General features: G+C 40.8%; 3 protein-coding genes, 1 long non-coding RNA gene, 1 other non-coding gene and 1 pseudogene across 27 annotated transcripts; 3 read left to right on the plus strand and 3 right to left on the minus strand.

Annotated features, from left to right (window-relative positions):
• The first annotated feature begins 690 nt into the window (after window positions 1-690).
• On the plus strand, window positions 691-63359 carry Kyat3 (kynurenine aminotransferase 3). Of its 18 annotated transcripts, none has more exons than XM_087631617.1 (15): window positions 18257-18489; window positions 22851-22954; window positions 34652-34710; window positions 35140-35208; window positions 35619-35763; window positions 38193-38342; window positions 40496-40582; window positions 41796-41921; window positions 42019-42139; window positions 46664-46740; window positions 49412-49501; window positions 52966-53152; window positions 55376-55449; window positions 55916-56002; window positions 63097-63297. In XM_087631617.1, the coding sequence occupies exons 4-15, from the start codon at window positions 35177-35179 to the stop codon at window positions 63157-63159; spliced, it is 1239 nt and encodes a 412-aa protein (XP_087487743.1). In that variant the 5' UTR covers window positions 18257-18489; window positions 22851-22954; window positions 34652-34710; window positions 35140-35176; the 3' UTR covers window positions 63160-63297.
• Window positions 63360-74587: 11228 nt separating this feature from the next.
• On the minus strand, window positions 74588-83026 carry LOC108350125 (uncharacterized). Of its 4 annotated transcripts, none has more exons than XR_015672605.1 (4): window positions 82886-83026; window positions 82599-82678; window positions 78030-78131; window positions 74588-75748 (listed from the first exon to the last, which is right to left on the minus strand). It is a non-coding gene; the product is annotated as an uncharacterized LOC108350125 (long non-coding RNA). The 4 variants fall into 4 exon arrangements; XR_015672606.1 differs by having other exon boundaries at window positions 74588-76098; XR_015672602.1 differs by having other exon boundaries at window positions 82835-83026.
• A 129-nt stretch (window positions 83027-83155) lies between these two features.
• Gtf2b (general transcription factor IIB) lies at window positions 83156-101485 on the plus strand. The gene is given in 7 exon segments (NM_031041.2): window positions 83156-83181; window positions 89013-89119; window positions 97028-97161; window positions 97966-98112; window positions 98245-98374; window positions 99335-99616; window positions 101092-101485. Coding segments are annotated over 7 exon segments (951 nt in total). The 5' UTR covers window positions 83156-83164; the 3' UTR covers window positions 101226-101485.
• Window positions 92384-92490, minus strand: Rnu6-503 (RNA, U6 small nuclear 503). The gene has a single exon (XR_015678741.1). It is a non-coding gene; the product is annotated as a U6 spliceosomal RNA (small nuclear RNA).
• Window positions 101486-109442: 7957 nt separating the features above from the next.
• On the minus strand, window positions 109443-214745 carry Pkn2 (protein kinase N2). Of its 2 annotated transcripts, NM_001105755.2 has the most exon segments (22): window positions 109443-111930; window positions 112018-112098; window positions 112304-112411; window positions 116892-117034; window positions 117791-117867; window positions 123463-123525; window positions 124961-125137; window positions 130301-130392; window positions 130469-130544; window positions 131938-132068; window positions 132462-132588; window positions 132802-132976; window positions 133653-133728; window positions 134011-134154; window positions 143956-144065; window positions 144892-145077; window positions 153126-153339; window positions 153430-153575; window positions 154751-154868; window positions 163045-163199; window positions 185465-185765; window positions 214342-214745. In NM_001105755.2, coding segments are annotated over 22 exon segments (2952 nt in total). In that variant the 5' UTR covers window positions 214390-214745; the 3' UTR covers window positions 109443-111726.
• LOC147996586 (uncharacterized) lies at window positions 214553-216287 on the plus strand (annotated as a pseudogene). Its single transcript, XR_015672601.1, has 2 exons — window positions 214553-215065; window positions 215101-216287. The product of XR_015672601.1 is annotated as an uncharacterized LOC147996586 (transcript).
• Window positions 216288-288358: the final 72071 nt, after the last annotated feature.

Raw genomic sequence — 288358 nt, forward strand, 5'->3', positions numbered from 1 at the left:
TCTGGGAAAGGGCTCTGTGTTTTGAACTCATTTGAGCACAAGCCTGGCATCTGGCTGAGACATCCTGAGTCAGGCTGTTCAGTCTGGGTATAGCATGCCTTGGTCTGAGCACTCAGGACGTTTCATGGGTCCCAGATCAACAGCCTAGCAAAGGACAGGTAGCAGAGCGCTGCCAACAGTTTCTGGGAGGAGAACCTTTCCTCTGCATCAAACGGAGGCTTGAGATGAGCATTTTTTCTTTTACATGCTCTATTTCTTCTTGGTTGTGCCATGAAGCCTCTCTCAGACAATAATAGGTCAAAGTATATCCTCAACAGATCAATAGGCCCCACTGGCCTTAGGGCCATTTGTCAGGCTGCCAGCTCAGCAGCCTGCTTACTTCTTGCCTCAGGGGAGTTTCTTTCTGATGTTCCTGGCAGTGAAAGATAGCAATTAGTAAGGGAAGCCAAAAGGCCTGGGGGTAGGGAGAAGACAAGGTGATCTCTGCTTAATGTCCCTTTCCCCAGTGGTAAGAAGCCCTGTTTTGTGTCCTACCATCAGCATGCAGAGTTGTGAAAGTATAGAGTATCCTGTGTCTGGTGGTGAACTTTCATTTTCCCCATCTGAGAGCCTGGGTCGGATTGATCAGTTCTGCCCTCTGTGCTAAGAAACCTGGCTTGAGCCCAAATTCTTTTGGTTAAAGCGCCTACTGCAGCTCTCACAAACCTTGTTTCTTTCATCTTTCAACTTTGGACAGTCATACTTGAGCACCAGCAAGTGAGACGACAGAAGGATTGAGGGTGGTGTGTTCTTAAACAAGACTTCCTAGTGTGGTCCAGTAGGATCTGGGACAGGGTCATAACGGTTTTAGACATCTGGCATTCTGCTGTTCCTTGGACAAGGGCTTTACCTTAGACCTGGAGTGCTGTGAGTATATGGTTCTGATCCACAGTGAATCTGGGTTTTTTATGTGTGTGTTTTGGGCTTTTTGTTGTTGTTGTTGTTGTTGTTGTTGTTGTCGTCGTTATAACTGCTCTTATTACTGTGTTTTGTTTGTTTTCTTTCTTTTCTTCAATTTTTTCTTTCTTTGGTTTATTAGCATCAGAGTCTTAGACAGGTAGACTACCTTGTGGGTACACAGTCTACTTACTTAGATCTGTGTGTCACAGGGCATTCCGTGGACCACAATTTGGGTTAAAGTCCCTTTTGTCATGTTTTTTGTTTCATGGGCCAGGCATCTGAAAGTGCTCAGGCTGGAGCTGAAGTCAGAACTCCTCTTATAGCCATAAATGCCTTTCCTTTAGTCCCAGGCAAGACTAGGGGCTTCGTAAGCCTCCTCCCTTTGTCCTGCAACCCAGCCATCCACAGACAGCAATACCTACACCCACGAACTATCAGACCTGTCTCTTAGTCTGTGGAATTGGACTGTGAAGGGTGGCTGCCATCCTACTCTGAGACCCACTCCTTTTGCCCCATCTCAGCTGGTAGCCAAGATACGTAGCCTCTGATACAAATAGCTCTTAGAGGACATTCTGCAGCCCAAGGACTGTAACCGTCGTAGGAGTCCCTTGGTGTACATTTTATAATCAAGTAGTCCAGTACTGGAAATTTCCTGGAAAACCTCAGAAGGGCAGGAGGGCAGGAGGGCAGGAGTCTCATCAAATAGGGTTGGAGGGTGTTTTGTTTTGTTTTATTTCTTACTCCTTGGGGCAATCTGGTTCCTGTAAGTTGTCCATGTCCCTCTGGATCTGTCCACTTAAAAGCAAAGATGGGTTGACTCCCCAGTGGTATGGTATAGAATATATCTTTCATGTTCAGGAGAGTGTACACAGGTGATTCTCTGGAGGAATCAGACTCATGAGAATCAGGGCTCTGAGTTTTCGTCCCAGTCAGGAAAGTGTGGCCCAGGGTAACTAGCAGGGCGCCATGGTGCCTTTCTCTCCCAGCCAGGCAATATGGACTGCATGTCCCCTTCGTGTTTCCAGGGTCATTGGCTATTGTGTCTGCATCTCACCAGCAGAGAAGGTGTCAGTATCTTTCAGCTTATGTCAACAGCCGTGTCCTGATCACATCTCTGTTATCCAACACCTTTTGGGCTCCCTGAAGCAATTTGGACCTAATTTTGCCTTTATTATTCTAATTTTATCACTTCTCTTCTAATGTCTGAAGCCAACTGGGTGACTGATGTCTTTAGTTCTTTTTTTTTTTTTTTTTTTTAAGATTTATTTATTTATTTTATGTACAGCATTCTGCCTGCATATGTGGCTGCAGGCCAGAAGAGGGCACCAGATCTCATTACAGATGGCTGTGAGCCACCATGTGGTTGCTGGGAATTGAACTCAGGACCTCTGGAAGAGCAGTCAGTGCTCTTAACCGCTGAGCCATCTCTCCAGCCCGTCTTTAGTTCTTCTAAAAAGAGCCCAACAAAGGGTTTAAATTTGTTTTGGTCAGTGTTCTACAGACAGGAAAATGCACTCTGCCAGGCTGCAATGTCAGGGAGCTCTACCCTTATCCACTCCCAGACAGTTTATCTAGTTTTTTTTTTTAATTGTTTGTTTGTTTTGTTTTCCCTGAGAGCAGTGAATTTTGAGTTCTTTAAATATAGGGATCATTGGTTTAAAAAAAAAAACAGAAATCATGAAAGAGGAAGGAATAAGTCCTCTCAACCCCCATTTTTTTATTTTTACATTTCAAATGTTATTCCCTCTCCCCCGTTTTTTTTTTTAACCTGGGGCTGCTTACAGTAACCAGGGAGCCTGCGGAACTATTTTTACATCCTGGTGTACATCCACTTTTTTGTCAGGGTGCCCTGGGGAGGAAGCTGAGCCCCTCCGTGACTTGATGGGAAAACAAGTAGAACCAGGTACTGTGAGCAAGAATAAAGCTACAAGACAAGCAAGCGCTCCAGAGTGGGACTGCTGGGCTTTTCTTTGCTTCTTTCTCTGGGTAATCTACAAGAAGCAAATCTGTAAAAGTCTGTTTAAAGGAATAAGGATCAAGCTCCCTATCAGGAAGGGCCACAGGTCTTTGTCCCTGGAGTGGGATCTCACTGAAAAAAAAAAGCCATTGGTCAATCCAGAACAGGGAAGCAGGGATACAGGGAAACAGAACTGACTGACAAGCAGGGGAACACTGTGAGCTCTTGAAGTGCTGGTTAGTACCCATCAGAGAAAACTGCTTAGACCCAGGTTAAGCCAACAGGAAGTCTTTATTAGCGGGATACACGTGATGTTTAGGATCCCAGTATATTTGGGCGTGTCTAGAGGTGAGTTTACAAACACAGAATCAATGTTCTGGTTTAGCATGCTTCACTTAACAAGAATACTAAGCCAAAAACAGAAATACAGGAGCCAGAAAGAAAGGTTAGTACATTACGAGCTTTCACGGAGCTATGAACTTGGATGTTATTAGGTCTTTGTTTTTGTTTGGCTGGTGATTCTGTCTCTTTGTTGTATTTTATGTCTTAATTGGCAATTCCATTATGGAGTCAGTTGTGCTAAGGTCTGGGGGCCTGTTACGTTATTTTCAGAAAGTAGATTTTGAGAGGATTATACCTAATCTTCTGATCTGTGGTTTTATAAGCAGCACCAAACCCAAAAATTAGCACATCTATTCTATATCACATAGATATAGTTTAAACATCAAATGGGATCTCTTTGCATTACAGATAGAAGGCAGAGCTTGGGAAATCCTGACCAAAAAATACCTCTGTTACAGCTATCTGAAGCCTTTGCGCCATAGTTGATTCACTTTTATGGTCAAATGTTTTTCACTTTCTCAGTCCTTCAAGATACATCAAAGGTTTACAATGCTTTTCTTCCTCCCTTCCTTCCCTCCTTCCTTCCTTTGTTTCCTTTTATATTTTTTTCAAGACAAAACTTTTCTGGTAGTCCTGGCTGGAACTTGACCTGTAGACTCTTCTGGCCTTAAGCTCAGAGATCTGCTTGCCTCTGTCTCCGGAGTGCTGGGATAAGAGGCATGCTTCACTACTGGGTGGAAATTGCAGTTCTTATCAATATCTGATCTTTTGTTGAAATCTAGAAAATTGCACAAGGTTGCAAGAGGAAATAAAAAAACTTGTGGCATTTCATGTCCATTGTCACTGAGCAACAATAAGGGGCTCTTACTCTTGCTAGGTCTGGGGAAATATACTCTGGAAACATGGGGCCAGAAGCCCGGATGGGAATGGGATGATATTTTTGAGAGCTAGTTCATTTTCTGTAGAACTGCTGCTGTGACTACAATAGATGGCTCCTGGGATTAGGCTGAACAGAGTAGCTGATAAACCCCTGGGTGGTGTTAACCAGGCAGCCAGTCTCCAAGTGTCACTGTTGGCTTGCTTTGACTTAGCAAACAGAAGATGTATGAATTTTTCTTTTTACTTTTTTTATTGGATATTTTAGGTATTTACATTTCTAATGTTATCCCCTTTCCCTCCTCTCCCATACCCCTCCCCCAGCTTCTATGAAGATGTTCCCACTCCCACCCACCCAATCCCACCTCATCATCCTGGCATTCCCCTACACTTGGGAAAAGAGCCTTCATGAGAACAAGGGTTTCTACTCCTAGAAAATAGCACTGTCTGGCTATTCTCTGCTATATATCAGCTGGAGCTATTGGTCCCTCCATGTGTACGCATTGGTTGGTGGTTTAGTCCCTGGGAGTTCTGGTTGGTTGATATTGCAACCTTTGGTGTTGCAAACCCCTTCAGCTCCTTCAGTCTTTTCTCTAACTCCTCCATTGGACTCCCTGTGCTCAGTCCTATGGTTAGCTGCAAGCATCCTCATCTCTATCAATAGGGCTCTGGCAGAGCCTCTCAGGAAACATTCATACCAGGCTCCTGTCAGCAAGTACTTCTTGGCTTCAGTAATAGTAACTGAGTTTGGTAGCCACATATGGGATGGATCACCAGGTGGGGCAGTCTTTGGATGACCTTTCCTTCAGTCCCTGCTCCACTCTGTCCCTGTATTTCCTCCCATGAGTATTTTGTTCTCCCTTCTAAAAAGGACTGAAGCATCCACATTTTGGTCTTCCTTCTTCTTGAGCTTCACGTGGTCTGTGAATTGTATCTTGGGTATTCCAAGCTTTTGGGCTAATATTCACTCATGAGTGAGTGTATACCATGCAAGTTCTTTCGAGACGGGGTTACCTCACTCAGGGTGATATTCTCTAGTTCCATCCATTTGCCTATGAATTTCATGAAGTCATTGTTTTTAATAGCTGAGTAGTACTCCATTGTGTAATTATGCCACATTTTCTGTATCCATTCTTCTGTTGAAGGACATCTGGGTTCTTTCCATCTTCTGTCTATTATAAATAAGGCTGCTATGAACACAATGGGGCATGTGTCCTTGTTATATGTTGGAGCATCTTTTTGTTATATGCACAGGAGTGGGTAGCTGAGTACTCAGGTAGTACTATGTCCTGTTTTCTGAAGAACCTCCAGACTGATTTCCAGAGTGGCTGTAGCAGCTTGTACTCCCAACAACAATGGAGGAGTGTTCTTCTTTCTCCACATCCTCACCAGCATCTGCTGTCACCTGAGTTTTTGATCTTAGCCATTCTAGCTGGTGTGAGGTGGAATCTCAGGGTTGTTTTGATTTGCATTTCTCTAATGACTAAGGATGTTGAACATTTCTTTAGGTGCTTCTCGGCCATTCATTATTCTTCAGTTATGAATTTGTTGTTTAACTCAGATGTATGTCTTAAGCAGGGTGAGAAATTTACTGGGATTGACTTTCTTCATGATCACGCTGTCTCTGCTGATGGGCACAGTTAAATGACTGTGGGCAGTGATGGAGCTGAGCTGATTCAGTCCTACTTCTCCTGAGGGGATGCCTCTGTCTGATATTTATGAGGGGAAACAGAATGAGATGCAGGGTGAACAGCCTGCAAAGCAAGGAAACACTGTGTTGTTATAAGAACAAACAAGGAATAAAAGCTAAGGTCTGCTGTAGAGCTTAGTACAGGTGATGGATTGTCCACAAACATAAACTCATCTCACTCCCATGCACCATGTCCCAACTTGACAGGTTTCTTGAAGTTTCTATAGCAACAGGAAAAAATAAAGTCACCAATCAAGGTATTTCCAAAATTCATGGGTGACAGCATGGGGCAGGGCAATTATAGCAACATATGAGGGGTTTCCTCCAGGCCTTCTGACAGAAAAAATGAATATGAAGGTAACAATAGCCCAGGATAACTTGGCTCCAGACTTTGCCACGTTGCAGCTCTCCACAAACACACAAATTCTAATCACTTGGCCCTGTAGGTTCATTGACCCAGTTGTGGCTATTTTCTGGGAGCCTCAGTTCACAGCTGAATCCCAGAGAGGAGGAAGAACAGGGCAGTTGCCACCACATCTCTGAGCTTATCTGCCAAGTGAATTTCCTCCTTCAGTTGCAAGACTGCCTCATTCTTTGTTCCCATGCATTTCTTAACCCTCCCCTGCAGGACTCAAACGTAGTTATGACAGGTTTTCTCTAGAAAATCCCACTGCAGACAAGACTAAAGACAATATCTGCTTATCTTGACTCCCTAACTCCACACCCTCAGGCAATTGTTTCAGACCTCTAGAAACCAGAATCTGGTCCATTCTCAGTCACCATAGTCTTGTTTGATGATTTTTTTTTCTGCCTGGTCAGCTCCTACCCCTCACACTCCCACTGACTCTCTTTCTCTTTTCTGCATTTCTCCTCTGACCTCTCTACCAATGGGGGAAAAATAGAAGACCAAACGGAAAAGAGCAGGAAGTAATTTCTCTCCACCACTTCCTCTCCAGTAATCTGGCCAGCTCCCTGATCTCTTGCTGTTTACATCATAGTTGCTTTCTTCAATATCCATTATTTGCATTGGGGAATGAAGACTCTCTCTGGCTTTGAACTCATTTGCTGATGAGCTGCTTAAGTTTCAGGGAGCTGTTCTTATGCCACTATGTCCCTGGAAAGTCACTGTCACATATATTCATAAATTGTACAAAAATTACTTTATGTTGTTTCATGTTGGTACTTTATCTGGAATGGCAAGAAAACTTATAATTATGCCTACAACATGAGAATAACTACTTGGTTAGATAGAATGAATATATTTTAAATCACTAGAAATTGTCACAAAGGCATACATCAAACATTAATTTCTGAGTGTCTTTATTCATTATAATTATAATAGAAGAATATTAATATTTAATTGATTATATGCAAGTGCATCATGAAATGAACTCTCTAAATCATATCTTGGTTTCAAATATGGTATCTATTATAAAATCTTTAATACAAAAAGTATGCAAGGCTAAATTTCTTACAGAATATTTCCGTTGTGAGAGCAATAAAATGTCAGTTACATTATATGGAAAAATATTCACACATATTTTATAAGATTCTAAAGGAATGCAGGTTTTCTCTCAGCTATGTATCTCATGTATACAATTCACAGTTTCATCTATCTTCTGAGTGAAAAGGATTATTTCCAGTTAATCTTTTTCTGTCCATCTGTACACAGGGAATAGGCTGTCACGTTGGCCCTGTCTGCTTCATTGAGAATGTGAAAGGGCAACTGAAAGCCAGCCAGGAAGCCCTGAGCATCCTGTCTGGTATCCCACAGTCACTGGGTGAGCATCCTGTCTGGTATCCCAAAGTCAGTGGGAGTGGTGGCCATTGTGGGCCTCTACTGCACTGGCAAATCATACTTGATGATGGAGCTGGCTGGGAAGAACACATGTGAGTGCTGCCAACAAAGCTGTGCTGTGCCCTGTGTGCCCTGACATTGTCTGCCTCCTGAATGAGAGTGAGAAGAATTTAATCTTCCGGTCATGTTGTCCCCTGGCATCCTTTGTGTTGTCATTGCTGCTCTTTCTGTTTGCTTTCATTTTGGAGGCAGGGTCATGCTGTGAAGCCCAAGCAGGCATGTAGCTCAGTGTGTAGTCAGGCTGAGCCCAAACCCATGATCCTCCTGACTCAACCTCCTGAGTGCTGCTTACAAGTCTGCACCATCACATCTGGCTCCTAGTTTCCCTTCTAAACCAGAAAGGGTAGCTTTCCTGGATGCAGAATGGGAATGATAAGGATGATTTAATTTACATGTTAATTAACTTAAAGACATTGACAAATGTTCTGTAGGAACAGTGGGTTTTTAATGCTTAAAAAGTATATCCATAGTACATGTGTTAATTTTCTATTATAAATTATATAAGATTCACCTTTATTATTTATTTTAAGTATCCAGATCTGTGACATTAAATAAATTAATGCATCTCCCTGATCCATCTCTAGAACCAGCTCATTGAACTGTGGGGAGCCACATGACATTGGCTAATGCACGGTTCACTCATGGTTCATCAACTACTGATGGAACCAAAACTAATGTAAATAGCAGCCTATAGGCCAGGGGCAAGGAATGGCCAATACTGAGTAAGGAACTCCTGAATCAGAACAGGGCTATTGGCTATAAAAAGGAAGAAAAAACAAAGTCTCTATCTTCTCCAATTCATGGTGTGTGTGCAGTGGTTTAGTTATATGGTCATCAAAATGGAAAACCACTAACAGGCAGATAAATGACAAAGATGTCTGCTCACATGAATGGAAATGGCAAAACCTAGCGAAACGTAACAAAAATATCAAATTCTTTGTAGCTCATACACACAAAACAGATAACATTGTGGACAAATTGAACCATGATTAATTAAGACTAGAATATTAAAATTAGTCCAACTCTAACAATAGAAATAACAGGAAACAACAATCATTGGCCCCAAATATCTCTCAACGTCAGTGGACTCAATTTCCCTATATAAAAGACATAGACTAAAAGACTGGATGTGTAAACAGGACCCAGCATTTTCCCGCATACAAGAAACACACCTCAATGACAAAGACAGTATTATGTAAGAGTAGAAAGCTGGGAAAAAATTTTCTAAGCAAATGGTCCCAAGAAACAAGCTGGAATAGCCATTCTAATATTGAATAAAATCTACTTACAACCAAAAGTTATCAAAAAGATAAGGCATGACACTTCATATTCATCAAAGAAAAATACCACCAAGACTAACTCTCAATTCTGAATATCTATGCTCCAAATGCAAGGGGACCCACATTCATAAAAGAAACCTTACTAAAGCTCAAAGCACACATTGAACCTCACATAATAATAGTGTGGTTCAATACCCCTCTCATGACTGGACAGATCATAGAAACAGAAACTAAACAGAGGCACAGTGAAACTAACAAAAGTTATGAATCAAATGGATTTAACAGATATCTATAGGACATCCTAAAACAGAACTTCATGGTACTTTCTCAAAAATTGACCATATAATCAGTCACAAAACAGACCTCAACAGATATGAGAAGATAGAAATAATCCCACGCATCCTATCACATCACTACGGACCAAGGCTGGTCTTCAATAACAACAACCACGACATAAAGCTCACACACACATGGAGGTTGAACAATTCTCTACTCAATGATAACTTGGTCAAAGAAGGAAAGGAAGAAATTAAAGACTTTTTAAAATTTAATGAAAATAAAGACACAACATACACAAACATATGGGATACAATGAAAGTAGAGCTAAAAGGAAAACTCATAGCTCTGAGTGTCTCCAAAAACAAAAAGACAGCTAACACTAACAGCTTGACAGCACATCTGAAAGCTCTAGAACAAAAAGTAGCAAATACACCCAAGAGGAATAGAAGGCAGGAAATAATCAAAGTCAGGGCTGAAATCAACCAAGTAGAAACAAAAAGATCTATACAAAGAATCAACAAAACCAGGAGCTGGTTCTTTGAGAAAAATCAAAAAAATAGATAAACCGTTAGCCAGACAAACAGGAGGGCACAGAGACAGTATTCAAATTAACAGAATCAGAAATGAAAAAGGAGACATAACAACAGAAACTGATGAAATTTAAAAAATCATCAGATCCTACTATAAAAGCCTATACTCAACAAAACTGGAAAACCTGAGGAAAAAATGATCAATTTTCTAGACAGATACCATGTACCAAAGTTAAATCGGTCCAATCTTAACAGCTCCATAACTCCTAAAGAAATAGAAGCAGTCATTAAAAGTCTCCCAATCAGAAAAGGCCAAGATCAGATGGTTTTTGTGCAGAATTCTATCAGACACTCAAAGACCTAATACCAATTCTCTTCAAACTATTCCACAAAATAGAAACAAAAAGAACCCTACCCAATTCATTCTTAGAAGCAACAAAAAACTTATACCTAAACCACACAAAGACCCTACAAAGAAAGAGATCTTCAAACCAATTTTCCTTATGAATATCAATGCAAAAGTAATAAAATTCTCACAAACCAAATCCAAGAATAGATCAAAATAATCATTCACTACGATCAAGTGGGCTTCATCCCAGGGATGCAAGGATGGTTCAGCATATGGAAATCCATCAACATAATCCACAATATAAACTAACTCAAAGAAAAAACACGTGATCATATCATTCGATGCTAAGAAAGCATTTGACAAAATTCAACACTCCTTCACGTTAAAAGTCTTACAAAGATCAGGAATTCAAGGCCCATACCTATACAGCAAACCAGTAGCCAACATCAAACTAAATGGAAAGAAACTTGAAGCAATCCCACTAAAATCAGGGACTAGATAAGGCTGTCCACTCTCTCCCTTCCCACTCAATATAGTACTCAAAGTCCTAGCCAAAGCAATTAGACAACAAAAGGAGGTCAAAGGAATACAAAGTAGAAATGAAAAATTGAAATATTAATATTTGCAGATAATAAGATAGTATACTTAAGTGACCCCAAAAGTTCCACCAGAGAACTCCTAAACTTGATAAACAACTTAGCAAAGTGGCTGGGTATAAAATTAACTCAAACAAATCAGTAGCCTTCCTCTACTCAAAGGATAAAAGGCCAAGAAAGAAATTAGGGAAATGACATCCTTCACAATAGTCACAAACAACATAAAATAACTAACCAAGCAAGTGAAAGATCTTTATGACAAGAACTTCAAGTCTCTGAAGAAAGAAATTGAAGAAGAACTCAGAAGACAGAAAGATCTCCCAGTCTCATGAATTGGCAGGATTAATATAGTAAAAATGGCCATTTTGCCAAAAGCAATCTACAGATTCAATGAAATCCCCATTACATTTTCAACTCAATTCTTCATAGAGTTAAAGTGAGTAATTTGCAAATTCATCTGGAATAACAAATCCCAGGATAGCAAACATTCTCAACAATAAAAGAACTTCTGGGGGAATCATCATCCCTGATCTCAAGCTGTATTACAGAGCAATCATGATTTAAAAAAAAAAACACGGTATGGTTTTGGTACAGAAACAGGCAGGTAGATCAATGGAATAGAATTGAAGACACAGAAATGAACCCACATACCTATGTTCACTTGATCTTTGACAAAGGAGCTAAAACCATCCAGTGGAAAAAAGATAGCATTTTCAACAAATGATGCTGGTTCAACTGGAGGTCAGCCTGTAGAAGAATACAAATCTATCCATTCTTATCACCTTTTACAAAGTTCAAGTCCAAGTGGATCAAGGGCCTCCACATAAAACCAGATATACTCAAACTAATAGAAAAAAAGTGGGGAAGAGCCTCAAACGCATAGGCACAGAGAAAAATTTCCTGAATAGTACACCAATAGCTTATGCTCTAAGATCAAGAATTGAATGGGACCTCATAAAATTGCAAAGTTTCTGTAAGGCAAAGGACACTATCAATAGGACAAAACAGCAACCAACAGATTGGGAAAAGATCTTACCAATCCTATATCTGATAGAATGTTAATATCTAATATACACAAAGAACTCAAGAAATTAAACTCCAGAGAAATAATCCTAATTTAAAATGGGGTACAGAGCTAAACAAAGAATTCTCAACTGAGGAAGATCAAATGGCCTAGAAGCAGCTAAGGAAATGTTCAACATCCTTAGTCATCTGGGAAATGCAAATCAAAACAACCCTGGGATTTCATGACACACATGGCTAAGATCAAAAACTCAGGTGAAACAGATGCTGGTGAGGTTGAAGAGAAAGAGAAATACTCCTTTGTTGTCGGTGGAAGTGCAAGCTGGTACAACTACTCTGGAAATCTGTCTGGCAGTTTCTCAGACAACTGGACATAGTACTATCTGAGGACCCAGCTATACCACTCCTGGGCTTATTCCCAAAAGATGCTCCAACATATAACAAGGGCACCTGCTCCACTATGTTCATAGCAACCTTATTTATAATAGTCAGAAGCTGGAAAGAGCCCAAATGTTCTTTCCATTCTTAGGCAAATGAATAGAACTAAAAAATTTCATCCTGAGTGAGGTAACACAGTCACAAAAGAACACACATGGTATGCACTCACCAATAAGTGGATATTAGCCCAAAAGCTCGGAATACCCAAGATACAATTCACAGACCACATGAAGCTCAAGAAGAAGGAAGACCAAAATGTGGATGCTTCAGTCCTTCATAGAAGAGGGAACAAAATTCTCTTGGGAGGTAGAGGGTGGGAGGGACTTGGGAGGAATAGAGGAGGGGGAGGTGAGAGGGGGCAGGATCAGGTTTAAGAGGAGACAGGAATGATATACAAAGGATCAGGAATTTGAACAGAGGTTTGTAGCTATGGGAGATGAGGAACTGGGGGTAGCCACCAGCAATTCCCATATGCTAGGAAAGCAAGAGACTCCCAGGACCTGAGGGAGATGAGATTAGCTGAAATACCCAACAAAGGGGAGAGGGACCTATAGAGACCATATTCAAAAATTAGGAAATATAGGGGCAATGAGTAGACCAGAGACAGAAGGAAAGGCCATCTAGAGACTGCCCCACCTGGGGATCATCCCATCACTATTGCTGATGCTCAGACGTACTTGCTGACAGGAGCCTGAGAGGCTCTGCCAGAGCCTTACTGATACAGACGAAGATACTTGCAGCTAACCACTGGACTGAGCATGGGGACCCCAATAGAGGAGTTAGAGAAAGGACTAAAGGAGCTGAAGGAGTTTGCAGCCCCATAGGAAGAGCAACAATATCACCAACCAACACTCCCCTCTCAAGCTCCCAGGGACTAAACCACCAACCAAGGAGTACACATGGGGTAGGGGGTTGTGGCTCCAGCTGCATATGAAGAGGATGGCATTGTCTGGCATCAATAGGAAGAGAAGCCCTTGATCATATCAAGGGTTGATTCCCCAGTGTAGGGGAATGCCAGGGTAGTGAGGTGGAAGTGGGTAGATGGGTAGAACACAGAGCATCCTCACAGAAACAGGGGGAGGGCACATGGGAGAGGGGAAAACTGGGAAAGGGTACGACATTTGAAATATAAATACATAAAACCTCTGATAAAAAGGGAAAAAGAATTAAAAATAGGAGGCAAGAGATAGGAAGAGTGAAAAGCTACCAAATCCATCCAAACACAGCTTTTTTAGTGGTGTCTCCAATTCAACAGCATTACCTAAAGCACCAATGAGATTCATAAAAGTCAGACAGCAAAGTACACCATCTAGTGGCTGTCACTTTCATTGCTACCTGCGAGTGTTAGCATTCATTGTGCATAGAATGTAAGACCCAACTGAGCTGGTCTTTGTTATGTTGTTGTTATTGCTGCTGTTGTTGTTGCTGTTGTTATTGTTCTTGTTGTTGACCACAGCACTGTCAGAGTCTAAAAGGCATCCCACAACATTGCAAAAGCTACATGCAAAGCTTTAAACATGACAATATTAAACCATGGGGATTGGAGGGCGGTTAAGATAGTAAAGTGCATGCCGTCTAAGCATGGGGACCTGAGTTTGGATCCCTAACATCCAAATACAAGTGGGAAAAAGAGCACACTTCTGTAATCCCAGCTCTGGGGAGGGTAGAGCAAAGACAAACAAACACTTGGGGATTACTGGCCAGTCAATCTAGCAATTTATGTAAATCCAGATTAATAAGAAAATCTGTCTCAAAAACTAAGGTGGCTGTCAATCAAGAAATAGATAAACAGTGTTGGCATCTGATCTCCATATGCACACATACACACCTCTCCGTGCTCACCGGAAACACAAACCACACATTTTACACACGCACGCACACACACACACACACACAAAGCCACACCCTAACCATCTCAGTCAACAAACAAAAAATAAACTTCAACCGTTTCTATACACAAGTAATGAGCAGCCAGACATCAGAATTTACAAAAACTAGAGGAAAAAACTGAAATATTTAGCTGGAAACCCTCAAAGAAGTGCCCAACACACTCTCCCACATTTTATTACAGAGATCTTCCCAGCTTAGGTCAGAAACAGTCTCCCTGGGAAGTTAGGTAAGATAACATAAGAGAACCACGGTCGCCTATGCTAGAGGGATCGTTCATTCAGAACTCTGTTGAACACCAACATGAATTGGCGGGTAGGGCTCGGTAGATGGTTGAGTAGGTAAGCACACTGGCCGCTCTCCCGGGAGACTACGTTTGAGTCCCAGCATCCAGGTGACTTACAACTACTCCTAACTTTAGTTCCATGGGATCTGATGCCTCCTTCAGACCTCCCTGGGCACCAGACATGCACATGATACACATGCATATATACATGCAGGCCAAGCATTCTTACACATAAAATAAAAAGAATAAACATAAAAGAATTGGGAGTAGGTAAGTGTCTAGTAGTGAACAAAAATCATAAACACATATTCATAGAAAACTAAACGCCCTACAAGAGAGAGGCATCTCTTTCTGATTTAGAAAGGAGCTGCTCTAACACCACGGGCTATCGCATCTCCCTAACACTTCTTAAATATATTCCCCAACCAGACAACAAGCAGTAGAGAAAAAGCAAGAAAAGAATCCAAAATAGGGGGTGAACGAGACAGGAAGTGTGAAAGCCCACCGAATGCATCTCTGATGGTCTGTATATGCTTGACCCAGGGAGTGGCACTATTAGGAGGTGTGGCCTAGTTGGAGTAGGTGTGTCACTGTGGTCGTGGGCTTTATTTAATACCCTCGTCCTTGCTGCCTGGAAGTCTCCTCCTGTCTCCCTTCGGATGAAGATGTAGAAATCTCTCGGCTCCTCAAGCCCCACCTCTTCCTGGATGCTGCCCTGCCTTGATGATGGACTGAACCTCTGAACCTGTAAGCCAGTCCCAATTAAATGCTGTCCTTTATAAGTGCTGCTTTGGTCATGGTTTCTCTTGACAGGAGTAAAAGTCGAGCTAAGATACCATCCAAACACATCTTTATTGACGTGTCTCTAACTCAGCAAGCAGTATTTATTTCCTGACACGAAGCACCAATTACAATACATAAAATTCAGACAGCGGCATACGCCATCTAGTGGCGAACACTTTCATTACTACCTGTGAGCATTAACATTTAATGCTCCCTAGAACATGGTCTTTTGTTGTTTTGTTGTTGTTGTTGTTGTTGTTGTTGTTGTTGTTGCTGCTGCTGCTGCTGCTGCTGCTGCTGTTGTTATTGTTGTTTGCTACATGCAAACCTTTAAACCCGAGAGCTAGCTCATCCAGATTGCTCTTCTGATGTTTCTCCTTCCGTGTTTACAGCTGGATTGCTGCACATTACAAGAGCATTTCGGGGGTTGGACGTACATTTATCCTCTTGCTCCTGATGTACATTACACAAAGTGTTTCAGTACTGTCCACCCTTTAAGAACCCATAGAACCTGAGCTGACTTATATACTAACACTGCCTCAGGGCCCAAATGTGCAAAGAGCATAAAACAGTGACTTTACACAGCATGACAGACAGAGGAAGCAAGAGGAAAGTCCTCATGGACAGTCCGCGGGACTGAGAATCTTCAGCCTCTTTGCACCCCTTGAAAGTTTACATGCACTCTTGTGGATGTGGACCAGGAGTTCCAGAGGCAAAGTCACGGGAAAAAAGAGGACCAACACCTCATCAAAGAGCAGTTCTCACCCAGCAGGAGCTTGCCTGTGTTCGCAGTGGGTTCTTTTATATATATAACTAAATACAAAACTATCTGTTGCTTTATTTGTAGATACACACTGGGTTCCCACCCAGCAGAGCCTTGCCTGTGTTCACACTGGGTTCTTACCCAGCAGAGGCTTCCCTGTGTTCACACTGGGTTCTTACCCAGCAGATGCCGGCCTGTGTTCACACTGGGTTCCCACCCAGCAGATGTTGGCCTGTGTTCACACTGGGATTCCACCCAGCATTGGCTTCCCTGTGTACCCATTGGGTTCTTTCCCAACAGAGGCTTGCCTGTGTTCATGGCTTCTGATGCTTAGCTGGGAGCTGTGCTGCGAACCCATGTCTGGAAAGCTATATTGAACTTTCCCCAAGGACACCTTTGATGATCATTATCTACATATACACCCCACAACTTCAATCACTTTTCCTACCATTATGATCTGTAAAGTCAAAATTCATTCTTCCTTTTGAAACAGCAGTTCGAAGATGATTTGACTTGTTTAAATTGCAAATGCTAGCAGCTAAACTGAATTTCAATCCAGAGAATATACGTGAACCGAGACAGAAAGATACAGAGTAATTTTGCAACCTTTTTGTGGGTAAGTGCACACTTTCTGTTAAGGCTTTTGAAACATTTAAATTACTGCCAGCATCACTGTCCTTGCCTAGCTGGGGAGCAGTGGTTTACTACTGAGAAGCTGAGCAAAGCTTTGTATGCCTGGATCCCTTGGCACTCTGGAGGCTGAGGCAGAAGGGTGTCTGAATTTGGAGGCAACTTGAGCTAAGTAGTGAAAACAGTCAAGGTTGCACAGTGAGATCCTATCTTAAAACCAAAAGAGCAAACAAACCAAAAAGCTTCAACTCATAGATTCCATGTTTTGCTCCAAGAGGGCTGCAGCCACCAAGACGACATTCTAACTAGCAAGGAAACCGCAAGTCAAAGAAATAATAAAGGTGGCATTCCATCATGTGGTCAGTTTAATTATATCAGAAACTAGGAACACAGTGTTCATGAAGCATATCCTGTGTTTTGAAATAAGGAACTAGCAGCTTACTGTGATGGTTGTATGTAAAAAAGAAAAAAGAGAAAGAAAAGTGACTGGGCAGCCACTTGACCTAAAAAAACCTTCAAAATGAACTGTGACGTTTCCCAATCCAACCACAGCAGTATCAACAGAACACCAACTGGCAGATAAATCCATTCTGGATCATCCTGAGTTTTAGGTCCAAAAAAAGAAAACTGCAATAATCCCAAAAGTGGGCACTGACTCGATTCAAAATGGAGTCTTGTCTCACCTCAAGCTCCGCTGTAGAACTGCAGGGAGACAAAAGTTCACCCTCATTCCTCAGGGACCTGTGAAACTTTCTTTTTGCCAGGAAAAGCCACTTGCCTACATGGTGCCTACCAAAGCCACAGGTCCTTCCAGACCCCTCCCCTTGTACCCTTAACTTCCAGGCTATTCCAATTCACATGGGGACGTGCGCGCGTAGGCGCACGCGCGCGCGCGCGCGCGCACACACACACACACACACACACACACACACTGCAGCTACCAGTTTTTCTTTATAACGCACAAGGGTTTTCCATGTTCCCGCTTAAAATGTTTCTTCCCACCCACGGGTAGCTCAGTTCGGCGGCCTCCCTGAGCCATCGCTTACAATGAGCTCATTTAATGTTCTTGACAAAACAGAGGCAGCTGGCTCACTGTGGCAAGGACAGGGATCCAAACCATCCCACCTGCTGTTGCTCTCTCCTACAGGCTGTAGGACACAGCGTCCAGCCACTCTCATGACTTCCAACACTTTAAACTCCTTTAAATGCAAGAGGAAGAAAATCTAACCCTCAAGCTCTGCTCTTAACGAAAAGAGCCCCCACCCTAGTCCCAAGCAGTGTCTCTGTGGTCATCCTTTCCCTCCTTGTCCGGGTTTTGTCCTTAATTACTAGGTGTCTAGCCGCTTCAGTGTGGCTTCCTCCGCCCATTAGGTCCTGCATCACTTTATTGTTCCGAAGGAAAGATATCCTTCTCCCTCCTCTCGCCCCATCAGAGGGGACAAATAGACACCTACAAGCCCTTTTGCACACCGCACAGGCCAGCCTCTCAAGCATCTTCCAAAGTCTTTCACCCGGAACCTGCTTCAAATCCACGCAGCAGAGATTTAAAATCAGGCCTGTCCCAAACAGTCCCACACTACATTTGATTCCTGATGCTCAACCAAGGCCACGCCGGGTCCCCTAGCCTGGGAGCTTCACTGGCACAGTGAGCTCCAGGATTGGAGAATGCCGTAGCCAATCCGTATCCTCAGTTCTGATGCCCGAGCCAATCCCCGAACAGAGTCAAGCACCGCCTCCACCCCGCCCCCTCAATCCTCAGGAAGGTTTTTGTTGCAATCTGCTTCTGGGTCCTCGTGTGCTTTTCATCAGGGACCCCTGCGACACCTAGCGATCTCCGGACTAAAGCCAGGGCTGCATTCAAACCAGGAGAACGACGTAAGCGGGCGCGGGACACGGTGCGCGGTGACGCGGCCCGGGGCGTGCAGAGTTTGCGGAACCCGGAGCCAGAGGGAGGTCGGCGGGCTGGAGGAGCGCTCCTACGAGGTCGGACCTCAGAGGAGACTGTGAGGGTCTACCTTGGGGTTGACAGGCTTTTCTTTGGAGAAAGAAGGGCTCTGAGATAACTGGACCCCAGTCCTCCCTTGTCCCTCTTACTCTTGATTGTATGTTTTGAGGTATTTAGAACGCACTCTTGCAAGGTCAATACTGACTTCAGTTCATCCGTGATAGATTTTTGTGTTTGCTTTTTGAGACAGTCTTTTGTTCTCGAAGTAGTTATGTAGTAGCGAAGGAACTTTTCAATCCTCCTATCTCCACTCCCACACCCCTGACACACACACCCACACACCCAGTGCTAAGATTGGAGGTGTACACCACCGCTACTGGTTTTATTCCGTGCCTGGGTTGGAGCCCAGACCTTCGTCCCTACTAACTAAGCTGCCTCCCTAGCCCAGGTAAAACGGAAGTTCAAGGTTGATGAGGGAAACTAAAGCAGTTAAAACAGAAGCTTGAGCTGAGATTTTCCGAGCTTTTCAAAAGACAAAAGCAATCTTATCAGTAATGTCTGAAGGTCAAGCATTCCTGCAGATCTGAGCTTCATGACCCTAACTAACTCGATTCTGCGTTCCACCTATATAGACTCTGCTCCACCATCTGATGGGTAGGTGACTCACAGGAAGCTTGCTCCGGGCCGCAGGCTGCAGCCAGCCAGTCTGTAAATCTTTTGAACTTTTGCCTGTGTGCTGTATCCTAATCCCTACATCAGGCAGCCATACAGCTTCTCTTGTGAGAAATGTATGCTTACACGAAATGCCACTTTCACGCGGCATTAAAGCTGTTTTTAAATGGTGCCTCTTAACTCCTATGCTGATAAACGTGGCTGTATTCTTTCCCTGCTTCACCTCTTCATGTGGCCTTGAACGTCTCTTTGTACTTTGTAAGCCAGAACCCTGTTCGCCTCCCTCTGTTGCAATTCGTGAACTTTATAAACATTCTAGAAGTGGACTAACAGGTGTGGCGTGTGGCTGTGGCGAAAACAAATGGGACCCACTGGTTAGCACCAGCCCTTTGAGGAGTTATCTCTGATAGTCTTTCTTGAGCTTGCAGATACCTGAAGATTCTGGACTTTTTCAAATTACTAACACTCTAACTATTCTTTGTGTTGTGTACACCACCTGTGGGTCAGGTTTGGAACTTGCTAGTTTGAGTAGTAAGTTCAGAACATTAAACTTTTGCCGAGTTTAAACTGATTTTTGAATGCTTTGCCTACCTTTGAGATTTGCATTTTTTTCTTCAACTTTTGATCTCTAGGTTGTCCACAGTCTTCCTTCTGAATCAGTCCTCCCTAGAGATGATAAAATGGTAGTTTTATTTTTCTGTTGATCCATGTGTATCTGACATGGGTTTCATATTTAATATACCCTGTGCCATTATTAGATTAGCTGGGTCACCCTGATTTATGTCTCTCTGGTTTTCTTCACAGACCCTTGTGCTTAGAGAGAAACCAAAAGCCAAGTACCTTTTTTCTTCGAATTTAATGATATCTGAATGTATGTGTTTAGTTTATCTGTGAATATCAATATACAGTGTTAATTGCATTCAAGCAAACACATTGTTTAAAAAAAAATCAAAACCATCCAGATGTAATGACACAGGCTGGTAATCCCACCTGGGAGGGGAAGGCCAGAGGATCAGGAGTTTAAGATCATCCTTGACTTGAGGATAGCCTGGGCTGTATAAGACCTTGTCTCAAAAATAAATAGGAAAACTAGCTTGCTTCTCAGGCTCAGAATCTATAACTAAATAAAGAGGGTTTGCCCCCTTGGTGATTGAGAAGCTAATAAGCCAACTTGGCAATAAAAGGATGGAAAAAGTTAATTATTTCTAGCAAGTTTGGAGCACACTATATTTAATCCTCAAAGTAGTGTTTCCCAAGTCAAAAATCACGGGGGCGGGGTGGCTAACTACACCTATACCCGCTTCTTGGGAGGCCAAAGGTGGGGCTAAGCCTAGCCTGGAGCTACAGAAGGAATTGGAGACAGTTCAGTTTGACTAAGCTACAAATTAAAATAAGAACTGGGGATTTAACTAAGACTGCTAGCTAGAGAGCTTTGCCTAGCTTGTGCACGACCTTAGGTTCGAAGAAACCGGGGAACTTTTTCCAGGGAAAGCATTGGCATTTGCATAGACAAGACTTGTCATCATGTGTGCAAATCAGTACACAAGTCCTAATGTGTGCACAGCAAGCAAGTCCTAATGTGTGCACAGCAAGTACTCTACCCAGCCAGCCATGTCCCACCCCTTCCTAATCTAAGATTTGATGGATGGTTAGAAGAAACACCATGTATTGGTACAGGTGCCTTGCACACTCAGTCTCAGAATAAAAGCTAAGGCATGATAAGTTCTGCTTACTCTCTTTCCAGTTCTAAGCAGCAGAACTGTCAGGAAGCTTCATTGCCCAGAGCTCCCTGCATTTTCCTGAGACTAAAGGAGTTCCCTATGGATACAGAAGCAATTCCCAATGAATTCTGCTTGTATAACTGGAGACTATTAATATGGTTGTTCAGGAAACCCATCTTCAAAACTAACCTGAGATTCATAGCTTCTCACTTATCAAGGACCTGTTTGAAGAAGCCAGGTGTAGCAACACACGCCTGCAATTCCAGCAGCGAAGAAAGTTCAAGGCCGGATTCCTGAGACTGGGTCTCAAAAACTTAAGGAGTTAAGGGATGGATGTTCTGACACTCAAGCTTTGCTTTGGAGTAGCTGGGATTGCAGACACTCCCCTCTGGGCCCAGCTTATAAATTGTTCTTTTACTACTGGTGACTGCTACCCAGATGACCACAACTGAAATTTGACTAGTTCCTAAAATGATCTATTCTGGATATTAAAACTTCTAGAAGTTATCTTTTTATTTACTGAAATTTCATGTTCACAATGAGATCAAAGATGATAACGATGATTTATTATTGTGATTGTTATTATATTTATTATTATTATTATTATTATTATTATTATTATTATTATTATTATTATTATATTGAGATAGGCTCTCACTCTGTAGATCAGTCTGGGCTTGAATTCACAGAGACCCACCTGGCTCTGCCTCTAGAGCTCTGGGATCCAAGGAGGCCCTCCATACCTGGCCCTAAAAGCTTTATAATTTAATTTAGGATATCTTCACAAATCTCAGTGCAAAAATGGCTTCAGTATTGTCGATTTCAATAGAACATCAGCAGATCTAAGATGATGTCTCAAAAGAATACCAGCATCTATTTAAGAATACCAGAGCACCATAAATAGGCTCTGGGTATATTCGAAAGGAATTCAGGGGGAGGTGGCTTTAGCGTTTTTCTTTTGTTTTAAGGTTCTGGATTAAACACAGGACTTTGCCTGTGCTAGGCAAGCACTCTACCACTGAGCTGCATCCTGGTCACTCAGTATTTTGAGAAAGTCTTGCTAGCCCAGGCTAGCACAAACATGATCTTCCCATTTTACTCTTACAGCTGCTAGGATTACACAGAAAGAACACTATGTTCAGCACACGAAGGGAAGTTCTCTGTGAGGTCTTCTTAGTGGATGTCTGTGGGCCATGTTCTCCTGGTGTTCTCGACCCCTCTAGCTCCGTTCCTCTTCCTCCTCCTCCTCCTCCTCCTCCTCCTCCTCCTCCTCCTCCTCCTCCTCCTCCTCCTCCTCCTCCTCCTCCTCCTCCTCCTCCGCCTCTGAGTTCCCTAAGGTCTGAGGGGGAGGGACCCTACGAGGTCCAGAATGACATGGTTCCTGCTCTTGGGACAGAGCCAGTGGATGTGATCCCAGTTTGGACTCTCTCCACCTAAAGTTTGAGTGAAGGTTTCTATAAGATAAAGAAGGAGAGCGTTCGGATGACTCCAGAATGAGTGATATATAATAGAAAGAGAATCCAAAGGGAAAGGAGGCAGGGACGAAAGCTAGTAGAGTTGCCAAAAATGTGTTCCCTGCTGGTGAGATGGCTCTACAGGCAAACATGCTTGCCTTGTCGCCAAGCTTCACGGCCTGAGTTGGATCTCTAGAACTCACGTGGTTAAAGAAGAGAAGTGAGGCCCCACACGTGGTCCCGGGAGCCCCACATGTGGTCCCGGGAGCCCCACATGTGGTCCCGGGAACCCCACACGTGGTCCCGGGAGCCCAGCATTCAGTTAGCATTAGCAGTGTTTAATGTTAACGCTATAAACTTCGATGTCCTAATACAGCATAGCATAGCAAGGGGAAGAAATCTGAAGTATTTTTCGATATACGTATAAACTTAAATCCCTCTGTCATCATCCTTTAAGATTTATATAAGATTGTCCTCTTCACCACCCACAGGTGTCCTGTAGCGGTGCGGTGTTCGCTCATTGACTCCTCTTTCAATGTCTCTTTTCTCTAGCATGCTTTTGGCCCAGAGGAGACTCTTCTCCCTTGGCTGCAGAGCAAAGCCCATAAAGACAATTTACTCTTCGAAAGTTCTCGGACTCTCCACTTCTGCCGTAGGTATTGCTTGTCACAGACACGTTGTTTTATGTATTTTCTCATGTTAGTTAAAAGTCTTAGTAGAAGGAGTAATTCTGTGATGCGGGCTGAGGGAGTGAGTCTCATCACTCACCAGAACTCTGGTTCTTTGAGCACCTGCCTGCTGGTCTTGGCTCATCGTGCTACCGGTTCTTATTCTGTGGTCACACAATATGAGTTTGAATATAAGTTCCTCAATGTTACTAATGAGAAAGTGTGATAGGTTTATATTCACTTTCCTAAGATTGGACACCTTATTGTGCCTGGCTTAGCCATCCTGGGGATGGTGGTGGGCTCGTCCTTTTTGCTTAGCAAAGACTATCAACTGTGACCAAAAGTACAAAAGTGCAGGTCAGTGACCTCCAGTTCACCTAATTCAGTGTTTCTCAACCTGCGGGTTGTGACCTTTTCACAGGAGTCACATCCGATATCCTGCATATCAGATGTTTATATAACAACCCATAATAGGAGCAAAATTACAGGCATGAAGTAGCAACAGAAATAATTTTATGGTTGGGGGTCGCCACAGCCTGAGGAATTGTGTTAATGGGTCACAACACTAGGAGGGTTGAGAACCACTGGTCTCGTGTAACTGACGGTGAAGCAGGGGACGCCATGGAAAAGCAAACAGACCCAGAATGTGAGTCACACTACAGGAGGGAGAGCTGAGCCAGCTTCTGTCCCTGAATGGCATGGGGAGTAGGTGGGAGCCAGCCTTAGAGGGATTACCCTGGGGTGGCCCATTGTGGGGGGGATCCCTGCAAAATCTACTACTGCCAGCAGAGAAATGAACCAAAAGAGGCATTGACTTAGTTAGCCCTTGGGCTGGTTCAAACTTCTGGAATGTGGCAGTTATCAAGAAAGCTTACCGTATGGTTGCCTCAAACCTCTCCCGCAAAAATAGGTTCTGTTGACTGAGAAGCAATGTTCAGCATAAGGGCCTGTAGAGGGATGGTTTGTAACGAGCATAACAGCAGACCCTCTTGTAAAGGACATGGGACCTCTTTCAGAAGGATGGATCCATTGACTGAGAAACAATGCTCAGGATAAGGGGGATTTGGATGAGGCAGGTTCCACAGAAGAGCAAAAGCTCACCGGGTTATTAAACAGCATTCGGAACAGCCTTCCAGGTGTCAGTCCCCTCCACTGAAGAAGAAAGCCTGAGTATGTATCAGTTCTGGTTTCTCTGGTGCTGTATGTAAGCATGTGGACCTTGGGACCTCTACAACCTATGACCTCTCTAGCAACAAGGAGACCTCATTCAGGAACCTGACCCAGTCTACCCCAAAATTTTTGAAGGGCAACATCACAAAGTCTTAATTTGAAGGCCTTAATTGTTGTTGTTGTTGTTGTTGTTGTTGTTGTTGTTGTTGTTTATTAGTACTAGTAGTATTATTACTATTATTCTAGAATTGGGCAATACTTTATTCCATGGAGTAAGTGTTCCAGGGGCCTAGGAAAGGGAGTTGACCTAGTACATGGGAAAAAGAAAACAGAAATTTTAAAAAGCAGAAATGGCAGATTGGTTGTTTCAAAGTTAGTTTCCTAGGGGCGGGGGTGGGGGAATATGGGGACGGGAGTCAGATAGGCGAGAAATGAGTGGTCCACAAGATAAGTGTCAGGTGTTTCGGTTTCTCTTTGGAATGGATGGAGGGAGAGGAAGCTCCTGATCACACTCGTTGGTACGGTTCACTTAGACAAGCTGTCTAGAAAGCTCCACCGCCCGCTGTCTGTCTCTGTGGTCAGCTAAGCACCTTAGTCTCTGGCGTGAGAAGTCCATTTTGATGTTTAGCCTGGTCTGTTTACCTATATAAAAACTAAAGAGAGAAATGAATGTGGACTTACTGTTAGTTATGGTAAAGATATCGTGATGTTTTCTCAAGGATATTCACCAAATAAGTAGGAATGTAATGGGATAAGGTCCAGGATCAACTTTGAAATCACTCGGTGGTTAATAATAAGAACAGTGAGGGTTGGGCGGGGGAGACAGAGAGAGAGAGAGAGAGAGAGAGAGAGAGAGAGAGAGAGAGAAGAGTAGAAGCAAGGGAGACGAGATCATGGCATTGTGAATTCGTACTCGAATGTGAGCATTTGATATTAGGGTGCGTTTTCTCTAATTGTGATTTTCATAAATCAAAATTGATAGAATATCAGGACCTTCATGTTGTTCATCCCCCTTCGAATCTCTCAACCCTTCCATGTAGATTTCAAAAGTTTAAAGAACATAATCAACTTTTAAATATGAATTTTATCTTAAATTTCCCTCTCCCATACATAGAAGATAATCGGATCCAGCAATCGAATGTGATCGCCCAACATCACCATCACACTACGATTCTAAGAGGTGTGAGTTGGGGGTGGTGGCTCACGCCTTAATCCTAGAATTTGAAGTGGCAGAGACACTTTGTGATTTCAGGGTCTACCTAAGAGAGATCCTCCCTCAAAAAACAAATAGACAGCAAAAAAGTGCGTGTGATTTTCTTTGGTGAAATAGGTTAGATTACATATGTGACTCATATTAAGGTATGAAGTGAAAACTTAACGGTTCTTTGGAAAGTCATTTAGATGGTGTTTTTCTGGGGCAAACACATCTGAAGGAACATCAGGTGGACATAGGTGAAAGGCTAAGGCAGGCTTGTGAAGGAATGTCTTTACTGAAGCAGACACAGGAGAGAGGATGCTCTGTTAAAGCAAACATGTGAAGGAAGACATGATAAAAGAGTCTTTGCTAACAACACATGTATGGGTCCGCCTTACATTGTGTTCTTGAGCTACTTTTAGAAGGACTGTATAGAGAGAAGTGCACCAAAAATCTCTTGATGGAGACAGATTCATGTGTTGATGCAAGACATGTGCTGAGGCAAGACCTGTGGACGACATGCGATGTTTAAAGGGGATATCAAAAGGGATTGACAGACAGTGATGAAGGCTGAGCTAGGCTTGCTTATAGAATTAGTTATACAATGCTTGTTGGTCTCAAGTCTTTGCTGATCTTTGCTCCGCTTTGAGAGGCATAGCCAAGAACTTCTCCTGGTGTTCCTGTTGGCCCTGGTCTGTCCTGCTGACTCATGTTGAGGCTGAGGCCTGGGTGTCTCTGCTAGGTAGTGTCAGCATTGTTGAATCCTGTTTGCTATCCCCTCTCTACCAAAGTGGACTGCTGGGGTATCCATGAAGTGTTTGTGAGTAGATTTGCTGCTGTTAACTTGTAAGTCGAACTGCCAATTTGCAAACAACACAGACGAGAGTTACTCCAAAGAACCTTTCTCAACAGGTCCACTCACCACCCCCTACCCCATATTCTTTTTTTCCACTACCTCTAGTGGGTAGTAGGCTACAATGGAGGTTAAAGCATTTAAAAACCATCATTAAAAATAGATTTTAAAAAGTTAAAATTATGCATTCTTAGAAAACACATTTGTAAGTGCATCTCCTCTACATCCCAGGCAAGAGTCACCAACAAGAATCAAGCCTGCAGATTATTTGAGATTCGATCCACTACCACCCCCTCCCAAGCAATCAAATAGTTGAGTATGTGTTGAAACATTCCTACCATTTAACAAGACTTTGCACAAAATCACAGCGAGATTGAGAGTGTGGGAGTCTACAGAGGTGGCTCGGCCATAAGAACACTTGCTGCTCTTGCAGAGGACTGTAAATTCAGTTCCCAGATTAGACCCTTCACAACTTCCATAACACATCACCATTTTCTAACACACACACAGAGAGAGAGAGAGAAAGAGAGAGAATGAGGGAGGGAGGAGGGGGAAGGGAGAGGGAAAGGGAGAGGGAGAGAAATAAGTCAGTTTAGAGCATGGGAGAGATCCTGTACCAGCCAGGCTGTTTATTATGAAGTAGCTACAGTCACTAGAAATTGGAAGACAGAAGACATCAGTAGTCCCAGCTACCCCAGCTTTGAGTCAGGTGTCACTTGAGCCTAGGAATTCAGAAAAGTTGAATCAATTCTGTATTGGCAGCAGAGAGAGATCAATGAAAAGAAGGAAGGAGGGATAAGAAATTGGCTTTATCTTGAGCCAAATATGAGTGATTGTGTAAATGGCCCCAGATATAGATTCAAGATGCCCTGGATGACTTGTCCCGTCAGGAGACAGGTTGTGTGAACTTTTATAGTTACAATCAGTGCTTTTATACAATATAGTGATGGCCATTGGTGAGGTCATCAAGAAGGGGAAACCAACAGAGCTGCCATTTTGTGGTTTGTTTGTTTGTTTGTTTGTTTGTTTGTTTGGTTGGTTGGTTGGTTGGTTGGTTGGTTGGTTGGTTGGTTGGTTGGATGGTTGGTTGGTTGGATGGTTGGTTGGTTGGTTGGTTGGTTGGTTGGTTGATTGGTTGGTTGGTTGGATGGATGGTTGGTTGGTTGGTTGGATGGATGGTTGGTTGGTTGGTTGGTTTGGTTACCTGTGGGATTCAGATGCCATCTCACTGTTATTGTTATGGTTGGTAGAGACTGGAGTTCACTCAGGCTAGGGGTTCAGTGTAGGAGTGTTGTCTGATAGTCATGTGGTTGTTAGGTGAAATGCAGACATTAACAGTGAACATGGGGTTGCACTGTGTACCGCTGCACAGCACGCCAGGCTGCACCCCAGCCCACCCCCATCTCCCCAGTCTCTGATTTTTGATACTGGAGATTGGATATCATACTTACTTTCTGGGGAGGCCTCCACTGCTTTCCTGTGTCCCCTGCTGCCATGAGGTCAAAGAAGCCAATGAGCACGCATGTGTATGGAATAAGCAATGGAGGGAAAGGCAAACCACGCTCCCCACAGGCTGAAGTCAGCCAAAACAGCAGCAAAAGACTTTGATAGATACACATTTGCCTTCAGTTTGGGAAGGTCCAACATAGCTCACACCCCCTGCGCTCCTAGGATCGGTCCTGTGAGTGTGTGCTGAGTCCAGTGGCTGGCTTCCTGTTGAGGTGTGTGTAAGCTTTTCCTCTAGCACACCATCTCTCAGAGAGTGAGGATCACTCAACGTGTTCGGTCAAGAGATGTTGAACACATCATATTCAAAATGTTGGCTGGTTGGTTTGGTTTGGTTTGGATTTTCAGGCGGGTTTCCTGTACCGGAGTCTGACCTAGAACTTGCTAGGTAGCTCAGGTTGGCTCCCCACTGCCTCCGCCTCTCAAGCTCTTGGATTAGAGGTATGCATCACCGTGCCCGTCTGTCTGATTATTTGTTGTTTGAGACAGGCACTGTGTAGACCAGGCTGACCTCAACTTTGTCACGATCCTTTATCTCCAGCCTCTGACACAAGGATTACAGGACTAAGCCACCAAACCCAGTTTAGACATAATTCTATATAAAATAGAGCGACCGCATATGTGTTGGTTAGAAGTTTTAGTTAAATTCTCACACCTTTGCATCTGGTGTAAATGGCCTCATTCTTAAATCTTAGTTCAGAGGTCCCGCGGAATTTTGCATTCAGTTTTTCCATCGTGGCTGGAGCAGTCTGTGTTTGTGCTGCCATCTAGTAGCCAAAGAAAGTAATCCACCAGGTTTCCTGAATATGTAGCTCCTATCTTGGAAGACCTCAAATCGGTGAGATAATTTTGTTAATCTTTGCTTGAGGAACGTTTTCCAGAGAGAGAAAGGAGGCGCGGTTTCAGAACACCCTGAGAACCTTTTCAAATCAGGTCTGTCTCGATACAGGAAACTACAGTGAAAGATGCTAACTGGATGATCGTTCGCTGGAGGGGTGTACCATGAAAACCCAGCCCCAGGCTACCACACAGCATCTCCATCATTCCTACAACGGGCCCCGTGTCTGTCAGTGGCTCATGCCTCACTCTGTGGTACTGTAAATTGAACCCAGAGCCTGCACACGCTAAGCAAACACTCCTCCACTGAGATATAACCCAGTCCTTTGATTTGTTCTTTGCCACTAAGGATCAGTTCGCCTTTTGTATATAAATAGGAATATATCCTATAGCCTTTTGCTTGTAGATTTTTTTCATAAATACAATGATTTTCAGCATAGAACATCTGTGATTTCTTCCTCCTTGCTGTTGCTATTGAATGCTACTCCGGGGTGTGGATTAGCCATTGGTTCCTTTTCTTTCCCCTTTGAGAAGCTTTGGGTCGTTTCTAGGTTTAGATTTCTGTGCATAAACTGTGCAAAGGGTCCACGTACAATGATTTATTAGATGAGGTTTTTTTTTTTCGGTCTCTTGTAAACACCTCACAGTGAGGTGTATGGTTTATTTTTAACTATATTTAAATTACATTTAATTTTTAGGTCACTGCCAGAACATTTCCCAAACTGCCTGGACCCCTTTTACATCCCATGAAGCTTGAGCAGCATCCAGTTGCCCACATGCCACATCAGCAACACTTGCTGTCTGCAAACATCTTAATGGATTCATTATGATGTCTCCTGATCTTAAGTTTCATTTCCTCGGTGATTTCTGGGGCTTAATGTCCCTCTATAATAACGAATTTTGGGGGTTAGAGTGTATTTCGACTCTTGGGAAGGAAAGAAGAGTAGGTGGGAGCAGAGATGAAGCAAAACCTGTGAGGCTCAAGGTCCCTTCCCTGCGAGCTGGAGCACCCCTCTGCACTTCGAGCACAAACCTCGTTCTCCTTTATACCAAAGACGTGCAGATTTAGTCTGTGTCTCATGCAAGTAAGAGATCTGATAGCTGTGGTTGTTGAGGGCATGTGATGTGCTGGGGGAAGCCTTTGCCCTTGGTAATGTCCCAATGCCATCCTGAGAGTGCCAAGTTGCACAGAAGCCTGAGTGACAGCTGCGTACTTGACAAAAGAAACCACGGCATACACTGGGGGATGCTATAGCATTTGCAGTGTGTTTTAAACAAAGACATTAAGAGTTATTATTAATGCTGTGACAGTGGGCATTGGAACATCAAAATATATAAAATTAAGTAAAATAAAAATACAATTGTGTATGTGTGCGCGCGCGCGCGCGCGCGTGTGTGTGTGTGTGTGTGTGTGTGTGTGTGTGTGTGTGTGTGTGTGTGTGATTCAGGGTTCTCTAGAGGAATACAGAGGTATACTTTTCTATTTTAGTCCTTTCTTGCCCTCCAGTCACCTTGGCTCCTCTGGTTAGGACGTGATTAACGACTCCTACTGTTTGGATGTAACAGACTTGTTCTCCTCAGCTTCATCCCCTAGTTGGGGAGGCCTTTTCTGCACTTGTCACACCCCACCCCCAAACACTAAATCCTGTAGGTTAAGTCCTTAAAATGTACACAACTGTAACTTCCACGTACTAGGGGCTCCCGGGTTGTAAATCCTGTCATCTAAGAACTAGCCTTGTTGATACTTTTTCTTATGTTTGCTAAACTGGCCACCTTGTGTTGAAGCTCTAGAGAAGCGTCCTTCTGTTCAAGCTGAGGGAAGATTAAGTAGCGATTGAGTAGCTTGCCATTGCAAGCGCAACTTTGTATAATACAGCAGCTCGTGAATGTGCAAGGCCTGAAAGCTAACTGATGAAAACAATGCCCTCCACATGCTTAGCCTGTGCTCCAAATCACACCAGACCTTAGGTGCTCCCTAATCTGTCTGGAAGTTGACTCAACTTCCTGGTCCTGGGCCAGCCCCAGGAAGTAAGTTTTACACAACCTCCTGCGGCTGAGTCTTGGTGTGGCCATTGAAAAGTGTCTTGTCAAAGGGGACAGAGATTGCTTATTCTGGAGCCAAATATGAATGACCATGGTTGAAGGGCAGAGGCTCAAGGTTCCCCAAATTGCATGTTCCATGTGGTAACTGTCTGATGGGGCTTTTATGGTAATGAACAGAGATAGTCATAAATCAAGCCACTTTTAAATTACAGTGGTGAAGACATTAGGTAGGGAGGAGGTGTGTGTGTGTGTGTGTGTGTGTGTGTGTGTGTGTGTGTGTGTGTGTGTGTGTATTCAGGCAAAAGCCTCTGAGATATTTTTTGTCTTAAAGTCAGTTCTTGGTAGAGGTTGGACTTTTTCTCAGGATGATACAGAGCAAAGCAGTGACTGAGGTTCTGTGTACGTGTAACGTAAGCAAAAGGAAGACCGTTATAATCTTATGCTATTAGTCAGTTTATGCTACGCCATTGGGGCTAGGAGGGTTGGGATTAAGGCATTTGTTCTATGACACCTGCACTCCAAACCCCAAACCCACACAAAGCTAAACACCATCGTAGCATATGAGCATCCCAGCCCCTGATTAGGACAATGGAGACTGAGACAGGAGAATTCTCCAGAAACTTAGAAGCTAGGGAGGGACACACAGAGGCAAACACGAGGCCCTGTCTCAGATAAAGCAAGAACCAGTTATCCTCTGGCCTACACCACACACACACACACACACACACACACACACACACACACACACAGACACGCACAGACATATACACAGACACACACACACATATACACATACACACACACGAACATACACACACACCCCACACATACACACACACTCACTCTTACACACACACACACACACACACACAGACACACATACACACAGAGAGACACACATATGCACATACACACACACACACACACACACACATGGATAAAAAACGTTGGCCTCTTTTATCACCGCATCATAAATCAACTTAAGCTGATTGATAGAAGTGCCTAATTTAACTTCAGTGACACTGATAAGAATGATTTTTTTTCACCCATGATTTATTTGTTGAAAACTCACCACATGCCAGGATAGGGTCGTATCATATTCTCTGATGATATCGACTTGGCTGACAGATACCTAAGTACCCAAGTACCTGTTCAAACACCCACGTGGGTATTCTGTGAAGGTGGTTTTTAAATAAAATTAAAATGTAGTTGGTGGGCTTTGAGGGAAGCTAACACAGATGGGTTTTGGTCCGTTGATGTCTTTGGAGAAAAGAAACTGAGTGTCCCTCCTAAGTGAGAACGGAGACCTCAGATCCAAGCTGTGGTGCAGGGTCCCTCCTGTTGTCCGCTCTGCCCATTGCAGATTCCCCAGCCCCAAAACTGCATGACCAAGTCCTGGAGATAAATCTCACAGTTGCCCTTGGTTCTGCCTCTCTTGAGAAAGTTGACTGATACAGCAGAGCACAAGGTATTTTCGTAATGCAAGGACATACAAGTGAACGAAGGTAGGAACAAAATACTGGAGAAGACTGTGTGTTTAAGAGGAGCATAGAAGGACTTGACCTGGATGTAGGGAGGGCAGGGAGCGAAGTCTAACTTAAATGTCAACGTGCCAGATGGAACAAGAGCTAAGCCAAGTGCAGGGCAGGGTCGATCAGGGAAGACCAGTGACCAAGTGCAGGACAGAGCCTGCCTCCTAAAACAGAAGCACTGGCACCTGAAAGAAAGGAGAAATGGATGCTTTCCGGCAAAAGAAATGCTTGCTCTTTGTGACTACTCAAAACACAGCGCTACCTGGCACAATCTTATTTGCAACACAGAATTCAAGGGAGGGGAGAATCTTGGGGAAGCCTGTCGTGGCAGTTCTCAGCCTGTGGGTTGCAACCCCTTGGGGTCAAATGAGCCTTTCACAGGGGTCACATATCAGTTATCCTGGATATCAGATATTTGTGTTACATTATCAATGGGTCTTGGCGTTAGGAAGGTTGCTCTACACTGAGGCTGGGATACTGATGTAGGAAGATGGTCTTGTCAGAGAAAAGGCTCCATGCAGAGTAAGAGAGAACGTACACCATTTGAGAGTGTTAGATGGTTGGGGCACGGAATTATGATGGAGGGGAGGCAGTGGCAGCTGAGGGAAGTGGCTGGCTTAGACACAGACTTTGAATTAAAAATAAAGTAAGTTGAAATGTGCCTTTTGACCTCAACTTAATAAATTTGGAATACAGATGTACTTTGTGGTTCTGTTGTCGATTGCACTCCATGATATTTTTTTTTCTGTTTTCTCTTTGTTTGTTGGGGAGCAGTGCATGTGGGAGCCATGCATTGGCCATGAATGGAGTCTGGAGGCCCAACGCTAGCTATCTATCTACCTCAGTTGCTCTCTACCTGTTTAGGCATGGTCTCTCGTTGATTGGTCTGAAGCTCAGTGTTTGAGGTGGACTGCCGGACTCGGGGCAGCCCCTGAGATCTTACTATCTCAGCCCCTCATCTTGGAGTTACAGGCCACGTACGAACCCGAGCTCTACATGGGTGCTTGGGATCTGAACTCAGGTCCTCAGGCTTCCTCCACAGTGGGCTCTACCCACTGTGCCATCGCTCTCATGACATCTTTATATTTGAACCTGCTTTGCATTTCTGGTCACTTGCAGAATGAATCATTATGTTCTCAACATTGTTTCAGAAAGAGGGAAAGGCCTTTGTTAAAAATCTCTTTCTCTGGCCTGCTGGGTGTTTTGAGTTTTATAATCGTATTCTCTAGAGTAGCATTATGTTCAGGCGGGACTTCATCAAAATGCTGTTCTTGAAGCGTCTTAGCCTCCAGAGAATTTGCTTGTGATTCCCTTCACTGGAGTTTTCAAAGATTACCAATAGGAACCCGAGAAAGCTATTTCTTTGGCATTGTTATTGGAAATAGAATGAGAACAATGGTCTATTTAATAGCCATTATCATTATCTTTTTCCCACATTGAATTAAAATTGCTTTAATATTCTATTACAAAGTTCCTTGCAAAAATGCTGTCAATCATTTTTCTTATTTCCACCAGCCCACAAACAATGAGCTTAAAGCTAATTCAGTGCTTCCGAGAGAGCTTCAAAATGCAGCTCTGAATCGAAGGAACTGAAATATTGTGTATGGTATAATTATAGCTTCTAATATTTTCCTACTACAGTCTTAGCTTGCTTGCTGGTGTGAGTAGACCTGGTGGGAATGATGATTATACTCTTAGCAGTGACTTCCGGCCATAGTTTTAGAAAGCCTTAGTATGTGAAGGACAGTAGAGGATAAGTAAGTGTGCGCTGTAGAGACAGATCGTGGGCTCAGATCTTGGCCTGAGCCTATTTCAGACGCTTTTATGAACTTACCAGATGTGAAAAGGTTTTTTCATCTCTGTCTTCATGGTACGTCGACTTTGTTATTTCAATAAGTGGAATTCATAACACTACATAGGACTTCTATGAACATTAACAAAATTAATTATGTAAAGCACACAGAACAGTGTCTAATGTCACCTAGTGTTATCTGTAACCTATTTTTTTTTCTTTTTTCTTTCTTTTCTTTTCGGACCTGGGGACTGAACCCAGGGCCTTGCGCCTGCTAGGCAAGCGCTCTACCACTGAGCTAAATCCCCAACCCTCTGTAACCTATTATTAAGGATTTTTAAACCATTTATTGAGTTCATCCTGTAGGCCATAGGAGGAACTTTCTTATAAAATTCTAGATGCATAATACGTTATGCAAGCCTCGTAGCGTGGTTCAAGATTGTCTTGAAACTTTTTCCTTTGATATTATTATTGAGCTCGTGAGTGTGTTTCGTGCCTTTAAATTAATTAGCTCTTCACGCTGGAACTGTGTTGTCCTTGGCTGAGACCATAGAGATGTTAGATCCACATGGGAAAGTATTCTGGGGAGCAGTAGGGATGGGTTGGACAAGTCTGGAGGACGATGCATGGAGTTCTAAAACTTCCTCTCATGCTACCCTTTACAGTGTAACAGGAAAAGGGGAGAGTGGCCCATTATTTACTGACCTCTTTGAATTTTGATGGAATAATTAAAAGAAACATTCAATATATATTTCAGAAAATGGCTTTGAGATTCAAAAATGCCAAACGAATCGAAGGCCTGGACCAAAACGTGTGGTGAGTGTCTTAGAGAGTAGGTGGTAAAGCTTCCTGTGGGCCCTTCCATTGGATTCTTAACTTCACATGCAGTTCAATAAAGAAGCTGTTCTTTTAATTCGCCATTAAAATTAAATGGGGGGGAACAAGCAATGCTGATTGATTCATTTAGCAAACGAGCTACTCTCTGGGCCAGCACTGAACATGTGCCAGAGAAATCTAAAACTAAGTTCGACTGATGTTTTTGTGAAATTTACAGTAGACCATTTCCTTTTCTTTTTCTTTTTTCTTGAAGAAACACCTTGCTATGCATGTAGCCCAGACTGGCCTCAAATTCTTGATCCTCTTGCCTCAGGCTCCCCAGTGCTGGGATTATGAGGGTTACAGGGATTATAGTTTATGAACATTCAACATACCCAGTTAGACTTTCCTTATTCGCTCTCCTTTTAGCAGTTGATAAGAAAAATTAAACAAGACATGGTGGCCCATGCCTTTAAACCCAGCACTCAGGAGGCAAAGGTAGGTGGATCTCTGTGAGTTCAAGACTAGCCTGGTCTACAGAACAAGTTCTAGGACAGGTGGGACTCTGTTACACAATGATACTCTGTATCAAAAACAAGAAAAACTAGTAATAGCACCCCCCATGAATATTCGTATATATCATTGCATATACATACATATAACCATATATTTGTATGTGAATGTATGTGTGTGTGATATGCTCCTGAAATATGAATGTCCCTGAATTGACTTCTCTAAGGAAGCTGAGATTATTAGTCCAATCATCATTTGCTAGATAAATTCACCTTGTGTGTAGTAACATTTTTGTTGGGAATATGTTGAGTTTTGGTTTTATGATGAAACATGATATTGAAGCTAACTCTGTAATTATAGTAATTCCTAATTTTGTTTCTTTTGTTTTTAATCAGGGTTGAATTTACCAAGTTGGCCGCGGATCCTTCTGTGGTGAATCTTGGACAAGGTTTTCCTGATATAACCCTTCCTTCATATGTACAAGAAGAATTGTCAAAGGCGGCATTTATTGATAACCTGAATCAATACACAAGGGGCTTTGTGAGTCTATCAGGGCCCTGTAGGGATAACTGATACTTCATCCTGGGGGGTGTGTGTGTGTGTGTGTTTGTGTGTGTGTGTGTGTGTGTGTGTGTGTGTGTGTGTGTGTGTGTGTAAAGTATGTGTGTGTAAACCCCTCTTCCTTAAAGGAAATTGATTTTCTAGGATCAACTGTCTTAACCTGGAAACTCAGGAGCCCATGGCCCTCACCTCTTAGGATGAGCCTTCTCCAATTTCCAGGAATTTTGACTGTTCATTGACTACTGTTCTAAAATGAGATCTCAGGACATCAAGGGAAGGGAAACTATTCTCTCGAAGCATCTTTGCTTTCTCATTAACACTCACGTAGCCTTAGCATTGGCTTCTTAAAGAACCCTGTCTTTAACTAGATGCTATATCTAACCCTGTCTCTAACTAGACACTGTCTCTAACCCTGTCTGTCTTCTATGATGCCCAGGGATCCAGACATTTCTTAGATTAATGTTGAACTAGGAAAGTCCAAGCAGTCTATACACAGCATTGCAATGGGGATGGGAGAAGAGGGGAGACAGCAAGACAGACCTGACCAGGACTGTAATGGGGATCTCATGGTCTTCGTTAGGATGTCTTTTGCTATGGCAAAATACCATGGCCAAAAGCAACTTGGAGAAAGGGTTTATTTTGTAGTCTATTGTCCAGAGAAGCCAGGAAAGGAACTCAAGGAAAGAACCCGGAGGCAGAGGCCATGGACGGAGGAGTGCTGCTTATTGGCTTGCTCCTCAGGGTTTGCCCAGCCTTGTTTCTTATAACATCCAGAGCCAGCAGCACAGGGATATCACTACCCACAGTGAGCTGGGAACCTCCCACATCAATGGTCAATCAATAAAATGCACCACGAGCTTGTCAGTAGGCCAATCAGGGTATGGGAACAGGCATTTTCTCGAGATTCCCTTTTCCAAATGACTCAAGCTTGTGTCAAATTGGCAGGCAAGCAGCTATCACACTCACTCACTAACTGGTCTATAAGCCCCCATATCAGACCTGGAAGTTGTAGAAGAAAATATAAGGGAAATAGGTCAAGATATTGGTATAGGGTATGATTTCTTTAATAAGGCTTCCAAAGCGCAAGTAACCATAGCAAAAATAAACAAATATGCTTACCATCATTAATCATCAGGGAAATGTAATAGAGCCACAAGAAGTCAATTCATCCCAGTCCAGATGCTTAAAAAGCAAAGCATAACAAAGAAGAGAGAGGGACAATATCTCTTCTATACTCTTTATTACTGTGTACATAACACAAGAGGAAATACAAGCAGGACCAGCAAACTAGGTCAGTGGGTGAAGGGAGGCATCAGGGCTGAAAACCTGAGTAAATTAAAGGAGCAACACACACAGAAATGTCTGGATTTGTGTTCAAAGAGAATGTAATCAGCATATTGTAGTCACCCTCACCCATGTTTACTGAAGTGCTGTTCACCGTAGCTAAGAGACTGGATCAGTCTAGGTGACTGAGTTTCAACATTAGAATGGGAGAGAAACTGGCACCTTCTATAGGAGACGATTCTGCCCTGGATAGGATGAAAACCAGACATCCACAGCAAAGTGGATGAGACTGGCAAGCATCATGTTAGCTGGAATACTGAGGCAGACACCAAAGGACAAATGTGGAGTATTTTGTCTCATACGTAAAAGCTGTAAAGTGTGGGTGTAAAGGTAGACAAGAGTTAAAGAGTAATTACAGAGGCTCGGAAGAGAGACAGGAAGATGAATAACAGACCCAGCAAGACGGTAGGAAAACTTCTCATCTTCTGCAGCACAGAATAATTCACAATAACCTGTTCTATATCTGGAGACCTATAATAGAAGAGAGAAGCTTGGAGCTTCCAAGAGAGGCTAAAGGAAAATGCCAGTTACTTACTGATTTTATCCATATACTGTGGTCTTGTGGTGACCCTTACCTATGTGCAACGAGTACACATTAGATAAGGTATGGATGGCTTGTTTTAGAATATGGGTTGAACCCAGGACAAATCCTGTGTTCCCAAACCTTCTCCCTTGTGAACACTCTTTGTCAGCTTCAAGTTCTCATCACCATTCAGAGAGAAGCTCTCAAATGCAAAAGCCTTTCAAGTTCATTGCCACTTGGCAAATACAAATCTGGAGGCTGGAGCGACTCGGGGATTAAAAGCACCTGATGTTCTTGACCTGGGTTCAATTCCCAGCACCTACACAGTGGCTCACATCTGCCTGTGACGTCAGGTCCAGGAGATCAACACCCTCTCCTGGCCTCTACTAACTATACTCATTTCGTTCACATACAGACATGTGGGCAAAATACCCACACGTGTAAAATAAAAATCTTTTATTTTACTGAAATACTAAAGAATTGGTTTTGAAAATGAATTTGAAGGTGGGTTTTTGTTTTGTCTTCCTCTTTAATACAACAGGGTCATCCATCACTTGTGAAAGCGCTATCCTGCTTATACGGAAAGATTTATCAAAAGCAAATTGATCCAAATGAAGAAATTCTTGTGACGGTGGGGGGATATGGATCGCTCTTTAATGCCATCCAAGGCTTGGTGGACCCAGGAGATGAAGTAAGTGTACGGACATTGTCATGACCCCTGTGCTTCTGTCCCGTGTTGGAAGCGTGTCCTCAGTTTGCCCCTTTCTTTTTCCCCTCCAATCCATTTTGAAGTCGTGTAATGATGGAGCAGCAGAGTTAACACGCCTTAAATGTAGAGTGGGTTAAACCGCCATATAACCATAGCGCACATAAAGACACTGCCCCTTCCCAGCACCCAGAGGCTTTGTTCCACCCGAGTGTGTGTTCCCTCAGAGGTAACTATCGTTCTGTATTCTGCACTGCAGCTCATTCTCGTGCCTCTTTGACTTGAGAGAAAGTGGATTCATACCTTTCAGGCTCTTGAGCATTCTTTTCACCTTTTCATTATTATGTCTGCAAGGTTTGTCCACTTGTTAGTTAGTTAGTTAGTTAGTTACTTAGTTAGTTAGTTAGTTAGTAGTTAGTTTGCTTGTGCTTGTTTTTGAAACAGCTTGTTCTCTTGCCCAGGGTGACTGCTAACTTTTAATATGGCCGGCATGCAGCCCCTCTCGCTCCAAGCACAGTTCAATAAAAACATTCATCTGTGTGCGTGTTTGTAGAAATGTTTATATTCTTTTATCTAGGGGTAGCAATTATATGGATTTATTCAATTGATCATCTAGAAATGAAGACCTATATTCACAAACATAACAGAGAGGCATTAACATAAGGGTGAGAATTAGACTTGTACTTCATTTTTATGAAATCGGGCTAGATTTTTAAAAGATAAAAAGGCATGAGCTGGCGAAGTGGCTCACTGGGTAAAGCCATTTTCTGCAAAGCTGGACAACCTGAGTTTGATCTCTAGGACCCATGTGATGGAATTAGAGTCAACCTGGGCAAGTTGTCCACGGACTCTCCACCTGTGAACCACACTGCACATAAGACCATATACACAGCAAAGACATATATTCAAAAAGTATATAAAAGCAGGAAGCTAGACAAGTGTGGTCACACATGCCTATAATCCCAGAACACGGGGAATTCAACTTAGAGGGATCAGGAGGTCGGGTCTAGATCAGATCTTATTTTGATGAAAGGGAGAAAGGAAACTGTCTTACTTACTTTTCTATTTCTCTGGCCAAATACAATAACCAAGGCAACAAACAAGAGAGGGTTTAATTGAGAGCCTGTTCACAGTTTCAGAGGATGAGTAGAAACCATAAGCATTATGGCTGGGAGCCTGGTAGCAGGCAGGCAGGCAGGCAGGCACTCATGATGCTGGAGTAGTAGATGAGAGCTTTCACATTGAAACAATAGCCATGAGGCAGAGAGAGACAAGAGGAATGGTGTGGACTTTTGAAACCCCACTACACACCTCCACCAACAAGGCCACAGCTCCTAATCCTTCCCAAACAGTTCCACAAACCAGGGATCAAATGTTTGAACATAGGAGCCTGTGGAGCTATTCTCACTCAAACCACCACAGAGAAACAAAGGAAATGAAAGACCGGAAAAGGTCCTAGTTCCAGTCTACAGGTGGGGGTGATGCAGCAGATCAGACCAGCTGCTCATCCTGACCCTGCAGCAAGGTGGTTGGAGGAGAGTTTAGAGTCAAGAAACCTGATCCAAAGACTAGGAAAGAGACAGATGCCAGATACCACACGCCTGGGGCGAGGTGCTGTGGGCATCATAAAAGAATGACAGCATCCACTCTGCCCCTGATTCACATGTTTACTCTCAAGACACTGTTTTTAATTAGCACTGCATCCTAGAAAGTAGTGCAGAGTCATTCCCAGAATCCAGCTTCTATCACTGTCTGATATATCAAGTGCATCCTACCTTGTAGTTTGTCACTCGAAATACCCAAAAACATCCTTACTGCTTGGGTTAGAACATCTGTTTGAGAACATGAAGAACAGTCTAGGCCTCCGATAAATCTGTGTGTGCCCCTATAATACTTGACAATTTCAAATGTCCTCACTATAATTCCAATCTGTAGGTTTTCTGAAAGACCAAGGACTCTGGCTTTGACTCCCTGGGGCCTTTATATCCAGGGGGTCTTCTGCACTAAGACCTTAGCTCTACAAAGACCAGATCTGTTTTCCACTGCTGCACCTGTCACCTGCACAGTGCCTTGCTTGAACTCATGAGAGGAGTTGCTGGCTGATAGCCTTATTTGTTTCTTATTTGCTTTCATCTCAGGTGATAATTATGGTGCCTTTTTACGACTGTTATGAGCCCATGGTGAAAATGGCTGGAGCAGTGCCTGTGTTTATTCCCCTGAGATCTGTAAGTCCCCTATCATGAAGAATGTTGTAAAATACCAATTACTTTGTCACTGAAGACATATCTAAGTCTTGAAAATAATGACTACAGTAGATAAGGTGACTCATAGACCCTTCCGTCAGTCTTAGAGTGTCACCTGTTCCCCATAGTTACAGCTGGCTTGTGGGAAAGAGCAACAGCTGTTTTGCTGATGGGGGGGGGGTGGTCATTGTTTCCTTTAACCTGTGTGGACATAAGACCTAGGTTCTCTTGAGTTCTGGAGGTTGAATTAGATCCTAATTATTTGTGTGTGTGTGCGTGCATGCATGCATGCATGCATGCATGCATTCATGTGTGTGTGTGTGTGTGTGTATGTGTGTATGTCTGTGTATGTCTGTGTGTATCTATGTGTATCTGTGTGTATGTGTGTCTGTGTGTATGTGTGTGTGTTTGTGTGTATGTGTGTGTATCTGTGTGTATCTGTGTCTGTGTGTATCTGTGTCTGTGTGTTTATCTGTGTGTATCTGTGTGTATCTGTGTCTGTGTGTCTGTGTATGTATGTGTGTCTGTGTGTATGTGTGTATGTGTGTGTGTATGTGTATGTGTCTGTGCGTGTATGTGTGTGTGTGTTTGTGTGTCTGTGTGTATGTGTGTGTATGTGTGTATGTCTGTGTATGTCTGTGTGTATGTGTATGTGTGTGTCTGTGTGTGTGTATGTGTGTATGTCTGTGTATGTCTGTGTGTATCTATGTGTATCTGTGTCTGTGTGTATGTGTGTATGTGTGTGACTGTGTATATGTGTGTCTGTGTGTATGTGTGTGTGTTTGTGTGTCTGTGTGTATGTCTGTATGTCTGTATGTGTGTGTGTTTGTGTATCTGTGTGTATGTGTGTATTTCTGTGTGTGTATGTGTGTGTTTGTGTGTATGTGTGTGTGTATGTGTGTGTATGTGTGTGTATCTGTGTCTGTGTGTATCTGTGTCTGTGTGTCTGTGTATGTATGTGTGTCTATGTGTCTGTGTGTATGTGTGTATGTGTGTATGTCTGTGTGTGTATGTGTATGTGTGTGTCTGTGTGTGTGTGTGTGTGTGTGTACGCACGTGCATGTTCTTTGTTAGTCATTTATTCAGTTACCTTTGTCGGATCTATCTTTTGTCTTCTTTTCCCTTTATTAGATTGTTTGTAAGACAGTAAACATGAATTAATTAGTTCTAATCACATTTTATTCTTCATGCCTAGAAACGTACTGACGGGATGAAGTGGACTAGCTCTGATTGGACATTCAATCCTCAAGAACTGGAAAGTAAATTCAGTTCCAAAACGAAAGCCATTATATTAAATACTCCACATAACCCCATCGGCAAGGTGAGCGTGAGCAAGCCTCTCTGCTTAGCCAGACTGGGAGTCGCTGTTCTTTCCTGTGTCGAGTAATTGACTGTGCTCTTTCCTTTAATGTGTGTAGGTGTATACCAGAGAGGAGCTGCAAGTCATTGCTGACCTTTGCATCAAACATGACACTTTGTGCATCAGCGATGAGGTTTATGAATGGCTTGTCTATACTGGACATAAGCACATAAAAATAGGTACCTGCTATGACAAGAGTCTCAAGTCTGGATGTGTTTAGTCACATGTGGAACAATTGATCAGAAAGGATCCCAGGCCAGCTTTAAAACAGTCTCTGTGATGGGTATCTGTGTGAGCATGAATAGGAAGGATTTAGATGGATCGTGCTTGAGGGACAAATGTTCAAGTGAGGAAAGGGTCTTGAGATCACATTATGACGCCGTGACACTAGCAGAGTAGGGCTTTTGCCTGTCTTTGGCTTCTTAACAAGAATCCTGCTGCTCCTTGCTGTGTAGACCCTGGCATGGATCTTTTCATGACGAGGTTCCTAATTGTTTGTGCTAAACCAGTTGCCAAACAGCATCGAGGAATTGTAGAACGGCAAGGCATTGCTATTCTGTCCTCATTTTGGATTTTGCCATTGCTACTGGGCTATCTCACCCAAATCCTGCAGTATTTTCTGGGGTGGTCCAAGCTCTCAATGGTAGCACTTTGGTGCGCAGACACACAGTCAGGCAAAGCACCATGTGTATAACAGAATCGTTTTAAGTCCTAGTTATATCCATAGCTCTACAACAAAGCTGTCACAGCAAATGCATCTGAGGGTTATTTTTTTTACTTGGTGATTAATATTCATTTACTAATTCCTCATGTTAAGTGACGTGAAATTTTTTTTTTAAAGTCAGATAAGTGGCTGCTACTGCCAATGGCTTACAAAAACCATGCAGAAGAAAACCTAAGGTGTCTTTTCAGAGTTCTGTATATTACCTTGTCCCCAGAGTCACAGTCATTATACTTGGAGAACTACAGCAAAAGGAATTGGTTCTGTGACTGCAAATAAATAAAAAGAAAGAAAGAAAGAAAGAAAGAAAGAAAGAAAGAAAGAAAGGAAGAAAGAGTCAGTCATGAGTAAAGGTCAGAAGCAAAATGTAATAATAAATAAGAAAGAAAGGAAGAAAGAAAGAGAGAAAGAAAGAGAGAGAGAGAAAGAAAGAAAGAAAGAAAGAAAGAAAGAAAGAAAGAAAGAAAGAAAGAAAGAAAGAGAGAAAGGAAAGGAAAGGGCCAGTTGTGGGTGAAAGTCAGAAGCAAAATGTGTCTGCCAGCTTAGGTGATTCATAGGGAATGTGAAGAAATGGAAACACCAGCCAAACATGGTGACACACACCTGTAAACCCACACCACTCCTAAGTCTGAAGCAGTAGGGTCTCAAGTTCAAGGCTAGAGAGAGGTATAAACTACAGAGCTTGATCTCAGCAGCTGCATGAGAAGGAAACACTCACAAATGCTTCTCCACTCCAGCCTGGATTACCAAGCAGCAGCATCACAACATACCCAGACACAGTTTGTGTTGTAAGCTTTAGATAAGTGTCTCTAGGGCACTGGGGTGACTCCATCTGGAGATAAGTGGAATTGCAGGCCTAATGATCAGGCTCAGAGTAGAAGAGATACTTTTTAACAGTCATCCAAGTTTTGATGTCAGCTAGATCCAAGGAAGAGGACTAACTTTTGTCAGGGCAAGTGTGTGTGTGTGTGTGTGTGTGTGTGTGTGTGTGTGTGTGTGTGTGTGTGTGTGTGTGTTTGTGTGTGTGTGTATAAACAGAGAATTTGTAGTTCAAGATGTGAATTGCAGAGCTCAGTGTTCTTTTGTGTCCAAATTGTGTCAGAACCCACCATGGCTTATCTTGTTCGTAGGTCATTCGAACTATTTCCCAGTTTGAAATTCAGACCAACCTTTAACATTCAAATGTTGTGGGTCAGAAAGATAGTTCAACAGGGAGCATGCTTGTCGCCAAGTCTGAGGACACAGGTTCCACCCAAATTACTGCTGTGCTGACAGGATCTTACGTACCGTTTCCATGTACGTGATAAGCTCCAGAGGACAGAAGAACTGATGTTATTTGCTAAAGATATACAAGGCTTGTTAAAATGTTTGCATTGATGGGGCACTCACAAGGGACAGGGTGTGTTGAGGTCACAGCCAACTCTGTAGTCCGGTCTTTCTTTCTATTCTTCTCTGAGATAGAGAAATCCAACTTAGGTGGTCAGGTAGATGGCCCACTCAAGACATTTTTAACTTAGATAAGCTTTAATTGTTGCAACAACTTATAAAATTAAAGTAAAGCAAAAAAATATGAGTTTACTGTGCAATTATTTAGAAAATGCAGTTTGTTTGAACTGAAGCATGGGCATGCACCCAATGCCTCCTGCCTTCACACATATAAAAATAAAATAAAATAAATCTAAAAAAAAAAAAGAAAAGAAAATGGCTGAGAGTTAGGTGTGGAGGTGCACGCCTTTAATCCTAGCAGCTGGAAGGCAGAGGTGAGTGAATTTCTGTGAGTTCAAAACCACCCTAGTAGTGTACATAACCAGTTTCAGGCTAGCCCAATACATAACCAGTTTCAGACTAGCCCAAACAGCACAGTGAGATACTATCACAAAAAGAGGGGTGTTGTTGTAAAATTATATAAAATGGCTTTCTTTTGTCCCCACTAGATCCTGCACTGCAGTGCCCCCAAGATATCTGCTAGATATCTTGCAAGAAACACACAGAATTCTCAACTCTGTGGTGGCCCAGTGTCTCTAGCTGCCGCACACTTTCTTACATTTAAATCTGCACATGAAAGAACACACAGCACAATAACCTCTGACCCAATTGATAAGATATAATTGCCCACCTAAACATACAAAGCCCTGTACATATCCATCCCTTAAGAACATTCATAACAACCTGTAAATGCACAGAGCGGAATCTTAACGTCAGCCTCCATGTTTTCTCCATTGCTTCTCTCCTGTCTTCTCCTCCAGTCTCCAGTCCCTCCTCTTCCCTCAAACTTTTCTCCTGCCCATCCTTCCCATCCAATGACAGGACTCGTTCTATTCTGTACCCACCCTCACCTGTATGACATCCTACAGAGGCAGACGGGTAGGAAAGAAAACGGTATTAGAACTTACTCTTACTGGATGAGATGTTCTCGGCTCAGATATCTTCCAGTGACAGAACCGGTATCTTTAGCCGCCCTTCCACTCTTGCCTAACACTCCCTGCCTGCCCCCACTCCAGCCCTCAGTGAACGTCCACTGCTGCCACCTCAATGCCTAATTCCTACCCCAGTGCTCCTGCCTTGTTTCCTCTACTCTCTGGTAGCTACTAACAGGGATTTGATGGACAGACGTGAAGGAATGACTTTGGAAGATAATCAGTCAAGAGGCTTGGTGACTCTGGTTGGGAAAAATATGTTCCAAAATCAATGGTAGTGATGCTTGCAGAGCAGACTGCACACTTTAAATGGCTGCATGATTCAGTATAGGATTTTTTCTTTATCTCAGTAACATTGTAGGCAAAGCAAAATTAGATAGATTACAGGGCATTTGTAGGTCTGATTTCCTTAAATGTTCCCAGGGAGGCTGCTCATTTAGAACTGTCGCTCTCAGGTGTGTGGGGAAACAGACCTAGAAAGGAGTCCTCACATAATAGTCACATCCAAAACCAGCCCTTAGGACCACTGTGTCAGATAGCAGCTCAATGGTAGAGCCCATGCCTACCTAGCATGTGAGAGGTCCCCAGTTCAATCCCCAGTACTGTCCAGGAAAATTAGCTTCTTAATGTTGCAGCATGACTAGCACATGCTGGTACCACTGCCTCCTTGGAAATGGTTTCGCCATGTAAAATTGTTAAATCTGAGCAGACTAGATGGTTCTGTGGATAAAGGTACCTTGTGACTAACCCTGAAGTTACCTCAGTCTTACACCCAGGGCCTAGAAAGAAGAGCGGACAAGGTCCCAACAGTTGTCCTTCTGACATCCACACATGTTACAGTGGCAGGGGTAACCCTCCCCCCAAATTAAATAGATGGACGGATGGGTGGGTGGATGGATGGGTGGGTGGATGGATGGATGGATAGATAGATAGATAGATAGATAGATAGATAGATAGATAGATAGATAGATAGACCAGTAGACCTGTAGGTAGGTAGGTAGGTAGGTAGATAGATAGATAGATAGATAGATAGATAGATAGATAGATAGATAGACCAGTAGACCTGTAGGTAGGTAAGTAGATAGATAGATAGATAGATAGATAGATAGATAGATAGATAGATAGATAGATAGATAGACCAGTAGACCTGTAGGTAGGTAGGTAAGTAGATAGATAGATAGATAGATAGATAGATAGATAGATAGATAGATAGATAGATAGATCAGTAGACTGGTAGATAGGTGGGTAGATTGGTCAGTAGGTAGATTGGTAGATAGGTAGGTAGATAGATAGACAGACAGACAGACAAAGTGATGAAAGTGTTGTGCCTGTCTGCATATTGGTCCAACACTGAAATGCACTACAATGTTTTTAGCTAAATATGAGCTTAAATTTGAATTATCTAAAAAGAATACTGAAATAACCCCACTAATGATACTATGTGATATATCTGTTTTCACTGAGTTCATGTTATCTACACTGAGTTTTTAGACTATATTTGATTAAAGCTAACTAGAAAGGAGATATATGGCCACTTACTTTATTTACTTCTCTTTTCTTTCAAGCCACTCTTCCAGGTATGTGGGAGAGAACAATAACCATAGGAAGCGCTGGCAAGACATTCAGTGTGACCGGCTGGAAGGTAAGAGAGAGGGCACAGCTAGGCTGGGGCTCAATGGTAGAGCATGTAGTTTGCAAGTGACAGCCTTCAGTTCAGTCCCCAGTGCCCTACAGAAAAACCAGGTGCTTAAAAACAGGCCAGCACTTTAATTTCTGTAGAAAACTTTGCATTTAATTGTATACATAATGTACATGGGGTTTTATAATTAATGATCTGTTGTTCTGTATTTACTGGTTTGTTCAACTCTCATGTCGACCTTCAAGCTTTTAGTTTTAATTAATGTATTTATTTGGGAGCAGGGGCACATGTGCTATGGGGTATGTGTGGGGGTCAAAGGGCAATGTGTAGGAGTCAGTTCTTTCCTTCCAAAGCACGGATCCTTGAGATTGAACTTGAGTCGTCAGGCTTGGTTGCAAGCAAGTTTTTACCCTCTGAACCCTATCCCCAACCCACGTTTCATCCTTTTTGAGACCAGCTAATTTCTTAAAAGAAAGAAAAATCTAGCGATTTTTATTCTTAGGAGTGATCAACTAATGATACATTTTCTTTACAAAGAATTTTGTTTACATAGGAAAAGAAAAAAATAAAACTAATACTCTGGTTTTAACTGGGCCCCAAACCCTGAGTGTTTTTATGCATGCTAAATTTGCTGATTCTTACAAGTACAGTATAAAGTGGGCATGGTTATTAGTCCCATTTTACAGATTATAAAACTAAATCACAGGAATTTGTGGGGCTGGGCACAGGGGGCTTTCCATCTCTGGTCTGGCTAGGTGCATGGGTTCAGGCAAAGGGGAGAGAACTGAGGGGGACTGGGGAATGCTTTCGACACCTCCGCTGCTGGTGCTGCTCCTTTCTGCTGCTGTTGCTGCTGCTGCTTGGGTTGCTTGGGCTGGGCTGAGCCAGCCAGAGACTGACTAGCTGGTGAGGGGTGCAGGGGAGCTTCTGGCAGCGATTTCGGGGCGGGGGGGGGGGGTGAGGAGTAGATCTCTTCCCCAAGCAGCTGTGTTACAGCTCTTATGACAGAAGCTCTCAGACAAGGGAATAATTCCTGCACACTTTTAATCCTACTGAACACGGCACTTAAATACAGTTTTTGGATGGGTCGCAGGTACTTCCTATTGGTCTGGCCTGAGAGTTTGGGACGACCTCATCTACATATTTGGGGGGCGTGGTCCTGCTTCTATGTGACTGATCTGTCTTGAAAGCCTATGTAACCTGTGGTCACGTCCTCACCTGTGGAGGAGGGGCTTGGGGCATTGCCCTACACGACTGATCTGTCTCAAACCTCTCTACAGGGGGCTGTGGGGGCTGTAGCTAGCTATGCGTGGGGCCTGTTCTCCTGGGAGACTAGTGAAAGACCACCCCCATGAGTCTTAACTCAGAGCTGCAACAGGCTTGAAAGAGCCCAGGCACGCCCAGATACCTAGAGCCGAGTCACCGTTAAAACTAACAGACCATAAAAGGAAAGGAATACAGAACAGACTAGGAGTACCGGATCTGTTTCACAGGCCACCTGGCAGGAAGGGATAAGCCCCTAGCCCCCGACATTCAGGACGTCCCAGCCCGCACGTACTCTCTTACCACGTTACAACCTCATTCGAATATGATTCAAACCTGCCAATGTGTGTAGCTATACCTTATTACCTCATCATGTGAAATAACCAATCATATGTGAACATGTCCATATGCTTCGTTTAAATCCACCAATCCCCATAACTATGCATCTGCTTCTGTACGCCCACTTCTGCTTCCCCAAACCCTATAAAAGCCTCATGCTGGAGCTGCTGGGCGCACAAGTCCTCTGAAGAGACTGTGTGCCCGTAGGTACCTGTGTTTTCCAATAAACCCTCTTGCTGATTGCATCCGAGTGGCCTCAGCTCGGTCATTGGGCGCTTGGGGTCTCCTCCTGAGGGAAAGGTCCTCTCCGGAGGTCTTTCACTGGGAATGTTCCTGCCATCCCTTTTAGGGTCACTGAGGATTCGACCTATCTCCACCAGGAATCAGGGTACCTTTCACAGCCCACGATCCTACAGGGATTGTTACTGTCTTGTCTGAAATCACATTGCTAATACTCTGAAGCCAGGGCAGGTAGCCCACCTTCAGCCCCCATGCACCAACCAGTGAACTGTTGCATTCATCCAGGCCAAAGCCATAATCCTGAGGCCTTGGGAGTGGAGGCAAGAAAATCAGGACCCCAGGGTCATCTTCAGCTATCTTGTGAGTTCAAGACTAGGCTGGGCTGCAGGAGATACCATTTCATAAAACAACAAACAATCCCCCAGTTAAAGTCCAGCTCTCGTTCAGCCTTATTGACACTGGCTGGGGCTGAGACACAGGGAACACTGGGAGGCCAGGGGAATTTGGAGGAGTGGTCTGAGCTGCCACGCAGAGACAGTTGTGCCTGGACTTCAAGCAGGCGTACCTGCTGCTTTTATTCCTCCTGAATATCAGATGTGGCACATCAGCAAGGGGACGGGCTCACAGTGATACCAGGTCGTATTTACCTTCAGAAGGCAGGCTGAGGGGTGAGGTCAGAGCTGGGGACTTGGAAACAATAAGTACTACCCCACCTTTCCTCCTGAATACATTTCTGAATCCCCTGTATTCGTCGTTTACACCAGTGACTCTCCTAGAGATGATATATATCCTTAGATTATTTGAAATCTGCTTTTGTGTTTTCCCTTCCCAGCTCGGCTGGAGCATTGGCCCTGGTCACCTGATAAAACATTTGCGGACTGTTCAGCAAAACAGTGTATACACGTGTGCAACTCCTTTACAGGTGGGTGTTAGCCTTTACACATGCAGGGACTGGATAGCCTCCTCACAAGTAAACCCTTCTAATGCACTTTGGGAATTTTGGAGCAGACGAGTAGCCTATGGGCAATCCCTCATTTCAGGCTGCATAATTTATTTCACATTCACAAAGCTCCCCTTACCACACGGGATAATGTATTTTAAGAGACAGACAACTCTGATGCAATATTTAAAAGAAAAGAGAGATTGCCTGTTCATGGTGATGCGTGCCTGTCATCCTAGCTCTTGAGGCTTCAATCGGGAGAATCGTGAGTTCAAGGCTAGTCTGAGCCACACAGAGACTGAAGCATGGCTGGACAGCATACCAAGACACCGTGGAAAGCAGACAGAGGACAGACAGTATAACTATTCAGGAAGATTTCCAGAATACATTGTGAAAGTTTTTAAAAGAGCAAAATACATGGCAGTATGTATTTGTACTAATTTATACTATGTTTTGTGTAAGAAAAGTAGGACACCTCATTAGATGATCCAGAAGAAACTAGCTAACTGCTGCCTGTGTGGGTAGAACTAGCTGACAGGAAGGAGACAGCAGACCCTTTCTACCCAGTTAATCTTTTTCTCTAGCACAATGCTATGGGAGCATAGGCAAGTACCACTATGTCTGGTCCTTAATGTATGGCTTTGTTACACTGTTGCTATTTTTGTATACATTTCTAGAAACATCTATTTATCATCCTTCTCTGAATACCCCAAATAAACTAAAACAGTGTTCTACTTCTAGGAGTCAGGGAAAACACAAGAGAGTAAAAGTATTGGCTACATGGAACCTGATTGAATGTTTCTCATCCAAGAAACATTCTGTCTACCTAATGGGAAAAATTTCCATTATTTTTAGTGATTCTCCTACCTGACTATGATAAAGCCTAGTTCTGAAGGTTGGCTTTATTATATTTTACGTTCATTTTATCACCTCAAAATAAAGACAGTCACTTATTCAACTAAGATTCACTGGAAATTAGAGATTTTACAGACAAAACACCACTGCATTCACATACCTTAATATCAAGTTGAGAGACATAAATGATGGAGAGTCTTTTAAATGATAATATGTTAGACTTGACAGACGCAAAGTAAAGGTTGGAAGGAGGGAAGATAGGACCCAGGTTGGAGAGGACATGATGTCATATTGGACTAGCCCCATGGAGAAGGAAACGTCTGAGTGCTGGTTAACCTAGAGCAGAGCCCTGTGAGCAGAGAGAATACAAGTGCACCAGCCCAGTGGTAGACAGCACAGCTGCTCTGGGACATGGGGAGCTATTGGCAGTCTTAAATGTGTTATCAAAAGGAGTCTGGGGCTCTGTCGAGAGAGCAGGTAAGAGAAGCGTTACAGGAGAGAAGTATCAGTGGATTGAACCTAGCTGATGATTGTAGGACTGAGGGGTCCCTGGACGCAGTTGGAAGATTAAGTCAGTGGTGCCTTCCACTGGGCAGTGCACACATGCCTGGGCAAAAGAGGGAGTCCGGGTACACTTAGCACACAGACGTCTGTGTCTTTGTGCTTTGGATTTTCCAGGGCAAGGACTTCTAGAGTGAATGAAGGAATTGCTCAGAAAGGTAGAGCTGAACTTCTATAGCATTTCCTGAAGCATCTGATTCTGCATTTCAGAAAAATGCCCTCAGGCTGCTGTGTTTGGAAAATGGATGCTGACCTCTTAGTATTCTGTCTCATTGCTAAATCCTCCTGCCACAAAGACTTCTGTGTGATCTCCGCCCCTCCCACCTCATCATACTCTGCTTTTGCTACAGATCTCTCTTAATAACAGATTTGTTTCCTGGCCTTTCCACCTCACCTCCTCACCCACCCTTGAGTATGCACCAATTATGAAAGCCAGGGCTGTGCCTATGTTGTTAACCATTCTGTCCCCAATCCTTACCCAAATACCAGAAACCATCAGACACACTTTGCCTGCCAAGTATCTCGCCCTCTCCTTGGCAGATCTGTGTTCTTTATGCCCACTCTGACTGTAATTTGTTCTTATCATCCTGACTCTGCCATGGTTCTCAAGTCATGTGCCTGATCCTTACGACTTAGTCTGTGAAAGTTGTTGTAAAAGAATACTAGAAGTTGGGGATTTAGCTCAGTGGTAGAGCGCTTGCCTAGCAAGCACAAGGCCCTGGGTTCGGTCCCCAGCTCCGAAAAAAAAAAATGTTGGGGCTGGGGATTTAGCTCAGTGGTAGAGCGCTTACCTAGGAAGTGCAAGGCCCTGGGTTCGGTCCCCAGCTCCGAAAAAAAGAACCAAAAAAAAAAAAAAAATACTAGAGATTGGGTAGCTTATACAGAAAAGGAATTTAGGGGCTAGAGCAATGACTCAGAGGTTAAGAGCACTGACTCCTCTTCCAGAGGTCCTGAGTTTGATTCCTAGCAACTCCATGATACCCTCTCCTGGCATGCAAGTGTGCATGCAGATAGAGCACTCATACACATACATAAATAAATAAATAAATAAATAAATAAATAAATAAATAAATAAATAAATATCGAAAGAAAGATAGAAAAGGAATTTATTTCTCATGGTTCTGAAAGCTGGGGAGAGTCAGACCCTGACCCTGCCAGAAGCCATGTCAGATAAGGACCTGCTACCTCACAGGAGTCTCCTTTTTGTTGTGTTTTCCCATGATGGCACTGGGTCTGGTACCACTCCTGGGGCCTAATCACCCAGCAAAGGAATTGGAAGTAATGCCTACAGCTTGGAAACCAAGAATTCACCGAATGGAAGGAAGGGAACGTGAACACTAAGTCCTTTTCTCTTTATAATCTGCTTTTCATTGGTCACATTCTTCTTTGTCACCACTGCTGGAGGAGTGGCCCACAGGTCCCAGAGACCTGTCTCTCGATACTTTTACCTCCTGGGATCAGAACGGTTTCAGTATTTCTTCCGAGGAATGGGGCACTTGAGTTTGCTTGTCTACACAGCACACTGGCTTTAATTTCCTCCTGTGCCTTTGTCCTCTGTACCAGGAAAGACTGATTCCCTCTTCACCTGTCTGGCCATTCTTAGACTGAAACTCAGTAAGCTGGACCACAGCTTGCCTCATTAGAAAACGATTCATGTCTTTCTGTTACCAAGTATGCCATCTTTACATAATACCTCTTCTTCCGTTGGGATTTTCTGCCTTCCTCTGTTTGTCATATTAGATTTAAATGTTTACACACACACACACACACACACACACACACACACACACATACATACACATACATACACACACATACACACACACACACACACAAACACACACACACACACAAACACACACACACACACACACACACACAACCTCCTTCCTCCATTAACCTGTGGAGCTGAATAATTCACAGGAAACTGGCTGTAATTTACTGAACAACGTCTTGACACAAACTTAGTGTGATGATCTTTATTCTACCAGTGAATTAAGCCATAACTGACACCCCTTTTGAACATGCAGGCAGCCTTGGCCGAGGCTTTTTGGATCGATATCAAGCGCATGGATGACCCAGAGTGTTACTTCAATTCTCTGCCAAAGGAATTAGAAGTTAAGAGAGATCGGATGGCCTGTTTACTTAACAGCGTTGGCCTGAAACCCATCATCCCTGACGGGGGCTACTTCATCATTGCCGATGTGTCTTCATTAGGTTTGTGAAGCCTCTGGTATTTAGTTCACAGCTACAGTCTGAAACGATGGCAGAGAGGTCAGAGGAAAGGGGTCAAAAGCCAGAACCGCAGCTCATCTCTAGAAGAGAATGTGTTTTCCTAACACCAACACTTCCAACAATTCGCTTTCCTTTCAGGACTTTTACCTGAATTTTTGCTGCTGATAAATGGTTGTCGGGTCGGTTGTTCTAGGTGTCCTGTCACAGAACTGTTCTTACTATGTGGCAGTGTGGAGGGGAACATCCTGATTGGGAAGCAGTACACTTGAAATAGTTCACTTGTAGGTTCTCTACTTTCTTTTCGGTAGCTTTTCTAAGTGCTGTTCGGTGGGAAATCGGAAGTTTCTAGAAGTTGTGAAGCTGTAAGGAAACATCCGCGATTTTCAAAGGTGCAATAGGAATGCTGTGAACAGAGGCCCAAACGCTCCAATACCCTCCTCAGGAAAGCATGTTAGCTCTATCTTTGAAGGCAGGAAGGCTCAGAAAAGCTTAAATAATTTCCAACAGTCATGCAGCTGGAATCTTTACAGTTCTTTCTCCATAAAACATGGTTTTACTTATTTTACATTGGGACATGGGACCATCAGAAGAGGCTCATGTGTGGAGGTCAGAGGACAACTCTTGGGAATGAATCACTTCTCTCCTTCTATCATCTGGGATCTGAGGGTGTTGAACTCAGATTATTAAAGTTGCCTTGACTCCCTGAGCCATCCTACCAACCCTCATACGGATGGGTCTCTGTCATCTGAAGGCGATGATATAATTCTGACTTGCCACCAACAAAAATTCAAGTTGGAAACATAACGATGTCTTACATTAAACTCGTTGACCTTTGCCAACTTATGCAGATCCCTCTCCAAGACCTGGGATTTGAAGACCTTAAAGAATAGGGCAGACAGCAGTCAAATGCTGTAGGCAGCCTTACCTCAGTGTCAGTGTGCATTTTTATACACGAATATAACAAAGAAAGCACTGACCCAAGGAAGGTTGTCTGAGTTCAGAAAATCATGATCAGAAAAACGTGTAAAAAAATATCAGTAAGCACATTCTGAATATTAACAGAGCAGCCCTTTTCCAGAACTTTCCCAGGACAGACCAGTTCAAACACAACAGCCTGGCATGTACTATAGATTATATCATGGAAACCACGAAAGCAAGACAGAAAGCTAAATCCAGATTCAGGGTACACTGGGGACAGCACTCAGAATGTCCTGTCACCAGAGTGGTTTCTGTAGTTGTGTCCCGACGTCTAAGAGGAGTAAACATGTCTTATAAATTCAATGTAAATGTTTGTCACAGGACTCGTGAAATCATGTCTAAGAGCAATCCAGGGAACAAGGTAAAGGGCCCTCTCCTCTGCCTTTTTCCTGGAATCTCACACACAGTTCCCCCAAAACATTGTAAACCATGTATCATCGCTTTGATGGTGTTCCAACGGTTTTACATAAAATAAAGTATATTTATTTAATATGTTAAAAATATTATTAATAATAAACCTTAGAGTATCTCACCAGGGAGCCTTTCAGTTGCAGATCTATAAGATTTTCCACCTGAATTTATCTATCAAGAGAAAACAGGTGACACTCCTGGACCCAGGTATGCCCAGACAGTGAATTCTAAAGTAGGAGCATCACAACAGGCTGTTAACCATCTCAGGACAGTAGTGGGCTTGGCTTATTGTACTAAGCACCGTTTCCATGTTGCCAGAGTCAGTCCATCCTGCACCCAGGACTAGCTTGTGTCTTACATCTGGATATGGTGTGGTTATCAGGATCCAGGAGGATTTGGATGGAAAACCTTTTCTGCCACTGTGGAGATGGGAAAATATCCCTTCTTTATGATATGGGGAAAATATTAACATCCCAAGTTCTCCCTTTTCCTATAAATAAAAATTTAAATTCCATCTGATGATAGTATAAGAAGAAAGTCAGGCAGGGGTCTGGGGAGGAAAGGCGGTTCAGTGTTTAAGCGCATGTATTGCTCTTGCAGAAGACCAGAGTTCAGTTCCCAGCACCCAGGTCGGGTTGTCAGACAATGTCATCACATAGTGTGAGACTCCAGCATGCTATATGAACAACCTCTGGAAAGTTCTAGGCTTAAACCTGTGTGAGTCAGGAAAAATATGCGAACCTCGGCAGGCTTAAGTGAAGCCTTTCTTGTCTCAGACAGAGCTCTTCCCCAACCCACCCTTCCCTGTGGTTATAGGTGTTGACCTCTCGGATGTGAAGAGCGATGAGCCTTATGACTATAAGTTTGTGAAGTGGATGACGAAAAATAAGGTACTGTTTACTGACCTCCCAGTTCTGCTACATAGTTTCTGTAACAGTTTACTGCCCTCCCAGTGCTGTTACATAGTTTCTATAACAATTACTGACCTCCCAGTGCTGTTACAAAGTTAGCTTATCAACCACCTCATGGATGTGCTTTGAAAGACACCGAACTCTAGCTTTGTCTCTCCTCGGTTTTATTTTAAAATGTTTACTTTAGCTTAGCTGTGTTGAGACAGTCTCATTACGTAGCGTTGGCATGCCTGAAACTAGCTCTGTAGACCAGGCTAGCCTCAAACTGTTCTAATTCTAACTTTCATTCAGATAGACCACTTAGGACTTTTTGAGGGACTTTAAAAATACTTTTTCCTTTTAAAAATCACTATGACCATCAGCAGTATATTTCTAATGTCGGTGGCCTGTGTCTCATGTGGAATGTGTGGAGTTTTCTCACAGCGTCAACTTGTGTACTTTGCAGAAATTGTCAGCCATTCCTGTATCCGCGTTCTGCGACTCCGAGTCTAAACCTCACTTTGAGAAGTTGGTGCGGTTTTGCTTTATCAAAGTAAGTTTCTGCATTCCCAAAAGTGTGCATTTTATAGCACCTTTTATTCCAATTTACAAAGCAGCCTTCTTTTTCTATCTCTAAAAATGATATGCTAAGTGACAAGTTTAAAATTTGACTTGCAGCTCTGAAGTTGACAGTAAGTCAGTATTCAGCCTTATGTTTGCTGGGGTTTTTAGTCAGTTTATTTACTTGCGTTTTGTTTGTTTGTTTTTTGGTTTTTTGGTTTTTTTTTTTTTTGCTTTTTTTTTTTTTTTTGAGATAGGGTCTTACTCTGTAGCCCAGGCTATCCTCAGACACATGACAGTCCTCCCGCCTCAGTCTTCAGGTTTTGGGAGCCACTGTCCTTGATTCAGCCTTTTTATGAGGGAATGAACAAAATCCTAGCTGAGGGAAATTGTCACCATTCCACCTGTACCAGAAGACTCCCAAGACAGATGTTATTGCTGGGCTGGGGAGTGGCTCAGTAGATACAGCACTGTCCACGTAAGTAAGAGGACCAGGGTTCAGATTCCTAAGACTAGCATAAAAGCCAGATAGGCATGCCAGGGGTCTATAACCAATCCCACCCAGGAGAGAGAGCCTGGATCCCCAGACCAAACTGACTGCTAGACTAGCCCACAGTTGGTGAGCTCTGACTTCCATGAGAGACCCTGCTTCAATGCATAAGCATGAGCAATCAAGGAAAACATCCAATGTCCATTTCAGGCCTCTACAGGCATACACACACATGCGCACCCACACACATGCAAACTATGCACATACCATATATACATAGATCCCACGTGCATGCTATGGCTCTCGAAAGCCCTCATCCATAGGTTATTTGACATAACATCAATACTATATTTTACTTTGTTGAGATAACCTATCAACAAATTATGGAAGACGTACCTAAGAATAGAATATAAGTATTTACAACAGAACAATGTGAATATTCGATTGACCAAAAGGTGAACGGAAAGGGTGGGGGCAACATTTGAAATGTAAATAAATAAATTAAAAAAAAGAAAAAGTTAATAAAGCATAGCATTATAAGGTCTGTCTTAAAAGATATAAATCCAAACATTACTCCACTTACAATGAAAACATTGTTAAAAATACTGCACGTTGAAATGCGTTCACCATGTCCACACCACTGAACAGGGTACCTTTGGCAGGGTAGCACAGGCAGGGGTGGCGGCCATTTACCTGTGGAATCATGAGGCTCCTTGCTCCAGCATTCACAGAGAGTGTGTTCCTGTACGTCACCAGCTCCCTGCCCCCTAATATCAAAAGCATGACTGCTAGTGAATATCTGTCATCATAAAATAAAAAAATAAAAAAGCTAATGAAGCCACCATAGGCCAGAGGCCATCTCTATAAACATACTACTGAAAACACAAACATAATGAACAGAAAGGGAAAAGTAACCTAAACTCCAGTTTTAGCTGGGCATGGTAGCCCGCGCCTCTAATCTCAGCCTGGTCTACAAAGCAAGTTCGAAGACAGCCAGAGCTACACGGAGAAACCCTATCTTAAACAGTCAACAAACAGTTCGGCTTTAAGCCAGTGAGCATGGCCCTACTCTTTACTCTTCTTGGAAATAACTCGGGAGAGCTGTAAAATGATGTTGCAAACTACCCCCAGCACGTGGCAACCCTCCGGTTGCCAAGTAGCGTGAAGGAAGTGGTAGAGGGAGAGAGGATGCCTAGAAAGGCTCTGTGTCTCAAAGAACAGATACAGGGACCAAGAGCTGCAGGAATTCGGATTTTCTGGCAGAGGGGGAGCAGGCACAGGTCCTCAGCCCTGTAAGCGCTGGAAAGGAGGGTGGGAAGGAAACCGTGCTTGGGCTATGGACTTCTTCATTGATCCCGCAGTGTGGCCAGAAGTTGGGTTGACGTAATCTGGAGGAAAGGTCCTCGGTTAGGCCGTGTGACTAATTCCCGGTTGGCCGACTCGTACATTAAAGGGGCATTAAACTTTTGATGAACAAGAGAGAGTTTCTGCTGCCTTCAAATAATACCCAGGGGTTCCTTGATAAATATCTATAAATCCACACAGGCCTGGAGAGGTGACTTAGTGGTTCAGAGTGCCAGCTCCTCAGATCAACAGGAGCAGTGTGTGCACTGGCAGGGAGAACCTACAGAGGGATTCAGTCAGAGATCATTCACAGCCGTAAATGAATGAGATACACATCTTCAAAGGACATCCTATGGCCAACACGGGAACAAAACAACCTCCCAGAGTATTCCTGGGAAAAGTGAACCATGCTAAGGGAGAGTTACAGACTGTGACACCGGAAGTTCTAAATGCTTAAGACAGTACGTTGAGGTCGAGATTTTAAGTTTAGGAACGTGTGGTGGTGCAGGAAGGTAAAATGGGATCTCCTGGAAAGCAGGTGAGAAATTGAAGGGAGAATAAAGGTATTGGAATTAGGGTAACACTGGAAACCGTAAAGGATACCAAGTAATTCTCTGGGCACAGCAAGTGTGAGGAAAATAAGTAAAAGAATGTGGAAAAGAATACAGAATTTTACAGTATTGACGAGAAAGTTACAGACGTGGAAGAGACATGAAATATGTATTGTCTCTGAAAGAAAAAGGTAGAAATAGAACTCCAAATAATTGTACAGCTGTGCTGCCAGGAATGTTACCTTTAGCTGAATGCTTGACATGGCTTGTTAAGGATCTAGAATAAGATCTCAGGGCTGCCTCTGGGCAGGGAAAGAGAGGCTGAGGAAACATGTGAAAGGAAGCACGTGGGATGCTGGCTGACCTAAAAACAACATTGAAGGGCTGGGAAGATGGCTCATTGATAAAGGCACCTGGAGAACCCGAGTTGGGATTCCAGTATCCACGTGAAGCTGGTCCAGTTCCACAGGCTTGCAATCCTTCAGCAAAATGAGAGGCAGAGAGACAGTCCTGGCATTCATAACACAACCATGAGACCCCATCTCTGACAAGGCAGAAGGTTAAAACCAGTACTCAAGATTGACCTCTGACTTACAACACCCCTCACCCAAATTCACACTCAGACAGGCACATGTATGTGCACCTTTCATGCCCATATGTATACACACGAAAGACAACATTTAAGCCAGGCAGTGGTGGCACATGCCTTTAATCCCCACCCTCAGGAGTCAGAGACAGGCAGATCTCTGAGTTCAAGGGCAACTTGGTTTACAGAGGGAGTTCCAGGACTACCTAGGGAGACCCTGTCTCAAAAAAAAATTTAAATGCTTGAAGTATAATCGACATGTTTTTATAATTTCTAAAAGACAGTCTCAGAGAACAATATCTACATAACGGCTAATGATAACCTATTATTCCCCAAATACTTCATTGTGTGTTCCCCACCAACGAGGACAGTCCCAAACCACAGACACCACCTCAGCACCACGAATTTAACCTTGACAAATCCTTATCTCATCTACAACTCAGCCCCTGTCTGAGTCTCACCAGCTGTCCCCGTGTAAAGTCCTCAGAACAAGCAAGCTGAGAGGGACCCTGGCCAGAATCAGGTCACTCTGTCTGTCAAGGCTGGAACTATGAGTTGCATCTAGTTGTCATGTTAGATAGGTCCTCACGTCTAACATTCACTGTAAAGCTCAGAAGCCAAGGCCAGAGGTGATGCGGTGTCCCTTTAATCCCACGCAGAGGCAGGCCAGTCCAGGTTTGACCACACAGCCGGCTTATACAAACCTCCCCAACCAATGACTATAAGGAAAGTCTCCATTTTGATCTGTCACTGTGGTAGGAAACCACTTTAGTTTGCCTGCTACAATTAGCTTCAAGCACTTCATTAAGGCAGAGTTTGCATGTGTTTATTATAAGGTTAGCGTTTTCCATTGAATTTAGTAACTATTTTGAAGGGATTGCTTTGAAATCATGGTAGAATTCCATCTCTCACCAGGGTGACTTAATTTTTTTACTTATGCTTTGGTGGCATTAAAAGCTCATAGACTTCTGTGTTATTTGATGCATTCTAACTTATCATAGTCACCTATTTTATAGTGGTTTCTTCAGAATTGGGCCACTATGGGTCCCTTTAAGCTGGCTTCTGTTTCTTTTTATGTGTCACAGCATTTTGGGGCATTTTCTTGTCTTTCTGCACAAGGTTCATTTTATCAATTTATAACCAGACATTCCCAATAAGTCTGGTTCCTTTTAGAGTAAAGCTTTGTGGGTGGGGTAGGGGGTAAGGTGATATTTTGGACTTTTTATTCTCTTTTGTGTGTATAGGTATTTTGCCTGCATGTATGTCTGTATACTACGTGTGTGGGCTGTCATATATCCTGGAAGTAGAATTACAGTTAGTTGTGAGCCACAATGTAGGTGCTTAGCAACCAGCCTATGTCCTCATTGAGAACAAGTGCTCTTGATCGCTGGGGCCACCTCTCCAGTCCTAGAGCAGAGTTTTATCTTTGAACCAAGATCTAGATACTGGGGGTGTTCACTGCTGTTGTGTGTCGCTGTTCCTAGGCCCTTCCAGCAAGGTAGAAAACATATAAATGCATTCGAATACATGCAGTCATTCATATACATCAGTCATACATGTGCATCAAGGGGTGATTAGTCACATTCCCCCCACAAATCTGTATTTATAAAACCCCAAGATACTCAAGTGCCTTATATAAATGCTATACCATTTTTCTATAATGTATGCACATCCTTCTATATACCTTAAATCATCTCTAGGTTGTTTATAATCCAGTACAATGTAGCATCGTTCAAATAGACGTTAGGGTGTATTGTTTCTGAATCATAACAAGAAAAAGAAATATGTGCGTGCTCAGTACAGATGTAATTTCTTCGCTCACATATTTTCAATCATCGGTTGGTTGAGAAGCAGCACCCTTGGGTAGATAGAATTGATTGCATGCATATTTACAGCTGTATTTATTTGTATCCAAATTTATTGAAAACTATCATTCGGTTAATTGTAATTATTTTTTTTCCATTTCTATGTTTGTAACTCCATTCTTCAAGGGTGAAACCTGGTTCCCATCATTTAATTACTTAATACCCCTGTATCTCTGTGTATGATTGCTCTCTGGCTAGCCTCTCTCTCTCTCTCTCTCTCTCTCTCTCTCTCTCTCTCTCATACACACACACACACAGACACACACACACACACACACACACACACACACACACACACACCACAAAATCTCTCCATGGATAACCCTACCAAAAGATTTTGACATTTTGAGTCCAGCTGCTGCTGCCACTGTCCCCGTGTGGTCACTGTTGTCCCTGACACCTCACACTGTTCTCCTCTGCCTTTCTACCTCTGAAGTGCTTTCCTCTACCTCAGAGGCACTTTCCTCTGAGTCTATGCCCCATGCTAGGCACTCTCTGATCTCACTTCCGGCTTTCAGCCTCATGGCAGGTATCTCCCAGTACCAGGTGAGCACCACCCCTGCCTGCATCAGCCATGAACAGTAGCTGCCCTGGCTACACCATCCTATTCTAGGCTTCTGGCCTAGATAGTAGATAGTCTCTTCTCTCAGCCCCAGTAACTGGCTTTCCTGCCTACCTGTTTCAGTGGAAAAGGAAGAGGGAGGGGAAAAACACACAAGGCTAGATCTCTGTCATTTGCTCTTCCATTTAATTGTATACCACAAGCGTGTGTTGCCTATTCAAAAGTTAAGAGGACGAATGCTCAATGATCATAGCATCGAAGGCAGACTGTAGTGAGTTCAATGTTCACAGATGAGGGCGTAGGAGCCTGAGCTCATGACTGGATTTTAACGACAGGCACTAGAGCTAACCCTAAAAGCCGCTAGGAAAGGTTGTCTGGGAGAATGGGGATGGATAGAGGAAAGCCTGGAGAACCTGGTGCTACTTTTCTCTGTAGTCACCGCTGGACTCATCGACTCTCTAATCATACCTGATTGAATGGCTGCTTTCAGTTTTCTAGTTTTTGCTTCCTTTTTTAAGGGTGTGTGTGTGTGTGTGTGTGTGTGTGTGTGTGTGTCACATAGAACAGAGAGAGAGTTCATCAGATCCCCTGTAGCTGGAAGTTTTAGGAAGTTTTGTGCTGAGTTGGGTGCTGAGAACTTAATTCCTCTGCAAGAACAGTGCACACCTTTTAGGTTGATGTCTGTACACAGGTGAGAGCCGGCATAAGCTAGGTCAAGGCCATGGTTGGAGAGTAAAAAAAAGTAAGGTGGGACAAAGTTTTTGTAAGGCGAAAGAGAAGGAAAAGGAGAATCAAGATGAAGGACGACCCAGATCCGGGTGGTCTTGAATGACCCTAGGTAGTTATGAACATTTCTTAAGGGATGGATTTCTATAGTTCAGTTTATCTTATCTAGGTGGGCGGTTTATATCCTTATCATTTGGTTGTGAGTTTATTGTGTGGATATATTGTGGATTGACAATTTAACACATAAATCTGGTTGATTGATAAATTACAGCTTATCGAGTCATGATTTCACCGGGTAGGTGGGAGTTTATGCCTTAACTACCAGAGGGTGGGCAGTTGTGGAAAGTGTGGGCAGAGTCCATGGCAGGGAGCTGCGATGCTGGCCAGCCCATGCTGGACTTCTAGAGCCCTGGTTTTACCCGGTAGCTGGAACCAGAGTTCGCTGCTAGCAGAGAGCTGCCCCCCCGGGAGAGATGCTTACCAGAGATAAATTATGGTTAGTTCCATATGGCCCTCGGGGGCCAGAACTAACTCTAGGACCAGCTTGGCAGGGTGCCACGCTGGCACGGCTCGAGGACCGCCTGGGTCTGAGAGTACTCGGGAGCAGTGTGGAGCCACTGAAATAAAAGTACCCCGCAGTGCCATGTGGCCCAACAGTGCCCACGCCAGCCTGGGTTAAAAGGCTCCACCATTTTTTATTATTTACCACAACAACCTTTAACCACCAAGCCACCTCCCAATCCCTCCCATTTATTTTAGTTCCTCATTTGCGTTTTTACTTTGACATTGCTTCTGCACCTAAGGCTAGACATCGTCTTAAGTCTTTGGGTATTGCTAGCATGGCTTATAACTTCAATGGGTTTTTCTAAAGGTGTGTGCCACCCATCTATGCCTTCTATGTTTAAATATTGCAATGTCTCGAATTTATACTGGTATGTAACGATACAATTATTTCATTTCAGAAAGACAGCACTCTGGATGCTGCGGAAGAAATTTTCAGGACGTGGAACAGCCGGAAGTCTTGACTTGTGCGGGTGTGAGGGTTCCATCTTCTTGCAAGGACTTTGCTACTCGGTGCTGCCACCTCGTGGGCACTAAAAGGAAAAGCCGTTTCAGGACAAACATTTAAATAAACATTTCCACTGTCTCCGAAGTTAACCCCATTCCTAACAGTGTTCAGTACATTATGGTTTGACTCGTTCGGAATATATTAAGGCACCTTCCGCTGTAATTTTGAGGGAGTCAATTTCTCTGTGCTGTCTTTTCTCATGGGGGGAAACAGAAATCGTATTTGCTGCATCAGGTGTAGCATGGCCTGCAAGCCCAGCACTTGGGAGGTGGAGGCAGGAGTTCAGAATCATCCACAGTGACGTAGTAGGCTGGGGGCCATCCTGGGTTACATGAGACTGACTCTCAGTAAATGAAAGAAAGAAATAAACCCACCACATACTTCGTCTGAAGCTGGTCTGTAACTGTTACTGCTCATTCTGAATAAAGTCTGGCGAGCTACAAACACTCACAGGAGGTGACCAGGTTCACCTCTGTCCTGCTGGGCACCAGCCAGCTGTGATGGTGCCTATAACTCCCTCCCTAGGACACTGGACTTTGCTCCTGGCTTTGTTTTTCTCTTCTAAGGGCTGCTGTGACTTGGGGGTGGCTTCAAGGTCCACATGGGCAGCCTATGTTTTCCCTCCTTTGACCTTGTTGCCTCTGCTGATGTTCACCTCTACTCTGCCTGAACCACCCACTCTCTTGGTCACACCTAGAAACTGTCATCACTCCCTGCTGTTTCACCTTTGAGATAGTAAATTCATCCTCTCTCAGTAATCACCTCTCTCTCTCTCTCTCTCTCTCTCTCTCTCTCTCTCTCTCTCTCTCTCTCCTCTCTTTCCCACCCTCTCTGTGTATGTGTATGTGTGTGTCTGTCTCTGTCTTTCTGTCTCTCCCTCCTCCCCTTCCTTCCTTTCCTTCCTGCCCGTCCCTCCCTTCCTCTCAGTTCTTATTTAAATTTACTATAATTCCAAACCCAGAGTTTCCCAGAAAATGGTCCATAGACCTCTTACCTCAGGATCGACCGAGAGCTCCTTTTAAAAACAGAGATCCTAGTTCTTCCTCTGAGACCTACTGAGACCTAATCTCAGGCTCTAGCCCTCCCAGGTGATATTACACGGATCACAGTTTGATCAACTCAGCTGTCGTTCACCGGGACCCTCAGTGTGATTCCCATGAGGCCCCTTAACTGCACTCATTTCCCGGCCAACCTTCCAGGCCATTGTTCTGTCGCTCCGACCAGGACACTGACTTATTGCCCTGTAGTTTGAACTTGCCTAACTGGCCAAAAACATGAACTCCACCCTGGGGTTGAAGTTCTATGTCTGCACCTGGGCTGCCGAGCACAAGCTGGCATGCGCTAGGAGCTATGAGCTCACACCCTTCACCTTTGATAGACATCACTGTGATCCACTTCCCCGGTGACAGCAGTGAGTGCTAGCATACTGTGTGATAAGAAAGCAAACCCACTCCCTTCTCTTCCCACTTCTCAGCCCACTACCGGCATCACAACCAAGTCACAGCACGGTCCATCTGCTTGTGGGAGAAACAAAAGGACAAAAAAAAAACTGCTTGCGGATATCCCGGCTCAGCATTTGTCTCTCCTTTCTTCACCCCAGGGTAACAAAGGTCATCCCCAAACCTCTGGACCACAGGAATTGGGGATGATGAAGTACTCGAGTAGGGAAGGTTGATGTTTTTAAAACTGGTGGGTCCAAGTCTCAAAAGGAAAGCTTACACCTGAAAATAAATTTGACTTCCAAACCAATTTTAAAAAGTAAGGCTTAAAAGGCCAGGGGCAGCACATAAACCTCTTGGGAAACTTTTGCCTGTCACTCTACTGAGATCGTGGGGAGGTGTTTCGCTGGCCTTGAGCCTGCGCCCTGCAGTCCTGGATTTGCCAGGGCGCCAGTCTCCACGCATGCTCCCATCATCTTTCTCCTCACACTCTCAGAGACGTCAGTTCCATCTGTTTTCTCGTGTCTTTATTTTCTGCTGACCCCCAACAAGTGACCATTCATGCCTCTCCATCTCACATATGTCTTTGTAGTATTCTTTCTTCTGCGCTTCTTATCTCTTCCTCCTAGGGGACGGCAGAATCTCTCCTCCCTCCTTCTGTCTTCCCCACCGGTCTTGTCTTCCATTAGTAGGACGTCATAGTTGCCAGGAGAGACTAAAACACCAACGAAAGCGGTATGTGTTGGATGTCAGTCAAGGCTGAAGTGCTACATGAGGGCAGGGCAGAGCAGAACCAGAGGGTAGAGGAGCAAATTGCCGCTTTAGCGTGTGCTGGGGTGGGTTTACGGAAGGAACTTCGAACTAGACTGAGGAGAAGAGAGAGCTTATGATCTTAACACTCCAGGGCAGGGGAAGGCTGCTCTCCTCAGTCTTCAGTCAGCCTCAGGAAGAGTCTGACAAGGAGACTGAGCAATAGGATCAGCTTAGGCTCTGACTGATTCTCCAGCACACACGTAGCAGTGCCTGGCTCTCCGGTGAAGACTCTTAGTGTCTGTGCTGGCTGGTTTATGTCAACTTAACACAAGCTACAGTCACCTATATCAATTGAGAAAATGGCTCCATAAGATCGGACCGTAGGCAAGCCTGTGGAAATGAGTGATTGATGAGAGAAGATCCCGTCCATTGTGGGTGGGGCCATCCCTGGGGTGGTGGTCCTGAGTTCTATGGGAAAGCGAGTTGAGCAAGCCAGTAAACAGCACCTCTTCTTGGCCTCTGCATCAGCTCGGGTCTTCAGATTCCTGCCCTGCTTGAGTTCCTGTCCTGACTTCCTTCAATGTTGAACAGCTATGTGGACGTGTAATCCAAATAAAGCCTTTCTTCCCCAACTTTGCTTTTTTTGATTATGTTTTATCACAGTTATAGAAACCTAACTAAGACCATGATGCCTCTGTTCCTGGCCCTGAGAGAGCCTGTCTCAAAAGTATATGTATATATGCTGATAATAATAAAGTGGGGGAAATTCCCAGTTCCCCTCTGCCTTTACCTCAGTATTTACCACAATTCCCCCGCCCTGCTTCCTCCTTGCCCCAATGACATGACATACCACACATGCTGTTAAGTTATTACCTATCTGGCTGTTCTCAGCTCTTCTGTTCCTTGACTGTCAGTATTTTGACCTATACCATGCTAATTTTTTTCCTAAATAAATTCACTTACTCTACATTAGTGAATCTCAACCTCCAGCCAAGGCCTGTCTGTTGAATTTCATGCGTGTCTGTATCCACCACCCCTCAATTCTCATTTCTGTGACTGTTTTACTGTCTGTGGTGGTCTGAATAGGCTTGGCCCTAATAGAGTCATATGTTTGAATGGCTTATCCATGGGGAATGACACTATTAGGAGGTGTGGCCTTGTTGGAGGAAGTGTATCACTATGGAGGTGAGCTTTGAGGCCCCCTATGCTTAAGCTCTGCAAACACACACACACACACACACACACACACACACACACACACGCACACACGTTATTAAAGTGGCTCTGTGATTTAGCTAGTCCAACAATGGATGTCTCTCAATGAAAAGTCTAAGAATCCAGTAGTTGTTCAGTAAACAAGCCTGGATGTCTCAGCTCCTCCAGTACATACCAGAATCCTGGAGCTGGCTTTAATGCCGGGAGAGGAGTGGACTTTCCAGCAAGGACGCTGGGGAATGGTGGAAAGGGCTTGGGGTGGGAAGGCAAACCAAGCCACTGCACCCACCAGTGGACTTTGTGATGCACAAGACAAACAAACCTTTGTTTAGCCAAATGTAGAGTTTTCTGTTTTCTATGGAAATATTGCTGTCGGAAATAAAGGACAGAGTTCCAGGTCAACCTTCCAGAAGATCTATTGGTCAGAGGCAGAGAGTGAGCCAACCCTCAGTGGGTGCCTGTCAGACTCAAGGGAAAAGTTGGTCGGGATGTGAGGAGGTAGGAGAGAGGGGCAGGTTACCGCCAATCTTCTTAAACTCAAGGATTTCCTGCATCCTAACAAGAGCAACTATATAAATACGCAGTCATCAAACATTTTAAGTGAAAAATTATACCCTGATAAAACAAGGGGTTTCCCAGGTAGGTAAGCCCTACTGGTAGACAAAAGAAAACAGAGATCTCAACCACATTTCAGAGACATGAGAACTTCATTGTATTGTTCCTCTGAGAACATAGCCAATTACTCTTTCCTTCCAGTTAAAGCAGAAGCTCCCCTGCCAACAAACAGCCATCCTGGGATCTATCAGAAATAAATTGTAGTGATAACTGGATTTCCTTTTCTTTTTTCTTTTTTATGGTTTAGGCACCACATTTATTTTTCACGTAGTATTTTTTATTCAGATTGGGACATAAACAAGCATATACCCTTCAGTGTTTACAAATGTTTTAAAACTTCATTTACATAGGAGTAAGAGACTCCATATATTACTTGAAAGAGAAACAGTTTTCTTTTATTTCTTTTTTGTTTTTGTTTTAATTATTTCTTAATTTTTTATTAGATATATTTCTATACTTATATTTCAAATGTTATTCCCCTTCCCGGTTTCCTATCCATAAGGCCCCCTCCCCTCCCCCTCCCCTCTCCCTCCCCTCCCCCTCCCCTCTCCCTCCCTTCCCCCTCCCCTATATAGGTGTTCCCCTTATACATCCCCCTTAGTGCCCCCCATATTCCCCTGCAGTGGGGGTCCAGCCTTGGCAAGACCAAGGGTTTCCCCTTTCCTGGTGCCCCAACAAGGGGCAAATGCAGTTGGAGGCCTGGGTCAGTCCATGTATAGTCTTTCGGTAGTGGTTTAGTCCCTGGGAGCTCTGGTTGGATGACATTATTGTTTTTCCTCTTTCAGTTTTTCCTCTAATTCCCCCCAAGGGGGTCCTGTTCTCAATTCAGTGGTTTGCTGCTAGCATTGACCTCTGTATTGGACATGCTCTGGGTGTGTCTCTCAGGAGAGATCTATATCCAATCCCTTTCAGCATGCATTTTTTAGCTTCATCAATCTTATCTAGTTTTGGTGACTATATATATGGGCCAAAGGCTCTGAATGGCTGTTCCTTCAGTCGCTGCTCTAAACTTTGCTTCCATATCCCCTCCTATGGATTTTCCCCCTTTTAAGAAGGAGTGAGAGCATCTGCATTTTGGTTATCCTTCTTCTTGAGCTTCCTGTGGTCTGTAGACTGCATCTTGGGTAATTCAAGTTTTTTAGCTAATATCCACTTATCAATGAGAGCATATCAAATGTATTTTTCTGTGATTGAGTTACCTCACTCAGGATGATATTTTCTAGTTCATTCCATTTGCCTATGAATTTCATGAAGTCATTGTTTTTGATAACTGAATAGTACACCATTGTGTAGATTTTCTGTGTCCATTCCTCTGTTGAAGGGCATCTGAGTTCTGTTCATCTTCTGGCTACTATGAATAAGGCTGCTATGAACATAGTGGAGCACGTGTCTTTGTTGTATGTTGGAGCATCTTTTGGGACTATGCCCAAGAGAGGTATAGCTGGGTCCTCAGGTAGTTCAATGTCCAATTTTCTGAGGAACTTCCAGACTGATTTCCAAAGTGGCTGTACCAGTTTGCAATCCCAACAACAATGGAGGAGTGTTCCTCTTTCTCCACATCCTTGCCAGCATCTCCCGACACCTGAGTTTTTTATCTTAGCCATTCTGACTGGTGTGAGGTGGAATCTCAGGGTTGTTTTGATTTGCATTTCCCTGATGACTAAGGATGTTGAACATTTCTTTAGGTGCTCTTTGGCCATTCGATAATTCTCTGCTGAGAATGTTTTGTTTAGCTCTGTACCCCATTTTTAATAGGGTTATTTGGCCCTCTAGAATCTAACTTCTTGATTTCTTTGTATATTTTGGATATTAGCCCTCTATCAGAAGTAGGATGGATTTTCTAATCAATATTAACTTCACCATGTACACAGACGTCACCTTCTTTAGATTGCCACTCAGCATTTGTAAAAGAAATATTACACAAGTAGTGTCGGAAAGCGGTGTTTTTGAACAGACTCTTTAGTTGTCCATTAACCCAACAAATATGCCGCTCTGGCTACAGGTTCTAAAACAGCTTTCTTTCTCCATAGAGTCCTGTTAATTCACTATGGTTCTACTTTTAGAATCCATGATACAATCTGGTAAACAACGAGTGAGTGGAAAAATAAAACTCCCATTTTCTAGACTTCTCCCCTCAGAAATGTTCTCCTGGTGAAATCCTGGCATCATGCTCTACCCTTGAGTGTGATTATTTGAAGAGCTCAGGACCTTTCATTGGGAGGCTGGGGAGACAGCTCAGCAGTTACAGGCACCTGGTGCTTTTCTACAGGAGCTGCACTTCTTTCCCAGAATCCACTTCGGGCAGCTAACTTCATTCCGCCCCCCAGGAAATCCTCTGTCCTCCCTGGCCTCTGTGGGCATCCACACACACATAAAAATAAAGCTGAAAAACGTTTACATTGACTGTTGTGTTGATTATAGAAGCCGATTTTGTCCCTCGTTTCCCCCTGCACTCCCCTTGCCTCATCACGTCCTCCCTACCCTTGCTGAGGTCTCGCCACCCTGGCCCCCTTGCCTGTCCCTGGAGACCAGGCAAGCTCCAGTTTATTACCGTGAACTTGTGATTCCCTGTCCTGGAATGTCTTACCGTAGGCTACCTGACTACCTCAGATCTTCGTTCAAATCTTTCCTCAGGGGAGGACCTGACCTTCCACCTAAAGCTTTAACTCCTGACTGGATCTGGTGGACCTGTGCCCTTCCTTTAAAGCTACTTCAGTGGCTGAGGTAAAACGAAAACCACATTTGACACCAACGTAGGCAATATGGTAAGATCTCATCTATAAAACAAGCGGTCTATTGATAAATCAATTTATAAAAGCAGTTCTTGCTTGCCCGCCCAGCCTTCCCTATTTTTCTCCGAGCACCTAACGGCTATCTAGTTTATAGCACGTTTTCCCCATTTATGTATCTATCTCTCCCTCCACAAATACAGGTTCCAGGAGAGGGGCTGAGCAGATTGTAGCACACGGTGGGCAAATCCCCGTTTCTTAAATAAATGAATTTGGGGCACCTGGATTTGGCCATCAGAACGCCATCGCTGTTGTCTTGAACTTACCTCTCTTTGACTCCCGTCTTTCACTTATTGATGGTTTCCTAAAATGCTAAAGGTTGTTCCCACAACTTCATATACTATTAGCATGTTTCCGAGTCATTTTAGTTAGGTTTCTGGAGCGTCTCTGCTTAGGTCCTAAGCCTTAGGTCTCCAGCTAATCCATAATGTGGGACCCGCACCAAAATAATTAGACATGAGGCCTCCACTGCATAATTACGAAGTTAAGATTCACGTCCTCATGCATACAAACGTCCTCAGGCACAAGAGCTTAGAATTTGCTGTTTTGAATGGGACAGTACCAGCCTTTAATCCCAGCACTCAGGAGGCAGAAGCAGGCAGATTTCTGTGGGTTTGTGGCTAGCAAGAGCTAAATAGTGAGATGATATTCCAAAAACAAAACAAAACTGCTACTGCTGCTGTTTCTCCAGCACCCCTGACAGATGGCTCACAGCCAGATGACGCCTACTTCTGGCCTCTTCTGGCACCCTCCTGCATATACTCATACACAGAAATCACGTGTACACATAGTTAAAACTAAAATAAAAACTTTTATTAAGGAGAGAAGTTTTCTGCATGGCCATGATACTATCTCTAAGATCTATTACGGGGAAGCAACTTATAGAACACCTTATAATTTAGCTTTTTAAAAGGTTATCTTAAGCAAACGACTATGTAAAACTAAACCCATGGCATTTCTGTTTCTACTGCGATGCATGATTTTGCTGTAATAATTTATATGAAAAAACACCACAGTTATAAACGTACAAGGAGTTAGCTTTGGGAAAGGAAGCAGGAGTTGTTACCAGTAGCGCTGAACAGGATGGTGAGGAAGGAGTTTTACTTTATCTTTGCTCTTATATATTGAAACACTTTACTTCATTTTAAAATCAGTTTATTTGGGCTGCCGCTCAGTGGTAGTGCGGCTGCTTACCACAGTTTACTTACTTGACATCAACAATGATTGCAAGCCGGCTGCAGTCATCAGTTGCTGGGAATACTGTAGCAAGCAAAAGAAACAAAATTAGTACAATTTACAGCCACGTTTCAAAGACGGGCAGGTTAAAGGTACAGTAGTTGGTAAGTGCTAAGGAGAAAAACAGCATAGGGAAGGAAGGTAGAAACTGATGGGCCCGGTACGGAAGACCATGTTTTGCAATATTTTTGCACTCTTGCTAGTAGGGATAAACAGGGTACGAACCAGCAAAGCCATGCAAGAAAGGAAGGAGGGGAGTGGTACAGCTGTATTGCTTTTGCCTGCTAAGCAGGTATTTCTAGTCAGAGTTTGGTTTCCAATTTAAAATGATACTGACAGGATGTCTCAACTGGTGTTGCCCGAGTCTGCGGAAATGCACCTTCTAGAACACTATCAGAGGAAACAGATCCATTTCCTAGGAATCATTTTTTACAACAATGAACAACATGTAATATGTATCTGGTCTCTGAGGTCCTGGCTACACTGGTATGTGTTTACATCCACGTTTGACATAAATATTGTCAAAGGCATTCCGGATGGCATTGGTTGTGATAACAAAGAACTGGAGGGAACATTTCATCTGTTATTAGTCGGGGTAAATAGACTATAGCATCTAGTCAAAGAATTTGGCTCAATTCTGTTGCATAAAAAAAAAAACCAACTGAATAAATGAACGAGATCTGTTTGCGTGAATAAAACATGACTGAATGAAACGCGGCACACGCAACATGGTGCATTATGGGACAATATGGGTGCATTTTGCATGAATTTAAATGATGAAAATTAGACATGAGGTCATATGTAAATATTAATATAGTCTTCCTTGTGCTTAGAGTTACGAATTTTCAGGAAGTGAGAGCGGCTGTCTACAATGTTTGATTTGTCTTAAATTGTGTAGCCTGCCCTTTAGTTTATGTGGTAAACAATTAACAGAGAAGCATATGTTGACTGACTTTCATCCAAAATGTATGGGATTCTACCTGATTTGGATTTTTTTTTCAAATTTTGGAATGTTTGTATATACATAATGAGGTATTTTTGGGGTGGGATCCGATTTTAAAGACATCCTTTAGTTTCATATACACTGTATGCACAGAGCCTGAAGGTGATTTTATATAGTGTTTTCAATAGTTCTATTCATGATATAACAAAGCCTCGTATATGAAACGTTCTGCTGGTGATACACTAATAGGACTTAACATCAGTGGATTTTGGGATATGTCATTCATTGCTCAGATATTCAGACTGGGTATGCCGAATATGTATTTCTGTACTATTAAGTTCGGCTCAGAGATGAAGATAGGCTGTGGCTGTATAGCTTAGGCCAACAGCTTCCTGAAGTATTGTGACTGTAGCTTTGCATCCAGCTCTAAATCCGTGCTTTTTCTTTCAGTTCCCAATAAAAAGTGCTTGAAGGTATGATCTGTCACAGTCCGGCAGTTGTTTAAAAGCGAGCCCAAGCTACATTCTTATTAAGCTGAGGTGTAGCTTGTATCACATGACCCTGGTACAGTGTTCTGAAATTCTGAAAGGTTGTAGCTGGAGTTTAACATAACCTGAGGGGGAGGAGGAGGCGTTCAGAATGGGTATTTGTCAGGGCACTTCAACATTAAACCGTGTTGTGAAAAGACTGAAGTAGAACAGATGACCCAGAGGTGAGCAGGCAGAATAGAGACTTGCATACAGGGGAAAACCATTAAGGAAGAAAGCGGGCATAGCCTGCTTGCTATAATGGAGAATCCTGCCAACAGAACCACATTCATTTCTCTTCGTCATTGTAAAGAATGGTATAGGTAATTTTTTGAAAGTTGAATATGTAGCACACGCATGTGGAAGGGGGACACATGTGTATGTATGTGCACACTTTGATCACTCTCCACCTTACCTTTTAGGACAGGGTCTCTCATTGAACCCGGCACTCACCAAATGGCTAGACAGGCCTGTCAGGCAGCTCCAGGGGCTATACGTACACATGTGTATGTGTGTCTGTGCGTCTGTGTCTGTGTGTGTGTCTGCCCCTGCCCAAGGGTTGGAGACACCTGCACCTGGGCTGGCTTTTTCACATGAGCCTTGGGGATGCAAACTCAGGTCCTCACGCTTGCACACCAGGCTCTTCTTCTCTGGCTGGGGGCATCTCCTATGCCCTACGAGCAGTTGCATTTTAAAATACCTTTCAGTTTATGGGTGCCACATAAATCTTTATTCACTGGGTGTGTGCTCTCTGCAGATGCGTCAGTCACAAGGATACCAAGAGGCTCCAGCACTCCAGCCATTACTGCATTTGCTGTCCAGCAGCTGAAGGAACAGAGCCAGCCTCGGGAATGTATGGCTTAGAAAATGTCCTTGGGGACCTGGATTGACTTTAGTGGCTTAACCGCACCAGGATGCATAGCATTTCCTAATCCAATCATCAGGCTGCTTCCTGATTTAGAACAGCACGGCTAAAGTTACGAGCACCCTGTTCTGAGCATTTATCTTGCTGGTAGTTTTATGCAATTGTGGATAACACTGCATGGGGCATCTCTATGAATACAGTTATCTCCTGTTTCCATTCCCTCGCTCCAGCTCTCAGAAGAAGGATTACTGGCCCGAGGGGGCTTTAAGAGATAAATCTTTTTTGGAGTCTCTCCAGGTCAATTTAGAATACTGTGAGGAGTGACGGCAGGAAAGAAAGAAATGGCATCGAAGTCACACCCTGTGGGCATACTTCAACAGCTCTGGAGTTCTGAGTGTCTAATAATATCAGAGTATTTGGAACTAGGTAGTCATATAGAATAAAGCTTTTAGTGTGTGGGTTTCATGGACACAATAGCTCCTAATATTGAAATTCAGTCTCTGGCTGAATGGCTCAGTGGTAAAAAGGAACTTGCTGCTCTTGCAGAGTTCCTGGTAAACTCATTAAGCAGCTCACAACTGTAATACCAGGTCCAGGGATCTAGCAACCTCTTCTGGCTTTCAAGGGTAGCCGCAACTCACTGTACACAGGTGCACATAATTCAAAATAATAAAACAAATGTCTTTGGTTGTTGCTCTTTTTTTTTTAAAGTTCAGTCTTTAACAAACAGGCCAATAGTGGTGGTTCATGCCTGGAACCCCAGGGCAGAGGAGACAGAGGCAGAGGAATGTCAAGTCTGAGAGGAGGTCACCTTGCAGTAGTGAGACTCTATGAGCAGAAGGGAGTCTCTGTTAATGGGCATTGGGATAAGACAGTTCCAAAACCTCTCCTTCAGAAATCAGCTGATTTCTTGACTCATAGGAATGATTGTAAGAGCAAATGTTATCTAGACTAAATAAATGTATTTAAACAGATTTAGGGGGGGAAATTATAGTCTCACCATTCAAATTCTTCACTATTTTATTATTACAAAACTGGAGAGTTATTATTTGGGGAAAAATATAAACTTCAGGCTACTGGAAACAAGGCAGGGAGTGCACACCTTTAAACCCAGCCCCTGGGAGGGAGAGGCACACAGATCTCTGAGTTCCAGGCCAGCCTGGTCTCCACAGTGAGTACCAGAACAACCACGACTATATAGACACCCTGTCTGAAAACAAAAGAAACAAACAAGATACAGAAAAGAACAGTACGTAGGGCAGCAACATTTTTTGAAGTTCCATGATGCTGCGACCTGCAAAGCTTAGGAATTTACAAGGCTGGGGTGTTGAGGGAAGAAAGACCTGTGTATGGAAAGCTGGCATCGGATGGATGGCTGCAAAGTGCTTTGGGGAGTGGACCAATAATTTCCTAGAAGCAACTCCAACCTGGATGTCAATTAGCTCAGATCAGTAGGAGGTATCTATGGGAGAATGGCAAATCTCAGTGGTGGTTGGAGGGGGGGACTGTCCAATCTCAGGAGGAGGGTCTCTCTCTCTCTCTCTCTCTCTCTCTCTCTCTCTCTCTCTCTATCTGTGTGTGTGTGTGTGTGTGTGTGTGTATGTGTGTGTGTGTATGTGTGTGTGTATGTGTGTGTGTGTGTATGTGTGTGTGTATGTGTGTGTGTGTATGTGTGTGTGTGTGTGTGTGTGTGTGTGTGTGTGTTGGGAGGGTGGAGTCTAATCTCAGTAGAAGGTCTATCTGTGGAGCTTCCTAATTTCCCTTGGGGTCTTCTCAGGCTGGGTGCAGTTTTGGGGGAGAGGAAGTGGCAGTCTTCCTTGGTGCATACAATGGCCACATTAGTACTTGGACAGAAAGGCTTCACTGTCCCCTGCGTGTGAAGCTTTGGAGTCTGACCCAGCCGTGCTCACTCATGTCGATAATACCAACCACACACATTCACTGAGGACTTCATCTGCTCTCCACGACGTCCTGAGCAAAACATCTTCTAGAGCATCAGTAATGCGAACCGTTTAGGGTTGCTCTTTTCTATCACAACCATTTAAAGGGTCCAGAGGAAACCGCAGGTCTGTGAACACTGAAGTAAAAGGTGCTTCCATTTCTGCATCTCCACCTCTGATTCTGCAGGGCGACGTGCGGCAGGTGACGGTTTTTAGTGATTGCCTAGTATTTGGAGAAGGTCATTTGTCACAGTGAAAAGCTAGGTTTATTCTCAAACGGAGATCAAGCCACAAATAAGGTTTCCAACCAATGAACAAGCAAACAGAGCAAGCACATTCAATAGCGGATGTGCAAGAACGCCTATTAGTGAAGTAGGAAGCAGGAACAATTCAAACCAGAGAGCGCTTGGTCTGACAAACTCAAGTGTCCTCGTGCGAGATTACAGCTGCCTGGTAAAACCAAGAGCACGTGTTTGCTGTGGGAGAGCTTCGGTTAGACTCATCTTTGGATCTTTGTCACAAGATATTTGAACCCGTTTCTAGTTAGGATGTGGCTCAGCCCTTCGTGTTCGCCTTTAGTCAAAAGACAAAGAAGGTAAGGTTAGTTTGTAGAAAGAAGCACCCATGCTTGAAAGTGATGTCTACATCATGTATGAAAGTGAGTGTCAGAAAAAGTGACGAATCAGAGAAAGATTTGACAGAATAGAATATGTCCGACTCTCAGGAGAACAGAGAGGAAAAGGGAGGCTACTTAACGGGGAGACAGGCAGCACACGAAGGAAAGAGTACAGTGCAGGAATACAGGAGAGTTCATGGGGAGCAGTGCAGTAGAGTTGAGAGGGAGAGTGGAGCAGCGCAGAGAGGGAGAAGGGGGCAGTGTTACTGGGAGAGACAGTACTGAAGAGAACAAGCTCGACACAGACAGAGACAGAATGAGCCAGAAAATGAGGAGGAGCCGGAAGATTAGGAAAGATTGCTAGAGTTAGTATCAGGCCAAATGGTGCAACTCAGAGGCCAAGAGAAAAGTCAGCTGGGAATGGAGATTGAGCTAGAATGTGGGTTGAACCAGCCAGCTAGAGACCAGAAAGAACTAGGAAGGGGTGAGCTTAATTGGGATTATGTCCCAGAGCCTATAACATTATAGACCTAGATAAGAGAGTGCAGAGGCTAGATTCCAGGACTAGGCCTAGGTTAGTAGACAGTGGCAGCAAGCCTCTGAAATGACAATTCTACCAAGCGAATAAATGTTAGTTTTACAGTTCTCCAACTCTAAGGATCTAAATTTTGGTCCAAAGTCTGTATTAGAAGGCATACTGCACGGATTTCGAAGCCAGTTTGTGGGGGCTTCTAATCCCAGTTTTGCCATTTACGAGTTGTGGGACTTCAGGTTGGTTATTTAACAATTTTATACTTCAAATCCTCCACCTATGAAAGGGGACCACTCAAAAAGAGTTGTTGAGGACTTAGGGACATGAGGTTTCTACAGCTTTATATGTACAGTTCCTGACGCACAGAAAATTCTATTAGGTTGGTTGCTGCCGTTATGAATCTGATTTCTCCGCCTCCTCTTTAAATCATAGTTTTTGTTTTATTTATTATATATAAGTACACTGTAGCTGTCTTCAGACACACCAGAAGAGGGCATAAGATCTTGTTACAGATGGTTGTGAGCCACCATGTGGTTGCTGGGATTTGAACTCAGGACCTCTGGAAGAGCAGTCAGTGCTCTTAACCACTGAGCCATCTCTCCAGCCTCCCCCCTACCCCCCGCCTCCTCTTTAAAATATAGCTTCATAGACCACATTAAGGAATCGAAAAGATAACAGACATTCCTACAAATATAATTTGCATTTCCCAACGTACAGTACTGTTACATCCCGACAGAAGGAAAGGTAATGAGATAAAGTGAGAGGAAGAAACCCCTCATTCTGGAACCCAGCTGGCCATCTGTTCCTCTTCATTCAAAAGAGGATGCCTAAGAATTTCCTAATAAATGCCTGCCGGTCCTGATAAAGCAAGATTATCATCTTTGCCAACATTCCCTTCCCAAACCCTTCAAAACAGACACAGTGAGGGTATGAGATGCATGCTATGAATTGTATGCCAGAGCTGTGTGTGGTTTAAGGTTCCTTTTTTATAAGTCAGCTTTTTAAATTTTTTTTATTTATTATATATAAGCACACTGTAGCTGTCTTCAGACACACCAGAAGAGGGCATCAGATCTCATTACAGATGGTTGTGAGCCACCATGTGGTTACTGGGATTTGAACTCAGGACCTCTGGAAGAGCAGTCAGTGCTCTTAACCACTGAACCATCTCTCCAGCTCCCATGATTTAAGGTTTTAATCCTAGCACTTGAGAGGCAGAGGCAAGAGGATCTCAGGTCAAGGCCATTCTGGGCTACGCAGTGAGGACTAGGTTCAGCTTGGGTCGTTTATATAATAAGACTTTTGTCTCAAAAAAAAAAAAAGTAAACGAACAAAACAGAGTGTAATGAAACAAACCTTTAATCCCAGCATTCCAGAGGCAGAGGCAGGAGGATCTCTGTGAGTTTGAGGTCAGCCTGGTCTTCCAAGTTCCAAGACAGCCTTGAATACATAGGGACCCTGTATCAAAAAATAAAATAAAATAATAAAAATAAATGTAAAATCATCAAAACATTAGTTTAAAAATAATGATTGCCTTGAATATTATTTTACATAAATAATTATCGCCAGAAATTGTAGTCAGAACTAGTTGGAGTCACTGATTTCTAGGTGATAAAGCTCAGTTGATTATGTGTGGTCTTAAACTCAAGATCAGAAATAAAATCTAAACACAAGCTGGGCAGTAGTGGCCAGAGTCTTTAATTTCAGCACTTCAAAAAAAAAAAAAAAACAAAAAGAAAGGAAGGAAGGAAGGAAGGAAGGAAGGAAGGAAGGAAGGAAGGAAAGAAGGAAAGGAAAGGAAAGGAAAGGAAAGAAATCAAACCAGGGTGATGTTGATATGCAGATAATGAAAGACACTGAAGGTGGGCGGAGAGGTTGTCCTGTGCTCAGCCTCTCCCCTGGGGACTGTTTCCATAGTGGTTTATTCTGTCAGCAAGCACTTGGCTCAGCTGTGAAAGCACAGTGCACTCTCCGTCCTTACTGAATCCTCAGAATATGCCCAGGTGCCCTCTTGTCTTCCGTTCACCCCCTAAGATGCTCTCTGTGGAAACACTAGTGGGTGTGGTAGAGCGCCCTCAAACCCTTTGCCCTTGTCACGACTAAAGTGTGTCACGACAGTTTTTGAATCCTCCCAGATCTTAAGGGGGAAAAACATCCCCCGGAAGCACAGTCTAATTTTCAACTTGGAACTAAAAGGATGATGAATAGACGTGGGGTAATGGCCTCCTCCATTCCGCACCCAGATTTTAGTTTCTATGTTCCTGTCTCTCACGCTTTTCTAAGAAGTAAAGTCATTTTCATACAATATATTCTGATCATGAATATATCCCCCTCACTCACCTCCCAGATCCTCCCCGCCCTGCCTACTACAAGCACTCCCCACCCCCACACCACATCACAAGAAACAGCCTGGTGCAGTCATGCACGGCTTTAATCTGAGCATTTGGGAGCCAGAACCAGCTGGATCTCTGTGAGTTCCAGGACATCTTCATCTACGTAATAAGTTCTAGGACACTCAGAGCTATGTAATAGAGAGAGGACTTGTCCCAGAGAGAGAGGGGGGGGGGAAAGAGCGAGGGGGTGTGGGGGAGAGAGAGAGAAAGGGAGAGAACAGAGAGACAGACATATGAGAATAAAATAAACAATTTAAAGAGGACAATTATAAAACAAAATGAACACACTAACAAAAGGAAAAAAATTAAGATTACAAAAGCCAAATATATACAAAGATACACACATATATATATATATATATATATACATACCATAAAAACTCAAAATTGAAAACATAATATACAAGCAAAAGACAAAAGACGGGGGTGGGGGAAGCCCTAACAATGCTATATGGAGCCAAAACAAGCAGAACCAAAACAACCAACCAAACAAAAGTCTGCAAAAAATACCTTTGACTTATTTTATGTTGGTATCTACTGCTAGGGGTGGGAGTAGAGGGCTGCCATTAGGTGTGATTCATCCTTCTTTTTAAAATTAATTAATCGATTATTATAATGCTTTTGAAATAGTATCTGTGGTCTACTCTGTATTATGTTATAATTGTGTAAACAGTGCCTTTTAGACTCCATTTTACAGATAGCTTTTGACTCTATTCTGATGGAGGTGAATGACTATAACCCTGGGTGAATCTGTAAACTATCCATGCAGCACAGAATGGTAAATGACTTATTCCTTGGAGTATAATAGGAGCTACTCCATAAATTTATGGGGTGAACTGAGACTGGAGGGGCACTGTAGGGGCACATGGGGGGTATTACAATCATATCTGGGAAACATAGCCTAAGAACTTCCCAGACACACTAGACCCAGGAAAGATTATGACTCTATTACCTGGACCATAAGGCAACACACACAATTGATGTCATGGCCACGCACCAACCTATCATCTGATACCTGCTGTATAAGTCAAGAAGCGGGGGACTTCCTAACTATCCCCTTTCAGCTCAACTCACTGTCTACCCTTAGCTCGGCTGCCCGATCACTCATTCACCTCTCACCTGTCTGGACCTGAACCTGAACCCACCATTTTCCAGTCTCAGAGCCCAACTCACCCTTCACCCTGCATCTGGAACTCTCCAGTTTTATACTCAAACCCTGACTGAGTAGATCCAACTTCAACTTCCTCAAGCCTCTTGCCTGCTTTGTTATTAACACAGTCAATCTGTCTGTCTGTCTGTCTCTCTCTCTCTCTCTCTCAGACTACTTCTAATGCCTCGTAAACTCTGATCAGCTGCTCTAACACGTTGAGCCATTCAGACACACACATGCATATAGATATACAGAGATAGTTACCAGAGGGATAGGAGAGTTAACGTTAGTAGTTGGGAGTGGAATAAGAGACTCGACATTCCTCAGCCAGATTAAAACTGGCTGGATGAAATGACACCTAACTAAACTGCTGCCATGGAAACCACCGAGCCTTGCTCATTTATTGTTATTCAATACATCCTCATACTGTGGAAAGAAACCAGGTGCTGCACTCTCCTCCCTCAAAACAGAGTCAAAGGCCATGTGTAAAAGAGTCTCCTAGAGCAATGTATCCCAGGCATAGTGTGCTTACAACGGATAGGTTTTCCCATAGACCGAGCTAGCCTAAAACTCATTATGTATCCAAAGATGACCTTGAGGTCCTGCTCTTCCTGCCTGAGTGGTGACAGCACAGTTTGCACTATCACACCTGTTCCCTGTAGCGCTGGGTACTGAACCCAAGCCTTCATGTAGTCTACGAGTCTACCAAAGGACCGACATTCCCAGCACCTCTTGTTCTTTCAGTTGAAGCTAGTAGCTTCTACTCTGCTCAGGAAAACAATGTCTGATAGCCAGACATCAGTGGCACATGCCTTTAACCCCAAAAGGCAGGTGGATTTCTGATTCACAGGTCAGCCTGGGTTACAGAGTTCTAGGACAGCCAAGGCTACACAGAGAAACCCCATCTTAAAGCAAACAAACTAACAACAACAACCAAAACAAAAAGATCTTGAAAAGAATGTCTAGGCTTGGAGATTTCAAAACCTACTTTAAGGCTTCAAACTCTCTTCTAGCCCACCACCCACCAGAAGTAGGGAGAAAGAAACGTTAATAGGAAATAGGGGTTGGGAACATGCTTAGAAATGGTTCTTTGGAGCAATTCAAATCTTCATTGCCAGCAGTCCCATCCACTAACAAAACACCAAATCAGCAGCAGCAGTCCAGTATACTCACCAAACATCAAACACGAATCAGTAGGAATGGCTAGATCCAGTAGAAACCATCAGGCCCCCACCTATGAGTACAAGTCCTCAGAAGCAGGAAGAAGCAGTTGGAATACCACCAGAAGTTCTTTGGTGCATTGCTCTCTATGAAGTCACAACAAGCAGCGATCAGCCAAGGAAGCAAGGCAAACCAAGGCAAGAGTGTCATCAGCGAAGACCAGACTCAGCAAAGCCTAAGGAAGACCAGCAAAGAGCCCCAAGGCAAACCAATGCAAGAGCACTGTACACTCTCTGTTGGGTTCTACATACACTCTTTCCAATCATATGTCTGCTCAAGCATCTGCTCCATCAAAACACCACATGCCCATTCACTAGGCAGCTTCCAGGAAAACACTCTGTGTCTGTTCTCAGCAAAACATCCTCACATAAGACACTTTCCAGAAAAACATCACATGAAACAACTGAGTCTCCAACCAAACCAGAAATTCCCACTTCAACAATGGCATTTGATGGCCATTAACAAATAAAATGCTTACTGAGTTTTCGTCTCAGTGGAAGATGCCCACCTTGTGGTTATTTTGATTCAGATTTTGTCCACTGGGTTTATTTACAAGAGTGTATCGTTATTACCTTAAGGAAAGAGGGTGGGACCTGAGACAGGGTCTCACTCTGCAGGTCAGGCTGGCTTGGGATTCCAGACTGCCCACCTCTGCAACCTAAGTGCTAGAATTACAGGGGTGAACCACAAGACCTGCCTTATTATTTCCAGGTTGGTACGAGTTTAGCTGATTAATGCATCTGGGCCCTAGGACAGTCGTTAGCTGTTTTATCAGTTTTTCTATACTCAGCTTTCAGTCAAATGTCCAATGATGATTGGGGAAAGACAAAAACCTGGGTCATAGCAGGGCCAGACTCTCTGTCTGCCTCACAATATATATGGCTATCACTGGGCTCTCTTGGATCTCTTGCAATTCTAGAAGGGTTTGTGAGGCAGACACCCTCTATTCCCTACACTATTGAGGTAAAGGACATGTAGGAACTTTGAATCATGTTGGTCTATGACAGAGCTTGAATTGATAACCTGTTCCTCAAGACAACAGCTAATTTCTCTTTTTATTACAAATTCCTTAGGGCAAATGAGAGATTCAATCAGACAGGGAAAACTGACTGAAAAATAAAAAAGTGGTTTGGTGTGAGGGCTTTGTCCCTTTCAACCAACCTGGTTTCCTTGTGTGTTGTTTGTTTAAAGGTGTTTGTTTGAAACGTGGTCTGACTCCAGATCCTCCTCCGACCTTCTTACTGCAGGAATACAACAGGAGATCTGAGGCAACTCCCATTTTAATCTGGTCTGTTTGAGAGCTAGCTCTGGTGCAGCTCATCCTGAGACTCTTCTTGCTTTGGCTTTTTGTTTGACTTGTTTGAACTTTCTCTCCTCCCACCACTCCCCCACCCTACCTCCGGCTGTTATGGAGCTCCTAGTGTAGACCGGGCTTCCCCTAAACTCACAGAGATCCTCCAGCCTCTGCCTCCCGAGATTAATGATGCGTGCTATCACGCCAGGCTTTGAAATTTTGCCTATTAATAAGCAGCCGAGAGCCACGCAGCAAAGAAAACCAGGAAGTACACAGCCCGCGTCGTCATGCACCCAACACTTTTTGGCCTTCCTCCCGACCCGTAGTTGCGCGGAGTGCGCGCGAGTGACTCGCACATAAAATCCCGGCTCGGGGCGTCTAAGAGCCAGTGCTGCTTCCTGCTTTGGACGGAGCTGTTGGCGGAGCCTTGAAGATGGCGTCGACCAGCCGGTGAGTGCAACGGCCTCCGAGCGAGTGGAGATGGGGATCGCGGGGCCGAGGCTCCTCCAGAAGGCCGCCACGGGCGTCCCTTGTCCGCCTGAGTCATCGCCCCCCGGGCTTGTCCCTGCGGATCGGCACGGCCCCGACCTCCGTCTCGGTCGGACCCTCCAACCGTCTTTGTGTCATGTTAATGTTTTCTGTGTATTTCCTCCCTTATGGCCCATCCGGTCTGAGGGTCCGAAACCGCCTTTCCAAAAGCTGGGGAAGCGACGTTCCAGGACCCTGTCGATCTGACAGCCACAAAGTTGAGAAACGTCAACATTGGTTGTCTGGTGGAAAGGGTCGCCAGCTCAGTGGCTCCCCCGAGAAGTGGAAATGAAAGCACATACGGAGACTTGATTCATTCTCCTAAAAGATCCCACCCCCGTCCCCACCCCGAAAAGTATCATTGCATACTCCGAAGGAGATGCTGTCTGCAGAAAATTAATTACATATGCTGGAAGTCATTTTAAATGTATTTTTAAAACGCAGTGCACTTAATATCTACAGGAAATGCGTGTTGTGTCCTCAGAGACGGCCTTTAATCTTGTGACCTGCAAAATGCTTTGCAGACCCTAATTATATATCTCTTGTAACCACTATGAGGTACATATTAGTATATTGGCATATGTGTAAACTGAGTCATGCTAGCATGTTGACCTTTCCAGTGCCTAGTATACCTATTTGTGATTATCATTCCACTGGTCTCCAGTTAACACAGAATGTACAGAAAGTATCAAATTAAGTTCTTCACTACTGGCACTTTTTTTCTGAAGTGGTTACTCTGTGTGGAGTTGCTAAACGTCACCACAGGAAGCCATTATTCACCAAAACCTCGGCCCATTCTGGGAACCTCCAAGTCTGCGGTTTATTATAAAAAGTGGGAGGTGGGCATAGGAAGCCGCTTCAACTTCATGTGTGGAAGCCATGGACACTCTTGTTTACTGATTATGGTTTAATTAGATTAATTATGATTTAATCATTCCATCTGGGTGTGGTTTTATCAGGTAAGGCTTCCTTGTAGGGACATGGGAACCTTCAGCTTCCCCAAATACTGTTGAAATTTCCCATGGCTGACGTGGAATCTGAGTGTGTTCCTATGTAGGCATTGCTTGTCTTTCCGTATGGAAAAGGAACTCCTATATTCTTGAAACACAAGTGGTAGTGTTTGAATAGTATACATTGTAAAATCACTGGTTACAATTTTTAAACTTTTCTTCCCTTAAAAATTTCCTTGAAATTTATTTTTTTCTGGACAGCCAGTTTTTGTTTTTGAGTTACTGGTCTAGAATCTTCCTGTCCACCTTGAAAGCTAGGGGATTGCAGATATGCCTGGACCTCATCCAGCTTTTCAATCTGTCATTATTGTTACTATCATGTTTTTCCACCAGTGTGAGTAGAGAGAAGTCACTGGTAGATTTTTGCCTGAGAGTTTGTCCTTGAGGGTGGTATGTCGTTGGCACTGGCTGGTGTTCATTTTCCAGGAGGACATGTCCCGAGGGACGCCTACTACTTATTCTGACTTCAGTAACTTTGACCACCATCTCTAAAATGAAAATAGTGCCTGTCTTTCAGGATGTGTAGATTGAGCTTCAAAATGTATTTGGGGCTGGGGAGGGGCTCCATGGTTAAGAACAGTGGCTGCTTTTCCAGAGGACTTGGGTTTAATTTCCAGCACCCACATAGCAAGCTCATGAACTCTAACTCCAATTCCAGGGTATCTCTTCTCCTGTCTCTGTAGGCACCAAGTCATATTCATGCTTCACAGACAAACATGCAGACAAAAAGCCATACTAAAATAATGTTCAAGGCAGTATCATTTAAACACACTGCAGAGTTCTTGATGTTTCCCTCTCTTAAATGCTAGGGATTGAAACCAGGACTTGTATATACTAGGCGAGCATTCTCCCACTAAGCTACATCCCCAGCCTCTTTGCCTACTTTGGTTTTTGAGACTGTAGAGTAAGCTGCCCTGCAACTCTTATGTACAGTTAGTTATCGGTGAGCGCCATTCCCAGTCCTTGACCTGCTATTTACTTATCTACTTATCTATTTACCTTTTGAGGCAGCCTCACTCTAGTCTATGTATAGTATAATATATAGTATTTTATATATATATATATATATATATATATATGTATATATATTATATAGTATTAGGGTGGCCTCGAGTTGATAGAATACCTTAGTTCTGTTCCATCAGAGCTGGCTGGATAGCCTTGTTGGTAGTGCCAGACTATGTTAATCCTTACCATACTGTTAGGTTAACTTCCTGCTTTGTTTATTGCTCTTATTCTGCTAACATTTCCCTTATTTTAGCAGCTTTTTGATTTTTATGTATACTTTCCATAATTTACTTTTTCTCTAACAAATTTACAGAACAACTGCAAGTATAAAGCAGTGTCTGCCCTCTCCCATTTTCCCAATTAGAAAACTCCAGGATATGTTTTAATTAAGCAAATAAGTCTGGTGGTTTACATGTGAATTCTTTTAAAAATCAGCTTCCCATATGACTTGGTTGTTGGTAGTTAGGGAGCTGGAGAGATAGATACCTGTGGGGAAGGGCACTTGTTGCTTTTGCAGAAGACCTGCACACACACAGTAACTGTAATTCCAGGGCATCCCTGGGAACTAACCATTAAGACAGTACAGCACACACATGCAGGGAAAACACACATAAAACAAAAAAATCCTTAAGAATAAGTGAATAAAAAACAATGTAGTTGCTAAAACATTCTGAATCATACTAGCTAGCCGGATAAAATTGATCGAAAACCACGGAAGCATAGTTAACTATAAGAACAATTAATTTTGTGTTTTAGGTGTGTGCTTTCAATGACTGTAATATATAACCATTTACTGTATCGTGACAAGTGACTTTTAAAAGAGATCTCGCCGTTTTGAAAAATAAGTTTTTGCTATGCATCTTTGTTACTTTTAAAAGTTTGTTTTCTCAAATCATTTAAGGTTAACCAACTTCCTCAAACTTTTATTGTTTGAGATAAAATAAGAAAGTGATAATGTGAGCTGGGCCTTGTGGCACATCCCTGAGATTTCACCACTTCAGGAAGCTGAGGCAAGAGGATCACTCCTAGTGACACCAGCCTGGGCTGTATAGTGAGTTTGAAGCCAACAGGACTATAGACCAATAGTCGCCTAAGACAAAAATGAAAAGAAAAATGTTACTGTTACTAATATCATAAACTTTAAGTAAATACGATGGCTTTGAAGCCATATTGTTGTTTTTGTTAGTTTCTTAGATTAGCATGCTATAATGGGTTTCATTATTACGTTTCTTACAGTAATATCATTACATCTTATTAGTCACTTATCCTAACCTCCACCTTCTTTCTGGTTCACTTCTTCCAAATAGTGTTCCCTTCTGCCCTCCCTCCTCCTCTTTCCTCCTTGTCTAAAATCACATCCTTCTCTCTTATTGGCACCTTTTTATCAAGTCTTATATCCATATGTAACATGTCTACATATGTGTATGCACACATGTAAACTTGAATACAACAAATTCCACACACAAGAGAAGCATTTCTGTCCTTTTTGTGACCCTGGCTTATTCATTTAATCTGTTTTCCAGTTGCAACTACTTTCCAACAATTTCAGACTTTCAGGCGGTGTATCCACACCACATTTCCTTACTCCAAGCTGATTCCATTTGATAAGCTGTATTATTACTGTGCAGAAACATGGGTGTGTGAGTATCTGTAGTGTGCTCACTTAGAACCTTTAGGTATCTGCCCAGGAATTGAGTAGTCTTAGATAGTTCTGGTTTTAAAAATTATATAGCATTTATTTATTGGAAGGAAGGGCATGTGCCAAGGTGTGAGTCAGGACAACCTGTGGGATTCTGCTTTTTTCCAACCTGGTTAGAGAATGACTCAAGGGAGTTGGTTTTCAACCTCTACTGTGTGAGTGCCTGTGGCATGATTTATCTTGTGCACCCAGCCCTTTAAAGGACCCCCTACCCACACCCAGTTGCTAGTCAACTAGCCCTTTATGAATTTTTTGCTGTTAGAACTATTTGACCCTATGACCTTTAGTGTTGGTTGCCTCTTGGATTTCTGGGAACAGGAGATGAAAAAGCCACCTGAGGCTGAGAAAGAGGAAGAAGTAAAGGCAGTTGGTGAGAGCCGAGCCAGGAGAAGCCGAGCTGACCAGATAGGCTACAGTAGTTACAGTTTGGGGCTGCTAGTATTGGGACTGTTTAAGCAGACTGTTGGACTAAAGGAGGAACAGTTGGGAGAAACCTTTTAAGGGACTGGGAGGAGGGTAGGCAGGGAGTTAAGAGAACTGGTTACTATTTGTAAGGAAAGGAGACAACATTAAAACAAATAAACAAAACAGAAACAAAAACAATACAAACCCTCACATTTTAAAAGTCCCAGTGGCTGAACTCAAGTCATCAGGCTTGGCAACTTCTATCCATTGAGCTCTTTCTCCAGCCCTGTGGTTTATCCTTTGAGGAAACGCCATCATGTTTGCCATGGCAGCTATCACAGTTTCTCTTCCGTCAGAATTGTGTGAACCCTTCTTTCCCACTGCACCACCTTATTTATCTTCTCTTCCCTAATAGACCGCCATTCTGTCCAGGGTGACATGGAAGAGCTCTGTCGTTTCACTTCCCAGTGGCTGTAGATCCGGAGTGTATTGTCAAACGTCTACTGGCGTTTGTACTGCACCTTTAGAGAACAGTTGTTGATGGGATGGTTTGTGGTTTTGGTACTGCGTGTTTGGAGTTCATGGAGATTTGGGACAGTACTCCTATGTTACTGGCAGAGACTTTCCTCCTGTAGCGTAGTTTCTTGACTGCTGGTTATTTCCTTTGCTGTAGAGAGAGATGCTGGTTACTTTTTTCACTCAGTCACTCTTAGTTCTGGATTACAGCCTGTGCTATTAGAATACTTTTCAGGAAGTCCTTGCTGTATCCATGTCTTGAAGTGGCTTTACCTATTTTCACTCAGTGTTTCAAAGTATCAAACCCCTGTTGCTTCTTTTTCAAAGACTACTGTGTCTGAGAGTGTTCTTGGTGACCTCAGAGGCCAGAAGAAGGTATCGGATCCCATGGAGCTGGAGTTATAGGTGGTTGTGAGCAACTGTGTAGGTGCTGGGAACTGAGCCCAGGTCTTCTGGAGGAGTAGTGCGTACTCAGACCTCTGAACCACCTCCACAGCCTCAGAGTTCAGATCGTACATGAAGGTCTTTGATCCATTTTGAATTGATGTTTGTGCAGAGTGAGAGATAGGAATCCAGTTTTCATCTATGTGTGGTTATTCAGGTTTTTTATTTTTATTTTTTTTATTTATTTTTATTTTTTAGCTTGTGAAGTCTTTTGTCTGGGCTTATGTGGAAGTCCTGGGCTCAAGGAATCCCCCTGCAGCCTAAAGTGCTGGGACTGTAGGCCTGTGTCAGCAAAAGTAATTTTTAAAGCCTAACCTCCTCAGATCTGGACTGGACTAAGTGACGTCATCAGCCCTTTAGGTCATCACAGCCACACCTGTCTGTCTGTCGGAGCTGATTGTCTTTCATGTAAACATATGTTGGCTTTAGTGTGTCAGGCTGAATCTGCGGTAAGGGGGCTAGCAAGCAGGAAAACACTGTTATTTTCTAAGGAGAAATAAAAAGCACAAACCAGGTAATTTTGTGTAAATTGTGCAGGGTATTGTAAGTTATTATTATACTAATCAAGAGTTTCAAAATCTGTACCTTGCCTATTACCAGAGAACAATAGAGACTTGTTTCATATCAGTTTGGGAAATATAAAACGTGTTTTTGTTTTTGTTTGCATGTAGTTTGGATGCTCTCCCACGAGTCACATGTCCCAATCATCCAGATGCGATTTTAGTTGAGGACTACAGAGCTGGCGACATGATCTGTCCCGAATGCGGCCTAGTTGTAGGTGAGTAGTGGTGGGGTTTTAATTTAAATCGCAATGTATAGTACTGTGCTTTTGTACACTTTTCAAAGTTTTAATGAATGGGTGGGAGTTTGACAGCTCCCACCCCACACACATGTCACAGTTATGGTAAAATAAAAAAAAAAGAGATGGAAATTGTAGTTAATGTCTATAGCAGGTGATGGCTGGCACAAGGTAGGTTATGGCCATAATTGGACAGTAAAAAAATAAGAGGGGGGCAAAGTTTTTGTGAGGTGAGAGAGAAGGAAAAGTGAGAGAATCGAGATGCAGACGGAGAAGGAGGATCCAGATCTGGGTGGTCTTCAATGGGTCTAGGTAGTTATGAATATTTCTTAAGAGATGGATTTCTATAGTCAGTTTATCTTATCTATGTGGGCACTTTATATCCTTATCAATCGGTTGTGAGTTTATTGTGTGGATGCAGTGTGGACTGAGAATTTAACATACAGATCTGATTGTTGGGTTGCAGTTTGTTCAGTTTGATTTTACCTGGTAGCAGGAACCAGAGAGTTCACAGAGAGCTGCAGGGAGAGATACTAACCAGAGATAAATTATGGTTAGTGCCATATGGCCGACCAATGCTAAAACTAACTCTCAACCAGTGAGGCAGGGCGCCACACTGGAGCGGCTCTCAGACTGCCTGGGTCTGAGAGGACTCCAGGTCAGCGTGGAGCTGCTGAGATAAAGACACCCCACAGTGCCATGTGGCCCTACGGGTGGTGGCACTAGCGCGGGATAAAGGTTACCCATTTTTTAATATTTACCACAACAAGAAATGAGTAAGATCCTGCAGAGATCGCGTGTAGCATTGCACGTATGTAACTAACCACTGTGTGTTGTGCAATATAGGTGGAAACTTACCAAAATGAAGTGGAAAGACCAATAGTGCGTGTGCCCTTAGATTTAAATGGAAGTAGAAGGCGTGTATGAGACATTTAAATAACTAATAATATGCAACTTTTATGCCACGTGTATGCTCTTTAAAATGAATAGGGTGGATTTCAAAGTAGTAATATTGAGCCTCAGCCTGTGCCTTGCTTTAAAAAAAGACTTGTTAATACTTGCACGGGGCATCATGATCTAGATCATCTCATTCAAATGATTATTGTTCAAAATTGTCACATCTTAAAATTTTGCTTTTAGGTCTAAGGATAGAGCTATTTGGTTGCCTGGCACTGTGACAGCCCCTTGGTTCAAGCCCCACAGTTGTATTGCTTATTTGCTCACTAGTGTGGATGCGCATAAGACACACTCACAAAAGGTACACTTGTGAGCACTCCCAGAGAACAGAGCCAGTAGTGAAGCTCTGTCGCTTTGTTTTCCCAAAAACAAAGGCTGTCAAGGCTCAGGAGTCTGCCCCTGAGCTGTGTTCCCAGCCTTGAGCAGTTTGAGTCACTTAGGGATGGAATTGCTCTTAGCCTTGCAACTGTAACCAATGCTGATAGCGTGTACTGTGCAACCGTGTGATTTAACAGCCTTCACCAGGAAGGCTGCTTACTGCAGACCACACTGGGGAGTTTGTTGTTACCACTTTGAGGATTTGAGACTTGCCCCCACGGATTAGCTTAGAGTGGCAATCTTAAAACATACAGAGTTATTAGGGGAATTTGAGATCCATTGTTTCTGGGGTCAGCGCACAATTAACACTTGTTCTTAACATGGCTTTCGTGATAAAAGTTGGCTTTTACACTTTCAAGTGGTTGAGAACAATTGAAATATGACTTTTTTCAAGCCAGGTAACTGAAAACCCTTCTACTTCTATCTACTGCCCAGGCACAGGCATTAGCCTTTTATTGACCAGTTAACTTGGAGAGCAAGGTTAGAAGGCTGAATCACTTGGTGTTCATGAGAGTCTCCTCCTGGTTTAGCCTTTGAATGCACAGCAGCACTCGGCCAACCTCAGTGTGTTTGATATCACCTTAACCGCTTAGCTATGGCAGCAGGCACCACAGGCTTGCTCTGATACTCAGAGCCCTGTAAACTTGAGTTGTGGAGGAGCTCAGTGGGCAATTGGTGGCATGTAAGTCACATCGCAGTGGTTTGTAGTGTTTATTACTACCTTGTACCAGTGTCACCTTCTTACAGTAGAGTGGAGCAGTTAGTTTGTTGCTTAGGTAAAGCAGTACATTGTTTGCCATGCAGAGATGCTGTCACTGTGCATGACGGTAGACAGTCCAGACACGGCCATGGTAAGCACTCTTCAGAACACTGACTCAGGAAGACCGTGGGCAGAAAAGAATTAACATGGCATGTTTGGTCACAGCAAAGTTTCTTAATTAAACAAAATAAACTAGGTATGGCATTACCTCAGTGTATTCATGTTTTCTATATGATATTTGATTTAAAAGGGGATAAACAGGGATGCAAGGATTTATTTTTAATTGGTTATTTTATTTATTTACATTTCAAATGTTATCCCCCTTCCTCATTTCCCCTCGATAACCCCCCCTGTCCCATTCCCCCTTCCCACGGCTTCTATGAGGTTGCCACCCTACCCACCCACCCACCCACTCTCACCTCATCGCCCTAGCATCCCCCTGTGTTGGGGCATTTGGTCCACAGAACTAAGGGCCTCCCTTTCCATTGCTGCCAGACAACGCTATTCTCTGCTACATATCTAGCTAAAGCCGTGAGTCTCTCTATAAGTACTCTTGGTTGGTGGTTTAGTCCCGGGGAGCTCTGGGAGGTCTGGTTGGTTGATATTGTTGTTCTTCCTATGGGGTCGCAAACCCCCTTAGCTCCTTCAGTTCCTTCAGTTCTTTCCCTAATTCCCCTATTGGAGTCCCCATGCTCAGTCCAATGGTTGGCTGCATCCTCCTCTGTATTTGTCAGGCTCTGGCAGGACCTCTCAGGAAACAGCCATACCAGCTCCTGTCAGCATACCCTTCTTGACATCAGCAATAGTGTCTGGGCTTGGTGTCTATATGGGATGGATCCCCAGGTGGGGCAGTCTCTGGATGGCCTTTCCTTCAGTCTCTGCTCTACTCTTTGTCCCTGTATTTCCTTTAGAAAGGAGCAATTCTGAGGTAATATTTTTGAGATGGGTGGGTGGCCCCAACCCTCAACCGGGTGCTGTGCCTAGCCTCTGGATATGGTCTCTACAGATCCTTTCTCCCCTTTGTTGGGTATTTCAGGTGATGTCATCCCCATTGGGTCCTGGGAGCTTTCCTGGCATCTAGAACTTTCTAGTGGCCATCCCCAGTTCCCCCAGTTCTACACACCTCCATTCAGTTTCCTGACCCTCAAAAAAATATGGATCCCTTCACAAATTTGTGTGCCATCCTTGCACTGAGGCCATGTTAATCTTCTCTGTATTGTTCCAGTGTTAGTATATGTGCTTCAGAAGAGAGCAATTATTTTTCCTGAGGCTTGAAAGTGTTGAAACAAGAGCCAAGCAGGCCAACCAGAGTATACTAGGATTATCGAGGAAAGCCTCTAGACGCACTCAGATTGGGAGCTTGGCAGATACATTCCCTCTGTCATGAGAACCAGTTGTCGTGAGAATCAGTGTGTCATGATCATCTATTTGACTTTCATTAGAACTATAAAATATGGAGAAGTGCTATGATTTGGCATTAGCTGTTTTATCACTGATACATGTGTGCTGTGGTGTGTACATGTGTGCATATGCTTATAAGCTTGCAGAGGGTAAGTCCTCCCTTGTTTTCCAACGTATGCCCTTAAGCAGGGTCTCCTAGTAAACACAGAGCTTGCTGCTATTCAGCTGGTCAGCAAGCCTCAGGAATCCCCTTGGTTCTGCCCATACTCCCCTGCACATGATTTTCAAGTATGTAGCCATGCTGAAGTCTTTAAATGGCTGCTCACAGTCTGAACGTTGTGTTTATGAATCAAGGCCTCATAGCAAGTGAGCTGTCTAATAGCCCTGGTGACCTGTCGCTCAGATGGGCTTGCCTTAGTCTCCTCCCAGGGTTTAGAGGGGCGCTCACCACACCTGACCGACCCTTACCAGCCCTTTCAGGCCAGTAAGGCGGAGTTGTGTAGCAGTCCCTGCCTGCCCCCAATCCATATAGTAGTGGGGCTGTGTCCCTGTAGAACCAACAGTAGAGGGCAGTACAGTATTCAGGGCATCGGTTTGTTCATAAGTTTGACCTTTTACACTGCTTGAATGTTGATTCATAATCAGCAAATTATTAAATTTGCAGTTGCAGTCCCATCTGCTAGAAGGTACAGTTGAGACTAGGGAGTGTAGCTGAGTGGCAGAGTGAGTGCCTACCTTGTTTAACTAAACATTGTTCAAACATCAGCTCTGCTGGCAGAAGAATGGATGGCATGCCTTGTGAATTGGGATTTCATAGTAGTGTTGCTTAAAGTCAGCAGTCCACTTCCAGCTAATGTCATGTCATGTTCATGACTAAAGTTAAACTCATCTTTCTAAAAGCAAATAAGACCAGTGGGTTTGAAAAAGAAATGACTCATTTTGACCTTTTCTTCTAAAATCCAGTTGCCAGGTCAAAGGTAGGTGCTAGAGTGATGTAAATTAGGAAGAATGACTTTTGATGGTTATTCCTGATTGTTTCTCAAAAATACACAGATGACATTTTTATCTTTAGAAATATATATTATATACAATATCTATATCTATCATTATCTGAAATGCTCTTTAGATGCCACTCTTCCTTATGGATTCTGCACTGCAGTACAGGGACACGTGCTGGGGAGGACTTCCTCTGTGGACCTTGAGTAAAGCCAATAAGGGATGGACATGGCTGCACTGATAGCTTATGTCCATGTCAGTGCTACTGTTGAGAGCTATCTGGTCTAAGTTTACAAAAATCAGCCTGCAGTTTAAGGCGGGGATAGTTGGCGTGTCTGTTTCTAGGATACTTAGGGTACATGCTTCCTAACTGGTAGACTTCTTGCTCTCAAAGGCTGACTACACACAGGCTTTCTCTTAGTGAGAGATCACAGTATCTAAACATTAGGGCTATTGTATGTCACTCTCGTCTTGAAAACATTGTGAACTGCAGTTTTCTTCCGGGGAAACTTTTACAATACTGCCTCATTTGGGTTTTCAGTGGCAATCCCTTTATATATTCTGATCTTTGCTGAATAGTTCTGCTTATCACTGCTCATGTGCATGATTTTGGACTAGTTACACTTTCTTGCTGTGCTCTTTGAGTTGCCTTGGAAATGTGATTCTTATAAATGCTGCCAGGAGCAGTTGTGTCTAAGAGGGAGTGTTTCTTAGTACAAAGCTCAAATTCCTGACTGTGTCACTTAAATCAGTCTACGTATTTGGAAAATGTTCCTAACAGCCCATGGCTGGGTTTGTCTGTTTATCTTATATACTAGACCACCTCATCTTTGTTAGTTTTAAAGTCCACTTTCTCTATTTAAGAGTAGTATAGAGCACTCAGTGAAAGGTGTTTTCAAAAGGAAAATGGCTCGATCTCCAAATTCTCAGATCGAATCCCAGTGTGTATGGAGTATATGTTGGGAGCATATCTGCAAGCCTCTTCATCGTTCTGTCCCTTGAGATGTTAGTTAGCCAGGCCCGGTAGCATAGGTCCATAATCCCAGCAGCTAGGGAGGCTGAGGCAGGGTTAATGTTAAACACCTGCCTGGGCTAGCATGAGTCCCAGGCCAGCCTGCAACAATTTAGTGAGACCCTGGCACAAAATAAAAACAGACACGGGGTGACACTATACTTCCGAGAACACTTAACCAGCATCCTTATGACCGTGAGTGCTTGAAAACATAAAATGTTCTTACTTTACAACTATATATATGTAAATGACATTTGATCTTTTTACCTTTTCAGATTTGGTACTTTGGTGTGAAGACCTCACATTTGTGCATGCTTTTGTTTTCATTTTGCTGACTAGGAAAGTTGGTCTCATTGACTCTGAAAGCACAAGACCACAGAAACTACATAGTATTTCTTTCACTTAAGCCCGCCCTTCCTTGCAGCCATTTTCAGGTTGGCACACTAAAATGCCTTCCTTCTCTGCTTGTTCTCAGTGTATGTGGACCAGGCAGGTGGGGACACCACCTCACTCAGACATGATTGTCCAGCCCATATGCTGGTTACTCTCAGCTTCTCTGAAGTTCAAAGAAAGTCAAATTTATAGAGGCCTTCATTAACACATCATTCCATTTTATGTTTCCTTACTGTCTTAAAGTACATCCCTAGGTTTAGATTATAATTGCTTTTCTGTGTATGTGCTAATTACTATATTCCGTAAAAGACTTGGCACGGTTTGCACTGCAGTGATCTTTTCCCTCCATTTTCCTTGTCACTGAGTAGGTGCTGCAGAGCATGGGGACTTACAGTCTAAGGGCAAGAGTACACTTCTCTCATTGCCCTGGAAACAGAGTAAACACCCGCCAGTTTCTTAGTGTTTGTAGCAATGAGTAGACAGCGCCAAGGACTTCTAGCTGCTTTTTAGAAACTTTACTCATTTAGCTTTTATAGCCTTGAAAATGTAAAGTTACTGGGGCAACCAAAGCTGAAGAAATAAGGTATAAAAATAAAATAATAGGGGCCATCAGGATAGCTCATCAGATGAGAGTGGCTCCCACCAAACCTTTGACAAACTAAGTCACCCACCTGAACCCACATGGTCAGAGAGGACTGTCATCAAACCTCTCCACAAGTATGATGTACGCACCCTCACACACATTCAAAATAAGGAAGTGTAATTAAAAATTAAGTTTTTTTTATTTTAAAAATGTATTTGTATGCATCTGTAGCAGGATGTGTGCACAGCAGTTGAGTTCCTGTGGAGAGAGTGTGGAGCCTCTAGAGCTGGTAATAGGTGTGGGTGCTGAGAACCAAATTTAGGTCTGGTGAAATGACATGTTTCCCGAATTGCTGAACCATGCCCTCATCCCTCCATCTAAATTTTCTTAATAAAGTTTCCACAGCTAAGCAGCAGCTTGGTCTCGTACTTACAAACCTTGTACTCACTGACCGTCAGTAAGAGACTTACTGTAGAGGCTGGCAAAGATGGACCTGGTGAGGCCTCTCCTGTCCTGTGGCATTGGAAGTTCAGTGGCATAGGTCGGGACCTGATACACATTTCAAGCTGTGTGCTCTTTGGCTAACTAACCTGGTTTGTAAAGTACTGGAGAGGTGGTGCCTGTGTTTACAGAGCTCTGAGGACTAAATGAGAACTTGTACTGTTGGCACACTGAGCAGCAAGTGTTTCAGTGTTCAGTGCTCTCTGTTTGCTCCAAAGATGTTTCCAGACTTTGAGCTCTTCCTGCTAAAGCATACCAGTGAGACTGTTCAGGTCACGTGCTTTGATATCACATACCCTGCCACAGCCTCTTTGCTTAGAAAATATGCCTGTCTGCCTTTTAAATTCTGCCTTTAAATTTTTATTCTGAATTATTCTCTGCCTTTCCCTGTCTCTGTTTCTCTCTGTCGTGTCTGTCTGTCTTTGTTTTTGTGAAACAAAGCCTAGAATTCATGGGGATCCAGATATCGGCCTGCCTCTTCCACCTGCGTGCTGGGATAAAAGGCTTGCACCACCAAACCGGGCTTCATTATTCTTTGTGTCACATAAGAATAATTTTATTATTTTGCTTTGATCTTTGAGACAAGCTCTTCCTATGTATATAGTCAGTGTAACCTTGGTGTCTCTGTTATACCTCAGCCTCCCAAATGCTAGAATTATAGGCATGGATTACCATATTGGCTTTTTCTTTCTGCAATCTTTAAACTGTTCTTTCTTGTAAGATTTGGGATATGAATGGTAGCACATTGTTTACATAGCTTATCCTGGACTGGCATAGTTGGTAAATGCTGCAGAGCACACATGTAAGAGGACATGGTTCTAAGCTGACGCCAAGTGGCCACGTGAGGAAGCTAACCATCAGCCAGCCTGGGGAGCTGGGTGAGTAACTGTGTGCTCGTCTTCTTAGGGGACCGGGTTATTGATGTGGGGTCTGAATGGAGAACTTTCAGCAATGACAAAGCAACGAAAGACCCATCTCGAGTTGGAGACTCTCAGAATCCTCTTCTGAGTGATGGAGATTTGTCCACCATGATTGGCAAGGTAATAATTCCACCTAGCAGGAAATGTCAAGAGGAGACTAGATAACAATCTAGAAAGTTAAGACTTTTGCAAAAGTGTCATTCACTCACTAAAAGTGTCACACAGAGGAGACCCTTGACTTGGAAATAAGATTCACCAGTGTTAGTATTGTGAAAGTCTGCCAACATTTTTTCCCATCATGAAGGGAAGAACAAATTACAGTCTCGTAATCAAAATTACAGACTTGGGCTGGGATTAAGAGCATTGGCTGCTCTTCTGGAAAAGTTGGGTTAAATCCCAGCACCCACAGTGAGGCCCACAAACTGTCACTGCGGTCCCAGGGGATCCCTTTGGCATCGGTCATGCAGTGGTACACAGACACACACACAGGCAAGCACCTGTATACATATTATTACAAAATAACGTTACCATCTTTGTACTGGTTGTGTAAGACTTTTTTCTGAGGAGATCCAATATGAACATCTGTTTACCCCAGATGGAGAACCAGTGATGGACCCAAGTAATGATGCTACCATAGGCACGAACTGCAATCCTAGAGCTTTCTTCAGGCAGCAGGCCAAGCTGGAGAATCTCTGCAGGCTACGTAGCCAGTCATAGGGATATATGTGGTAGACACCTACTTAAATGTCTGTGAAACCAGCTTCTTTAAAGCATGTTCTAGTGGAAGTTTTTGTTGGAACCAGGGGCTCCACTGGACAGACTCCCAGGACAGATGGAGTCAGAGCCTGTGCATTACATCTTCATAGACGCCGTCTGTTCAAATCGTCCACAAAGGTTGAGCAAGGTTAACTCTTTCTTTGATAGGGTACAGGAGCGGCAAGTTTTGATGAATTTGGCAATTCTAAGTATCAGAACCGGAGAACAATGAGCAGCTCTGATAGAGCTATGATGAACGCATTCAAGGAGATCACGACCATGGCAGACAGAATCAACCTCCCACGCAATATAGTTGTAAGTTCTTGTCCACCTCCTTTAAGACATTCCGACATTCACTTTGTATAATTTAATGAACACATAAAATTTTGATACTGTAAGTAATTAAATGGTCTAGACTTAATTAAACTTAGTTTCTCTGCTTTGAAGGATCGAACAAATAATTTATTCAAGCAAGTATATGAGCAGAAGAGCCTGAAGGGAAGAGCTAATGATGCGATAGCTTCTGCTTGTCTGTATATCGCTTGTAGACAAGAAGGCGTTCCCAGGACATTTAAAGGTAGGCTTCAGTTGTACCAAAGAGCTCAGACAGGCAGCTTTGAGGCTTAACGGCTAGTGTGCTGTACTCGGTACAGTAGACCATGTACGCCACTTACCGTGGCTCTGTATGGTTTTTGACAGAAAATGCACAAGACAGTCTTCTGTGCAAGCTGCTTTTGCAGGTAGCATCTTTTTAATCCCTGTAAGGCCACAGTACAGGTGACTGTTTTATGGGTTTGAAGGCCTGACATATGCTGCAGAGGCTTTTGAAGTTACATCTGTAGCCAGTGATGAAAACAATGGCTAGCACAGGTTTCACACTTGAGGGGCTCAAGTCTTGGAAGACATCAGTGGAATTTTTTTTTTCCTGTTTATTTTGAGGCTTAGTGTTTGCAGTTTTGTGCAAACCAAGGTCTTTGAATTAAGTGCTGGCTTTTGTCAAGCTTGTGTTTACTCGGGCACAGGATAGACTCCTCCCGTGTTGCTGTGATACACTGCCCTCCACTGACTAGGTCCGGGTTGGGACTACATTCACCATATCCAACGAGCATCTCATGAATTTCCTGTGTCAAAGTGAGAGGAGTGGCTGTCGCATGTCTTTTTGCTGTAACAACCCAAACATGGATAGCAGGTTAGCTTGTATTGTGACAGCACGCAGACAGTTGCAGGGCACATGTATGCACTTGCATTCTTCAGACTGAGTGTTGTCTTTCTTCTCCTTAGAGCCTGCCTTATAAGGAGATAAGAGAAGTTGATTACTTGGAGAACTTTTTTTTGTATAAATTGAACTAGATAAGTTTGTATTCTGGAAGGATGGAATGTTGAGTAATAAACCACAAAGGTAGTATTGGTGAAGGGATTTATGACCTCATCTTAAGCCTTGATTGAATTCTTTTTACAACCAGAATGTTTTATTTTTATAATAAAAATTATAAAATGAACTGTCTTACAAATATTTTAAGAATATTTTCTCTTTTAGAAATATGTGCTGTGTCTCGAATCTCTAAGAAAGAAATTGGCCGTTGTTTTAAACTGATTTTGAAAGCTTTGGAGACGAGCGTGGATCTGATCACAACTGGGGACTTCATGTCCAGGTTCTGCTCCAACCTTTGCCTCCCCAAGCAAGTGCAGATGGCAGCTACACACATAGCCCGCAAGGCTGTGGAGCTGGACTTGGTTCCTGGCAGGAGTCCTATCTCTGTGGCGGCAGCAGCTATTTACATGGCCTCCCAGGCTTCAGCTGAGAAGCGAACACAGAAAGGTAGGATCTTCAACATGAAGTCATCCATGAGATGGCAAGGTTGGGAATGTAGTGGTTTTACTCCTAATCTCCCATGAGAAAGGTTAACTTTTCAGATCCTTGAAGAAACATTAACCCATAAGGGAAAAGGATTGGACATAGTCCTACTCACCAAGAGTAGGCTTGAGAGCCTGGTTTTCAGTCCCAGCACCTCACAACAGCAGACCCCTGAAGAAAATACAGTAAAATACAGTAGCTTATAGTGATTATTTACAGGCATAGCCTTGTGTACAAGTCTCCTTCTCCAAATTAAACTTTAATTTGTGTCTTTTGTGAAGGGACCTATTTATTGCAGCATATCAGTGGTTCCTCTCCCTGGGTGATGCGGTATAGGCCATGTTAGAGCAGATTAAAAGTAGATAGAGGCAGGCTTCTTAGGAGGAAGAGCTTGAGCGGGTTCACCCATCTCGTAGGTGCAGGTCAGTGAAGTACTCCTGGGTGGGCCCTCGAGTGAAAAATGATGACGTTAGCCCAGGGTATTTTCTGTATGGAAGGACTTGGGGGAAAGATGGGTTTCCTGGCTTGTGCAGGCATGAGCAGGGCTCCCTACCTACGTTCCATCACTGAGGAAAACGGTACCCCTTTCCCCAGACACCATTGTCAGTCATCCCTCAGAGAGGGATGTGGCCTCGTGGCTCATCCCCATTTGTGTGGTTTTTGTTGTTTTTTGAGGCAAGGTTTCATCCATCACAAGCTGGCCTCCAGCTTGCTGTGTAGCCCAGGATGGTTTTTATGCTGTGCTCGGGATAAAGCCAGGCTCTGCACATGGTTGGTATATTGTCTCAGCTCTGAAACTGGATAAAAGTAAGCATGTCTGTCACCACAGGAATATGCCTTGGGTTGCTTCACATATCTTTAACAACAGAAATCCAAGCTGTTTGATTTTACCAAGGACTCAGGAGCCAGATGCTGTGGTGAAAGCCTGGTAGTTCAGAGAGAGCACCCAGCTGACCTTCCTACTCCACTAATATCCTAGGCAGAAAAGGTTCCTTTCCCACGCTGTCTTAAATTCCCTCCTCTCAATGATCCTCCTTCCCATTTATTCCTGGCCACTCCCTGCTTGCTGCTTACTTGCTCTGCCTCTTGATCTAGGATTGACTTTTATTTAGGTAGTCCTGAACCACACCACAGGTGTTAGTTCACAGTAAACAGGAAGCTCTAGGGTCAAAGGCTCAGCCATACCATAGTTAGAAATAGTTCACAATCACTGAGTTCACAATGGGATCAAATACCCTGCCACATATGTCTTTCAGTACTCCTAATATACCTTTAAAGAGGCCTGTCACTGTTTACATTGACCTTGACTCCTCCTGCTCATACCTGTTAGATTGTATTTTCCTTATCAATTTTAAAAAGTGAAATTAGAGGGGTTTTTTCTTCTTGGTATTGAAAGAGGTGGAGAAGATCCATTAAATGTCTTGGGTTTTGTGTTTTAGAAATCGGGGATATTGCTGGTGTTGCTGATGTTACAATCCGACAGTCCTACAGACTGATCTACCCTCGGGCTCCAGATCTCTTCCCTTCAGACTTCAAGTTTGACACCCCAGTGGACAAATTACCCCAGCTATAAGCTGAGGCAACTAAGTGTCACACTCTTAATGTACATGGAACTTTGTGCATAGCCACACAGTGCTGGTTGAGCCTTTAATGAGGAAAAAGGAGATGGTACGCATTCCACAGCTAAGTATTATTGCTTAGTCTTCTGTATGTATATAGTAGTGCGACATATTTAATGACTTAAATTTCTTACTGATTCTGCTTTCTTTTTTAGTGATCTAGGAAACAGTATTTTGGAAGATATTAAAATATGTAATTCTCAAATAAAATTTTAAAAGCAAAGATTTTGTTATAGTATTATGAAATTTGTACATAATTATAAATCCTTTACATCATTGTAGGTAATACAGCTGAGAGAGTCTCGCTTCCCATCATTGTTATATTTAGTTTCTTCAATTCTAGAAGTCACAGAAATAGCAGAAGCTTGAGAACCATTATTAACACCTCAGTGAACAGATTACCCCAGCTATAAGCTGACGCAACTAAGTGTCACACTCATAATGTACATGGAACTTTGTGCATAGCCACAAACAACACATGACAGTGTGAGAGCATGGAGCGCGCCCACAGGAGGCTATGGGTTGTGAGCTAGGGAAAGCTTGTTCTTACTAAGCCCAGTCAGAAGGAAGGGTGGTAAAATTAAACAACACATTAAATTGGAATGTTCATAAATCATTCCACAGAATCAGCTTGTCATTGGTTCTTCTTAGTTATGTTATTGGGATTTATATGCCAATTACTGGACCCTCGGAGTGTTTAGAAATTATTTAGTCCACATCATTGCTAATATGCTAACTATTTTACATGTCACTGTTTAAGGCCTCTTCTAGTAGGCACTAGAAGAGAAAAATGAAATTTTGCCATTTTTTTTTAAGTTGGAATAGGTAATTTGCCTCTTAGACATCACTAATGTAGACTGCAGTTTACAAACCTGAGCTCAGGTTCAGATCTTGGTTCATAGAAGACTTTTACCCCTGCTGTCAATCTGCTGTTGGAAGGAGCATGGGCACAGGACCATGGGTATGTTTTCCTTAGGTAAAACATGGGGTGCTTGCATGGGTTAAACATGGAGAAACATGCTGGAAGTCTACAGTCCAAATGTGGGACTGCACACTTGCTGGTGCAGTTTGTACTCTAGGAAGCTCGAGCCATCTCCTACCCAGAGACTCTTTCATGTGTCCCTCCTGGGTGCCAACCTTGATTCTTAGTATCTCCCATCTCATGCAGAACAAAAGCCAACAGTATATCCTTGTGCTCCTTGGACTTTAGTGAGGATCCCGCAGCTCCCAGTTGAGAGACAACTGCAATCTGCAACCACAACTGGGTTTTAGAAGTGTGGCTTTGGCAATTACACAGACGATGTCTGAGTCCTCAGGAGAGCTGGAAAATAGAACCCCCATAAGTTGCCTAGAACTTTGTTTCCTTCAGCTGTTTTGCTGTGTTGGCTTTGCTATGTGCTGCTGCAAATTCGTAGCGTGTGTGCTTGAAATCCCTAGTTTCCGTCCTCTCAGCTAATTCGGTTGTAGTAATAGGACGGTCTAGGCTTTTTCCAGGTGTGGAAATGTAAGTAATTAGAAAAGTGTCATTAAAAATAAAGGAATATAGGATACATTTGGGGTTTTTTGAGGTTGAAGTAAAAGAATTGAAGTTCTATGTGGTTCTGGTCCAGATACCAAATTAAGGAGGAAATGTCCATTCTGAGGGTAAGGGCATGCATTACTACTTTGTGAGGCCTGAGTTTGATCCCAGAACTACTCAAGCTAGGGAATGTGCACAGGCTAGTACTTGTTCAGTGTGGCAAGATGGAAACTTACTACATGCTCAAGAAAAGAATCAGATTCGTTGAAATCAGTGGACAATGACTTCCTCACCTGGGAGGAAAGATATTGAAAAATTATTGAAAAATAATTTCTGTATGGACTCTTAACTCCGAGATGATCATCCTTAAAATCTGAATTCAGTCTGTTTAGCTACATTTTAGTAAGTTTAGTTGGTAATTAGTGAACTTAGCATGGGGCACTTTCCGAATATATAAAGCAAACCTATTCTGTATGTTAGCATTTTAAAGTTTTACCTAATGTGAGCCCAACCCACCTGCCTTAAAGCACTGACTGCCACCTTCATTGCTTGTGTGTTAATTACTGATTCAGGTACTTGGCTGTCAGTTTCATATACTTTCAGTACTGGTGTTATAAGGAGTCTTCTACTCAGATTCCCTTTATAGCCAATGCAGTCTCTATTGCAGTTGGCTGAGATGACCCACAGGTATTCAGGGGCCCAGGTGTATTCCCCAATGTCCAGAGCATGAGACATTTGAAAAGAGAAACCATGACCTGGCATCCACTAGGCTACTGCAGGGAGTAGGGGATGGCTTCAAGTAAGCAAACAATTTTACAGAAGCTAAGATAGGTTAGCGGGAGGGAGTGCTACACAAGCAGGCAGTTGAGCAGAAGCTAAGTTAGCTGGGGCATTTTCACCAAGGGTTCCTAGAATAGACTTGGGTAATTTCCCATGGGCTTCTCCATCAAGGAGATCAAATTTTAGTTAAACCTGAAATGGTCTCAGCAAGAATACAAGATGGTGGATCCTCTCCCTGTCCTGCCCTGTCACACTGGTCCTCTCTGCACATTATGTCAGAGAAGCCTCTAGAAATGAACATGTGCCCGTATTCACTTAGCAGCTGAAATGGGACTGGGGTCCCTTAATAGAAACAGAGTGCTCTTTCTATGCAGGCAGACCACAAGGAAGTTTTCCTCAGTACTGAGGTTAGCCAGGTCTTTCAAGTAGAAGTCTATTAAAGAGAATATTTAAAAGCAAACCATACATATAGGTTCTTAGAAAAAAATGAATTCTAAGTGAATTCTAGCCAGGTGGTGGTGATGCACGTCTTTAAGCCCAGCAGCATTCAGAATCCAAAGGCATGTGGATCTCTTGAATTCAAGGCTAGCCTAGTCTATAGAGTGGATTCCTGAACAGCTAGGGATATGTGCACAGAAGCAATGTCTTCAAAGCAAAACAAACAATAAAACTAAATTATTTGGGGGATTGGAGAAAAGGATTAAAACCCTTGTCATATAAATATGACAATTTTGTTCTACAGAACACACATGCAAGTTTGGGGGATATGAGACCACCCTGAATTCCTAAGAGTTGGCTAGGTAGGCAAGCAGAAACAGAAGAACTCTGGGTTCAGCCAAGAGACTGTGTCTCAATATATAAGTTGGAGGGTGGTCAACAGTTAACTAAGGTCAACCTTGCCTTGTGCATGCCTGCACACATGGGAGCACAAATGTGTCTGTAGCACATCACATACATGCAAGAAAAGTTAACTTTTATCAGCTGGGTGACAAGGAGTTAATAACTAGAAATTTCCCTTTAGTTATTCTTGCAAACTAAACTTGAGGCCTCTCGACAGTATGCCTTTGTGTTCACAGCAGCAAATACACATTATCCACGGCTGTCTTTGGGGCCTAAACTAATTTTCTATCACAGGTGTGAGATTTACTTTAATTATCATAATGAACTACAAAAGGGGTCAGCCTTGTACCCATCTGGTCCTAATCCAGGCAAAAGGCTTCTATGCCCCATGCTAATATTTCCAATTGTCAGTGGCCCTGACTTTTCCTGATGCTGAATCTTAATCTCATCTACCATTTGGGGAGCTCTGGAAAGACTTCCTGACCCCCCTCAAGACATTCTTGTGCTCTCCCCACCCCAGATCCCTACATATGCCTCAGGATATCAGGACTGCATGGCATCACAACAAGGACATTATTAGTTGATCCCCATCTTTCACATACTTCCTTCAGTACCCATTCAGGGTTGGTGATAGGGGAAGAGTGGCCTTTAAAGTAGTTTCTGGAGGCTTTGGACAGATTTTAAGAAGATAAATCTATTTTCCCTCACATTCCAATCACTTTGACTCCATGTACGTGTGTCTGTTTCCCTACATACCAAGTAAAATACATAAATATACATTTCTTAGGAAAAAATTTCAACTCTACCTAGAGGCAGTGTCTGATTGCATAGTTTCAAACCTGAGCAGCACCCCAGATGTGCACTTGCTACCCAGATGGCAGCTGCCTGGAAATGGAAGCTCACACTTTAATTACATTAATATGCTATAGCAGAGCCTACAAAGGTATTTTTTAAATAACAAAAGGGCCGAGGTAAAAGTCTGCTGGTCAAAGCATGTGGAAGGGCAGAACTCCAGACCGTCTTTGGGCAACCTCTTCCAGGAACCTTCAGTGCCAGCTATATCAACAAGGTCTTAACTGCTCTTCAAGCCGTATGTGTGACCTGGGTTTTCTAAACAGGGGCTCTCGGTGGACCTGGAACTTGAAACTCTCTTACCTCACCTTTCCATGTGGTGAGATGATAGAAAGGAATCACCAACACTTTAGGGTTTATGGCAGCGCTCTTACGTGAGCTAATTGATGTTTACATTGGTATCCATATCCCTCCACACTTCTCCCCTTGCCAGCAGTCAAAGGATATCCTGTCTTAGGGTTGGAGCTCTACTGTCTAAAATTTTCCCAGTAGTTTTAGAGGGCATATGTAAGGAACAACCACAGACACAACAGTGTCACGAGGGCCAACTGCAAAACAGCTTTTCTCCTGCAGAACAATTCTCATGCCTTTCTTTGGTCTGTAGTGGCCTTCTTCTCTTAGGGCTTAAATTGATGGGATGCTTAGTTGTAAAACATTTGAGAAAGAAAGACTCTTGGTATGCATGCAAAAAACTTCTGGATAATGTGCTAAACTTCATGTTCTTGCCAAAACGTACTGTTTTAAAGCAACAAAGACAACAGAATTAAAGTCACTCAAGCCAAGCCCAGTCTAGTGCTCTTAGTGAAGTCAGTTTGTTCCATACTCTGAAAAGTCTAGGGAGTAAAATTCATGGAGTTCCCAGTGAACATATGGCAATTACAGTAACCCCACACTGAAGGTGCCAAGCCGACATGGTTGGTCTGTGAGTCCTCAGAGTCCCTTTAACAGTCTCAATCAGTACATTGGGAGTTCCTCTTGACTTTACAGCTAAGAGATAGGGAAGACTCAACAATGGACATCAAGCCTTCTAATAGTTAACCCAGCAAGTAAAGTCTCTGACCCAGCTTCTGTTTTCACACAAATATCTATAATTTACTACGCAATGGGGCTGGAGTTTTGGCCATGACATCAGCATCTTAGTGTCAACTTTGAGTCTACTGTTTTCTGTGGGTGCTAGTTTGTGTCCTAGAGATGGTGGATATTCAATGATGCCTATAGAAGATTTTAATGGTCACCAACTACATGGATAAGCTGTGAAGGCTTTGTCTATCTTTAGAGGATCTCAAGAATAACTCCAGAAAGGGACAAAGTCACTAGATTCAATGCTGAAGTCTAAAAATGTTAAAAAGTTGATAGATGAAAACCCGAGGATGAAATATTCACACACCCTTAGCAAGCTGAAACCTTTGGAGTTGACCCTGTGAAAAAATACTTAGTAAAACGTCATTTACATGAGTCTGCCATTGCAGGAAGCAGTTTGTAATCATGAAAATAAGGCCAAGGCTGCAGCAGGTTCTATCATGACGGTAGCCAGGAAATGCTGAGGCTGAATGGGGAAGGGCAAGAAACCTTAATATGTGACTGCGATCTACTTCATCCTACAAGGTCCAATCTTCAGAATGATGACCCACAACTTCTCAAAACTGCACCATCCTATCAGATGGTGACCCAAGTGTTCATACACGAGCCCATAGGGCCATTTTCTATCAAAACCCTGCACTGTCGAACCTCACATTAATGGTTCAGTACCAGAATGAGGATCACTTTTTTCTTGCTAATTTTCACTATGATTGGGAAGAGTTTCAAGAGACATCACATATATGGAAGTTCATCCTTGTCTATTGTGTACCATTGACTCTTCCAGGTAACATGGGCTTGTAAAGATACACAAAAATCTACTGAGATTCTGGCTGGAGATGTGCACAACATCTATAGACTAATTTGAGAGAAACATCATACTATACATGAGTATGTAGTTAGATTTCTTCAATGTCTCCCAATAAAGGATTTTTCTAACTCTTAAAAGTAACTGGTTTTGCTATTACAGTTTTGTTTCTAGGACATTTTGTATCTTGATGTTATGCTGACACATGACATCTTAAATAAATCACTACTTGTTAGCAAATTATAATCCTGAGGTTTTCCTCCTGCTGGCCTTTCTCCCTCAGCCTCTTCCAGGACCCCAATGTCCTATGCTGGCCTTTAAGTCTATATACGGGCTGACCTGCCTGTCTCCAAGTCCCACTGCTTATGAGGTGAGGGACTGAGCACATTAGACAAGTGGTTTAGCTACTGAGCTGCATGCCTAGACCTCTGGAGTCTGCCCAGGAGACAATCCCATCCATCTGAAGTAATGGCTGCTTTGTTCCCTTTTTGAGTAAGCAGATAAACAGTAACGATGACAGGTGTCACAGCTTTAGTTCCCAACTTAAAATGTTTCCTCAAAGGATGTAGACCAGTGGCTCTCAACCTTCCTAAACTTATGACCCTTTATTACAGTTCATGTTGTGGTGACCCCAGCCATAAGATTATTTTTGTTGTTATTTCATAACTAATTTTGTTGTTATAAATCACAATATAAATTTGATATGCAGCCCCTGTGAAATACTCGTTTGACCCATAAAGGGGTCTCAACCCACAGGCTTGAGAACTGGTGATGTAGAGGATGATGTAATTGGTTGTATTTCTTTGTTTTTAATAGAGACCATCTGTCACTTTAAGAAACTACTTCTTGCTTTAAAAAAAAAAATCAGAAATGAGATCTCTCTGTTTTCTTTAATCTGTTACTATTGCAAATAGCCTCGTGAGCTTCCTAGTAATGAACCACACATGCAATCCTAGAATAAGCCCGGTTTGCTAACGCAGCAGCAGGCCTGTGTCAGATGCTGCTGGCTCTGACTTGGTCATACTGATCCAGTACATTTACTAGCAATAGGTAATAAAGTAGATAGCCTCCCCTATATTTTTAGGTTACGTCGATGTCATATCACACAGTGTTTTTTTTTTTTTTTCATTATTAAACACTGTGAAGTTGAAATCTCTTCCTAGACTAAGCTGACTTATTTTTCTTTCTTTTTTTTTTTTTTTCTTTTTTCCGGAGCTGGGGACCGAACCCAGGGCCTTGCGCTTGACTTATTTTTAATGCAATGTCATGTTAGTGCTTATTTTAGGAGGCAGAATGACACAATGTAGTGCTCATGGGCACAGACACTAACGTTGCCTTATACAGATGATGCCGGAGTCTTGGGAGCCATATGCATACAGCACCTCAACGTCCATTTGAGGAAACCAACTCTAACCGTGGGTGCTGAAGCCCTGGTATGTCTAGTGTCCTGGTCAACACGGTCTCGCTGTTTGGATAGAGAGGGCTGCCAAAGTCTTCCTTACCTTTAACATAACCAATAATGCTTGAGCGTTTCCGGCGTCTTGGGGATTCCACTTAGTCTGGCATCAGGCAGAGATTCTGACACACAGATTTCCCAGTTATCTAGGTGCTTACCTCTAATCTTGTACATGCTCTGGGAAGATGGGCAGTCCTTACACAATCTTGTCAGACTTGATCAGGCCAGCATATAATAACAATGTTCATTATGTCCCAAAGATACACTCCTAAACTATTATACTTTTTTAAATGTGATTACTACAAAATGGCTAACATTCTGCTTTATTAATTTGTCTATTTTCTCAAATGTTCTAATGCTTCAACCCTTTAATCCAATTCTTCATGTTGTATGACCTTCAAGCACAAAATTATTTTGTTGCTATTTCCTAACTGTAGTTTTGATACTACTATAAATTGCAATAGAAGCATCTGATATGCAGCCCCCGTGAAGTGGTCATCTGACCCCCAGGATGAGAACCACTGCTCTAAGCAGAGGATGCTGCCATGCCACCATTGCTTATGCTTTACATTAGCATATCTGCTTCTCTCCTCCTGGCAACTGTTCTGGTCTCGGGTCAGGTGACAGTGGGCATTCTATGCACAGAGGAAAGACACTGTGGAATACAGAGCTAGAAATGAAATCTCCCCATTTTCCAAGTGAGGTGGACAATGTGCCTTCTACAGGATAAAAGACAGCTAATTAAAAATAAGTTTCTATGGATCTTGAACAAAGTAGAACCAACTTATTTAGCCAACTATTTTAACACAAGGGAAATTCTAAAAGGAATGAAAACTTAAAACCAAAGTTACAAATTTCAATCTATTTTGAACTTTAATTTGTGCATTTGTGGAAACTTATAACTGCAAACCCCCTCTTTCTCAGAATGACGTAAAGGCACACATTTCATTTGGATGCATAGGGTACCATTCTAAAGTATCCGCTCTCCTTACAAAGTGCTTGAGCAGCCAGTACACATACAGTAATAGCAACATCTATTTACACTCTTAAAATTTAAAATCTGGCTAATATATATATTTTTTAAACTACAGAAAAATGAGTGCTTTTTTTTTCAGCATAATTGTGTGACTATACCCTGATCGCTAATTTTTTTAGTGATTGACCTCAATTAAAAAAGTTTTTGTACACTGTATATATAACTCTGTCAGTTTTTAATGCTAAAAGCCCATTTGAAACGCTGCTTTCTGTGCATATTTCAGAACCAACAAAGGTATGCAGACTGTACCTCAAAAGTAGTTAGCGTTTTATTTTCAGATTGTGTTAACACTGTTCAAATTGAAGCTAGACAATTATGCTATTTTTTCTATTGTTCTTTTCCAAGGCAATTAACTGGCATTTAAAGCAACTTACAGCAACATATTGCTCCTCTTTTTAGAAAATTTCTTCCAAAGGATCTTGGGAGAAAAATGGTAATGAATTTGGAAGGTATTATAAACTATCTCTGGACAAATTTAATTATTCTCAGAGTACAGTGACAACAGGCCAATGTATCTCAGCAAGGCTGTCTCAAGCTCAACTCTTCATGTATTTGTGTGCTTTCCTGTTTCTCATTGACTCAGATCTGGACAATTGTAAGAGATGAGCTCACTGTGATTACATGGTTAATTCAAGTGTGGTTAGTGGCCAACTTGCTGTTCCTGAGGTATCATGGCCCTAACATGCTAAGCACAGTGTTATCAATGATATTACTGAACTGAGGGAGAACAATGGAGTGACAGGCAAGAGAAAAACAAAACAAAAACCTAAAAAATTTCCAGCCCAGTGAAGATCATGATTTGCAAAACGGCATATGATGAGAGCGATAAAAAGCCACAAACGGATCCTCTGAGGATGTGTAGAGTATTTGATCAAATTATTTGTGAGACTTTTGAGGTACAGCTTTAGTGTTATAATAACTTTTTATAAAATATAGACTGTTTTATCAAAAATATTTATACATTCTGTTACAATATATTGCTTTTGCCCTCAGTAACTGCCAATATAAAGTCTGGATCCAGCGGCCTAAAATGTACAAATGCACTTAATAGAAATGCTGGAGTTGGAGGTGTCTGCTTGGCCACTGTACAAAAGTGATGATTTGGTGAAATTAAATAATATGCCTACAACACAGAATACATTACAACTTGTACATATACATGTTCACAGCATGTATACCATGATAATCTCTATGGTTTTTTTAACAAAGATAGAGTTCCCTCCTACAGCAGACACAAGAACAAGATGTCTCGGTTGAAATCCGTGTAGAATGCATAGAATGATAAGGGTCCATCGGGCTCTGACTTGGGAAGACCCGACAGAACATCCTCCGTGGGGCCTGGACTTGGGGAGTGCACACAGTCAGCACGGTACCTTGGTCCCGGCTGCCCAGAGCCTGGCTGAGACTGTGAGTGGGCGCTGGCGCTCCTATTGTTCTGCAGCACTGTTAATAAGCACAGCTCGTGTGGCAGGCAGCGCAGCTGGAAGCCGTGAGGCTCTGCTGCATGGTTGGTAACGTTAAGGCAATGAAGTGTTCTCCTGATAAATACAGAAAATTCATCAAACTACACATCAGTACATTCTCATTTTTTTCTTAAAATCAAGCCACCAAGGGTGTACAAACTGCCACAGTTTTTCATATTATAGTGATTTCTTAAAGAATAATTGCCTTAGTCAAACAGAATCATACTTTTTATATGACTAGTAATAGCATCCAAAGCCCTATTTTTTCTTTTGTAAAATACAGTTAAGTGATTAATCTTCCTTCCACTTAAGGCAGGCTAGGGCAAAGATGGGGACTATAAAAGAGTGGTTCCTCTTCTTTTTAAAAATAGAGTATTGATGTAAAAGTATTTATTTGTAATGGATTTCCATGGCCAATGTTCACTCAGCCTAAACTCCGTGAAACTGCTTCCAGTGTTCAGATTTCCGTTGAAAACATTAAGAAGGTATGAACAGTGCTGTAACCACATCTTCATGTGCTTTATATGGCCTCAAAAGCTCCTGGGCACGGAAAGCAAATGAAAGGCTGCTGTTCTCTAGAGGTCTTCTTGTCTGTCAGTCCGCTTGGTCTCCGTGTCCAGAAACTTAACACCAATCAGCAACGTAGTCAAAATCGCGGAACATCTCCTGCTCCTCCTCCAAGAGTATCCTCGGTTCTCGAGGGGGAGTCAGAATAGGTGCTTCTGAGGTAAATTCATCATCAAAGTTACTAACATCTTCCCGTCCTCTAATGGTAGGTACAAATGGTGGCTTTACTTTCTTGTCCAGTAGTGCACTCCAGTCGGTTAGCTAGATCACAAAATATAAATCAGCCAGGTTAGTTTCATGTTCCTAACCACTCAAGCTTCATAAAAAACTTTGAACTTTTACACTTACCCGGAAAAACGGGTGCTTCTTTACATCCTCGGCATCTTTCTCACCAGCTCCCAGGCGCCGCTCAGGATTCCTCCTCAACAGCTAGGAAGTTAAGATGAAAGCAATAAAACATGTGCCACCAACCGTGGTCTCACTACTGTCAAAGATGTAGGACCTTGTGTTTAGATCTGTCTAAAGCATGCAACATCTACACATTAAAAATAGCTTCTAAAATTCAACTGGGAAATTTTCAACAAAAAGCTTAAGTTTAAATTAAAAAAAAAAATTCTTGTTCCTAATTTCTTACCCTTCTCATTATGGAAATGGCTTCTGTAGATAAGAACCTTGGATACCTTACTTCGTCATTTACAATACTGTCAAAAACCTCTTCTTCATCATCACCAGGAAAGGGAGACTAGACGAAATAAGAAGATAATAAGAAGAAATAAGAACTAAATATAAAAGTCTTAGATAGTAAAACATCATATATTCAAAGTTGAACCAAGATTCAGGCAATGATAATGAAATGAAACGAAATGGGGCCTGGAGGTGAGTTCAGTCAGTGCTGGCCCACCTCGTGAAGCCTGGGCTCAACCTCCAAGAACGGTGGACAAGCCTGCCCTCCTCGCCCTTGAAAGCAGACAAATGAGAAGTTCAGGACTAGCCCCTGCTACGCAGTGTAAGCAGCTTGTGCTGTTTCTGGGCTGCATGAGACCACGTTACAAACGAACAAACAAACTCTATAAGAGAAGCTCTGATTCGAGCTGAGCATGGTGGCTCATATCTACTATGCAAGCACTTGGGGACTGAAGTAGGAGGACCACAGTTGAATCCAGGTCAACATGGGCTTCGATGTGAGGCCCTATTTCAACCCTTCCCGCAAGAAATGCAGAGGATGACCCAATGGGACAAAAACAAATAACCAAAACTAAACAAAGTTTAGCCAAACCATACTTTCAACAGTAAAACAAACAAAAAAAGAAACAAGCAAACAAGAAAACCCTGGCTGCCCCTAGAAGTATTGCAGGTCAGGTATAGCTGCTGTTTACATGAACATCAATGGTGGCAGAGAGGAGAGTTCTGACCTATGAAAATCTGAATTATCAGTAGTAGCCTTACATTCTCTGAAAAACAGTGAGCCTAAGATAGTTCTGTGCTGTGCTGGCCCCAGTAGACTGGGAGCCAGCAGGAGACAAGAAGAACCCCGCCTGTCGCAGGAGGAAGCCTGAGTCAGATGATCCTCGAATATGGTGCGGCCTGGGTGAGGAACAAGCACGCACGCACACGTGCACGCACGCAGTTCCAACAGCTCTACCCTGATGCCCAAGACTGGTGCCATGGTGCCTGGACAGGGAGCCAGCTTGAGATGACTGGTCTGGTGATGCATAAGAGTTAAGGCAGGGGTGGGAGAGCGGGCCGACCATGTCCATGATGACCCTTGTCAGAGGTCAAAATACACAAACAGGTGTGTGTGTGTGTGGGGGGGGGTGTCTCACAGGATTCATGAGATGACCCCAGACACTCAGAAGACCCTGGGTTCCTCTAAGAGGAGCAAGCATGTAGTGGAGAAATGAAAGAGAGACAGAACTGAAAATGAGGGTAGTGAGGAATAGTCTGTTACTTGTTGAGGATGCCACATGATGTGGTCCTGGCCTTGTACTTGTCAGCCACGGGGTGACATGGGTGAAGAGAGATGCACTCTACCTCTTACCCCTTGCCACTAACAGCAGGCAGGAGACCTGGCCCAGATTATCATCAGAGCAGGAAAGTTGGAGAGCTGGCTCTGAATGTGAGGTTGTGGGTGAGCAGTCTAAAATGCGTGACTGTGGAAGAGTTGGCTCTGCCTCTTGTCTGCCAGGTGCTGGCATAGATGTCCTCCTTCTCTGCCATCTATGGCAGGGAGGAGAGCTGGACCCCAGTCATGAGAGTGGGAGAACAGACCGTGTCCCTTATCAGCTACAACACTCAGAAAAATAGGCCCTGCCGGCACTTTACTTGGGCATCAGGGTAGAGCTGTTGGAACTGCGTGCGTGCATGTGTGCGTGCATGCTGGTTAGTCTGCCCTGAGGGTGTGAGAGCAGGAAGGCTAGCATGAGGGTGGGACAGCCAGAGTGCTGACCAGACTGGTATCTCTCAGGCCCAGATCTAGGGCTTTGAATTTGCCCAACCCAACATCTACCCTATCGGTGAACTGCTGGAGTGCACGAAGGGGCCACTCCTGTAGATCCAAAACTATAGACTCTCCATGACACAGGGTAATAACAGGTTATCCTAGAGAAGTCCAAGTGAGCTTCCAGTATTAACAGAGCAGCAGAAGCCAGAGGCCTTGTATCAGACCAACGAGTCATTGCAAGGAACATTTGCCAGCAAAGAAGTGTATACAAAAGGGTATACTGTGGGACACACTGTGACATGCTACACAGATTCCACAATAAGATTTTTGTTTGTCTGTTGAGGAGGAGGTTGCAAGGGTGGAGGGAGGGGATAAAGGGAAGGAGAAGATGAGTTGGACTGGGGTGCACAATGTAAAATTCTCAAAGAACCAATAAAAGTTAAAAAAATAAACATTATCATTGAAGCTTCAATAATACTATAAAACTATAATGCAGACCAGTGGGTATTAATTCGTTTCCTAATTACCTTCCTGTGGAGGCACTAAAGATAAATGGAATTAAAAGGCAACTATAATGGAATAGCAATACCTTCTGGGTGTGTTTAAAACTCAACAATTAGAAGCCTTTTTTAAAGCTATGAAGCAGGGACTTCTGTGCTTATTTGTTAAGCCAGTAGCTTGAACAGAAGAAGTCAAAGTTCAACAAGATTTACGACAGTACCTTTTGCATATCATTTCTAACATAGAACGTTTGTTGGGGATGTGAGGTCAGGTTTGAAACAGGGTCTTGCTATATAGTTCTGGGTGTCCTGATCACTGTGTAGACCAGGCTGGCCTCAAATTCACAAAGATCCACCTGCCTGTTCCTGAATGCTGGGAATAAAGGTGTGCACCGCTGTTCTAGGCAGAAAGTAAATTATAAGAAAGTACCTCCTTTTGGATCAGAATTAAATCTTAGACTTACTTAAATGAAACATATAAAAATATGGCAACAGAAACATTTCTTTTCAAAACTGGAATAGAGAGAGTTTAAGTATGCCACAGCCTCCAGCAATAGTATCAGGAGTTTTCTGACACCTGAGAAAGTAGGACCAATCTATATATTAAGGCTAAATCAATTTTTTTCCATTTCAAATACCTATAGCAGCTTTTCTAAATAGAGGTGTGAAATTCAGTCTGGATCTCATGTCTTAAGAAAATAAATGAGGTGGGATGGACTTCACCTCTGATCCTAAAGTACAAGTACATGGTTTAGAAACAGGTTCTAAAAATGTCAAGAACAAAAATTCACAACCCCACCTCACAAGTGCTCTGTGACATATTAACCACTCTGTAACTATTAAAGTAGATGCAAATAAAAGGAGCTAATATTTATGAAGCACAACACTCTTTAATGAGTCATTCCTCTCCTCCTTTTCTAGAGATTCTAGTCCAATTTCACACACGGAAAAGGCTGTCCATTGGAGAGAACTGTTCATTATGGCTAAATACCAGTAAGCAACACAGAGGCTAAAACTTTAGAACCATATGACACTAAGTATACGTCCATTCCCTCATCCAGCTCTAAATGACTCGTGAGCTGTATATACATGGAAGGTGGCTGGCAGTGGGAAACTCCAGAATGATCAATCATTTCCAAGAAAGTTGTCTTGTATCTCCAGATAAATCCCTCTCAAGAAAGGTTTCAACTGCCTTGTCAAAAAATGTACTCATTCTAAATTCCATTCCTATTATACTTCTTAGCAATTCAGAAAACATGTATTGGGCCCCTTATCATTTTCACTGACTTCCTGTTTCACAAACTGTAGAAACTTCTATTATAATTCAGTTATCCTCAAAAATGACTTTTGTTAATATACAGAAAATGGGGTAAGTGTTGATGGCCAATTCTGCTCTGTTGTTTAAACAGTGGGTTGTAAAAGTTTTTTGGTTTGTTTTTCAAGACAGCGTTTCTCTATGTAACAGACCTAGTTGACTTGGAATTTACTTTGTAGACAAAGCTGGCCTTGAAATCAGATATTTGGTCACCTCTGCCTTCCAAATGCTGGGATTAACGGAGCATGCCACAATACCGAGGTTGTACAAGTATTTTAGTTACGTATAAGTGGGCCTGTCTGGGATAAGTCTACTTGAGTACAGATGCCTATGGAGTTACAGGTGCTTGTGAGTTCTCATAACGGGGTGTTGGGAATTTAACTGGGGTCCTCTGCAACCATAATACGTACTCAACTGCTGAACCATCTCTCCAACACTGCTGTTGTTTTTGAAGACCATACTTATTTCTGATAAATGTACAGCACACTTTTCTTTATAGATTCAAATTTATTGATTAATTGATTGACTGATTGTATATTGATTCAATGAGAAGGTGTTTTTGCCAGATTGGTCTTAAATTCCTATTCCTCCTGTCTCAGCCCCCAAAAGAGGCAGGAATACAAGCTTATACCACCATACCTGCCTATAGGATATAATTTTATTAGTCTCATGTATTCCCTACAAAATATCAGTTATATGAAAAATCACAAAACATAACTACCTATACCACTTAAATACAAGAAGCTATTTGAGGACATTCATAATTCAATCCATCCATTATATAAAAATTTAAACTAGGCTAGTAAAGATATTGTAGAAACACAGCCAATCATTAGAACACTATGAATATTTATAAAACTGAGTTCCCACTCATGTACAAGACACATGTACATATCTTTATAAAAATGATGTGCTTTATCCTCCAATCATCTTCTATCTCTTCAATCTCCTATTTCTTGCTGCTTACCTCTCCGACGAGCATTTCATATATAAGTACGCCAAGGCCCCACCAATCTACAGCCCTTGTGTACGACGTTTCTGTTAATACTTCTGGGGCAAGAAATTCAGGAGTACCACAAAATGTGCTTGTCCTATCTCCATACCCCATTCCTGAAGAAGTTAAATTCAAGTATTAGCAAAGAAAAAAACCTTAGCATGAAAATTAGAAGGTGTGCTTAGGAAAAAAAACTGACATTGCCAAATATAGTGATAAAACTCGAGCATCCGAGACTTAGCAAATTTGTTTTACCTATCAAATTACTGACTCATTAAACATCCACTAATACTAATATATCTAAGAACAGTGTTTATGTAGTACGGAAACAGATAATAATAAGCAACAGAATAAAGTTACTAGTGTACAAAGAAGAAAGGATATATTGGTTATAACATTCAGGATAAAGAGAAGAAAGTCTTATAACATTCATCTTTATATCTTCTCCTGTGATCTTTGATTTGAACTGTCATATTTAATTCTGAATGTATAGAAAACAATCTGAGATAGTTACACCTATTCTTTCTAATGTAAAATGTTGACAGCTCTATGCCTGGTGAAGTCACTAGGCACGAGCACATCGTTCTGTACAGTCCCAATCAACAAGCTGGTACTTAGCGCCTCCTTAAAGTACTGGCAGACCGTCAGCCATACGGAGAGAGGCTGACTCTCATACTGTAGTGTCTGGAAGCAGCACGTATTTATATCCACAGGACAAAATCTTAATGTGGTTACTGGTACATATATAAGCAATCCAAATGTTGTAGTGGAATAAAATAAAAAATACATTGTTTTCATACACAAATTTGAAAACTACCAAAGTACAAAGGAACAACGATCTATTAGAAAAGGAATTTACAGAGCTCAATTACCTTCTTTGCAAAGACCAAAGTCAGCAATCTTCACGAAGCCTTCTGTATCCAGCAACAGGTTATCCAACTTCAAGTCTCTGCTCAAGACGAAAGCATGGAAATAAGTCCGTAAACCATAACATAAACACAGTTTCCATTTCAAGAAGAGCACAACTTTGTCTTCTAAGAAATGTTTTTTTCCAAGTTATAGCTTGAGATGCTCTCATTTTTCTTCCTTTTGTGTAGCACTATAATTTCTCTCTTGTTATATAGATGAGAATATATATTTTAAACGCATTTTTATCTCTTTAGATATAGAATCAGATTAAGTAGTTTTTATTCAAGTTAAAATTTTATTTAGGGTAATTAGACTTAAGCACAGTTTGAATATGTCTACACACATGAAAGAATTTAAGCTAATGTTTGTATGTAGTTTGTTGAGACAGCATTTTTCTATGTAGCCCTGGCTGTCCTGGAGCTCACTTTTGTAGAGCAGGATGGCCTCTAACTCAAGAGATCCACCTTCTTTGTCTCCAAAGTGCTAGGATTAAAGATGTGCTTCACTGTTCCTGGTCAAGATTGAACTTTTAAGAGTGTAATTTAAAATAAACAGAAAGCTAATCAATTACAAATGAAACTAGCTTAAAATATTTTTTAATAAGTAAACATAACTATGAGGAAATATACTTTAAAAACACTTAGAATAATCCAGTATTACAGACTCCTTACTCTGACCACCTTCATCACAGTGAGGTTGGTTTCCAGTATCGTGCAATGCAGTGCTGTGGAAGGAGAGCAGCCCCACTCAATGTGTGCAGGACCAGATGCTGGCAGGAGCTGCTCTTCAGTAAGCAGCAGCATCCAGACAGAAATGGGCTAGACCACCAATACAGCTTTCCAGTTAAGGTGATGGCAACCTGTTCTTATGTATTTTTATCTTATTGTGCTGGACAAACATTGCCCACATCATCACTGCTCTACCATAGACTGAAGGAGTAGCATGGTACTTCATATTCTAGCACAATCTGCTTTTCTTTCTGTGGTAAACTGGTCTATAGAACTGTGTGCAGGAGACGGTTAAATGTAACCAACTAGATGAATGCTACTGGTGCACTGTATCCCCACAGGCCAACTCATACCTTCACTATTTCAATTAGAAGATGAACAGAGAGCCACAAACCAAGAACTCCATCACACAATTTGCATGTTGGAGTAGGATTCACTTATCACATGTAGGAGAAAACTAAAAAGTTTAAGTACAGAAGATCCCTGTTAGTTATCTTGAATTCTAATTCACATGTAGGAAAACAAGAAAAATAGGTTTTCCATCTGCACCCACAGCTGAACTTGTGCCATGGCTCTCGGTACCCATATCCCCCCTGGGGAGATCATCTCCCAGGAGTGCTGACACGCCTGAGAACACAGGTAAGACCTCGATATCTGCTCAGAGGGACCTGCCTGGAGCCCTCAGGACACAAGAACCAAGGAGCTGTCTAGGACAGAATCCTTCCTGCTTCTGTCTGCAGCTTGCAGCTGACCTGTGTAACAACTCTGTACCCAAATCCCGCGGGGAGACAGCTGGTCTTCCAAGAGTGCTGACACACAGGTTACAGGAGCATAAAGCCACTGTCAGAGACATCAAGAACAGCTAACACCAGAGATACTGAGATGGCAAGAGGCAAGGGTAAGACCTAAGGAACAGAAACCAAGGTCACTGGCATCAGCAGCAGCCAGTTCTCCCACCAGAGCAAGTCCTGGATAACACAACACACCGGGACAGTAAGATTCTGATTGAAAATCACATTTCATGATGATGTTAGAAGACTTTAAGAAAGACATAAATAATTCCCTTAAATAAGTACAGGACAACACAGGTAAACAGGTAGAATTTCTTAAAGAACACAAAAATCCCTTAAATAATTACAGGAAAACAAAACCAAATAGGTGAAGGAACTGAACAAAACCATCCAGGATCTTAAAACAGAAATAGAAACAATAAAGAAATCACAAAGAAAGACAAGCCTGGAGATAGAGAACCTAGGAAAGAGATCAGGAGTCACAGATGTAAGCATCACAAACAGAATACAGGTGATAAAAGAGAGATTCTCAGGGGCGGAAGATACCATAGAATTGACACAACTGTCAAAGAAAATGCAAAATGCAAAAAGCTCCTAACCCCAAACAACCAGGAAATCCAGGACTCAATGAGAAGATCAAACCTAAGGATAATAGGGATAGAAGAGAGTGAGGACTCCCAACTTAAAGGGCCAGTAAATATTTTTCAACAAAATCATAGAAGAAAACTTCCCTGACCTAAAGAAAGAGATGCCCACGCACATACTAAAAGCCTATAGAACTCCAAATAGATTGGATCAGAAAAGAAATTCCAACCGTCACATAATAGTCAAAACACCAAATGCACAAAACAAAGAATATTAAAAGCAGTAAGGGAAATAGGTCAAGTAACATATAAAGGCAGACCTATCAGAATTACACCAGACTTCTCACAAGAGACTATGAAAGCCAGAAGATCCTGGACAGATGTCATACAGACCCTAAGAGAACACAAATGCCAGCACAGGTTACTGTATCCTGCAAAACTCTCAATTAACATAGATGGAGAAACCAAGATATTCCATGACAAAACCAAATTTACACAATATCTTTCCATAAATCCAGCCCTACAAAGGATAATAGATGGAAAACTCCAACACAAGAAAACTACATACTAGAAGAAGCAAGAAAGTAATCTTCTTTCAACTAACCCATAAGAAGATAGCCACGCAAATATAATTTCACCACTATCAACTAAAATAACAGAAAGCAACAACCATTGATTCCTAATATCAACATCAATGGACTCCATTCTCCAATACAAAGACATAGACTAACAGACTGGATACATAAATAGGACCCAGCATTTTGCTGCACAGAGGGAACTCACCTCAGTGATAAAGAAAAACACTTCCTCAAAGTAAATGGCTGGGAAAAATTTTTTCCAAGCAAACAGTCCCAAGAAACAAGCTGGAGTAGCCATTCTAATATCAAATAAAATCAACTTTAAACAAAAACTCAAAGGAAAAATCCATGAAGATGGATTCTGAATGCAAGGGCCCCCACATTCCTTTTAAAAAAAAAAAACTTTTCTAAAGTTCAAAGCACACATTGCACCTAACACAATAAGAGTGGGAGACTAGACACAGTGAAACTAACAGAAATTATGAATCAAATGGATTTAACAGATATTCACAGAACATTTCATCCTAAAACAAAAGGATATACCTTCTTCTCAGCACCTCATGTACCTTCTCCAAAATTGACCATATAATTGGTCACAAAACAGGCCTCAACAGATACAAGAAGATTGAAATAATCCCATGCATCCTATCAGACTTAGGCTGTATAACAACAAAAATGACAGAAAGCCCACATGTATATGGAAGCTGAACAATGCTCTACTCAATGACAACTTGGTCAAAGAAGAAATAAGATAGAAATTAAAGACTTTTTTAGAATTTAATGAAAACAAAGGCACAACATACCCGAACTTACGGGACACGACAAAAGTGGTGCTAAGAGGAAAACTCATAGCTCTGAGTGCTTCCAAAGAAAAACAGGAGAGAGCATACACTAGCAGGTTAACAGCACACCTAAAAGCTCTAGAACTAAATGTAGCAAATACACCCAGGAGTAGAAGGCAGGAAATAACTCAGGGCTGATATCAACCACGTGGAAACAAAAAGAACTATACAAAAACTGATAATAACAGGAGCTGGTTCTTTGAGAATCTCAACAAGATAGATAAACTGTTGGTATTGGTACAGAGACGGGAAGATAGATCAGTGTAATAGAATTGAAGACCCAGAAATGAGCCCACAGACCTATACTCACTTGGTCTTTGACAAAGGAGCCAAAATATCCAGTGGAAAAAAGACAGCATTTTTAACAAATGATGCTGTTTCAAATGATGGTCAGAATGTACAAGAATGCAAATCAATCCATTCTTATTGCCCTGTACAAGGCTCAAGTCCCAAGTGGCTGAAGGACTAGATAAAGTGAAATCAATAGAAGAAAAAGTGGGGAAGAGCCTTGAACACATGGGCACAGGGGAAAATTTCCTAAACAGAACACCAATCGCTTATGCTCTAAAATCAAGAATTGATAAAGGGAACTTTCTGACACTGTCATTAGGACAAAATGGCAGCTAACAGGTTGGGAAAAGATCTTTACCAATCCTACATCTGATAGAGGGCTAATATCCAACATACAAAGAACTCAGGAAGTTAGACTCCGGAAAAATCAAATAGCCATATTAAAAATGGGGTACAGAGCTAAGCATAGAATTCTTAGCTGAGGAATATGGAATGGCCGAGAAGCACTTAAAGAAATGTTCAACATCCTCAGTCATCAGGGAAATGCAAGTCATAACAACCTAAGATTCCACCTCACACCATTCAGAATGGCTAAGATTAAAAACTCAGGTGACAGCAGATGTTGGTGAGGATGTGGAGAAAGAGGGACACTCTTCCATTGTTGATGGGATTGCAAGCTGGTACAACCACTGTGGAAATCAGTCTGTCAGTTCCTCAGAAAAGTGGACATAGTACTACCTGAGGACCCAGATATATCACTCCTGGGAATATACCCAAAAGATGTTCCAACATATAACAAGGACACATGCTCCACTATGTTCACAGCAGCCTTATTAATAATAGCCAGAAGCTGGGAAGAACCCAGATGTCCTTCAACAGCAGAATGGATACAGAAAATGCGGTAATTTACACAATGGAGTACTATTCAGCCATTAAAAACAATGACTTCATGAAAATGACAGGCAAATGGACTGAACTAGAAAATATCATTCTGAGTGAGGTCACCCCATCCCAAAAGAACACACACATGGTATGCACTCACTGGTAAGTGGATATTAGCCCCAAATCTTGGAATACTCAAGCTATAATTCACAGACCATAAGAAGCTCAAGAAGAAGCAAGACCAAAGTGTGGATGCTTCAGTACTTCATAGAAGGGGGAACAAAAATACCCATAGGAGGAAATACGAAGAGAGTGTGGAGCAGAGACTGAAAAGAAAGGCCATCCAGAGACTGCCCCACCTGGAGATCCAGCCCACATACAGACACCAAACCCAGACACTACTGCAGATGCCAAGAAGTACTTGCTGACAGCAACCTGATGTAGCTGTCTCCTGAGAGGCTCTGCCAGAGCATGACGAACACAGAGGTGAATGCTGGCAGCCAACCATTGAAATGAGAACAGGGTCCTCAATGAAGGAGTTAGAAAAAGGACTGACGGAGCTGACAGGGTTTGCAACCCCATAGGAAGAACAGTAATATCAACCAACCAGACCCCCCAGAGCTCCCCAGGACTAAACCACTAACCAAAGAGTACACATGGAGGGACCCATGCCTCCAGCCACATATGTAGCAGAGGATGGCATTGTCAGACATCAATGGGAGGAGAGGCCCTTGCCCTTGGTCCTGTTAAGGTTCGATGCCCAGTCTAGGGGAATGTCAGGGTGGGGAGGTGGGATGGAGTAGGTGGGTGGGTCAGGGAGCACCCTCATGGAGGCAGGGGGAGGGGAGATGGGATGAGTGGTTTCTGGAGCGAAAACTGGGAAAGGGATAACATTTTAAATGTAAATAAAAAAATCCAGTAAAAGAAAAATATACTTACCTATAAACAATTTTGTGTTCATGTAAATATTGCAATCCAAGAACTACACATGCTGCATAAAATCTGTTGAAAGAATTAAATCAAATGTATAATAAACTTCATTGCTCTTGAACTGTTTTACACTTCTATGAATAATTTCATGGTTAAGTCCTAAAATATGTATTTATTCCTACTATCTACAATATATTGTGCTATTGGAATGAATTTTACAATGAAGGGATGTATAGCAATAGCACTGAATGGGATCCATTTGGCTGAGTAGATTCACTGAGGGCCCAAGAGGACTTGTGGTGTGTGACAGAGACGGAGAGAAAGGGTGGCAGAGCAGCAGCTTTGTCAGCAAATGCGGCCTGGCCTGTGAGAGAGAGAAGAGTGCCGTGGACGCTGCTCATGGGACCCCAGTGCAGACTCTGCTCTAGCTCATGCCCAGGATGGAGTCGTGGAAGAGGAGCAGGATACAAAGCTTAACAGAGGGGTTTTGGTTTTGTTTTGTTTGGGTTTTTTTGTTTTCTGTTTATTTTGTTTTCTGTTTATTTGTTTTCTGTTTGTTTTTTTTTGTTTTCTGTTTGGTTTATTTGTTTTCTGTTATTTCTTTAAAATGAAAACCAAACGTACAAAACAAAAAGTGCTTTTTATTTTGTATGTTTTATGGTATATTTTAATACAATTTTTTTCGATAATGGTACTATGTAGTTCAGGCTGGCCTAAAGTCAGGATCTTCCTGTGACCATCTGAATAGAGGGTCTGACTTTGCCTTCCACCTTAAAATTTTTAAAGTACCTACAGAGCCCCTCCTCCATCTTCTGCCTTCTATGGGCACTCTGTGCATGTAGTGCAGACATACATGTAGGTACTCACACAGAAAATAAAGAAAAAACGTTTAAGTACTAAATACCCAATTTGCTTTTAAAATACTTTACTGTGCATTAGGAGTAATTCTGGCTTTCCTATCTGCAGACTGAAGGCTGTAAAACTATGGCTGTACACACCTCCAATGCTTGCATGGAGCATCAAATGTGTGAGAGGGAACTGCCTTATGAACGCCAGTTGACAAAGAGAACCAAGAAGGCACCCTGCAGTCTAGCTTCAACAACACAGAAGAGAAGCTTGCTACTTAAGATGAGGAGGTCTGCAAGAGTAGCAGTCCTGGAAAATGGTAGAGACACAGAGAGGAGAAGCAACTTGAGATGCTAGTTGAGATGTTTTTATGAGCCTCAGAAATGGAAAATTTGGTCCAGAGCTGGGTACTAGAAATGGCTGCATGATTAGGGAAGAATGGGGTAAATATGTAATCTTGCTAAGTCTTAGCATGGAGGATATATATAGGAGAACGTTCCTAGGTTTCCTGCATGTAAAAGGTATGAAATTAGGAAAATAGTACTTCTTACTGGGTCTCTGTTTCAATAGGGAAGAAGAAAGGATCTAAACGTCACAGTTTTTTTTTTTTTATTCCAGAAAACCTGGAGCTGTGAAGAGTGAGACGGATCCTAACACTCACACAGCTCTGGGTTCAGAGAAGACGTCAGTGTGGATGTGCATCATCAGGTCCCCACCAGCAGCGTACTCCATCACAAAGCAAACATGCTCTTTGGTTTGGAAACATGCAAACAGGTTCACTAGGAAAGGATGCCGGACACTGTTCACAGTCTCAAAAATTCTTTTTTCACACATCAAGCTGTAAGAAAAAACAATAACCAAAACTTGAAATAAACTTTTAAACTTTTATGAATTTAAAAATTATAAAAACATTTTTTGAAATATTATAAGAAATGTTCTATTTCATATATAATGGTAACTGAAAATATATTAATAAACATTAAAAATATGTACAGCGAAACTTAAAGATTATGCAAATTCATGAATATATACACCTGGTACAAATGGGGCTAGTAATTATAGTTAGTGTAAATTATATTACATTACTGTAAGCGTAAATTTATAAAAATATAATTACTAGTTATAATAGTTATTTTATTACTAGTTATTATAGGTATTTACTTATTGAAACCCAGTACGTAAATAAAGTTCGTGACCATGGTAATTTCAAGGACAGCATTTATAATTCATTAGTTTGAGTATTCAAATTTTTAGCTCATAAAATGGGATGCTGAGAGATGCTTATATACTTATAAAAATTTAATCCAGAAGAATGACTGGAAAACAAAGAGAATTCTACAACATGTTTCAAAAGGAAACCCTTTGAGAACCACACAATTTTCTGTGCTATCATAAAAATGCCTGTAGCAATCTCTGTAACATCAGGATGGATTCTTAAAAGGAACATGGCAGAAATCTCTGAATTTGGAACATTTTTGTTGCCTAAACAGCAAAAGCAAAACAATTTTCCTTCTCCCGAAAGTATTTAATAGATTAATTTTACTTAAAACTCAAAGTAAAAGTATGTCAAGTATTATTCAAATGAAGCTTGAATTAGTTTATTAACTTTTAGTACCTGATCAAAATAGGGACCAGTAGATAAACCTTGTTAAGAAATAATATAAATTTCCAATACTAAGCAAACTTCATTTCTATTGAAACAGGTTAAAAAAGGATACTCTTTTTAAAAAAGCTTTAATACTTTTATTTGAAAATGAAGAAGTCACAGTCAATGCACTGTCTCAGTGGGCAGCCAGCTGCCAATGCCTGGGACATAAAGGTTTACAACACCATGGACTTCCTACACCTCCCTGGGTACGCCCACACATTATTATGGTCATCATCATAAAGTATTCTTAAATGCTTATACTTTGATTTTTGTTGTTCTACACAATATGGAAGCATCCCAATGTCAAGGTAAACTACTGCTATTAGAAACACATTTCCTTTTGGGCATTTTTAAAAAATGGTAAACTGTCAGACATATATCTTTAATCATAGCACTCGGGACACAGAACCAGCCAAATCCCTGTAAGCTGGAGGACAGCCTGGTTTATACAGTGAGTTATTCCACGACAGCCAGGGCTATGTAGAGACCTGTCTCAAAAAAACGCAAATAACAAACCAACCCACCAACAAACCCCAACCTGCCCCTCACGAAAGATAAAGTATTTTCTCTCAGTACATTATTAATGACTAGAAAATTTAAAATATACAACGATTCAACCTTATTCATACTTTAATATTTCTAATTACATTCATGTATTTTTTTGTGCATTTGAATATGTGTGTTGGTACATGTCCTGCTGCATACATATATGTAGTCATCAGAGGGCAACTTGTGAGAGCTGGTTGTCTCCTTCTGCAATGTCCCAAGGATAAACTCAGGTTTTCAGTTGCCAGATATGGGGCACGCACTTTTACCTACTGAGCCATCTTGTCAACTCCTCAAACTTTAAATGCTGTATCCTGCAATTGCTATAGAACAGTATAAATCCAATTTCTTAAAACGCACACATGCGCACGCACACACACACACACGCACGCACGCACGCACGCACGCACACACACACATACCCAGCCCTAGATTTATCAGTATATAATGATATTTTTCTAATAAACTGCTGACTATAATGTTTATTTTAAGGTTAAACATATCTAGTCTTCTTTATTAAAAATGCTTTTTTATGTCTTATTTCCCTAAGTGACCGGTTTTGTTCAGAGCTCAGTCACTAAAAAGATATTAAAGAATAATGTTTATATCAATTTTTAAAAGAAATAAATGAATATCTTAGTAGAAAATCAAACTGTTAATAAAACTAAAGTTTTAGGATTGATCACCATATAACCTGAAAAGCTTTGTCCTGTAACGCGCGCACGCACACAAACACACACCCCAAAACACCCAAACAACTTCTGGTTCTACTGTTATATTTAATGGTTCTACTATTCTATTTAATGTCACTTGATAAGAGCCAGCGTGAGCAGTTACAACAGTGCCCGTGATGGAAGAGGTGGGTAAGTGTCAGGACAGTGGTAGGAAAATTAGGTGATAAAACTGGGTGTGACGAATTACTTTAGTTTTCATCTATAATTTATGTATAATTTAAAGAAACTAACTTGTAATTTATTGTAATCTATGCAAAATGGCATGTTTCAAAGTAAAATATTATAAAAATAATATAACCTAGACTACAGAACAAATTTAGAGAGGGGTGATCAATGGAATGGGGGTTAGGGGGGAACAACTGAATACCTGTAGTCTCTGTACATGTAGGCAGGACAAATGCAAGCTACAGGCCAGCCTAGGCCACATAGAATCTTTGTCCTCCCCAAAACAGCAGCAGCAACAACAACAACAACAACAACGAAAAGAGTAACATGGAATAACAAAGATCTCAATGGAATTATTACAAGGATAAACTATAAATATAAAGGATTTTGCTAGTTATAACTAGCTTATTTTCTAGCCATACTTTCAAGTTATATATCATTTAAGATATATAGTGGCCTTTAAAAAAAGACTGATTGATTGATTGATTGATTGATTGATTGATTGACTTATATGTACGCCTTCGTGAGGGCGCTGGATCCCTCAGAACTGAAGTTACAGACAACTGTGAGCTGGCCTGTGGGTGCTGCAACTGAACCCAGCCCTGTGGAGAGCAGCTGGTGCTCTGAGCCTGAGTCAGCTCCCCAGCTCCAACAGGAGTACTGTTTGAACGGATTCTTCTCATGAGGTCTTCTAGACATGGTAACATTTTAAAATTACCTTTCTTTGTACTACCTTCCCTAAATTTCTCCAAGAGTGTGCTTTACTTAGCATTTCTGAACCCCCTCTTAGTTTTCATATGTGAGCTCTGTTTCCATGATATCTAAAACTAGAAAAGTTTAAAACTGAAATAAATTGGGTCACTTTATTTAAAGCTAGGTTCAATTTCACCAGCAATGATGGCCTAGAATCTGGCTCTGGTTCTAGCCTCTGACCTTTGGATTAGGATTACTCTTCTTGAGTTAATTAGAAAGCATCTTTTTGCAACAATCTGGTTCAACATAGTAACAATGAAGGAAAAATCTATATATACCATCAGGATAACACAATAGGATAGACTAAATACACTTTAATGTCTGAAATGCTTGAGGCCAGAGCTGTTTCTGATCACAGATAAAAAGACATAGCATTGCAATGGGTCACAGGTCTCAATATAAAATTTATCAGTTTTAAATGTACCATATATCAAAAATCTAAAAGTAATTTTACAATAATATTTTAAATAATTGTGTATGAAATATTTCTGAACACTAAATGATAGATTTTGGCATCACACCTTCAGTTAAAAAAAGTTTAGATTTTGAGCATTTCAGGTTTTAGATTTTTCTTTAGATTATGGATGCTCATAATATAACTAGTTTCTTATTGTTTCAGGAAATAAATGAGTTCTATTTTTCAAAAAGATACAGTTATCATTTTTCAGGCATAGGTGTGAACTTCTATGAGTTTATGTGCACTATGTGTGTCCAGAGGCTGGTGGGAGTTAGGAGAGTCAGACTCCTGAAACATGTGTTACTGGCAGAGCTGCTTGAGGTAGGAGGTGGTAACCAAACCTGGATCCTCTGGAAGACAAACAAGTGTTCTTCCCAGCTGAGCCATCTGTCCAGTCTCTGCAGGTGTACTTTCCATAAAGATTCTTAGTGGTCTAAAATAAGTACTACTAAGTTATCACATGAAAGCATTTCTGATAAACATGTCATTTTCATAAAATAAGTCCACATATATGTGTATGAATCATATTAAAATATATTCTTGAATGTGAATCTTTTATTTCTAAAGTCCTTGCATTTTAATAGCCATATAAACATGTATCCATGATAATTTCCATTATTAAACTCTTTGGAAGGTAAGGCTCTATACTAAAAAATATGATTTTAAAAGCACAAAGTAGCGAACTGAAGAAATGGCTCAGTCATTAAGAGCATTGGTTTTCTCCCAAGAGACTCAGGTTCAATTCTTGCTACCCATGGCAGTGCACCAAAAACTCACACACGATGATAATAGTAATGAAAATGGAATGTAAGCCGGGATTTAGGATGCACACCTTTGAACCCAGAACTAGTAGGACAAAGGGAGGTGGATCTCTGTGAGTCCAAGGCCAGGGACAGTGAGTTCCAGGACAGAACTGTGTAGAGAGACCCTGACTGGAAAAAACAAACAAACAAGCAAGCAAACAAACAAATACAAAGGAAAAAGAAAAGGATGGATTTTAAGGAGAAAAAACATAAAGGGAGGTCTAGCAAGATGGCTCAACAGGAAAAAGCGCTTGTTAAGAAAGTCAACAACTTGATTTGACCCCCAGGACTCACATGCTCATAAGCTGTCCCTGGTCTCAACATGTATGCCATATGCCTCTACATGTGTGCACATATATATAGTAAACACTGTAATTTTCATTTTAATTTTATTTTTTACTTATTCACTTTACATCCTACCACTGCTCCCTTCCCAGTCATCCCCTCCAACAAACCTTTCTGCAGTAACTATAACTTCTATCACATAGAAGGGAAAATTCATAGATATATTTCAAATAGCAGACTATATTAACCATTGAGTTACTTGTGGATTATCAGGACATAGCATTTAATCAGCTTCACAGGCTAAATGTGATTAGTTTTACTAAGTAAGTCACAAATCAGTAACAATTCTATTTTAATATTTTATAAACATTGTAACCTTTTAAAATATAATGGAATTAGTTTAAACATTTCCCTGTCTTTACTTGGTATCAACAAACCTGGCTTAAGGGAAAGAAGTGACTGAAAAGAGAAACACCATTTAATTAATGTCTGTTTATATTTTGCCATATAGATAAATTTAGCATCATCCAATATTTCTAGGAACTCAGATCTCTGCTATCTACTCTCTTAATCTCTAACCACAAGGAAAAACTTCAGTTTAAAAACTGACCTGTCTACTTCATCTCGTGCCACAATGTCCCCTTTCTTTAAGGCTTTTATTGCAAACATTTCATTTGTGTGTTTATATTCTGCCAACAGCACCTGAAATAAGAATAAAATAATTGAGTTCTATTAGAATTTCTAATCTATATGTATTCCTAAAGTGCTGACAGATTACCTTTCCAAAGTGTCCTCTCCCCAAGACAGCACAGCACCTGAAGTCTTGTAGATTAAACTGAAACCTCTGTTGAGATCTGTAACAGCAATGATTAAAAGTGAGGCAATCAAGCTTCAGTGAGGCAGAAGACATAGTCAATAAGACAAATCGGCAATCTACAGATTGGGAAAAAAAAAATCTTCACTAACCTCATATCCGAGAGAGGGCTAATATCCAAAATATATAAAGAACTCAAGAAGCTAAACACCAAAAGAACAAATGACCCTATTAAAAACTGGGATATAGAACTAAACCAAGAATTCATAACAGAGGACTCTTGAATGGATAACAAGCACCTAAAGACATGTTCAAAGTCCTTAGTGAACAGAGAAATGTAAATCAAAATGACCCTGAGATTCTACCTCACACCAATCAGAATGGCTAAGATCAAAACCTCAGGTGATAACACATGTTGGCGAGGATGTGAAAAGGAACACTCCCTCATTGTTGGTGGGATTGCAAACTGATAAAATCATACTGGAAATCAATTTGGAGGTTCCTCAGAAAACTGGAAATAGATCTACCTAAAGACCCAGCAATATCACTCTTGGGAATATACCCCAAAGATGCCCCACCATGCCACTATGTTCATAGCAGCCTTATTTATGATAGCCAGAAGGTGGAAAGAACCCCTATGTCCCACGACAGAAGAATGGATACAGAAAATGTAGCCATAGCTATTAAGAACAAGGACATCCTGAGTTTTGCAGGCAAATGGATGGAACTAGAAAATATCATCCTGAGTGAGGTAACTCAGATTCAAAAGGACAAGCATGGTATGTACTCACTAATAAGAGGATATTAGCCAAAAAAGAAGAAAAAAACAGTACAGAATCCCCAAGATACAGTCACAGAACTCAAAAAGGTCAACAAGCTCAAGGGCACAATTGAGGATCCCTCAGTTCCACTTTAGAGGGTGAAGAAAGCAACCACAAGAGGGGAGCAAAGGAGGCATGGGAGGAGAGGGGAATATGATCTGGTATTGGGTGGGGAGGAAAAGGACTGAAGCCTGAGGGCCAGCAGAAAGAATGGAAACAGGTGAGCGGTCTCAATTAGCCTGGACTCCTGAGATCCCTCAGACTCTGGATCACCAGCCAGACAGCATGAGATGAAGCCTCCAACACAAATATAGCAGAGGACTCCAGGGTCTGGGTTTAGTCAGAGAAGATGCACCTAACCCTCAAGAGACTGGAGGCCCCAGGGAGTTTAGAGGTCTGGTGGGGTGGGTGGGGTGGTGACATCCTCATGGGGACAGGGGTGGTGGGAGGAGATATGGGATATGGAACAGTTGGAGGGTAGACTCGGAGGAGAATAAAATCTAGAGTGTAAAATCAAGTAAATAAATAAATAAAAATAAAAAAATGAGGCGATCAATTCAACTACAGACACCGGCCCAGGGCAGCAAAGCACTGTGACCACGCATCCCTCACCTCTTGTCCTCAAGTTCTCCAACACTCCAACAGCTTCGACTTGAGTCAGGAATGTTAAGCTCATATTCAGATTTGGATTTTGGACGCATGTTATTTCTGTCATTCTCAATATCGAAAACAGTTTCTGAACCCTGTAAAATATCAAGTGCTCATTAAACTAGGACACTTCAGTAAATACATTATTTAATAAAAGTCAGAAGCATTTGAGAAAAAGTTTCAGATTGGCTCATTTGTTCTTCTTGTTAAACAATCAAACAAACAAACAGCTCCCCACCCCACCCCCGGCACACCATCTTCTAATGTATGCAATCCATTGCATTCCTTTTGGCCTCTGAGAACAGAGGCTAAAGGTAACAGTGTTCCAACAGGAAAAAAGGGACTAACTCCTATCAATTTCATCTACCTGAGAAAATTTACTCATAAATTAGAAAAAGAACAAAAAAAACATAAACACATACTGTTTAGCCACTATAATGGTCTTATTTTAAGAAAAAATTGTACAAGGAATGTTTAGAGTGCCTTGCCTGTCCAGGTATATCCAAAACTCTCAATTCAGAAGAGTCATCTATCTCTCCAAGGGAAGAAGCACGTGGTGGGGCTGGAGGAGCTTCAGGTTCAAGATCAAAGTCCAATTTGGTTACTGTAGAATCACTTATAGAAGACAAAGCAATTTACTGAAACTGAAATAAAGTCTTTATTTTTAAGAAGCTGCAAAATAAAAGCAAACTAACTTATTTTAAACAAGGAGCAATAGTTTTGCAATTCTACTTAGAAAGACTGGGACTGAACACAACCATTGTAACACATGTTAGACATCATAGCAATGGCTATGTAAAATATACTCAAGCCTTCTAAGACAAGTACCTGGCTGGAGGTGCGAGTTCAGGAGTGCGTGCATCCACCACTGGCACTGTAGCGGGCACAGGAGTCTGAGGGCTGAACGTGCCAGAATGATTTACTGTGGGAATAGCTCGTCTCACTAGCCTTCCCCAAGTGGCAATATTAATATTCATTTGAGGGGCTCTGAGAAATGTTTTGCCTGTAGACATAGTGAATAACGAAAGCATGATAAGTAATTTCTTTATACATTACTGAAAGCCATAATTTAAAAAATTCATAATTCATCAGTTTATAATTTATGAAGAACAAATATGATTTGTAACTTAAAATCTAGTTTTAAACTATTTTGTTTTCTAGTAAAGACTAGTGTAAATAGCACAAATAGTTTTTAAAAATAGATTGAGTTTGAATTTTTCCTTAACTCTAGTATTACATGTGGTTAAAGTTTAAGTCACCTGTGATAATGAACAATAGGACTTAGTGATATATGAGTTTGCTTCAAACCAGCTAGGAAAGCAGAGTGGATGGGAAATGATAAGACAGTTGTGAATTGATTGTTTCTGAAATTCAGTGAGGAACTCAGGCATAGTGGTGCATGCCCATAATCCAAGCACTTGGGACAGAGGCAAGGGGATTATTTTAAGATCATCCTTAAAGAGAGCAGAATTTGAGGTCACATAGACTTCTAGACGGTCTAAAAACAAAGCAAAGACATGGAGTAATGGATTCGGTTATTCCACTTAAGGGTGTGTTTAAATCCTTCTTTAAAAATTGTTAGAAGTGAACAACTGAGAAGAAAGAAACCACAATTACTTTCAAAATGATAGTTGGATTTTTCTATAAATAAAATGTTATGCGTCATCCTTAGTAATTACCTTGTTGTTTTGAAAAAATTTTCTTTTGTCTTTGGAGTTTTGGTCGTCTTTCAATAACTGGATTAAAAAAAGTAACCTGCAATAAAGGAAATACACTGTATTGACTATGGCTCACATAATCTATTAGATCCCTAAGCTGGAGAACGTAAAGGCATTTTAGCTACAATCAGCCCAACCCCTCCACTGACCAGATGAGAGCACAGACCTAAAGAGGAGTTTCCTCAAGGCCCTTATGTAGCAGAGCAGTCAAGGGACATATCTGTCGCTCAGCCTGACACTCTTGCCACATCTACATCATGCTGCCAACACACACAATTTCTACTGTAGTGATGCACATTACATAAAATACATGTATTACCTCTGCAAACAAAGTACCCTGTGGTTCCAAATAGAGACACATGCCATGCCGCTGGTTGTCTAAAAAATCTTCTAACCTCAGAAATTTTACAGCACACAGAGATCTCCAATCACGCCAATAAACTGAAATTTCCAGTTCACGTGACTAAGATAATTAAAAAAAAACAAACAAACAAACAGAAAAGACATCATTGGACACACACTTGAATAAAATATATGAAATACAAATACAATAAACAAATTACACACTAAAATCACACTATTTAAAACAAAACTTTGTAGTATTTTTAAATTATATATTACTTTTATCAAACTTACCAGTTTTAATTTAAACTTATATTCAATCTCTGCTAATGCATTTCTAAAGGTCAAGGAGTGAACCCACAGAACCCACACTAAGAATAATCAATAATCACAGAAACTCGTCTTCTACTTAGAACCTCATTCTTTCAGCTCTCTTCTCCACATGCCATTGCCTGGTGGCCTGCTGCTAAGATGTCTCACTGTGTGCCTCAGAAAACCCATGTCGCAAACCCAGGTCTTTGACCCACACTTGGCCAGAAAGGGTCTAGCACTAACTGCCTTCTTATGTCCTTATGTTGCCATATGCTGTATATAACTGCCAAAAGAACATTAAGGCACTGAATTTTCAAAAGATTACCAAGAGACAGTAACACTAGTGAGCACAGCAGTCTGTGTTAAGTGGAGGTGGGGGCGTTTAACCTATGTTTTGTATAGAAAAATGTTGATTTACTGTAATTTTAAAAAGATATATTCCAAAAAGCAAATTAATTGTGACTTGAATAACGAGACCATAAGGACAAGTTAAGTAAACCTGATTTCATATCCACAGGAGAATATACACTATGGTCAGAAATAATATTTACATGAGAAAACACAGTTTTAACAACTTACTACTAAATATACCTTAGATAATAGTTTATAAGTTGGAATCAAGTCATGAACTGATTTCTGCAATGTTATAATTTATGTACATTTTAATTAGAAAGCACCAGATTCTTCTACTGTTTTGTTTTTAGGAATTATGCAGATTGCCCACAATACAATATAAGTGTATTTGCCTTCAGGTTCTATAATAAATTATTTCTTTTATATAAAGATTTTCAATTTGTGAAAATAAGCATCTTATTATGTAAGTCCCTAGTATACATAATAAATTGTGACTTTAAATTATAAAACTAGTTGATGAAAATGAAAACATTTATAAATCTACAACATGAAATAAACATTAGTCACAACAGAACCTGCAGAAGTGCTATTCTTACATGACTTAAGTGACAGTCATCCCTAGTGTCCCTGTGCAGTATGCTCAAGGTTTATCCCCAGTGATGGGAGAGCTTCTGGGAAGTAGGCCAAACTTTAGGAGGTAGGGCTTTAGTGAGGAGGTTACTGGGGGTGTACAATTGAAATATATATTGGCATCCCATCCTTTCTTTGCTTTTGGATGTCAGGAGGTGAACAGCCATCTTCTTTAATGTGCTTCTATTATAACGTGTATCTCATGCTTAGTCTAAAAACAACTGGGACAAATGACTGAATTCTAAACTCTGAAACTGTAAGCTAAACTAAAACTTTTCCTCCTTTGAGATGATTTTCCTCATGTGTTTTGTCACAGTGACAATGTGTGGTTAATACAAACTCATTGTCAGCAAAAGAAAGAATGAGAAAATAAAACTTTTGATATATGATTCCAGGACTTCACCTCATTTCTACCTTGTAATTAGTATGGCAAAAATACCTTGGAATTAAAACCATGAGAATATAAATATTTTAAGATTACCAGTGGTATAGTCATAATTGATTACTAATACTATTTATATTCCATTTGTTAGAAGTTTACGTATTTTAGGGGCTGGAGCCCATGCCCTGCAGCATGAAGAGTTGTGCTGTCAAGTGTGGCTGTAGGCGCCAGTAACTGCAGTGCTAAGGTTGGGAAGGGCTAACAAGAAGATTGATAGGGTCCACGTGCCAGCCAGCCTAGCTAAAATATGATAGCTCCATACTTAATGACAAATCTTGTCTCTAAGGAATAGATGGAAAGTGATAGAACAGGGTCCCCAACCTTCCCTTCTGGTGTCTGCATGGTATACATAGGTTCACACACCTGTGAGCACCAGCACTCATGCATGCACACACATACATCATGCATGCATATGCATGCATAAAGTTGAAATACCTTGAAGTATGTTTTAGAGATAAACTGGAAGAACAAGCTAAGGATTGGTAATGTAGATCTATGCTTTCTTTGTCAAATCAAGGGAATAGAAGTCTACTGCCTTCTCTCTTCCTCCACTATTTTGAGCAGGAAGACTTGTTAAGGATCAAGAAGATGTACGAGGCCAAGGGTTATAGATGACGCAGACTGAAGCGGCACAGACTCCAGTGATGGAGCACTGTCTGTTCTTCACACGGATGGGACAGTGCAGTGTGGAAGGCAGACCCAGGCACTTCATTCTTTTGCTATCTGTTCTAGCAAATCTATTAAAACTAACTCACTAATTGACTTCTCATTCCCCATCTCTAGTCTGTATGTCAAACGGAAATAAATTAGAAGTATGAGATATGGTATAGAATGTGAAACCACAGCGTTAGGATAAGTCTCTTGGAGTTCTACAAGGCTTCGGAGACAAGAGCCTTTTTGTTACTTTGCACTGTTCCCTGTGAACACTCTTCCCAAATTGAGAGGTTATCTATGACCCAGATATACTATCAGTATAATTTATGCCATGAATTGTCAGGTTTCTTCAACCTTTAACATCCTGTGTAATTTAGGAAAGTAGGCTAGAGATAGAACGGAGTTGCAAAGCACCATACAGAACAACAGCTTCTGTATAGAGATGCCACCACTGTCTAGAATGTATACTACAAAGCAGAAGCTTACAGGAAATTGTAAATGACAGGAAAAATATAATCTGGATAGAGTAAAAGTACAGTGCAAAAGGGCTGGGTAACAAGATCTGAGTAGGGCAATACTGGCTGAGTATACCGGCTCCTGCTTCATTTTCCTTTATTTTGAATTTGAATTTAGAATCAAAGAAAACTGTAGGGTATGAATAAGGCTGTGTAGCTAGAACATAATTAGAAAAAGGCCAGCAGACTCAGCTGTCTGGCTGTGTGGCTGAGGTAGAAGTGCAGGGGACTAACACTCTGTTACAATGTAACAACCACCATGGACATCTCGCAGGAAGGGCTTGGCATGAGGAAGGACAGACTTCCCAGTGACTTGCTAAGAAGCCCAGTGTGCTTGGGAAGCCTTCTGCTTTTGAGAGAATACATGAGCTTCCAGACCCAGTCTTCATAGTCTCCCCACTAGCCCCACTGTCTCCACAGTGCTGCAGCGACATCTTTACTAAGCTTCCCCTTCAACAATAACAGAAACCAAAAAATTCATGTGGAAGAAATGAGTGCCATTTGATTTCAGACTTTGGAAAATTATATTTTGGACAATATACAGATGTACTATTTGTTACTTGTAATGTAATAAGAAGTAAGTAAAAGCATCTAACACTTGTGCCTCCAATACTGACTTTCTAGGACATAAATATAAATATCAATTAATAACTACTTTATTGTTTTGTATTTGAGACAGCTCTTACTGTGCATATCCCAGGTTGTCCTTGAACTGTTTCAGCCCCGTAAGTGTTGGTATTATTACATGGATGCCTTACCTGGCACTTCCTAATGAAGACAACTGTGGGAGAGTTATTTATGTTTTGGTCTATAGAGACACCATGAAAAAACCACTGGGACACAAAAAGGGGAAAGTTTGAGGGCTATGCTACAAGTTAAAGAGAATAGATTTATACTGCTAAAAAGAAAAGGGGAAAAACAGAGAAAGTTTCATTTATACTAGTTAAAAAATACTCAGTTTGGGAAATCCATGAGATAAGAAATAGTGGAATTTCTACAAGGGTGTATGTAACAATTATCTATTTATTGTTCTTTAGTGATTTCTGAGAAAAACATGGGGTTTTTATGTCAAGCAAACAATGTAAGGACAGGGTTTATGCTTGAAAAGTCAGCCTGCCACAGAAAGAGTGGATGAGGCAAGTAAACCACAAGTGAACTAGTCTTCTAAGACTCTAAGGTGTGTGTAACTCTTTAGGTCAGTCCACACACTCCAGGTCGCCTTCTAATTACAAACTCAGTTTTCTGTCTAATGACTGTACTTGTTGCTCCAGCTGCTAACCTGAATCTATTTAGCAAAGAAAACCAGTAGATAGACTTTCCTTCTGGTTTTCCCCTCATGGTAGTCTAACTCCTTCCATCAAGCCCAGACTTAACATCCATTTGTCATAACAGTGCTCCAGTCAACTCCAGCCTTCTGAGTTTTAGATAGAGGTGTCTTATTGATTCTGCTAGAAACTTAAACTCTCAAATCTGAAGTTCATAGTTATAACTGACTCTGGAAAATTCAAACAATGGATTCCCTACATTCCTTCATTCTGAACTTAGTGTGTTGGCCTTCTTGTTCTGTCCATGTTTCTTGAACTCTTTGTCATAATTTTTTTAAATCTCTTTTTGTGTTATACTCCACATAACTTCTTTAGCTCTGTCACAGAGCCATTTAACTCTTCTTCAATTTCAAATATTACATTCTCCACTCTAGTGGAATTCTACTAGTTCTCCTTCCCATGTGCCTTTGCAATAATTCATCAACAAATGACTAGTCACACTTTATTTTCTGCTTCTGGCCATCTATGTTTTCATTCTTTTAAAACTCTGCCTATCCAATTTATTGTCCAGTATCACTCAAGTTTTCAAGCACTTTGATTACTTCTTTAAACATTCAAACATCAACTGTATACCCTCGATCTCAGACTCCCTTCTTTACTCTGCTATGCGGCATGATCACATCCTCATCTACATTCATACTCTGGATTCAAGCTCATGGTGAGTAGAATTCAGTTTTATGATTCCAAGAAACAATGTGAAGTATTTGTTTTGCCACAAATGATCTTTTTTAAACCTGTCAATCTTAGGACCTTAAATGCAACTAACACTCCAAATCTTTATTCATTTCTCTTATAGTACTAAATAGCATTGCTAAGTATAAATTTACAGACTAGAGAGATAGAAAAGACAAAGAAGACATTTCAAATCAAATTCTGGGGTTGGGGATTTAGCTCAGTGGTAGAGCGCTTGCCTAGCAAGCACAAGGCCCTGGGTTCGGTCCCCAGCTCCGAAAAAAAAAAGAAAAGAAAAAAAAAAATTTGCCCTCCTCCCCAGAGTTGCTGTGTGTTTATCAGGAATCTATTTATGAATTGGTGTATCAACAATGCCATGTCCTCAACCTCTGATGAAGTGAAATAAAAACCGTAAAGGTGAGAGAAACTGCCTTTAAGTGTTTAAATAAAAATAAATCTTAACTTTTATTTTTATTCATGAGTGTGTGTTTGTGTTTATGTAAACTTATGTGTGTAGATGCCCTCAGAGACAAATGTAGGCTCCCCAGGAACTGAAGTTAGAGATGGCTGTGAGCATCTGAGTGCAGTGCTGGGAACCAAACTTGGAGAGCAGTTAGCATTCTTAACTACTAAGCCATCTTTCTAGAAACTATTTTATTTCAGTTTTAACAATTGGTTTGCATATTTTAATATTTACCCTACTAATACTTGTGAATATCAACATAAAATATCTTATACAATGGAGGAAAAGATGAGGAAACTAATTGTCTTGTTTTCAAATAGTTTATACTGTTATTAGGAGAATAAGGAGAAAGGGGCAGACAAAGGCCAGGAGGGCTTTGCTTGATCTGAAAAATAATTATGTCTTTATTTTTAAAGCTATAGCTAGCACTAAAAGTTTGTTATATAGGGGAGAGTACATGGGCTAAATCATATCAGGTGAGTAAAGTCAGTTAAAAACAAGGGCACTAGAACTAATTATTTTGTGGATGCAAATTCAGTAAACATTTGAGTAATAAATAGGCTCCAATCTTAGCTCCACACTATACATTTTTGGAAACTTGGACAGGTCACTATAGCTACTCTCAGCTTCAGTTTGCTCAACTATAATAAAACATGCCCAATAGAATCAACCATTTGGGAAGAATTATAGGAACACAGGCATAGCACTTAAGTTAATCTCAAAACATGTTAATTTTAATTATTACTGTAATTTGCAATTAAGAATATCTACTCTAGCAAAATGATAGGCAGATATAGAACAAATTAGCTAATTATAATGAGAAAGAACACAGGTCTTCCCCTCAGAAAGACTTGGCTCTGTGCAAACATTTGTATAAATTTTGCCATGTTTTGCTGTGGGGGTCCATGAAAAGTGACTTAAAGTATCAGAATCACACTAATCCCTAAAACCATTATAATAACTGTACACATCTTATAAGATTACTGAGGATTATATGGGACACTACACATGTCTTTTTGTGAACTTACAGAAATAAGAGAAAATTCAGTTTGAGAGAGAGAGTGAGAGAGAGAAACATAAATAATGTTTCCAAATCTATGTCTGTGAAAGAGAAACCTACCAAAGAATGAGGAAGAGGCAAAAGAAAAAAAGCTTTTTTTTTTAACAATGGGAAGAATGTGAACATATGCAGTAAAAATCAGAGGTGACAAAAAATGAGAATATAGGTGACAAAAGGGATAAGAAATGGGATAAGATTTCAGGACAATAAGGAGTGGAACTGAGGGTATCTTCATTATAGACTCTATGAGGAAAAAGGCTCCTTCACCTAAAACCAAGATATGGTAGGAGGAATGAAGAATCTGGGATCTGATGTTTCTTCTGTATGTTTTTTAAAGGTCTCTCTCTCTCTCTCTCTCTCTCTCTCTCTCTCTCTCTCTCTCTCTCTCTCTCTGCGTGTGTGTGTGCGTGTGTGTGCGTGTGTGTGTGCGTGTGTGTGTGTGTATCCCACACATGTACAGAATATCTGTAGAGGTCAAAAGAGGGTGTCAGATCCTCCAAAGCTGGAGAGCACAAACATTTGTGTGCTGTTTCACCTGGGTGCTAGAAACCAAACTTGTGTGTTCTCTAAGAGTAGGATGCACTTTTAGCAGCTAAGCCATTTCTCCAGTCTTTAATATTCTTAAACACCCAAATGTTTGGCAAGTGACCCACATCCCTAGCCCCTTTCTTAGGTTTCCTTATGATCATTCCATGAAGCATGAAATTCCAACAACATCATTTTATGCTAAGCAGACTTTGAAATAAAAGATGAGATTTGGCTGGGCATGGTGGTACATGTACTTGGGAGGCAGAAGCAGACAAATCTCTGAGTTTCAGGACAAGTTGATCTACAGATTAAGTTCTAAAACAGCCAAGACTACAAGAGAAACTTGTCTGAGAGAGGGAGAAGAATATTCAAGCATTTAGATTCCTATCACTCAAACAGTATTTTCCATTAGATTCAGATCAATAGCCATATCTCAAAGCCTCACTAAGGCTAAAGAACATTATTCTGGTTGGGAAAAATTGCACTACTTAGAAATCCCCGGTACGAAGACTACATGTATGACATCAAACTGAGTTAAAATTGAGACCCTGGCCAAACAAAGCAAAAGAAAACAAAACAAAAACCTAACAAGACAAAACAAAGAAAACAGCGACAACCATATGATCTTTTACTTTTTTCTACCCCACAGCCTATAACTACCTGGTAATGTAGTACCTGTCTGCCTCTGTTGTTTTACTTCACACCATACCTCTATCTTACAGGGGCTTGTTTTGCTGACAAGACATCAAGCTCCCACCTATGTTAGGGAGTTATGTTTCCTTTTTTGGGAATACTCTTTGGTTCTTGGCAACCTCCCTACTTTTCCCTGCATCATCAGGTCTCAGGTTACTTGTAACTTCCTCCGTGTACAATAGTCTCACACTGCTGATCCTATCTACAGCTGCTAGACAGCTCACTTCTGATCCCTTGTTACATAGCTCTTTCCAGTGACTTCTGATCTCCTAAAATACAGTTCTTTCCCTCGCTTCTATGCAAATTTTAAACTCTATTTACTATTTATCTTCTTTTTCTATAGGACTCTGTTTTGACCAATTACTTGCAGCATCAAGGATGCTACTTGGCATGAAGTATAAAGTCAGTGAACATTAAGCCTGAGAGTCACACTGCAGCTATGAATCTCTGTAACTCTATCATACAACACGCCTGGTATGTATAAGCTGATCAGCAGAAACTCAAAGAATGGTCTTACAGATGGTTGGGACTGACTTATGATCTCTAACCGGAGGAACTCTAGAACTTATCCTTCTCCAAAAAAATTCTTTTCAAGCTCTTGTGATGTCATTTCTTTTCTATTTCCTTGCTGTGGATTCAGATCCACTTAGTTACTATAAGTTGTACTGATTTGCCTTTCATTTTCCACATACGTTTTTTCCCCATAGCTACTCCCATAATGTGCTTCACCTCTCTCCCTTACGGCTCTATCTCTTGAACAGATATCTACTTCTCCCTCATATTTCTTTTTCACACAAATCCTAAGGTCAGGTTTCTTTGTATGAATTTTCCATGCTCACTACCATGAAGCACAAATAACTTAGGGTAGCAAAGTTGTTAACTTTAAGATGGACTCACTGGGTAAAGATATGTCTTAGAAGCTAGGCAGTAGACTTATAAATAGCTCTGTTGCAATACTAAAGCCTGTAACTAATGAGATAAATACTGAAAAGCCAACGAAGGATCAATTTCTTAAGAGAACCCCAGAGACTTGTTTACATTGTTCACTGTCAAACTGCACCCAGAAGTCCCGGGATGCAACATTAATCAATAAATATTTGATTAAATAGTAGAGTATAATGACTGAATGATTCTGAACTGAGAATAAATTCTAGGATGAAAGCATTTGCTGAAGATCAGTCTGGTACTCAGGTACAAAGATTAGTTAGATTAGTAAAATAGTGAATTTGTATATCCAAAAAGTTAACTGGCAATATGAGTCTGAACCAGGATGCTCACTTGGAAGATAAACCCCTTAAGTCAGAAGAACACCTTGCAGATAGAAGCTAGAGGTAACTGGCAGCACTTCCATAGCTTACCACACGTTTTCACCGGGATATATAACTTCAAGTGCTATATCATGGATACCACTGACCTCCATATTAAATAGTAAAATCTATTACTTTACTTTAGCTCAAAATACAATAAATGCTGAGTATATTTCTCCTAGACTAATGGATGGATTTAAATCTGAAATACAGGTCTTTGCAGACTGGAATGTGCTGTGCTGCCTTCTGTTACAGACATAGCCTAGACTCTAGTTATTTACATCACTATGAGAGACACTCTGACATACGGACAGCTGGAAAAATGAAGTATAACAGCTCCATTCAAAGTCAAAGGTACAAATGGTGAGACAGAAGAATCACTGCAGTAAATAGATTGTCAATTATTCAATCTGCAATGAATATATAATTCAATATACAATACACAAATAAATTTTATATTATTCAATAGCAGAGCATGGTGGCTGGGCATTGTGGTCAAAGCACAGGGTAAGGAACACTGGACACTGAGCCAACTGAGGTGACATAAAAGAAACACAAAACAAGGCCAAACCACATATACATTGTGATATGTGATTTCACAACTGCAGACATTTCTAGCTGATATAAAATGCACATTTTCAAGTAGCTGCACACTACACCTATTTGCAGCAGTCAGATTGGTACCAATGTCTTAAAGAGAAATTTATATACAATCCCTCAGGTGAGAAACGTAAGAAATATCTACACGCTTCTGACTTTACAAACTTCTTAGGCTTGCTGTGGTGGCATATGTCTATAGTCCCACATGATCTCTGAGTTAGAGGTCAGCCTGGTCTACATAGTGTGGTCCATGCTCACCTGGCATTTAGTGAGATCTGGTCTCAAAACACAAAATAAAATAACAAAACTTAAAGACTTCCAATAAATAAAAATTACACTATTTTCAAGTAAGAAGTCCTTATCTTACCCTGTCTAGTTCCAGTGTAAACTTCTGGTCCCACGACTGATTGGAAATGGGCTTCCAGATAGTTTGACCAACCACAGTATTATCTAGCTTCAAAACAGCACAAACATCATCTGTAATTACAATTGTAAATTTGGTTAAAATTTTTAAACTGTTAAAAGAAAATTATCACTATTTTATAGCATGAAGAAACTGAAAACTGTTTGAAAAGAACTTTTTTATAATCAATTTTTGATAAAAACAAACACTAAATGCTATTTTGCATATTTGAGAATGTATCAACTACCCTGTTTATACATCTATCTATATTAGTCATCTATTGTCTCCACTGTTTGCTAGATAGAGAACTTACTGCCTCAAACCATTCTTTATTTTCATTCCTCTCCCATTTTCCCTGAACACAGGAGAGCTATTCTCCAGAAGGTTCACGTGGCATCTGCCTCCCCTCTGACTTGCATGTCTGGGCATGCTTTACCACAGTAGACGGGGATGTCCTCAGCGTGTTCCTAAGTCTCTTATTCTTGCAACACTCACTGCATCCCCTCTCAAAGCTGATAACTCAGTCACTATCTATTCTAGCAAATATCTCATCCATCAGTTAGGTACCAAAAGTTCAGTTTTTAATGGTCACCAAGCCATTAAAATAACAAATATGGAGTCTACCAGGAGGAAAAGACTTAGTGTCTGGAGCTCTTCATTTTGGTAAAAAGAGTGATATTCAGCATTTCATTCTTTCAAATGTTTTTATTTATCATGTAGTCAAATTTATTTTCAACAGACTAAAATGTGCTGGGTTTTTTGTTTCCTATTATAAATTTTAAAAATTGAAAATAATGGCAATAGAAATCTGTTGGTCCTCTTTGGACATTTCCCACGTTTGCCTGTCTCCATGATAGTCCCTGTAACCCGTGGCATGATTTAAAAGCATGGTTACTGAACTGGACAAGTCGTCGGTTTTCAGGAGGTTGCGACTGCTTCCACTTTTACTTTTACTAGTTCTGCTCATAAACGATGATCTGTTTTCACTTGGACTCCATCCAGGCAGTGCTACGGATGTCGCTTTTGACCGTCCAGGGACATTCTCCAGGATATCTTGGCACCCCATGAGACGAACTTCCAAAGTACCTGTTAATAAACAAATATGCAATAAAAACAACAATAATAATATACAAAGCTGTGTCTGTTATCTGTTCAGAAAGAGCACAAAGAGGATGATTTGCTAAAATAATGCAAACTCTTTTTACAAAGGACCTGTGAGGAATGTACCACCCTCTTAACCTAAACAATTGAAAACCCTTAGTTATGCCAATTGCAACAATTTCTGTACAAGAAAAACCAGTACCAGTCAGATTGGTAGGATATACCTGTTACTCTAGAACTTAAGAGGTCTTTGGAGGTAGCCTATGATTCATAGAGCCCTCTAGTCCAGCCTGGGTATCATAAGAGACTAAAACAACAATGGAAGAACAACACTTACCAAAGCTAACTCTAGAGCACAAAGTCAGTTACATAAAAACACATATAAGAATATTTATTTTACAATCAAAGACTATGTAATTCTATGGCTAGAGAACATGAGGGGAAAATAAAGTTAAATGTTAGCATTCTGATTAGATATAAAGAAGTCTGAGTGGGAATAACAGCTGTCTTCAATAGTTACACGGTACTAGTTATACAGTGCACAGAAACGTACTGTGTTCTGTACACAAACAAACCATTCCTGTTCTATTTAAAATCTAAAATTACCATTTTATTTTTCCATTCTGACAAGATAGTCAAGTAATTATTGATTATAATTAATAATAAAATAACTAATTTTCTAAGAAAAATAAATAATACAAGTGTTCCAAATGAAAGCAAGGAATTATAACTAAAGCGATTTGGATACATGGCTTTGTCACTGCTTGGACTAAACTAAATTCAAAATGTTGCCTTAGGGCTGAGGAGGTAGCCTATTGTTCTTTCAGGGGACCAAAATTCAATTCCTAGCACTTACAATGCAGCAAAATGTAACCACAGTTTTGGAATATCTGAAGCACTGTCTGTCCTCTAAGTGAATAGCCTGAATGTGGTACACAGACATAAAAACACCACCACCAAAACACATAAAGACAGGGTTGCCACCCCACAGTCAAAAGCTCTGATCCAGAATTGTTCCTATCTGAAGGAACTGCAGGGACAAAAATGGAGAAGAGCATGAGAGAAAGGAGGTTCAGTGACAGGTGCAAATTGGGATCCAGCTCAGAGTGGGGGATACCCAGGGCCTGACACTGTTTCTGATGCTGTGGTGTGCTTGCAGACAGGAGCCTAGCATGGCTGCTCTCTGAGAGGCCCAACATGCAGCTGAAAGAGTCAGTTGCAGATACTAGCACCAAATAATGGACAGAAGTCGGGGACCCCTGTAGATGAACTGGGGAAAAGCAGGAAGAAGCTGAGGAGGAAGGCAGCCCCATGGGAAGTGAGCACTGTCAACTGACCTGGATCCCCGAAATCTCTCAGACACTGAGCCACCAATCAGGCAGCATACACCAACTGAGATGAGGCCCTCAACACATATACAGCAGAGGACTGCCTGGTCTCGTCTCAGTAAGAGAAGATGCATCTAACCTTGAGAGACTTGAGGCCCCAGGGAGTGGGGAGGTCCAGTGGGGTGGAGGTGGAGAGGAGGTATGGGATGGTGAGCTGTCTGGGGTGGGCTGGAGGGGGATGAAGACTGTAAAAAGAAATAAAGAATTTAAAAAAAGAAATACAAATAAATAATATTAAAAAAATGTTGCCTTGTATACATTAGCTGGTTTGAGGCCACTGATACATACAGAGCAGAGGACTGCCTGGTCTGGCCTCAGCCAGAGACTTGAGTCCCCAGAGAGTGGGGAAGGAGCGGGAGGTTGAATGAGGAACTGTTGGAGGGCAGACCTGGAGGGGGATAATGATTGAACTGTTTAAAAAAAAAAAAATCAAAGATAATTTAAAAAGCAAGCAAGAAAGAAATCTAAAGGCATTTAATCGCTATGAAAAAAAGATGAGAAAGATGTCTACTTTTTGAATAAATGCTTAATAAACTATATTGGAGTGATTCATCTGATAAGCACAGGTTTTTGAAACACAGAATCAATTTGGGCTGTGCTATGATTTGTGAATACATATCTTAATTATTAACTTTATTTTTTTACAACTTGGATGCTAACAACTGCCCTTGATGAACATAATCATAGTAGAATTGAAAAAGACAATAGATGCTTTCAGAAATAAATGCTGCCTTGACGTTCAAGTTTTACGTAGTACAAACACTTCCGGAAGACTACTTATTCTAGGAAAACTGTCCAGTTACATTTTAAATAATTAAAATTTATTATCTACAGTTTTTAGCTACTAAAAATAATCTGCAAAACTTACATTTCTAAATAAGAAATAGAAACAAAGCTTCCCAATTCAAACTAAAACAATTAGACAAAACAAACCCAAACCAACCAAGCAAACAAACCAAACTATTAAAGTGTTGAAAGACACCAGGCTACAGGCAGTGAGGGCCAGCGATCCTTGAAGGATGAGAAACAAGTCCCAAGACTTTCTAGAATGTGCTGCCCTCAGGGGGAGTCCAAATCTTAAGGAGACCAGGACAGCTAGAGGCTCCTTAGGTCTCCAGGTTCCCCTATATCACATTCACTCAGGTACTAGTGACTACAAAGAACAATTTTCCCTATATACAGGTAGGAGAAGTGACCCCACCAACCACAACTGAAAAAACTGTAATTCACAGCACACTATACAGAGTATTCAGAAAGATTTCTGTTGCAATAGTAAAAGGTCTCAAATGGCATTCTTATACACAGCAGACCCTAAAAAGTATACATACAAGATCAAACTCTTCCTATGAAGCTGCATCCTAGAACAAAGCTTTAGAATGCTTACTCAGCAAGGCAAACTTTACAATATTTGCTAGTCAATCCAAGATCAGATAAGTTTGTTTTGTATTGCTACATGAAAAACAAACATATACTGACTTAAGAAACTTAAACTACATGTTAAAATTAGTAGACAAGGACATTAAAATAATTACATCTATAGTCCATCTGTTCAAAGGTTGAACAGAGACATGAAGAAATGACAAAAACCACAAAGTACACAATTTCTAGAGACAGAAAGGACATTTGTCTAAAATAAAAACTATGCACAGGACAGAATTGGTGGCTGATTGAGCAGTGCCAAAGAAAAGGTTGCCTGCGTTAAAGACAACAGCATCAGAAAGGATTAAGACACCAGGGAAAAACACTGCCCATATGTGAATTATGATTTAACTTAGAACCATGTAAGCTTAACTGACATGTCTGATAAAAAGCAAACAAAATAGGTGTTTTTAAAAGGAGGCTAAAGCTCTCAAAATTTTATGAAGATTATAAGCACAAGAAGCTCATGAACACCAAGTCAAAAAATCGTAAAGTGTATGTTTTAATTTTTCAAAACGTGATAAACAAAAGAATAACACCACAAATACATACATACATACATACATACACACACACACACACACACACACACACACACACACACAGAGAGACAGACAGACAGACAGACAGACAGACAGACAGATAGATAGATAGATAGACAGACAGATAGAGAGATAGAGAGAGAGAGAGGATAACAGGAGTTTTCTCATTGGAAACAAGAGCAAAACTACACTCAAATGTATACCTGATACCCAAAACACTACTGTAGTACTGTCCTAAAAAGTGATAAGGGTATAAAAATAAGTATTTACTAAAAAGCCATCAACCCGTATATGTAAGATGGGTGACTCCCACTGAATGATGAGGCAATAACATCCCTGGTGAGGTGGGAAGGAGACCAGTTTCCACCTTTTCCCCAAGTCTGTTAGGTTGTTAAGCAAGACAAGCTTAAATAGAGCGGCTATCCTTTCCCTCTTAGTTTTAAAGAAACAACTTGTTGTGCTTGTGTTTTATTTGTATTGTTGTTGTAATAGCAAACTTTCCTCATTTCCAGTGTAAATACTCAGCTGTAAAAGTTATCCTGGGGAAACTGAAAACATCTGGTTACTCTTTTAAGTCCTGGTGGCTTATTAAATATTTCAGTAATTTCCATGTATCAGGACATGACAATGCTTACCACCTGCTTTCATTTAGGGCAAAAAAAATTCTGGAGGGAGTTAAGATCTTTACTAAAATGTCTAGAGGTTTCATTCTTTTATGAGATGGCATAATTACAATTGCTTATAACCATATTAGTAATAAGGTAAAACTACATTCTTTGCCTTCATATTACTAAAATTTAACATAAGTGAATCTAAGAACTAAATGCATTCATAAGCAGTAGCTATGAATTCTATTAGAACAAGTAAATACCTCTTTACTAATTCAGTATTGCAATAGCCACTGCTGTGTGAAAATGAGGTCTTCTATGTGGCCGAGCCTGATCTGGGACCCTTGATCCTCCTCTCTCAGTCTCCCACAGTTAGGATTAGTAGCATGTATCACTATGCTGAAAATGTCAATAAATTCTATAGAAAACAAAACTCTGATGCAAAAACAAAGAAATAGATTCCTTCATAAAAACAAAACCCAAAGCAGTCCTTCACCATGAAAGCCGCTAAGAAGAGAAATTATGGAAAATTGTTTACATTTCTGTGGAAAGACACTAGCTGGAAGAACCAAAGACTGGGACGCAAAGAGAACAGTGAACAGCGGTGACACGAATGACACAGGCGTACTAAGGCGAACACCAGGAGTTCCTGGTTTATAATTCTTTCTGATACTACTGTGATTTAAGACAAATACCTAAAGCATCATAACCCAAGACAGAGTTTAAAACAGCAGAAAGAAGGGTAAGCTGCACCTGTATAGAGCAAAGACACATAAGGATATATGTACTCACGCACTCACACAGGAGTACATGCACATATACACAAACAAACACTCATGCATGCGCCTCCAAAAAGGATACACATTTTATAACTCAAACTATGACATCCTGGAAAAAGACAACCTGTAGAGCTGGGAGTTGTGGTAAATGTCTATAGTTCCAGAACTTGAAGGAAGAGGAAGAAATTCATTTAAAAAATAAAAAAAGAAAGGTGAGGGGCTGCCTGCCAGGGTTGTAGATTGGAGATGAGACAGGGACTGACAAGACACAGCATATGCCCATCGTTATAGACTGCCTAACACCTGGGCAAAACGCACAGTGAGCTACTTTATACTATGAACCTCAGAGCATTATAATGCGTCAGTGTAGACTCACCAATTACAAAAATCTTTGATTCATGCCATAACTCTACTACTCAAAAGGATTACCGTATGCCAATGCCTTCTTGGGATACTGAGTGAGACTGCATCAAAACATTACACCCCTAAACCACAAATGAGAAAAAGACAAGGAGAAAGCATACAACTAAAGCACATATATCTGTGCCAGGCTAGTTTGAGAGGTTGACAGTAGAGGAAGTGATGAATACACAGAAATTGGGCTTATGAAGAATCTTCTATTGCCTGTACAAATTCTGTATGTGACCAATAGAATGTTTCTAAGAAAAGCAGGTTATTAATTAAACCTAATTAATAAGTGAAAGACAAATAAAATTATTAGAAAAATCTACAAAGGTCATCTCATAGAAAAAATAACATTTGTAAAACAAATAGCAAAGTAGCAGAGGCAAGTCTTTTGTTTAAAAAACTTTTAAATTACATTAAGTGACCGTTTGATCTTATGTACATGTATGTATGTATGCATGTGTGCATTTATGCTCAGAGGACATCTTGTGAAATACAGCATCTCACAGGTTCCCAATTCTGTTCTGAGACAGGCGTCTCATAATTGCACAGGCTGGCCTCATTTTCTAGTAAGCACCTTTGTTATATTCAAGAGATTTTTGCTCTTAGTTTATGGGAGGGAAATCTAAATCCTTTCAACCGTGGTCATTATAGAAATCTGTTACTCATGGTGGTGCCTTAGACCACACTGGAGTTTATGCTAACAAGGTGTCTCACAGAAGGTCTCTAGACAACTTCATGAGGGAAGAAGACATTCCTAGAAGGACTAATCATAATATTAGGTTTGGGACTTTTGAGTCATCTAAGACTGATGTCCTGACCTCCTAAGCAGGGCAATTTTCCTCACATGGTAATGATTCATTCAGTCACACCCATATAATAAAGTCTCAATAAACACGAGGGCATTTAAAGCTCAAGAGAACTGCCTAGGTGCTGAAAGACACTGATGTGTTAGTCAGGGCGACTGATCCTAAGAAACAGGGAGTGCCATGTTTAAGAACCTGCAAGCATTTTCCCTTTGGCTCATCCTACCCTCTCCCCCATCCACTTTAAATTAACTTTTTAGGCTAGCATCCTAATGAGCTTCATCCCGGCATTTTCAAACACCTGTGTCAGTGTACCTGCCTCTTACTCACTTCCTCCCCGTGCTTCCTGGCCCCCTTGGCTGGGTCCCTTCATCTCACCCTCTTCTGTTTTATTACAGCTTTCACTCTTTTCTTCTACCCTCCTTCAAGAGCTCTTCATTCATTCTCATGATCCTTTTTCTAGTTTTATCTCTTCCACACACACAACATATTCTTCAATCTATGATCCCACATAAGTTAAAACATGTGGTAATTGTCTGAGTCTAATTTGTATCCTTTATTATACAGCTGTAATGGTAAGTATAGCTCTTCATGGGTTTGATAGAACTCATGTCTCGGAGAATGGAGTGAGCCTAAGGCTCTGAAAATTTGCAGTCATCTGTCAGAAGTACAGATGACCTGGAAACTCTCTTATAATTATATGTCCGAAGTAAAGGCAAGCATATAGAATAGGCTTATAAAATTTAACATAATTTCCAATAATTAGCATTAGAATTTATTATATATTATTGACAGTTATTATAAATATAAATGGATGAAACTACATAGTTATAAGACACTGACATAAGGTATTAAATGATCCAATTCTACCTTATCACAAAGACTCACATAACCAAATATGTATTTCATTAAGATTAAATAGGATACTTGCTTCACATAGTAACCACTGAGAGACTGGAGATGTCTAACTTAAAATCAGATAAGCCAGACTTGATATCAGGGTTTTTTTTATAAAAAACAAAAAAGAAGTTAATTCATGAAAGAGATATAACAATTATATGCATAGATACAACAAAGTCAAAAACTATGAAACAAACACATTGAGAACTGAAAAAAGAAAGAGACAGTTTCAGAAAACCAGCCAGGAATCTCTAGCCCACTTTCAATAATGGCCCTACTAGCATAGTTATAATAACTTGAAAATCAACAACAGAAAAGGAAATAACAAGTGCTTGTGAGGATGTAGAGAACCTCGACATGCATTGTTTTGGAGAATGTTAAATTACATAACACCTGTCAAAGTTTGATGACTGTTCAAATTTTAAATACAAAGGAATCATATGACCTAGCAAGTGCATTCCTAGATGTGTGTCCTTCTAGATTGAAAACAGGTGTTCCAAAACAAACAAACAAACAAACACCATACACAAATGTTCACAGAGGTATTATTCACAATACCCTGCTGGTAAAAAAAAGAACCTAAATATCCTTACAAATAAAACAGAACACAGTATAAAAGTGGACATCGTTCAGTGAAGATGACTAAGTGTGCCCTGTGAAATACGCCAGTTATGGAAGGCTGCAGAGTATATAATCCCATTTTAATGAAATCTCTAGAAAAAACAAATGATTGAGCCAAGAAGACGATTAATTGTGCTGGGGCCTAGGGAGAGGAGTGGCATTGAATGAGCACTGGTTTTCTTTTGGGTTGATGAACATGTTGCAGAACTTGACAGTGGTAATAGTGGTTGTATATTACATTGCAAGCCTCTTCTTTCATTCATAGGTTGAACCCTTGTGTATGCTAAGCAAGCTCTCTTCCAGTGTGTTACGTGTTTAAGGCAGGGTTTTACTGAAGCTGTCCAGGCAAGCCTTTAACTTGTAACCCTCTTGCTTCAGTATCCCAAGTAGCTAGGGATACTAGCTGTACTAGGGATACCATGCTGTACTATCAGTCCCAGCACATAGTAAAGTTTACTGTATGAACCTAAACTATAACTGAAGGGAAGTCCTGTACACATGCCTTTGACTCCAACTATTAACCATAATCTGACAGGAAGGAAACGAAGAGCCGCATGCTACACACCGGTTAGTGCTGCTGGCTTGGACAGTGTGCTGTACTGGTTCTGCGTGGACAGCATACTCTGTCGTGGACTCAGGGTTGGCGATGCAACAAGGGAGAGCTCCTCAATGACGACACTGCTTTTGGGGTGATTCTTGGGGAGTTCATTTAACCTCTGCTCTAGTGAATATTTTAAAAGGTCCAACTTCTGACTTGATTCATTAAATCTTGCTTGGGCCTTGTTTGGAAAAGAGAAGATTGTCATCATTTAAGCCAGGATATTCTTCAAATAACATAATAAACAGCTAAAAATTATTTTTAAAATTACTTCTGAAAGCGCTTTTCTGTCTGTTACTTTTCCTGAGCCAAGTAATTTCATGACATTCTTTGCACCTTCGGCTACTGCAAATTCTATCCTAAAATGATGTCTTAATTCTTCCATTCGAAGCTCAAGAGGGCTTATCACAGGTTTTGCTAGGATAAAAAAGAAAGAAAATCCATTTATTAATTGAATCATTTTAGTCTAGTAATTAAAAATATCAGGAAAAAAATGAATTACTGACATTAACTTAGTTAAATCAATAAACACAATAGTAATAAATAAAAGGTTGAAATATAGAATGTTGTTTTAGCCAGCCATTTTACATCTAAATCACACTCTGTCAAAAGGCTTTAGGCCTGAAGACACTGCTATATATAACTTAATGATATGGAAACACAGTGGATTTCCACACTAGCAAGCTCCATACTAGTGCTCAACCACCCCTGGAACAAAGTGTTTGAGGGAAAACCAGGTCTGAACCAATAATGTGAGACTCCGCTCTTGATAACAGTTCCTAGACAGTCCTCTATTTCCATTGTGTTGACACTGCACTAGCTGTGACAATCGATCCACAGATGCCTTAGAAGTACAGGAAAGGACACACGAATACTCTCTACAGCAGACACTATGACTCATTCCACTTACGACTTGAGCAGCCATAGCACTGACGGGGGACTTGAAACCAATGTGCAGACGCTGAGAGACAATCGTAGCCTCTGGCTCTACGTTAACAACTAGCTCAAGAGTCCCATTGGAATAAAGACATAAATAGGAAAAGTGCTAAAGAAAGGAACACTCTTAAATAGCAACCCACTTCTTAAAGCATTAGCTAAAAAAATCTGGTTCCTTATTGAAATGAAGAAATATGTTCTGCACATGAAAAACAAAGGGCAAATATGTAAAAGTGATCATCCCAAGTAAAAGTAAACAAAAACTAACCTCCCAAACTGAAACTTTTCTTCCCCCTTAACCCTCAGTGATTGCCTCTTTTCCCTTTTTAAAGTTTTGATATATCTTCTTAAAGACTTTTCTATTTTATGTGCATAGTTTTTTTATTCTGTCTTTTTGCTTGCATGTATGTATGGGCACCATGTGCATGAATGGTATTTACAGAGGACAGCAAGGTTCCTGAATCCCTGAGGCTAGTGTTAGAGATGGTTATGAGCTGCTGTATGTGCTGGGAATCAAACCCAGGTTCTTTGCAAGAAAAACAAGTGCTCATAACTGGTAAGCTGATTCTCTAGCCCCAACTGCCTTTTTTATGATGACATTTATTTAGTACTCTAGGCTTGTCAAAGACAACAACAATTTAAGTGTAGTCCATCACCATTATCAAAAGCCAGCTCATTGGTCTGGACGGCCTGAAGAATCTGCATTCGGATGACTTCTATTTTTGTCTTGCTATCCTGGAGCAGTTGCTGAGCTGTACCATGGAGTTTCCGATCCTATCAAAAATGAAAAGGTAAGAAGAGAAAAGGATAATTCTTTCTTATATTCTGAATAGATCAACTGATAACCTAGCAATTGAAAGGGTTAGAAGAACTATGCACAATCTAATAATAATGTTTGATTTTTTGAGACAAAGACTTACTATGGTGTCTTTGTTGGCCAGGGATAGACACTCACCTGCCTCTGCCACCTGCAGTGGTGGAATTAAAGATTTGTGCCACCACATCTGGCTACACACACACACACACACACACACACACACACACACACACACACACACACACGCATGCGCCACCAAGACTTTTTTTAAAGTGTTATAGAAAAACAACTTTATTGGTTGTTTTTCTTGAGAGAAAATAAGTGAATCTTACTTATTGGCTGGCTGACTGGTTACAATGCTGGGGACTGAGTCCAGGGTCCGACCCATAATAGTTGACTGTTCTACCATTCGACTTAGCTACATTTCCAGCTACGTATCTGAGAGGTATAAAGTGTTTGATTCATATATAAATATACCAAAATGACCACTATAAGCAGAGTGATATATATCCATAATCTTCTAGGTATGCTTTTAGTGTATATGTATCCTAAAAGAACTAAAAGCTATACCTCTAATATTTTGTTTTTGAGCTACACTATTCATCTTCTCTATAGACCTATTCATCTGTCCTAAAAACCTGTAGCCCAGGACCCACTTATTCCCATTTCTCCTCTCACATTACCCTAGCACCAGGGATACCACTTTCTTTTCAAGGATCCACATACAAATGAGATCACACAACATTTTTTCTTTCGGAGCCTGGCAAATTTCATTCGACATGAAGTCCTCTGGGTTTAGGTATATTGTTACAAATATAAAAATGTCATGTTTTAAAATTAAAAATTATTTAATTTGGTCTCTTGAGATAAGAGTTTCTCTGTGTAGGCCTAGCTGCCCTGGAACTTGCTATGTAGGTGGCTTCAAATTCAGAGATCTGTCTGTCTCTACCTCCCAAGTGCCAGGATTAAAAGTGAATGTCACCATGCCAAGTGAAAAATTAAAATATATTGTTGGTGGTAATGGTGATGATAGTGGTGTGTGTGTGTGTGTGTGTGTGTGTGTAGGCATGCATGTGGTGGTCCAAGGACAACTTTTAAGGAGTAGAACTCTTGCTCTCACGGGATCCTAACACTGCACTCAGATCACGGCTGGACAGCAAGCACTTTCACCTACTGAGTCATCTTACCTGCACTAGAATCTCCCTTTTAAAGTCAGCATAGTATTTCATTGCATGCTGTATGTATATCATATAGTTTATCCATTCATCAGGTAGTGGACACTCATTTTGAATACCAGTAATATTTTCAAAAACTCAAAATTGCTATTTTCCCCATCACTGTTTTAAACCAAAGAGGATAAATGTTTCTTTAGCATGATCAATAATAACTCTTAAAATCAGAAGTCATTATCTAATGTTTACCTTAGTAATGAAACTTCAAACAAATTTTAAAAATTCTTCCTGTCTTACTAAGTTCTAGTTAATGACTGGAGGGACGGCTCAGCATTCAGAGCGTGTTACTTTGCTCTGCAAACTCTCTACCAGAGTTTCTGCCTAGTCACCAGGGCACCTATTGCTGCCCCCCTGCCTCTGCTGGGCTCCTGTACTCACATGTGAACACCCGCATACATATCCACATAATTAAAACAATAGACACAAATCTTTAAGTTTGAGTTACAAGTTCAGAAAGTGTCAAATACATGGGCAAATATTAATTAGACACAATATTTGTGTTCCCTTAAATTAGACAAAAGAACAAGAAACAGAAAAAACATTTTTTCTTTTCTTCTGCTTAAGTGTTAAGAATATGTTTGCTCTGAAACTCATAATTTAATCTGACATGAATCAAACTGTCTCATGTGTGAAAATGACTTTCTGAAAGCTGTTAGTTTCTTCCAGACTGTAAAGGGAGATACTGTTCTCTGAATACAGAGCTTCAGCGTGAGCTAATACTAAAATTATACCACCCACTACGTAATTATAGTTAAAAATATTTCATAGCAACAAAAGGATGGTTCAGTATTCAACTTTAAATGTAAAATTATCACTAGTAAGAAAACTATGTAATGCTATGCTTTCCAATAAAACATCACCTTCATTATTTTATCACATGATAATAGTTTGTTCTCTCTCTATCTCCCTTTTCCCCCTCACACCATGTTGAGACAGCTTCGTATGTATCCAAGGCTGGCATCAAACTCATTCTGTAGCTGGGGAAGGCCTTGAGTCTTGTCTCCAATATGCCTGGTTTATGCAATGGTAAACAAGTGAAAAAGGATTGTGCGTGGGCCTGGCAAGCACTGTATCAACCAAACTATGTCCTCAGCCCAGAGGCTCTGTAAACTATTTTAATACAGTACATGAGGAAAACACTTATACTTTATTTAAAAACCAAATGGACTTCCCGCCCAGATTGAGTTAGAAGAGCTACACGAATGTCACAGTGTGACAGAGCTGACTGACTGACTTTGGACACCATCTACCATCTTTAGGAGTGTATAGTTACTACACACCAGTTTTAGGCTTCCCAGTATGTAATAAATTTATTATCAGTTTTATGCTTTTAGACATTCAATTCATTTTTATTGAGCATTTAACTATGTAGAAAGCAATGGATAAAGTTGGCCCAGAGTATACAGGCTGGCTTACATACTTGTGAACTTATGACTTTTATGGTGATAGTCTTTGGGATGATTTTCATATTTATTAGGGTTAGTCATAAAAAGTGCCAATATTTAATTTATTTGGAACATTTTAAACTAAAAAAACTTATGGTTCTACCAAATAGACTAAAGTGAATACTAATCATAAGCACTTTATAATGCTGGATAATTATTTTGAATGTATATTTTAAAATTGTAAGCAAAAATAACTATAAATATATTTTCAACTTACACATTGTTCTTTTTTTCTTTTATTGAAAATAGATTTTTCTCAACAGGAGGAAAGATTAAACCTTTAAAGGAATAGGAACTCCACAGGAACTCAAGAGACTGAACAACCAACCAAAGAATACATATGGGCTGGTCCTAGGCCTTCCCTTACATATCTAGCAGATGTGCAGCTTGGTCTTCGTGTGAATCCCAAACAACTGGAGCGGGGACTATCCCAAAAGTTGTTGCCTGTTCATGCTAGGCCTTAGTGGGAGAGGATGTGCCTATCTTCACAGAGACTTAATATGCCAGGGTGGAGGAATATACAGTGGACAGGAGAGAGGAAGGGGGATGGAGGGACGGGGGAGGATCATAGGAGGGGGTGACCTGGAGAGGGGCAGTGAGTGGAATATAAAGTGAATAAGTAAAAATTACATAAATAATAAAATTTTTACACACACAGAGAGAGAGAGAGACAGACAGACAGACAGACAGACAGACAGACAGAAACAGAGAGAGAACAGATTGTTCTCAAAGAATACATTCTAACCAATTTCCCCTCCCTACACTTCTAGTTCCCCAAGGCTACCTGTCCTCTCTCCCAGATCCACTCTCTCTCAGTTTCCATTCTCTCATATTTGTAGCTTACTTTCCATGTGAAATATTACCAAATAGAGTTAAAATATAAGACTTGGACTGTCCAAATCCTAACCCATAAAGCGTTTAGTTTGAATGGAAGGCAAAGGGTTATTTCCCAATTAGGGAAAAAGTAGGATAAGACTTGGGAATACAAAGGAGGAAGGAAATTATTGGAAAAAACCCTAGATTTGATAAATAGCTTTGTGTACTATCTGAATATAAGAACTGTTGCACGTCTCTTAAATCTCATCAAAACCTTCAGAGATTGCTCTGAAAAAGTCAGTGAGCCACAAGTACACAAGTAGAAAATGTTAAGAAGTACTACTCCTTAGATGATAACCTAAGATAAATCTATCTCATATTCCCTGGGTCTTTGTATCCATAATAAAAATATCTTAGTCATATAAATGATAAAGTAGAAATAACTATAGTACACAGAGCTACAAAATCAGAAAACAACAATGTTCGACAGCAGCCAATGGAAGACAAGTAGTAACGAATGAGTGGTAGAACAGCATTCAGTTTTGTAAACCAGTAATGAGCTTTGTAATAGAGTATGTCAGTGCACTAGGTGGGAGCTCTGCTCTACTAAGACATAAGAGCAGTGAAAGGCAAAGCAATGCTCTTGGCCTACATAACATTTGCATTCTAATGTTAAACACGATAAAGAAACTGACCGTGCAGCATGCATGGGTGCACAGACCGGGAGGAATCAACACATAGAAAGCACAAGCTTGAAGCCAGCCTAACTACATAGTAAGTTCAAAGACAGCCTAGGCAGACAGGGATTTAAAAGAACAACATTGTGAAGAGAAGAAGAGATGGGGGATACATCTGAAGAAGAAGCTATCCATAACACACATAAACTAATTTCAGGTTAGTGGCAGGAATACCGAGCTTGCTGTGACATGACAGCACCTGAGGAAAAAAGTTAAGGAACTGAGGAAAAGGCATAAACTATTCTGGAGAAGACAATCCCTAGACAAAGGTCCCGAGTAGAGTGTGCTAGCTATATGCAAAGGGTAGGAAGGTCAGTGAACACACAGGGCACGGAGAACAAGTGTTCTAGAACATTACACAGGGATAAATTTTATGGGATTAGAGAATCAGAATAAGGACTTTTGATTTTGTCTAAACTTTGATGGAAAACCATTCTGGGGTTTGACCAAGAGGTTGAACATATCTGACCTAAATTTTGAAAGGGCAAGTCTAGATACACCACATATAGGAATAGGGGATTTTATTATACAGAAACCAGTAACTAAACTGCTGAAGAGGTCTGGACTGTCAATCTGAAATTAATCATCCCTGCCCCAAAATTGTTCATTCCCTCTTGTGAATTTATTATCAATGTGAATAGCACATTTAATTCAGTCTGTCTTCATAGCCATTTAAGGATCACCTTTGATAGTGTTCTTCAGATACCAATAGCTTGATTCTATCGCCTATATTTTTGCTGCTGCTTCAAGACAAAAGGAGTCATTTAACCTGACTCTTCTTATAAAAGCAGACTACTTAAACTTCTGGCCTCCTCACATATACACATCCACTTGCATATGTACTTGGACATACATCTGTACATTATACACCCAAAAAGTGACTCTATTTACTCTCAAATAAATTAGGTTAAAAAGTAGGTTACTAACTTGTGTTACTCTCCTACCAACCACCACAGTGCCTTAACCAGGCTGCTCATACCACCATCAGACAAGTAGTTCCCTTTGTTTGTGGACACAGTCTCATTACACAGCCCACACTGGCATTACAGTTATGATCTTCCTGTCTCAGTGTTCTAAGTGTTGGAATCATAGGCACGGGCTACCAAGCTTTGCTGAATTTAGTTTTTAAGTATCAAATTGCTTTTCAAACCCTCTGTAAAGACATAAATGATTTGTTATGGCACTTCAGTGATTCGTCTTCAGGTTTGCAGAATCACTTGCACAAGCCACTATTAATATTTCCAATTATTTGTATATGCTATTGCTTTTTTAAGACAGGCTTTCTAAAAGCTTATATACCAGAATGTACCATGAGTATTAAACTAGATCCTTTCAATACTCTACATAATTTCAACTCAATCTTATCTCTAATCTCATAAAAATGTACTTTGATCCTTTGAGAAGTTAACAGTTAAGATCATGTCTAGACAGAAGAAACATGTTAAGACTGTCTTAGAGACTACAGCAGCTGCTAATAGGCTTTGGTCTTCTAAGTACCATTAATTAAGTGATTTCCTAATTAAAATTCAAAAGCTGCTGGAATATTAAATAGCACTATGCTCACAGATGTTTAGTTTGGACCTATGGTTTTTGTAACTTATGCATGCACTTCTTTGATTTTATTATGTTCAAAACACTTAAATTTATATCAGTTAGTCCTTAGTCTTACAGGTCCCCAAAACAATAGTAAAATACAATGGAACTGATGGTCCTTTTATCCACACTTTAACTTTAAAGAGGTCTTAAACCCCTCAAATTAATCCATCAACCTGAATCTTTAAAAAGAGACAGAGCATTAACAGGCTTAATTTGATTTTAAAATGCTTACCATCATGTAATAGAACATTTAATAACTTAACCTTTGATAAAAATTAAAAAAAATTAAAAAAAAACTTTCCTATAGTAAAGGCCAAGAATTTAAACCAAGCTAGCTAGACACATTAGCCAATGTCTATAACCCCAGTACTTGAGTAGGCCCAGAAAGGAGGATTGGCGTTTTGAGGCCAGCACATGCTAGATAGTGAGCCACTGTATCAATAGCATATTGATCAGAGAAGACTTAGTGAATGCAGAGACTTGTGGTTCCTAAAGATAATTCTGACAACAAGTGGCAGTTGAGTGCTTATTCCTAACCAAGACATCTGTATCATCAGGGAACAGGATAGAAGATGGGGTGGACAGAAATGCAGTATCCAGAGAGACATGAATGGTCATCTCTGAGGCAAGGCAGCCACTGTAAACATAAGCCCATATAAGCTTTGGTGGCTCTAACAAGATGGGCCTGTCAATAGGCAGGCATGAATAAATGCTCATGGGGACCTCTCCCTGAAGAGCTATCTGCAGAATTAGAAGCTACCTGTAATGGAGACTTTCACCCAATGGTTACATACATGGGTTTTGTTAGACTTACTGGGTCACAAAATAAAACAAAAAGGCATGAATATGAGAGAGGAACTTGAAGGGAAGGCATTGATAGGGAGATAAAAAGAGGAAACTACAATATTATCTCCCAATAACAAATGTTAAAGCATACTCAACTACGTTTTTAAAATGTTGTTAATCTAGCTAATTTTTATAAATAACCTGAAAACCTTACTTATCACACACACATTATTTATTGGAAGACATTAAGATATGATTCTTTCCCTCTGGCTTTACTTTTTTTTCCAAGCTGGAATAAAAATAAACACCACAGAGCTTTTATTTTGAAGTTCTAATAGCTAATACATTAGATAGATGGATACATACATACGTACATACATACATAGATACATACATATATACATACATATTATATACCCATATATGGATATATGTATACAAACACACACAAATTGGGCACAAAAATATTGGGGCAGAGAGAGAGTTTGGCGTGTAAGGACACCTGCTGCCAAAACCTGATGATCTGAGTTTGATCCCTGAGAGTCACATGGTAGAGGGTAAGAGCTAACTCCTACAGTATCCTGTGACCTCCACAATCATGACAATCATGCTGTTGTTGCATGCGTGCCAGAACACATACACACCACACACACACACACACACACACACACACACACACACACACCCCTAAGTTTTTAAAATGAAGAAACACTGATGTTCAAAGATAAGAATGTTTAGAATAACTTGAGATTAGACAGGCAGAATTTATGATAAGTGTACCACAGATTTTCAGAATCATAAAATCTATGGAACCTTACGTTGGAATATGGCTCAGAGGTCCCCAACATTGTGTTCCCATGCCACGGTACACCTGCAAGCACATGTTCTCACTATGACCCGCTCTATCAACCCTGACTGAAAATGGCAGCTACAGCAGCAGTCTCAAGAACGTAAAAGGGTGGGCCAGCACAAGCAACGCTAGCACGTCAGCTTTCACTTGCCCTTTCCCACAGCCTGCTTGTCTGAAAACCCATTTTAGCCTAGATTTTTTTTTGTAAATAATTTTTTTGTTTTGGTGTAATTTTAGGTTTATAGAAAAGTTACAAAGTTACAAATACAGAGAACTCCATGTTCCTTACCCATTAACTTGGTTTTGAGAGGATACATAATTTTTATATAATTGTTTTTAAAACATTTCTATTTTTTGTCTATATTTTCCAACTTTGCAGTTAAAGTTGTCTCAGGATCACTAAAACTCTAAACTTACCAAGCAAACCATAAACATGTGAAAAATGGAGCACTAAATGGAATGAAAATGACTCCTATCTACAGCAAGAGACCCGTGGAAGGCAGTAATCACCTGCTGACAGCAGGGGGATTGGATTGCCAGAAGAACCAAGTCAGAAGGTCTGACAGTGACTGTCGGTTACTCCTATTACTGATCCTGGGATAACAAATGAAATTTTAGGGGGTAGGCAAACACATATATATGTAGCATGCAAACACTAGGGGTTTACTTACCTTTGAAGGGCCATTTGAGTACATCTGTATCATGTTCTCTGCACCTTGCTTTACTTTAAGTTCTATATCCAGTTGTTTCTGTAAGGCCATCAATCTATTGTTGCTAGTAGAACTACGAGAGTCACTATTTGGAGTATCTGGAGTCCTCGGACAATCTGTGTACAAAATATCAGTGATTGTAACTAGTAGAATCAACTGTTGCTTAAAACTATAATTTCAGGGTGAATCTAACCAAAATATGTTACATGTGAAATTGGCACAGTAAAACCCATTATATTATACAATTGATATACATTAATAAAAATTATCATTGAAAACATAACATGTAAGTCAATATATTCAAAGAACAACAGTTTAAAATGAGTTTCAAGTCACTTAAATGAAATCTCTTTATGCTTATAGATAATAAAAAATTCAACCAACTCAAGAACAGAACCACTTGAGCAACAGGTAGTTACAGAACTACCTTAATTCAGCTTACTCCCTATAGAGTGACCATGTGGGGCCCGGCACACTATAATCCCTATATACAGGAGTTTGAGGCCAAAGGATCATTACATGTTTAAGGCCAGTGTGGGCTATATGGTGAGTCTGGAACCAGTCTGTCGTAAGATGAGTTATGCCTACCCAAATTTTTCAAATACTACATTTAAATTAAATCATTACACAATTTGACTATTCTATTCAGTAATTAAATTCTCCTTTTGTCACATTATTGAGAATAAAATATCCAAATATTACAAATTCTACCCTGTTATTTCTCTGCAAACAGAACTTAATATGAATTTTACAATGTACTGACATTAAGTGCTCATGAATGAAGCACAAAAATGTTCACATCCTTTTATACTGCAAGAGATTTATCTATAATAGAAATTGTTCAAGGATATTGATTGATATCAAATTGTGATAGGTTTGGGATAAAGAGACAATATATATGTCTACCGTGTATTGTACAGAATACTATGTTGCTTATATTTAAATTAAAAACAAAATATAAATGACTTCAAAGTGACTTTATTGGACTTCTAATAATTTGACAATGTCTCTAAATGTTCATATTGAAGGTCATTGGTTTCTTACATTATCCATATTAATCCCCTAATTTAAAAAATACAGACCAGGACAATTAGTCAGACTTGACGAGTCACACCTGTAACTGTCAGGAGATGGAAACAATAAGATCTTGAGTTCAAAGCAGGCTTGGGCTACCCTGCCTCAGAAAACACAAAAACCAAAACATTTATAAACGATGTACTAGATACAAGGACTCATGCAAATGCTTTTACAACATGAGCATGTGTAGACTAAGACTGCTTCAGCAGGTAAGAGCACTTACCGTTTTGATCCCTAAGAGCTGTATGCTTTTAGGAGGAGAGAACTGACTCCTACAAGTTGTCCTGACCTCCACATGCATGCTGCGATATACCAATACCTATACATATGCCCAAACACATGCAAATAATAAGTGTAGTAAGTACACATGAGTAAGTAAATAAGCATCAATCTCAATCTTCATAAGCAGCCCTGAACTACTACACTCATAATACAACTAAGAAAACCAGAACGTAAAGAGATTAAGAAATATATCCTATGTCATACTGCTACGAAGTGACAAAAACAGATTTAACCTAATCAGTTCTGTTTTGACCTCTACCTTACTAATTGCTGTGCTCTATTATGTGCTTAGCACATATTTAGTTGTGCATGACAAAGACCTGTAAGCAACTATACCACACTCTGTATATGTATGAATACTTAAGAACACAACAGTAGAATCATGTGTCCCATGAGTATGTGTGCAATAATTCTTAAGTAACCCTTTAGACAGATATCATCTATTTCAAGACTCAGACAAGGCCACCAAATTATTAGCTAGAATTCACTTTGGGAAAGATTGCTATTTTAACTGAATTAACCAAAATCATTTTATACATACACAATCTTACAGTTTTCAAATTAGTTCACAGGAATTATTGACCATATAGAATATAGGGAATGAGATCTGGCTAGGTGTGGGGACATACACTTTTGTATTTTGTTTTCTCAGACAGGGTTTGGAACTCACTCAAACTCAAAGAGATCTGCTTGCCCCTGCTTCCTGTTTTGCTGGGATTAAAGATGGGAGCCACCATACCCAGGGCATGCACACCTTTAGACCCAGCCCGTAACAGGCAGAGGCAGAAGGATCTCTGACTTTGAAGACAGCCTGGTCTACAGAGCAAGTTCCAGGACAGCCAGGAGATACTCAGAGAAACCCTGTCTCAAAATATATGATAATAATAATAATAATAATAATAATAATAATAATAATAATGGTACTTAGATGTGCATTACTTTAGCTACTGAGATCCAGCTCAAACACTGTAAAACAGGAAAGTTTCTGAATGGCTGTGTCTCATGTTAATCTTCTATAATGAAAACAGTATGTGCCTCAAAGATTATTGTGAAGACAAATGGGCTATGTATAATGACTTGAGAAAAGGGTGTGGTACGTAGTAAATATTTAATAACTATTAACTGGCCACAGTTACTGTGGAAAATGAACTCAACTAAGGTTATAAAATTAAAATCTACAGTATAGTTCTAAAAGCGTTTTTTCCACTTCCCTTTTTATATAAGTGATATAAAGGTTGTAAAAACCCCAAATCACACAGATCTGGGGCATAATTGTCATAAAAACACATTTCCAAAAGAACTAAAGTCTAAAGAAATACAAAGCCCTCTGCTGAGGAAAGAACAGGAATGTGTTGTTTGTAAAACAGCGGCTGGTGTATAGCCTCGGATGAGGAGAGAAAAGATCCTTGTCTAAACATTTGCCTTTCAATGAAATGAAAGCTGTCCTCTTCCTGTTTCCACATGGGTTAGAGAATTCAGTGGATAATAAGTGGTGGGGACATGCATTTTATCAGGAAATGAATTCCTGGTTGTTAGGGCTGTCTAACAATAACATGGTTTGCCTGATGATGTAATAAAATGATGTCTCTAGAAACATGTATACGAAACTTTATTATGAATATTAAATTCTTGTCTATTACTGCAAGTCGAGTATGTCACTGAAATATTTACTATATGTAAAGTTACAGAAGTAGCATGCAATATCTTCAGTCTGAAGGACCACAGGAGCATAGGAAAAAACAGCTCTGGAGCCCCTATTGCAGGGCAACACTGTGGCTGTCAATTATTGGTGTGGTTCTGACTGCAGACTTAACACAGCTGTGTTGCAGCTATTAAGAAGAGCAATACTTAGAGACACTAAGGGTTTATGAATTAATTCAGTGCTCAGCTAAAAGCTGATAGTCCTCTTCATTTAATCTTTCCAGAAACTCTGAGAAGTACTTTTCGAAGTTCACAAATGCAAACACCATCTTTTGATATGCTTCAGAAGATGGATCTCCCTCCTCCCTCCATTTCCACTTAGAAATCAGAGAAATAGTTAGGTGTGGTTTCTCGTGCCTGACTTCCAGCACTCCAGCTGCTAAGGCAGGAGGATCACAGTGATGCTGAGGTCAGCATGGGCTAGAGAGTAAGACCCTACTTAAACAAGCACGCACGCAGCAAGTGAAAGGATATAGACTCTTTCCTACTTGCTGCTTTCTCATTTTGTTCTTATAGATTACTGATAAATCTTAACATCAGAAAACGAATTGTTTCCAGTGTACTTGTTTTTTTTTTTAAAGATTCATTCAATCATTCATTCATTCATTCACTGTTCCTCTTTTCAGACATAGCAGGAGAGGGTATCATATGGTTGCTGGGAATTGAACTCAAGACATTTGGATGTCCAGTGTACTTGTTAATATTTCAAAACTGAGTTTACAAAAAGGCTTAATTAATGTTCACTTTGGGTTGGTGAGATGGCTCAATGAATATAAGGTCCTTGCATCAGCTTGAACCTCTAGGTTCAATGCCTAGGACCCACCCACATGATAGAAAGAGAACACAACTCTCGAAAGTTGTCCTCTCACCTCCACACAGGTATCCTCCTAAGTGTGTACAACATGACAAAAATGTAGTTAGAACAAAATCTTTAAGGAAATTAAAAAGTAATTGCTTGAGATGAAAAAAATTGTATTCTAAGACTGCCTTTTAAGTTATAAGAAAAAAAATGTTGATACAGTAGTTTGCTTGAAACAGTCTTACTACCCAGCCAACTGGCCTGAAACTTCTCAGTGCTAGTTTCACAGGTGCAATGCCATGCCTAACCTAACATACACTTGCCACTTAGAGTCAGCCCCATTATTATAACCAAGGACAAATCTCTATGCATCAATTGTTAAACTTATCAAAAACTTAATTAGTAAATAAAATAATTTGGGGGCTATCATAAGAAATTATGCATATGTCTAATCTTTTAAACATCATTATGCTATTTTAAAACAGTATACAAAGTCAATAAGTTTGGTTGAATGATTGTACATCAAGATGTTTTACTTTTTTAAGTTATGTAAATAAACAGAGCAGTAGACATAGCTCAATGAAATGTCTTTATGAACACTAATATAAATTGCTGTTTTAAGATGGATAGTGGGCAGAACTAATTCTTTCACAGAAATATTTTTAAATGATTGCTTTCCAAGTAAATACCTAAATCAGCAACTGGGCTCTAAAGACCTATGCTGTGCAGCCCCAAGCTAACCTATCACTACTACTTTCCAGGCAGATCTGATAAGTTAAAATGTTCAGCTGCTTCTGAACTACGAAAAGCATTCTTTTATACTATTGTTAGAATAAGCATCACTTTTTCTAGGAAACATTCCCCACTATCCCTCAGTCTAACTAGACGCACATATTCTTCTCTTGACTGAAACTGACACACTATTACAATTACAGTGGGTGGTTTCACATTCATGAACACATAATAGGTAGCATTAATTATTCTCTGGGTTGAAGAAGCAGAAGAAAGGAGGAAGAGTAAGAAAGAAGAGAAATGAGAAGACAGAAGTGGAACAAAAAAAGAAGGCAGAGTGAACATTTTTAAGAAATTTCATATATGTTATATGCAATGTGAAATAAAATAGCAAAAAACTGAAAAGTATCAAATAATTTAAAAATGCATAGGGTCAGCACAAGTTCAGCACAAGATTAGTCCGAGTACTGAGATGGGACGTAGACATGAGCTCCCAACTCTAACGGAGACAGGCTCTCTAACTAACCACTCACAGAAGAAAATAGTTTCTCCAAGGCAGTCACACGGAGTTTATAAAGCCTCTGCACATAAACATGTGTGCGAGTACAGGGAGGTAAAAGAAGCAGGGCAAACATAACTATTACAGAAACTGAAGTAACATGCAGAGGCCAGGCCATTATAAAGGGAATCTTGGACATGTTATACATTTGTACTGTATACAAATGAGTACAGAGAGGATGGAGACCCACTGAAAACACGAAATAAGGAAACAAACAACAGAATGGGATCAGTATCGGGAAGCTTGATGTAAGATGAATTTATAATCCCAGCGCTCAGGAGTCCAAGGTCACTGTTAGCTACCAGCAAGTTTGAGCCCAGTCTGGGCTTCAAGATCCTGCCCCCAAAAACAAAAAGAAAAATACAAGGATGCAAGCAAACAAGCCAAATCAACCCAGTCAACAAAAACCCAACTCCCCAGTGAAACTGGGTTAAAAATGAAGGTACGTGCAAAGTTTAAGTTGGAATGAGGAAAAGCTGGCTGTAAAGAAGAAAAGATAGAAATAATACCTGTTATAAAATATAATCAGGCCTTTGTGTCCTGAATGGGAAAGTGAAGGTGGCCAGGACGATGCTCATACTAAGTCAAGGTTTAATTATGAGCCACTGGAGTAATGTCATTAACAGGCTAGACAACACAGGCAAAGCCTTTTCAACTTCAGACACGATAGAAGGGAAAGGCAACAGAATGCCCCTGTCCAAAGACCATAAGTAGATCAGTACTGTTCAGAGAACATAGCCTGGCTAACACATCTGGTGACTTTGGAAGTCACCAGAATATGCAGCATGGTTAAAAGATCGCTAGAGATGAAACTCCAAAGGTCAGAACAAATACTGATTTGTTATCACCCTTCCTCACCACAAATCTGTAGTGCATCAGATATGCTGCTTCCGGTGTTTTTTCTTTTTAAATCACATTGTAATGCATGTGCAACACATGCACAGGTAGCATGGTGTGGATGCAGACATTAGAGGACTATTCGCAGAAGTCAGCTAGTTCTCTCTCTCCACCATAGGTGTCCTGGGGATAGCCAGGTCAGTAGGTGAAGTGGAAAGCCTTTACCCCACTGAGCCATGTTGCCGACTGGCTTCTGGAACTCTTAGTATTTTTAATAAAGCCACAACTGAATAAATGCTTCAAAGATATATTAGATGTTTAGAACATGGGAATAAGCATTATTTTTAGATCAAGTTTCCCTAACTGTCCCCTTAAGAATATTTATTTTTATTTCATGTGGAATGTGTTTTTTCTGCATGTATGTAAGTCTACCACAAGCATGCAGTACCTGTGCCTGTGGAGACCAGACATGGGCATTGGACCACCTAGAACTGCGGTTACAAGTGGCTATGAACTGCTATGAGGGTGCTAGGAACTGAACTCAGGCCCTCTGCAAAAGCATCAAATGTTCTTAGACATCTTTCCAGGCCACCTTGATGTCGTTGAGATTAGAAATGTAGTTGACATTGAGTCTTTTCTTCCTTGTGTCAGAAAACTTTTCTTAAGATTTTATATACATCTAGAGAGGTTTTACATTCTGAGCATGTGAGCTTAGGTGCCTCTTGCTTGACCCACACCCTATTAAAACATCATGTTCACAAAATACCCCAGGGAGGAATATACTACCTAGCTTCTTTTTCTTTTTAATAAATAATAAAAACAAGGTCTGAAGGTCATCCAAGTGGTGTTCAACCATAAAGCAATATAATGATCTAGCTGGATGACTACTCACATCATAGATTACCTCTGGTCTTCACTTATAGTTAGCTGACTCTGTGCTCAAAATGCATAAAGGTACATTTGTATAGCCAGAGTGTCTGCTTAACGGAACAAAGTTATTTTCTTCATTTAAAACATTGGGCAACTTTCCTACTTACAGGGAAACTTGTCTTCTATAGTCACCAGAACCCTACTCAAAATATAATGGAGCTCTCTTACTTTGTATACAAGGTAACTGAATATACAACCGAAGAAAGTTTGCTTAAATATTTAATAAACCAATGTCAACGCAGGTTAGCTTTTTAAAATACATTACAAGCAATAGACATGGGTAAGATTGTTGGGTGTGACAGCTTTTGATTTAGGTAAAAAAAACACTGGTAGCAATATTTGTTCAGAATTGCTACTGTGTTGTATTTTATTGTCTGAAAGTAGTGTATAGCACCTCCAAGGAAAGGAGACTTTACTCTGTACACATTCTGTGCCTAAGGTATACACAGTTGCTTTTTAAATTCACCTTAAACTTTTCTTTATCCTGCTTCAATTTTGAAAGTACAAGGCACATTGTCAACCATTACACACGACAGACTGGCTAAAAGCAGACCTGGAGAGTATGTGGTATTACAAAATCCCCACACATTGCTGGTGAGAAGGAAACATAATATGGCCTCTCTGAAAAATACTTTGGCAATTTATGTTTAAAGACACTATAGCACAAATCCTTGCAGTCTTAGTCCTAGACCTTTTTCAAAGTGAAGTGAAAACTTTTACTAATTCATGAGTATTTATAGCAATTTGGCTGACAACTACTTAAAACAGTAACTCCAATATGCTCGGTGAGTGGATAAACTGTAATATATCTACACAACTGACTACTCAGAAGAATTTTACAATTATCGATACATACATCCTGGATGAATCTCAAAGACAACAGGCTAACTTCAGTTTCTAAAGACTACTGTGTTTCTATTTTGATGACATTCTTAAAAGTAAAACTGTTCATAAATAGTTGCCATGAATATGGACTTGGGAGAAGAGTGACTACAAGGCTTAGCAGTAGTGAAGTTTTGGGTGTGGGGCCATAAAGACAATCTTTTCTTCTGCTCAAGGATTGGTGCCACATAGAATCCATCTTTTCCTTTTTCTTACCACATCAAGTAAGGCACTAAAATCAAGCCCTCACCGACAGGGGCCACCTGACCTCAGTGACTCTCTTGAGATTTCCTTCTCAGCAAGTCTAGGTTATGGTGCGTCTACAATATCTTAACTACCAGGATGGTACAGAAAAACTAACAAAACAAAAAATAAACAAAGCAAACCCCCAAAACAAGCATTTACCTTATTAGTATTTTTTTGAAAGTACATCAAAAATTGAAGTAATAGAACAGGAGAGATGACTCAGCAGTTAAGAGCATTTGCTGCTTCTTGACTCAAATGGAGGTTCACCAACAGCTGTAACTATATGCCTTTTCTGTCCTCCTTGGGCACAAGACATGCACACGGTACACATATGAATGGGGACAAAACACTCATATACATTAAATAAAAGGATAAAACATTAAAGATCTATACACCACTTAGTTGCATGCTTATGGCAAACAGGAAACAAGTCCAGGTATGGAAAAAGTGACTTGCTACTGGTCACATAGTCACCCTCGGTAAACTTACAATTCAATTTGCTCAAGAGTGAGGAATTCATTAGATAGTAGGAATACTAAGCAATTGTACAACAAAACATTTGATAGATTCATCCTTTATACTATACTACATATAAAATTCAGTTTTAATTTTCATGCCACCATTATGATAGCAGCAAAACTAAATTTATACTTCTATTGATCCAAAAATGGTTTAATTGAAAAAAAAAAAAAAGCTAAGATTAACTTTCTCCTGGAAAAAACAAATACAAACCTCATTTTTTACATGCTTACAAAAAACAAACAAAAACCCCTCATATATATTCTAGATGTTAAAGAAAATAATCATTAGATTAATAATTGTAATTACTGTATTTTGAGGGTATGAGAAGATAGAAAAATGACTTCATGAAATGAAAAACGTGGGTCAAGGAGATAGCTCAGTGGATAAAAGCACTTGCTGCTAAGCTTAATCAGACAGAGATCAATCCCTACAACTTGTAGCTTGTGCACCCCAAACCCTCCCATACATATACACAACACACTAAATAAAAAATTTTTAACAGATTAAAACAGGGAACTTAAAACATGCTGTATTTATTGGTTTTGGTTTTTTTGAGACAGGGCCTAGGCCTTCCAAGTGCTAGAATTAAAGCTTATAACCCCATGGTTGACACGTGTTTTAGGGCTTGTGTGTTTTGAGACACAGCATCACTGTGCAGCACTAGGGGCCTGCAATCCACTATGTAGTCTAACCCAGGCTGGCCTGAACCCCTGATCCGCCTGTCTCAGGTATCTAACGAGGCACTAAAAGACCTGGCATAATTTTCTTAGCCTCTTCTTTAAGAATGTTTCACTTAAGAGACCAAGACTCAGAAATGGTTCTTTCCCAAACAGATCCTTTTAAGTCAGGTGCTAATTCTTAACTGCAGTCCCATCTTATATAGACCATAATCTTTCATGTAAGGTACATTTAATCCTAACTAACCATACACTAATTTCTATGTGGGCTAAAAATAGCATTTCATGAGATTATTCTTTTTGTAAAAGGAGATTTCTCTTTTTAAAAAGTGTTATTATACTTTTAATTAGTGAGTAACTACTGTGTACAGTGTAATCTTTCATGTATATACCAGGAAATGTCCAAATTAAGCTAATTACATAGTTCCTTGTGCTCTATTTCTGAGTTGTTTTTAAATTACTTATGCAAATAATCTGATATAGTACTTGTCTCCTTCTCTTTATGGATTGCTGTACTGCAATGCCCACTAGGTTAATCTATGTTTCAAATGACAGTTTCCAGCTACTTAATGGCGTATTGGTATTCCCCACAAATATAAAACCATGTGAGGGAATGGTGGTACCGAGGATTGAATTTAGAGCCTTGTGCTTAGAAGGAAAGAGCACAACTATCAAATTAATCAAGTCAACTATATTCCAGATTGAAATCCTATTTCTAACACATTTGTTAATTGGTGAACACGTCAATTGTTTCCACAGCATAACTACATATGGTAAAACATACTGCAGGGAGCATGGGGGCATGTGAACATCTCATTCATGCCATGGTTTCAATTCCTTTGAACAAATACGCAGAAGTAAGACTACTAAACCATGTGGCAAGTTGTGGTGTTTGTAGTGGTACTGATAGAATGGCGGCCTTCCACACATTTACCAGGGAGAAGCTTCTTCTATTTTTTGTTTATGAGAAATCTTCCATATTATTTCCCTTATTAATTCTATTAACTTGCAATAGTACTAAGAACACACAGATTTCTCCCTGTCCACATCCTTGCTAATATGTATCCTTCCACTTCTAAATAAATAACTCATCTAAGAGGTGGGAAAAAATATCTCTCCGTGTTTTTCAGTTACAATTCTCCAATGATTAGATATTAAACACTTCAATCTCTATTTCTTATAAGAAATGTTTATATTTAGAGTTTGTTTGTTTTTACTTTTTGTTTTTTTTTTTAATCCCTTGCCCATATTTGTAGTGTTGGGTAGAGCCTAGTCTTACACTAGCAGTGAACCATAACCATACCTCTATGGGAGAGGAACCACCTAACCTCTTAGACTTAAGTGTCAGGGTAAGGGGATAATCAAGGGTGCCCCCACCTGCCCAGAGGAGAAGAGGAGAGGGGGATGGATTGTGGGAGGGGGTGACCGGAAAGAGAGCAATGAGCAGAATGTAAAGTGAGTAAGTTATAAAAACAAAAAACAATAAACAAAAAAACGTAAACACACACACACACACAACCAAAAACCTAGGGTAATGTTTTCTTTGTTGGTAGTCTGCATTTCTTGAATAATATTTTAATATATAATTTGCATATATTTTCTGTAACTGGTATGTTGTCTCTTCAATCTGCTGTTTCTTTTGCTTGTTTTTCAAGAAGGCTCTGCTCAGCCAAGGATATGAATATTCTCTCCTAGTTTGCCTCTTGTAGCTTATGGCTTCAAATCTTACATTTAAACCTTTAATCCGTTTTTAATTGATTCAGTGTAAGGGTGCACTATGGGTCTGTTTTTATTTCTCCACATATGGAAATGAAGTTCTCTAAACAGTATTTATTAAAGAGGCCTTCACAGTTGTGCATTCATTCCTAACACTTTTGCCAAAATTCACAATAAATGTGTGGACTTATTTCTGGGCCAGCTTACTTTATTAGTTGATGTATGCTTTATGCCAATATCATGCTGTTTTAATTAATATAGCTTTAAAATATACTTTGAAAACCAGTAATAAGATACTTCTAGATTTTTTTTCTTCTCTTTTTTTTTATTTTTTTTTTATTTTATTTTTTTTTTATTAACTTGAGTATTTCTTATATACATTTCAAGTGTTATTCCCTTTCCCGGTTTCCGGACAGACATCACCCTCCCCCCTCCCCTTCCTTGTGGGTGTTCCCCTCCCAAACCTCCCCCCATTGCCACCCTCCCCTCATAGTCTAGTTCACTGGGGGTTCAGTCTTAGCAGGACCCAGGGCTTCCCCTTCCACTGGTGCTCTTACTAGGATATTCATTGCTACCTATGGGGACAGAGTCCAGGGTCAGTCCATGTATAGTCTTTAGGTAGTGGCTTAGTCCCTGGAAGCTCTGGTTGCTTGACATTGTTGTACTTTTGGGGTCTCGAGTCCCTTCAAGCTCTTCCAGTTCTTTCTCTGATTCCTTCAACGGGGGACCTATTCTCAGTTCAGTGGTTTGCTGCTGGCATTCGCCTCTGTATTTGCTGTATTCTGGCTGTGTCTCTCAGGAGCGATCTACATCCGGCTCCTGTCGGTCTGCACTTCTTTGCTTCATCCATCTTGTCTAATTGGGTGGCTGTATATGTATGGGCCACCTGTGGGGCAGGCTCTGAATGGGTGTTCCTTCAGTCTCTGTTTTAATCTTTGCCTCTCCCTTCCCTGCCAAGGGTATTCTTTTTCCTCATTTAAAGAAGGAGTGAAGCATTCACATTTTGATCATCCCTCTTGAGTTTCCTTTGTTCTAGGGATCTAGGGTAATTCAAGCATTTGGGCTAATAGCCACTTATCAATGAGTGCATACCATGTATGTCTTTCTGTGAGTGGGTTAGCTCACTCAGGATGATATTTTCCAGTTCCAACCATTTGCCTACGAATTTCATAAACTCGTTGTTTTTGATAGCTGAGTAATATTCCATTGTGTAGATGTACCACATTTTCTGTATCCATTCCTCTGTTGAAGGGCATCTGGGTTCTTTCCAGTTTCTGGCTATTATAAATAAGGCTGCGATGAACATAGTGGAGCACGTGTCTCTTTTATATGTTGAGGCATCTTTTGGGTATATGCCCAAGAGAGGTATGGCTGGATCCTCAGGCAGTTCAATGTCCAATTTTCTGAGGAACCTCCAGACTGATTTCCAGAATGGTTTTACCAGTCTGCAATCCCACCAACAATGGAGGAGTGTTCCTCTTTCTCCACATCCTCGCCAGCATCTGCTGTCACCTGAGTTTTTGATCTTAGCCATTCTCACTGGTGTGAGGTGAAATCTCAGGGTTGTTTTGATTTGCATTTCCCTTATGACTAAAGATGTTGAACATTTCTTTAGGTGTTTCTCAGCCATTCGGCATTCCTCAGCTGTGAATTCTTTGTTTAGCTCTGAACCCCATTTTTTAATAGGGTTATTTGTTTCCCTGCGGTCTAACTTCTTGAGTTCTTTGTATATTTTGGATATAAGGCCTCTATCTGTTATAGGATTGGTAAAGATCTTTTCCCAATCTGTTGGTTGCCGTTTTGTCCTAACCACAGTGTCCTTTGCCTTACAGAAGCTTTGCAGTTTTATGAGATCCCATTTGTCGATTCTTGATCTTAGAGCATAAGCCATTGGTGTTTTGTTCAGGAAATTTTTTCCAGTGCCCATGTGTTCCAGATGCTTCCCTAGTTTTTCTTCTATTAGTTTGAGTGTGTCTGGTTTGATGTGGAAGTCCTTGATCCACTTGGACTTAAGCTTTGTACAGGGTGATAAGCATGGATCGATCTGCATTCTTCTACATGTTGCCCTCCAGTTGAACCAGCACCATTTGCTGAAAATGCTATCTTTTTTCCATTGGATGGTTTTGGCTCCTTTGTCAAAAATCAAGTGACCATAGGTGTGTGGGTTCATTTCTGGGTCTTCAATTCTATTCCATTGGTCTATCTGTCTGTCTCTGTACCAATACCATGCAGTTTTTATCACTATTGCTCTGTAATACTGCTTGAGTTCAGGGATAGTGATTCCCCCTGAAGTCCTCTTATTGTTGAGGATAGCTTTAGCTATCCTGGGTTTTTTGTTATTCCAGATGAATTTGCAAATTGTTCTGTCTAACTCTTTGAAGAATTGGATTGGTATTTTGATGGGGATTGCATTGAATCTGTAGATTGCTTTTGGTAAAATGGCCATTTTTACTATATTAATCCTGCCAATCCATGAGCATGGGAGATCTTTCCATCTTCTGAGGTCTTCTTCAATTTCTTTCCTCAGTGTCTTGAAGTTCTTATTGTACAGATCTTTTACTTGCTTGGTTAAAGTCACACCGAGGTACTTTATATTATTTGGGTCTATTATGAAGGGTGTCGTTTCCCTAATTTCTTTCTCGGCTTGTTTCTCTTTTGTATAGAGGAAGGCAACTGATTTATTTGAGTTAATTTTATACCCAGCCACTTTGCTGAAGTTGTTTATCAGCTTTAGTAGTTCTCTGGTGGAACTTTTGGGATCACTTAAATATACTATCATGTCGTCTGCAAATAGTGATATTTTGACCTCTTCTTTTCCGATCTGTATCCCCTTGATCTCCTTTTGTTGTCTGATTGCTCTGGCTAGAACTTCAAGAACTATATTGAATAAGTAGGGAGAGAGTGGGCAGCCTTGTCTAGTCCCTGATTTTAGTGGGATTGCTTCAAGTTTTTCTCCATTTAGTTTAATGTTAGCAACTGGTTTGCTGTATATGGCTTTTACTATGTTTAGGTATGGGCCTTGAATACCTATTCTTTCCAGGACTTTTATCATGAAGGGGTGTTGAATTTTGTCAAATGCTTTCTCAGCATCTAATGAAATGATCATGTGGTTCTGTTCTTTCAGTTTGTTTATATGATGGATCACGTTGATGGTTTTCCTTATATTAAACCATCCCTGCATGCCTGGGATGAAGCCTACTTGATCATGGTGGATGATTGTTTTGATGTGCTCTTGAATTCGGTTTGCCAGAATTTTATTGAGTATTTTTGCGTCGATATTCATAAGGGAAATTGGTCTGAAGTTCTCTTTCTTTGTTGGGTCTTTGTGTGGTTTAGGTATAAGAGTAATTGTGGCTTCATAGAAGGAATTCGGTAGGGCTCCATCTGTTTCAATTTTGTGGAATAGTTTGGATAATATTGGTATAAGGTCTTCTATGAAGGTTTGATAGAATTCTGCACTAAACCCGTCTGGACCTGGGCTCTTTTTGGTTGGGAGACCTTTAATGACTGCTTCTATTTCCTTAGGAGTTATGGGGTTGTTTAACTGGTTTATCTGTTCCTGATTTAACTTCGATACCTGGTATCTGTCTAGGAAATTGTCCATTTCCTGAAGATTTTCAAGTTTTGTTGAATATAGGTTTTTATAGTAAGATCTGATGATTTTTTGAATTTCCTCTGAATCTGTAGTTATGTCTCCCTTTTCATTTCTGATTTTGTTAATTTGGACGCACTCTCTGTGTCCTCTCGTTAGTCTGGCTAAGGGTTTATCTATCTTGTTGATTTTCTCAAAGAACCAACTTTTGGTTCTGTTGATTCTTTCTATGGTCCTTTTTGTTTCTACTTGGTTGATTTCAGCTCTGAGTTTGATTGTTTCCTGCCTTCTACTCCTCCTGGGTGTATTTGCTTCTTTTTGTTCTAGAGCTTTTAGGTGTGCTGTCAAGCTGCTGACATATGCTCTTTCCTGTTTCTTTCTGCAGGCACTCAGCGCTATGAGTTTTCCTCTTAGCACAGCTTTCATTGTGTCCCATAAGTTTGGGTATGTTGTACCTTCATTTTCATTAAATTCTAAAAAGTTTTTAATTTCTTTCTTTATCTCTTCCTTGACCAGGTTATCATTGAGTAGAGCATTGTTCAATTTCCACGTATATGTGGGCATTCTTCCCTGTTATTGAAGACCAGTTTTAGGCCGTGGTGGTCTGATAGCACGCATGGGATTATTTCTATCTTTCTGTACCTGTTGAGGCCCGTTTTTTGACCAATTATATGGTCAATTTTGGAGAAAGTACCATGAGGAGCTGAGAAGAAGGTATATCCTTTTGCTTTAGGATAGAATGTTCTATAAATATCCGTTAAGTCCATTTGGCTCATGACTTCTCTTAGTCTGTCTACATCTCTGTTTAATTTCTGTTTCCATGATCTGTCCATTGATGAGAGTGGGGTGTTGAAATCTCCCACTATTAATGTGTGAGGTGCAATGTGTGTTTTGAGCTTTAGTAAGGTTTCTTTTACATATGTAGGTGCCCTTGTATTTGGGGCATAGATATTTAGGATTGAGAGTTCATCTTGGTGGATTTTTCCTTTGATGAATATGAAGTGTCCTTCCTTATCTTTTTTGATGACTTTTAGTTGAAAATTGATTTTATTTGATATTAGAATGGCTACTCCAGCTTGCTTCTTCTGACCATTTGCTTGGAAAATTGTTTTCCAGCCTTTCACTCTGAGGTAATGTCTGTCTTTGTCTCTGAGGTGTGTTTCCTGTAGGCAGCAGAATGCAGGGTCCTCGTTGCGTATCCAGTTTGTTAATCTATGTCTTTTTATTGGGGAGTTGAGGCCATTGATATTGAGAGATATTAAGGAATAGTGATTATTGCTTCCCGTTATATTCATATTTGGAAGTGAGGTTATGTTTGTGTGCTTTCATTCTCTTTGTTTTGTTGCCAAGATGATTAGTTTCTTGCTTCTAGGGTATAGCTTGCCTCCTTATGTTGGGCTTTACCCTTTATTATCCTTTGTAGTGCTGGACTTGTAGAAAGATATTGTGTAAATTTGGTTTTGTCATGGAATATCTTGGTTTCTCCATCTATGTTAATTGAGAGTTTTGCAGGATACAGTAACCTGGGCTGGCATTTGTGTTCTCTTAGGGTCTGTATGACATCTGTCCAGGATCTTCTGGCCTTCATAGTTTCTGGCGAAAAGTCTGGTGTGATTCTGATAGGTCTGCCTTTATATGTTACTTGACCTTTTTCCCTTACTGCTTTTAATATTCTTTCTTTATTTTGTGCGTTTGGTGTTTTGACAATTATGTGACGGGAGGTGTTTCTTTTCTGGTCCAATCTATTTGGAGTTCTGTAGGCTTCTTGTATACCTATGGGTATCTCTTTTTTTAGGTTAGGGAAGTTTTCTTCTATGATTGTGTTGAAGATATTTACTGGTCCTTTGAGCTGGGAGTCTTCACTCTCTTCTATACCTATTATCCTTAGGTTTGATCTTCTCATTGAGTCCTGGATTTCCTGTATGTTTTGGACCAGTAGCTTTTTCCGCTTTACATTATCTTTGACAGTTGAGTCAATGATTTCTATGGAATCTTCTGCTCCCGAGATTCTCTCTTCCATCTCTTGAATTCTGTTGGTGAAGCTTGTATCTACAGCTCCTTGTCTTTTCTTTTGATTTTCTATGTCCAGGGTTGTTTCCATGTGTTCTTTCTTGATTGCTTCTATTTCCATTTTTAATTCCTTCAACTGTTTGATTGTGTTTTCCTGGAATTCTTTCTGGGATTTTTGCGATTCCTCTCTGTAGGCTTCTACTTGTTCTCTAAGGGAGTTCTTTATGTCTTTCTTGAAGTCCTCCAGCATCATGATCAAATATGATTTTGAAACTAGGTCTTGCTTTTCTGGTGTGTTTGGATATTCAGTGTTTGCTTTGGTGGGAGAATTGGGCTCCGATGATGCCATGTAGTCTTGGTTTCTGTTGCTTGGGTTCCTGCGCTTGCCTCTCGCCATCAGATTATCTCTAGTGTTACTTTGTTCTGCTATTTCTGACAGTGGCTAGACTGTCCTATAACCTGTGTGTCAGGAGTGCTGTAGACCTGTTTTCCTGTTTTCTTTCAGCCAGTTATGGGGACAGAGTGTTCTGCTTTCGGGCGTGTAGTTTTTCCTCTCTACAGGTCTTCAGCTGTTCCTGTGGGCCTGTGTCTTGAGTTCACCAGGCAGGTTTCTTGCAGGGGAAAAGTTGGTCCTACCTGTGGTTCCAAGGCTCAAGTTTGCTCGTGGGGTACTGCCTAAGTCCTCTCCGCTGTGGCAGCAACCGGGAAAATCTGTGCCGCTCCTTCCGGGAGCCTCCGTGCACCAGGGTTTCAGATGACGTTTGGTGTTTTCCTCTGGCGCCTGGATGTGCACAGAGTGCAGTCTCTTCTGGTTTCCCAGGCGTGTCCGCCTGCCTGAAGGTTCAGCTCTCCCTCCCACGGGATTTGGGTGCAGAGAACTGTTTATCCGGTCTGTTTCCTTCAGGTTCCGGCAGTGTCTCAGGCGCAGGGGTCCTGCCGCTCCCGGGCCCTCCCCTATGGGAACCCAGAGGCCTTATACAGTTGCCTCTTGGGCCAGGGATGTGGGCAGGGGTGGGCAGTGTTGGTGGTCTCCTCCGCTCTGCAGCCTCAGGAGTGCCCACCTGATCAGGCGGTGAGGTCTCTCTCCCACGGGGTTTGGGAGCAGAGAGCTGCTGCAGTCCGGGATCCGCCGGTGTGGGACTTCCGGTAAACACAGGAAGTCGATTTTTTTTTCCTAAATGGCTCTAGTCACTCTGTCTTTTGTGGGTCCATATGAGTTTTATGGATATTATCTCTGTGAAGAATGATATTGGAGTCTGGCAAAACGGCACAAAAGATATTGCAAGGTAATGATATGAATCTGATCTCCATAACTTATATAGATGGAGAGAACTCTTCCTGAAACTGTATTCTGACCTCTACTATACATGTGGTGCTTGCTCGCGCTCTCTCTCTCTCTCTCTCTCTCTCTCTCTCTCTCTCACACACACACACACACACACACACACACACACACAAGTATGCACACCCCACTCACTACAAATAAAAGAATATTGAGATTGTGTCAGAGACTTCATTCCATCTATAGATTTCTTTCACTATATGGACATGTTAATGTTGCTTTACACCCCCTAAAGACTCAATCAAGCTAGGCAAAGCCTTACCACTGTGTTATACCCTAGATCCTCTACTTTGCAAGTTCAGATATGATCTACTAACTTATCTGGGCAGGCCTTAAATTCATTTTGCTGACCAAGTAGACCTTGAACTTGCAACCCTCGTCTCAGCCTTCTAAGTTAGAAGAGCTTACAGGCCTGCACTACCTTGGTTACAATACTAATTATTCTAGCCATGAGCATAGAACATTTTCCCACTGGCTTATGACATTTAAATTTCTTATACCCAATATTTAACAAATTTTATTGTACGGTTTGCTCATCTCCTTGGTTATGTTCTAAATATGTGAAATTTTATACTATTAATAATTAGGATTTTTAAAATTTTGTTTTCATTCATTGTACTATTAATATAAGGAAATGCCACCGATTTCGTATTCTAAAACTTTACTAAATTTAATTATCAGTTCCAATAGTTTTTTGGGGGGGGGATTTTGGGGAACTAGATGAAAGTCTCTATATACAAAATAATGTTGTCAGCATTCTTTATTGTCTAGATGCATTTTATTTCTTTTCCTCCTAATTTGCTCAGGCTAGGACTTCTAGTACTTTACTGATGAGAACTCTAAGAGTGGCTATCCTGCCTTGCTTCTGACCATCTAGGAAAAGCTTTCAACTATTCACCACTAATGTGATAAGAACTGTGAGACTCAGGGGTTGGGGATTTAGCTCAGCAGTAGAGCGCTTGCCTAGCAAGCGCAAGGCCCTGGGTTCGATCCCCAGCTCCGAAAAAAAAAAAAAAAAGAAAATTAAAGAACTGTGAGACTATCTCTCATATATGCATGTGTGTGTGTGTGTGTGTGTGTTGAGTGCAATTTTTATTACTTTTAATTTGTTGAATTTTTTTTATCATGAAAGAGGATGAATTTTGTCATTTGCTTCTATGCAACTACTGAGATAGCCTTTTTCCCTATATTTTAAAGTATATGGAAAACAAATGGAAGATTAAGAGAATTCTGGGCATGAATAGCAAATATTCATTTCATGTGACTTGGAACAGCAAATGAATACCTTAATTTTTAATACCACCACCAAATGTCCAGGCCTTTATAATAAACAACATTTTAGCATTATATAATTTAGAAGTTCTTCTGAGAAAAATCCTTACTTTACAAATAGGTAAAACTGTTTACTGTACACAGCAGTAAACAATAAAAGATAGTGTACTAAACAAAATAAAAGGCAAGGAATGGTAAACAAAGCTGTCTCTTCTGGACTCCATATATGTGCCATGGCATGTGTGTAACCAATGACTTAAGAACTACTTCAGAGGTAAATTATGAACAAGCCTCTAATCTAGGCTGAGGAGAAAGCTTAGTGTGTAAGTCTGACAAGTAGAGTTCAATCCCCAGGAGCACATAAAATCTGACATAATAATGCAAACATCTGTAATCCTAGTGTCCCCTCCTATAGGGAGATAGGAGGCATAGACAGGAGAAACCTCAGAAATTTGCTGGCCAGCTAGCCAGGTGTACATACACAGCATACATAAACAATACAAGATCCTGTACCTAGAAAGGTAAAAGGCAAGGACTGACACACAAAGCTGTCTGTTCCAGATTTTAACCAAATTACAAAGTTTTGTTCCTACACACTAAATTATCAAGCAATCAAAGCACAGACTGACATTTTATACATTTGGTTTCCAATTACCTAGAAAGTACATATTACACATTATCATTTAAGAAGAGTCAACCAACCAATCAACCAACCAAACAAACAAACAAACAAAACATGTAGAAAATGGTTTTAGCCTTATCCTAAAACTTAATTTTAGGCTTATACTCTACCTTATTTCATGTTTAAAGCAAAATGACAAAATATGCTTTCATAATAATGATAAAAATGAAGGTGCAATTTTGATTTGCTGGGTGTTAAATATTTATAATAGTCTTAATAATATGCTGCTATGTCCCAGTTTCTTTAAAAACCCTGGAGAACATGAGGAAATGTGTGAGCCTTCACGGCGGCACACAGTTTAGTGAGGGATAAACAAGGATGGAAATAAATTACAACACAGCAATAAATGAACAAAGCAGCACAGAGAGGAAGAGAAGAGACCACAGGGAAGGTTCACAATGTCATCAACTTGGCTTCTGAGAGAGCCCAGGAATTTGACAGTAGGGCTTAAAGAAATAAATGTCTAAAGAAACGGTCAATATTCTAAACTATTGAATGCTAAGTGAAGAAAGTATACAAGTGACTTCTAGGGCTGAGGACTGAATGGGAACTCACTGGGATGGTAAGGAATGGAATCACTGAAGCGATGGAGCCTAAGTAGACCTAATGTCCCTAGATACATTATATACATTTGTTTAAAAAACATCAAATAGTATATTTCAACATATATGTAAATCACTCACACATTTATCACATGGGTTTTTAATTCGACTAAAATTAATTATTTAAGAGACTATAAAAACCAAATGGGCCACACTTTATGTTACTAAAACATTCATATTTGAATGAATCACAAGGCAGTTCTCAGCATTCTATGAAGAAAAAATGCTTTCTCTAAATAGAGTTTAAAGCTCTAGCAGTTTCTTATTTTGGAATTCTAAAGACGTAATAGGCAAGACATGTAGGACTTGGCAGAAATCCAAACACAACAGACTATCTTAGTTTATAAAATACTACTACTAAAAACGGAATTTTCATAGTACATGTTTCCATTTATAATATAATTACAAAATTTATGGGTAAGAGACTACTAGCTGAGGAGGAGAAATAGAAAGTGTTATATAACTAGTTTGACTATTTTGAGCAAATTAATTCACACCTTTGGGGCTGTTTCAGTTGTGAAACAAAGACTTCTTTCCTATTATTTATGTATTTTAAAGATTAAGTTCTTGCACATGGTTGAAATCTACATACAGAACCTCCAAATATGAGTTCTGAGTCCTGCATATAGATAGCAATTAAGTAAATGAAGAATACTACATATTCTATTTTCTGACACTTTTTAGACTGTTAATTTTATATCTACTATATCTTACTAACTAGCTAATGACATGCTTGTCTAAAGTCTCTGACACTAGTGTTTTACTTTTTAAAAGTGACTTTCCCTTTGTTTATTTGCAAATGAAAGGACTATAGACTTAATTTACTTACATTGTCTTGGAAAGCTGCACCATGCTGCCTTTAGCTAGAATCTCCTTTAGTCTGAAGGAGGCAGGCAGTTTTCCTATCCTCATTTCTTGTACTACTGAAAAAAAATGTCTAATATCTGTTGGCTTTTAACAAAAAAATGAAGCTGGGGGAGGCATGGCACATGCCTTTAATCTTAGCACTCTGGAGGCACAGACTATGGTTTTAATACCAGCTTGGATACAGAGTAAGTTCTAGGACAGCCAGGGTTACACAGAGAAATTCTGTCTCAACTCCCCCACCCCACCCCCACACACAACTGCCCCCTCCTCGAAACTGTGAAAAACAAAAGGTCTTATATTGAAACCATGAGTTACATTTCCCTCCTACATTTATACTTACAAAAAAGTAAAAGGTAATGTTTGGGATTTGGGAGGTTTTTCTTGTTTGTTTGTTTGTTTTTGTTTTTGTTTTTGACTTTTGTTCTTCTTATTAAGCAATGTGCCTCAGAGTTCAGGTGCTTAGCTCAGGTTCATGGTGCACGAAGAACCAAAGTGATAAGTTTGATTCAAGGCTGAAAAATCTTTATTATAGATTTTTATAAAACACATCTTTCTTTTACACTAATTTATTTGAGACTTCTGACCAATGAAGTCAGAAGAAAATCAGTCCCTCCATTATGTGGGTCCTGGAAATTGAAAGGTCTCAAGTTTTCAGTGCAGTGCTCAGGCTGAGGAACAAGCACCCTTCCTCTCTCTAAGCCATCCTCCTGGCCTCATGGAATGATTGTTTACTTTTAAAAGTCATCTGGCACACTTCACTACTGATCATAATAAGGATAAGAGCATATGGTTGATTCAGTACAAAAGAATACTAGACAATAACTCCAAGTCCTTCCTACTTGCTAAGGATAAAAAGTTACTTCTAAGTAAGTATATGCTTCAGTTTTCACAACCGTAAACTCACTAATCTGAACAGTACAGAGACAAGACCTTAACCATAACAGAAAATGGTCTCTGTATTTTTACAACAGCTAAAAACTACCATCATAAAACAGAATTCTCTGGAAGGATGTACATTCTGCTAATAAATCACAGAAACAGCAAAGTACAATACCTGCAGAGTCCTCTGGATCCGATACAACAATGTGTGCATTTAATTCTTGTAGCTTGTGATGTAATTCTTCTAATTTTTTATTTGACTTTTTCAAAATGTTGTCTACATAAGCCAAATTTTTCTTATCTGTTGTAACTTTCCTCAGGTTTTCAGCTCCTTCTTTGATTTTCAGTTCTTTCCTTATTTCTCTCTTTATTCGATCCTTGACGTCATCCAATTTCTGTTGCACTATTGTATCTGAAAAGTCTAATTTCTGAACAGCACTCACATTCTCAGAAAATGGAAGAGGTCGGGAATCTCCCTGTAATAAATAAATAAGTAAATGAAAACTAAGTAAACAAGTATACAATAATGGAGTCTAGAAAAGAAAATGTGCAACATTAAGAATAAGTGTTTATATCTTGAAGAAATTATTTATTAACTGAATTACATTTAACTTTCTCCTTAATAGGAAACTACTTATTTCCCTGTGTTAAAACCATATGGAACCATAAGTTCAAATATTCCATCTACTTCCTGAGTAACATTATTTGATAAATCCACTGAAAGTGAGCAAGGCAGGATACTCCATACATATCTTGAATCCTAAAGGGAATCTGAGGTAAAAGAATTGCAAAGTTCAGGGTCAGCTTAGGATATACAGCAAGACTGTATCTTTAAAAAAAAAAATCTAGCTAAGTACCCAAGTTCCAGCACATCTACATACAAAGGCATCATAGGGTTGTGTAAAGATGGTTAAATTGTCACTCCCAAATTATAAACTCTGGGCAATTATTTAATCTTTAATAAGTCGATTTATTTTTCAACGGAATCAAACTAACAGTATTAGTGGCCTTTCAGAAATACTTGGTAATTCAAGATATTCTACGAGAAATTTCAAGCATAATTTTGACTCATTAATCACTTAATAAAAACACTACTAAATTGTAAAGGTGAATAATGTTCTTCTCTATAAAAATCACATAAAAATAAACTAGCAAAACAAAGTACCTTTCTGACCACTTTTTATATTACAATATGTATTAGGCTTGTGAAGATGATAATCAGAATTTATATTAATTTTTTTCATGCTATCTTACCAGAGTTAATTGCCAATACCAAAACATTATTAACAGAAAACATCTTTAAATTGTGTCTTAAAAACTAAGATAGACCCCATATAATTATTCTTTTTAAAATGGAGCATCAGTTAAGTAAACTCAAACTACATGTAAATCAGCCAAAGTTACAGTTTAGCTCCTTTTTATTCATTTAATCAGACTAATGATAATGGATATGAGTTTAACAGTGTTGCTTTGAATATTCTTAAATTATGAGGGCAATCAAATAGTGGATCCCTTTGAGAAGAGCTGGGTATGTGGATGAGATGGAAAAGAAGATATTTCACTGTGCAGCATATTTACATCTCTCTCTCTCTCTCTCTCTCTCTCTCTCTCTCTCTCTCTCTGTGTGTGTGTGTGTGTGTGTGTGTGTGTGTGTGTGTGTGTGTGTGTGTGTGTATCCTACTTAAATTTTTGGTATATTACATTTTATACAATCTTTAACCTCTAATAACAATATGTAGCATATAAAATTGGGGGAAAGATAAGCTAGAGGTAGAATCTTACATAAAAGATGAAGGAGCTGACTTCTATTAGTTTCTAACATTCTTAAAGCTAAGATCTCCTTGGCATTCTGTCAGAACAAAACATGCTACCAAAAAAAACAAAACAGAAAACCTTTACACCCATGTCTACACAGTATCTATTCTATACTCCATGCATCACTCCTAAGCTAATTCCTGGAATATGCATATTAACTTTAAGTTTCTTATTTTTATCTAATTGTAATTAGGATGATCTTCTTCTTGGACTAAAATACTGTTGTTTTTAGTATTCATTCATTCACTCACTCACTCACATTGTGCGTGCCGGCAATAAAACTCAAGGTGCTTCATATGCTAGCCAAGAACTCTACCACCTTGCCACATCTCCAATTCCTTCAACATTTATCATTCAATGTGAGTCACATCATTTTAGCTTTCAATTCACCTTAGGTTGGGTATTGAAAGCACCAGCCACATGACAACTGCTAGGGAATAAGAAATTCCTACTGTACAGTCTTATGTAGACTGAGGCAAAAAAAAAAAAAACTTTAATGAAAAAAGACTTCACATTAATCCAACTCCACTAGGTATTTTTATTTCAATTTTTTAAGCTTCCCAGATAATACAGAAATTACTTTAACATATTCTTGGATTATAATTATGTAATAAGTCACAAGTCTCTTAAAATTTCTGGGCTCACTGTACCCTTATCATTACAGTAATTTCTTCCCTCATTCTTTGCAGTCCCTCCCCCCCCCAAAAATATGTCCAATAGTTCTGTTTAGTAAATTGTAAGGTCCAATTATCTTAATATTTGTGTTTTAAAAACTTAGTCAAGGTATACAGTAACAATATAAATTGAACAAAAATATAACATTTATAACTTTAATGGCTGTTAAAATAAAGATAAAAACATATCACATATTTGAGGTTGATTCTTTGAAGGCCCTTGCTTATTATTATAACTTCAACTCTTATTTCTTTTCAAATTATTTTCCAAACTCCAACATTAACAAGTTATGGGAAATTACTTTGAGAGACCATTTTTCTTGGCCCTCACCATGCACGTCATCCCTTTGGGATATGCCACCTCTCTGCATTCAACTATTTCTTCCAAGTTCCTTCTTGGCCTGGGTAACTTTTTGTTTCAAAGTTCACGACAACCTTCCTGGGAAAGAATTTCCTGCCTATGTTCTCCCCTAGGAGTTAAATGACTCTCCTGTGTGTTGTACTAGGGATCTTGTTTAAATAATTATCCCTTTTGTTATCTGATCACTCCAAAGACTAAGAGGGGTTTGAGGGCAGGCTTATATTTGGCAGATAAAACTTTTCTAAAAAGAAAGAAAAAAGATTGGTCACTTAAAAACAATTTGTCCTCTCCCCTCACCCTCCCCAAAGAATAAAAGCTTCTATCTTTCTGATAAAAGTATTCCAGCATTGCAAAGTCAAGTATGAACTATGAACTATGACTGACAGCAGGTTGGCTCTCTCTTCTTTACATAGAGCTGACTGTTTAGTAACCGTATTTTTACTCCCATTTTTTTCTATGTCAGGAGTCAATTGTCTTTAGGATAAGAACAAGCAGTGTACATATGTAGTCAGCTTAGGATAAACAAATGTCCCAGACACCAGACTCTACCCCCCAAAGAGATCATACCCTCCCCCACTCCTACTCTCCCTGTATAGCTCTGGTTATCTTATAACTCTTTTGTAGGTAGCCTGACCTCATAGAGATCTTCCTACTTCTACCCCAGCCTGTGTCACCACCCCATTATCATTCCCCCTTTAAAACAATGTAGTTAGAATAAACTGAAAGTTTATTTTAAAAAATCATTTTCTTGCATTTACAATAACCAAAATAAGGTATTTAATAAGCTAAATTATGATACTATACCTCGAACCCAAAATAAATTATAATTCCAGGTACTATTACTAGGAAATGAAAGAAACACTCTTAACCTGAATAAACTAAATTAGCTATCCAAAAAATAGTACATAATCAGCAGAAAATCCTTAGCGTAACTTCTGCCTTAGTATTTTCTGTTCAGAGAGAACTGACTGACTGTACCTACCTTAATCACTAGCTTCATGCTTTTATCCACTAGTTCAGAACTATTTTTAACTCTATAAAAATGTCATGCTGCCTCCCAAAGTTGATACTTGTTTCATCTTTCTACAGAAAGTGCAGTGTAGTGGCATATGCCTATTATCCCAGAACTTGGGAGGCAAAGAGAGAAAAACTAAGACTAACCGGCCTGACTGAGTTACATGGTGAGTCCTTTTCTGGAAAAACAAAGGGGCAGAAGTTGTCTAGCATGTTCTAGATCCTCAATTTGATTCCTTCCACCACACTGAAAAACAATAACAAAAACAAAGTTGGATCCAACTCCTAATTACAAAGCCCCTTTGATATTCATTAATATGCTCTGAAAGTATGAGGAGAGAAAACACCAAGTCTATGAGCTAACTTTAAAGATTCAGCTAAAGTGGCTGTGCAGATCATTCACCATCACTGAGTACACCTAAAGGCCCACACTCCCTACCTTTTAGCAATGAAACTGTATGCTTAGCCATTTTATTCTAGTCAAAAATCATCTAACTTTGCTGCTTACATACATTCTAATTTTATTTTGCTTTGCAAAGACTCGTTTTTTTTTAAATCTATTCATCTAAGTCCAACATTACCAAATGATTGACCAAAACTGTTTTAATAGGCTCTTTATTATCAATCCCATTGACTAATATTGAAGCTGAAATGATAGTTTAAGTAAGGAGGTTTCAATTGGTAGAACAATTAAAACAACTAAATGAATAATAGACAAAGCAAAAGTTACAAAGGAAGCAAAATAAATTTAAAAACTTAAGTGAATAGGTTAAGGAATAGACTGGAAATAGATGATTAGTATAGCACCAGACAGATAACTAAGGAAAATAAATTCTTCACACAGAAATAAAAAAGTGTATGTGAATTATTTTCATTAAAGAAAACTGCTGCTTTGACAAAAACAAATACACCTTTTTTGCCCATTTGACAAAGATTACACCATTGTTTTGTCCATTTGACAAAGATTTTAAGAATTTACACTGCTGACTAGACAACAGCTCTAAGACTAATAGAAAGTTAGTAATATAGAGACCTATAATTTCTTTTGATGTAGTAATTCTAATTGTGGAAATATAACAGAAGAAAATAAGTAGTAATTATTGATAGCTAAAAACTCACAGCTATAAAAGAATTTATCTTCATCAGTAAAAAAACAATCAGGATACTACTTGTTATAACAAAAACTTACAGAATAAACAAACTTCTCTTATTTATAGCTTTCATTAACCCACTCACAACAGTATATATTGCTAAGTATACACAGTTTTAGTTCAAATGTTATGTTTAACATAAGAGAAAGAGATATTAAAATAGTCATAATTATCTCTGGGTCAAAATAGTAACAGGTATTTTTAGTCTGTTCATCCAAATTTTACATATTCTTTGGAAATAATCTTTTCTATTCTTTTAGTCTGCCTAATAAGAACAATATTTAGAAGAAACCAAAAGCTACATTCACTTTATTTCAATTCTGACAAATTTAAGTTTATAATACCAGGTATTTGCTATTTAAGCTTTTTATATTCAACACATCTCTATTGTAAGAGATGAAACTATAGATTCTTCCTTAAGTAAGCCATAACATATGCCAGCAAGGTATTTCAAATGAAAAAGTGTGCTAGGTTTCTTTTAAAGCTATTTACCAAATATATAGTTTATAAAACAAAAAAAGTTCTAGTTTTAGCCTAATTGTCAGTTTCAATTTACTATACTTCAACAAATTCACAATATAGTTAAGAAAACATTGAAAAAAAAAGAAAAGGACCAGATTTGAAAATCAAAATGAAGACTAAGACTGTCAGTTGTGACCAAGTACTTCATTTAAGAGGAGACAGGAAAGGATGTTTACTCCCCACTGGCAAAGTTCCCAGAGAAGTGAAAAGGCTATTACATTTTCTGTATTTCAGAAATATAAAACAGTCTGACTTCACAGATGCCAAGAAAAGTTAGAATACCCACGAAAACACTGAGCACCATGACTTACATACTGTTTTGGCTCCAAAAATTTGATAAAAGGTCATTTGGTCTAATCCCCTAGACTGGAGTTTCAAGAAATCCTGGCTGGGTTCATCACACACTGGTTTTCTGACTTCAGTGCTCTTTTCTTCTATACCTTGTTTAAGGACTGGCCCTTTGGAATACTCGTTTACTATATTTGAACTAAGCCTTAACCTAACTGATTTACATTACAACTTCTAATCAGGGACACTGCAAACACAGAACACCTCTCTTTATTTCACCCTAACCCATCCTTTTATACTTCAGAAGTACGAACTCAACTACCAATCCAACATCCATGGTAGCCCCATTAGAAGCTATCAAACAAACATGGTATCTCACCACCTTCTCTCTTCCCAGTTTGCTAATATAAAAACAGGGGTTTGGGTTTCCTATTGTTTAGTTTTTAACTACTTAGAAAAAACAGTACTCAGTAGTGAACATATAAAGATAAAAATCGATACTCCTCTTTTTTTCCAGTGTTCAATTTATTTAAGAAGAAACACATTAAGAACCAGCTTCAAAACCTTTCCAGGAATGCAGGCTACGTGGTTATTTAACAGAAGCCCAAGTTAGAATGTAACACAATGAAGAGAGTGATGCTCATGTTCATGTACAAGCTCTACTATTCTAATCACACTAAAGCTTCAATGTCTGCAACATACTGTTTCTCAGGCTACACCCAGGACTAAGACAAGTGCTCTCACAGCAACCATGCCTTTCCTGGCACACGGCACTGAACAAAGCAGACAGTGCTGGGTACTGGGTTCCTTCATAACATTATCTTTACTAAGACAATACTCATTTTGGTTAGATGCACCCAAGTGTACAGATAAGATTCTCACTTCACTAACCTTTCTTGCACCTACAAACAGCCACACTGATAATTCTTGTAAAACAGAAACAACCCCTTGTTGGGGGTTGTGTCCACTGTTCTTTTTTTCTTTTGCCTAGAATACAGACTCAAGTCCTGAAAATGTAGCAACCATTTGTAACAATGAAGTACAAACAGGACAAAGGCCAATTCACCATGAATGACAGAGCAGAAAAAGGCTGAGTTCTAGATACACTACTTAGTCTGGTACTCAACCCCTATACTGTCTACCCTTGGCATCTATCCCCTTAGTCTTCTAAACAGTCCCTTCTCTGTTTTCATGTCTTATGCATTTGGTACGCATGTGTGCATATGTGCTTCTTTTATCTAGATTCCGTATTATGAGAGAAAATACAAGATTTGTCTTTCTGAGTATGCCTTATTTCATTTAACATGTGAATCTCTTCTATCCACTTTCTTGCAAATAATATAATTCTTCTTTGCAGCCTGGGTAAAACCCTAATATATATAATGTATTTTCTTTATCCATTTATCTGCTTACAAACATCTATGCTGACTGCACAAATTGGCTACTGTGAAGAGTGCTGCAATAAAGACAATGTCCACTTACAGTCCTTCAGCTAGCTTTATGTATTCAGAGGCACATCTGCATCAGATGCTGCTTCTACTTTCAATATTCCTATTGACTGGCATAGCAGATGTATTAATTTACATCCTTCCACCCAAATAATTTAGATAGTTTCTTTTCTTCAGCATCATAAATACTGATTTGACTACAGGAAAACACAGGAATACCTCATCTACCAACTTAAGTCTCTAACTATTACTATGATTAAATGAAAATTCAGGGAAGAATTTGGCAACAAAATGATAGAGTTATGTTAAGAAAAACACAGAGAAGTCATGAGTGCATAGTACACTAATACAAATGGCACTGAATTACCCTCCTTCCTTTCATTCTGTCTCTGGGCTAGCCTTTGACTTAATCTTTCTAAAGGGATGTGGTAGAATTGTTTCTCCCAGCAAAATTTCAGGAAAATCTCAAGGTTGGCCTTAAGAAGAGGCAAAGCTGTTTATGATCAAAATTGTGATTATTAAATGTTACATAAAACCTAGGCTCTTCTGCTAGCAAGAACAGGGAGCCCTGGAAAATGGGAGGTGACACATGGACCTGTGCAGAGTCCACTTAAGTAAGAGCAAAGTATCCCAGTCGTCCCAACGATTATAACTGAGATGCCAGACATTGAACCCATAGTGACCTCCCAGCTTGCTACCAGCTGACTACAGCTGCATCAGCGAACTCAGCTCAGGTCAGCAGAACAAACACCTAATGTTCTTTCAGAATCACAGGATGTTTGCATGTAGAAAAAGGTCCTATGAGAGTGAAGCTATGGTTGATCCAGGTTCTAAGTAGTCTCTTTAATTTTAACTAGTTATTCTTTGTGGAACCTCAATGGAACTATCACCATTTAATTTGAGAAAAGGAATTTTAATACTACTATAACAGAAAAATGAACAGCTACTTCTTCAGTGTCATAAATGTCTCCATGCCTTCACCATGGTAATAGAGTAGGCCTCTGAAACTATAGGCAAGCCTACAATTAAATGCTTTCTTTTATAAGAGTTGCCTTGGTCACTGTGTCTCCTCACAGCAATAGAACACTGACTAAGACAAGGGTTTTCTAATATTTTAGGATTGTTAGAATTTTGAGAACTTAATCTCAGGCCACTTCTAAGGAAGTGTTCTTTCATTAGCTCATCTTCAGGCAAACTGTTCCTAATTATATGACGTTTATACACTCTGGCTAACTTATCTAACAGCACGGTTCAATACTATCCAATGAATTCCTAGAGTACATTACACCATCCTGATTCGTAGAATTAGTTTCTCGTTTCTAGCTGCCTACATACTCTTCACTACATAAGCTGTTTTATGGATTTTTAACTAAGCAATCCTCAAAATAAACACCTCAACACTCTTTCCCAATCTCATTTCTGCTAACGATGGCAAAATCCTCAATCCATTGTCAATCTTTAGAATCAGTTTTTAATACTTCCTTTCCTTTGAGCTCCAATATCCAATCAATAGCCAGATACTACATTATCCACTTTTTACTCCCTCTGCAAGAACTCTTTATACATTCTTATAGCAAAGGAGTAATGTGCAAAGAAAATGTTTCCTAAGATGTGTCACTGTTCAATTTAAGACCTAGGTTAATTTTTATACATCCACTTAAGGAAAAAAATACAGCCTAATAAATCATAAATTTAAGTCTCAACATAATGTTTACACTCAGTTAAATGTTTATATAAACCTATACAATTTTTATTCTCAGTGACATTCTTAGAATGGTATGTATATTTCCAATATCATTTCTCATTTTGTTAAAAAACTTGCATTACAGTGATTTGAAACCAGAAATCAATTTTTTTTTCTTTAGTGGCAATTTGGACTGCATGCTTATTTTCCCCCTTCACTACCTTCAAGCAGCTCTTAAAAGTGTGAGCCACGGTTGCCTTCAAGTCCTACTATCCTTGCCTAATTATTTAATTACTCGACAACCATCTGTCATATTTTAATCTTCATGAGAAAATATACTGATTACTATTAAATATGTTGCTAATTATTATACAATCAATACTCAGAATGATACTTTGAATACAGACAATGATTGTAGGTATTGCTTAAATGGAGAAACGGTTACATAAAATTAACATACTTAGAAGTAACAAGAAAGAAAAGGAATCACACTAGCCTATCAACTTTTCCATAAGCAGCAATCAAAAGAAAAGTCGCACATAAGCTATGATATACTGTATCATTAAGCAGTAATCAAAAGTCGCATATAAGCTATGATATACTGTATCATTAGACAGCATAAAGTTTCAAATATGACACAGTCCATGGCAGGCGAACCTGAACATAAAGACCTATAGAGAACCTCTAATGCCCACAACTAGTTCCTTATTCCTATTCAAACAGACAAGAAGTACAGGTTTAACAGGTTCCACCACACAAACCAAACTAGAGAATAACCAGTAGTTCACCACTGTATGTACAGAATATAAGTGTGGGGTGGGAACCGAAAATCACGGCTAATGCAGCTCTGTGGTAGACTATTTACCTAGCACGAACACAACCTTTGACTCAGTCTCCAGCACACATGAGAAAACACACAACACACTAGGGAAGAGGGCAGAATAAATATTATATCCAATATCCAATAAGCCACTGAGCATTAGTAAGGTTAACACCAAAGAGAAGTGCAGTAACAATGATAGACACACTTTAAATCACAGATTACTTTTGTCATTATCTACTGTTCTGACATGAATGTAAGATTAAAAATTGCTTTCCCTTCATATTTTGGCTAGGAAAATATAACCTCATAACTCAAAAATAATCCAAAACAGGCACTAAGTGAATGAAAAAAGAATTCTCTGTAATAATCAGGAAGATACAATTAACACCATGTCCTTTCACCCAAATAATTGGAATTCTTTAAAGTATAACCTTGTAAAAAAGAAACTACAGTATAGAGAGCAGTTTGGCAGTAATTATGAGAATAACTTGACAGTATTTAGCTTAATAGAACCTGCAATTCCATCTAGATATGTAATAAACTGAAAATGAAAACATATAGGACTGAGAAGTTGGCTCAGCAGTACAGCACTTACATATCAGATTGACATAAAGGTCCTGAGTTCAGAGTGTGTGTGTGTGTGTGTGTGTGTGTGTGTGTGTGTGTGTGTGTGTGTATGTGTGCACGCGCACGCGCTTGTTGTTTTCACACACAGCTAGGAAGAGAAAGAATATATGTAAAACACAAAAGATGTTGGTCATGTCATAATCTGTAGCAGGAAAAATATTATAACCAACTTATATAATCATAATATAAAAATGAAGATTTATAATGTAGGTATAAATGCATTAAGAACTATATTGCTGCTAAATGCTTTAAACACATATTTCCCTAAATACTGAAAACAGTGTCACTCTGATTTTATCACAATAAACTACACATACAAAGCTTGTATTAACATCCCAAATCTACCAATAATTATACTGCCTACTAACAGTGAGATAAATGAATTCCAGCACAATCCACACAGGAAAACCTTACACAACAAAAAAATAATTAATACATTCAAGAACATGGTATATTCCTTTTTTTTTTAAGATTATTTTATTTCATGTATGTGGGTACACTGTGGCTGTCTTCAGACACACCAGAAGAGGGCATCGGATCCACATTACAGATAGTTGTGAGCCACCATGTGGTTGCTGGGAATTGAACTCAGGACCTCTGGAAGAACAGTCAGTGCTCATAATCAGTGAGCCATCTCTCCAGCCCAACATGGTATATTCTTAAAATCAGTAGTTGCAAATGAATTCCAGGCCCCTAGCAATACATACTACATTGAATTTTTTCCCCACAGGAAAAATTCTAGAAAATACAAAGAATGGATAGAGACAGAAAGCAGAAAGGAGTTGCCAGAAGCTGAGAGATAGAAAATAATAGCAAGAACATAGGATTACAAATGATTACACAAAAATTCTTTACAGTAAAGGCATTTTCCTTATATTGATTACAGTGATAATTTCACAAGCATGAAAGTATATCAAAGTCTAGCTACATATTTAAACATATATGGTTTGCTGCTTACCAATTATATATAAAGCATTCTAAAAAGTAAACCGTTTTCAATTCTTTCAGTAACTTACTATGGACAGTAATATTTTCTCCATATTAATAAAATCAAGGTGTTGGGGCTGGACAGATGGCTCAACAGTTAAGAGATCTGGCTGTTCCTCCAGAGGACCTGGGTGCAGTTTCTAAAACCCACATGGTAGCTTCACAGCTCTCTGTAACTCCAGGTTCAGGGTACCTGGTACCCTCATACAAACATACATGCAAGCAAAACACTACTATACACAAATCTAAAATAAAATAAAATATATTCTAATGCTAGTGTTCTTGGCTACGGTGGTGATATGGTTTGCCTAAGTATCTGTCAAAAATGTCAAAGGCAGATGTGCCTAGCAGAAAGGTCTTTTGGTAACTGACAGCATGCCCTACTGGGCACTCAGGATCTTAGTTTTCTTCCATTTCCTAACTACGAGGCCAGCAGTTTATTCTGTTACATACCCCTGCAAGTGTCATCTGACACATCTTAGCCAATAAGTTTCAGAAGTTAGCCAAATAAATATTCACCTTCTAAATTATGTCAAATATTGTTATGTAAAAATGAAACAAGCGCAGTGGACAAATTACTGGACCTCTCCAGGTCCCATGCTGCTGACTGTAAAATGACAGCAAGTTAAACTGACATTTTTCCTCAAATGCCATGGGCCTATACACTAATGTTCCTTGTTTTCCAGAACTCTACAAATCACACTGAGATGGTAGAAACACTACAAAATATGCAAACTCCCATTATCATTTAAAATATAAAATAACAAAACAAAGAGTTCTATCTTAGGTTTACACAGAACTATTTCTATATTACAATTGGGCTAACTTATCATGTAATATGGACACATAACTCTCTGTGCCTCATTATAAAAATCAGTAACAGAAATTAATAAACACCTCTACTTTTATAGTAAATTAAAATCAACATATGCATGATACATAAAAGTCCTAATCCTTAGGTTTTATAGTATTACAGGAAAGTAACTGCCATATCATCAACTAAATGATAACTACTGATTTTAAAAAGAATTATTCAGCAGTTCTGTATGGATGAGGACTGTTGGTCTAGTGTGGTGGTTTAAGTAAGAATAACCCCCATAGGCTCATATATTTGAACGACTGGTCTACAGTTAGTGGAACTATTTGGGAAAGATTGGAAGGTGTGGCCTTGTCGAAGGTGGTGTCAGCTGGGGTGGGCTCTGTAGTTTCAAAAGTCTGTGCAATTGCCAGCTAGCTTTCCTCATGTTTGTGGGTCAGGATATAAGCCCTCAGTTACTATTGCAGTGCCATGACTGCCTGCAAATGTGCCCCCCCCCCTACCATTACCACCATGATGGTCATGACCTCCCTCTCTAAAACTGTAGGGCCCCTAACAAGCTCTTTTCCTTCTAACAGTAGCCTTGATCATGGTGTCTTTACACAGCAATAAAAAAGTAAGATAGCAACAATAGTGTTCATTAAGATCAATGCTACATTTCATTTAATCTGTATAGCAAACTAACAAGGGAGAAGAAAAATAGAAGTGTTATATAATTATTTTTGTATTTTTGGTCATGAGCCTAGCCTTTAACAAGTGAGGTATCACTCAGCTCATAAAAAAATCAGTAACAGAGATTAACAAATACCTTTTACTTTTATTGTAAATTAAAATCAACATATGCATGATACATAAAAGGTGTACAGTAAGTGGTAATTAAGATAGCTATTAATAAGTGATAAAAATCATGAAAATTTACATGCCATAGATTTTATAGTACTACATGAAAGTAATTGTCATTTTATTTTTAGGTAAGATGATCAGATAAATGTTCTCCCATAGACATTTTAATGTCAAATTTATCTATAATAAATCAATTTTTACACAGTAACACTGGATCATAAGCCAGACTTTCTAATTCAAGATTTTTTTTGTTTTTAATTTTTGTTTTTTTCAGGGCATGGTTTCTCTGCTCTGTTCTGGAATTTGTTCTGTAGACCAGGCTGGCCAACAGAAATCCACCTCCCAAGAGCTGGGATTAAAGGCATATACCACCATACCCAGCCTTACTTTTAAAAAGATATATGGATCCTTAGAAGGACATAGCTATTATTCCTAAGAACAAAATATTTCAAATTGTAAAAACAATTAAACAAAATTTGAAGTACAAAACCAGTAATTACTGAATATATCCCCATCCAGTGGAAACTAAAAGAACCAACACCCCCCCCACACACACACACACGAAGGCCATGCTGCTGAGTTATCAATTGCCTTTCTTTGTAGCTGCTCAACATAAGCTGTCATCCCAGAGGGAGGAGCAGTGGTAAGATGTCTACCAAGCAGAGTACGTAGAACATAAAATAAAGCACAGTTGTTCTTTAAACATATATATTCCTTATAATTTTGTTGTTGTTTGCCTCAAAGAAAGAAAAACATACAGCCCTCCCTTTTTCATTTCCTGCTTTCACGTACTTGGTTTTCATTATCCCATCCCCCTTAACTTACTGCTCCTCAGATACCTAACAGAAATGTTTTAAATTTATGAGTACGTGTGTGCAGTGTCCATGGAAGTGAGAAAACAGCAACAGATCCTCAGAAACTAGAGCCGTAGGCAGTGTGAGCCACCTGATGGTGACACTCAGGACACCACTTACAGCCTCTGCCAGAGCAGCAAGTGCTCTCAACCACTTAAGTCATCCTTCCAACCTGTCGTTTAAATCTTAACCAATAGCTTCTCATGATTGTCTCAGTAAGTGAACTTAGAATCTAGAATGCCATCGTCTAGGTCAGTAGTGTTAATCACGTCTGTCTACGAAATTTAACTTTAAATTTAAAAAGTCATTCTCCCAGTCACACTAAGCCTTAATTCAGGTGTGGTTAACGAGCTTAGTGATGATCAAGCACAACAAGCATTATTGATGAGCAATGCAGTTTTTCCAATGGTTAATGGCCAGGTCCAAATGTTTCTTTCAACAGATCACAGTTCTTAACATAGCATACCTGGCGATGGTAAGTACTATACAGTATTTAGATTTGTTTTTTTCTTTGAGAAAGGGTTTTACTATAGTGCCTTAACCGATCTGAAGCTCAAAGCAACCCTCCCACCTCAGCCTCCCAAATGCAGGAATTATAGGTGTGAGCCTCTGTGCCTAGCGAATATTTGATTTGATAACCACTAATCACTATGATGATAAACATAGTTCTACCAACACATCTTGTTTGTGTTAAGTCTTGAAAAGCAGTAAGATGTTCAAGACCACAGTTCAAGAGTGGCTGCAACTCCCTGATTTTCTAAGCACTTACCCAGTTCCTCAGTCACTGAGGCATAAGGCATCCATTAAATTTACCCTCAGCTGATGAACTGCCTATGGGCTCTGATTTTAGCTCTATACTATATGGGCATCACACATTAGTTATTAAATAATAGGGTTGATTTAGATCAGTCTTCTGAGCCATAAGTGGTGTGCTTTATGACTCATTTAGATATGTATTTTATTTTAACAATGTGAGCCCTTAATTGCTCTTTTTATATAAATAAAAGTCCTGAATAAAAAACCTTTACTTGGTGTTTAGTTGGCATTGCCTGGCAAGTGAGTCACCCAGATGCAAGTCCTAAGGACACCTCTGGAGAACAGCAGTCCTAAGGACACACTCTGGAGAACAGCAGTCCTAAGGACACACTCTGGAGAACAGCAGTCCTAAGGACACACTCTGGAGAACAGCAGTCCTAAGGACACACTCTGGAGAACAGCAGTCCTAAGGACACACTCTGGAAAACAGCAGTCCTAAGGACACACTCTGGAGAACAGCAGTCCTAAGGACACACTCTGGAGAACAGCAGTCCTAAGGACACACCTCTGGAGAACAGCAGTCCTAAGGACACACTCTGGAGAACAGCAGTCCTAAGGACACACCTCTGGAGAACAGCAGCCGTTTCTCTGGACAACTGAAATGATAATGGGTCTACTTTAATTTTATGACATTCATTTCATTTGTTCATATCTGAGTGCAAAGGTAGACAGCATGTATTCTAAATTACTAAGTAAGTGAATTGTACTCTTGCTCATATAGAAAGAAACAGCTGCTGCAACCATACTCAGATAAAATGCTAATATTCAAATAGCCAACTATGAAATTCTGGCTTAGAAACATTTTAATGAATCCAGCATTTGCTGTTTCAATTATTTCTATAGTAAAAAAATCTATAAAGAATAGACAGCTTCCATTTAAATATATCTTTCTTCATTATAGATAGGATTTTTCTAGACATTTGCATATACTGTATTAAAAAATCATCTGTTCCCTCTACTACACACTAGTATCAATATTAGCTAATTATAGTCTCTCTATACCAGTATTAGTATTAGCTCATTAATTTTAATTTAGTTAAGAACTAAGAAACCAACCAACCAAAGCTTCTACTTGGATAAAGAACTGGACTGTAAACTGGTATTCTTTCTTAGCTCAACTACTACAATTAAACCAGAGACTCCCTGCAGAGGAGCCTTATAAGTATATCACAGACAGACGCACACAGACGCACACAGACATATACAGACACAACAGAGACACACACAGACACACACAGACACAACAGAGACACACCAACAAGATAAACATACAGGAAAACAAAAGCTTAATTTTCTATTCCTGTCTTTACCCCTCTTTAAATTTTTCTTAAAGTGATAACCCTTTATAGTTTTTCATATAGTTTTTCAGTGTGGGATACTGAGGACAGAGTCGTCTTAAACACATGTACTTTGCTTATAAAAATCATTCTCAGAAGATGGTAAGTAGCTCACTATTAGATTATTTCCAGAATGTGTAAGACTGGGTACAATCTCTATTAAAGACAAACAAACAAATCACCCAAGGTCAGCATATGCTCAAATAGACCCAAAGTCAGTCTCTTATGTTAAAATGTGGGGAAACCGGTCAGAAAGAAAAAATTTGAGATTGGTTCAATTTCCTCATATTTACTATTAAAAAAAAAACCACCAAAACCCAAAATATCATACACATACATACAATCACTATAATCCTTAGAAATAAGAGATTTTATTTTTCTGGTGTATGAGGTTTTCTTTTTTTTTAATTTATTCATTTTATTTTGTGTATATTTTCCTGCATCCATGTCTGTACATCACATTACTGGCTGGTGCCTTGAATCCCCTGGAACTGGAGGTATAGATGGTTGTGAAATACCATGGTGGTGCTAGGAACCAAACCCAGGTCCTCTGCAAGAACAAGTGTTCTTACCACTGAGCCATCTCTTCAACCCCAAAATAAGACTTTTAAAAAGCATTAAAAAAATATAACTAGCAAATTAAACAAAAAAAAATTAACAGTATCTTTTAAAAGTAATTTTACAAGTCAACAAACTGGTATTAGCAAAAAAAAAAAAAAACAAATACATGATTTCAGAGAATCCTGATGATACAAATATGGCTGTTCTACTTCCCAAGATGACATTTGAGGCTGCCACCAGAAATGCTTCACTTTAATCTCTGTGATAGGAAAAATACTCAAAATACACAATTACACAATTTCTAAGACTTGTTTTAAGAGAGCAATATGAAAAATCACTAAACAGATGATTACTAATTACCTGATGTTTTCCATACCTGAGATGAATGCTGTAATTCCTCAAAGAATCTAGCACCACGATTCCCTTAACAAAATGCTACAAAATGACTTCAGAGTCATACTATTTTTCTATACAACCCATATTATTTTCCGAAACAAAAGAATCCATGAGTTTATATCTTAATATACTAAACCTCAGATATATCTATTATCTACTTCTCATCTGAAAGTATTATATTAACATTTATATAATATTCAGGTTCCTTTAGTCTCAGTGCTCAGGAGACAGAGGCAGGCTGATCTCTGAGTTCAAGGCCAGTCTGGTCTATCTTTAGAGTTCCAGGCAAGGGCTACACAGAGAAGACCCATCTTGAGAAAACAAAAACAAAACAAAGCAAAGCAAAACAAAACAAAACAAAACAAAAAAATCAACCAACTGTGAACACCGACACTTCTCAGCTGGACTGTAAATAACATAAGGACCCAGTCTGGGAAAGCATTTTTTGTGTGTTGTGTTTTATTTTTGAACAGGGTTTCAGTGTAGCAATAGCTGTCCCAAGAGTAGCTCTGTAGACCAGGCTGGCCTTAGACTCACAAAGATCAGCCTGTCTCTTCCTCCTGAGTACTGGCATTAAAGGTGTGTGCTACCACTATCTGGCTTAGGAAAGCATTTTTAAACTGAAAAACTTATTTTCAAGTAATACTAATAGATTACTTCAAATGTAAGCAGAAATATAACCTATAAGGGCCTTTTTGTCTCATCTAAATTGACAATATTGAAATAAATCAATTCTTTTCTAGAACAGTTCTATAAAATTTCTATGATAAAATATTGTACAATAAGCAAAGTTGATGCTAGCCAATATAACTGCCACTGGCCAGATGTGGCCACTTAATACTTTCATTAAATTCCACTAATTTAAATTTTAATAGCTACACATTAGCTATATCCTAGTAATAAAAAATAAAAAGCTACCAAACAGCCTCAGACAGGTCACAAGACACTCAGGACATGAGATGACAGCACTATGTGTCATTTCCCTTGAAGCCAAGATGTAGAGGTGAAAAAGTTATATTAATAATTTTGACCCTGCAGCCCTAGGCTATGTTAGTGTCCCAGTTAACAAAAAAGTTACTAAAGTATAAAGATAAACAGTAAATTAGTTTTGAAACAGAATTTTATAGAATATATGTGTGTTTGTACAAATATACACGGTAGGTTTTCTGGTGTTGGGTTTTTGAGAAACAGTCTCTCACTGTTGGCCTAGAACTCCCCATATGGACTAAGTTGGTCTCAAATTCACCAAGCTGCCTGCCTCTGCCTCCAGGGTATTGGGATTAAAAGCACAGCACATCTGGCCACTATTTGTTTTTTTAAGTCAAGTGCTATTGCAGAGCACAAAAGTTTTAAAAAATTCAAGTTTATAAAATATAAAGCTCCAAAAGGCCACATTAATTATTCAAAGGTGTACTATTACACCAATTTAAAGACATTTATATTCAGCATCTGTAAAATCTTCAGCAATGCACACAGGAATGTCTTGAGCCTTCACATTTAGCCACTCGGGGGCTCACCTGGGTTCCTAAGTACTTCTAACAGAATATGTAACAAAAATCTAAAGTCACCAAAGGAAATGAAGTGCTTTTTGTGGATAAAAATGTCAGATATACTCAAAGACATTCAAACGCAGTTATAGAAGTTTAATGATGCATCAGGTTATACACCGTCAAGTGCCAGGCTCAGCTGAACAGAACAGTGGGGTTTTTTCCTGGAGGTCCAAGTCTAGGTTATGTAAAAATCAAAGCTGAATTTCAGGAGTTCCTACTGCTTGGTTCTTTTTTGTTTTGTCTGTTTTTAGGCCATGGCAGTAGAGCCTATCACATATTGAGCAACAGGAATAACAAAAAAACAAAAGTGAAATTGCATACAGTAGCTTTCCTTGCTGAGAAGTCAATTTTAGTGGAAAGGCATAACAGAAAGCATGGCTCTTGGGTTTAAAGACGATAGACGGGAAAGCTGGGGTAAGGATGAAGTAACACCATTAGGAAGAAGACGGCATCTGCCAAGTAAAATTAACACAGACAAGAAAATAATGTAGAGCATCCTTTTCCTTCTTACTCTTCTGTATTTAATTCTGAAATGCTAGAATCACTGAGTGTTAAGATACCTCTAAAAATGAAAAACAATGGCTTACAAATTGGGAGGGGCTACATTCGGAGATATTTGGGATTCTGGAGGGGAAAACAGAGGGTGGATATGATATTTCATTGCACACTTATATAAAATTCTCAAGAATAAAGATTATTTTTAAAATGGTTTAGGAAAGCTTATTAGATGCCAAGTACAAATGAATGTACTTTGGGGCTTTAAAATATCTTTTTTTAAATTTAAAACAGTTTATCACTAAAAGATATTTGTCCCTCCTATAGTTTGAACTATCTCCCAAGGGTTCAAGTGCTAGAAACTTAGGCCTAGTGGGTAGTGTTAGAGTGGCCTACAAGAAGGTAAACAAGGTCATGAAGAGTGGATCTTCTGTGTCCTATAACTAATGAGATGATGGTTGTCATAAAACTATTCCATTCCAAATCCACTCCCCTTCAGCAGGCTCCCAGGTTCCCTTCTGCTTCTTTACCATCACAATTGAGCTGTGACAAGGTCTGAGGGAACACCTGTTAGGACACTGGAACTGTCCTGTGCAAACCCAACAGCTACCAGAATCATGAACCAAATACACTGCTTTGCAAATCTGTGACTGTGTAACAGGTCTGGTCTCTATTAAAGCACATATAATTTAATTTATAAATACAGAAAACATCTTCCAACTTCATCTGTAATACCTTCTTCAAATGATTTTTAAGTTTTATATAAACTCTAAATAAAGATAATATAATTTTAATGTTAATATTAACGATGTCCAAGGCTTTCAGTACTTTCAGGACTAGGCGGCAAATTACAGATGCCATCTTACATTCATTTTCAGTTCTCCTGAGAAAAGATAATTTTTCAATCATTTTTAGTATCTTTTAAATTTTTAAACATTTTGGGTATTTTGAAAAGCTCTAAAAATTGATAAGATAGAAGATATATCCTTGAAAATTCTGGTGTTTTACAGATTGACACAAAACAAAAACTCTACAATGTGATAGATAATAATAGAGTAATAATAGAATTATATAGAAAACTATAATGAGAGAGAGGAGCCAGAAGATGGAGATTCAGGTTAAAGGTGACATTGACTGAATAAATCTAAACCTGCAGATTGGCCTAAATAATTAACTCTAACGAAGCGCGGTTTAAGAGTACAACCAGTTTTGTAACACACTTAGAAGACTGAGGCAAGAGGACCAATACAAATTCAAGACCTGTCTGGTCTACATAGTGAATTCCAACATACGCTACACAAAGACCTGTCACCAACAACTTCAATGATCATGTGTAAAACTGTACATTAAATACTTTGGAATTCAAGAACACTTTACAAATGTTATCATAAATACAATATAGTACTATTAATATTTTCCATATGATTCTCATTTTGTATAAGATAAACTTTATAACCAAAGCCAGTAGCTATTTATAACTGTAGTATAATTAACATAATAAAAATAAAGATCTACCACTGTGCCAGCCTTAATGAGTCCATCATTTTAGCAATTTTATAAAGCAAGTGCATGCTTTATATGTAATATTAAGAGCCTCCATTAGGTATATAACAATTCTTTGTTTACTCTAGCGATTTATTTATGAGTATGTATGTATGTATGCATGTATGTACATATGTGCACTAATTACATATCTGGTGACATAAAGGTCACAAGAGAGTACAGGATACCCTGAAACTGGAATCATGAGCCATCATGTGGGTAGTAACAACAAATGCTCTTAATTGCTGAGCCATCTCTCCAGCCCCTATAAGACAATATTTAAAAAGGGCAAACCAACCCTAAGTATAGAAATTTTGTACAGTTTCTATGAGGTTTTAACATAGTAAAACCTCAAACTAGAACAAAAATTTATAGTAAAATGAACATTCTCTTGATATTGAAGTGCGATGATTGGGTTTATGTAGAAACAAAATGGAAATTCAATTATGTGAAAGAAGAAACCAACTGGGCACTTAGTATAATTTGCAAAACAAAGATCAAATATATTCAGTTACAGAGTTCGTATTATTTAGTAATTTAGAATATTGCCACAAACCTTTTTCTGTAGTACAAAAATGTACAGGACCTTTTGTACTTTGTAGCTATATACAATCTTACTTCAAATATAAAATATCTCAAAGTCTCTGGGAAAACAAAAAAAGCAGGCTATGAATTTATTTAAGCAGATCCATGGGGTCTGCAGTGTGGTACAGTTCAGTACTTGCAATGCATAAATAAATTAAGCATCTTAAATTTTTCAATGAACATTCCATCCTAGAAATTCATTCCATAATGCAAGATTTCAACCATCCACGCACACAAACTCAGTTTACTGTTATTTTAAATTAAAACATCATGGAAATATGAACACGTTAAGACAGCTATTTTCACTATCCCCTATATCCCTCTATATGACAAAAGGGGGGTAAAAAGAAAAAAACCCTCATCTAGGAAGTATGATCAATTATGTGTATATTAGGCCGGCCGGCATGTAACATAAGGTCTCACTATGGAGCCTGGGTGATCCTCAAATCCCAATCCCCTTGTACCCTTGCTCTACGTGTTAGAATTAGAGAATGTGTCACCAGGCCCTGCACAATGAAACTGTCTTAAAATTTACATCTGGTGAGGGAAGAATTGCATCCACTATACATCAGGTACCTCATGAGTAGCTGAAGGAGAAAAAGAGTGAAAGCAGAATATCAAGACAGTGGTAAAGAAGTAAATAAAGAAGTAAATGATTTCAAAACGGCTTGTGTTAATACAAAAGTCAACTTTAGAGGCTAAGATAATAATTAATAAAAAAGAAAAAAGATGAGATTTCTAGCATAAACAAGAAGAGTAGATTTTTAAAAATTAGAGAAGTATGGTGGAATGGTAAAAGACTAAAAACAATTACATTACTTATTTTGAGCCTTTATTGAACATAAAGGTGTAAGGACATCAAGTGAGTAAAATAGTAGGAACATGTCATTCGACCACCATACTAAGTGATATATTCAATGACAGGAGCTGTAAAATTGGAAATAACTTATTTCACACAAAGGGTCACAAAGGCTAAATGGCTAACTGACTATAACTTTACTAATCTATAAAAGGCATCATAATATGGTCATGCATTCCTGCAATCTCAAGTACTTGGGAAGCTGAGCATGAACCTGGACTCCAAAATATGACCCAGTCAAACAAAGACAGACTGGAGGAGGGAAAGTGGAAAGGCTAAACTTTTTGATTCTGCATGAATATAATTGTTTTGTAGTAGAATTAAAGGATTGCCCAAATTAGCAAATACTCATTCCTGAAGATAGACAGTATTAGTATTCTCAAAATTAGAAGCATCACATACAAACACAAAAGTACAAAAAGAAAAATGTGATTCACACATCTGCAAAGTTTAATGTCCTAGTTAAGACAGACAGAGAAAGGTCTAAAAAGATTTACAAGGGCCAGAAAACAGAAGATCCCTTTGTTCTAATCAAAAGAAAGTTATTGAGTTTAAACATATGTACTTTTTCCTAGCTCACACTCCCTTCTCAGAAGATGCTTGCCATCTCTAAAATAACCCCATTCCCCAAGTGCTAGAGTTGATGGATCAAGCTGAAATAAAGCTAATGAGATTTTCTCAGTCACAGCATTGGAAAGCAGTGTACGATATACACTAGTCGTTTCGCCAGGGGCTTGTTGGGCATTTGAGTTGTAAGGTTAAAGAGATAAAAGAACATGGAATCAACAAAAAGAAGAAAAGAAGGGGAGCAGGGAAGGAAGGTTTATTACTCTGGAGACCCACACACATGCGTGCGCGCACGCGCGCGCGCACAAACACACACACACACACACACACACACACACACACACACCAGTTAGCCATGGCTTATGTAGGCTATAGAAAATGAAAAAGAACAGTAAGGCAAAATAATTTCTCCTCCAGATGTGGTAGAGATGGGGAACAGGGAGAGAAGGACTCTCAAAGTTTAAAGAGAAAAAAAGTTGAGTAGGTTCACAACTACAGTTGTAGTGATGTGGCTTACTATATATTACTCAGTAGAGACAATGACAAGATAAGGAATTTCTTTATTACAAAGGAGCAGAAATGGGTTGGACTTAAGAGAAATGTAAAGCTTGAACCATTGGTGAATACTGTATAAGTCAATAGATGAGTTTTTAGGGAATAAAATGACAAAACACAAACTAATATTATAAGAAATAAGTAAGCTACAAGTAAGGGTAACTTCAGGCATAATTCTTACATATTAGTCTAGACACCTTAGGGAGACTGTCTCAAAAATAAATTCTTACTAGGTAGGAAACACGGATAAGTGTCCTTTAAACCCAGGAGTTGCGTTTAAAAAGGTATTTCTTACAAGAGTATAAGGCAATTATAATAAAGAAAAACGGACAAGTTTAACTTTGTTAAAGATTAAGAATTTTTACCATCAAGGACACAACAATCAGAAAAATAATAAATTCTAGGTTTGCAAATATTAATAAACTTTGATAATGAAAAATATTCTTTGTTTTACACTCAAAATTAAATCTGACCAGCACCAGAAGTAAATTGGTAAGTTATGTGAATATGTAAATAACTAATTCAAAATTATATACTTCAGGCATACTGTCCACTAAACATAAGAATTAAATATTAATGATGACAAATAACAGTATTAAGTAATTTAAGAGAAATGGAACGGGGAAATGAGTTGCAAACTACTCTCGAAAATAATTTTTACATGTACTCTAAGTCAGCTAACATTTCAGTGCCTACCATGTGTGACATGTACACTATTTTATACAACTGCCTAGGGCTTTTCACTTGGAAAGTTAACAAATCCAGAGACATAAACTATACTGTTACTCTTTCTATGCCAAATCTGCAACAGATATATAGTCACAAGCTTATTGGAAGTTCAGTATCACCTCTTAATGCCAAAAGTGTTCACCTACCCTGTAAAGCAGCAACTGAGCCTCTATACTTTTATCTCTTTCTTAGACATTCATGGAAAACATGTACAGACAGTCCATAATATCTTAACTCAAAATTATGAAAAACAAAAAATAAATTACTAACAGGAGTTAAATACTCAACTATTCAACAATGGGAGCTATCGTCTCAAACTATGGCAGTTATATTGAATGACTACAATAATAAACAATAACATGGATAAATTTATCTAATGTAGGTGGAAACCCAAGATTATATTCAACACGATTATATAAAAAACAAAAGCTCAGGTAAATGACACATCTTTTACGATTATACATTCTATAAAATTCCACACAAGGAAGAGCCTAACCCACATTACCCTCAGTGATGACTATGTGGATCGGAGAGGAGGTGAAGCTGGGGATCAAGGAAAGAGGAAAACAATGCACAGCTACAGGAGGGACAGTGGTGGCCCATGAGCACCTATTCCAACAACGATTCAATAGTGTGTATGCCTGAGGTTTAATAAAAGAAAAAATTACACGTAATTTATTCAATGTAAACTCTGAAACAGCCAAAATAACTCAAGAGACTTACATCCATTTTATAACTACAGGGCAGGAAAACCAAAAAGGCTAATGTATAAAAGAACATGCTACTTAGCACACATTGGCATATAAGAGGCAAATCTTCTAGAACCAAAAATAAATTCCAAAGTCTATCATAATTATTTTCCAATAAATTAAAATGCCTATGTGCCTAGGGAGTAAACCTTTAATTCGGCAAAGTAGGTGTTGCAAATTTTTTAAAATGGATATATTTTACTATCAATTCTATATAATTCTTGTGTATCAATTCATCTAATGCAACAGTTAAGCATGTATATACTGGGCAGTATACACAATCTACAGGTGACTAAGGAAAAAGGGAAGATTATAGACTATATAAGATACTATGGCATTTCACCCACGAAACTTAAGCATCTAGGAATTCTGAGATCTACCAAGTGGCAGGGAATAAATTACCTATTGATTCCAAGGAACAATTGTATATTTGTAATATCAGTTACACACATCCTTTAGTAAACTGTAAATGCTATTACTGTTTGGGGAATGAGCCACCTCTTCATTTCTCCACATAGACTCACACACACACACACACACACACACACACACCCCACACACACATCAACACCTCCCCCTCCTTCTCACCATTTTGAAACTAATAGTTTCTATGTAGCTCTGGGTTTCCCATAACTTTATATAGACCAAATTGACCTCAAACTCAGAGATCCCATCACTCAGGAGGCAGAGGCATTTATTTATTTGGGTGAAACTATGAATGAAGAACCCAAGGATACAAAGGTTAACTGTAATTGCATATGACAATAACTACAATAAATTCCTCATAAAATGATCAAGACAGTCCTCATTAAAGGTAACAAATGGAACCTTCCTATTAATATTCCAAGCACCTTCTAAGTGCCAACACTGAACTAGGTTGTGAACAAACTTAAAATTTAAACTATGAATAGTCATTTGAGAAATCAACCCATATCTCTCATCAGAGACAGTCAATGTGAAGCCAAGGAAGCCTGGAGAGGATGATTTATAGTGTTGCTTTGTGGAATAGTGCCTCCTCTGAGAAATTAATAAACCATGGCTACCACACACTACCAAATAAAGACTACTGCTCCTGATTCTAGTGGGATCTTAACGTTTACATCAAAGGTAACGCTGATCAACATTTGGACCAGTTTTTAGAAACTGACATACAATGACTGAATACATGACATGAGTTCACAGAACTGAGACAACTTAGTGATGGAAACACACAGATCAGAGTTAAAATTCAGATTTAACACTGTAACCATGGGAAACTTACTTAACATTCTTATTTGTTGGCTGATTGTTTTCCTGCTTTTGTTTTTGAGGCAGCATCTCACTACTGAGCTCTGGCTAGCGTGTAACTAACTATGTAGACCAGGTAGGCCTTGAACTCAGAGCATTCTTTGTGCTTCTCCCTCTAAGTGCTGGAATTAATGGCATGTGTCCCAATGCCTGAAAACCTAACACTCTTGAGGTTAGTTTCCTAGTTCATAAAATAAAAGTAACATACCTTACCCTACTAGATCTTTGAGAATATCAAATAGGTATAAAATATACCTAAGAACAATGTCTTATGTGTAGCAAATAATGTGCTATTTGCACTTTCCTAAAATGCTCTACCAGTACAAATGATATTTGTGCTATTGTAGAAAGTAAGACTCATCTTGCCTTGGTTAGCGACTTCAGCAGTTTTGGTAGACATTCAGTTGACACTAGCATCTATAACTTAAGGGCAACTACCTACCATAACTTTTCTCCAGTAAATTCTCTTTACCCAAGCAAACTCTTTAGGAACTTTGATGAAGGAGATAAATCACCAATATCAACAAAATTATAAATATTCTCTTCTACTCAATATTTGCTTCTGTGTTCTCTAAAACTACTGCAATAGCCTTTGAAGATTCTTGATACTTTTAATTAATCCCAGTTTTCTTAGAAATAAAATTTAGGGTTTTTTTTTTTTGTCTCACAAAAATTAGTTTCCTGCTATGATTCAAATAAAAAAAATTGAGAATACTATGATATAAAAGCTAGAAACTGTTTTTGTCTTTACTATAACAAATATTCTTCCTTAAGCTTTAAGTTTTTGGCTAACAAGGTCAGTGTGCACTCTATTAATGCTTTCTTTTTAATAAGTCTCTACCTTATTAGCAAGAGTTACAAAATGTTACTCACAGACACATTCCAGTAAGGATGAAGACAAAATAACGTGTTTCAGAGTTACAAAGTTGCCTTTCAAGAAGCAAAGGCCAATTCCAGCTCTAGCAAAGTATTTCAAATTCTGCAGTATAGTTAAAAAATGAAACTGAATGTATGCTTATAAATAAGAATTTCATTGAATTTATAATCAGTATCTAGAGTGAAACAGTATTGTTAGGACAAGATATGGTGAAGTAACAGTGTTCAGCCATTAAACACATCTTAAAATTGGTTACATACTAGTTTGGCAGAAAATCATTAAGAAACTAATTTTCAGTCTAAATAAATTCAAAAAATTTAGAAGCTTAAAAAATGACTCTGAATAAACTTTTGGCAAATATTGAGTCAACGTACATTTTCATGACTAAATGAAATAAATGTTTGAATAAATGAGGTGTAAAGTGATGATAGGGAACAGTATAAATATTAGTAAACATAATAAACTTTAGATGCAAGAATTTTTATTAGAGCTGAGTAAATAAACTAAGAAAAATGTCCTCCATATATGACAATGTAAAAGTTGTTGAAGTACCAGATAATAAGAACTATTTTTTAGAGGAAGCTATACTTTATTATAAAAAGTAACTCCATTGGGTGTTCCTTTGTTTCCACTTTTTAACTTGTCATATTTAAAGGGTTTTTTTTCCTTCTTTAACTTGCTTGTTACTGCTGAAATTGACCTTACTAACAAAAAGTTCCTAAATATAACTTAATAATAAAAAATGCTTTCGGTTACAATGCCAAAATAAGTGCATTTATGCCAACCCCCCGAAAATACAAGGATGCCATATACTTTATAATTCAACACCACAGATAAGACAAATGCTGCCATTTTAAAGGCATTTTCTTCTATAAATATGCTTTTCATATTTCAAAAGAAGGCAATATATGCTTTTTCCAAAATATTTAAGACCAAAAGTACATGCTTACTTTTAGAAGCATGTAAATTCCTAAAAGGATCTATTCAGTTAGCAAATCTGTGTTGTGAAGAGTTGCTTACTAAAAGCTAATTGTAGTTAAAAGGTTATATAGTGACATTTTCGAATGACAGGAAATTGAACTTTACATTTCCGAAGGATTCCACAAGTGCAGCAGTGTATTTGTGTGCCCTGTACAAGTCTCTAATTTTGATTAAGATATAGCAAATATCACAGCAATGTGTTTAAACTGATATCTGATTGTCCGAATATACCAGACTTATAATGGAATCTAGAAAGAAAGGCATTTCAAAAAGAAATTTACACATTGAAGCAATTATTAACTTTGTCATCATAAAAACAAAAATCAACTGAGTAGCCAAAATATGAATACATTAAAACAAAACAAACCCAGTTTAGAGACAAAATTCTAATCCAGATGTAAACAATCCCTTGAATACTCCACAGTAATGAAAACTAAACAACATGGTAAACTTAAGTCTTCGACTCCATAGAGATCTCAAAAGAAAAATCGTGCTTACTTCATCAAATATTTTGTTGTAGATAGGAAAAGAATAATGTTGCTTTGACACGGAATACACTAATTCAGAGATCTATTTTGTTATCTTCTGCGGACATGTGCTGCCTAACGTTTTCACTTAATGAACTGTTCTCTGGTTTGTAAACAACTTCTGTAGCTCTCTCTCACTCTCTTGTGTCCAAATCAGAGAGAAAATGAAAGTCTTGGGGTGGGGGAGGCATCAATATCTGAACTTCCGGATGTGAGCAGGGGGAGTCATCGGAGAGACCACCTATCTATCTTTCATGGAGTTAAAAAGGAAAAGTTGAGAGAAAGCCGCGGCCCGCAGATCACGCTACAGGCTCTCCGTCACCTGAAGGGGGCTGGCAGCGCAAGGCCATCACTTGGGAGCAAGTCCTCCGGGGCTGAAGTTCTGGGGGGCGCTCTTTGTGCTGTCGGAGGGGAAGGGGAGGGAACCGCCCACAGCCTGGGAGTCATTCAAAGGAGTTCGGGAGCGGGGTTGGGGGGAGGGCGGGGCGGTGACACCGGGAGGGGACCCGAGCGAGCGCACGGACCCGCCCGCGGAGACGGTGTCCCTCCGCCCGGTGGCCTCCGAGAGCGCGCGGGAGACTGGGTCCCGGGGAGGAGAAGCGGCTCCGGCCTGACAACCCGCGAGTTTCCACACCTAGCGGGCCAGGGGCGCGCCGCACAGCGTCCCAGACCCCGCGGCCGCCTTCCCCCGTGTTCCCAGGGCGGCGCTCCCGCAGGGCCGCGGCCCTTACCTGCAGCTCCGTGAGGAGGATCTCCCCCCGGTCGGGGTTGGACGCCATGGCGCTCCGCTCGGGACTCCGCACCTGAAAGCGGCCAGCGGCGCGGCCGAGGGAGAAGGCGGGACGGGAGCCGGGCGGGGGGGTGAGGACCGGAGAGAAAGCAGCAACTAGGGAGTCATGGAGGCGCGGCCCGGCTGCAGGCGCGGCTCAGGCGGCCCGGCTCATGGAGAGCGGCGGGGAGCGAGGGCCCTCGGCGCGGCTCCCCTCGCCGCCCGCCGCCGCCCGCCGGACTCTGTTCCCTCAGCCGCTCCCTCAGGGCGACGCCGGGAGCCGCCTCAGAGCTCTCGGTGCGGGGCGCAGCGGCCGCGGCGGCAGCTCCTCCTGTCGCACCATTTGGCTGTCACCGTGTCGCAAAAGCAGCCTCACTTGGCGGCTGCCGGCGCACGTGACGGCCGCGGCCACCGCCCCCGGCTGGGCGGGCTCTGGGAAGATGGTGTTGGCGGGGACCCCGAGGCCAGGCGCGCGGGGCGGGGCGGGCTCTGGGTGGGCCGGGGTGACACTGAGGCGAAAGGCCCGGGCTCGCGTCGCCGGGAGGCGGGAAGGGCGAGCAGGCCACACCCACCTCCGGCTGCGCTTAACGGCTCCGCGCGAACGCTAAGTCTGGCCTCCGGCCGCAGGTTGGGGCTACTTTCGGCCCGCCCTTCTGGGGAGCCTCGTCCCGAAGCTCGCCCACCCCGTGCTGCCCCTTCCTCCCTCCCTAACCTGCCCAAGCGTGTCAACCTCTTGCCTTAGGCTCGCGCGACGTCGCCACCAGTAAGGTGCACTGTGAGCCAAACCGGCACGGAAGAGGCACTTTGGAGAAGTGGGAGTGGTCAGAGCTCCAACAACTTTTCAGGGCAATCCCCACTGGCTGCCTTTTCCTCGAGCGCTACCCTGAGCGGTGGTTGGAGCTGGAAAACTACTGAGCTCAAAGTTGAACTGGCTCATTTGTTGATTTTTTTTTTTTAATCTAAGTTTAACGGAAAGAGATGGGGCAGAATCAACTTCGGGAAGGAACCGAGGCCGACCTGACTGGGGGAGGTATAAATGAGAACTAATTACTTAGTAGCATAGTCTACTTAGTAGCATCCCATAACTAGCTACTTAGTAGCATAGTCTACTTAGTAGCATAGTGTAACTCGTAGTTGTAACTCCATGGGGCTTCTACAAGTAACACTATCACAAGTATCAACAGAGACCCCAAGCTGTGGCTTTTGTCTAATCAGTGAGTGGATTCTCTGTGTTGGCTTCACTTGGGATTCTGACGATTAAATGCAGCTAGCTGGTTAAAAGCAATTTGGAGAAAGTGGTGGTAGCCATTTAGTGAGTATGAGGAATTAAAGGCAGGCTCCAGGCGGGGAGGTTCAGGTCTGAGAAGAACTTTACTTTTCCTGTGTTATTGATGCAGGCTCCTACAGATTGTCTCCCAGAGTCTCACTGAACTCAGAAAACATTGAAAATCTAGAGTTCTTTAACACCGATTCACAATATATTGACAAAATTTTCCAGTGTGTACTTTGTGTACTTCGAAAGTTCTGTTTAATGAATTGCCTGGACTGAAAACAGTAAAAGCAACAGGTAGCTTAATCAGGTTACACAATCAACTTTAAAATGGGTTTATGGCTGGCTGCACACTGTTACTTCACCAAATCTTGTCTTAGGAATACTGTTTCATTCTACATACTGATTATAACTTAAGTGAAATATGTATAAACACGGATCCAGTTTCATCGTACTGCAGGATTTAAAATACTTTGCTAGAGCTGGAATTGGCTGGTTATTAACTGTTGCTTCAAGAATGGTAGATCGAGGGGCTGGGGATTTAGCTCAGTGGTAGAGCGCTTACCTAGGAAGCACAAGGCCCTGGGTTCGGTCCCCAGCTCCGAAAAAAAGAACCAAAAAAAAAAAAAAAAAAAAAAAAAAGAATGGTAGATCGATAAACCTGAGACACACTACTTTGTCTTCATACTTTCTGTAGTGTGTAGAGTAACGTTTGTAACTCTTGCAAATAACGTGAAGGCTTATTAATCAAAGAAGCAACAAGGAACTAACAACATTTGGAAAAGCCAGGATATATAATTACCTTCCCCAGTAACTAATAGTCAGAGAGAGTTAGACCCTGGAGTTATAAGGAGGATTAAGAAAGAGACTATAACAAGTGAGTAGGGAGTCCTTTTGAGGAAGCAGTGTTGTGTCCAAAACACTATGTTGCAATTTTAAATAGTAGTTACAAAGATGTAGGAGTTAATGCTAGTATTTTTTTATTGTAAAGTATACATAGCAAAACTTACCATTTAAAGTGTTCAATTTAGGGTCACTAGATTCCTACTGGTATATATATTTCACCTTTCTCCGGGAAAAAAATGAGAAACTCCATATATACATAACAAGTGTTTAACTATTAAGAATTATTTGTGCAATACCAAGTGTGATAGTACACTCTTTTAATCCCAGCAATTGGGAGGCAGAAGCTGGCAGAAGTCTGTGAGCTTGTGGCCAGCCTGGTCTACATAATGTATTCCAAACCAGCAAGGGCTACATAAATGTTAGACACATAGAAACATAGACATTGAGATTTCTTTAGAAAAACAAATTTAGAGCTAAAGAGAAAATGTTCACATTTCAGCAGCATGGAATTTTAACCCTAAGGAGACAAACATGTAGCCTAGCTCTTACAGTAAGTACTAAATAATAAACCCCAGTTTAACTAATTGGAAAAAAATAGTATTATTAAATGACACAGGTAAAGAACAAAGTCTTAGAATTGGAATTTCATTTGCCACCTGGGTTGGTTTTAATCTGCTCTGTGCTTTAAAATAGAATCCTCATAAACTGAATTCAAAGAGCATTATATCACCATAGGAAAAGACTTAAATTTTTCATAGTCCTAACCTGTATAATAACTTTAATCTTACAGATCATCTGTAAGTGTAAACAAGTGCACAGGTTTTTCAAAGATATAGGAATTATTTCTGATACTAGTTGTGCTGGGGAAACTAGAGCAACCCAAAGGAGAGGCAGAAAACCCGCAGGATCATAGTTTGAAAAGCAAATTAACTTAGGCTAAAAGCTACCACCCAGCTCAGTGTGTGTGTGTGTGTGTGTGTGTGTGTGTGTGTGTGTGTGTGTGTGTGTTTTGGAGGACGGGGGAGATAATTGAAAGTGAAGCATACTTATCTGAGTGGTGCATACTTAAAATCATTGTAATGGAAATGCTTATCACTTTGATTCAGAAGTGTTGTGTTCAGGTGTGTTTCGGCCCTGTTTATAAATGTTCTTAGAGAAGCCTAAATACAGTTTGCTTCACTATAGTCTAGTTTATATTTAACAACAATAACAAAAGGAAGGGAATTTAAGTCATTAAAATACCTACTCTGTGTCACTCCTACGGATGTCATACGGCATCATTTAAATTTTTTCACAGATATTTTAAAGCTCTTTAAATAGAGATGAACACACACACACACACACACACACACACACACACACACAGTTTCAATTGCTGACTATACAGATCATGTTATCTCTATCTTCCTATTTTTGATGCCCTTTCCGTAAGAGAACTTTTTAGGGGAAATTGTGGTAGAGTTAACTTGGTGCTTTTTGAGTCCTGTTGAAGCAGCTGTTCAGATGAACTGTCAGTGTCCACAGAGTAAGTGGTGATGACAATAAGAATCCTAAAGCTCAGGAGGACGAAGTGAGACAGCTCAGTCACTAGGCTGTTTGCTCTGCAGGCACCAGAAACCTGTATCCCCCAGATACCAGGTTAAAAAAAAAAAAAAAAAGCCAGGCCCAGGCACAGTGGTACACACCTATAATAGGAAGGCTGGGTTGGGGTTGCCAGAGGAAACAGGCAGATCTCTGGGGCTCATTGGCCAGCCAAGCTTTGTCAAGTTGCTGATTTTCAGGTGAGTGAGAAACCCTGTTTCAAAAAACAAGGAGGATGGCAGCTGAAGAAAGATTAACCTCTGTACTTACACACGTGCGTGTGCAACTACACAATTGTGTGTGCACACAAATACGCAAAAAAAAAGTTAAAAGAATATCTTTTCATTGCTTTCCTTAAGAACACCCTTACAGAAACCATTTGATTGTACACCCTCTGAGGATAAGAGAAAAAGCCTGAGGTCAAGGACACAGAAGAGCTAAGTCAGCTGTAGTGACTGTGGCAGACTGTCTGCCCTTAAACTTTTAACTGCAGACAGTCATGCTAAATTGCCAAGCCAGCCTTGAACTTGCAGTCCTCTTGCCTCAGCCTCCTGAGTTCTCCGATCACAGTTCTGTGCCTCAGCGTGTTTTTTCTCAGGTTACTTTACATAAAGGTCAAGCAATCCTTTTCTGAATTCTTAATACTTAACTAGGATCTCCCTAGTGGGTAAGTGTGGGCAAAAGAAGAAATAAGAAAACAAACTCCAAGGAGAGACAATAGAACCAAGTTTCCAATTACTGAAAGGCCAATTCAGCTACAACAAAGAGTTGAAGCAGTATGTGAGCTCATAGACTATGTACCTCATTCAGGATAGGCTGGGCCAAAGAAAGGCTTGTCTCCTGCTGTATGCCTTCATGGCTCTGTTCCTTGTGGTCTTCACTTTGAACCCAGACTAACAGAGAAGCCAAACCTTTGTATACCACATAGCAAGAGGCAGGGTACATAATCCTCAGAGAAACACCACAACCAAGGAGCCAAATGAGGTGAGTAACTAATCCCATGCCACATTAAGATTTGTCCTATGTAGACCTCTCCTGAGAGACACAGCCAGAACACGGCAAATAGACAGGCGAATGCCAGCAGCAAACCACTGAACTGAGAACAGGACCCCCGTTGAAGGAATCAGAGAAAGGACTGAAAGTGCTTGAGGGGGCTTGAGACCCCATATGAACAACAATGCCAACCAACCAGAGCTTCCAGGGACTAAGCCACTACCCAAAGACTATACATGGACTGACCCTGGGCTCCAACCACATAGGTAGCAATGAATAGCCTAGTAAGAGCACCAGTGGAAGGGGAAGCCCTTGGTCCTGCCAAGACTGAACCCCCAGTGAATGTGATTGTTGGGGGGAGGGCGGTAATGGGAGGATGGGGAGGGGAACACCCATATAGAAGGGGAGGGGGAGGGGCTAGGGGGATATTGACTTGGAAACCGGGAAAGGGAATAACAATTGAAATGTAAATAATAAATACCCAATTTAATAAAATGGAGTAAAAGAAGAAAAAAAATAGCAGCAGGAATTCCCCATGTTAATAAACGTGCTGGAACAAGGTAAGGAAAGCAACAGTTTGGAAATGAGAATTAAGTTTGAGGAAGAAAACTAGGTCAATTCAGTTTTCCACCTCCCATGTTTTATTTTATAGGATCATGGCAGTGAAAATGCTGAAAAGTGTCCATTTTATGGATAGGAATGAGGGCCTGGCTTAGTAGTACATGCCTTTAAACGTTTCAGCATGCTGCAGGCAGAGCACTGTGAGTTCAAGCTAACCAGGGCTGCATAGTGAGACCTTGCTTCAAACAAGCAACAGTAACAACAAAAAAATAGGAGCATAAAATGATGCACAAGCGGAAGCAGAGTCTGTTTTGTCAGGAAGGGAGGGGAAGCACACAAAGCTTGGTACTAGTGTCTGCCAGTCTTCGAGAAAGTCCCATTGCTATATTTTTGTTTTGGGGATCTTTGAAAGTTCCGTAACCTTTCAAGGTGAGCGTGTGTGTGTGTGTGTGTGTGTGTGTGTGTGTGTGTGTGTGTGTGTGTGTGTGTGTGTGTTCCCATACTGACCTAACTAGATTGTCAAGGTGATAACCACCAGTAAAAGAGGGACCACAGTTTCGACTAGAGGGCACAAACAGAAGCACAGTAACAGTTTATCTGATGCAGCCTTTGCTTCTAAAGACTCCTTCACTGTCAAATACATGTTTCCAAAAGATCCCAGCCCAAGCACTTGGACAGATTATAAATAATTACATCTTATGCCTAATGGATCCTTGCCACATTACTTTGTTTTCACATTTTATAGGCACTTACAATGTATATAACATAGCTCTTCTATTGGGCTTTAATCACTAAAAAGGGATGCATGGTTTATATAGCCCAATATAGTATTTCACAAGTAGTAAATAATTTTTTCTATATCTCTGAATGTATAACTCACTAGCCAGAGAATGAAATATTGTTGCCTTTGATGTTCAGTGTTAGAGCCTCTAAAGTTAAGAACCTTTTTCTTCCACTCTATTTCCCTGTTCTCTGGCAGGCTATTTTCATGTGCTTGCTACTTTTTTTTCCCACATATATTTACACAGCTTCCACACTGGCTTGATAGTGCCTACATTGTTGTAGACCAGAAACTCAGTCCATGGCCAGTCACCCTCAACATCTCCAGCATCTCCAGAGCTCACTAACTTTAGACAAAGGTCACACTGAGGGCTCTGATGCCTTTCACTTCCACACTGAGTCCGCCTCTATTTTCCTACCCTCCAGAGACAAGTGAATCTCACTCCTGTTCCTGTTATAGTTTGATCATTGTCAGATCCTCATATCTGTTGTTATCCCAAATGGAATTATTTGGAAATGTCTTCCAAATATATAACAAGTTCTCTTGAGAGAGATATCAGAAATTCTACATCCTTGATACATGGTCACTAAAGTATAAGTGTAAGGTAGTAAAAAGTGTTTTAAACCACAATTGGGAAATTAAAGTTTTGTTTTTACGGTTTTTTCCTTTTATTGAAAATAAATTTTATTTGAAAATAGATTTTTATTACCATATAATAACATCCAGATTATAGTTCCCCCTACCCTCCACTCCTCCCAGTTCCTCCCCACCTTCCTTCCCTCCCACCCCCATATCTACCCATTTTGGTCATTAGAAAACAAACATGTTTCACAAGAATAATAAAAGATAAGACAATGTCTAACATGTTGCAAATTGACAAAATAAAAAAGTTAAAGAGCCCAGATAGAGCAAGGGCAGACAGGCCCTTTTCCTTTCTTTAGGCTGCCACTAGAAGGCGTGGCCAAGATTTAAGATGGCTGTTCCTACCTGTCTTAGTAACTGCTCTAGTGCTGTTAAGAGACATCATAATCAAGGCAACTCTTAATATAGCTGTCTCCTGAGAGGCTCTGCCAGAGCCTGACAAATACAGAGGTAGATGCTCACAGCCAACCATTGGACTGAGAACGGTCCAATGGAGGAGTTAGAGAAAAGACTGAGTCAAAGGGTTTGCAACCCCATAGGAAGAACAACACTATCAACTAATGGGGAGCCATCCCCCCTGCACCCCCCAGAGCTCCCAGGGACTAAACCACCAAACGAAGAGTACACATGGAGGAACCCATGGCTCCAGCTGCATATGTAGCAGAGGATGGGCCTTGTAGGGCAGCAATGGGAGGAGAAGCTCTTGGTGCTGTGAAGGTTTGATGCTCCAGTGTAGGGGAATGCCAGGGTGGGAGGGAGTGGGTGGATGAGTGGGGGAGCACCCTCATGGAGGCGGGGGGTGGGAGGATGGGATGGGAGATTTCTGGAAGGGAAACCAGGAAAAGGGATAACATTTGAAATGTAAATAAAATATCCAATAAAAGAAAAGAAAAAAAAGCATTTAATTGAGGGCTTCCTTATAGTTTCATCATGGCAGCACAAAGGTAGTGTGCTGGAGAAGTGGGTGAGGACGGAGTTCTCATGCAGAGAGACTGGAGTTGACTTTTCAAATCTCCAACCCAAACCACAGCAGCACACCATCTCCAACAAGGCCACACTTCACCAACTGGATTCTAAGCATGAAAATATATAACCCAACAGGGCCATTTTCATTCAAACTGCCATACCACCTCAAAGGATTTGGATTCAAGGTAGGTCTTCCCACTGCGAATTAAGAAAAATCCTTCCCAAGAGCACTCAGCTACTTGGGGTTTTGTTAATACGTTGTGATTAAGCTGACAACCAAGACTAGGCATCACAGCATGTGACCACTTACTCTGTGACCCACTATCTGCCATGAGGCAGTGCAACCAAGAAGCCACCCTCATTACAGAGGTGAAGCTATTTGGACTTAAAGCCTCAAGAACTGTAAGCTTTTTTTTTAAATTAAACACTTTTCTTCCTAAATAACCTTCATAAAGACTTTTGTTGTTACAGTGAAATATTAGTAATATCTGTACGTTGGACTGCACAGAGGAGCAGGAGTGGTCAGGCTGACTCTGACCTGGAAGGCCAGTAAGGGACTTTGGGCTCCTCATCCTTGCTGCTCCACCAGTAATTACGGCATTCTTTGCAGTTGCATATTTGAAAGCAGGTCAGGGAATTCCATGGCCTACTTTTCTGAGAAGAAAAATAATGATGGGGGTAATAATGTTCTTTGTCTTGAGGCTAAGACTCAAAAATAGACATTCCCAGTCACATTTCATTGCGTGAAGGTAGTCACTTGATCATATCTAGTTACAGATGAGGCTGATAAATGTCTCTGAACTCAAGGTGGGTTTTGATGGACAATTAAGAATACCCACTATATATTTGGTGGGTTTTGCTATCAGCAAAGCATTCGACTTTTCAAGCTCTGTAAGCCCAAATCAATAGATTTCAATGGATTCTTTGGGACCTAGAATAAATTAATTCTGGCAGTTAAAAACTGTTCTAAGTACTTGGAACACGTTCTCTTAGCTGGAACCCTCTTAGAATCCTGGAACCATTCTGTAAGATCATGAAGCCTTGAGGAGAGACCATGCACAGATGCTGTGACAGTACTGCTAGCTGAGCCAAGCCTTTAAACTCATCATTAATGTATCTCTCTGCTCTCATCAGTTAAGGCTCTGGGTTGTTTAAATCATCCGGCTTGAGGCTATAGACATCAAGGAAAGAGAATCCTTCCTATGCCCTGTCCAAATTCCCAACCCATATAAGTTTTGAGCATAATAAAAAGGTTTTCTCAGTTTGATTTTTAAAAGGAGTGGAGGACAGTGGGTACAATTACAGGGTACAGTTTTAGTTGTATATTTAAATAATCCCCCTTCTCAAGCTTGCCCTTGATAAGAATTTCTCTGAAAGATTTAAATTTTCTACCCAATAAAAAATTTACTTTTATAGAGTATTCGCTCATTTCATATTTGGTAAATACTGCATTTTAAATTAATAAATCCACCTTATAGAAGCTGATTGCATTGACTTACAGCTTCTTGAGTGAAAAAAAATAACATTGGACTTTGTATCCAAGAGCATTCAATATCATCAGAGGCTGCTGATAAGTAATGCACGCTTATTAAAAGCTTGTTTAATTGATATTTTTAATTTACAATAAGCCAGGTTATAAGCACCCATCCTTCATGTGCCTACATCTCATGAATTCGGGTGTGGCTAGAAAGACATTTTTCTATTTAAAAATAAGAACCACTAGTTATAAGAACAACCCAAAGTATATCACTTTATAAAAATTCTTATGAAAGGTGCCCTACTAAAGATGCTATTTTGGAAAAGTGTATTATATTCATTTGCATATTTATTTTTATATGCTGATAATTCACATGGTCTGTGTATTGCTCTAACATTTAACTGTAAGCTGCTCACCAAATTTAGTTGTATTTCTAAGGTATCTAACTACATACACATATGCAAGCAGTTTGAAACTCAGACTCAGCTGTGTTGCTGTGCTAACCATCATAGGAGAACCTCCCAAAGTCCTTTTTGCAGAGAAATACGTGGAGGATTCAAATACTGTCCTTCATCACTACAATGAGGCTTATAAGATCTCAGCAAGGTGTATCTGGAACCAGGTTTCTTTTTAAATATTTATTCATCTCTCCATACTTATTCAATATAGTACACGAAGTCCTAGCCAGAGCAATCAGACAATGAAAGAAGGTCAAAGGGATACAAATTGGAAGGGAAGAAATCAAAATATCACTATTTGCAGATGATATGATAGGGTACTTAAGTGACCCCAAAAGTTCCAGCAGAGAACCACTGAACCTGATAAACAACTTCAGCAACGTGTCGGGGGGGATAGAATTGACTAAAACAAATCAGTGGCCTTCCTCTACTCAAAGGATAAACAGACTGAGAAAGAAATTAGGGAAATAACACCCTTCACAATAGTCCCAAATAATATAAAATATCTTGGTGTGACTTTAATGAAGCAAGTGGAAGGTCTGTATGACAAGAACTTCAAGTCTCTGAAGAAAGAAATTGAGGAAGATCTCAGAAGATGGAAAGATCTTCCATGCTCTTGAATTGGCAGGATTAATAAAGATGGCCAATTTGCCAAAAGCAATCTACAGATTCAATGCAATCCTCATCAAAATTCCTACTCAATTCTTTATAGAGATAGAAAGAGCAATTCATTTGGAATAACAAAAAATCCAGGATAGCAAAATCTATACTCAACAATAAAAGAACTTCTGGGGGAATCACCATCCCTGACTTCAAGCAGAATTACAGAGCAATAGTGAATAAAAAAAAAGAGAAAACTGCATGGTATTGGTACAGAGACAGGCAGATAGATCAGTGGAACAGAATTGAAGACCCAGAGATGAACCCACACACCTATGGTCATTTGATCTTTGACAAAGGAGCTAAAACCATCCAATAGAAGAAAGATAGCATTTTCAACAAATGGTGCTGGTTCAACTGGAGATCAGCATGTAGAAGAATGCAAGTAGATCCATTCTTATCACCATGTACAAAGCTTAAGTCCAAGTGGATCAAGGACCTCCACATCAAACCAGATACACTTAAACTAATAGAAGAAAAAGGGGGAAAGAGTCTTGAACACATGGGCACTGGAGAAAATTTCCTGAACAGAACACCAATGGCTTATGCTCTAATATCAAGAATCAACAAATGGGACCTCATAAAACTGCAAAACTTCTGTAAGGCAAAAGACACTGTCATTAGGACAAAACAGCAGCCAACAGATTGGGAAACGATCTTTACCAATCCTACATCTGATAGAGAGCTAATATCCAATATATACAAAGAACTCAAGAAATTAGACTCCAGAGAGCCAAAGCACCCTATTAAAATGGGGTACACACCTAAACAAAAAATTATCAGCTGAGGATTATAGAATGGCCAAAAAGCACCTAAAGAAATGTTCAACATCCTTAGTCATCAGGGAAATGCAAATCAAAACGACTCTGAGATTCCACCTCACATCAGTCAGAATGACTAAGATCAAAAACTCTGGTGACAGCAGATGCTGGCGAGGATGTGGAGAAAGAGGAACACTTCTCCATTGTTGGTGGGTTTGCAAGCTGGCACAACCATTCTGGAAATCAGTCTGGAGGTTCCTCAGAAAATTGGACATTCCACTACCTGAGGACCCAGCTATACCTCTCTTAGGCATATACCAAAAAGATGCTCCAACATACAACAAAGACACATGCTCCACTATGTTCATAGCAGCCTTATTTATAATATCCAGAAGCTGGACAGAACCCCGATGCCCTTCAACAGAGGAATGGATACAGAAAATGTGGTACATCTACACAATGGAGTACGACTCATCTATCAAAAACAATGACTTCATGAAATTCATAGGCAAATGGAATGAACTAGAAAATATCATCCTGAGTGAGGTAACCCAATCACAGAAAAACACACTTGATATGCACTCATTGATAAGTGGATATTAGCCCAAAAGCTGGAACTACCCAAGATGCAATCCACAGACCACAGGAAGCTCAAGAAATGACCCAAATGCAAATGCTCCCACTCCTTCTTAAAAGGGGAAAAATCCATAGGAGGGGATTTGGAAGCAAAGTTTAGAGCAGCAACTGAAGGAACAGCCATTCAGAGCCTGTCTCAAATGTGGCCCATATATATACAGTCACCAAAACTAGATAAGCTTGATGAAGCTAAAAAGTGCATGCTGAAAGGGCCATATAGATCTCTCCTGAGAGACACACCCACAGCATGTCCAATACAGAGGTCAATGCTAGCAGCAAACCACTGAACTGAGGACAGGACCCCTTTGGGGGGGGGAATTAGAGGAAAAATTGAAAGAGTTGAAGGAGCTTGCAACCCCATATGAACAACAATGCCAACCAACAGAGCTTCCAGGGACTAACCCACTACTCAAACACTCTACATGGACTGACCCAGGGTTCCAACTGCATATATAGCAGAGAATAGCTTTGTTGGGGCACCAGTGGAAGGGGGAGCCCTTGGTCCTGCCAAGGTTGGACCCCCAGTGCAGGGGAATATGAGGGGCAGTAAGAGGGATGGATGGGGGGGAATACCTGTATGAGGGAGGTGGAGGGGATTGGAGTTCATGGACAGGAGACCGGGAAAGGGAATAACATTTGAAATGTAAGAAATATATCTAATAAAAAATGGGTGAAAAAAAGACTTATTTCTTTATTATATATGAGTATACTGTAGCTGAAGAGGGCATCAGATCTCATTACAGATGGTTGTGAACCACCATGTGGTTGCTGGGATTTGAACTCAGTACCTCTGGAAGAGCAGTCAGTGCTCTTAACCACTGAGCCATCTCTCCAGCAGGAACCATATTTTAAACTGTGCTGAAAAAACAATCTGCCAAAGACCTCCAAAGCAGTTTAGACAGCTTCGACTTAGCCGCAAGCCATGGGAACACCTAGTCGCTTGACTTGAAATTGGAGCTGCCTACAAGAGATTCAAGATTTTCCTCATGAGTTCACTTGCTAAAGACACTTCCTATTTTTTTTTTTATGTGCTAAGAATGGAAACCTAAGAGCTATTCTTTTTGAACTGACAGAAAATGATCAATCTTCTGAATTGAGATCTTACTAAATTGGTGGTATTGTAGACACTATTCCATTGACAGTAGGAACATTTCAAAGGATTTCACACAAAATTTGACATGCTTTTGGTTTTGTTCTGTGTTGTATTGGTCTTACTATAAATTCTTCAGAAATATAGTTTCCTTGATTACCTTTAACATTTCCCCCATGCTAACAAAAAGTCTGTATTCGGAATGACTAGTTCCCTAAAACTTCATGTCATCTTGACTTGGTCTACATAAACCACAATGTCTAATACTGAATAGTTAATAAAATCATTATGGCAATAGACTGTCTTATGATGTCTGATGTCAAATCATATTCAACTTCCAATGTTCACTATATTTAATGATAAAAGAGGAAATAGATGAGGTTCATCATAACAAAAACTATGCATTTTTAAGTCTGTTGTTGGTAAAGATGTTATTTACATCGAGTCTGTAATGTTAAAACTCACTAGGTAGGTACCATTTACATACAACTACACACTTAAAATTCAGTTATATTTGCTCAAACAGCACTTATTAGCAGTTTTTCTCAGTTTCAACTCATTGGTTGGACATGATGTGACCATAGTAATGGAATAATAAGTTGAATAATTTCTTATACCCCATTAAGGTTTCACGTCACTCCTACTTTTCACTTTGGAATCATATTTCTAAACCCATTCACCTTCAAAGGATTTTTTTTTTTTTTGTCCTACCGATTCATGATGTGGTCTAACATCTCTGAATGAATCATTTTTTATTAGTACATGTTTTACTTGCCCTAGATACCATGCCAAAAGTTGATCTCAATTCTTGCCTCCCCTATCAGTTTAGTGCCAAAAGAATTGAAATTCCCCAGTTATAACGATGCATACAGTTAACTCATTTGTTTTCCTCTGAAAGGTAAATGAAGCCAGGAGCTATAAAGCCTTAGAAAAACTAACGCTCATTCAAAGTGTTAAAGATCTGATCTCTCTCTCTTTTTTTTTTCATCTTTATTAACTTGAGTATTTCTTATTTACATTTCGATTGTTTTCCCCTTCCCGGTTTCTAGGCCAACATCCCCCTAACCCCTCCCCCTCCCCTTTCTCTATTGGTGTTCCCCTCCCCATCCTCCCCCCATTACTGCCCTCCCTCCAGCTGGAGGTTCAGTCTTGGCAGGACCAAGGGCTTCCCCTTCCACTGATCTCTTATCTGCATGCAGTTCATAAAGAACATCCTTGGCCTAAGGCAGTATTAATAGATGAAAGATACGACATTCCTGAGAGAGATTTGAAGTGTGGTAGGGACGGCTTTCTCAGTATTTGTTCCTGCTGCATTTGCTGTGGTACTGACTTTGTCTCTGGTGTTGATGGGTTGCAAACAGACTGGCAGTTACTGCTGTAAGTGCCAAGATGTACTCCTCAGTATACCCGTTGTGTCTTCCTTCTGCCCTTCCCTCCTCTCCACCTTCTCGAGACCCAGCATATTAGAGATTACCTGACATGGATTGAAGACATGCAGAGTAAAGACAGCATTCACGGCATCCATTTGTTTGGATATTTTTCCTCTGTCTCTACTTAACTTTCTTTTTTGTTTAATTGAATTTTTTAATTTACATTTCAAATGTTAACCCCTTTCCCGGATTCCCATCCATAAACACCCTACACCATCCCTCTACCCCTTCTTCTATAAGGGTGTTCCCCCACCCATCTGCCCACCCCTTCCTGCCTCCCGCCCTGACATTCCCCTACCCTGGGACATCGAGTCTTGACAGGACCAAGGACTTCTTCTCCCATTGGTGCCCAACAAGGCCATCCTCTGCTACATATGCAGCTGGGCCTTGAGTCTGTCCATGTGTACTCTTTGGATGATAGTTTAGTCCCTGGGAGCTCTGGTTGGTTGGTATTGTTCTTATTGGGTTGCAAATCCCTTTATTTCCTTCAATCCTTTCTCTAACTCCTCCAATGGGGACCCCATTCTTAGTTCAATGTTTGGCTGCAAGCATTCGCCTCTGTATTTGTCATGTTCTGGCAGAGCCTCTCAGGAGACAGCTATACCAGGCTCCTGTCAGCATGCACTTCTTGGCATCAACAATAGTGTCTGGGTTTGGTATTTGTATGTGTATGGGCTGGATCTCCAGGTTGGGCAGGCTCTGAATGGCCATTCCCTCAGTCTCTGCTCCAAATTTTGTCTCCATGTCTCCTCCTGTGAATATTTTTGCTCCCCCTTTTAAGAAGGACTGAAGCCTCCACACAATGGTTGTCCTTCTTGAGCTTCGTGTGGTCTGTGGATTTTATCTTGGGTAATCTGAGCTTTTTTTAAGGCTAATATCCACTTATCAGTGAGTTCAAACCATGTGTGGTTTTTTTTTGTTGTTGTTGTTGTTTTGTTTTGTTTTTTGATTGGGTTACCTCAATTAAGATAATATTTTCTAGTTCCATCCATTTGCCTATAAATTTAATGAAGTCATTATTTTTAATAGATGAGTAGTACTCCATTGTGTAGATGTACCACATTTTCTGTATCCATTCCTCTGATGAAGGACATCTTTCCAGCTTCTGGCTATTATAAATAAGGGCGCTATGAACATAGCAGAGCAGGTGTCCTTGTTATATGTTGGAGTATCTTTTGACTATATGCCCAGGAGTGGTATAGCTGGGTCCTCAGGTGGTTCTATGTCCAATTTTCTGAGGAACCTCCAGACTGGTTGTACCAGCTTGCAATCCCACCAACAATGGAGGAGTGTTCCTCTTTCTCCACATACTCACCAGCATCTGTTGTCAACTGAGTTTTTGATCTTAGCCATTCTGAATGGTGTGAGGTGGAATTTCAGGGTTGTTTTGATTTGCATTTCCTTGATGACTAAGGATGTTGAGCATTTCTTTAGGTGCTTCTCAGTCATTTGATAGTCCTTGGCTGAGAATTCTTTCTTCAGCTATGTACCCCACTTTTAAATAAGGTTATTTGGCTCTCTGGAATCTAACTTTGTGAGTTCTTTGTATATATTGGATATTAGCCCTCTATCAGGTGTAGGATTGGTATAGATGTTTTCCCAATCTGTTGGTTGCCGTTTTGTCCTAATGACAGTGTCCTTTGCCCTACAGAAGCTTTGCAATTTTATGAGGTCCCATTTGCTGATTCTTGATCTTAGAGCATAAGCCATTGGTGTTATGTTCAGGAAATTTTTCCCAGTGCCCATGTGGTTAAGGCTCTTGACTGCTTTTTCTTCTATTAGTTTGAGTGTTTCTGGTTTTACATGGAGGTCCTCGATCCACTTGGACTTGAACTTTGTATAGGGCGATCTACTTTCTTTCTTATTTGTTTGGTAATATGGTGTTGAATGTGTTACCCAACTTCTCTCAAGTGGAAACTTAGTCACAAAATTAAGTGTTTAGATAGATATAATTTTTTTAAAAAAGGTTTATTTATTCTATTTTATGGTATGGGTAATTTGCCTACATGCACATGTATGTACACCTCATGCATGTCTGGTGCCATGGATCCCCTGGAACTGGAGACACAAAGAGGTGTAAAATGCCATGTGAGTGCCTGAGAATTGAACCTGGGCCTCTGCAAAAGCAGTCAGTACCCCAATACTTAGAATTTCTTAAGGTCATCAGGATGTGCCCCCCACATGATGGAACTGATTTCTTGCTAAAAAAGAAAAGAGACCTTAGAATGCACGCGCGCGCGCACACACACACATGCACACATGTTTCTCAGACTCACCAGATGCCCTCTGTCATATCATTCCTTAAAAGGATTATACCCATGGACTTTTGTGCTTTTACAAGTTAAATAAACTTGTGTTCATTACCAGTCACTGAGTCCCAAGTACTTAGCTATAACAATAGAAAATGGACTGAGTAAGACAGAATTTGTACCTCAGCCATCTAAGGACAATCCTAATCTCCACATTAATTCATATATTTCTGGTTAATTACAGTCTTGAAACTTACTTTAGTGTGCAGTGTTCATTCATAAATTTTGTCAGTTCTCTACTCTCAACTGGGAAAACAGAACTACATTCCATTTTTCTCATCTAACAGTCTGATCTTGCAGTAACAGGACCTGAAATAATAAAAATTTTCAGTATACTTATGCGTCAGATTCGCTTTAATTGAATGACTTATTCAAACACCCAGCTAGCAACTCCTCTGTGTCCATGTGATCTGGTTTAGTTCTTTTCAATACCAAGGGATTGTGCTAGAAACTTCTCTGGTTTTCACTTGAATTACATTGTGGATCAGCCAAAATAAAGAAAAGAAAATTCCCTCACTTCTGTTTCAAACACCATTTAGGATTCCAAGGCTAGCAATACTTCCAATCGCCCCTCCGATTCAGGTGTTACTGGTTTTACCCTCATGCAGCACTCTTCAAGTTTCTCAGTGTATTGTTTGCTGTGTTGACTTAAGCCACAAACAGTAAAATAGCCAAAGATAAAATAGTGGTGGACTGGAAAATACACCAGAACCTAGAAGCTATATGAAAATTCAGTTTTATTTCCTTTTTGGGAAAGCCTTTCCTACCTTTACTTCTCTTTTTAAGATTTATTTGGTTCTGTTTTATGCATATGAGTGTTTTTTTCTGCATGAACATATGTATGTCACATGCATATGGTTAAGAACATTTGCATCTTGTAGAGGACTTGGGTTCAGTTCCGAGCACCATGTGTCCAGTCGCAGCTCCAGCTTCAGTTGGTTCCCAGTTCCAGTGGCTTTGATGCCCCCCCTTTTTTTTGACATCTCTTCAGCCCCATCTCCGAAAATATTCATTTTCTGTCTCTCCAAAATCCAGCATACCTTTTGGTGTTGTAGTAAATATTTAATCCCTTAACAGGGTTACTACCCGGCCTTTGATCATTCACTTCCCAGATAAAAGTTACACAACTTTCATTATTTATAATAAGCATTTAACGTATTAGAGCTGGGTACATATCTGCCCTCTATGCTATTATGTCTACTTCCCTATCAATAATCCTGAGTTATAACTTGCTGCGTTCATCTGGGCTGCCCTTAACTCTAGTTGACCAACCCTCATGGCCATGTTTTCGTGACTCACCTACCCCATGGTGATGTCTCCTCTCATTACCTTCTTCTTTCCATCCTCATGGTTCCCTTTTGGCCCCAACCTGGGGAACCCAAACTCTGCTTGTCTCTCTTCTGCCCCGCTATAGGCTGTAGGCATCTTTATTCACCAATAAGGGATAATTTGGGGGGCAAGGTTACAGAGCATCACTTGTGTATGTGCAGACTCTCTCATTTCTGGGATCAACATGGCCTTGGGTGTCAGGACTTAGCATTACAATACATAGCAAAAGACCAAACTTCAGCATTCCAGGGCCAATCGTCACAAACATCAAAAGATAATGGGTATCCAGTGTGTGTTATTTGAATGGATCATGGGCATGTCTCAGCCAATAATGATACAATAGTAACTACCAATTAGGACAGCTTAATAATATTTTGTGATGATAAGTATTAAGTGACTTAAAAATCTAATTTTCTGAGTCATTAAATTTCCTACTATGGTTGTGGAGTTTATATTATTCCCTTTAATTCTATTTTTATTTCATTATTTCGAGGTTCTATTATTAAGCTTGTATAAGATCATCATTGTCTAATCTTCCTGATAAGCTTTTTAATTATCATTAAGATACACATTTGTCTTAGTTACTGTTTGATTGCTGTGAAAAGGCATGATCCAGGCAACTCTTACAAAAAACAGCATTTAATTGGCGACTTGCTTACGGTTTCAGAGGGTTGGTCTATTGTCACCATGGCAGGACGCAGACAGGCACAGAGCTGGAGCAGCCCTGAGACCTGAGAGCTTTACATTCTGATCCCCAGGTAGGAAGGAGGAGCCTGGGCCTGGCATAGGCTTTTGAAACCCCCGTGACACACCTCTTCTAACGAGGCCATGCCTCCTAGTCTTTCTCAAGCAGTTCCACTAACTAGGGACTAAACCTTCAAACATGCAAGCCCACTAGGGAGCTCCTCATTCAAACCACTGCAATCGGTGTGCCCAGTTTCATGAAAAAAAAAACCTATGAAGCAAATTGATCAAAATATTGTAATAGTGACTTTAATAACGTGCCCATCAATAGATGAATCTTCGAAATTAAAAAAAAAAAATCAAAGGAGCTTCTGAATTAAACTAAACAGTAGTAAGGGAATTTCGAGGGTGAATATACTCAAACTGGAATATATACATGCATGAAACTCTGAACAATAAAATAAAAGCCTGCCCAACAGGTCAAATGGACAGGAAACGTATCTCCATTTGCAGCATGCTCTATTCAGCAGCTGTGGAACGAACATTCTTTGAACTAGCTCTCTGAACTTCCTCTAAAACGGATCACATTTTAATCCATTAAACAAGTCTCAGCAAATACAAAAAGAAAGAACAATAAATTCTTGAATCACATCAGATTATGATAGTACAAAATCTCAAATCAATAACAAGAGAAACAAAAAAAGCTGTATAAACACACAGAGATTGGACAATATGTAAGTTTGAATGATCAGTCATCGAAACCATTCAGGAGAAAATTTAGGAAGACATCTATAGACTCAATACAATCCTAATACAAATATTGCCTGGAGTTTTACTGCTGTGAACCGACACCACGATCAAGGCAACTCTTATAAAGGACAACAACCAGGGCTGGCTTACAGGTTCTGAGATTCAGTTCGTTATCATGTGCGTGGGAGTGTGGCAGCATCCAGGCAGACATGGCGCAGGAGGAGCTGAGAGTTCTAACCTTAATCCGAAGGCTGCTAATGGAAGATACTGACTTCCAGGAAGCTTGGAGGAGGTTCTCAAAACCCATCCCCACAGTGACACACTTCATCCAACAAGGCCACACCTCCCCACAGTGACACTTCCTGGGCCAAGCATACTCAAACCACCCCAAATACCAATGACCCTTTTCATACAACTAGAGGAAAAAACCCTTAGAAATCTTTCTGGAAGCACAAAAGTTCCAAAAGTTGCCAAGGCAATCTTAAACAGAAAAGGTAGTGCAAGGAATCTAACAATGCCAGTTTCAAATTATACTACAAAGCTAGAGTAATGAAACAGTGCGCTCCAGGCACAAAAACAGACAAGCAGATGAACAGAACAGAATGCTCAAAAAGAAGCTGCCAGCTACAGCCCTCAGGTTTTTGACAAAAGTGGCAAGTCACGTTGGAGAAAAGACCATCTCTACAACAAACGTTGCATTTAAAGTGTTTGTAGGGCCGGAGAGATGGTTCAGTGGTTAAGAGCACTGACTGCTCTTCCAGTGGATTTGGCCTCAGTTTCTAGCACTAATATGGCAGTTTGTACCTGTAACTCCAAGCTCTAACACCATCACACAGACATACAGGCAGGCAAAACACCAAGGCATGTAAAATGAAAATAAATTAAAAAATGTATTTGCATGTGGAATACTAAAACCAAGCCCCATACCTCACCCTGTGATAAGGTGGACTCAAAGTGGCTCAAGGTTAACAAAGTGGCTCAAGGTTAACACCAAGTCCTGAAACGTTGAGACTACCGATGGGAAAGTGGAGGGAGTGCTTCATTCCTGTGCTCCGTGTAGGCTGTGGCTGGGGGAATGGGACTTCAGCAACTCTGCAAATAAGAGCTAGTATTGGCAGATAAATATAAAACTAAAAACTTCTCTATAGCAAAGGACACAATTGGACAAATGAAGACCCAGCCTATGGAAGGAGAAAAATCTTTGCCAAATACACCTGAAAGAAAAAAATTAATATCTAAGACATTTAAAGAACCCCAAACGCCAAATGTCCCAAATTATCCAATCAGTAATTGGATTAATATATCAAGTAGACACAGTTCTAGAAAGAGAAATAGAAATCAAAATAGGTATTTGAGCAAACACTGAACATCCTTATCCAAGATTTGAGTTTCCATTTTACCCCAGGCAGAATGGCTACACCAAGAAAAGGACACATTCTTGTGAGGTTCCAGGGAGAACATTGCCCTTTTACACTCTTGGTTGGAATGTAAGTTGTGCAGCCACTATGGAAAACTGGAATAGAGGCTGCTTATAACAAAAAAAAAGCTGTACTAAATACCAAATAACCCAATAACTATAACATTCTCAGGTGTACGCCAAAAGGACTCTAAGACCGTGTGCAATAGGGTAACTAACACACGTTCACTGCCGCACTATACATCATAGCCAAATTATGGACCCAGACAGGTGAGCCTTGGTAGATAAATGGATAAAAAAAAGCTCACACACAAAGGAGGATGATATCATGTCCTTATCATTCTGTTAAGCAAAATAAGCCAGGCTCAGAAAAATAAATAGCACATTTCCTCTCTTATGCGGAATCTCTATTGGAAAACATAAACAATCAAAGCGTGTGGACGTGGGAGGGAGTATTTGAGAAGAGAGAGGGACTGAGTAGCAGTGCTCAGCGGGACAAGAGGATCATGATTGAAAGGAGTATGATTGAAATGCTTGGTATGAATGCTAGAAAATGTCTTGATAAAATCCATTATATTTTACATTAATTTAAAAAAGAAAAAGATATTGCCAAACATGAACAACTGTCACTTTTGTGCTCTTTTGTGTTTTCTTTTGGAACCCTATTGCTTGTGTCGTCTTTCTCTTAAGTGCCTGAGGTGACCTGTGAAAACGGTTTGCTACCCATTGACCCAGAAACCCTACCAAACCATGTAAATCAAGAGGTTCAAATCTTCGCATTCACATTTTTAAAAAAGCCATGAAAACTTCTTAGACCACTAAGGGTGTGCATATCTGCAAAGCTATGTAGTGTCTGGAGGATGTGTCTTTAAAGAAGCCATGTGTGCTGCTCTGGCGGTAAAGTGGAGGAGGCTGGAGGTGCAAACAGGCCAAACGCTGGGACTGCACAGAGAGTCAGTGGCTCAAAATGAACGCTGAACGTTTGTGGCATGTGCTTAAAAATACAGCAAGCGGTCCTGAAGTTAAGGGTTTAAATGTAGATTCCCTAGCATTGCACATATCCAGTGAACAAAGCCCCCATGATGCACCCATGAACTTACAAAGCTCATGGCTGGGTTAGTCTGTATGTGAGGCCCCCTGTCGCACTGAGGTGATCTTCACTGTATTCACAAATGTCCTGAAGTCAGAAGAGGAGGTTGCAGAGAAGAAAACAGCATCCCAGAAGAAACTAAAAAAAAACTAAACTCATTGCACAGGGATAAATTCAGCATAAAATAAATGCAGATAAAATTTAAAATAAATAAATGAAACCCTATCACTTTTGCTAGTGCAAAAATACCTAAAATTAATTAGGAACTTGTTATGAAGCCATTGATGCTGTCTGGGCATACTGACAGAGATCAATGAGTCTGTTCAGTTAATCTTGGGCCAAGTATCCCCTGGTCTAGCAGAGTTTAAGGAATCTGCTCAGTTGTCTCATGTTGAGACTCAGTCTTATTCTCCCACGAGTCTTTTAGAAACCTTTCATTTTGTGTGTATGGGTGTTTTCCTGCTTGTGTGTCCATGTGCCGTGTGCATGCAGTACCTGCACAGACTGGAAAAGGGTGCCAGGTGCTCTGGGGCTGGAGTTACAGACGGTTGTGAACTGTCCAGTGGGTGCTGGGAATCAAAGCTGAACCCCCTGGAAGAGCAGCCGGAGCCTGGAGCTGCTGAGCCATCTCTCCAGCCTCTCTATAGAACTTTGCAGCTGTCACCGTTCCCTCTGAGGCCCAGACTTCCCCAACTCGAGTGCAGCGTGGACTTGATGTCCGCTGTCCTCCAGCCGTTTGCTACTAAGAGTCAGGAAATAGGAAGCATAACCTTGAGACCCCTGGCTCAGGCACGCAAGTGATTTCACTGCTCCTGGAGTTCAGCCACCCATTCAAAGGTGAGCAAAACCCCCATGGCTCTGGCACAGTTCTAGTCTTCTTTGTTTTTCATCTCATAAATTCAGCTCCTTTGATAAAGAGGCCATTTCCTTCCAGGTTTAGATGACTGCAGATATAGAGTGTCCCAACATCAATTTAATATCTATTTTGTCTCAGTGTCCAGCCACCCCCATTCTCTTTTGGTTACAATTTGCATGGACCATGTTTGTTTTTACACTTTCCCTTTTCATGGTTTTTTTTTCCTTTGATATAAAATGAATCCTGTAGACAGCCATTCGTGAGCTATGCTTTCTCTACATTCTGTCGGTCTCTGTCTTTGAGACTGTATACTGTAGAGTGCTATAATTGCTAAAGAGTTTCCCTTTGTCATTTTGCTGTTTGGTTTCCCTAGGCTTCCTTGCTGTGGTCTCTCAATCCTGTATTCTCTATGCACTTAGTTGACTTTGTTTCTTTCTCACCTACACATTTTTTCAGTTGTTTGAGAATCTCATGAAATCCGGCCTCCCCTCCACTCCTCTCTTGCCTGCTTCCTCCATGTTTCTCTTCCAACTTCATGGCTCTTTTTCTTTTTAAACCCACTGAGTATACTTAGTGATACTTGTGTGTGTGTGTGTGTGTGTGTGTGTGTGTGTGTGTGTGTGTATGTGCACAGATCCACCCACTGGAACCCTACAGGGGCTATGACCCCCAAAGGCAATATTCTCCTTCCTCTAGCAGCTGCGAGTTGTCAACAGCTTCTTAACCTGTCTGACTGCTGGAAACCATCTGGATGCCACACCTACTTGAGGCAAAGGAGCAAGGTACCCATTATAGCCAATTGGGAGGTGGAGGACAAAGAGACCAAGACATGAAGCAGTGGGGTGAGGCCTGGAGAAGAGGGGTGACTAGAGTAAGGGTGAGTCTGGAAGGCAGTTCAATCTGCAAGGAGGAATATGGATGGGGTCTATGTTAGTCAAATTTCTCCTAATCCAACATCCTAATCCTAATCTTTCATGATAAAAGTCCTGGAGAATATAGGCCACATACCTCAACATAAGAAAGGCACTATAAAGCAAGCCCACAACCAAGATGCTAAACAGAGAAAAACTCAGCATTCCTGCTGAATCAGGAACAAGACAAGAATATTTACTCTCTCCATTTCTGTTTAACACGGTGTTTAGTCTTATCTAGAAAAATAAGACAAGAGACAGAGATGAAGGGAACACAAATAGGAAAGGAAGAAGTCAATGAAGAAAATGATATGATTTTATACTTAAAAGACCTTAAAAACTACACCAGAAAATTCCTGTATATTTTGTATTCTGTAGAATCCAAAGTTAACGTTGAAAAAACAAAAGCAAAAACCAGTACTAATCAGCCATTAAAAATGATGACTATATGAAATTCTTAGGCAAATGGATGGAACTAGAAAATATCATCCTGAGTGAGGTAACTCAATCACAAAAGAGCACACATGGTATGCACTCACTGATAAGTGGATATTAGCCTGAAAGCTTGGAATAACTAAGAAAAAAAATACACAGACGATATGAACCTCAAGAAGAAAGAAGACCAAACTGTGGATGCTTCATTCCTTCTTAGAAGGGAGAACAAAATACCCATGGGAGGAAATACAGGGACAAAGAGTAGAGCAGGGACTGAAGAAAAGGTCGTCCAGAGACTGCCCCACCTGTGGATCCATCCCATATGCAGCCACCAAACCCAGCCACTATTGCTGATGTCAAGAAGTGCTTGCTGACAGGACCCTGATATGGATGTCTCCTGAGATTCTACCAGAGCCCTTCTGATACAGATGAGGATGCTTGCAGTCAACCTTTGGACTGAACAAGGGGACCCCAATGAAGGAGTTAAAGACTGAAGGAGCTGAAGGAGTTTGCAACCCATAGGAAGAACAACAATATCAATCAGCCAGACCCTACCAGAGCTCCCAGCGACTAAACACCAACCAGTGAGTACCACTGAGTACCAATGAGTACCATGACTCAGCCACATATATAGCAGAGGATGGCATTGTCCAGCACCAATAGGAGGAAAAGCCCTTGGTCCTGTGAAGGTTTGTTTCCCCAATGTAGGAGAATGCCAGGGCATTGAGGTGGAAGTATTTGGGCAGGAGTTGGAGCATCCTCAAAGAAGCAGGGAGAGGGGGAGGGATATGGGGGAGGAAGGAAGGGGATAACATTTGAAATGTAAGTACAATAAAATACCCAAGAAAAATATAATTTTAAAAATCAGGATCTTCCTGGTTGCTGCCTCCGCAGAGAGCTCGTAAGCAACACCCCACGAGCAAACTTGAGCCTCGGGACCACAGGTAAGACCAACTTTTCTGCTGCAAGAGACCTGCCTGGTGAACTCAGGATACACAGAGGCAGAATTCCTCTAGGACCGGGCACTTCCGGTGTTTACCGGGAGTCCCAAACCCGCGGATCCCGGCCCGCAGCAGCTCTCTGCTTCCAAACCCCGTGGGAGAGAGATCTCACTGCCTAGTTAGGTGGGCACTCCTGAGGCTGCAGAGCAGAAGAGACCACCAACACTGCCCAACCCTGCCCACATCCCTAGCCCAAGAGGAAACTGTATAAGGCCTCTGGGTTCCCATAGAGGAGGGCCCAAGAGCAGCAGGACTGCTGCGTCTGAGACACTGCCAAAACCTGAAGGGACCTACCGGATAAACAGTTCTATGCACCCAAATCCCATGGGAGGGAGAGCTAAACCTTCAGAGAGGCAGACACGCCTGGGAAACCAGAAGAGACTGCACTCTGCACACACATCTCGGACGCCAGAGGAAAACACCAAACGCCATCTGGAACCCTGGTGCACTGAAGCTCCCGGAAAGGGCGGCGCAGATCTTCCTGGTTGCTGCCATCAAAGAGAGCTCGTAGGCAGCACCCCACGAGCAAACTTGAGCCTCGGGACCACAGGTAAGACCAACTTTTCTGCTGCAAGTGACCTGCCTGGTGAACTCCAGACACAGGCCCACAGGAACAGCTGAAGACCTGTAGAGAGGAAAAACTACACGCCCGAAAGCAGAACACTCTGTCCCCATAACTGGCTGAAAGAAAACAGGAAAAGAGGTCTACAACACTCCTGACACACAGGCTTATAGGACATCTAGCCACTGTCAGAAATAGCAGAACAAAGTAACACTAGAGATAATCTGATGGCGAGAGGCAAGCGCAGGAACCCAAGCAACAGAAACCAAGACTACATGGCATCATCGGAGCCCAATTCTCCCACCAAACCAAACACTGAAATTCCAAACACACCAGAAAAGCAAGACCTAGATTTAAAATCCTATTTGATCATGATGCTGAAGGACTTGAAGAAAGACGTGAAGAACTCCTTTAGAGAAACACAGGAAATCATTAATAAACAAGTAGAAGCCTACAGAGAGGAATCGCAAAAATCCCTGAAAGAATTCCAGGAAAACATAAATAAACAAGTAGAAGCCCATAGAGAGGAGTCACAAAAATCCCTGAAAGAATTCCAGGAAAACACAATCAAACAGTTGAAGGAATTAAAAATGGAAATAGAAGCAATCAAGAAAGAACACATAGAAACAACCCTGGATATAGCAAACCAAAAGAAGAGACAAGGAGCTGTAGATACGAGCTTCACCAACAGAATACAAGAGATGAAAGAGAGAATCTCAGGAGCAGAAGATTCCATAGAAATCATTGACTCAACTGTCAAAGATAATGTAAAGCAGAAAAAGCTACTGGGCCAAAACATACAGGAAATCCAGGACTCAATGAGAAGATCAAACCTAAGGATAATAGGTATAGAAGAGAGTGAAGACGCCCAGCTCAAAGGACCAGTAAATATCTTCAACAAAATCATAGAAGAAAACTTCCCTAACCTAAAAAAAGAGATACCCATAGGCATACAAGAAGCCTACAGAACTCCAAATAGATTGGACCAGAAAAGAAACACCTCCTGTCACATAATAGTCAAAACACCAAACGCACAAAACAAAGAAAGAATATTAAAAGCAGTAAGGGAAAAAGGTCAAGTAACATATAAAGGCAGATCTATCAGAATCACACCAGACTTTTCGCCAGAAACTATGAAAGCCAGAAGATCCTGGACAGATGTCATACAGACCCTAAGAGAACACAAATGCCAGCCCAGGTTACTGTATCCTGCAAAACTCTCAACTGACATAGATGGAGAAACCAAGATATTCCATGAAAAAACCAAATTTACACAATATCTTTCTACAAATTCAGCACTACAAAGGATAACAAATGGTAAAGCCCAACATAAGGAGGCAAGCTATACCCTAGAAGAAGCAAGAAACTAATCGTCTTGGCAACAAAACAAAGAGAAGAAAAGCACACAAACATAACCTCACATCCAAATATGAATATAACAGGAAGCAATAATCACTATTCCTTAATATCTCTCAACATCAATGGCCTCAACTCCCCAATAAAAAGACATAGATTAACAAACTGGATTTGCAACGAGGACACTGCATTCTGCTGCCTACAGGAAACACACCTCAGAGACAAAGACAGACACTACCTCAGAGTGAAAGGTTGGAAAACAACTTTCCAAGCAAATGATCGGAAGAAGCAAGCTGGAGTAGCCATTCTAATATCAAACAAAATCAATTTTCAACTAAAATTCATCAAAAATGATAAGGAAGGACACTTCATATTCATCAAAGGAAAAATCCACCAAGATGAACTCTCAATCCTAAATATCTATGCCCCAAATACAAGGGCACCTACATACGTAAAAGAAACCTTACTAAAGCTCAAAACACACATTGCACCTCACACAATAATAGTGGGAGATTTTAACACCCCACTCTCATCAATGGACAGGTCATGGAAACAGAAATTAAACAGAGACGTAGACAGACTAAGAGAAGTCATGAGCCAAATGGACTTAACAGATATTTATAGAATATTCTATCCTAAAAAAATGGATATACCTTCTTCTCAGCTCCTCGTGGTACTTTCTCCAAAATTGACCATAAAATTGGTCAAAAAACGGGCCTCAACAGGTACAGAAAGATAGAAATAATCCCATGCGTGCTATCAGACCACCACGGCCTAAAACTGGTCTTCAATAACAATAAGGGAAGAATGCCCACATACACGTGGAAATTGAACAATGCTCTACTCAATGATAACCTGGTCAAGAAAGAAATTAAAGACTTTTTAGAATTTAATGAAAATGAAGGTACAACATACCCAAACTTATGGGACACAATGAAAGCTGTGCTAAGAGGAAAACTCATAGCGCTGAATGCCTGCGGAAAGAAACAGGAGAGAGCATATGTCAGCAGCTTGACAGCACACCTAAAAGCTCTAGAACAAAAAGAAGCAAATACACCCAGGAGGAGTAGAAGGCAGGAAATAATCAAACTCAGAGCTGAAATCAACCAAGTAGAAACAAAAAGGACCATAGAAAGAATCAACAGAACCAAGTTGGTTCTTTGAGAAAATCAACAAGATAGATAAACCCTTAGCCAGACTAACGAGAGGATACAGAGAGTGTGTCCAAATTAACAAAATCAGAAATGAAAAGGGAGACATAACTACATATTCAGAGGAAATTCAAAAAATCATCAGATCTTACTATAAAAGCCTATATTCAACAAAACTTGAAAATCTGCAGGAAATGGACAATTTCCTAGACAGATACCAGGTACCGAAGTTAAATCAGGAACAGATAAACCAGTTAAACAACCCCATAACTCCTAAGGAAATAGAAGCACTCATTAAAGGTCTCCCAACCAAAAAGAGCCCAGGTCCAGACGGGTTTATTGCAGAATTCTATCAGACCTTCATAGAAGTCCTCATACCAATATTATCCAAACTATTCCACAAAATTGAAACAGATGGAGCACTCCCGAATTCCTTCTTTGAAGCCATAATTACTCTTATACCTAAACCACACAAAGACCCAACAAAGAAAGAGAACTTCAGACCAATTTCCCTTATGAATATCGACGCAAAAATACTCAATCAAATTCTGGCAAACCGAATCCAAGAGCACATCAAAACAATCATCCACCATGATCAAGTAGGCTTCATCCCAGGCATGCAGGGATGGTTTAATATACGGAAAACCATCAACGTGATCCATTATATAAACAAACTGAAAGAACAAAACCACATGATCATTTCATTAGATGCTGAGAAAGCATTTGACAAAATTCAACACCCCTTCATGATAAAAGTCCTGGAAACAATAGGAATACAAGGCCCATACCTAAACATAGTAAAAGCCATATACAGCAAACCAGTTGCTAACATTACACTAAATGGAGAGAAACTTGAAGCAATCCCACTAAAATCAGGGACTACACAAGGCTGCCCACTCTCTCCCTACTTATTCAATATAGTTCTTGAAGTTCTAGCCAGAGCAATCAGACAACAAAAGGGGGTCAAGGGGATACAGATCGGAAAAGAAGAAGTCAAAATATCACTATTTGCAGATGATATGATAGTATATTTAAGTGATCCCAAAAGTTCCACCAGAGACCTACTAAACCTGATAAACAACTTCAGCAAAGTGGCTGGGTATAAAATTAACTCACATAAATCAGTAGCCTTCCTCTACACAAAAGAGAAACAAGCCAAGAAAGAAATTAGGGAAACGACACCCTTCATAATAGACCCAAATAATATAAAGTACCTCGGTGTGACTTTAACCAAGCAAGTAAAAGATCTGTACAATAAGAACTTCAAGACTCTGAAGAAAGAAATTGAAGAAGACCTCAGAAGATGGAAAGATCTTCCATGCTCATGGATTGGCAGGATTAATATAGTAAAAATGGCCATTTTACCAAAAGCAATCTACAGATTCAATGCAATCCCCATCAAAATACCAATCCAGATCCAAATCCTGTGGGAGGGAGAGCTAAACCTTCAGAGAGGCAGACACTGCCTGGGAAACCAAAAGAGACTGCACTCTGCACACACATCTCGGACGCCAGAGGAAAACACCAAACGCCATCTGGAACTCTGGTGCACTGAAGCTCCATGAAAGGGCGGCACAGATCTTCCTGGTTGCTGCCGCTGCAGAGAGCTCCTGGGCAGCACCCCTCCAGCAAACTTGAGCCTCGGGACCATAGGTAAGACCAACTTTTCTGCTGCAAGTGACCTGCCTGGTGAATTCCAGACACAGGCCCACAGGAACAGCTGAAGACCTGTAGAGAGGAAAAACTACACGCCCGAAAGCAGAACACTCTGTCCCCATAACTGGCTGAAAGAAAACAGGAAAACAGGTCTACAGCACTCCTGACACACAGGCTTATAGGACTTCTAGCCACTGTCAGAAATAGCAGAACAAAGTAACACTAGAGATAATCTGATGGCGAGAGGCAAGCGCAGGAACCCAAGCAACAGAAACCAAGACTACATGGCATCATCGGAGCCCAATTCTCCCACCAAAACAAACATGGAATATCCAAACACACCAGAAAAGCAAGATCTAGTTTCAAAATCATATTTGATCATGATGCTGGAGGACTTCAAGGAAGACGTGAAGAACTCCCTTAGAGAAACACAGGAAAACATTAATAAACAAGTAGAAGCCTACAGAGAGGAATCGCAAAAATCCCTGAAAGAATTCCAGGAAAACACAATCAAACAGTTGAAGGAATTAAAAATGGAAGTAGAAGCAATCAAGAAAGAACACATGGAAACAACCCTGGATATAGAAAACCAAAAGAGGAGACAGGGAGCTGTAGAAACAAGCTTCACCAACAGAATACAAGAGATGGAAGAGAGAATCTCAGGAGCAGAAGATTCCATAGAAATCATTGACTCAACTGTCAAAGATAATGTAAAGCAGAAAAAGCTACTGGGCCAAACATACAGGAAATCCAGGACTCAATGAGAAGATCAAACCTAAGGATAATATGTATAGAAGAGAGTGAAGACTCCCAGCTCAAAGGACCAGTAAATATCTTCAACAAAATCATAGAAGAAAACTTCCCTAACCTAAAAAAAGAGATACCCATAGGCATACAAGAAGCCTACAGAACTCCAAATAGATTGGACCAGAAAAGAAACACCTCCTGTCACATAATAGTCAAAACACCAAACGCACAAAATAAAGAAAGAATATTAAAAGCAGTAAGGGAAAAAGGTCAAGTAACATATAAAGGCAGACCTATCAGAATCACACCAGACTTTTCACCAGAAACTATGAAGGCCAGAAGATCCTGGACAGATGTCATACAGACCCTAAGAGAACACAAATGCCAGCCCAGGTTACTGTATCCTGCAAAACTCTCAATTAACATAGATGGAGAAACCAAGATATTCCATGACAAAACCAAATTTACACAATATCTTTCTACAAATCCAGCACTACAAAGGATAACAAATGGTAAAGCCCAACATAAGGAGGCAAGCTATACCCTAGAAGAAGCAAGAAACTAATCGTCTTGGCAACAAAACAAAGAGAAGAAAAGCACACAAACATAACCTCACATCCAAATATGAATATAACAGGAAGCAATAATCACTATTCCTTAATATCTCTCAACATCAATGGCCTCAACTCCCCAATAAAAAGACATAGATTAACAAACTGGATACGCAACGAGGACCCTGCATTCTGCTGCCTACAGGAAACACACCTCAGAGACAAAGACAGACACTACCTCAGAGTGAAAGGCTGGAAAACAACTTTCCAAGCTAATGTTCGGAAGAAGCAAGCTGGAGTATCCATTCTAATATCAAACAAAATCAATTTTCAACTAAAATTCATCAAAAATGATAAGGAAGGACACTTCATATTCATCAAAGGAAAAATCCACCAAGATGATCTCTCAATCCTAAATATCTATGCCCCAAATACAAGGGTACCTACATACGTAAAAGAAACCTTACTAAAGCTCAAAACACACATTGCACCTCACACAATAATAGTGGGAGATTTCAACACCCCACTCTCATCAATGGACAGGTCATGGAAACAGAAATTAAACAGAGACGTAGACAGACTAAGAGAAGTCATGAGCCAAATGGACTTAACAGATATTTATAGAACATTCTATCCTAAAAAAAAGGATATACCTTCTTCTCAGCTCCTCATGGTACTTTCTCCAAAATTGACCATATAATTGGTCAAAAAACGGGCCTCAACAGGTACAGAAAGATAGAAATAATCCCATGCGTGCTATCAGACCACCACGGCCTAAAACTGGTCTTCAATAACAATAAAGGAAGAATGCCCACATATACTTGGAAATTGAACAATGCTCTACTCAATGATAACCTGGTCAAGGAAGAAATAAAGAAAGAAATTAAAGACTTTTTAGAATTTAATGAAAATGAAGGTACAACATACCCAAACTTATGGGACACAATGAAAGCTGTGCTAAGAGGAAAACTCATAGCGCTGAGTGCCTGCAGAAAGAAACATGAAAGAGCATATGTCAGCAGCTTGACAGCACACCTAAATGCTCTAGAACAAAAAGAAGCAAATACACCCAGGAAGAGTAGAAGGCAGGAAATAATCAAACTCAGAGCTGAAATCAACCAAGTAGAAACAAAAAGGACCATAGAAAGAATCAACAGAACCAAGTTGGTTCTTTGAGAAAATCAACAAGATAGATAAATCCTTAGCCAGACTAACGAGAGGATACAGAGAGTGTGTCCAAATTAACAAAATCAGAAATGAAAAGGGAGACATAACTACATATTCAGAGGAAATTCAAAAAATCATCAGATCTTACTATAAAAGCCTATATTCAACAAAACTTGAAAATCTGCAGGAAATGGACAATTTCCTAGACAGATACCAGGTACCGAAGTTAAATCAGGAACAGATAAACCAGTTAAACAACCCCAAAACTCCTAAGGAAATAGAAGCACTCATTAAAGGTCTCCCAACCAAAAAGAGCCCAGGTCCAGACAGGTTTAGTGCAGAATTCTATCAAACCTTCATAGAAGACTTCATACCAATATTATCCAAACTATTCCACAAAATTGAAACAGATGGAGCACTCCCGAATTCCTTCTTTGAAGCCATAATTACTCTTATACCTAAACCACACAAAGACCCAACAAAGAAAGAGAACTTCAGACCAATTTCCCTTATGAATATCAATGCAAAAATACTCAATCAAATTCTGGCAAACCGAATCCAAGAGCACATCAAAACAATCATCCACCATGATCAAGTAGGCTTCATCCCAGGCATGCAGGGATGGTTTAATATACGGAAAACCATCAACGTGATCCATTATATAAACAAACTGAAAGAACAAAACCACATGATCATTTCATTAGATGCTGAGAAAGCATTTGACAAAATTCAACACCCCTTCATGATAAAAGTCCTGGAAACAATAGGAATTCAAGGCCCATACCTAAATATAGTAAAAGCCATATACAGCAAACCAGTTGCTAACATTACACTAAATGGAGAGAAACTTGAAGCAATCCCACTAAAATCAGGGACTACACAAGGCTGCCCACTCTCTCCCTACTTATTCAATATAGTTCTTGAAGTTCTAGCCAGAGCAATCAGACAACAAAAAGGAGGTCAAGGGGATACAGATCGGAAAAGAAGAAGTCAAAATATCACTATTTGCAGATGATATGATAGTATATTTAAGTGATCCCAAAAGTTCCACCAGAGAACTACTAAAGCTGATAAACAACTTCAGCAAAGTGGCTGGGTATAAAATTAACTCACATATATCAGTAGCCTTCCTCTACATGAAAGAGAAACAAGCCAAGAAAGAAATTAGGGAAACGACACCCTTCATAATAGACCCAAATAATATAAAGTACCTCGGTGTGACTTTAACCAAGCAAGTAAAAGATCTGTACAATAAGAACTTCAAGACTCTGAAGAAAGAAATTGAAGAAGACCTCAGAAGTTGGAAAGATCTCCCATGCTCATGGAATGGCAGGATTAATATAGTAAAGATGGCCATTTTACCAAAAGCGATCTACAGATTCAGTGCAATCCCCATCAAAATACCAATCCAATTCTTCAAAGAGTTAGACAGAACAATTTGCAAATTCATCTGGAATAACAAAAAGCCCAGGATAGCTAAAACTATCCTCAACAATAAAAGGACTTCAGGGGGAATCACTATCCCTGAACTCAAGTAGTATTACAGAGCAATAGTGATAAAAACTGCATGGTATTGGAACCCATGCTACTACAGCCATCTGCTTTTGGCAAGCCAAAAATATGTGCTGAAGAAAAGACAGTAGCTCCCGCAAATGATGCTAGCCAAACTGGATGAAAAGACATGTGATAGAATAAAGACTGGTCTTTGTTTTTTAGCCTGCATAAAATTCTACTTCAAATAGTTCAAGGACCTCAACATAAGCCCTAGAGCTTGACTATTTTAGAAGTGAAAGCAGGAGATATAGTTCAACTCATAGGCCAGGAATGGACTGTTGGAACAGGACCTGAGTTAAACAGTTATTAAAAGCAACAATTGATAAATGGGACCTCATGAAGGCAAACGCTTCTGGACTGCAAATAACACTAACATTTAAAAGACTACTACTTTAAGGACAGACTGCTAAATGGAAAAAAGTGTCTTTACCAGCTATACATCTGACAGGGCAGGGTAGCTAGAATATAAAAAGAACTAAAACAACGACAAACCTGAACACTAAGAAGACAACCAATTAAAATCGGGGCATGTACCAGACATGGTGGTGCACACGTTCAATCCTAGAGTATCTGGGAGACAAAGACCCGGATCTGAGAGCAAGGCCTATAGTAAGAAATACAAATGGCTGGGAAATACTTTTTCTTATTTATTCACTTTACATTCCTATTGCAACCCCCCTTTCCCCCCAGTCCCACCCTTACAAATCCTTCACCCTGCTACTCCCCCTATGAAGGTGAGTTGACTCTGTAGGTCTTCTTGTGGTGTCCTTGACCATTCTGGCTGGCTCAATTCTATCCCTCACTTATCCTCAAGACTCCAGAGTTCAGCTTGATGTTTGGCTGTGGGTCTCTGCATCAGTTTCCATCGGCTGCCTCTCAGGAGACAGTTATGCTAGGTTCCTGTCTGCAGGCATAGCAGAACATCATTACTAGTGTCAGGGGCATCATTTATCTCACATTGGTTGGCCTTTCCTTCAATCTCTGATCTGTCTTTATCCCTGCACATTTTGTAAGAAGGACAAATTTTGGGTTGAAGGTTTTGTGGATAGGATTGCCACCCTCCCTCCACTGGAAGTCCTGCCTGGTACCTGGCTACAGGAGGTGGTCACTTCATTCTCCCTAGCTGGTAGGAATCGCAGCAGCTAGGGTCACCCGCATATACTCCCCGTAGCCTTCCCCATCCCAGGTCTCCAGCTAGTCCCAGAGATGGCCCCCATCAATTTCCATTCTCTCTCCCAGCCTTCTCCAGGGTCCGCACCATACTTGGTGACTATTCTTACTGCCTTCCTCATCCCCTCTCCCACCCAGTTCTCTCTCTCTATCCACCTCCATTGTTTCTCCTTCTGAGTGAGATTCACACATCCTCCCTTGGCTCCTCCTCATTGCTTAGTTTTTTTTGGTCTGTGGGTTGTACTATGGTTATACTGTACTTTATGGTGATTGTCCACTTATAAGTGAGCCTGTGCTGGACATGCCTCTCTGGGTCTGGGTTGCCTCACTCAGGATGACATTTCCTAGTTCCATCTATTTGGCTGCAAATTTCATGATATCCTTGTTTTTTAATAGCTGAATAGTATCTCACTGCACAAATGTACCACATTTCCTTCATCCATTCTTCAACTGAGGGGCATGTAGGTAGCCAGTTTCCAGCTACTACGAATAAAGCTGCTGTGAACATAGTAGATCCAACTGTCCTTGAGGGATAGTGGAGGAAATAATTTTTAAAACGTTCAACATCCTTAGCCACCAGGAAAATGGCAACTAAAACTACTTCAAGATTTCATCTTATCCCAGTCAAAATTTCTAAGGATGAAAATAAGGCAGGGAATATGAGGAAATGAGGTGGCAGGGTGGGTCGTGCTATTTGCATGAGTTATGTGGCTCTATGCGATGTTCATAAAAAAGAACTTACCTTGGCTCACAGTTTTGAAGGACGTAGTTCGTGGTCACAAGTCTATGATGAAACCTGTAATACAAAGAACATATGGTAAGAGTAAGGCCACTCTCCTCATGGAGTGAGAGAGAGAGAGAGAGAGAGAGAGAGAGAGAGAGAGAGAGAGAACAGAGACTAGGATGCCCACTTTAAGGGCCCACCTCTTCAAGTGTCACCACCTCCCAATGGTACCACAGATTGGCAATCAAGCCTTTAATTTTGAGCTTTTGGTGGGACAAATAATAACACCTCCTTTAAAAAAATTATATGGCCATTTCTGAACCAATATTATTAACCCCTTTTCTAGTGACAATTCTGGGATTTTGGTTTCTTTAAAAAAATCACAGAAATAGTCTAAGAATGTTCTTTCATTTTAATACTAGGTGTGGGGATATGGGGCCGCTTTGGACTGTCCAAATCAGCAGACTATGATTTGCCTAGTTCTCTAGTTGAGGCATGATTTTTGCCAGCTGCAGATTGTTTCTGTGATTGTGTAATGTTTAGAATTCTGGAAACTTTTCAGAGGGTATATAAATGCTAAAACCTGGAGAGGTGGATCGATGGCTGTTGACCATTCGTGGAGGTTGGTTGTAGTTTGTTAGTAGTCGTGGTCAAGAAGAAATAAGAAGAAAGAACTTATATTCATAGATCTCTCTCTTCTATTCTTCATTCTCACCTATCCAATGATAGGGGGTGAAAATGGGGGGAGGGATAGAGGGTGGAAAAAAGAAGAACCCACAAAGTAACAAAGACCACATACACCTCACAGTTCAATGGAGTAGGCAAAAACAATCCCAAATGAACAAGCAGATGGAGAAAAGTATCCTTCTCCAAATTCACCATATATCCTGTATTATACTTGCCTTTAGTTCTCCATTCTCTGTATTGCTTTATAATGACTTTGAGGGTGAAGAATTTGCCTTAATAATTGTATATGCACCCACCCAAGGATCTCACCTAGCATAGAACAGGCCTTCAACAAATATTTGTTGAGGAAAGAAATGAACAATTAAAACCTGTTGGTGAATTTCAAGAGAAGTGTGTTAGGAAGTTAGGACGGTTCTCTGAATGGCCGATGGCCAGTGCCTTCACAGTAGTGGGGATCATATCACTAAGTAGCTCCAGGTTTGGGAATTTCACATCGTTCTGGCGTAGGGAGGAACTTAATACAATATGTTCAGTTTGGACCTCAAATGTATGTAATTGCCATGTAAATACATTGCACAGGCAAGCAAATACTTTTGATAGGTATTTCTGAAAAAGTCAATTATGGTTTATTGTTTAATCATCTTTAAACCTGTAAGATCTAGTTGAAAATGTGGTTTAAGAGGCTTCGTAAAAAATTCAAATCACAGAAGTCAGAGAGACTGACAGAAACGAAGGGGGGCCCCTTTAGATTTAATGGTTAAAGAATCATAAAATAACTTCTTAGGTCTCAGCGTTATCAGCTCCTTCTCAAAGCAGAACTTTGAGGAGGATGACATAGTTTTATAAGAGAATTATACTCAGAAAAGATTAAAAACAAAAACTAACATGTTAAAAATTGAGTTCTTTTGGAAAATGAGATGAAATTGAAGGAAATCGGGGGTGGTGGGGGAAGGGGGGAGGGAGATGGTAAGAACTGCTACATTCCGGTTTAACTGTGTATAGAGAAATGTGACGCATTCTCCTCGGAAGCCATGGGACCTCATGTAAAGAGAGATGCCAGACAGGCCGTCATTGTTACCTGTCTAAAGAGGAAACCATTTGTTTAAGAGGTGAACAGAATAAAAAACAATCTCATGAAGTGATAGCAAAACGGAAGGCTTTCTTCACGTGGCTCATTTTACACTCAAATTTTGACTATCATCTCTACAAGATACAGTCTAGCCCCATGTTTCTTAAACTAATATAACCTCTGACCCAATTCTCAACTACTTGATCTATTTTAAAGACTTAGCAAGCTAAGATGTACTGAGCCTATTTACGTACTGGATGTTAACAAGGACCTGTAAGACATGAGGGCAAAAATATCCCATTGTAGTCATGTCGGCGTCCCTAGCACCTAGGAGAGTTCGCAACCCACAGCGGGCACTCCGTTCACTGAATGGGAGCTCTCTTAAGTCATGGATCTGTATGATTTCAAAGTAGTTCTAGACACACAGTTTCATATAATCCCATAATAGCCCTTTGATGTATTTATAATACATTTATCAGATGAAAAAAATAGATTCAGAAAGGGAAAATGGCTTCTAGGTGGATTTTGGATTCTAAAGTTTGAATCCAAATCTTCCTTGTGGCTTAATTCAGTCTAATGATAGTGTCTCCTCTCAATAATGGAGTGTGAATGTGTGTTTGTATTTGACATATGTGTGCGTGTGCGTGTGTGTGCCTGTGTGTGTGCACCTGTGTGTGTGTGTTGTATGTGTGTAGTGTGTGTGTTGTGTGTTGTGTGTGTTGTGTGTTGTGTGTGTGCCCGTGTGTATGCCTGTGTGTGTGCCTGGGTGTGTGTGTGTGCGTGTGTGTGTGTGTGTGTGTGTTCGCGTGCGCGCCTGTGTATGTGTGTGTATGCATGTGTGTGTGCGTGCGTGCATGTGTGTGTGTGTGTGTGTGTGTGTGTTTGTGCATAGATACCACAGCAGCCATATGGCAGGAGGTCAGAGGGTAACCTGACAACCTCAAACATCAGTCCTCACAGCCTCCCTTATTTGAGTCATGGTGTCATTTTTCTGTTGTCTAGGCCAGGTTAACTGGCTACTGAGCTTCTCAGACTCCTCCTGTTTCTCTCTCCCATCTCTCTGTAGGGGTGTGCTGGGATCACGGATGTTCATGTTATAAATTCAGTTTCTATGTAGGTCCCGATGTTTCAGCTTCAAGTCCTGAACGTGACAAGCACTCTATCCACCAAACCATGCCTCATCCTCTACAGTGGAATATATTTTAAATTGCCACACATGCAGCAGAATATAAACAGTGGAGTTAGCAACTGGTTTGCTATGGGTTTGTCCTTCCAGCTCCACAATTCTTTGTTTTGTTTGAGACAGGGCCATACTACTTTACATCTCAGACTAGCCTTGAACAACCCCAGAGTGCTAGGAATGCAGACATACACTGTCATGCCCAGCATGAAATGCTTTTTAAAAAGATTTTATTTGCTTATTTTGAGAAAGGGTCTCACTATGTAGATCAGGCTGGCCTCAAACCCTCAGAAATCTGTCTGCCTGTGCCTCCTCAAATGCTGGAATTAAAGGCATTCAATACCATGTCCTGCATAACAAGCCGTTTTAGAGAAACCAAATTCAGGAACTCACGTACACAGACTTCTAATTCTATCCTATCAGTCACTACGGTAGGAGAGTGAGGCAGTTCGAGCCAATAATGGCACTCTACTAAGAATGCTTGTCTGAGGTGAGGATATGCTCAGCGCCTTTCTGGGACTTTTAAACTTAGAGGTAGAAAAAAGAAATCGACCTTTGAGCCACAGAGCTTCGAAGTATGCACAGGAAAATCTGCTCGTGGCCACGGAGAGACTACAGCGAGAAGGAAAACAACGAAGGAAGCCCACCGAAAGAATGGTCATAGATCAAGTATTGCTAATGGGCCATCACTACTTTAGAGACGTTGAGCCACAAGAAATTGCCATTTCGTGTGGGTAAAATGGCTAACCACTACTCTCTTGTCTCAACACAAATGAAGAGGGCACACATTAATCTTACCTAAACTCGAGAGATTTTCTTATCCTAATCCTGTCTTGAGAGAAATGGGAAACCAGAAGCGTAGAGATATGAAACCATTGGAAGGACTGGCCGTGCAGTTCAGTGGTAGAATGCTCACCTAGTGCAAGGTGCTGCGTTCCATCAACAGCACGCAGAGGACAAGGCCTCACCCGATATCAACGATAATGTTATACAGTATAGGATTTCTGATGGCCACTTTAGGATTTTCTCTAAAATGTATGGCTGACCTTTAAAAGTGATCATTGTCAAAGTTTGTGCCCAGCTGTTTCCCACTGATAGTTTTGTCTCTAGCTTTCATCGTTCTTGTCTCCCTATTAAGCCTAGGGACAAATAAACTGTTCTGGAGAAATAATTAGGAGGTTGAAATTTTAAGCTAAAAGAAAATATTCTAAGAGAAGTTTAACATAGCCACTGTGATAGCAAGATTCACAATGTGAAATTCTAAGTCTAGTTTGGGCCTTCCTTTTGATTAGATTTATTTATTTATTTATTTATTTATTTATTTATTTATATTGGATTATTTAGGTATTTACATTTCAGATGTTATCCCCTTTCCCCAAAAGAACTCCACAAAACTTGGCGGCCAGAGAGATGGCCTAGCGGTTAAGAGGACTTGCTGTTCTTTAGAGAATCTGAGCTCTGTTCGGCTTCTAACTGCTTTAAACTCCAGCTCCAGGGGATCCAATGCCCAATTCTAACCTTGGTGGGCAACACACACACACACACACACACACACACACACACACACACATACACACATACACACATACACACACAAAAACACACACATACACACACAAACACACACACATACATACACACATACACACACAAACACACACACATACACACAAACACACACACATACATACACACACAAACACACACACATACACACACATACACACACATATACACACATATACACACATAAACACACACATACACACACATATACACACATAAACACACACATATACACACATAAACACACACATACACACATACACACACAAACACCACACATACACACACACAAACACACACACACAAATACACAGACACACACACATACACACATGCACACATACACACACACACATACACACATATACACACACAAACACATACACACATACACACATACACACATACACACATACACACACAAACACACACACATACACACATGCACACATACACACAGACACACACACCCATGCACACACACACATACAGAGATACACACACATACACACATACACACACATACACACACAAACACACACACAACACACACATACACACACATACACACACATGCACACATACATACACCCACACACAAATACACAGACACACACACATACACACACACACAGTTTTAAGAAAGAACTTTACGGACTCCATTATGTATAACAAGCATCAAGTTGTTTTCTGTTCTCCTCCCCCTCCTCCTATTTGAACCAAGACCTTACGGAGGAGTCTACACTGCTGGCCTTAGAACTCACTCTAGCCTCCTTAGCACCGGGCTCAGTCACACATTCACCACACCCAGGCTGTAGTTGCTTTCTAAATTGCCTATTCCTGAACACTCTGGCAGTCCATTGAATCGGACTCTTCAGGAGTGGGCCATGTCTCTTCATCCTAGTAAGCTTATGGCGTGTCCCGAGACACAGAAGGCTAATCACTGGTGCCATTCTCAGGCAGTCTGCCCCATAGTGAAATGTGTAAGCATCAATTAAATATCAGATTTTTTTAAAAAAAAATCACTGGATGCCATAGTTACCAGTGGGTCCTCGTCTATTGGAACCTGGTTTAGAACCAACATTTCACACAAAGGTTCATCCATCGACTTCCATTGTTTAGGCTCTCACTGACATATGTACTACCTGGTACATCTTTGCCCTTGAGACAACAACATTTTTGATGGACACATGAATATTTCTACTTCAAATCTCAAATAGCTTCGACTAATGTCATTATGGTTCCCCTGATTCTCCTTTTCATTCTATACTGTTTTTGTCAATGGTGATGACAGCCTGATACAGCCATAACTTTCAACAGCATCATTTCCATATTTTCTTCTCATCTAAATAGTCTCCTAGGTATGTTAAACCCATGAGAAGAATCTCACACATCGATTGGTTCCCTTTTAATGCTCATCTCGCAGCTGTAGGGTTCTCCTAGATGCTCATCATTGTCTGTTCTAGGGTTGAAATTACCTCTGTATTCATTTGGTTTCTGTTGCTGTGATAAACATGGACCCAAAGCAGCTTGGAGAGGAAAGGGTTTATTTCATCTTAACAGTTCCAGGTAACAGTTCCTCACCTAGGGTAATCTGGGCAAGAAATCAAAGCAGGGACGGAGGCAGCAACCTCTGCTCACTGATTTGCTTTTTGTGGCTTACACAAATTTTTAAATGCACCTTAGGACTACCTGCCCCCGGTAGTACTGCTCAGAGTAGGCTGAGTCCTCCCATACCAACTAATAGTCAAGAAAATGTCTCACAGACATGCCCACAAGCATTAGAAACAAGTCCTCAGTTGAGATTCCTTTTCTGAAGGTGATTCTAGTTTGTGTCAAGTTGACAAAAGCAAACTAATACAACATTGTAAAAGACCTGTCCCTCACGTCTTCTGTACTGCACCCCTCACACCCATCACTTCGTGATACTCATTTTTCTAGTATTGCCAACTAAGTTCCAAAGAGAAAAGACTTGTTTGGGTCCATACTTCCTCAACATTTAAGTCTGTGTTTGCTTCACCCCACTTCTTTGGGCCTGTGGTAAAGCAACGGCTCATGATGGGAGCATGTGGCAGAGTTTACTTCATGTTGGCCACAAGCCAAAACAGACTAACAATCTACAGTTCTCTCCAAAAACATGTCCCCAGTGTTATAAAGCCCTACCAAGTCTTGTTTTTCGAAGAGGCTACCACCTTTCACTATTGCCAAGGTAAGAACGAAAGTAAGTCTTCAACACATGAAGCTATGACTAATATTCCAGATCTAAACCACTGCATTCCACCTCAGGCACCCACAGTTTCTTGTTGGTCTTACCATGCAAAAAGAATTAAGTCTGTCCCTAAGCATATCCAAAGTTTCAACTGCTCCACTATTGCTCAAAACAAAACAAAACAAACAACCAGTCCAAATTCTCCTCTGATACTCAAGGCAAACTATTAATTATGAGCACCCGGAAATGTAAAAAGAAGTTACATACATCCAAGACACAGTGGTTCAAGATAAGCAATCCTACTCCAAAAGAAAATAGTGAAAGTCAAATGAGAGCAGGCTCGAAACCTAGCCAGACAAAACATTAAATCTTTAAACTCCATGTCTGGCATCTGGGGTACAAGCTGGCCTTGAGTTAAGCTGTGTCTATGGTCCTTATGACTGTAGGCATCATCCAGACTATCCAGTCCTGGAAGCATTCCTGTCATATGCAAATCAGATTTTACCATTCCTCAAATGGCCCTCAGGACCCGTGGAATTGCAACTTCCTTGCATAACACAACTTCAACTTTTTAAGTCCCAAGGGCTATATTCTGGTTTTACTATTAAAAAAAAAAGTATAAAGTTTGAAATGAAGCATGATAAAATTGAGTCTGCCGTAGTACTTGGTGCTGTGGGTCCTAATCCCTTTCTTATTCTCTCTCTCCCTCCCTCTATCCATCCATCCATCCATCCATCCATCCATCCATCCATCCTTCTATCTGTCTATACCACCACACCCAGTTCATCCTTTTTTTCATTTATTTATTTATACTTTATTTTTCATTTTTTATTGATCGTTTTGTTTATTTACATTTCAAATACTACCCCCTTTCCCAGTTTACCCCTTGTACTGGCTGGTTCTGTGTGTCAACTTGACATAAGCTGGAGTTATCACAGAGAAAGGAGCCTCCCGTGAGGAAATGCCTCCATGAGAACAGCTCTAAGGCATTTTCTCAGTTAGTGATCAAGAGGAAAGGCCCCGCCCACTGTGGGTAGTGCTGACCCTAGGCTGGTGGTTCTGGGTTCTATGAGAGCAAGCTGAGCAAGCCAGGGGAAGCAAGCCAGTAAGAAACATCCCTCCATGGCCTCTGCATCAGCTCCTACTTCCTGACCTGCGTGAGTTCCAGTCCTGACTTCCTTTGGTGATGAACAGCAATGTGGAAGTGTAAGCTGAATAAACCCTTTCCTCCCCATCTTGCTTCTTGGTTGTGATGTTTGTGCAGGAATAGAAACCATGATTGAGACACTCCTCCTTTTTTTAAAAGATAAAATTTTAAGTTATGTGTTTATGTGGGAATATATATGTACATGAGAGGGGTCAGATTCCCTGGAGTGAGAGTCGCAAGCAATGGGAGCCATCCAACATGTGTGCTGGGAACCGACTTAGAATCCTTTGCAAGAGCAGTACGGACTCTTAACCCCTGAGGTGTTACTCCACCTCCTCATCCTTTTCATTTGAGGCAGGCTCCCGCGTGCTCGCATGCGTGCACACTGCATCTCCTGGAGTGATAGGTGGTTGTGAGGATGATAGGTGGTTATGTGCGTGCTGGCTTGGTCCTCTGGGTGTGGTTAAGAGAGTGATTTAACCACTGAGCCACCTCTCTAGACCTCTTAATCCATTGTTAGTCCCCCCCCACCCCCAATCTGCTTAATCTTAAACAAACGTACCTCGATTTCAAATGTCTTTAAATGAACTTACTCCTCTAGGTGAGCATCGGTTTGAAAATTCGGGAGGCTCATTTCTCAGCTGTTGGGCTTCTTCCTGCCTGTTCCATGAGCTAGTTAAGAGACAACTTTGTTTTTGATTCAACATTGTTACTCTTTCTTTCCAGATTGCTTCTGCCCTTGAAGAGATACTGTAAGCACACAGACAAGAATATAAACACAGCGGAGAGTTCCCAGTTATAAACATAGCACATCCCTCTTTCCCTGTGCACGGAAAAGTAACATTCTAATCTTGCCTAGCCAGTCATCGGCCTTACCTCAAAGTCCTTTGCTTTGCATTTTGGAGTAAGATGAATTCCTCACTTTTCTCGGCTGTGGATAACTTAGTCTCTAACATCTTAAAACTTTGCCCTAGTGCTTAGCAAGATGACTCAGTAGCTAAGAGTGCTTATCGCTCTCCCAGAGGACCTGTGTTCTGCCCTTAGCACCTCTAACTCCAGTTCCATATGATCTGAGGCACTAATCTGACTTTCCTGGGCATACACACATGTAGCACACACTCACCCAGAGTTCACACACATAGATAAATAAAAATAAATGAAAAAAGAAAAGAAAAACCCTGCGATGCTTGTCGTCAATATTCACAAACCCGGAAGCATATTTCTGTAGTAATAAATTATACTTTCAGAACAGGAAATTGGACGTCCTCACAGGCAACTCATTTTAATGATTAATAAACCTGACGTCTGCCGGTGGCAGGACTTCACGACGCAGGTTAAGTCGGATTCATCTTGGTTTGTGGTTGACGTTCTGTGTGCTGTTGGCCATTTCTCTATTATCATCCTTTCTGTAATTCCATCGTCTAATCTTTTTCAGAACAAAACAAAAACACCACCTTCATCTTTGTGATTCTTGTTTTGCTTTGAAGCCTCCATGTTTCTCTTAAAGTGGTGGCTGTTCGACTTGAGAGATGTTATGGTGGGGTCTCACCAACACAGAAACAAACAGGGAAGCCCTCCTTATGATCTTTATACCCTGCTTCTCAATTTTCTGGGCCAGAAAAGCTTCCTGGCTCCTCCCTGGCCTCCAGTTGTTCTTGTTGACCTCGGACACAAGCTGTGTCTCCAGCTGACACAGGCCTGGGTTGCTGCAATCTCTCCCTCTTGATAACATTTGTTGCTGTTTGGAGTCATTCCTGCAAGGCAGCACTCCTCCTAGCGCCTCCATTTCTGTGATAGTCTGAGGTGGTGGGAAATTCCTCTCCTGCTTGACAGTTAATGGTTACCCACGGTCAGACAGGTTTGGGAATGCTACTTTTATCTTCTTATCGAGGTCAACCCAAAGGCCCCGATCATTTACTTTTGCTCCAGAGGTATCTGAAAGAAAATCTAAGGGAGGACTTTTCACCCAAATACAAACAAACTACAAATAGCCATCCTGGCCCTGAAGAAAAACATCTTGAGAAGAAAGGTAGGGCCATAAAAGAAAATTAGAGCCGAGAAACTATTTCCATAGCTTTGTAGCAGAGACTTAGCAGTCATCCAGAAGTGTTAGTGTGGGCTAATCAATAACACTGGCAGCCAGAGCCATGCGCCAGGGGAGGACCTGCTGTTAGCCACAGCCACCTTGTGCCTTCTGACTTCTGAAACACTCAAATCACACTCAGTTACAAAAGGGACACTGATGGCTCTGAGCATTTGGCCGTATGTCCATATAGCAGTGTTTCTTGTAGGTATGGGTGTGGGTGGGTCCTAGTCTTATTTATGAGGTCACAAAAACCTTTTGTTGGCTAATTTATAACTATTGTGATCTTACAGGTAATTGCTCATTTAAAGCCAAAAGCATTGGATACTTTGTATTTTTATTTTAAGATGGAGTCTCTTCATCTAGACCTTGGCTAGTCTGTATCTCTATTCCTATTCCGATGTAGACCAGGCTGGCCTTGAACTTATAGATATCTGCCTGCCTTAGCCTCTTTTAAAGACTTCTGCTACCATGCCCAGTCTCTTCCCCTTCTCTTGCCCTCCTTTCTCCTCCCCTTCCTCCCTCCTTGCCTTCCTTTTTTTTCTTTCTTCTGCTTTGACAGGGTCTCGCTTTATAGCCCCAAGTAGACTGGAAATGTCTATATAGCCCAGGCTGGCCTTGTACTTGATTTTCCTGCCTCTTCCTCCTGGGTGCTAAGATAACAGGTGTGTGTGTGTGTGTGTGTGTGTGTGTGTGTGTGTATGTGTGTGTATGTGTGTGTGTATATGTGTGTGTATGTGTGTGTGTATGTGTATGTGTGTGTATGTGTGTGTGTATGTGTATGTGTGTGTATGTGTATGTGTGTGTATGTGTGTGTGTGTATGTGTGTGTATGTGTATGTGTGTGTGTGCATGTGTGTGTATGTGTATGTTTATGTGTATGTGTGTGTGTGTATGTGCGTGTGTGCATGTGCGTGTGCGCCTGTACTAATATTTGATGGTTCAAATCCAAATCTTATGTATGGAATTGAACACAAACTTCATTGGAGTTAACTGTAAAACATGAATCACCACCACTTAGCTCCTTTTAATAGACAGAAAAGCCGAAGCTTCTAGTATACTACCCAATCAAAGATCAGCTTTTTGAAGTAGCTCCTTTATCTCTATTCGTTCCAAAAACTGTAGAAAGAAACTATTTGGGTTGACAGTTTTTTTTCTTGAGGCTGTTATATATCAACCTTTCTCTAAACATAACGTTGAAAGCACAACTTAAACTTTCATTTGATGTCACGGGTTCGGAGGGACAGGAGGAGTCAGGAGCTCGACACAAATTCTGCCTCTGCTATCTAACAGCTGTACACTCTGGGCAAGACCATAAATCTCTCTGGGCCTTGGATTACATTCAACCTAAACTACTCTCTCTGACAGATTGCTGAGAATCCACGAGGGAGAAAAATTAGAGCCTGGATTATATACACTATTAAAAATAGCAGCCTTGCTGCAAACTAGTTTGTGGTTCAAACGAGAAAGAGAAGTAACATTCTGGAGTGACGGTTACACATCAAGTGCTTGCCATGTTTAACCCCTTTTAATATTTGTAATAACCTTGTGCATTGCTATAGTAGTCTCTCATTAGTATTGGTCATTATTCCAGTTTCACACTGAGATAGTAAATTTAAGAAAATTTAAATAACTTACTCTACCTGAGCAACAGTGAAAAGAGAACCAAGTCGGCCATTTTTTAAAAGGAAAATCAAGGTCTAGAGGGTCAGATCCCATCTGCTCCCTGTGTTCCCAGATGGTGTACAACCGAGATACTGACACAGCCATTTTCACTGTTGTTTTCTTAAGGTCTGAATTTCTTTTCGTTTGTCTGCTTTTCAGTTATTGGTACCAACCAAAGGAGTATTTGACTAGCTGTGTGTTAAAATTCATGGAGTATCCAAGAGTGTGCTAGCGATAGTACAGTCATGAATGCTTTTTTTGAAGGTCTTTGTTGTTTAGTTTGGAAGTCGTTTTTGTTTTACTTTTGTCATGGTTTGTTATTTAGTTAGACTCTCATTATTTAGTCCAGGATTACCTTGAACTCAGGATCTGTTGAGTGTCCCAGTGCTGTGATTAGAGATGTGTAGCATCACATCTGGCTGGAAAGCTCTGTCTTTGAGAGATACCCTCTAGAGTATTTACAAACAAAGGGTTATAATGCCTAAAATTTATTTCTAAGGTAACTGGGGAGAGGGAAAGTGAAAGGGGTTGGGTGTAGTTTTGGGGTTTTGAGGAAACAAGAGTCACAAGGACCAAGACATTTTGAATCTGGGAGTCAACATTCCATTTTAAGTCCCTTTGATGCCCAAAGCTGACACACTGTGTGTGATTAGGTGGGACACTCAAACATCACAAACGACAGTGAAGGTACTGGCTTCTCTCTGCATGGAATAACGGTGTCTGAAAAGTGCCTGTTAGGATGCTTACTCCCGGCCTGCTGTATCCGTGGGCAGACTTGGCCTATGGGTAGTACTATAGCTTCGGTCTTTCTCACTACTTTCTGGAAGCGTCTGGATTCATGCAGTTCCTCCTTTATTTTGCAGGTATAGACACTGAAAACCAGCTGGAGCCTCTGAATTACTGCTGGTGCTCTGCTGCTCAATTTTCTGAGCAACAGTGGCTTCTAGTCTTCCATAGGCCACTTATTCTCTGTGGGTGATTGCCCCATCACCCTCACAGAATTAACCTTTGCCGAGCTTTCTCCTGGATCTCCAACCTGCACTGGAAATTGTCTACTCACTAGAAGAGTTATTTTGGGGTGAATTTCTGGGCCCCCTCTTTCCGCATCCTGGGCTTCTTCCACAGAGTCAGCTATCCCATGGATTCCAAATACTTGAGGCTGGAGAGATGATCCACTGGTGTGAAGTGCTTGCTATTTAAGCGTAAGAACATGAGTTTGGAGTCCCCAGTCCTACGTAAAAGCTGGACATGGCAAAGTGTGTTTGTAACTCCAGTACTAGGCAGGGAGGGAAGAGACGGGGAATCCTTGGTGTTGTCTGGCCAGCCAATCTAGTGGAAACAGTGAGCTTCAGGTTCTTTGAGAGACTGTCTCAAAAACATAAGATGGAAAGTACTACAGGAAGATATAAGTGTTGACTTCAATGAGCACACACAAGAGACAGTTGCAGATACATATGAATGCATACAGAATAAACGTTTTAAAAGGACTGGAGGAACGAATGAACAAAGGAAGGAAGGAAAAGAGAAAGGAAAGAAGAGAAACTATTTACTTCCTGTCAAAAAAAACTGGAAATGTCCTAGTTCTCATAGAGACTTTATACTTTCCCTATTAAACTGCAGTCCTATAATATAGGACTAATATGCCAGGATGGTAAAATATCATGTCATTATAATTGATTTTGACATGTAGCTAGTACAGCCCAGGCTTGCTCTGAACTTTGAGCAATCCTCCTGTCTCGGCCTCCTGAGTAATCTGTTGTGATGTCTTTTTCCTTGTACACGAATATTTGATATTTATTCTATGTATATTATAATAGACATTTTCTTAAGTGACACCCTTAAAATTGATTAGTTTCAAGTATCATAAAAACCTGAACCCAGGCTTGTCCCAGCTCTGCTCCCTGGGTACCATTTTCAGCCCGAACTGTTTGCGTCTTCCTCTCATGAGTGTGTCCAACTTTTTCACATTGCAACATGGAATGTATCATCTATTAAGTCGATGCTCAAGAACCAATTAAGTTGCAAGAAAATTCACTGGGGAAAAAATCTCGTATTTTTTTTCAGTAAGTAGAATACTCTGTGGAGGTCTGCAGCTGCATGTCACCTACAGTTTGGACCCACCTGCAAGAGTTTGTAGATTGTCTATAAAACATTCTCATTCTTCTCATTCTTTCTTTCTCGTTCTTTTAAGGAGAGGTGACGTGAACTCCCAGAAGTTAGCTCAGGATGCTGATGTCACCAGGGCCAGTTGATAGAGCACCAGTGTCAGCTCTGAGGCAGGGACACATGATCACAGCGTTTGCTTTTCTCATCTGAACCATGCAGTAGCATCTACATGACACTGTTGGCTATGAGAACAGGCTCATAGGCTATGTGCACTCACATGTCCAGAACTCTAATGCTGGTGGGTGGAGCACATGCTCTGTTGCTTTATATTGTCTGCTCTTTAAGCCTTCTCCTTAGCTGAGACCACCCGAGTGAACGTTTCCTATGCCAGACTTCCGTTGGTAGAGAGCCCTACTGGCCTTGGGGTCTTGGAGCCTATTTGACCTTACCCAGCAGGAAAATGTTCATTCTCAGCAGACACTCAGTTGCTCAGCTCATTATAACCACAGCTAGACTGTTCTCCCAGGACTCTACCATTAGACCACAATAGCTTTATTTTATGAATTGGAAATTAGGGAAGGCATTGGGCAATATTATATCTCAACAAGGGTAATAGAAACACATATTTGAAACCTGAAATATCTTGAAAAAAAATCTGGAATGGACGTAATTAAAGAGACACTTTCTGATATTTTAAATATCCCCAGGTTGTTGTGAACTTTAACTGTAGCTAGCTGCTTCACGCTGCAAATCTTCCTCTGTCAGATAAGCTAAGGTCCCTTTGTTGCTGCTCCTGAGTGAAGCTAGCAGCCTTGAGCGTGAGTCTGGAGCAAGGATGTTTGGTCAGAGATCTCAGATGTGCCATTTTAGAGCTGTGTAGCTTCTGCAAGGCACTTACCTTCCTGTTCTTTGGTGCCCTCAAAAGGGTTCATAAAAATAGTGCCTATCTCATGAAGTTCCCTTGAAGATTAATCTTCTGTCAACTCAACACAAGCTAGAGTTATCTGAGAACAGAGAGCCTCACCTGAAAAAATGACTCCTGTGGGGCAGCTTCCTGATAAATGATTGATGTGGGATGGCAGTGCCCATTGTAGGTGCTACCGCCCCTGGACTGGTGTTCTTGGGATGTATAAGAAATCCAGTAAGTAGCATTCCTCTATGACTTCTGCTTTAGTTCCTGCTTCCAGGTTCCTGCCTCAAGTTCCTGCCTTGGTTTCCTTCCTGGGAATGTGACCTGGGATATGAAAACCAAGCGTATGCTTTCTCCACTCACGAGCTGATTTTGGTCATGGCGTTTTATCATAGCAATGGAAAATCAAACTAAGACACTAAGTGAAATAAAAATGCTTAAAGCAATGCCTCTAAATGTGGGTTTCTGGGGCTTAGGAGATGGCTCAGTCTGTAAAGTGCTTAGCTGATTTCAGATTCACAGCACCCGTGGGAAAAGCGGGATGGAAAGAAAGGGAAGGGCTCAAAAGTCTCTGCTCGCTGTGGAGCTAGTGACTCTTGATGGCCTCTGGGGGAGGGAGAATCGGTTTTCTTTATGCACGTGTCCCCTAGTCTGTCAATCACACCCCAGTGAATGACCACACACCCACGAGTTATGGGCAGTATAAGCTGGATTGGTGGGATATAAAAATGAAGGAGGACAGAAGTTGGGACCAGTGGGGAGTATGAGAGATTTGGAAGGACTTAAGGGGAAGAAGGTTGAATACGATAAGAATATATTGTATGCAAAAATTAATGCCAATGTAGTTTTAAAAAGAAAGTTGTGTATAAAAACATACATCTATAACTCCAGCATGGTGGAGGTGGAGACCAGGAAACCCCTGGGACTTATTGGCCAGCCAGTCTAGCTAGATCAGTAAACTCCAGATTTCATGAGAGACTCTTGTCTCAAAAAAAAAAAATGCAGAGTGATGAGAAAGACACTCGACATTGACCTGTAGCCTCCACACACATGTGTGCACTAACACATACGTGGACGCATATTCTTGAACACTTATCAAGGTGTGTAAACGTATTATGAGGGGCCCATAAAAAATAAATGATTATTTCTGTGTGTGACGCCTTCTCTCTTTTATTACTTTGGCCATACAAAGGGCTTAGAATGCAGACAATCAAGCTTATTCAGACTCGATAAGATGAAATCAAGTGATCTTTGAATGTGTAGCCAGGAAGCCTGCTGGGAAAGGAGAGCACTGAGCATGAGTTCAGTGTTTGATTCAGCCAGGAAAAACCTATAGTGAGTGAGGCAGTGGCCTCTTCCAAAGGGATGCTTGCCTAACCATCTTCGGTTTGCAGGGAATTTGAATCTTATAAAAATGATTCTTTAATTCCAGTCTTTAGTGCAGCGATAGCAGAGGAAATCAGCTCATCCCGGACATAAGCATATAACAGACAGGCAGCCAAGTTAGACTTACTGGCATTCAGGACACCTTTTCAGAACTGTTCTGTAGGGTTATGGTGGGGATGGCTGACCAGGAACCGGTGCCATTGCTCATCCGTGGTGAGTAAATCCCGTCCTTGTTCAGTGCAGCCTCTCTTTTTTCATTTCATCAAATTCAGCTTTCTTAATCCAGGCTGTCCTTCCTCCCCTTTGTCCACAGCAGACACGTGGGATGGTGAACCTTTCAGGGATTGATTAGTCTGGTCTAATTCTGAGACACACTTCAGCCGAGGAGATGGAAAATGGATGGAGTATAGGGTGCTCAGGTCATATTTATTTACTCATTATTATTATTGTCCACCCCTGGAGATTGAACCCAGGGCCTCACGAGCCTCAGGGAAGAGATCTCAGCTCCACACATACTTGTCGAATGAGTGCATGGTTGCTTCGGGATTCAAAGGGAACAGAAAAATCCCTTGGGCTAGACCCGTCTCCTTCCATTGAATCACTGAGCTGATGTGGCTTCCTGTGCACACTAACACTATGCCTGGCTCTTTCTGTCCAGGAATTGTACACAAAACCACAACACAGGAAGCCGTTTATTCACGAACTCTGTGGTACCTGCTCTGGCAGGTCAGGGGTCACTTTTACTCGGCCTGACTGGATAGACAACATTGTAAGGTGATAGATTAAGGTAGCAGAGAAGACGGTATAGTTATTTTTCAGGTGAGGTTTTTTTTTTTCTTCTCCCTTACAGTTTTGAGCTCCAATTTCTCTCTGATTCTTTTTTTTTTTTTTTAAGTTCCTTTCATCTTGCAAAGCCTTAAGCTCACAGCTCAATGAACTAACTGTGGTGCTATTTTTATTACCTTTTTCTATTAGAAATGTTGAATCCTTCCAAGCATCTCATAGAGAAAGAAGCAAAGGGGACTGTAAAAACATAAACAAGCAACCTAAAATCAGAACGAAATTGTAAGTTTGACTGTGAGTGAAAAAAAATTTTTTTTTAAATTTAGTTGCTCCATCTAGTGGTAAACCATTATATGATTTCAGCTTTTTCATGTTAAAGATTTTATTTTTACTATGTAGAAGAGAGGTATTTAGTAGATTTATCGGGTCTCTTAATTTAACAGGAAATTACTCCCATGTAAAAGGAAATGCCACTACTGAGTGAATTTAAATAGACTTAGGGATATATTTTTACAAACTCAAATTTGAAATCACTGTTTCCCTCCTGAATCTAGGAACTAGCATCAAAGTAATATCTATAGTGTGTGTGTGTGTGTATGTGTGTGTGTGTGTGTGTGTGTGTGTGTGTGTATGTGTATGTTCTATATATACTTACATGCCATACTAAAAACAGGAAAGTTTGGGGCTTTCCTATATAACAGGAATGCCATGCTAATCGAGAGAGATCAGATCTTCTGCATTTTTTTACCCTGTCTTTAATAACAACTGAAAAATAGGCTCAGAGTTTCATATTAAATATCTGTCATAGGAAGATATTTACAAATAAAGATTATCCACTTAACTAAATATAGCAAACTATTGTTAGTAACCAGGGTCCATAGGCTAGCCCGGTACTTGAATCTAGATTCTGGTCAGCACCTTTTAGCTTCTCCTTGTGTGCGTTGGCAACTCCCAGGGCTTGAGATTGAGTTAGACACAACATGAGGAACATTTGACACTGGCACAGACGGGTGTCCATCAGGTTCACCACTGACTTACGTCATGTGTACCTTTTCTGGGGTGTTAATTGGATAAAGAATTGAATTGTAGAAGTAGTCAGGTGTCTATTAGGAAGCCACTGGAGCCCTCTCGCTTCCCTCAGTGAAGTGCCCTCGACCTAAAAAGACTCTTCAAGAGCAATTCGGATCCCAGTGGATGACATTCTGTATATGGTCGGTCGCTCACTCCCCGGCTCGGCTTCCCTCCTTTCTGAGAACAGAAGCTCGCTCCAGTTGCTTCTCAGCTTCCCGCACAGAGCCCCAGAGCCACCCTTTTGTCCACACGCTTTTTTCCCTTGCAAATGTTCTTTACAATGAGTCATTGAGCTGATCCAAGGCTTCTGATACACTATCAATACCAATACTGGCTCCTTACAAGGGCTCCTCTTGATTATCCTGTTGTTGCCCTGTATGGTGACGATCCTGCAGCTTTGCATCTGACGGATGCCCCCTTAATGCGCTCCAGCAGTTCATAGAGGGGGTAGGTGGAGTGGGCCAACTCAAAGCCCTTGATCTGGGACTGGATGGTAGCTCTGTTCATCATTCTGCCAGCTCTCCTGCACCCACATCAGTAGGGCCTGCTCTCTAGCACCGCCCTGGCTAGCTCACTCAGTGCCATAGCTGGTAAGCAGAAAGCCAGCTCTTCCGTGCTCACACCCTCAGGCCTGACTCTCACGCTCTTGCCTCTAAGGTCAGCTCTATTGTACTGCCCAGGCAAGGTGCATGTCCGCTCTCCTGAGTGGAATGCTGCAGCAGGCGAGCAGCAGGGCCGGCTCTTCCCCTCTCATGACCCTGGGGCTAGCTCTTGCGGGCAGCAGAGGGTAAAGGGGCCAAGGCATCTCTCCTCACCCATGCCACCTCGAAGAAGACTAAAGGTGGTGCTAGCTCTTTGGAGTGCTGCAGCTGTCGACGTGTGGAACCAACTCTCTTGAATGCAGTGGCCAAAGAGGGGTGGGGCCAACTCAGCACGGTGCTCAGACATCAACATGGCCTCAGATGGCAGCCCAGACCAGAGATATCCGCATGGCCTTTGGTAGTAACAAGGGCCTCAGATATCAACACAGACCCCAGCTATGATAAGATGGTAGACCCAGGCATGGCCCCTTGTGGCAGCATGAGCCTGGATGTCACCATGGCCTTGGGTGAAAGCACAGGCCGCTCAGATCAGCATGTCCTCCCCATGGCCCTCAGACATCCACATCCTGGACCATAGACATCCACATGGCCTTTGATGGCAATGCTGGCTACTGACAGCAATACAGACCCTGCCACAGCAAGACCTCAAACTCAGATATAGACTCAGGGGCAGTCTGGGCCAAGACATCACTATGGACTCAGGTGGCAGCATAGACCACTCAGACAGTTTGGCCTCCAGCATCAGCTTGTTCCCCTCTCCCCCATCATTGGCATCAGATAGTCTTTGTGGGCACCATGGGCCACAGATGTGGTCAGCATAGACCACAGCTACAGTAGAGCCATGGGCTCACCTTGGCACTTGGCAGCAGCCTGGCCTGGACGTCACCATGGCCTCAGAAGATTGTGCAGGCTCCTCATACCCACCAGTTCCTCACTTCCATGAACTCTCCAGCTCCAGCTCTCTTCACAGTGTATGAAACCCTCTTCTCGCCATCTGTCCACCACATACTCCATCTCTCTCAAATCTCCATCACATAATTGCTCAAGGTGATGGCAGCCGTGGTGGGCACTTGCGTGTCTCTATTCTGACCACTCGTTACAGATTCTTTTAACCTGAGCTCAAAGTACTTCGATACATGGGCTATGCTGCCTTGTTCTAAAATTAGCTCCACCAGCTAACAGTTGACTAGTATTGGGGAGTAGAGCCCCTGTGAGCCCTCGTTTGTTTCTTTGTGGAGGGGAAATCTGAGAATCGGTCTCCAGTGTAGTAAATGAAATGAACTAATCAGTGTCAAGAGCTTAGAATAGTGCCTGCTATGTAGTAAACAATTAGATTTTCTAATGTTTTACTCAGGTCCTCATTATTCTGTGGAGCATGAACTGCTAGATCCCAATTTACAAGCATGTAAGAATGAAGCAGCTTCTTCCCCCACCCCCACCTCTGATAACATTTACTACACATTTTTTTCTTGCCTTGATCTTACATTTCCTTCACCTCTTCCCAGTCATCTACTTTCATTTTTTTTCTTAGATGGCATTATCCGCTTCTGAAACTGCTTTTTCCTATTGATACCTTCTCGTTTTTACCAGGGAATTTCTCAAGGAAGGCCATGAACTCTATTTATTCTGTGTAGGCTTGGCGGGCCTCGAACTCACAATCAACCTACCTCAGCTTCCGAGTGCTGGACGTACAGGAGAGCATGACCCCACCTAGATTATTCACTTATATTTATGATGCTCTGCTTAGAAATAGGTTCGTAGTAGGTGCTTAATAAATACACATGCAAAAGTTTGTGAAAATACCAACTTGTGTGCACATCTGAAGACTGACTTAGAATATAGTCCTTTCCCTTTGCTTAGCCACTAAGGTTAGTTACTGAATTCCCGGCTCTGTACCAGCATTTTCATTTGTTTTTTTTTTAATTTTTTTATTATTATTTTTTTTATTAACTTGAGTATTTCTTATATACATTTCAAGTGTTATTCCCTTTCCTGGTTTCCGGGCAAACATCCCCCTCCCCCCTCCCCTTCCTTATGGGTGTCCCCCTCCCAACCCTCCCCCCATTGCCGCCCTCCCCCCATAGTCTAGTTCACTGGGGGTTCAGTCTTAGCAGGACCCAGGGCTTCCCCTTCCACTGGTGCTCTTCTAGGATATTCATTGCTACCTATGGGGTCAGAGTCCAGGGTCAGTCCATGTATAGTATTTAGGTAGTGGCTTAGTCCCTGGAAGCTCTGGTTGCTTGACATTGTTGTACTTTTGGGGTCTCGAGCCCCTTCAAGCTCTTCCAGTTCTTTCTCTGATTCCTTCAACGGGGGACCTATTCTCAGTTCAGTGGTTTGCTGCTGGCATTCACCTCTGTATTTGCTGTATTCTGGCTGTGTCTCTCAGGAGCGATCTACATCCGGCTCCTGTCGGTCTTCACTTCTTTGCTTCATCCATCTTGTCCAATTGGGTGGCTGTATATGTATGGGCCACCTGTGGGGCAGGCTCTGAATGGGTGTTCCTTCAGTCTCTGTTTTAATCTTTGCCTCTCCCTTCCCAGCCAAGGGTATTCTTTTTCCTCATTTAAAGAAGGAGTGAAGCATTCACATTTTGATCATCCGTCTTGAGTTTCGTTTGTTCTAGGGATCTAGGGTAATTCAAGCATTTGGGCTAATAGCCACTTATCAATGAGTGCATACCATGTATGTCTTTCTGTGATTGGGTTAGCTCACTCAGGATGATATATTCCTGTTCCAACCATTTGCCTACGAATTTCATAAACTCGTTGTTTTTGATAGCTGAGTAATATTCCATTGTGTAGATGTACCACATTTTCTGTATCCATTCCTCTGTTGAAGGGCATCTGGGTTCTTTCCATTTTCTGGCTATTATAAATAAGGCTGTGATGAATATAGTGGAGCACGTGTCTCTTTTATATGTTGAGGCATCTTTTGGGTATATGCCCAAGAGAGGTATAGCTGGATCCTCAGGCAGTTCAATGTCCAATTTTCTGAGGAACCTCCAGACTGATTTCCAGAATGGTTTTACCAGTCTGCAATCCCACCAACAATGGAGGAGTGTTCCTCTTTCTCCACATCCTCGCCAGCATCTGCTGTCACCTGAGTTTTTGATCTTAGCCATTCTCACTGGTGTGAGGTGAAATCTCAGGGTTGTTTTGATTTGCATTTCCCTTATGACTAAAGATGTTGAACATTTCTTTAGGTGTTTCTCAGCCATTCGGCATTCCTCAGCTGTGAATTCTTTGTTTAGCTCTGAACCCCATTTTTTAATAGGGTTATTTGTTTCCCTGCGGTCTAACTTCTTGAGTTCTTTGTATATTTTGGATATAAGGCCTCTATCTGTTGTAGGATTGGTAAAGATCTTTTCCAAATCTGTTGGTTGCCGTTTTGTCCTAACCACAGTGTCCTTTGCCTTACAGAAGCTTTGCAGTTTTATGAGATCCCATTTGTCGATTCTTGATCTTAGAGCATAAGCCATTGGTGTTTTGTTCAGGAAATTTTTTCCAGTGCCCATGTGTTCCAGATGCTTCCCTAGTTTTTCTTCTATTAGTTTGAGTGTGTCTGGTTTGGTGTGGAGGTCCTTGATCCACTTGGACTTAAGCTTTGTACAGGGTGATAAGCATGGATCGATCTGCATTCTTCTACATGTTGCCCTCCAGTTGAACCAGCACCATTTGCTGAAAATGCTATCTTTTTTCCATTGGACGGTTTTGGCTCCTTTGTCAAAAATCAAGTGACCATAGATGTGTGGGTTCATTTCTGGGTCTTCAATTCTATTCCATTGGTCTATCTGTCTGTCTCTGTACCAATACCATGCAGTTTTTATCACTATTGCTCTGTAATTCTGCTTGAGTTCAGGGATAGTGATTCCCCCTGAAGTCCTTTTATTGTTGAGGATAGCTTTAGCTATCCTGGGTTTTTTGTTATTCCAGATGAATTTGCAAATTGTTCTGTCTAACTCTTTGAAGAATTGGATTGGTATTTTGATGGGGATTGCATTGAATCTGTAGATAGCTTTTGGTAAAATGGCCATTTTTACTAAATTAATCCTGCCAATCCATGAGCATGGGAGATCTTTCCATCTTCTGAGGTCTTCTTCAATTTCTTTCCTCAGTGTCTTGAAGTTCTTATTGTACAGATCTTTTACTTGCTTGGTTAAAGTCACACCGAGGTACTTTATATTATTTGGGTCTATTATGAAGGGTGTCGTTTCCCTAATTTCTTTCTCGGCTTGTTTCTCTTTTGTATAGAGGAAGGCAACTGATTTATTTGAGTTAATTTTATACCCAGCCACTTTGCTGAAGTTGTTTATCAGCTTTAGTAGTTCGCTGGTGGAACTTTTGGGATCACTTAAATATACTATCATGTCATCTGCAAATAGTGATATTTTGACCTCTTCTTTTCCGATCTGTATCCCCTTGATCTCCTTTTGTTGTCTGATTGCTCTGGCTAGAACTTCAAGAACTATATTGAATAAGTAGGGAGAGAGTGGGCAGCCTTGTCTAGTCCCTGATTTTAGTGGGATTGCTTCAAGTTTCTCTCCATTTAGTTTAATGTTAGCAACTGGTTTGCTGTATATGGCTTTTACTATGTTTAGTTATGGGCCTTGAATTCCTATTGTTTCCAGGACTTTTATCATGAAGGGGTGTTGAATTTTGTCAAATGCTTTCTCAGCATCTAATGAAATAATCATGTGGTTCTGTTCTTTCAGTTTGTTTATATAATGGATCACGTTGATGGTTTTCCGTATATTAAACCATCCCTGCATGCCTGGGATGAAGCCTACTTGATCATGGTGGATGATTGTTTTGATGTGCTCTTGAATTCGGTTTGCCAGAATTTGATTGAGTATTTTTGCGTCGATATTCATAAGGGAAATTGGTCTGAAGTTCTCTTTCTTTGTTGGGTCTTTGTGTGGTTTAGGTATAAGAGTAATTATGGCTTCGTAGAAGGAATTCAGTAGTGCTCCATCTGTTTCAATTTTGTGGAATAGTTTGGATAATATTGGTATGAAGTCTTCTATGAAGGTTTGATAGAATTCTGCACTAAACCCGTCTGGACCTGGGCTCTTTTTGGTTGGGAGACCTTTAATGACTGCTTCTATTTCCTTAGGAGTTATGGGGTTGTTTAACTGGTTTATCTGTTCCTGATTTAACTTCGATACCTGGTATCTGTCTAGGAAATTGTCCATTTCCTGAAGATTTTCAAGTTTTGTTGAATATAGGTTTTTATAGTAAGATCTGATGATTTTTTGAATTTCCTCTGAATCTGTAGTTATGTCTCCCTTTTCATTTCTGATTTTGTTAATTTGGACGCACTCTCTGTGTCCTCTCGTTAGTCTGGCTAAGGGTTTATCTATCTTGCTGATTTTCTCAAAGAACCAACTTTTGGTTCTGTTGATTCTTTCTATGGTCCTTTTTGTTTCTACTTGGTTGATTTCAGCTCTGAGTTTGATTATTTCCTGCCTTCTACTCCTCCTGGGTGTATTTGCTTCTTTTTGTTCTAGAGCTTTTAAGTGTGCTGTCAAGCTGCTGATATATGCTCTTTCCTGTTTCTTTCTGCAGGCACTCAGCGCTATGAGTTTTCCTCTTAGCACAGCTTTCATTGTGTCCCATAAGTTTGGGTATGTTGTACCTTCATTTTCATTAAATTCTAAAAAGTTTTTAATTTCTTTCTTTATTTCTTCCTTGACCAGGTTATCATTGAGTAGAGCATTGTTCAATTTCCACGTATATGTGGGCATTCTTCCCTTATTGTTATTGAAGACCAGTTTTAGGCCGTGGTGGTCCGATAGCACGCATGGGATTATTTCTATCTTTCTGTACCTGTTGAGGCCCGTTTTTTGACCAATTATATGGTCAATTTTGGAGAAAGTACCATAAGGAGCTGAGAAGAAGGTATATCCTTTTGCTTTAGGATAGAATGTTCTATAAATATCCGTTAAGTCCATTTGGCTCATGACTTCTCTTAGTCTGTCGACATCACTGTTTAATTTCTGTTTCCATGATCTGTCCATTGATGAGAGTGGTGTGTTGAAATCTCCCACTATTATTGTGTGAGGTGCAATGTGTGCTTTGAGCTTTAGTAAGGTTTCTTTTACGTATGTAGGTGCCCTTGTATTTGGGGCATAGATATTTAGGATTGAGAGTTCATCTTGGTGGATTTTTCCTTTGATGAATATGAAGTGTCCTTCCTTATCTTTTTTGATGACTTTTAGTTGGAAATTGATTTTATTTGATATTAGAATGGCTACTCCAGCTTGCTTCTTCTGACCATTTGCTTGGAAAGTTGTTTTCCAGCCTTTCACTCTGAGGTAGTGTCTGTCTTTGTCTCTGAGGTGTGTTTCCTGTAGGCAGCAGAATGCAGGGTCCTCGTTGTGTATCCAGTTTGTTAATCTATGTCTTTTTATTGGGGAGTTGAGGCCATTGATGTTGAGAGATATTAAGGAATAGTGATTATTGCTTCCCGTTATATTCATATTTGGATGTGAGGTTATGTTTGTGTGCTTTTCTTCTCTTTGTTTTGTTGCCAAGACGATTAGTTTCTTGCTTCTTCTAGGGTATAGCTTGCCTCCTTATGTTGGGCTTTACCATTTGTTATCCTTTGTAGTGCTGGATTTGTAGAAAGATATTGTGTAAATTTGGTTTTGTCATGGAATATCTTGGTTTCTCCATCAATGTTAATTGAGAGTTTTGCTGGATACAGTAACCTGGGCTGGCATTTGTGTTCTCTTAAGGTCTGTATAACATCAGTCCAGGATCTTCTGGCCTTCATAGTTTCTGGCGAGAAGTCTGGTGTGATTCTGATAGGTCTCCCTTTATATGTTACTTGACCTTTTTCCCTTACTGCTTTTAATAATCTTTCTTTATTTTGTGCGTTTGGTGTTTTGACAATTATGTGACGGGAGGTGTTTCTTTTCTGGTCCAATCTATTTGGAGTTCTGTAGGCTTCTTGTATGTCTATGGGTATCTCTTTTTTTAGGTTAGGGAAGTTTTCTTCTATGATTTTGTTGAAGATATTTACTGGTCCTTTGAGCTGGGAGTCTTCACTCTCTTCTATACCTATTATCCTTAGGTTTGATCTTCTCATTGGGTCCTGGATTTCCTGTATGTTTTGGACCAGTAGCTTTTTCCGCTTTACATTATCTTTGACAGTTGAGTCAATGATTTCTATGGAATCTTCTGCTCCTGAGATTCTCTCTTCCATCTCTTGTATTCTGTTAGTGAAGCTTGTATCCACAGCTCCTTGTCTCTTCTTTTGGTTTTCTATATCCAGGGTTGTCTCCATGTGTTCTTTCTTGATTGCTTCTATTTCCATTTTTAATTCCTTCAACTGTTTGATTGTGTTTTCCTGGAATTCTTTCAGGGATTTTTGTGTCTCCTCTCTATGGGCTTCTACTTGTTTATTTATGTTTTCCTGGAATTCTTTCAGGGATTTTTGTGTCTCCTCTCTATGGGCTTCTACTTGTTTATTTATGTTTTCCTGGAATTCTTTCAGGGATTTTTGCGATTCTTTCAGGCATTTTTGCGATTCCTCTCTGTAGGCTTCTACTTATTCTCTAAGGGAGTTCTTCACGTCTTTCTTGAAGTCCTCCAGCATCATGATCAAAAATGATTTTGGAACTAGATCTTGCTTTTCTGGTGTGTTTGGATATTCCATGTTTGTTTTGATGGGAGAATTGGGCTCCGATGGTGCCATGTAGTCTTGGTTTCTGTTGCTTGGGTTCCTGCGCTTGCCTCTCGCCATCAGATTATCTCTAGTGTTACTTTGTTCTGCTATTTCTGACAGTGGCTAGATGTCCTATAAGCCTGTGTGTCAGGAGTGCTGTAGACCTGTTTTCCTCTCTTTCAGTCAGTTATGGGGACAGAGTATTCTGCTTTCCGGCGTGTGGTTTTTCCTCTCTACAGGTCTTCAGCTGTTCCTGTGGGCCTGTGTCTTGAGTTCACTAGGCAGCTTTCTTGCAGCAGAAAAGTTGGTCTTACCTGTGGTCCCAAGGCTCAAGTTCGCTCGTGGGGTGCTACCCACGGGCTCTCTGCAGCGGCAGCAACCAGGAAGACCTGTGCTGCCGTTTCCGGGAGCTTCAGTGCACCAGGGTTCCAGATGGCCTTTGGTGTTTTCCTCTGGCGTCCGAGATGTATGTACAGAGATCAGTCTCTTCTGGTTTCCCGGGCTTGTCTGCCTCTCTGAAGGTTCAGCTCTCCCTCCCACGGGATTTGGGTGCAGAGAACTGTTTATCCAGTCTGTTTCCTTCTGGTTCTGGTGGTGTCTCAGGCACAGGGGTCCTGCCGCTCCTGGGCCCTCCCCCACGGGAGCCCAGAGGCCTTATACAGTTTCCTCTTGGGCCAGGGATGTGGGCAGGGGTGAGCAGTGTTGGTGGTCTCTTCCGCTCTGCAGCCTCAGGAGTGCCCACCTGACCAGGCGGTTGGGTCTCTCTCTCACAGGGTCTGGGGGCAGAGAGCTGATGCGGGCCGGGATCTGCGGGTGTGGGACTTCCGGTAAACACAGAACGTGCCCGGTTCTACAGGAATTCTGCTTCCGTGTGTCCCAAGCTCACCAGGCAGCTTTCTTGCAGCAGAAAACTTGGTCTTACCTGTGGTCCCGGGGCTCAAGTTCGCTCGTGGGGTGCTGCCCACGGGCTCTCTGCAGAGGCAGCAACCAGGAAGACCTGTGCCGCCCCTTCCGGGAGCTTCAGTGCACCAGGGTTCCAGATGGTCTTTGGCTTTTTCCTCTGGCGTCCGAGATGTGTGTGCAGAGAGCAGTCTCTTCTGGTTTCCCGGGCTTGTCTGCCTCTCTGAAGGTTCAGCTCTCCCTCCCATGGGATTTGGGTGCAGAGAACTGTTTATCCGGTCTGTTTCCTTCTGGTTCTGGTGGTGTCTCAGGCACAGGGGTCCTGCCGCTCCTGGGCCCTCCCCCACGGGAGCCCAGAGGCCTTCAGCATTTTCATTTGTAATAGCATGCAATGCTGCCAACACATTTTGTTGTTATTTTGTTGAAACGAGCTCTTCCCATGGCTAGTCTCAACACAGCTTGATCTCAACCCTCTTCTGTTAGCCTCCCGAATGCTGAGGTTACAGGTAAATGCCACCACACCAGCTTTCCAACAGTTTCCTAATTAAAAAACAAAAAGACAAAATTACATATTTTACCGGTTTGCCAGTTGTAATGTGTGTTTCAGCACGTGCATGACTTATAGGATGGCTGAGACAAGCTGGCCATACATACGAGTATCGCTACGGCAATTCACCTTTCATTTTCTGCTAACAGCCTCTAAATCCTACTCTTGTAGTGGTTTTTAAGAACATAATATATTGGTGCTGACCGTAGTCACCATGGAACACAGGAAGCTTTTTAAAGTTAACCTTCTATCTAACTGAAAATTCGGATCCTGAGAGCACAATTTTAGACTTTTACTCTTACACCTTCAGCTCCTGGATCTGTTCCCTTCTTCCACGAGAACAATCTTCAGATTCCATAGATGAGATCATTTGGTATTCCTCTCTCTGTGACTGGGTTACTTCACTTAACATCAAGTTCCTGGGTCATCCATGTTGTTGCAAGTGACAGTTGTGTGTGTGTGTGTGTGTGTGTGTGTGTTTGTGTGTGTGTGTCTGTGTAGTGTGTGTGTGGTGTGTGTGTGTAGTGTGTGTGTGTGGTGTGTGTGTATGTGTATGTGGTATGTGTGTGTGTGTGGTGTATGTGTGTGTATATAAGTGTGTGTGGTGGTGTGTGTGTGTGTTTGTGTGTGTGTGTGTGTAGTGTGTGTGTGGTGTGTGTGTAGTGTGTGTGTAGTATGTGTGTAGTGTGTGTGTGGTGTGTGTGTGTGTAGTGTGTGTGTGGTGTGTGTGTAGTGTGTGTGTGTAGTATGTGTGTAGTGTGTGTGTAGTGTGTGTGTGTAGTATGTGTGTAGTGTGTGTGTGTGGGTATGTGGTGTGTGTGTGGTGTATGTATGTGTATGTGGTATGTGTGTGTGTGTGGTGTATGTGTGTGTATATAAGTGTGTGTGGTGTGGTGTGTGTAGTGTGTGTGTAGTGTGTGTGTAGTGTGTGTGTGTAGTATGTGTGTAGTGTGTGTGTGTGGGTATGTGGTGTGTGTGTGTGGTGTATGTATGTGTATGTGGTATGTGTGTGTGTGTGTGGTGTATGTGTGTGTATATAAGTGTGTGTGGTGTGGTGTGTGTGTGTGTGTGTGTGTGTGTGTGTGCGTGTGTTATTTTCTCCTTTTATCCATCCATGATTGAGCACTCAGGTTGATTCCGTATCTTGATTGTAGTGACTAAGAGTCTAAGGTTTGTTTTCTATTGCTGTGATGAACACTGACCTAAAGCAATTAAGAAAGTAAAGGGTTTGTTTCAACGTTTAGTTCTGGGTAATAGTTTATCACGGAGGGAAATCAGGGCAGGGACTCAAGGCAGGAACCCAGAGGCAGGGACTTAAGCAGAACCAGAAAAGGAACCCAGCTGTAGGATTGTCTCCCCAAGGTTTGCTCAGTTTGCTTCCATGTACAATCCAGGGCCACCCGCCCAGAGGTGACGTGCCCACAGTGGGCTGTGCCCTGTCATAACAATCACTAATCAGGAAAGTGTCAGCTGGCTCTGGTGGCACAAGCCTTTAATCCTGGCACTTCAATGGGAGAGGCAGGTAGATCTCTGGGTTCAAGGGCAGCCTGTTCTACACAGGTAGCTCCAGGACAGCCGTGGATACACAGAGAAACCATGTCTCAAAAAAAAAAAAATCAGAGGGATGATGAAGGCCGTTCTTCGATGGACACTCCTTCTTCCTGATAACTCAGTTTTTGACACGTTGATGAAAAACAAAGAAGCACAACACGGGGGTCGCAGCATCTCTTTGATATTGACTTCATTTCCTTTGATTATATCTAGTAGTGTGGTTGCCGGTTGCCTATTCATTTCAATTTACAGATTAGGAAGTTGAATTTCAGGAAACCTGAATTCCTGCTCTGACGTGTTAGTTCTAATGTCTCTTGCCAGAGCCTCCCTATCGAACAGCTCCTTCACAGCTAGTGCAGCCATAGTTCTTCAGTCCGTTTCCTGCTGTAGATAGGCTCCTTTGCTGAGCTTCCCCAGGGCCAGTACAAGGTCCACATAGAAATGATTAAGGAGTAAGTTAAGCTGTGTCCTTGTGAGACTGGTGTGAACTGTCTCTGAAGGAGACAGGTCCCACTGACCTTGAACTCAGATGTGTAGGCTCCATTTTTTTTTTCTACAGACTGCTGAAATGTTAGATTGTTCAGTGTGGCCCAGTAAAGGACTCCCAGAGCTGTCACCCCAAATATGGCCAGACACCAAAGTGTACCCAGACTGGTATTTCAAGAGCAGTGAGAAAGCTCTGGTAACCTCTGAACTCCAAACCTGAACATTAAATGTCTCAGGACTTTAAAAGCCTCTTGCACAGGTCACATGAAATAGGCCATGGACTTCGAACAGCCGTGGGCACCTCTTACCTATATAATAAAACCAGCCAACACTGGTTTATATGCTCTGGAGGTAGGTAGGCCTGAGGCTCAGTGACATGCACACATATGAACTGCAAATAGTCGTCACTAGCCCAGGGGTTTGTGTCAATACCAGGAGCTGAGCCTCTTCAGCTCAACCACTAGTGAAGAAATTGTTGTTCAAAAATATTCTTTCTCTTCTTTTTTGATAGTGTACTCTGGTTGGGACCCTGGACTCTAATAATCCTTATCATTGATAAACCCAAATCAATACTTGCCTTCACTCTTTCTCTGCCTCTTTTAGGGTCCCTAAATTGGCATTTTTTTAAACAAAAAATTCTATGCAGAAAAGCCATTGTGCATAGTAATTCTTTTGTTGAGGTGAGACACTAAATTGAAATAATCAAGTCTCTTAGAAGGTTATGTATAAAGGGAGCTAGCAAGGAGAGGGAGGGAAAGAGGTTAGCAATCCTGGAGGTAACTCCCACCACCTACCAATTGACTTTCTTTGAATCTGTGTAAGTGAGACCTCAGGCTCTGTGACAGACATCCTGCCCAGTCACTGTCCCCTCCCAGGCTTAACACAAAATAGGCATTCAGCAAGTATTTGTTGATCAACTCTCGATGTTTCACCTTGTGTCTCCCAGTCTCCTCTTTTCAGTGCTGCAAACTTGAGCGTGACCCTGGTGGTCAACTTTCTTGCCTCTTTATAAATGCTTTTTTTTCTTTTTTCTTTTCCGAAACTTGGAGGCTTTGCATCACCTCTGGAATTTCTCAGTTTCCCAGTTTTGATAGTTACTCAGGCCCCTGAGGAGCCCCCAACCCCTACACACACAGATACACACACATAGATATACACAGAGATACCACACACACACACACACACACTCATATACACACACATACACACACACTCATACACACACAGAGATATATACACACACACAGATACACACACACAGAGACACTCACACTGATACACACACAGATATATATATACACACACAGATACACACACACACTCATACACACAGATACACACACTCATACACACAGATACACACACTCATACACACAGATACACACACTCATACACACAGAGAGATAATACACACACACAGATACACACACAGATACACACAAACACTCACACTGATACACAGATATATATATACACACAGATACACACACTCATACACACACAGAGATACACACACACTCATACACACACAGATACACACACTTATACACACACAGAGATATATATATACACACACAGATACACACACACAGACACTCACACTGATACACACACAGATATTCACACACATAGACACACAGACAGACACAGATACACACATACTCATATACACAGAGATATATACACACATAGACACATACTCGTACACACACAGACACACACAGACACACACACACACACCAGTGAATACTGCTTACAGCCTCTGTCCCCACGGGACCTCACACTCCTCTGTTGACTGTGGTCATTGCTGACTGCTCTTCTTATGTCTGACACTGCTCCTTCCGCAAGCTGTTCTGTTTATAACAGGAAAATTTTTTGAAAATTTCAACCCCTTACTAAACATAGCCTTTGGGTTTTTTCTCAAAAGTTCACTTCTGGGTGCAGACTTAAATTTCGTGGTCGATGAACCACACTTTAATTTGCATCTAACACGTCATAATGCGCCTACAGGACGACCTTTGCCACACTTAGCAGGGACGACATTGGGAAGACTCCCTTTTCCCTCTTTTTGTCGTTCCCGTCGTCTTAGCACCTTCCACTTGGATGGTTCTTGCCTCCTATTTCTGTCCTACATTATTTTTTGTATGGGAGAGACAAATGCTTCTCCCTCCAGTCCCGGCCCTCACACAAATTCTCCGGACACTCCAACATACTCGTTAGGTCATGAACATGGACTGCCTCCCACATAGTGTTTTCCAGAGAAGTAGTAGGGATACAGCACAGCAACCGACACAGGTAGAGGGGCCAGCAGCTGACTTCAGACGCTAATCCAGATGATTTGAAGTCCATCACTCCCTAGCTCGGGGGCTGTAACCAAGTAGTTAAAGCTCTCTGTGCCTGCGTGGCCTCGTCTCTGCATCGAGGCTAAGAATAAAGCCCATCTGAGAAGACAGTGGACGGGCTTGAATGAGTCATTGTGTGGAAAGCACTGCTTGGCACAGGGCAGCACTCTGAATGTTACCAACTGCCACACTCATCTTCTCATTCGCCTCTATGTGTCTTGCTTGTCTCTGTAACTAATTAGTTTTTCAGGGCTGGAGATAGAACCCAGACCCTGGCACATACCAGGCGAGGACTGTACCAAACCAAGCTATGTCCCCAACCCTCCATCACTGATCTGTAAACCCTTCCAAGTCTCGGATTTTCATATGTACATCCCTTGGCCTTGGAAAAGAAATCCAGAAGAAGGCAATGGGATGTAGAGGAGTGTAGGGTCCAGGAACTAGGCTCGTCAGATTGCGCAGGTCTTTCAGCTTCTATGCTTATATACAATACACAGATACCATTTTTACCTATAATCTCTCACATAGAACAACTCGTTTATTATCTGACTCCTTGCTTCTGTGTGGTTGATGCAAACACACTGGAAGTTAAAGCATGCAGATGTCCATGTCATTACCAAGGTGCTCAGTCAAATGCTCTTTGATGAATGGAATCAAATGCATGGCTTTATCTACCCCTCGATGTAAACACCGTAACAGAAAGAACGAGAAGCATTTCCTTTTGCCGTGTTTAGTCAATAGTGTCCCGCTTTCCCCACGAAGCCCACCTCCCGCTCCCTTCATCTTAGGGCATCATTAGTTGCTTTTGTGTGTCAGGTGCTGGATGTGAATAGAGGCAGCTGGATCCAGGGTGTGCTGGTTTGCAGGCAAATACTAAGGATGGAAGAAAAATTTTAATATGTTTTAGCCAGTGTTCCAAAAAAAATTACTTTCAGGTCTCCCTGCCCCCCTGTGTTTATTAGGGTGCTTACAGTCTCCTTTCGGGGGTAAGAAGGCTGGCTAGACATGAGGGGAGGGAGTAGAGGAAATGCCATATAGAAAACTGAACAAGTACCATGGGAGAAACGAAAATCAGAAACCGGAACCTGACAAAGGAACAATAAAGGTGTTGGATTAAAAATAAATAAGCAACAGAGCTGTACAAAATGGATATGATTCTTCAAGGCAAGAGACTGTGACTCATTTAGTCTCCGGGAAGCAGAACATTACCAAAACCGGTAAAAATAATGAGCACAGACGGGTATGCGATATGGGGTGCAGTGGGGATTTGCGGGCCGCCTTCTGCGCTAATTATTAAGCATCCTAGCTCTCATTCCATATGCAAACTAGGCATCCACAAACTCCTCAGGAGCAGGAGGAGACCTAGGAAACTATTCAGATACCGAAGTAACTGTGGAGATGGAAGAAGGAACAAAGACTGATTCTTGGAAGTCTCTGGGTGAAGATAAAAGGAACAAGAATAAAGGAGAGCTCACAGCAGGGCCGGTGACAGATCTGCAAATCAGGAAGTCAGGAAGATGAAGTGGAGCAGAGCCAAGTCTCCCCATCCGGGGAGATGTGCATAGATTTCAACTACCCAGTTAACTTTCAGTGAACTCACTCAGGAGAGCAGAATTAGAAACATGAAACATCAGTTTAATTCTCTCAGTAAATGATGCGAGAGAGAGAGAGAGAGAGAGAGAGAGAGAGAGAGAGAGAGAGAGAGAGAGACAGAGACAGAGACAGAGACAGAGAGACAGAGAGAGAGGAGAATTTGGAAAATGGTCTTACATTTTAAGGATCCTATAAACCACTTGAATGTCTTATCCTGCGGAAGAACAGCCTGGTTTAGCCAGACTCAAGGTATGGATATTATTACAAAAATGTCAGGACATCAAACTTACCACGCCCATAAATCTGATGGTATGTATTCATACCTGTGTCTGTGTATCCATACATAGATATACAGATACACTACGCTCTTTAGAAATTTTTGTTCTGGGAATGTATGAGTGGCATGTGTGTGGTGTACACATTCTGGCGTGTGCCAATGCACATGGGAAAAGGCCAGGGAAGGAATTCAGGTGTCCCGCTCTAATGCTGTCTGCCTTGTTCTCTTGTGACAGAGCCTCTCATGGAAGCTGGGGTTAAGACTGTTGTAAGTGATATCAATAACTCTGTTTGTTAATGTGCCTCAGCCAGCTCCCTAATAATTGGGAGAAAGAGAAGGAGAAGGAGAGAGAAGGAGGCCACCATGAGAAGAACTAGACCAAGAACATGTGGCCAGGAGAAGCAAATCCTGTGGACAGGCTGATGGACCAAAAGGCCCAGGTAAGACTCAAACAGCAAGTCACTGGGGGAGCATAGCTGGGAATTAGCCAGTCTACCATACGGAGAATTAGATTAGGGATAATTGTCTGGTAATTGTGCTAAGATGATTAAATAAATCAGTAGGACTGTGTCTTCTTACTTATTGGTGGGTTGGCTAGCTCATACCAAGAAGTAATAGAGTTATTAATATCACTTGCCACAGCAGATGACAGCTGTCTAGCCACAGAAGTCCTGCTATCTTTGACCCTCGTAGTGCTGGATTTATAGGCCTGCATGGCTATAGGCACATTTTCCTGTGTGTTGGGTATTAGGACTCAGGTCTCCATGATTGTATAGCAAATTTCTTATTCATATATATCCTCCCCAGGCTCCAAACTCTTTTTTTTTAAATAGAACCAAATCAAAATCAGTAGGCCACTGAATTAGAGTGGTGTACATTTTACCTGCTTTGATGTACCAAGCTCTTCTAAATTTAGGGATCTTCACATGGTTTCTTATCGATAAATACAGACACACACACACACACACACACACACACACACACACACACATATATATATATATATTCCCCCCCACCTCCCCCCCCTGCACACAAGGTCTAAGCTTTTGTTCCCAGTGCATTGCATCAGTTTTTTTTTAACCAGACAAAAATCTCAATGTCAGCCCAGGTCAGGGGGTGGTGAAATCAATTACTGCTCCTAGTAGACAGAGGAGCATATGACTTTTTGTGGCCATTTTTAATCCACCATAAGTGACTTAACTCAATTACCAGATGGAATGAGAGCCACGAATGAGTTTGGCTCCACTCAGAGTTGGTTGGATTTATTTTTCTTTCAAAGAATCCTCACTTCTCCCTCTTTCCAGTCTCTTAATGGCTTGCGCCCTCACGAGGAAATCATCTGGAGCATCCGTAAAGGGCTCGGGACTTTGGCATCCCATTTCCTTTCTGCGTCTTCCATTTAGCCTTTCAGGTGTGTGTCGACTACCAGTTCAATGGCATATGAAGCGTGCTGGATTTCCAAAAGGGAGATTTCTCCGACTGCCACAAATCTTGTGATCATATTTGTCATTAGCTCAAGCATGGATCCATAGTTCAAAGGAAATTTACACTTCAGCTCAGCAAGACAAGCTTTTATATTCTCAAGTCTTTGTACGGGACGACCTAAAGAGAAATAGTCAAGCAATAAAGTCGGAGGAGGAAAAAACTCCTCTCACCCAAAAGTTGAATGAATATCCTTCTCCTTCCAAAGTTCTTTCAGATGGCTCAAGGACTTCCTCCTAAGAAAGCAGCAGCTGTTTGCCCCAGGGGACAGTTGTTTGTGACGTGCAATCTGACGTGCAATCTCTTTGGTAGCTTTCCAAAGCTAAGGAGTGCCAACATATGTAACATTGTTCTCTTCCTGTCTTTGACCTGACAGCCAGTTCTGTGTTTGACACACGTACCCCTCCCTACTACCTAGGCTAATTGGTTCAGAACTGTCACCTGACCTGAAATGGGCCAATCAGTTTGCTACTCTTATGGCCTAGAAATGTTGAAAGAAGACAGTGTTGTTGGGCAGTGCTGGTAGCTGAGGAACATCAGGGAAGTCTGGAAGGAAGCCCTCAGCCTCCCACAGAGAAAAAGTCTGGAGCCCAACTTCCCTCAGCCTTGGTTTAGCTTTCCCTTAGAGCCTCTAAGATATTCCAGAAATCTTCAAATGCGTTCTCCCTCTTCACTCAAACAGGTAGAGCTCTTATTTATTATTGAAAGAAACCTAAATGACAGAGCCACAACCCTAAGTGCGTGGTTAAAGTAAGTGGTTTATCTAGATGCCATTTCATTCTTTCTTTCATCTGACAGTCACTTATTGGGATCTATTACACATCAGGGATAGAGATAGGCACACAGATAGGACAGGAGGAGGTGTGAGGAGATGGTCCTGCACACATGTAATTACTCTAAATTACGGTCACGCTCTGGTGGAGAGACTTACAAAGCGATGCGAGCGTGCAGATGAGGGTGTGAGTGAATTTATTGGGAGGTCGCAGAACCAGCTCGGGCAAGGATATAAGTTAAAGACTAAATCAAAACTACACAGAAAATTCTGATTACATTCCAGGAGTAGCAAATGAAGAGTTTCTGCATAGAGACTGAAGACCAGCTGTTCTCAGTATCGACTCCGCTCTGCAGAGTAGAAACTGATTTAACCGCAGCATGAGAGACTTAGATTATAAATGGAAGAATTTCCTGACAGCGAGCGTTGTTAATGTTGGGAGGTCATAGAATCTTTTCCACCAGAGGTTTTCAAAATAACATAGCTCTTCATCTGCCCGGATGACATTATTGTGATGCTGTCTAAAATAGGGAGAGGGGAGACAATCACTCAAGGTCTTCCCCCAGCTTAGACATTTTTTATACACTGTCATTTTTAAAGACTTTATTTTTCAGAGAAATTTTAGGTTCTCTTGAGAGGAAGGCACAGAGATTTCTGGTATACCTTGCACCCAGACAGGCACAACCTTCCTCTTATCAATGCTTCCACCACAGTGGTACAGGTATGAAAACTGATAAACCTTTAGCAGATCAATGTTTATAGTTTTTTTTATTGTAAATTCAAGAATTAGAGATTTGAATCAGTATTAGATATTTATACCACTCATAATTCATATCTGTTCCATTATGGCTAGCTATACTTTACTCATTTTTTAAAATTTTTATTTTCTTCCATATGTTTGATTTCACTTAGACATTTTCATGTACTTAGGCGTTCCCTGTACTTGTCACAGAGTCTGTCACTGGTGTGGACCTTTCCTTCTTGCTTTGTATGGTCATAGGTGTACATGAAATGTGAACAGCCTGAACAATTCACTTGTAGCTTGCTAAAATCATTAGGCCATTCTACTTGGAATTTCTGTGATGGTTCATTTTATATGTGAGCCTGAACTGGATACACACACACACACACACACACACACACACACACACACACACATATATATGTATATATATGCACACACACACACATATATATATTTAAACATTATTGTGGGAATTTCTATAAGGGCATTTTAAAGTAAGACTGACTTTTACTTTTTGGTAACCAGCATGAAACAGATTATACCTTTTAATTTAGGATACCCTCACTCAATCACTTTAGGTCCCAAATAGATCAAAAATATTGCTTCTCAGGCTAGAGAAAACTTTCTGGGAAGTCAGTTTTTCCTGCTCTTGTATTCAAACACATATACATACAGATATACATACATCATATAAACATGTATATATACAGATAAAGATGAATGTATATATTTATATATACACATCTATACATATATGTATACTTACATATACACATTCTGTTAGTTTCTTTCTCTGGAGAATTTTGACTAATATAGGTTAGTATTGGTGTCCAGAGTGTTTTTAGAGGGATGGAAGTGTACGGACAGCCGTCTGAACTGGCCTTGGGGTTTCTGGAACTGACCGCTGAATCTGAATGCAATCCGAGGTGCTAAAGAAGCACCGACTGACCAGGACGTGATCTGGCAGTAGAGATGTGTACACTGTCACCATGGGGTTGACATGATCCCAGGTGGACTCTGACTTCCTGTTGATTGCCAGAGGATAAGCCTGGAAGTCTAAGATTACTCATGGTTGCTCACGAGCTACGCCTCAGACAGTAGATCCCAGGATAGGAAGCATAGCCTCGCATGTGTCCATGGCAATGACTTGTTTGTCTGGTGTGAGGCCTCTGGCTTCCGCTACTCTGTCAGCACTGCAACTTCACTGGAACTCCTGTTGGATATCCTGTTGTTGCTCTGCGTCATGGAACTCCTGTAGCTTTGGATCGGTAGGACCAGACCCCCATGTATTCCGTCAGTTCATCAGTGGGGTAGACAGATGTTGGGATAGATGAAGTCAAGGCCTGGAAATGGGCCTGAGAGGTCTCTGAGCTGGTTAACCTACCTGGCTCTTCTGTTCTCACACTCTTGGGGCCTCAGCCCTCAGGGTGGCTCACCAGAACCCTCTCCCTCTGCAACCAGGGTTAGCTTTACTCTGCTGCCCAGATAACACCTTTTCAATCCATTTCTTTATACAAACTATTTATATATTTATATATATATATATATATATACCACCACACACACACACACACTCTC

The sequence above is a fragment of the Rattus norvegicus genome, chromosome 2, assembly GCF_021556685.1.
Source record: "Rattus norvegicus strain SHRSP/BbbUtx chromosome 2, alternate assembly SHRSP_T2T, whole genome shotgun sequence".
NCBI classification, from domain to species: Eukaryota; Metazoa; Chordata; class Mammalia; order Rodentia; family Muridae; genus Rattus; species Rattus norvegicus.

What these genes read in the sequence shown, in the direction of transcription:
- Pkn2 (XM_087615720.1), bottom strand. Translation starts at nt 214,389, where the DNA reads ATGGCGTCCAACCCCGACCGGGGGGAGATCCTCCTCACGGAGCTGCAG. An exon ending in TCCTCCTCACGGAGCTGCAG is followed by an intron (nt 185,766 to 214,341) that starts GTAAGGGCCGCG and finishes TATTTATTACAG; the next exon opens with GGAGATTCCCGACCTCTTCC. An exon ending in AATTTTTTCAAAACAACAAG is followed by an intron (nt 132,977 to 133,652) that starts GTAATTACTAAG and finishes CTATGTCTACAG; the next exon opens with GCAAAACATTTCTCAGAGCC.
- Kyat3 (XM_087631552.1), top strand. Translation starts at nt 22,852, where the DNA reads ATGCTTTTGGCCCAGAGGAGACTCTTCTCCCTTGGCTGCAGAGCAAAG. An exon ending in ATCAATACACAAGGGGCTTT is followed by an intron (nt 35,764 to 38,192) that starts GTGAGTCTATCA and finishes TTAATACAACAG; the next exon opens with GGTCATCCATCACTTGTGAA. An exon ending in AGTGGATGACGAAAAATAAG is followed by an intron (nt 55,450 to 55,915) that starts GTACTGTTTACT and finishes TGTACTTTGCAG; the next exon opens with AAATTGTCAGCCATTCCTGT.